Source organism: Bubalus kerabau, chromosome 4 (genome assembly GCF_029407905.1).
Source record: "Bubalus kerabau isolate K-KA32 ecotype Philippines breed swamp buffalo chromosome 4, PCC_UOA_SB_1v2, whole genome shotgun sequence".
NCBI classification, from domain to species: domain Eukaryota; kingdom Metazoa; phylum Chordata; class Mammalia; order Artiodactyla; family Bovidae; genus Bubalus; species Bubalus kerabau.
The window spans coordinates 77871407-78159764 of record NC_073627.1 but is presented as its reverse complement, the minus strand read 5'-3'; the positions used below and the strand labels follow the sequence as shown (position 1 = coordinate 78159764).

Sequence of the window (288358 nt, the reverse complement as noted above, 5' to 3'; positions counted from 1 at the left end):
ACAGGTCATTTTGTTTGAGATATTTTTTCTTGCATAAGCTATATTGTGCCTGTAATTATTTCACTAGTTTGACTTCCCCATAAAGTTACCATTTATCCTTCAAGATATACTACCACCTTCAAGATATAAGTCAAGCTAATTTTATTCAACAAAGGGTATTAATAACCAGAGTAATTAGTCAAGAAAAAGAAATAAAAGGCATTCAAATTGGAAAGAAATAAAACTATGTGTGGATGACATGACTTTATATAGATACAATTCTAAAGACTACACCAACAATGTTAATGGTGGTGGTGGTGGTTTAGTCACTAAGTGGTGTTCAACTCTTTTAACCCCATGGACTATAGCCCACCAGGCTCCTCTGTCCATGGGATGTCCCAGGTAAGAATACTAAAGTGGGTTGCCATTTCCTTCTCCAAGGGATCTTACCAATTCAGGATTCAAACCTGCCCGTTCTGCATTGCAGGTAGTCTCTTGCATTGCAGGCAATTCTTTATCACAAAGTTATTAGGGAAGCCCTTACAATGTTAAAACTAATAAACAAATTCAGTGAAGTTGCAGGGTACAAAATCAATATGCAAAAACATATTGTTTTTAGATACTAACAAATTATCAAAAAGAGAATTTAATAAAAAATTCCATTTACAAATGCATCAAAAATAATAAAATTCCTATGAATAAGTTTAACTAAGAAAGTGACAACCTGTTACACTGAAAACTATAAGATGCTGAATGACAGAAATTGAAGAAGACACAAATAAATGTAGAGATAGTCCACGCTCATGGATTAAAAGAACTTGTATTGTTTAAATGTTCACTATATCCAAAGCAATCTACAGATTCAATTCAATCTCTATCAAAAACCCAATGGCATTTTTTAGAAGGGAAAAAAAAAAAAAGCAAATTTGGTATGGAATCATAAAAGACCCCAAATAGCCAAAGTAATCTTGAGAAAGAATAATAAAGCTGCAGGCATCATGCTAATTTAAAACTGTATTATAAAGCAATAGTAATCAAAACAGCATGGCACTGCTACAAAAACAGATGCATAAAAACATGAAACAGAATAGAGAACGCCCAAATAAACCCACACAAATATGGTATAAATATGGTCAATTAATTTACAACAAAGTAGATAAGAATATACAATGAGGAAAAGACAGTCTCTTCAATATATATTGTGTTGGGAAAACTGGACAGCCGCACATAAAATGAAATTAGACTGCTACCTTACACCATGCATAAAACTGAATCAAAATGGATTAAATGCTTGCTCCTATGTTAGTGCATCAGTTCAGTTCAGTCGCTCAGTTGTGTCTGGCTCTTTGAGACCCCATGGACTGCAGCTTGTCAGGCTTCCCTGTCCATCAACCAACTCCCGGAGTTTGCTCAAACTCATGTCCATTGAGTCGGTGATGCCATCCAACCATCTCAGCCTCTGTCATCCCCTTCTCCTCCCGCCTTCAATCTTTCCCAGCATCAGGGTCTTTTCCAATGAGTCAATTCTTCGCACTAGGTGGCCAAAGTATTCGAGTTTCAGCTTCAACATCAGTCCATCCAATGAATACACAGGACTGTATATATATTTGTAATTGCTATATCTTTTTCTTGGATAGATCCCATTATGTAATGTCCTTCCTTATCTCTTGTAACAGTCTTTATTTTAAAGTCTATTTTATATGACATGAATATCACTACTCCCACTCTCTAGAGATTTCTATTTGCATGGAATATATTTTCCAGCCCTTACTTTCCATCTGCTCGTGTCCCTAGGTCTTAAGTGGGTCAGTAGACCCACTGCTGCTGCTAAGTCACTTCAGTCGTGTCTGACTCTGTGCAACCCCCTAGACGGCAGCCCACCAGGCACCGCCATCCCACTACTGGACAGTATATATAGGGATCTTGCTTTTGTATCCATTCAATCAGTCTGTGTCTTTTGGCTGGAGCATTTAATCCATTTATTTTAAGGTAATCCTTAATATATATGACCCTATTACCATTGATGTTAATGATTTGGGTTTGTTTTTATAGGGTTTGTTTTTGTCTTTTCTTTCTCTTATGTTTCCTGTCTAGAGAAGTTCTTTTAGCATGTGTTGTAGAACCAGTTTTGAGGTGGTAAATCCTCTTAACCTGTGCTTATCTGTAAACTTTTGATTTCTCAATCAAGACTGATTAAGATCCTTACTGGGTAATATTGGTTGTAGGTTTTTCCCTTTCATCACTTTAAGTATATCCTGCCACTCCCTTCTTTACTGTAGAGTTTCTACTAGGAAAAAAAAAATGCAAAGGGAGGAAACATCCCAAACTTATTTTACAAGGCCACCAACACTTTGGTACCAAAAGACAAAGATGCCACAGAAAAAGAAAATTACAGGCCAATATCACTGATAACATAGATGCAAAAATACTCAACAAAGTTTTAGCAAAATGAATCCAACAACACATTAAGGAATTACACACCATGATCAAGTGGGGTTTATCCCAGGGATGCAAGAATTCTTCAATATATGCAAATCAATCGATACACCATATTAACAAACTGAAAGATTAAAAACCATATAATCAACTCAAAAGATGCACAGAAAGCTTTTGATAAAATTCAATACCTATATATGATAGAAACTTCCCAGAAAACTGGCGTAAGAGGAACCTACCTCAACATAACAAAGGCCATATATAACAAACCCACAATAAGAATTATTCTCAATGGTGGAAAACTGAAAGCATTTCCTCTAAAGTCAGTAACAAGACAAGGGTGCCAACTCAAAGCACTATTATTCAACATAGTTTCAGAAGTCCTAGCCACAACAATCAGGGAAGACAAAGAAATAAAAGGAATTCAGATTGGAAAAGAAACTAGTAAAGCACTGTTTCCAAAATATGTGATAATATACATATTAATATTATACATATTAATACATATTAATAGAAAACCCCAAAAATGCCACCAAAAAAACTCTAGAGCTAATAAAAAAATTTAGTGAAGTCATCAGTTATAAAAATTAATACACAGAAATCCCTTTTATTCTCATACACTAACATGGAAAAATCAGAAAGATAAATTTTAAGGAAATGATCCCATTCACCATTGCAACAAAAAAGAATAAAATACCTAGGAATGTTGTTGTTGTTTAATCAGTAAGTCGTGTCCAACCCGTGAGACCCCATGGACTTTAGGCTGCCAGGCTCCTCTGTCCATGGTATTTCCCAGGTAAGAATACTAAAGTGGGTTGCCATTTGCTTCTCCAAGGGATTTTCACAATCAAGGGAAAGAATCGATGTCTCCTGAATTGGCAGGTGGATTCTTTACTGCAGAGCCACTGCAGAAGCCTCCAAACCTAGGAATAAACCTACTTAAAGAGACAAATCACGATGGTGTGATCACTGACCTGGAGCCAGACATCCTGGCATGTGAAGTCAAGAGGGCCTTAGAAAGCATCACTATGAACAAAGCTAGTCGAGGTGATGGAATTCCAGTAGAGCTATTTCAAATCCTGAAAGATGATGCCGTGAAAGTGCTCACTCAATATGCCAGTAAATTTGGAAAACTCAGCAGTGGCCACAGCACTGGAAAAGGTCAGTTTTCATTCCAATTCCAAAGAAAGGCAATGCCAAAGAATGCTCAAACTACCACAAAATTGAGCACATCTCACATGCTAGTAAAGTTATGCTCAAAATTCTCCAAGCCAGGCTTCAACAATACGTGAACCGTGAACTTCCAGATGTTCAAGCTGGTTTTAGAAAAGGCAGAGGAACCAGAGATCAAATTGCCAACATCTGATGGATCATGGAAAAATCAAGAGAGTTCCAGAAAAACATCTATTTCTGCTTTATTGCCTATGCCAAAGCCTTTGACTGTGTGGGTCACAATAAACTGTGGAAAATTCTGAAAGAGATGGGAATACCAGACCACCTGACCTGCCTCTTGAGAAATCTGTATGCAGGTCAGGAAGCAACAGTTAGAACTGGACATGGAACAACAGACTGGTTCCAAATAGGAAAAGGAGTACCTCAAGGCTGTATATTGTCACCTGCTTATTTAACTTCTATGCAGAGTACATCATGAGAAATGCTGGACTGGAAGAAGCACAAGCTGGAATAAAGATTGCTGGGAGAACTATCAATAACCTCAGATATGCAGATGACACCACCCTTATGGCAGAAAGTGAAGAGGATCTAAAAAGCCTCTTGATGAAAGTGAAAGAGGAGAGTGAAAAAGTTGGCTGAAAGCTCAACGTTCAGAAAACGAAGATCATGGCATCCAGTCCCATCACTTCATGGGAAATAGATGGGGAAACAGGGGAAACAGTGTCCGACTTTATCTTCTGGGGCTCCAAAATCACTGCAGATGATGACTGCAGCCATGAAATTAAAAGAGGCTTACTCCTTGGAAGAAAAGTTATGACTAACCTAGATAGCATATTCAAAAGCAGAGACATTACTTTGCCAAAAAAGGTCCTTCTAGTCAAAGCTATGGTTTTTCCAGTGCTCATGTATGGATGTGAGAGTTGGACTGTGAAGAAGGCTGAGGGCCGAAGAATTGATGCTTTTGAACTGTGGTGTTGGAGAAGACTCTTGAGAGTCCCTTGGACTGCAAGGAGATCCAACAGTCCATTCTGAAGGAGATCAGCCCTGGGTGTTCTTTGGAAGGAATGATGCTAAAGCTGAAACTCCAGTACTTGGGCCACCTCATGCAAAGAGTTGACTCATTGGAAAAGACTCTGATGCTGGGAGGGATTGGGGGCAGGAGGAGAAGGGGGCGACAGAAGATGAGATGCCTGGATGGCATCAATGACTCGATGGACGTGAGGCTGAGTGAACTCCAGGAGTTGGTGATGGACAGGGAGGCCTGGTTTGCTGTGATTCATGGGGTCACAAAGAGTCGGACATGACTGAGTGACTGAAATGAACTGAAAGAGACAAAAGACACATATGTAGAAAACTATAATATACTGATGAAAGAAATCAAAGGTAACACAAACAGATGGAGAATATACCATGTTCTTGGACTGGAAGAAACAACATTGTCAAAATAACTATATTACCCAAAGCAATCTATGGATTGAAAGCAATCTCTATCAAATTACCAATGGTATTTTTCACTGAACTAGAACAAACAATTTCACAATTTGTATGGAAACACAAAAGATCTCAAATAACCAAATCAATCTTGAGAAAGAAAAACAGAGCTGAAGGAATTAACCTCGCTGATATCAAATTATTCTACTAAGCTACAGTTATCAAGACAGTATGGTACTGGCAATAAAAACAGAAGTATAGATCAATGGAACAAGATAGAAAGCCCAGGGATAAACCCAGGCTCCTACAGGCACCTTATTTTGACAAAGGAGGAAAGCATTTACAATAAACACCACTCTTCAATAAGTGGTGCTGGGAAAACTGGACAGCTAATGGGCTTCCCTTATAGCTCAGTTGGGAAAGAATCTGCCTGCAATGCAGGAGACCTGGATTTGATTCCTGGGTCAGGAAGGTCCCTTGGAGAAGGAAATGGCAACCCACTGGAGTATTCTTGCCTGGAGAATTTCATGGACAGGAGCCTGGCGGGCTACAGACCATGGGGTTACAAGAATTGGACATGACTTAGTGACTAAACCACCACTACCATGTGTAAAATAATGAAATTAGAACACTTTCTAACACCATACACAAAAATAAACTCAAAATGGATTAATTAATTTTGGATTAATTTTCTGGTCTTAGACCAGAAACTATAAAAAAGGAAAACATAGGCAGTATTCTCTATGACACAAACTGAAGCTAGATTCTCTCTGATCCACCTCTTAGATTAACGCAAATAAAAATAAAATAAACAAACGAGATCTAGTAAAACTTAAAGATTTTTGTATAACAAAGTATAAACAAGATGAAAAGACAATGCTCAGAATGGGAGAAAATAACTGCAAATGGAGCAACTGACAAAGGGTTAATCTTCAAAATATCTAAGCAGCTCATAAGCTCAATATCAAAGACCTCAATAAAAAAAAAAGAAGACTTAAACAGATATTTCAACAAAGAAAACATACAGATGGCCAGTAAAAGCATGAAAAAGATTTTCAACATCATTCATTATTAGAGAAATGTTTAAGGTATCACCTCATACCAGTCAGAAGGGTCATCATTAAAAAAGTATGCAAACAAAATATGCTGAAGAGGATGTGGAGAAAAGGGAATCCTCCTGCACTGTTGGTGGGAGTGTAAACTGCTACAGTCATTATGAAAAACAGTATGGATTCCTTAAAATCTAGGAATAAATATGTCATATGATCCAGCAATCCCACTACTTGGCACATACCCTGAGAAAACCACAGTTCTAAAAGACACATGTACCTCAATGTCCACTGCAGTAAACTTTACAATAGCCAGGACATGGAAGCAACCTAGATGCCACAGACAAATGAATGGAAATGGAATACTGGGGCTTCCTCAATGGTTCAGCAAGTAAAGAATCTGCCTGTGACGCAGGAGACACGGGTTCGAACCCTGGGTTGGGAAGACATCCTGGAAAAGGAAATGGCAATCCACCCCAGTATTCTTGCCTGAAAAATTCCATGGACAGAGGAGCCTGGCAGGACAGAGTTCATGGGGTTGACTCAGCCATTAAAATGAACAAATTTCAGTCAGTTGTAGTGAGGTGGATGAACCTAGAGCCTATTATACAGAGTGAAATTAGTCAGAAAGAGAAAAACAAGTATTGCACATTAGCACATATATATAATCTAGAGAAATGCCATTGAAGAACCTAGTAGGGAACAGACTTGTGGATACATCTGGAGAAGCTGAGGGTGGGATGAATTGAGAAAAGTAGCACTGACATATATCCTATCATCTGTAAAACAGTCATTCATTCAGTCAGTCAGTTCAGTTGCTCAGTCTTGTCTGACTCTGCAACCCCATGAATTGCAGCATGCCAGGCCTGCCTGTCCATCACCAACTCCCGGAGTTCACTCAGACTCACGTCCATCGAGTCAGTGATGCCATCTAGCCATCTCATCCTCTGTCGTCCCCTTCTCCTCCTGCCCCCAATCCCTCCCAGCATCAGAGTCTTTTCCAATGAGTCAACTCTTCGCATGAGGTGGCCAAAGTACTGGAGTTTCAGCTTTAGCATCATTCCTTCCAAAGAAATCCCAGGGCCGATCTCCTTCAGAATGGACTGTTGGATCTCCTTGCAGTCCAAGGGACTCTCAAGAGTCTTCTCCAACACCACAGTTCAAAAGCATCAATTCTTCGGCCCTCAGCCTTCTTCACAGTCCAACTCTCACATCCATATATGAACACTGGAAAAACCATAGCTTTGACTAGATGGACCATTTTTGGCAAAGTAATGCCTCTGCTTTTGAATATGCTATCTAGGTTAGTCATAACTTTTCTTCCAAGGAGTAAGAGTCTTTTAATTTTGTGGCTGCAGTCACCATCTGCAGTGATTATGGAGCCCAGAAAAATAAAGTCTGACACTGTTTCCCCGTTTCCCCATCTATTTCCCATGAAGTGATGGGACCAGATGCTATGATCTTTGTTTTCTGAATGTTGAGTTTTAAGCCAACTTTTTCACTCTCCTCTTTCACCTTCATCAAGAGGCTTTTTAGTTCCTCTTCACTTTCTGCCATAAGGGTGGTGTCATCTGCATATCTGAGGTTCTTGATATTTCTCCTGGCAATCTTGATTCCAGCTTGGGCTTCTTCCAGCCCAGCATTTCTCATGATGTACTCTGCATAGAAGTTAAATAAGCAGGGTGACAATATACAGCCTTGAGGTACTCCTTTTCCTATTTGGAACCAGTCTGTTGTTCCATGTCCAGTTCTAACTGTTGCTTCCTGACCTGCATACAGATTTCTCAAGAGGCAGGTCAGGTGGTCTGGTATTCCCATCTCTTTCAGAATTTTCCACAGTTTATTGTGACCCACACAGTCAAAGGCTTTGGCATAGGCAATAAAGCAGAAATAGATATTTTTATGGAACTCTCCTGCTTTTTTGATGATCCAGCAAATGTTGGCAATTTGGTCTCTGGTTCCTCTGCCTTTTCTAAAACCAGCTTGAACACACGGAAGTTCACAGTTCATGTATTTCTGAAGTCTGTCATGGAGAATTTTGAGCATTACTATTTAAGCCGGTGAGATGAGTGCAATTGTGCGGTAGTTTGAGCATTCTTTGGCATTGCCTTTCTTTGGGATTGGAATGTAAACTGACTTTTTCCAGTCCTGTGGCCACTGCTGAGTTTTCCAAATTTGCTGACATATTTAGTGCAGCACTTTCACAGCATCATCTTCCAGGATTTGAAACAGCTCAACTGGAATTCCATCATCTCCACTAGCTTTGTTCGTAGTGATGCTTTCTAAGGTCCACTTGACTTCATATTCCAGGATGTCTGGCTCTAGGTGAGTGATCACATCATCATGATTATCTGGGTCATGAAGATCTTTTTTGTACAGTTCTTCTGTGTATTCTTGCCACCTCTTCTTAATATCTTCTGTTTCTGTTAGGTCCATACCATTTCTGTCCTTTATCGAGCCCATTTTGCATGAAATATTCCCTTGGTATCTCTCATTTTCTTGAAGAGATCGCTAATCTTTCCCATTTGTTGTTTTTCTCTATTTCTTTGCATTGATCGCTGAGGAAGGGTTTCTTATCTCTCTTTGCTATTCTTTGGAACTCTGCATTCAGATGCTTATATCTTTCCTTTTCTCCTTTGCTTTTCGCTTCTCTTCTTTTCACAGCTATTTGTAAGGCCTCCCCAGACAGCCATTTTGCTTTTTTGCATTTCTTTTCCATGGAGATGGTCATGATCCCTGTCTCCTGTACAATGTCATAAACCTCATTCCATAGTTCATCAGGCACTCTATCTTTCAGATCTAGGCCCTTAAATTTTTTCTCACTTCCACTGTATAATCATAAGGGATTTGATTTAGGTCATACCTGAATGGTCTAGTGGTTTTCTCTACTTTCTTCAATTTAAGTCTGAATTTGGCAATAAGGATTTCATGATCTGAGCAACCGTCAGCTCCTGGTCATGTTTTTGTTTACTCTATAGAGCTTCTCCATCTTCGGCTGCGAAGAATATAATCAATCTGATTTCTGTGTTGACCATCTGGTGATGTCCATGTGTAGACTCTTCTCTGGTGTTGTTGGAAGAGGGTTTTGCTATGACCAGTGCATTTTCTTGGCAAAACTCTATTAGTCTTTGCTGTGCTTCATTCCATATTCCAAGGCCAAATTTGCCTGTTACTCCAGGTGTTTCTTGACTTCCTACTTTTGCATTCCAGTCCCCTATAAAATAGTTAGTAGGAAGTCATTAAATAACACAGGAAGCCCAGCATGGTGCTCTGTGATGGCCTATAGGAGTGGGATGACTGGAGGGGAGGGAGGCTCAGGAGGGAAGGGATACGTATATAATTATGAGTGATTTTCACTGTTGCATGGCAGAAACCAACACAAAATTGTATAGCAATTTTCCACCAATTAAAAGTTAAAAAAAAAAAAACACCTCAATGAGACATCATTTCATGTCTCTTAGAAAGGCTATTGTCAAAAAGACAATGAACAGCAAGTGTTGACAAAGATGCAGAGAAAAGAACCCTTGTATATTTGTGGCGGTAATGTGAATTGTTGCAACCACTAAGGAAAGCAGTATGGAGGTTCCTAAAAATAAAATGGATTGACTATACATTCCTGTTTCTGGATATTATACAAAAAGTACTAAAAACCAACTCATAAAGATACATGTACCCTGACATTTATTATAGCATTTTTTTACAATAGGCAAGATATGGAAGCAACCTAAGTGCCCGCTGAGAGATGAATGGATAAAGAAGATGTGAAACACACAAGAATAATATTCAGACATACAAAAGAATGAAATCTTTCTATTTGCAAGACTATGGATAGGTTCTGAAGGTATTATAGGTGAACTCAGTCAGACAAAGAAAGACAAATACCACATGATCTCACATATATGTAGAGTCTTAAAAAGCAAAACAAATGAACAAACAAAACAAAGGTATAAAGACAGAGAACAGATTGCCTGGTGGTTGCCAGAGAGGAGTGGGTGAAATGAGTGAAGAAAGTCAATACATACAAATTTCTGTCTATAAAATAATGAGCATGCAATACAAAAAGAAAAAGAAAAAATGATACAACTTACTGTTTTTTATCTAGAAAACTTTACCTACACTTCTTTGGATATCCATCTATTTGCTAACATAGCACTATGTACAAATTATTTTTTTTCATGCCATTTATCTTTCTATAAAATAAATATTTATGAATATTTTCATGTCTCCTGTTAGGCAGAAAGTTGATTAAGGTAAATGCACAGTACCATACAGCAATTTTTGTGCATGTAATTTTCTTTTATTTCATGACTATTTTGGAAAAACAGGTAAAAAGTACTGTGTGGTTGATGGTATGGGTTATCAATGAACAGAACTACTATTCATGTAGTGACAAATTTAGACAGGGTACTAACAAGTTTAAAAGATAATGTAAGATCAGTTTTAGGCTTGTTATAAAAAGTGATCAAGTAGTACAGACTTAAAAACATACATTTATACAAGACAAGTTTTCTGTTATTTGAAGTAATCACCCAGTATGTACCACATCAGACTATCAATTTCATACAAGGACATTATATACATATATATATATATGAGTGTGAGTATGAGTATGATTATGAGTATATGTAAATTATGAAGACATACTGAATCAAAGCATGTGGAGATGAGCCAGAACAACTCACCCAGTTCAAATCAATTACTGACTGCATTGATCTTATCTATGGATGGTATATGATTAACACCAGAACATTCAGAACAAATTAAGAAAACAGTGTACAGATTTTTTTATTATAAAAATGCTGAGATGGTTTGGTCCATAACAGTCTTTTGGATAGGATACTTTCTACCTTCAATGTGTCTCTACTCCAGACCCTTGTTGGTATTTCTACTGGATTAAATATTTTGGCTGAGAGAAATTATAGGACAACTTCACTTTCTTCTTTTCCTTAGAATCAGCACATTTCTCTTGGACCATTATTTCCAAAGCTGGCTGACTTAAACAACATTACTGTCTAAGCAATATCATCTTGAACCTTTCTGTAGTCTAGGTAAATTTAATTCTCTTCCTAAAATCAATTATTTGTATTTCTCTCCCAAACACAGTGCGAAAGACCTCCTGTGTATTTCATTCATCTTTCTGTAAATTAGGCTCTACTGCAGTTGATGTTTGCTTTAGTCATGGTTGATAGTATGATCGAGTCACCTCATATGCAGATACATATCATTGTGTTTTATTGGTGATTGGTCACAAATTAAATAACATTTACATAAATGTTTTGTATAGGTATAGTCCCCCATAATGATCATATCCTAACAAATGCCCAGAAGAAATACATCTAGGCTGTCATGCACTGCTACATACATTTTTTCATGGAAATTGATAAATGTCTCTATGGGATTCTGGATTACAGTTGCATATATTTTGGCAATAAATGTTGGGTCATAGAATTACCCAAAGAGGTAAATAGTTTCTCACTCAATCAGCATCTAGATGGCTAATCTGGTTGCTCATTGATTTTGAGTCATTTTTCCTACTGCCAAAAGAAAAGTATATAAAGGTAATAATTATTCTGATAAAGCTCCCTGGACATACATACTCTTGTGTCAATGATTTACAAAAATCAAACATGTTTGAGAGATGTAACTGCCTTTCCTTCTTTTATAGTTTTTCATATAGAGGAACCTAAGTGTACCATACATATTTCAAAATGACACTAAATTTTCTACACTTTTTCTATCCTAAATACATAAAACCCATGTATTTAGGATAATATCTTACTAAAAGCTATATAAATATCACCACATCTTTCACTTTTGGCACAGAAGATAAAGGGGAAAGTGACTTGTAGATTATATGCAGCATCTAATATATTAACATTAATTGGATGCATAGGATGCATTAATAAGTAAATAATAATTTAAGGAATGTTAAATGTTTAATGGCTTAATGTTACATAGTAACTTTATTAGTCAAAGTAATGCATATAATTAAGTATAATCATAAAAACAGACATATGTATCTATTTTTTTAAATAAGCAATTCTAATATCCTCTAACCCATGCAGCAATGTTATTCTGGTTAACCCTGAGCATATTTCAAGCGATTGCCAGTAAGGAGAGCAGAAACAGAAGTCTATTAAACAGTTTTTTTTCCCCAAAACTGAACAACAGTACTTTTCTATGGTCAAATATTTCTTGTGAAGATGGGTAAAATATTAATTATTTACTATATAAAATCACTGCAGATGGTCATTGCAGCCATGAAATTAAAAGATTCTTACTCCTTGGAAGAAAAGTTATGACCAACCTAGATAGCATATTCAAAAGCAGAGACATTACTTTGCCAACAAATGCCCATCTAGTCAAGGCTATGGTTTTTCCAGTAGTCATGTATGGATGTGAGAGTTGGACTATAAAGAAAGCCGAGCACGGAAGAACTGATGCTTTTGAACTGTGGTGTTGGAGAAGACTCTCAAGAGTCCCTTGGACTGCAAGAAGATCCAACCAGTCTATCCTAAAGGAAATTAGTCCTGGGTGTTCATTGGAAGGACTGATGTTGAAGCTGAAACTCCAATACTTTGGCCACCTAATGTGAAGGGCTGACTCATTTGAAAAGTCCTTGATGCTGGGAAAAATTGAAGGTGGGAGGAGAAGAGGATGACAGAGGATGAGATGGTTGGATTGCATCACCGACCCAATGGACATGAGTTTGAGTAAGCTCTGGGATTTGGTGATGGACAGGGAAGCCTGGCATGCTGCAGTCCATGGGGTCGTAAAGAGTCAGGAGTGACTGAGCCACTGAACTGAATTGATAAAGTATCTATGGTAACTTCATATACTGTTTATTGGGAGTAATCTAGCATGAGAAAAAGACTTCCCAGGTGGTGCTAATGGTAAAGAACCCACCTGCCTATGTGGGAGATGTAAAGAGATGTGGATTCTATCCCTCAGTTGGAGGAAAGGCATAAAAGTAACAGATCTGCAGATCTCCTGCTATACTCTCCTATTCGCTTTAATGTTTTCTCCTGGGATGATTTTCCATCTTTAGTTTTACCCTTCTGTACTATTCAATATTGATTTGAATCTAATAGGCAGAATTGGACATATTCAGATATCAAAATTATTTTTTTTTAATTAGAGGTGATTAACATTCATTTGTTTCAAACATCACCAATGAAGCTCCTGAACTTCAAGGGAGAATGTTACCCTATTGGTCTCCATTTTTTAAATCCACATAGATGCTCTTAAAACATGATGAAAAGTAAATACACTGCTTAAAACTCTCATGATCTCCTATTAAAAATTAGACACTCCCCATGGCCAAGCCAGCCCCTAGCACGTTTTCCTTTCCTCTCCTCCTCATGCCTGCACTGCAGCTACATCGCCCTCTTATTATTGAGGTCTATTCTATTTCCATAAAAACGATTTCCCTAAAACCAACAATACAACTTTTTCCCCTCTGTTGTTCCAGTATCCTATATTTAGCTGTCAAAATATGTATCACAGTCTGTAACTGTTTTTGAGATTCCTTGAATGACTACAGCATTCTAATAAAACAAAAGATCCATAATGGTAAACAGTGACACTTAATAGTCAATAACATAGTTTAGGATGAAAGAACATGCTATAATTTTATAATATTAATAACTGGCCAAATCCATGATACCATCAAAAACTACAGAAATTTTCCTAAATTATAAAGAAGTACAATAAAGACAAATATCCTTAACATCATTGTAAATAAATCATAAGCTGAGCCTAATTTTTCACAGTTTTGTACTTCTGGTCTTTTGCCTCATGTGCTGGAGTTTCTGATTTCATTACAACTGAGAGAAAAAGTAAGACTTATTCAACTTCATTTTGACACCAATGAATAAAAAGAGATCATCAAGGAGGGCTTGTAAAAAGTACTAAGGATCTGACCTTTGGTTATATAAAAAAGAGTTTCCCTTTCATCTCAAGGTCTCCAAGTCTTGACAGAAATTTTCTCTACCTGTCACTTATCTCTCTCTCCTAAGTAAATTAAGTTATTGCCATGACTGCTGAGGACTGTCATCTTTTCTTCTTTATGAGCATATATCAAATCAAGATTTTTTTTTAAAAAACTGGTTTTGTTTGACCTTCCAGGCAGGCAACATACTTAAGAAGTCCTTGTGAGCAGGGGCACAGCATTCTCCTCACTAGTGGGTTCACATAAAATACCAATGTTGGCTCTCTTGCTTTATATAAAAATATATTTTCCTAATTAATTTTTCAGTTTTATGAACTACTTTAAAGACTGTGAATATAGGTAAACTTACATGTTTTCAAGTTAAAATATTATCTTCTATCTGACCATTTATAATGAATCATGACACTTATTCAACACTGAAAAATATTTCTGAAAATAAAACAGAAATCAATTGAAATCAAGTGAAATTGAAGAAAACTCTTTTTTCATTTATGTCTTCAACTACACACACATACACACTCTCATGAGTTGTATACATATGGATTTCATATTAATGTCTATATAATAAAAAGTATCAGATCATGAACTCCTTGTGGCCAAATCACTCCAGATCACTGCAGATGGTGATTGCAGCCATGAAATTAAAAAACGTTTACTCCTTGGAAGGAAAGTTATGACCAACGTAGATAGCATATTCAAAAGCAGAGACATTACTTTGCCAACAAAGGTCCGTCTAGTCAAGGCTATGGTTTTTCCTGTGGTCATGTATGGGTGTGAGAGTTGGACTGTGAAGAAAGCTGAGTGCTGAAGAATTGATGCTTTTGAACTGTGGTGTTGGAGAAGACTCTTGAGAGTCCCTTGGACTGCAAGGAGATCCAACCAGTCCATTCTAAAGGAGATCAGTCCTGGGTGTTCTTTGGAAGGACTAATGCTAAAACTGAAACTCCAATACTTTGGCCACCTCATGCGAAGATTTGACTCATTGGTAAAGTCTCTGATTCTGGGAGGGATTGTGGGCAGGAGGAGAAGGGGACGACAGAGGGCAAGATGGCTGGATGGCATCACCGACTTGATGGACATGAGTTTGGGTGAACTCCAGGAGTTGGTGATGGACAGGGAGGCCTGGTGTGCTGCAGTTCATGGGGTTGCAAAGAGTCAGACACGACTGAGTGACTGAACTGAACTGAACTGAATAAAAAGTATAATTATATATAATGTACAACTATGCATACTCCTTAGTAATTTAAAATATATGTCTATGTATATACATATTTTATATCCATATATATGTATATGTGTATATACATAGATACACAATCAACTTTCTGTTCAAAACATTTAGAAGTATACTAAAGACAGAATTAAGAAAAAAGAGTAACATATCAATTGCTTGTCTGAGAGTGTGTTATGATGGAAAGGAGGGAAAAGAAGAACAAGGGTGAGAGGGCAGCATACATCTGAGTAGGAAAGAGGCCACCAACGACAGAGGATGTAATTGAAAATACACCCTGGAACACAGAATATGTGTTTCCTGTGTTCATAATTCTACTTCAGGATACATATTTATGAAAGCACCATGGAGACTTGTTAACTACATCAAACTGCACTCATCTTCAAAGTTATGTGTAACCAATTGAAGGTCTAATGCATTATCAACTGGTGATTTTATATTCTAATTATCACTGACTCAGCATTTTTTGTCCCTTTCCTGTTGCTAAATTATCTCAAAAAGCATAAAATGGCTCCCTCTTGGTGACTAACAGAAAAGAGAATCACAGAGAACCCAAGAGTTAAAAGAGATATTGCCCTTGCAACATAATCACTCATCTGCAGTTTCTTTTCCAATATTTTCTCTGGAGAGTCAGACCTTTCCACTTCAGGAGTGAAACCTTCAAGGAGTAAACTACACACAGGCTTCACTAAACTGCCTATGTACCTCTGGTCACTAAAGAAATTATCCAATTACTAAGTCATCCTTCGGAGAAGGCAATGGCACCCCACTCCAGTACTCTTGCCTGGAAAATCCCATGGACAGAGGGGCCTGGAGGGCTGCAGTACATGAGGTCGCTAGGAATCGGACACGACTGAGCGACCTCACTTTATTTTTTCACTTTCATGCATTGGAGAAGGAAATGGCAACCCACTCCAATGTTCTTGCCTGGAGAATCCCAGGGACGGGGGAGCCTGGTGGGCTGCCGTCTATGGGGTCACACAGAGTCGGACACAACTGAAGCGACTTAGCAGCAGCAGCAGCAAGTCATCCTTGTCTCTGGAAGATTTAGTCAGTCATTCATTCAATGAACATCTAATTAAAAGTGCAAAACAAGGGACTTCCCTGGTCGTCCAGTGGCTAAGATTCCTCACTCCCAATGCAGGAGGCCCAGGTTTGATCCCTGGTCAGAAAACAAGATCCCACATGCGACAACTAGGAGTTCTCATGGCACAACCAAAGATCCCACGTCAGCATTAAGACCCAGTGCAATCAAACAGATTTTTTTTAATGTGTGAAAACATTATTGTCAATAATTTTGGGACTAAAAACATGAAAGAGCTTAGCCCCTTCCCTTGCACAGCAAAATAGAATTTTTGTTAGATGGTGTATTAATATTCTTTCCAGTCTCCATATACTTAGCTATGTGACTGAGCATTTCCTGATTTGTCAAGAGGTATCAAATACCTAAAAGTGTGTATTTTTAATGAACTCTAGTGTTATCTCTATGAATTTATCTTGAGGAAAAAATCAGATGTATGTGCATAGGTTTAACCACAAACATACTCATTGAAGCATCATAAACCTCCCAACTGACCAGCAATCTATAACTGGTTAATAACAGCTAACTTATTTGTTCATTTGCCAGAAAATGAACATTATTTTTGTCTCTATAACAGTATGCATTATTCTCTCTTCAGAGGCACGTAACATGGTAGGTACCTTTTTCAAGATCACACAGCTGAGAGATACACGGCAGGATTGTGGTCCAGACACCTATGTGTTAGCCAGTGAGCTGTTACCCAGTTCACACAAAGCTACCTCGTACCTTCTGAACTGGAGCTCAGCCTCAGCTAGGCTTATTAGCAAGGCAGTCTTTCTGCAAACTGTATCTAACTGTCCCCTTACCCTTGTTCTTGATCACAACAGCCAATTTATTTCCTTCACTGAATGTACCTGAGTGATTTTCTTCTTTAAATCAGTTTTAACAGCTTTATAGGGATGTACCAGAAAATTATTGTTTAAGAGTGCAATTCAATATTTTTTAAGTAAATTTGCAGAATTGGACAAGCATTACCACAAAACAGTTTTAAAATGTTAATCCCATAAAATTCCACTGAGCCCATTTGCAACCAATCCCAGCTCATATCCCCAGCCCCAGGAAACCAACCATCTCTATAAACTTGTTTTTTTCTGGATGGTTCATGTTAATAGAGTCATACATGAGTCATCCCAAAAAGCATTATTAGGACAAATAACAAAACTATCATTTTGGAAATATACTATATACAGTACATGATGCCAAGTGTTTTGGGTACACGTGTGGTATGTTTTACAACAATTGCTTGTATCTGGGGAAGTAAGACAATCACACGAGGCCTAATAACTAGTAAAAGCATTTGAATTTTTATTCAAGTGTGACTGATTCCAAGCTCTTGACCTGAACACAGGGCTTGTGTTCTCTTCTGAGCCTTTATGAGTTCAAGATGGTGACCTCAGCTGGTGAGGCAGGGTGGCCTCTTTATAGATGAGAATCTTAGGTTGGGTGGTCAGATTCCCATTCTTGACCCTGTATCCAAAATATGCAAAAATAAAACATGTTACTAAGGAAATATATTTTAGAGCAAGTGGGTTAATAGAAGAACTCTTAACAAAATTGATCCTTTCTCAATCTGATTACTCTGGCATCTCTAATATTTAAAAGAACTGATTCCTGCAGAGGCTAACAACAGAGAATCTTTTTGTTGAGAGATGTCACTTATTCTAACTGCATATTTGCTTATCTAAAAAATGTCTCAGCCACAATTCCAAATTCTTGGTCCTGAAAAGATCAGGGATACCCTGTGGATTTCTCACCCTGAGAGGGCTTGGTTGTTGTCTTCTCATTTGGGGATGTTATTTGTTTAAGCTTTGTGTTTGGAATTGGAACATGGCCAATTAACACTGTGACGGTTTCAGGTGGACAGCAAAGGGACACAGCCACGTAGCCCTGGCCCCTGCAACCCCCTCCCATTCAGGCTGCCACATGACATGCAGCAGAGCTCCCTGTGCTAGACAGTAAGTCCTTGTTGGTTATCCATTTTAAATATAGCCGTGTGTACATGTCCATCCCAAATTCCCTATCCCTTCCCTCCATCCTTACCCCCATGACAACCATAAGTTGGTTCTCCTAAGTCTGTTTCTGTATCATATCATTTCTTTTTAGATTCTTGGGGATATTATTGCTCCCTTGTCAAGGAAGGCAATATGTCTTTCTTCCTGGACCCAGGCAACTGGGAAATATTAAATCCAAGCCCTTCTGTCTCCTGTTACACCGAGGGCTCTCTGCTCTCTGAGGGCGACTGCAGTGGGACACCGCAAGTCAGGATCCTTCAGCCTTTGCAAGCCTGAGGGCTCAGGGGTCTGTAACTCGTGGCTGCCTTTCCCACGCTCTTGGGTTCTGGCTCTATTCTGGTCTCTGGGCCTCCATTACTTTGAGGATATAAATGTGAACAGTGTGCATAGAGTAGTCATACCTCCAAGTGAGAAATCTCGGAGAAGTTATCAAAGACTCCTTGAAAGAGGAAAAATGAGATTTTTTTCCCTCTCACAGGGTGTTCAAGATTGCTTCAGAGGAAAGTACTCACAGAAAGACAAGACTGTCAAGGCTGCTAACTTCTGTTCTTGGTAACTGTTGCTCACAGCCCTTGGACTGTGAGAGCTGGGACAAAAGCTCATGTATTTTCTTATGGAATAAGAGTTCCACATGGTAATCAGTTACTCAGTGAAGAGAACTCTCCACTCAATGATACAGCTGAAATTCCCAAGGAACCTCCTTTGAGTGTCTAAGAAATACTTGGGCTTCCCTGGTGCCTCAGACAGCAAAAAATCCTGCAGTGCAGAAAACCTGGGTCTGACTCCTGGGTTGGGAAGATCCCCTCGAGGACAGCACGGCACGGCAACCCACTCCAGTGTTCTTGCCTGAAGAATTCCATGGACAGAGGAGCCTGGCGGGCTACAGTCCATGGGCCACAAAGAGTCAGACATGTCTGAGCAACTAACACTTTCACTTCACAGGGAACACTCAGACCAAACATTCTCAGAAATAATTACCTTGAGCAGCTATAAATTTCTCTTGGTCATGAATTCCACATTTATCCTGCATATGTGAATGTCCATAAGGAAGCCAGTGTCTCTCCTTTACCAGAAATGTCTCAAAAGGGACCATTAGCATCAGTGGCAGAAGTCACAGTCTGGGCTGAAATCAGATTTCTAGATGGACTTAGATTTCCCTCCTTGAAAGGACTTACTAATTGTCCAGCAAGGTGTGCATCTCCTGGGCCGCTGGTTTAGCACCTGGGCGTCTCTCTTCTTCTCTACCACTGCTGCTTCTAGGCTTTCGCATTACTCACTCACTACCATTTAATTTCCTATGCCTGTGTCATCTGAGGAGAGAGAGAACACATCTTTTACTTTCATTTTTTCTTCCCCAGAAATGCCATTGAACAGAAGTGCTCTTTGCTTCCTGCTACCAAGACACAATGAGAGGCCAATCCTGGTCCACTCTGCACACTAGACTCACTGGAGGTTGTGTGACCATCACCCTCCATTTCAGTGTGTGTTACAGCTCAGCTCCGCCCTGACCCAGGAGCCTACTTCTCCTCCAGGGGTTTCTGCTCCTTCTCTCTTCTAAAATCGCTGCTTCCCACCTTTCCCCTTCTCTCTGTTTTGTCCTCCCTTTGTCCTCTGTTAGTCATCTTAGTTATTTCTGTAATTGTTCCTTTAAAAGACACTGATTCCTGGGTATCTGTACATGAATATTACTATTTTAATTCCTTGTTAATTTGACACCTCTTTATTATCTCTTTAAGAACCTAGCAGCCCTGAGCTAATGAGAGTAGAAACAAATGGGGAAACGTCTCAATTAACACACACCTAAAAGACATTCATAGGTTAAATTTCAGATAGGTAATCCTTAGCTTCCAGTACTGTGACTGAAACATGGGTGAGAGCATGTTATATACTATGTATCATACAGCCAAAGCAGCAAGTTTTCCTGTTTTATTGCATCTTCTACCTTTTGGGGTAGAAAATTATTTAGTACTTAACCTAACCAGAAACTGGTCCCAAACCCTCTAGCCATTCCATGGATAAACCATGGCCCTGCTGAAATACTGTTCTGAGAGCAAGGGGGCTACACACTCCACTCGTGGAGTTACCCTGTGTTTATCACAGCAGATAAACATATCAATCTGTAGAGTCTATAGACTCAGATCAAGCTGTAGAGTCTATCTATCCAGAGTTCTATTTGTAAATCACAGCCATACTCCCTGGCTCCCATATAATCTACAGGTGTCTCTATTCCCTTTGTCAAAAGTTGCAGTATCCTTCTCTCCATAGCTCATTTTAAAAATATCTCCTGCTTATTAGCACTTTTGCACTCATGGTACTAATGAAAATTAGGAAATAATAAGATTCGGCTTCAAGATAACCTTGATGCCTTTTGGAAATATTTTTTCCCCTTAGGTAAAACTGGACAATCCTTAGTAATTCACATGAAAACTCCAATATCTGAGGAAGCCAGAGAAACCCAAGCTGAGACTTTTACTTGGCCTCTCAGATATGCGAGTATCGCTGTTGGATTGACAGAGTTTGCTAAGCCCAGTTCAAAATGAGCCTCTTTGTCCTCAAGCCCTTACCTTGTTCCCCTAGAAAGCCACCTGCTTTCCTCCTTCCTGTGCACCTCTCTATGAATCCAGGATGTGGATGCTATGAGAGGCACCAGCCATTGGAAGCAAGTCTTCTCTCTTTAAACTTTGGAGTCAAAAGGCTGAGGGTGTGTTGTGGGGAGAACAAGTTTCCACCTATGCTCTTTGCTCGATGTCATCCTTTTCCACATGGGTATCATGTTGGGGGCTGAAGATGCACAGTGCATACAAGTAAGCAGGGGGAAGGGAAGTGTCCCCCAGAACAGCAAGAATTCCTGAGTATTGAATCCTGCCTCTAACTCATCTGTGTATTCTTTAACATCTGGACCTGCACATAATACATCTTTAGGCAACTGCTCCCTTTAACGGTTGGACAGAGGAAAGGTACAGGTATTATAGGAGATACGAAGAATTGCCTCCACAACAGTAGGGTTTTTGATCAGGCTATCTCCAGACGATAGCATGGGCATCATCTTGTGGTCAGGTTAGCTAAGAAGAAAAAAGTGGAAAACAAATGAATCTTTATGTTTGTATACCCCACCTCCACCCCACAACACAGATACTGAATATTTATAAAATTTTTTAGACAAAACTGAGTAACTTCATTTTCTTTTCTTTTTTAGGCACCATGATGGAGACTTCCACATGCAGACTTAATTTCTTGTGAAAGCCTGGTGAGGAAGAGAAATGTTTCCTTCTTTTCTTCTAATCTTCTTTATTCCCAGACACTATCGCTAGGAGACTCACCAGCGCGTAGAGCCAGACATGCTTCAGACTAGGTTGGAAATGGGTTTCTCCCTGAGAGCAGCCAGTACCTGTGGAACTCTTACGTGGGCTCTATTCTGTGCCCCTCCCAATACTCTCAAGTACCATCTGACAGTTATTTTTGCCTCTGACAGTTAACCTCTAAAGTCTTTTCTGTTTTCAGCTAAATCTCTGGCTCCCACAGCTTCATACACTGCCCAAGTCAGTGTGGCTTATCCTCTTCTTCACACCCCTCACCCAGTAGAGTGTCTTAAAACATTTTTGTCCCATTTGAGAAAATGGCCTCATGATCTTAGTATAAAACCGGAAGAAGTCTATCTATCCACCTATTTATCTATAATTTATTTTCCCCAATGCATAATTTCAGGTTTCATCATATTGGTTACCACTAAAGAGAATTTCTACTGATATCCATATCTTCTTTAGTCCAGTCCTTTAAAAGTTGAAGGAAATCCTAGCTTCCTGTTAGGCAATAACTTTCTGGGCTGCATTCCCTTCTTCTTCAGGGTTAGATGATTTCTCATTCTACCCTCCACTTCCTGAATCATTCCAGGTAAGAAAGAAAATAAACCAACATAAAAGGCAGAAGCCATTGCTCAGGTAGACAGAAAAATTTATGGCATAATTACTTCATGAAAATTGTGGTTAGCCTGGGGCTCCCACAGAGCAGGCATTTGGTTATTTGCAGGTTCTGTCTCCTCAGGCATAATTGGTCTCCTCTAGAAGGAAAATGGTAACTTCAGCCTTTCTCCACTAAGTAACTTGAGAGTTCTATACCCCATTCCTCCTCATAGAAAGCTTATCTCAATCAGCCCAATCTCTGTCCAAGTAGGGGTACCCCAAAACTCACCTCTGCACCAGCAAACAGTTTCTCTGATATCCTCAATTTCCAGATGCTTCTCCATTCAAAGTATTTCATTGCAGTTGGTTTTTTAAGGCAGGGTGTACTGATCCTGCAGGTGGGTGGTCTGTCCATGGTGCTCAGATGTGACTGAGTACAATCCACTTGTAAACCTCTAAGACATCATGGGGACAACTTCCAATATTCCTTTACTCAAGGTTTGACTGTTGGGGTAGGAATGTTGCCCAGGTCTGGAGCTTTCTTTACCTCGTCAGTTACTCCCCAGAATTCCGCAGTCCCGGATTAAGTTTACCTAAACCAACTGTCTCTCAGCAGTAGTTGATTTTTCACAAGGGAAATGCTCTCACATACCCACTTTATATCACACCCTTTTAACTACATCTCTATTTGGACATGCATGAATATTTGGTTTGGGGAAAAGTTATCCTCCTAGTCAAAAATACCCTAAATCACTATCTCCTCCTGCACATCACCTTCAGGAAACAACTTTTTAGCCACTGAGATGGCTTCCTTATATATTTATATATTTTGTCTTGCTTTCATCTTAAAAAAGAGATATGTATATAGTTTTAAGTAGCATGTGAAAAACTTTAGTGGCTTAATATGTTTTCATATGTCATGATATTCTCAATTTCAATTAATTTGAATGAAAATATTTTAATATGAAAAACATAACATTTATGTTACACGTTCTTTTCCTTCTCACTGTAATCTTTTGCTCCATTCTTACAAGTTAGATCATGCAATGAGACTTTGAACATTTTAGTAGCCCTTGAAATACATTTACCCACGACCCTTCCGAAAATGTATTAATTGTTTCCCCTACAACCAAAAGTATAGAAGTATGATTATAACCTTTGTGCAGTGCAGTCAGGAAAAACCTTAATAAGGATCCCCAGGTACGACTGAGAAAAATTAGATCTCAAATTTCCAGTCTAAGTTTCAAAAAGTCTCTAAAGCATGACAGGTGACCATTTAACCAAATTCTTCCTTGAACTGTATATATGCCAATTTCCCCTGTTCCTTTATTTTACAATAGCAACAATTTTCAGACTCATATCTAAATGACAGTTTGAAAACACAATCCTCTTTTTTTCCACTCATATCCTACCTTTGAGGTAAAGAAGAAACAAAAACTTGAAAAACACTTTTTTAACAGTAAAATTATTTTCTCTTTTAGAAACCACTGGGCAATTTTACAACTATATGTCATAACACATTTGAAAACAATCAAATTTCTAAAAGCAAATATGTATTATATTTCAGTATGTGTATGTATGTGTGTGTGTATCCCATATTTACAAAATGTGCAGATTCAAACATATGTAGACAGTGTCTGAGATAATGTTGCAGAAAGCCAACCTTCTTGACATCCTTCAGTGAAGCATTTTCTGGCCTCTAGAGGAGATTGAACAGATTAAGTTTGGCTCAACAGCAAAGCTTCTCTATATCGCAAGATTAAATTAATTTTAATACATTTATCAACTTCTTAGCCTTCTGAATCTATCAGACAGCCATGTTTGCATTTTAGAAACTGCAGTCCTAAGAAAAACATAGTGAAGCTTTCAAAAGTGATGTTCCAATTAAACTTTAAAGTCAGTTGGATGGTACAGGGAGGGAGGAGAGAGGGGGGTTCAGGATGGGGAACATGTGTATACCCGTGGCGGATTCATGTTGATGTATGGCAAAACCAATACAATATTGTAAAGTAATTAACATCCAATTAAAATAAATTTATATTAAAAAAGTCATATGTGCAAAGGCAACACTGCTTTCATTCCTTAGCAATGAACAGACATACAAGATTTAGGAGAAATAGGAAGAAAAATAGAGAAGGAGAAAATAGACTTTATCATTTCACAATTAAAAATGGAGTGATGTAAAGTAATGCACCAGGAAAAGTAATGGACTAAGTTATGGTGTTTTTTACTTAGATAATTAATATATATGTACATACACACACACATGCATATATATTCACACACATACATATTTATACACATACGTGGATACACATAAAAACACATGTATCTAAAATTCCTCCAAGTGAAACTGTTTGTTCAGATAAAACAGTATGAAATACCAGAGATAAAAGGCTAGACACACACATCAGTGCCACTGATGAATGAGGACGAGAAATATGGAGGTAAAACCCTTAAACTAACTTATACAAACCGAATTTCAAAGATGAGAGAAGGATTGAAACCTAATTGGTTATATTCAAATCTCTGCTTCTGAATATTGATCTTGTCATTTGAACTTGCTTCACTCCTATTTATGGGTAATATGGTAAATAAGAACAAACTTCCCTTTTAAACTTTATTTCAAAATTTTGAAGTTCATTATAACTTAGCAAGGACACCATTTGGGGGGGAAACTGCAGTAAGTCAAAGAGAGCAAATTTTATGTTATTGAATTTTCTTTTAAGTGAATTCAAGTCACTCATGGAATAAGGGCCATATATGTAAACATAAACAGAGAAGGAAAAAACAAATGAAAGAAGAAAGGAGAAAAAAGAAAATTGAGTTTTTTTTTTCTTTATTTTCATCATAGAATAAGGTATATGCCCAGGATTTTTAATTTCATAGAATTATAAAACAAGTATCTTCCTGCTTCTTATCACCCACTTCTTTGCATAAAGGCTTTATAAAACCCACATTAATGTCAGTATCTTCTTCCTTTTTTCAAAACACTAAAAAGTCTTTGCAGTTACCTAGGTTCATCTCCAGAGAAGGCAATGGCACCCCACTCCAGTACTCTTGCCTGGAAAATCCCATGGACGGAGGAGCCTGGTAGGCTGCAATCCATGGGGTCGCGAAGAGTCGGACATGACTGAGCGATTTCACTTTCACTTTTCACTTTCATGCATTGGAGAAGGAAATGGCAACCCACTCCAGTGTTCTTGCCTGGAGAATCCCAGGGATGGGGGAGCCTGGTGGGCTGCCGTCTCTGGGGTCGCACAGAGTCGGACGCGACTGAATCGACTTAGCAGCAGCAGCAGCAGGTTCATCTCATGTATGATTTCTCTGGATATCCCCAAAAGTATTTACAGGCTCTGTATTCATCAGTTTCTCACATCACTCATATCTATTTTCTATTATTTTCTTATTACCATTCTCTTCCTTGCACAAAATAAATAAATTACTTTTAGAACTTTTTTTTTTTATCTTTCAAGAAAGAAGGACTTACCAACTTATTGGGCAAGGTAATGATTATAATTTTTCTCTTCAGTTGAAACTTACTTTTTAAATTAAAATAAATAAATAAATAAAAGAGATAGAAGTAAACAAACCACTTGGGTAAATGGTAATTCAGACTTAATAATCAGTAACCACTGATTGGTCAGAATTGTAACTGGTCACTACTAGAGAGATCAAACTGAGTGTATTCTAGTTATCTCCACATGGGCAGGATGGATCCCCAAATTGGTTTAGATATTGAGATTGGTGATGCCACACATGTATCAAGAAGCTAATAAAATATTTCCTTCTAAGTATTTCCAAATATGGTTTGAGAGGGAAGGAAGGGCTGACTGACTGAGAGTGTTATGGTGATTGAGGGTAAAAAGGCTGAAGCTTCTGGGGTGAGGTTGGGCATTCTGAACTTCACACTGCAGTCATGGGAGGGAACACTTAGTTTTTTTTTTTATCAGATTGTCCAGATAGAGAGGAAGAAGAGGGATGGAGCTTGAAAGTTTTTAGCAGTTAAATGTCAAAAAAGGAATCAGAATCTTTATCACAAGTGATGAAAAAAAAAAAAGTCTCAGGTGACTTCTGGAATGGGATTTAAAAAAAAACACACACACACACTATAGAAACTTATGAACAAATAAAGCAAATTAGCTTTGGGTTCAATACATGCATTTGATTATATCTTGCTATTAAATGTTTCATAATTTCCTTTCTTCCATAGTTAAGATATGGATGTTAAGATGGTTAAACTGCTCTGGCATCTCTACCGTATTAACCATCAGGGCTCATTAACTCATCCAGTTGATTAGACAGTTATCTTTTTACTCACTTATCACTCTGTGATCAATGAGAATAAAATAGGCAGAGGAAAAACTTAGCTGAAATATATGTACAATAGTAAAATATAAATTATTTCTGCTTTAAAAGGGCTCCCCTTATTCTAGATAATAATTCTGTAAAATCAGAGGTTATATGAATCAATGACTTAACAAGAATTAGTAAATTAAAAGTGGTGGGGAAATTTCCCTTCAGTCCAGTGACTAAGACACAACACTACTGCTGCAGGAGGCCTGGGTTTGACCTCTGGTTGGGGAATTAAGATCCCATATGCAGCTCAGCACCTCCACATGGGGCTTCCCTGGTGGCTCAGAGGGTAAAGCGTCTGCCTGCAATGTGGGAGACCGGGGTTCTATCCCTGGGTCAGAAATGGAAACCCACTCTAGTACTCTTGCCTGGAAAATCCCATGGACAGAGGAGCCTGGTAGGTTACAGTCCACGGGGTCACAAAGAGTTGGACAAGACTGAGCGGCTTCACTTTCACTTTCATGCAGCTCAGCACAGCCACAAAATAAAAATAAATAAAAGTAAACTTTTAAATATTTATTTTAAAAAGTGCTGGGAGAATCAGAATTGAAAGGAGGAAAAACTTAGGATTCTTATCCCATAAAAACACATACAGTGATTTCAGATTTAATGTGAATACAGTAAGTTTTTAAAGCTCCTAAACTGAGAACATTCAGCTAACATCCGCAGGATATATGACTTTCTATGTTAGAAATCAGCATACTGGAAGACTGACAGACTCGACAACATAAAAACAGTTACTGTGATGCTGGAAGCACTGGTAATAACAATATTAAGAGTAGTAATGCCTCCAAGTCAATCATAATTAAAAGAAAAGAATACATTGGAAAAATATGTACAACTATCATTTTATGTATAGAGCTTAAATAGTATAAGAAGAAGCCTTCAATAGCTAATTAGACAAAGAAATACTATAAAGAGATAATTTTAAATGAAGAAAACAAAAACAGAAGATGTGATCTTAACACAGAAAATAGACATGAAAAGAGAGCCAAAGAAAGGGAAAGAACTCTGGGATAGCAGTTTTTAGCTAAGATTAGAGAATGATTATATAATACATTATCCAATCTGTATAAGGCAAGATGGACACTAGAAGCGTTACTATCGGAAGCACAAGGGCTCCAATCAAGATGTCAAGCTAAAAGGATGCAGAGCTTACCTCCTCCCACAAACATCAGAAATACATCTATATGTGGTAAAAATTAAAAAAAAAAAAGAAGCTACTGAATGCTGGCAGAAGATATTAGATATCCAAAAATGCAGAAGGATCTCTATGTACCTGTGTAAAATTCTTAAAGAAATGGGAATACAAGACCACCTTTCCTGCCTCCTGAGAAATGTGTATGCCAGTCAAGAAGCAACAGTTAGAACCATACATGGAACAATGGACTGGTTATAATTGTGAAAGGAGTACATCAAAGCTGTATATTGTCACATTGCTTTTTAAACTTATATGCAAAGTACATCATGCGAAATGTTGGGTTGGATGAAGCACCATCTGCAATCAAGATTGCTGGGAGAAATATCAATAAAATCAGTTATGCAGATGATACCACCCTTAGGCAGAAAGCAAAGAGGAACTAAAGAGCTTTTTGATGAAAGTGAAAGAGGAGAGTGAAAAAGTTGGCTTGAAACTCAACATTCAAAAACTAAGATCATGGCATTCAGTCCAATCATTTCATGGCAAATAGATGGGGAAACAATGGAAACCATGACAGACTTTATTTTTTTGGTCTCCAAAATCACTGCAGATATTGACTGTAGCCATGAAATTAAAAGACACTTGCTTCTCGGAAGAAAAGCTATGACCAACTTAACAGCATATTAAAAAGCAGAGACATTACTTTGCCAACAAATGTCCATCTAGTCAAAGCTATGGTTTTTGCAGTAGTTATGTATGGATGTGAAAACTGGACTATAAAGAAAGTTGAGTGCGGAAGAATTGATGCTTTTGAACTGTGGTGTTGGAGAAGACTCTTGAGAGTCCCTTAGACTGCAAGGAGATCCAACCAATCTACCCTAAAGGAAATCAGCCCTGAATGTTCAGTGGATGGACTGATGCTGACACTGAAACTCCAATACGTTGGACACCTGATGCAAAGAACAGACTCACTGGAAAAGACCCTGATGCTGGGAAAGATTGAAGACTGGAGGAGAAGAGGGCCACAGAGGATGAGATGGTTGGATGGCATCACCAACTCAATGGACATGAGTTTGAGTAACTCCAGGAGATGGTGAAGGACAGGGAAGTCTGGCATGCTGCAGTCCATGGGGTCACAAAGGGTCACAAAGGTCACATGACTCAATAACTGAACTGAACTGAACTCCATATAACTGGGTAGGATGAGAGAGAAAAGAGGTGGGGGATCAGAACTGTAAGTATGTCTCTGAGACAGAGCTGTGAAAGAGGAAATATTCCCTCATTTCCTCTTTCACAGCTGGGAGAGATAGCTGGGAGAACAGCTGGGACTGAAAGTGAGCTTCAGAGGTGCAAGAGGAGAGTGGAGAAGCCAGTTTGCAGCAGGTAGAACAGAGAGAGACCAGCGCAGATGGCCCGTGCCACCGTCCTGCACTCCCCAGCCTGAGACACCGTCAGCTGGTGCACACAGGGCCAGAGTGCTGAAACTCAGGTTTCAGAGGACAGACCCAGGCAGAGGACTGTGGTTGGCTGCATGAAGATAGCCTGAAGTGGCTGGAGTGTGGAATGGCGGCAACCAGGAGTACAGAGTAGTTCAGTTCCACCATAAAAGCGAAGTGTCATTATTAAAGAGTATAGGAAGGAAGGGGTGGGGCCCACCAAACAGCCTCTCTGAGCACTTCCAGCCGGTGCAGCACTGTCTCTAAAAGCCCAGGGAGTGCAGGAATGCTGCGGTGGTGGGGGGCATGGTGCCCACATGCCGTGGCAGGGCTGAAGTCAGATGATTCCCAGAGACTTGTCATTTAGGAAGCAGGGCTGAAATCTGAGCCCTCTCCACATGGCTGTACGATCTGTGGACTTATGCCACCGCTGCCAGCTTTGCAAACTCAGTGCCTGAGGACACCCAAGTGAACAACAGGTGTCCTGTGGTTGGGACATGTCCAGCCTTAGCAGCTGTGGATTTTGTGGATGTGTGTACATGGAGGCTGGGTGGGGCCTGTCTGCTTTCATTGCAATGAAGACACAACCATACAGAATCTTTGGGATGCAGCAAAAGCAGTTAGTTCTTAGAGTGAAGTTCAAGGTCATACAGCCTCCTTAAAAAAAAAAAAAAAGAAAGAAAGAAAAATCTCAAATAAACAACCTAAGCTACCAACTAAAAGAATTACAAAAAGAGAAACAAAACCTACAGTCAGAAAAAGGAAAGAAATAATAAAGATCAGAGGAAATAAATAAGATAGAGGTTAAACAACAATAGACAAAATCAACAAAAGCAGTATCTGGTTCTTTGAAAGGATAAATAAAACTGAAAAACCTCTGGCCAGGCTCACCAAGAAGAAAAGAGAGAGGATTCAAATAAAATAAGAAATGAAAGATGAGAAATAATAACTGATACTACAGAAATAGGCAAAAAGCCTTTGGAGAATACTATGAACAATTAGCTGTCAAAAAATCTGACAACCTAGAATAAATGGACAAGTTTCTAGAAACCTATAGCCCACCAATATTGAATCATGGAGAAATAGGTAATTTGAACAGATCAATTACTAGAAGTGAAATAGAATCTGTAATAAACTTCCTACAAACAGGAGTCCAGGGCCAGATTGCTCCACAGGTAAATTCTACTGAACACAGAAAGAAGAACATAAACCAACCCTTCTAAAAAACTCATCCAAAAAACTGAAGAGGAAGGAACATCCCCAAAGACATTCTATGAAGCTACTATCACTCTGGTTCCAAAACCAAAGACGCTACTAAAAAAAAGAAAATTAGAGGCAGAAGACCTAAATAGACATTTCTCCAAAGAAGACATACAGATGGCCAATAGGCACACAAAAAGATGTCCAGCATGAATAATTATTACAGAAATGCAAATCAAAACTAAAATGAGATGTCACTTCACATCAGCCAGAATGGCTATCATCAAAAATCCACAAACAATATTAAATTACCCAGGTCTTTTGCCATACAACTAAAGTTTATATTGAATCACAAAAGACAGTATTGCCAAAGCAATTCTGAAGAAAAAATTGGAAAGCCACATGAAAATCAATTCAATTTAAAGACACCCTATTACCACACACAAAAATTAACTTAAATCAAAACCACTATGAGGTACCATTTCACACCAGTCAGAATGGCTGTGATCCAAAAGTCTACAAGTAATAAATGCTGGAGAGGGTGTGGAGAAAAGGGAACCCTTTTATCCTGTTGGTGGGAATGCAAACTAGTACAGCCACTATGGAGAACAGTGTGGAGATGCCTTAAAAAACTGGAAATAGAACTGCCTTATGATCCAGCAATCCCACTGCTGGGCATACACACTGAGGAAACCAGAAGGGAAAGAGACACGTGTACTCCAATGTTCATCACAGCACTGTTTCTAATAGCCAGGACATGGAAGCAACCTAGATGTCCATTAGCAGATGAATGGATAAGAAAGCAGTGGTACATATACACAATGGAGTATGACTCAGCCATTAAAAAGAATACATTTGAATCAGTTCTAATGAGGTGGAAGAAACTGGAGCCTATTATACAGAGTGAAGTAAGCCAGAAAGAAAAACACCAATACAGTATACTAACGCATATATATGGAATTTAGAAAGATGGTAACAATAACCCTGTGTACGAGACAGCAAAAGAGACACTGATGAAGAGAACAGTCTTATGGACTCTGTGGGAGAGGGAGAGGGTGGGAAGATTTGGGAGAATGGCATTGAAACATGTAAAATATCATGTATGAAACGAGTTGCCAGTCCAGGTTCGATGCACGATACCGGATGCCTGGGGCTAGTGCACTGGGACGACCCAGGGGGATGGTATAGGGGGGGAGGAGGGAGGAGGGTTCAGGGTGGGGAACACATGTATACCTGTGGCGGATTCATTTTGATATTTGGCAAAACTAATACAATTATGTAAAGTTTAAAAATAAAATAAAATTTAAAAAAAAGTTTAAAAAATTGTTTAAAGATTTAAATATAAGACACACCATAAAACCTCTAGAAGATAACATAAATCATACTAATGATTTCTGACATAAATCATACCAATGTTTTCTCAGGTTAGGTCCCAAGACAATAGAAATAAAATAAAATAAGCAAATGAACCTAATCAAATGTACAAGGTTTTGTATGGCAAAGGAAACCATGAACAATATGAAAAGATAACATATGGACTGGGAGAAAATATTTGTAAATGATACAACCAACCAGGATTTAATTAGTGCCTCATGTCTGACTCTTTCGTAACCCCATGGACTGTAGCATGCCAGGCTCTTCTGTCCATGGAATCCTCCAGGCAAGAATACTAGAGTGGGTAGCCACTCCCTTCTCCAGGGGATTTTTCCCAACCCAGGGACTGAACCTGGGTCTCCTTCATTGCAGGTGGATTCTTCACTGTCTGAGCCACCATGGAAACCCACAAAATATATAATAAATAGCCCATACAACTCAATAATAATAATAAAAAAATGTAAATGGGCAAAACAGCCACTTAACCAAAGAAGACATACAGATGGACAATAAGCACATGAGAAGATGGTCATTATCACTAATTAATAGAGAATTGTAAATCCAAGCTGTTATGAGGTAGCACCTCATACCAGTCAGAATGGCCATCACTAAAAAATCTACAAATAGCAAATGGTAGATAGGGTGTGGAGAGAATGGAACCCTCCCACACTGCTGGTGGAAACATAAATTAGCACAGCCATTACAGAAAACAGTATAGAGGTTGCTTAACACACTAAAAGCAGAGTTATTATATGATCCAGCACTTCCACTCCTGGGCATATATCAAAACAAAACTATAATTTGAAAATATGCATGTACCCCTATGTTCATAGCAGCACTGTTCACAAAATCCAGGATATGGAAATGACCTAAAGGTCCACTGACAGATAAATGTCAATGATAAATGGATAATCGAGATGTGATGTGTATATATATGTGTGTGTGTGTTTACACACATAAATACACACACCGTGGAATATTACTCAGCCATAAAAAGAGAATCAAATAATGCCATTTGCAGCAACATGGATGGACCCAGACATTATACTACTAAGTGGAATAATTTAAAAAGAGAAAGGTAAATACCATATGATATTACTTTTATGTGGAATCTAAAATATGATACAAACAAACTTACCCATGAAACAGAGAAAGACTCATAGACAGAGAAAACAGCCTTATGGTTGCCAAAGGGGAGGTGGGTTGGGAAAGGGAATGGAATGGGAGTTTGCGATTAGCAGATGCAAACTACTATATACAGTATGGATACACAAAAAGGTATAGTATAGGGAACTATATTCAGTATCCTGTGATAAATCATAAAGGAAAAAAATGAAAAAGTACATATATGTGTAATTGAATCAGCAGAAACTAATGGAACACTGTAAATCAATTATACTTCAATAAATACATATTTTAAAAAATTAAAAAATTATACATGCATCTACATATTCATAGCAGCACTGTTTATGATTGCCAAGATATGGATGCAACCTAAGTGTCCATCGACAGATGAATGGATAAAGAACATGTGGTAAGCATATATAAATGAAATACTACTTAGCCAAAAGGAATGATTTTGCCAACATACATAGACTTGGAGGGATTATGCTAAGTGAAATAAGTCAGAGCAGTATTTATATCTGGAATGGAAAAAATGCAATAAATTAGTGAATATAACACAAAGGCAGCAGATTCACAGATACAGAGAACAAACCAGTGGTTACCAATGGAGAGGAGAGGAGGAGGGGCAATAAAGGAGTAGGCGATTAAGAGTTATAGACTATTATACTGTAAAATAACTACAAGGATATCCTGTACAACACAGGGAATATGGCAAGTATCTTACAATAACTACACATCTAACGTCACCTTTAAAAAGTGTGAATCATAGCAGTGTACATCTATAAAATATAATACTCTACATCAATAATATTTCAATTTTGAAAGATCCCTGCTTTCACTGAAAATAAAACAACAAAAAAAGCATAAATAGGGATACTTGGATGAGTCATTTATCAAACCACAAAAGAGTCTCAAAATATATGCTCATTATCTTAGTAACTGAATTTCTACTATATCTTATGGTTAAATAAGACACAAATCTAGAATAAAATAACTTTATGGACTAATATTCAAGTCATTTATAATAATATTTTGTTATTAAATAATTACAGAACATCCAGTCTTTGATAATAGTCAAAGAGCTTTTTTAAAAAAATATATTATGTATCCACTGTATGATACATAATGCCTGCATTAAAATACAGTACCTTTAAAAATCAGGAAAATACCTGAAAATTCTTAATCAGACATATTTTAAAGCAAAGCAAACATCTGAACATTAAAGACAATCACTAGAATGTAAGCTCCACAAGGGATGAAGGGTTTTGTTATTCATACTGTCACTGTAGATTACCGCTATATCCCTACCACGTAAAATACAGCCTGGCAGCAAAGCTGGCATTCAACAAATGTTTGTTTAATTAATTAGAAAAATGTCTTATATTCCTTTCACATAGATAAACTATAATAATATATAACTATAATTATAAATATGTGATGAGATTATGGACATTTCCTTTCTCCCTAATAGCATGTCAAGAACTTTTAAATTTGACTTGTGAATATAAAATCACTTTAAAAAATACTGATTTCATTATAAAATCAATACAAGCATATTTTCTTTTAAAAATAAAATAATTAAAAATTTTACCATATAATTTCAGTTATTCTTATCACTTTAAGGTATTTCTTTTAAATCAGATTTGTGGGCATACATTGTCAAGTATTGGACTTCCCTGTTGCTCAGATGGTAAAGCGTCTGCCTACAGTGCGGGAGAACCAGGTTCAATTCCTGGGTTGGGAAGATCTCCTGGAGAAGGAAATGGCAACCCCCTCCAGTATTCTTGCCTGGAAAATCCTATGGACTGAGGAGACTGGTAGGCTACAGTCCATGGGGTCACTAAGAGTCAGACACAACTGAGCAACTTCACTTCACTATTGTCAAGTATTAGGCATAGATCATGCCATTTTACCTTTAAGTATATATATTACTCTTTAGTTAGTACCTGTGCTTGTGTCTGTTTTGTATTCATAATCATCCATGTTAATGGATGTAGAATACTTCTTTGAATGAATTGTTATTAACTAATCTTTATTGAGTGTGATGGTTAAGTTTCTGTGTCAGTTTCAATGAACCATGAGGTACCCAGATACTTAGTAAAATATTATCATGGATGTTTCTATGAGGGTTTTTTTTTCCAGATGAGACTAATGTTTAAATTGGTAGACTCAGTAAAGGAGATCACCCTGCCTAATGCTGGTAGTCCTCATTCAATCAGCTGAAACCTGAATAGAACAAAAAGGCTGACCTTCTCCACAGTAAAAGAATTTCCAGCCTGAATGCCTTTGAACTGGGACACTGGCTCTTCCTGGATCTCAAACCTACTGGCCTCTGAACTAACTACACCATTGGCTGTCCCAGTTCTCAGGCTCGAATGCACAATACACACATACACACACATTTCAAGATCTATGCCCAGCAAAAACATCATTCATGATGATGGAGAGCTTAAGATAACCTCATGCGTGCATGCTCAGTTGCTTCAGTTGTGTCTGAGTCTTTGCTACCCTATGGACTATAGCCCACCAGGCTCCTCTGTCCATGAGATTTTCCAGTCAAAACTACTGGAGTGGATTGCCATGTCTTCCTCGAAGGGATATCTCCAACCCAGGGATCGAACAAGTGTTCAGTTCAGTTCAGTCACTCAGTCGTGTCTGACTCTTTGTGACCTCCTAAACTGCAGAATGCCAGGCTTCCCTGTCCATCACCAACTCCTGGAGCTTACTCAAACTCATGTCCATCGAGTCGGTGATGCCATCCAACCATCTCACCCTCTGTCGTCCCCTTTGCCTCCTGCCCTCAGTCTTTCCCAGCATCAGGGTCTTTTCCAATGAGTCAGTTCTTCAAATCAGGTGGCCAAAGTTCTGGAGTTTCAGCTTCACCATCAGTCCCTCCAATGAACATTCAGGACTGATTTCCTTTAGGACTGACTGGTTTGATCTCCTTGCAGTCCAAGGGACTCTCAAGAGTCTTCTCCAACACCACGGTTCAAAAGCATCAATTCTTCGGTGCTCAGCTTTCTTTATGGTCCAACTCTCACATGCATATATGACTACTGAAAAACCATAGCTTTGACTAGACAGACCTTTGTTGGCAAAGTAATGTCTCTGCTTTTGAATATGCTGTCTAGGTTGGTCATAGCTTTTCTTCCAAGGAGCAAGGGTCTTAATTTCATGACTGCAGTCACAATCTTCAGTGATTTTGGAGCCCATGAAAAATGTATCTACTGCATCGTAGGTGGATTCTTCACCCACTGAGAGTCACCTGGCAAGCCCAAGATAACCTCAGACTTCAATCCCTGGGTTGGGAAGATCCCCTGGAGGAGGATATGGCAACCCACTCCAGTAGGCTTGCCTGGAGAATCCCCATGGATAGTGGAGACTGGCAGGCTACAGTCCATGGAGTTGCAAAGAGTCTGACACAACTGAGCAACTAAGCACAGCACAGCACAAGGTAAAAAATGGAGATCTTATCACCATTATGCCTACCTTAAAAGAGAATCTAACAAAGTTCTTGAAAGAGAGGGGAACAACAACAAAAAAATGATCTTAGGATATCAGGAAAAATATAACTTGGTAAACATAATGAAAAATGGAATAGGCATGCCTCTTACTCTTGAGTTTTTAAAATTGTGTTTGATGGTTGAAACAAAAGATATAATGCTTTCTGATGTGATTTTTATATACAGAGAGAGAATATTTAAGACAATTAGATTATAAATAGGGAGAACAAAGGGACACAAAGGGAAGTAAGATTTCTACTTGTCACTTAAACTGGTTAAGTGGCAACCCTTGTAGACTGTTATAAGCTACATATATGTAATATAATACCTAGAGAAAACAATAAAAATGCTATACATAGATATATGCTCAAAAACACTATAGGTAAATCAAGTAAGAGTTCTAAATTTGATCAAGAAATATACAAGAAAGAGCAAAGGAATAACTGAGAAATAACAGAAAAAAGAAAATGGCATGCTTAAGCCCTAAAATATCAATAACTATACCTATTATAAAATTTCTAGATTCACCAAAAAAAGAGAGATTAGCAAAGTAGAATTAAAAAAACATGACCCAATTATATTATGTCTATAATAAACTCACTTCAAATATAACAATACAAGCAGGCTGAAAGAAAAAAGTAGAAAATATATACAATGCAAATACCAATCAAAAAAAGCAAAAGTGTCTCTATGAGTATAAAATAAATGTGATTTAAAACCAAAGAATATCACCAAAGAGGGAGAAGGACATTATACAATGATTGAAAAGAGCCATTCCACCAATAATACACATAATCCTAAGTGTGCACATGTCAAACAATACCCTAAAAATCACTGAAAAATAAGATAATCTCCAAAATATGTGGAAATTAAAAAACACACTTCTAAATAATCCAGATATCAAAGAGGAAGTATCAGGAAAACAAAAATTTCATTGAACTATATGAAAAGGAGTATAAAACATATCAACATTTGTGAGGTACAGTTATTTTAGAAACAAGAGTGATATTTTTATGTATTTACACACATTATCCCCTGGAGAAGGAAATGGCAACCCACTCCAGTACACTTGCCTGGAAAACTCCATGGACTGAGGAGCCTGGTAGGCTACAGTCCATGTGGTCGCAAAGAGTAGGACACGACTGAGCAACTTCACTTTCACTTTCACACACATTAATGAAGGAGGAAATAACACACTTCTAATCTTGAGCTCCCATGGCGATAATAAACCAAGAAGAGTAAAATAAACCCAAAGCAAAAAGGAAAAAAAAAGTACTAAACATAAGAATATAAACCAATAATATTTAAAATAACAGCAATAAAGAAAGATCATCAGAACAAACAGCTGGTACTTTGAAGAGATCAATAAAATAGATAAATCTCTAGCAAGAATGACAAACAGAAAAAAAAGAGAAGATTCAAATTACCAAAATTACCAATATCAACAATTAAGTAGAGGATTATCACTATAAGGGACCCCAAAGATACCAAAAGGATGACAAAGAAATGCTACCAATACCTCTACACACATATTATAAACTAGATGAAATGAGCCACTTCCTCAAAAGGCTTTCACAACTCACCTAATATAAAACAGATAGTTTGAATAGCTCTATAACTAACAAAGACATTTAATCTGCAATCATCAAAACAAACTCACTCTCAATAAATTCCCAATATCAACATTCTCACTGAATAATTCTACCAAACATTTAATTAACACTAATAAACTATATGGGCTTCCCTGGTGGCTCTTTGGTAAAGAATCTGCCTGTCAATGCAGGAGACACAGAAGATGTGGGTTTGATCCCTGGGGCAGGAAGATACCTGGAGTAGAAAATGGCAACCCACTCCAGTATAGAGAAGGAAATGGCAACCCACTCCAATATTCTTGCCTGGAGAATCCCAGGAACAGAGGAGCCTGGCGGGCTGCCATCTATGGGGCCACACAGAGTTGGACACGACCGAAGCGACTTAGCAGCAGCAGCAGCACTCCAGTACTCTTGCCTGGGAAATCTCATGGACAGAGGAGCCTGTTAGGTTACAGTCCCTGGAGTCACAAGGAGTCAGACACAACTGAGCAACTGAGCACAAATACACTGTAAAACCCTTTGATATTGATGATCCTCTTTTTTATTCCACAGAACTTAGGACCATGCCTAGTATGATAATATACACACATATACAAAATATATATGTGTGTGTGTGTGTATATATATATATATATGTATTTATAAATAAAAGAAACACAACTTTAAACATATTGAACTGTTTTCCTACTTAAATTCTATGTTAATTTGCATTTAGCTATGCATAATTTCTTACGCTGAAAAATACTTAAAAACCTTTCCCCTCTTTTTAGATAGCTCCACTATTTTATTTTCTCTCAGGAAAAATATAATAAAGAATGAATTAATTGTGCCAATACATATTAAATAGCATTATTTTTCCTGAATTGTTCTTTTTCTTAGTTAATATTATTCAATACTATTCCATTCAACATGCTGTAAAATGAAGCATAGGAAATAGAAGATTAAGATTGGATCCTTCTTTCCCTTTATCAGAATCCTAAATTTAATATGTATGTTAACAAATTTATACTTAAAACAGTAATTTATGGAATTCTTTAACATAGTACTTCATGGCATTACTTAACACACATATGATATAAAAATGTGTTATATGCTTTTAAAGGAGTAATTTTTTCTTTAAGAGGAGTAAGCTTTCTTCCTGCAGAATGGACACTATGGAAATGTGTACTAGAAAATGAAGAGATCCTTGAATAGTCACTTAAAGACCCTATAATTTACTAGATAACTGATGAACAGACTTCGAAAATTTTAGAGAAAAGTGGAACCTAAAGAAGGTCGATGTAAATTTACTTGATAAACTGAAGTGAAGAAAGCTTGGTAAAAAGGAATCAGGTGAGAATTCTCTGCAGCAGTAGTCAGGAATAAGTTGATTATGTCTGAATTAGGTTCATGAGGTACAAGAGTGAAAGAAAGTGACATGATGAAGAAAAAGTCGGTAAGACTTTGGGAGTGATTTGATTCCTTTTGTAAGAACTGAATATAGCAGCAGGTTTTAGAGACAAGGGGCTTCCCTTATAACTCAGTTGGTAAAGAATCTGCCTGTAATGCAGGAGACCCTGGTTCAATTCCTGGGTCAGGAAGATCCCCTGGAGAAGGGATAGGCTACCCACTCCAGTATTCTTGGGCTTCCCTTGTGGCTCATCTGGTAAAGGATCTGCCTGCAATGTCGGAGACATGGGTTTAATCCCCGGGTTGGGAAGATCCCCTGGAGAAGGGAAAGGGTACCCATTCCAGTATCCTGGCCTGGAGAATTCCATGGACTATACCCGCAAAGGGTCAGACATGACTGAGTGACTTAGAGAAAAATTTTATTTTATACTGATTAATTTTCAGCCACAAATAAATTCTCTTCAGAATTAGGAACTATATCAGTTTCCTATTGCTACTAAACAAATTGCCACAATCTCATTACCATTGTAAAACACCATGTTACTTATAGTTTTGGAAGTCAAAATCCAGAATCAGCCTCACTGAGCTAAAGTCAAGGCCTTGGCAAGAACTGGTTCCTTCAGAGACTGAGAAGAGACTGTTTCTTTAACTTCTCCAACTTCTAGAAGTCACCTTGAACATTCCTTGGCTCATGCTCCCTGCCTTTTGCTTTTTTTGTCACATTTCCGACTACTACTCACTCTGATTCTTCTGCCTCCCTAAGAACACTGTGTTAACAATGGGCCGACCTAAATAACCCAGCACGGGCTTCCGAGATGGCATAGTGCTAGAGAATCTGCCTGCCAATGCAGGCGACACCAAGTTTGATCCCTGGGTTGGGAAGATTCCTTGGAGTAGGAAATGGCAACTCACTCCAGTATTCTTGCCTGGAAATTCTATGGACAGAGGGGCCTGGCAGGCTACAATCCATGGGGCCAAAAAGAGTAGGACACCAACGGAATGACTGCCCTCAGATTGTTACCAAACCAAATAATCCAGGATACTCTTCCCATTTCAAGACTCTGAACCTAATCACATCTGCAAATTCCTTTTTGCCCTAACAAGCAACATAATCATGCTGCTACTGCTGCTAAGTCACTTCAGTCGTGTCCGACTCTGTGCGACCCCATAGACGGAAGCCCACCAGGCTGCCCCGTCCCTGGGATTCTCCAGGCAAGAACACTGGAGTAGGTTGCCATTTCCTTCTCCAATGCATGAAAGTGAAAAGTGAAAGTGAAGTCGTTCAGTCCTGTCCGACTTCTAGCGACCACATGGACCGCAGCCCATCAGGCTCCTCCATCCATGGGATTTTCCAGGCAAGTGTGCTGGAGTGGGGTGCCATTGCCTCCTCTGAACATAATCATAGGTTCTTAGAATTAGGACATGGAGCCATTATTTACCCTATACCAGCTATGAGATGTTGTGTCTGGGGGAGAGGTAGGGTTTAAGATAAATATTTAAGAGTTATTAACTTGGTCTGAGAGTTTATATTCTAGATGCAAATAAAATATACAGACTAGAATTTTAAAGAAAACAGGAGGAGGAAGAGGGCATTGGAAAGACTACAATTAGTAGGAAGAAGATGAGGAGTTAAGAGTAATGGAAACATCAAAGTGGAGCCTGAAGCCTAAAGTCATTCAAGTGAATTTTGTGAAATTAATTGATCAACTTTGCCAGGCAGTGAGAGATTAAGAGAAAGCTGATTAAATCTTACTGAATTTAGCCTCAGTTCAGTTCAGTTCAGTTGCTCAGTCGTGTCCAACTCTTTGCAACACCATGAATCACAGCACGCCAGGCCTCTCTGTCCATCACCAACTCCCGGACTTCATCCAAACTCATGTGCATCGAGTCATTGATGCCATCCAGCCATCTCATCCTCTGCCATCCCCTTCTCCTCCTGCCCCCAATCCCTCCCAGCATCAGGGTCTTTTCCAGTGAGTCAAATTTTTGCATGACGTGGCCAAAGTCTTAGAGTTTCAGCCTCAGCATCAGTCCTTCCAATGAACACCCAGGATTGATCTCCTTTAGGACAGACTGGTTGGATCTCCTTGCAATGGATTCTCAGAAGTCTTCTCCAACACCACAGTTCAAAAGCATCAATTTTTCAATGCTCAGCTTTCTTCACAGTCCAACTTTCACATCCATACATGACTACTGAAAAACCATAGCCTTGACTAGACGGACCTTTGTTGGCAAAGTCATGTTTCTGCTTTTCAATATGGTATCTAGGCTGGTCATAACTTTCCTCCCAAGGAGTAAGCATCTTTTAATTTCATGGCTGCAATCAGCATCTGCAGTGATTTTGGAGCCCAAAAAAATAAAGTCTGACACTGTTTCCCATCTATTTCCCACGAAGTGATGGGACCAGATGCCATGACCTTAGTTTTCTGAATGTTGAGCTTTAAGCCAACTTTTTCACTCTCCTTTTTCACCTTCATCAAGAGGCTTTTGAGTTCCTCTTCACTTTCTGCCATAAGGGTGGTGTCATCTGAAGATCTGAGGTTATTGATATATCTCCCTGAAATCTTGATTCCAGCTTGTGCTTCTTTCAGCCCAGCATTTCTCATGATGTACTCTGCATATAAGTTAAATAAACAGAATGACAATATACAGCCTTGACGTACTCCTTTCCTATTTGGAACCAGTTTGTTGTTCAATGTCCAGTTCTAACTGTTGCTTCCTGACCTGCATACAGGTTTCTCAAGAGGCAGGTCAGGTGGTCTGGTATTCCCAACTCTTTCAGAATTTTCCACAGTTTACTGTGATCCACACAGTCAAAGGCTTTGGCATAGGCAATAAAGCAGAAATAGATGTGTTTTTGGACCTCTCTTGCTTTTTTGATGATCCAGCAGATGTTGGCAACTTGATCTCTGGTTCCTCTGCCTTTTCTAAAACCAGCTTGAACATCTGGAAGATCACGGTTCACATATTGCTGAAGCCCGGCTTGGAGAATTTTGAGCATTACTTTACTAGCATGTGAGATGAGTGCCTAAAAAGTGCTATTTCAAAGGACAGTTTTAAGGATGGGAGTGAGACTGACAAACAATAAGTTATAAAGTGGAGAATGCATATTCGAACATGATCTTGAACTATAGTGGATGACAGGCTTCCCAAGTGGTGCTAGTGGTTAAGAACCTGCCTGCCAATACAGGAGATGTAACAGACCCAGACTGGATCCCTGAGTAGGGAAGAAGGAAATGGCTACCTACTCCAGGCATCTTGCCTGAAGAATCCCATGGACAGAGGAGCCTGGCGGGGTACAGTCCATGGGATGACACAGAGTCGGACACAACTGAAGCGACATACATGCAGACACACAACTCTTTTAGTTGTTTGTTGTATAATCGGTGGTAACTTCTCTGAATCTCACATTTATCACATTTAAAACAGAAATAATGATACCTGTCTTGCAGGGCTGTTAAGGTATTTAAAGGTGATAATAATTATGAAAGTGTTCAGTACATTTTCATCAAATGTAGGTTTGTCACTAGGAAGATGCAATTATAGATTCAAAAAAAGGTTCCACCTTTATCTCTGAAATGGAAAAATTACAAATGGCAAATTCAGAGACAGGAATGTTTTAGCAAACATGGAAAACATTAACAGGGAATGACACAGGAGAGCACATCATTAAGATAAGTTCAGCAGAAAATCTGGTGTGGGTTTGTGGTAGATATCATCGAAGCCATGCATTTTCTATAGAGAGGTCAAGATGTTGAGTATGGTCATGATAACCATTGGGAGAACTTACTAATTAGAAGTCCTAGTTAAACATTCTCCTGCTTCTAGAACTGAAAGATGGACTGTTGAATTCTGCGATTTTAACTGAAAAAAAAAAAAATCTAAGGATGGAATCCTGGCACTATGAATGTTAAAATTTATGAAAATAATGATTACCCTTGAACAGTAAGTTCAAGGGTCCACATGGATCATCAATAGAGATTACAGTGTAGACTGGATGTAAAAGGAAAGAAAGCCAGATATATCATAGAAGGGTCACATTTATCAAAGGCCTACCTTGTGCTAAGCACTCTGCTAGTGTTCGGTTCAGTCGCTCAGTCTAGTCCGACTCTTTGCAACACCATGGCCTGCAGCATGCCAGGCCTCCCTGTCCATCACCAATTCCCGGAGTTTACTAAAACCCATGTCCATTGAGTCTGGGATGCCATCCAACCATTTTATCCTCTTATGTCCCCTTCTTCTCCTGCCCTCAACCTTTTCCAGCATCAGGGTCTTTTCAAAAGAGTCACTTCTTCGCATCAGGAGGCCCAAGTACTGGAGTTTCAGCTTCAGCATCAGTCCTTCCAATGAATATTCAGGACTGATTTCCTTTAGGATGGACTGGTGGGATCTCCTTGTTGTCTAAGGGACTCTCAAGAGTCTCTCAAACACCACAGTTCAAAAGCATCAAATCTTCAGTGCTCAGCTTTATTTATAGTCCAACTCTCACATCCATACATGACCACAGGAAAAACCATAGCTTTGACTAGATGGACCTTAGTTGGCAAAGTAATGTCTCTGCTTTTTAATATGCTGTCTAGGTTGGTCATAACTTTTCTTCCAAGAAACTGATGCTAAGTCACTTCAGTCGTGTCCGACTCTGTGCGACCCCAGAGACGGCAGCCCACCAGGCTCCCCCGTCCCTGGGATTCTCCAGGCAAGAACACTGGAGTGGGTTGCCATTTCCTTCTCCAGTGCATGAAAGTGAAAAGTGAAAATGAAGTCGCTCTGTTGTGTCTGACTCTTAGCTACCAGCTCCTCTGTCCATGGGATTTTCCAGGCAAGAGAACTGGAGTGGGGTGCCATTGCCTCCTCTGTTCCAAGGAACAAGTGTCTTTTAATTTTGTGCCTCCAGTCACCATCGGCAGTGATTTTGGAGCCCCCAAAATAAAGTCTGTCACTGTTTCCATTGTTTCCTCATGTATTTGTGATGAAGCGATGGGACAGGATGTCGTGATCTTAATTTTTGGAATGTTGAGTTTTAAGCCAACTTTTTCACTCTCCTCTTTCACTTTCATCAAGAGGCTTCTTAGTTCTTCTTTGTTTTCTGCTATAAGGGTGGTGTCATCTGCATATCTGAGGTTATTGATATTTCTCCCAGCAATCCTGATTCCAGCTAGTGCTTCATCCAGCCCAGCGTTTCTCATGATGCACTCTGCATATAAGTTAAATAAGCAGGGTGACAATATACAGCCTTGATGTACTCCTTTCCCCATTTGGAACCAGTCTGTTTTTCCACAGCCAGTTCTGACTGTCACTTCCTGACCTGTATACACATTTCTCAGGAGGCAGGTTAGGTGGTCGGGCATTCCCACCTGTTTAAGAATTTTCCATACCTTATTGTGATCCACACAGTCAACGGCTTTGGCATAGTCAAGAAAGCAGAACTACATGTTTTCTGGAACTCTCTCACTTTTTTGATGATCCAGCAGATGTTGGCAATTTTTTTTCCTCTGGTTCCTCTGCCTTTTCTAAATCTAGATTGAGTATCAGGAATTTCATGGTTCACATACTGTTGAAGTCTTGCTTGGAGAATTTTGAGCATGACTTTCCTAGTCTGTGAGATGACTGCAATTGTGCAGTAGTTTGAGCATTCTTTGGCCTTGCCTTTCTTTGGGATTAGAATGAAAACTGACCTTTTTCCAGTCCTGTGGCCACTGCTGAGTTTTCCAAATTTGCTGGCATATTGAGTGCAGCACTTTCACAGCATCATCTTTCAGGATTTGAAAGAGCTCAACTGGAATTCCATCACCTCCACTAGCTTTGTTCATAGTATGCTTCCTAAGGCCCACTTGACTTCACATTTCAGGATGTCTGGCTCTAGGTGAGTGATCACACCATTGTGATTATCTTGGTCATGAAGATCTTTTTTGTACTGTTCTTCTCTGTATTCTTGCCACCTCTTCTTAATATCTTATTCTTCTCTTAGGTCCATAACATTTCTGTCCTTTATTGTTCCCATCTTTGCATAAAATGTTCCTGTGGTATCTCGAGTTTTCTTGAAGAGATCTCTACTCTTTCTCATTCTATTGTTTTTCTCTGTTTCTTTGCATTGATCGTTGAGGAAGACTTTCTTTTCTCTGCTTGCTGTTCTTTGGAACTCTGCATTAAAATGGGTATATCTTTCCTTTTCTCCTTTTCCTTCTCTTCTCTCAGCTATTTGTAAGACCTCCTCTGACAAGCATTTTTCCTTTTTTTTATTTCTTTTTCTTGGGGATGATCTTAATCACTGCCTCCTGTACAATGTCACGAACCTCCATCCATAGTTCTTCAGGCACTCTGTCTATCAGATAATCCCTTGAATCTATTTGTCACTTCAACTGTATAATCGTAAGGCATTTGATTTAGGTCATACCTGAATGGTCTAGTGGTTTTCCCCACTTTCTTCAATATAAGTCTGAATTTGGCAATAAGGAGTTCAGGATCTGAGCCACAGTCAGCTCCGGGTCTTGTTTTGTCTGACTGTATAGAGCTTCTCCATCTTTGGCTGCAAAGAATATAATCAATCTGATTTCGGTGTTGACCATCTGGTGATGTCCATGTGTAGAGTCCTCTCTTGTGTTGTTGGAAGAGGGTGTTTGCTATGACCAGCGCATTCTCTTGGCAAAACTCTATTAGCCTTTGCCCTGCTTCATTCTCTACTCCAATGCCAAATTTGCCTGTTACTCCACGTATTTCTTAACTTCTTAACATTCCAGTCCTCTTTAATGAAAAGGACATCTTTTTTGGGTGTTAGTTCTAGAAGGTCTTGTAGGTCTTCATAGAACCGTTCAACTTTAGCTTCTTCAGCATCACTGTGACACTGAATGGCTTGCCCTGGAAATGAATGGATACCATTCTGTCATTTTTGAGATTCCATCCAAGTACTGAATTTCAGACTATTTTGTTGACTATGATGGCTACTCCATTTCTTCTAAGGGATTCTAGCCCACAGTAGTAGATATAATGGTCATCTGAGTTAAATTCACACATTCCAGTCCATTTTATTTCACTGATTCCTAAAATGTCGATGTTCACTCTTGCCATCTACTGTTTGACCACTTCCAACTTGCCTTGATTCATGGACCTAACATTCCAGATTCCTAGGCAATATTGCTCTTTACAGCATTGGACTTTATTTCCATCACCAGTCCCAACCACAACTTTACTTCCGTCAACAGTCACATCCAAAAACTGATTTTGCTTTGGCTCCATCTCTTCATTCTTTCTAGAGTTATTTCTCCACTGATCTTCAGTAGCATACTGGGCACCTACCGACCTAGGAAATTCATCTTTCAGTATCCTATCTTTTTGCCTTTTCATACTGCTCATGGGGTTCTCCAGGCAAGAATACTGAAGTGGTTTCCTATTACCTTCTCCTGTGGACCACGGTTTGTCAGAACTTTCCACCATGACCTGTGTGTCTTGGGTGGCCCTGCAAGCATGGCTCATAGTTTCATTGAGTTAGACAAGGTTGTGGTTCATGTAATCAAATCGGTTAGTTTTCTGCAATTGTGGTTTTCAGTCTGTCTGCCCTCTGATGGAGAAGGATAAGAGGCTTATGGAAGCTTCCTGATGGGAGAGACTTACTGAGGGGGAAACTGGGTCTTGTTCTGATGGGCAGGGCCATACTCAGTAAATCTTTAATCCAATTTTCTATTAAAGGACAGGGCTATGTTCTCTCCAAAATCACTGCAGATGGTGATTGCAGCCATGAAATTAAAAGATGCTTACTCCTTGGAAGGAAGTTATGACCAACCTAGATAGCATACTCAAAAGCAGTGACATTACTTTGCCAACAAAGGTCCGTCTAGTCAAGGCTATGGTTTTTCCTGTGGTCATGTATGGATGTGAGAGTCAGACTGTGAAGAAAACTGAGTTCTGAAGAATTGATGCTTTTGAACTGTGGTATTGGAGAAGACTCTTGAGAGTCCCTTGGACTGCAAGGAGATCCAACCAGTCCATTCTGAAGGAGATCAGTCCTAGGTGTTCTTTGGAAGGAATGATGCTAAAGCTGAAACTCCAGTACTTTGGCCACCTCATGCGAAGAGTTGACTCATTGGAAGAGACTCTGAAGCTGGGAGGGATTGGGGGCAGGAGAAGAAGGGGACGACAGAGGATGAGATGGCTGGATGGCATCACTGACTCAATGGACATGAGTTTGAGTGAACTCTGGGAGTTGGTAATGGACAGGGAGGCCTGGTGTGCTGCAATTCATGGGGTCACAAAGAGTCAGACACAACTGAGTGGATGAACTGAACTGAACTGTGTTCTCTCCCTGTTATTTGACCCTAGGCCAAACTGTGGTGGATGTAATGAAGATAATGGTGATGTCCTTCAAATGGTCCCATGCATGCAATGCTACACTCAGTGTCTTCACCCTGCAGCAGGCCACCTATGACCCATGCTTCTGCCAGAGACTCCTGGACCCTCACAGGCAAGTCTGGGTCAGTCTCTTGTGGCATCACTGCTCCTTTCTCCTGGGTCCTGGTGTGCACAATGTTCTGTTTGTGCCCTCCAAGAGTCTGTTTCCCCAGTACTCTGTAAGTTCTGGCAGCTCTATGGTGGGGTTAATGGCGACCTCCTCCAAGAGGGCATACACCATACCCAGGTCTGCTGCACCCAGCCCCCCTGCCCATGCAGCAGGTCACTGCTGACCTGTACCTCCACAGGAGACACTCTAACACAGTTCTGTCTCAGTCTCTGTGGGGTCTCTGGGTCCTGATGTGCACAAGGTTTGTTTGAGCCCTCTAAGCATCTGCTAGTTTTAGGAATATGTAATTTAATTATCAAAAAATTCTTTGAATTACACATTATTACTCCTATTTATAGCACATAGAGCTAAGGGGCAAAGAAATATATCAAAAGCCACAGGCTAAATGGCAGAACCAAAATTTATGTGGCCTGCATAAATTCCATGTTTCTATGCACATTTTCAATCAAGTGCTGAAACCATACAGGCAATCAGAGCAGTAAACAAAGAAGAATTTTCTGTGATCTAGGGCCTGGGATTTCATAAAAAACTGTAGAAAGACTAGAGGTAAAAATGTGGGTTTTCTTTCCCTAAAGTCAGATATTATCTCAGTTATCCAAGAGATATTTGGTCTTTGTATGATGATTATTTTTAATTGCTTTATTAATGGTTAAGTATGGTTAGGGGTGCTTCCTTGGTAGTTTAGCAGTGCAGAAGACAAGTGCTTGATCCCTGGGTCAGGAAGATCTCCTGGAAGAGAAAAGGCAACACACTCCAGTATTCTTGCCTGGAGAATGCCATGGACTGAGAAGCCTGATGGGTTAAAGAGTCAGACATGACTGAGGCAACTAAGCACCCATGTGTGTGCAGTAAGTACTGAGTTAGGAGAGCATGGCTCAGAAATTCTGTGAGTCATCAGCAATGCCCTTAAGTTAGCAGCTAAAGAATGCTATCTTCCTCAATCTTTGCATATGCTTTCAAGGTGATTTTATATCAAAACCAATTTTAAAGGGTTATGTGCTATTTATTTATTTATTTATCAACAAGGCACTTCATTAGCAAATGTGTAAAGCTACTCTTCCAGAGAAATGAGCTATGAGGTTAGCTTGGGAAGAGAAGATATAAGAAAGCATCTCACAGGGCTGCAGGGAAAGCTGAAATCAAAGTAACCAGATAGGCAAGATCAAATGAAAACTAGGTGCATGCCAGAAGAGATCTTAAAAGATCATCAATACCAAAGACTCCCAGAGAGAAAGAACTGGATTTGGAAAAAGAGATCAGAGAACACAGAAAATAAGTAGGAAGCACAAAGCCTTGAGCAATATCTCTCAAACCTGGTCTCACATTAGAATAACCTGGAATGTTTTCAAAAGCAGCTAATGCTTAGGCCTCATCCATAAATACTTAAATCTGAGTATCTGCTGGGGAGGGCTTAGGGGGCACATTTGAAAAATCTCCCTAGGTGATCCTAATGTGCAGATAGGGTGGCCAATCACTGAGCAAGAGCAAGTACAGAATTTTCATGGGCAGTTATCTGGAAAAGCCAGTACTATCATATGCCTGATGACTTCTTAGTCGATGTGCTAGCAGTAAAAATCTGAGATCACTGGACACCTTTCAAAGTATTTGGCAAGGTGCCGTCTTTGATTTTAATACTCATGTTAATGAACGTACAGATTTTTTGCTTTCAAAGTTAATCGACCTCTATTATTTATGTGTAGAAAATTGCTCTACTTAATGAATCAAAAAGAACGTAATTTTACAGATAACCCTGAATGTAATTAATTTTAATCTTACTATTAAGTCTCCTGTCCTCTACTATCACTGTTGTTTTTTTCAGTTATAAAATATTTAAGTATGAGTCATAAAAGAAATACAATGAAACCCTCTATAGCCACAATCATTTTTAAGAATTAAGAACATTACTAACACAAGTGAAGATTCCTTTGTACCATGTCTCAATCTCTTTCATAAAATACTAAAATTAAAATCATTAGCCTGTATTCAGTGTTTTTTTTTCCTTTTTTTTTTGAAATTTTCCCTATCCACATAACATTGTTTTTGAATCCAATGCTGTTAGTATTCACATTTCCAGCATATTCAGTGTTTAAACACTGCATCATGTACTTACATCATGATCATTACTCATTCACCCACTGAAAATATTTAGGTTGTTTCCAGCTGTATTTTTTTAAAACAGGCTTAATAAAGTAAAATACATATATAATTTACCTTTTAAACGTGTACAGTTTTTATTTATTTTATTCATAGAGCTATAAAACTATCATCACTATATAATTTAAGGGCATTTTCATCACCCAAACCATATTTAGTAGAAGTCACATCAAGTGCTTTCATTCCTAAGTACCTAAAACTACTAAACTGTGTTTCTGTGAACTTGTCTATTCTGTACATTTCATATAAATGAAATCATACAAACGAAGTCTTTTTTTTTTTTTTCAAACGAAGTCTTTAATGACTAATTTCTTTAATTTAGTATAATGTTTTCAAGGTTCATCCATGTTTCAGTATGTACCAATACTTTATTTTATTCTTTTTGACTGCCAATTAATATTCCATTGTGCAGCTATGCCACATTTAGTTTATGAACATATGGTTTCTTCCCACCTTTTTGACTATTTTGAATAATGCTGCTATAAACATTCATAGACAAAATTTTTTGTGGGACATGTGCTTTCAATTCCCTTAGGTTGCACCTAGCAGTGGGAATGCTTAGTCATTTGGTAACTCTATGCTTATTATCATGAGGAACAGCAAAATCATTTTCCAAAGCATTTCACTTAACATCACCAGCAATATATGGATGGCTATTCTGTTTCCTCAGCATCCTCAACAACATTTGCTATTAACTCTCAATTTTATTTAGCCTTCCCAGAGGGGATAAAGTGGTGTCCTATTTTTTTTTTAATTTTCACTTCCATAATGATTACTGATGTTGAATAATCTTTCATGTACCTAATGGCCATTGTGCACCTTCTTTAGAGAAATAACTATTCATATAGTTTGCCTATTCTTTGATGTCTTATATGTCATTTTAGATAGAAGATGCTACATGGTGGAGATACACTGTATGGCTGACCCTTAACAACATGGGTTTGAACTGCATAGGTCCACTTATACACAAAATTTTTTCAGTAAATTCTACTAAAGTATCACATGATCAACTGTTGGTTGAATCTGTGGATGCAGAAATGAAGGTTCAGAGAACTGTATATGATGTCATGCATGGGTTTCATTGTTCAAGAGTCAACTGTACATACTGCAAAAGACTCATTTTCACAGTGTATAACAAATTCTTACCAACCTATATAAATCAAGTGCTTCAATAGAGAACTATAGCTAACTCAAGCTATTCAGCTGATAGCTAAATAGAGAAAAAAATGCTAATTACTACAACAGATACTTAATAAATGTGAAAATTCTAATGGCTAATAAATTTTAAAAAAATAATCAAATATATTACTCAAGGAAAATAAAAATTAAAGTCACAGTGAGACACCAATACACAGTGAGGTACTAATACACATCCACGAGAATGGCTAACAAAAAGGTAGAAAATACCTAACATTTTTAAAATTTTCTGTTGAAATATAGTTGATTATTTACAATGTTTCATGTGCACAGCAAACTAATTTGGTTTATATATAGATATATAAAACTATAACTGAATATGTGTATGTTTTTTCAGATTCTTTTCCATTATAGATTACTACTAGATATTGAATATAATTCCCTGTTTTACCTAGTATATTTGAAGATGAAATTTGAATTTTCTTGTGCCGCTAGTACAACCATTTTAGAAAACTGTTTGCAATATTTCCAAAGTTGAATATGCCTCATGATCTAAGCATTCCACTCAAGTAAATATAGCCCAATGGAAATAGGGATAAATTTCTCCTTAGAAAATTTAAGTTTTCACAGTAGGATTATTAGAAATATCCAAGACTGTAAATATTCCAAGAATGTCCATCAACAGTAGAATAAATTAAATGTTGTATATTTGTCCAATGAAATACAACTCAGAAATTAAAATAAATAAATTTCAGCTTCACACAGGAATATTAACAAATCTCACAAAGTTTCAGCAAAAAGAGCCAGAAACAAAACAATACATTCTTCATATCATATACTATAGTTTGACATAGTTTCAAAACTTATACTAGTAATTATCTTGCAAGGCGTTGGTGATATGGCTGTGTTTACTCTCTAAAACTCCAGTGAGCTGGATTTTTATGATTTGTGCCCTTTATGTAAGTATATATGCATATGTACATGCATATATACATATGTTTTACTTTGCAAAATACTTGCCCCTCTCTTACTTTTTAATAATTTTTTTTTCAAATGCATCCTCTCTATCCTATTTTAAGATATAAGTGTTCTAAAGTCATGATCCTTCCCCTTCTGTGCTTCAATATTGAAACCAGAGCCGCAAATGACTACTAGGGAGTTATTTTGGTATAAAAGGCATAACCAGACATGATTCAAGACCAAGGGCAGTAGCAGGGGATTTTTAAAGGAAAACAATCATGAAAGAGAAGAAAATTACACTAAAATATAATGAAATCAGTAAAGTATAAAGGAAGAATCTACATCAAAACAAAGTATCTCCACTACAAAACCCTTAATGAATTCACACAAATCGCATTGAACACACAATAAATTCAGGCATGGGTGAATGCCTATAAATTCCCAGAATATTCAGAAGCTCTGTGTAAATGGTTGCTGTGGAAGAAATTTTCATCAAGTTCATTCAAGATTCTTGTGCATGTTTCATAAAATGCACTTACTGTTAAATGTTTACTAACTGAAAAGAATCCTAATGGAGTCAGGAACAAACACATCAAGGTTCCATGATAAAGTTTTTTTGAGAATATATGTGACTCCGAGCATCAAAATGGTATCTGTGTTAAAGTGTTACTGTGTTATATGTGAAGTTCTTTCTAACTATCTGTGGTTACAGAGATTATGTATTTCAGTTCAGTTCAGTCACTCAGTCATGTCCAACTCTTTGTGATCCTATGGCCTGCAGCATGCCAGGCTTCCCTGTCCATCACCAATTCCTGGAGCTTGCTCAAACTCATATCCATTGAGTTGGTGATGCCATCAAACCATCTCATCCTCTGTCATCCCCTTCTCCTGCCTTCAATCTTTCCCAGCATTAGGGTCTTTTCCAATGAGTCAGTTATTCACATCAGGTAGCCTGAGCGACTTCACTTTCACTTTTCACTTTCATGCATTGGAGAAGGAAATGGCAACCCACTCCAGTGTTCTTGCCTGGAGAATCCCAGAGATGGGGGAGCCTGGTGGGCTGCCATCTATGGGGTCACACAGAGTCGGATACGACTGAAGCAACTTAGCAGCAGCAGCCGCCAAAGTATTGGAGCTTCAGCTTCAGCCTCAGTTCTTCCAATGAATATTCAGGACTGACTTCCTTTAGGATTGACTGGTTGGATCTCCTTGCAGTCCAAGGGACTCTCAAGGATTATATATTTAGATATTGGCTATCATAAAGCAAGGAGAATGTACCGCTAAAGTGGCTCTCTCAACAATGATCTGCATTTTATCATGCACTTACATATCCATGCTACAAGACAGGAGAGTAGAATTAAGGCTAACAGACAGAGGAAGATAGCATAGAAGACACATCCTAATCATCTTTTATTGCTAAACTCTGCTCTGTTTCTGATTTGATTTTTAGCAAAGAATGTTTTGTAGTCTCAATGATGCACTTAGATTTTTGAAGCAAATGACATTAGTTACACTACTTAAAACTGCAATGCAACCTCAGAACAGTGTTATTTCAAGAGCCATCTTTTTTTATATACAAATGCACAAAGGTTCATCAATTTCCTTCACCTATCTCTTCATTTTGCTTTTTGTTTTGTTAAGGAAGCCATGTGTCATAATCACCAGAATGGCTATGGAGGTTTCACATATTGCAGATAATGAGGCAATTATGAAATTCATTTAGGGTTTCTGAAAAGGGTAAACAAAATATATTTACAAAACACCAGATGGCAAATGGATATCATGTTTATTTTATATTTTCAAGCTAAAATCTTCTGTGTAATTCGCATTCCACTCATCAAGGTGGTTTTAGAAAAAAAAATCACAGCACACTTGTTTTTAAAGGTACCTCTGCAATTTCTGAAAAAGAATGTAGCCTTATCTTTAGAATGTATCAAATATATTTAAGCCAATATATATAAGCTGCCTTATTTGGTAATAATATATCCAACAGATATTTTAGCAAAACTTTCTTTCATATGTACCTACTGACTCATTTAGTCTCCAATTATGGGTACTATTGCTTTCCATAGTAAGGATCAGGAATAAATATACTTGTAAGGTCACTCTGTGCTCAGCAAAGGACTCAGTTCTGGTTCTACCAGAGACTTGTTATTATGTCTCTTAGGCTCATGGTCTCCGATATTTTTGACACCAGAAACTGGTTTCACAGAAGGCAAGTTTTCCATGAACCAGAGGTGAGGGGATGGTTTTGGAATGATTCAAGCACCTTACATGTATTGTGCACTTTATTTTGATTAAAGTGATTTATTTTGATGTATTTATTAATATATCAGCTCCAACTCAGATCATCAGGCATTAGATCCTGCAGGTTGGAGACTCAGTGTCTTCTAGGCTAAGTGATCTTTTCAAAAGTTGTTTAAGAATAGTCTTAACAAATGTTGCTGGGATAATGGAATATTCACATGCAGAAGAATGAAGAGGGACCCCTACTTGACACAATACAATACATTTTAACTCCAAATAGATAACAGATGCAAACATAGGAGCTAAAGCTATAAAACTCTCTAAAGAAACTGAAAAGAAAACTCATAGAATGAAAGAAAATATTTTCAATAAACTATCTAACACGGGAATTTATTCAGAATACACAAAGAAATCTCATAACTCAATGATAAAAGATAAATAACTCCCTTTAAAATTATCAAAAGATCTGAATAAACTTTTTTTTAAAGAATATATACAAATGGCCAACAGGCATATGAAACTATGTTCACCATCATTAAATATTAGCTGAATTAACCACAAGAGGGAAGGGATATATGCATATATATCCCACATACATGTGTGTACATATATATGTGTGTATATATATATATATATATATGGTTAATATATGTGTTGTATATATGGTAAATATATATGTGGTTAATACATATGTCTTCATTATATATATATATTTATATATATGTGGTTTATATACATACATATATATATGTGTGTGCGTGTGTATAGATAGATAGATAGATAGATATGTGCGTGTGTGTGTTTAGAGAGAGAGAGATAACCCAACATTGGAAAAAATTATCATCCAATTAAAACCATAAATTAATTTTAAAAAAGCAATTGAGGAACCACTTCACACTCACTCAGTTCAGTTGCTCATTTGGGTCCAACTCTTCACAACTCCATGGACTGCAGCACGCCAGGCTTCCCTGTCCATCACAAATTCCCAGAGCCTGCTCAAACTCATGTCCTTTGAGTCAGTGATGCCATCCAACCATCTCATCCTTTGCCATCCCCTTCTCCTCCTACCTTTAATCTTTCCCAGCATTAGGGTCTTTTCCAATGAGTCAGTTCTTAGCATCAGGTAGCCAAATAATTGGAGCTTTAGCCTCAGCATCAGTCCTTCCGATGAATATCCAGGAAGGATTTCCTTTAGGATTGGCTGGTTTGATCTCCTTGTAATTCAAGAGACTCTCAAGAGTCTTCTCCAACAAGACAGTTCAAAAGCATTAATTCTTTGGCATTCAGCTTTCTTATGGTCCAACTCTCACACCCTTACATGACCACTGGAAAAACCATAGCTTTGACTAGATGGATCTTTATTGGCAAAGTAATGCCTTTGCTTTTTAACATGGCTATAATTAAAAAGATAAAACAATGAATGTGTTATTGTAAAATGGTACAGCTAAGTTAGAAAAGTTTAGCAGTTGATCAAAATGTTAAACATAGGGATACAGTACAATCAAGGAGTATACTTAGAAAATTGAAAATACAGATCTACACATATATTTGTACATGAATGCCATAGCAACATTAGTCAGAATAAGCAAAAACTGAAAACACCATAAATGGGCATCAAGGGATGAATGATAAACAAATATGGTATAGTCACAAAATGGGATATAATTTGGAAGTTAAAAAGATTAAGGTTCTGATATAACATAGACAAACCTCAGAAAGATTATGTTAAATTAAAGAAGCGAGTGACAACATAACAAATCATTCAATACATGTTAAAAGCTCAACACAACAAATTCATAGAGACTGAAAGTGAATTAGTGGTTTTGTGGCATTGGGGCAATGAGGGAAGGGGAAGTGACTGCTTATGATAAGCAACACAAAGGTATTGCTTTTTGGGGGTGATAAAAATATTCCTAGATAGAGGTGTGCTGCACAACTCTGTTAATAAACTAAAAGCCACTGAGGTGTACATTACAGAAGAATTTTATAAAATATGAATTATATCTTCAGAAAAACTGTTATTGAGCTTCCCAGGTGGTGCTAGTGCAAAGAACCTGCCTGCCAATCCAGGAGACAAAAGAGACACAGATTTGATCCCTGGGTCTGAAAGATCCCCTGGAGGAGGGCATGGCAACCCATCCCACTATTCCTGCCTGAAGAGTCCCACGGACAGAGGATCCTGTCAGGCTACAGTCCATGGGGTTGCCAAGAGTTGGACACAACTGAAGCAATAGCAAGGATGCATGTAAAGCTGTTATTAAGGAACAACAACACCAAAAAAAAAAAGGTTTATCAGTACCATCATTCTAGATTCCATATATATGTGTCAGTATACAATACTTGTTTTTCTTTCTGACTTATTTCCCTCTGTGTAATGGACTCTAGGTTCATCCACTTCATCAGGACTGACTCAAATGTGTTCCTTTTGATGGCTGAGTAATACTCCACTGTGTGTGTGTGTGTGTGTGTGTGTGTGTGTTTATACAAAATCGCTTCTTTTTCCATTCATCCTTTGTTGGACATCTAGGTTGCTTCCACATCCTAGCTATCGTAAAATAGAGCTGCAATACAGGAGGAAGGAGGGAGAGGGAGGGATGTATGGAGAGAGTAACATAGAAACATATATTACCATATGTAAAAAATATAGCTGATGGCAATTTGCTGTATGACTCAGGGAATTCAAACCAGGACCTGGTAACAACCTAGAGGGGTGGGATGTGGAGGGAGGTGGGAGGGATGTTCAAGTGGGAGGGTACATGAGTAAACCTATAGCTATTTCATGTTGAAGTTTGGTAGAAACAAACAATACTGTAAAGCAATTAACCTTCAATTAAAAATAAACTAATTTAAAGAAAACAGCCAGAAATCAGTCTATATACTGCCATTAAATGAGTACACTAAAATATATTAAAAAAAAAAAAAACTTTGAGTAAAGTGTATATAATAAGCAACTGTCAATCTAAAGGAGAAAAAAATGATATGATTCCATATACATACTATTTTTTAACACAGGAATAAACCAAAGTTTTAATTTAAAAATAATGGTTACCTAGAGCAGAGAAAAGAACCAGTCTTGGGAGGACAGAGAAAGAAACTGATACTTTCTAAACGTAATTTGTTTTGTAGATTTGACTTCAGAATCTTGTCAATGTCTTACATAGTTATCCAACAAAACTGAGTTAAAAACAGCAGTCCCTAAATATAAACAAATGAACTTGTGTATTAAATTAGTGGCATAACCGGACAGAGTTACTCAATCATGTCAGCCTAAGAGTTAAGATGTAGCTCCCAGGTGGTGTCAATGGTAAAGCACCCGCCTGCCAATGCAGGAGGCCCAGGGCACCAGGTTTGCTCACTGGGTTTAGAAGATCCTCTGGAGGAGGGTATGACAACCCACTCTGGCATTCATGCCTGGAGAATCCCATGGACAGAGGAGCCTGGTGGGCTCCAGTCCATAGGGTCACAAAGAGTCGGACACGACTGAAATGACTTAACACACATGCACAATTTCATTATACCTCCCTGCTGCTGCTGCTGCTGCTGCTGCTAAGTCACTTCGGTCGTGTCTGACTCTGTGCGACCCCGTTTGTTGGTGGTAATGATGGTATTTTTACACTGACGCTGCTCTAGTGTATTCTGAAATAAACACTTAATTACACTGAGTTCATTGAGAACTGAAATTTTTGGAGTTAAAAGAAAACACAGATAATAAGATTATTGAGGTTAAATGAAATCTCTGTAGTTCTGAGTAGAGGTACTAATGTACTCATGGTATATTTTATCAAACTAAAATTCTGCCTCTATTCCCTAGTGGCTCAGTGGTAAAGTATATGCCTGCAGTGTAGGAGACCTTGATTCGAATCCCCAGGCTGGGAAGATCCTTTGGAGAAGGAAATGGCAACTCACTCCAGTATTCCTGCCTGGAGAATTCCATGGACAGAGGAGCCTGGCAGGCTACAGTACATGGGGTCGCCAAGCGCTGGACATGACTGAGCAACTAATGCACAGAATTCACCAACTAGAAAAATGCCAAGTTTCCATTGTTAAACTATTTTCAGTTGATCTCAAACTTCACTCTGATCAGATTATCTGGGTGACCAGTACATCATCCACTGCTATCCGACAATGGGGATTATCCAAATATGTACTGATATTCCTCTACACAAAAGACAAAAAATAATAATAATAATAATAAATGCATCTATAACTGCAGTTTCCTGCTTATCATGCTTATTGGTAAAGCAATTGTGTTACATGCAAGAGATTTAGAGGGCTTCCTCATGTTACTACGTTTTATTTTTTAATTTTATTTTATTTAACTTTACAATATTGTATTGGTTTTGCCATATATCAAAATGAATCTGCCACAGGTATACATGTGTTCCCCATCCTGAACCCTCCTCTCTCCTCCCTCCCCATACCATCCCTCTGGGTTGTCCCAGTGCACCAGCCCCAAGCATCCAGTATCGTGCATTGAACCTGGACTGGCGACTCGTTTCATATATGATATGATACATATTTCAATGCCAACTTAAAAGCTTCTGCACAACAAAGGAAACTATAAGTAAGGTGAAAAGACAGCCTTCAGAAAGGGAGAAAATAATAGCAAATGAAGCAACAGACAAACTACTAATCTCAAAAATATACAAGCAACTCCTACAGCTCAGTTCCAGAAAAATAAACGACCCAATCAAAAAATGGGCCAAAGAACTAAATAGACATTTCTCCAAAGAAGACATACAGATGGCTAACAAACACATGAAAAGATGCTCAACATCACTCATTATCAGAGAAATGCAAATCAAAACCACTATGAGGTACCATTTCACTCCAGTCAGAATGGCTGCGATCCAAAAGTCTACAAGTAATAAATGCTGGAGAGGGTGTGGAGAAAAGGGAACCCTCTTCCACTGTTGGTGGGAATGCAAACTAGTACAGCCACTATGGAGAACAGTGTGGAGATGCCTTAAAAAACTGGAAATAGAACTGCCTTATGATCCAGCAATCCCACTGCTGGGCATATACACTGAGGAAACCAGAAGGGAAAGAGACATGTGTACCCCAATGTTCATCGCAGCACTGTTTCTAATAGCCAGGACATGGAAGCAACCTAGATGTCCATCAGCAGATGAATGGATAAGAAAGCAGTGGTACATATACACAATGGAGTATTACTCAGCCATTAAAAAGAATAAATTTGAATCAGTTCTAATGAGGTGGATGAAACTGGAGCCTATTATACAGAGTGGGATGATTTGGGAGAATGTTCCTACTTTTTAAAGACTATTTACACTTGAAACGCCATTGCTTAGATGGCACTATTTCCTAAAAATGATAACAAAAATAGACTTAAGCTCAGTAGCCAATCATTGGCTTCCCTATTTATCACTAAAAGAACATAATAAAATGTTTTTGTTCTATCTTACTTTTGATTCCTTGAAATATTTAAAGGGATTTGATCTCTAAATGATCAAATCACAATTATTCACTCATGAGCTTGAATTCGTTACTCTTTCATGTATAAAAGCAACAAATCATATTTTGCATAAAAACATTCTTAAAGTGAGTAGCTCTTCAGAGGTATTTCCATAAGACATGACATTTCTTCTGAAAGAAATGTCAAATAATTTTATTTTTGTTATTTTTAACTTTCTTTAAAATGAATTTGTTTGCAATTTAGAGATAATGTAAACTTTAAGCAGGATAATCCTAAGGAAGAAAACACTATGTATTTAGCAACATTATGGCAAAAATGTAACTTGCTAATGTATATACGATTGTATTTTATGCAGAAAAACCAAACATGCAGAAACTGATCAAGCATGCAGTTTATTTACTGAAGACTCTTCTTAAGATTAGTTGAATTTATTCATATGCAAGTGTTTTTTTAGATCCTAAAAAAAAAAAAACTGAATTTAAGTCTGGTTAATTTCTTTTTGTTGTTCAGTCACTAAGTTGTGTCCAACTCTTTGTGATCCCATGGAATGCAGCACACCAGGCTCCTCTGTTCTCCACTGTCTCTCAGAGTTTGTTTAACTTTATGTCCATTGAGTAGATGATGCTATCTATTATCTAGTTGGTTAATTTCTAGTATATGGGATAAACCTGTTTATAGTTAATTATTTAATTATATTCAAGTATAAAAATCACATGTTAAGTGTAACTTTTCAACCATGCAACAGTGGGGAATTACACACTTTTATTAAGACATACTTTATCAAGAAACAATTAGTTTGAAAATACAGAAACATCACCTTATAAACATTAGTAAGGCAATTAAACTACTGAGTTTAGTGCAAGGTTTAAAGATATTATTTTTTATTGCAGTCTCTAAAACATCAATCTCTTGCTTTATTATTATTAATATAAAATATGGTTATACTTTTAATGTCTTAAAATTTGTTTATGGTATAATGAGACATAACCTCTACTTTTACATAAAGAAAATCTAACTTCATGAGATATCATACATTTTATAGGATAAAGTAATTATTTGCAATTCTCTATTTTGTCTACATAATTTCCTTATTTTATAGTTTTCAATCTGTAAATGTAAATTTTACTTACTGTAACATCAAATGTGTTAGCATATGGCTTTCAACATTTTTTAATCACTGAGATGCCTCATCTTGGTGGGGAGTGAAGTCTTCTCTGGAATAGACTTCACTACTTCTTTCCCCCCCTGTATCCTTGAACATTCTTAATAAAGAAGAATTTGAGAAGTAAAAAGAAAGGTCAAAGGAGAGAGCCAAAGAGAATAAATAGACGAGAGGAGGAGGAAAGACAATTCTAATGATTAAGAATAAGAGTAGCCTCCTGCTTGTATGCGAAAGTTGATGAGTGATTAGGATTATGTGAGATTGGGATTCTGTGTATTACCTCAAGTGCAGCACAGAATTTCACTCAGTCCTAACGGTGCCCATGTAATACAGGTGTTGCTCTTCCCATTTTATAAAGAAAAAGACAAGGATTAGAGGGTTTGAAGTATTTCTCTGAGTTAAAAGACAGATTCATCTGTTTTCATGATTTTTATAAATATTTTGATGCTTATACTATTTCCAATCCCCCCTTATGGTAGATGGTCTGATTATTTGGGGTGGGTGTTGAAGGGAATTTAGATTCTAAAATTAGTAAGTATGAAAACACATGCACAAAAAAAAGTCAGCAATAATTTAATAACCTTGTAATTTCAGCAAGATAATCTTGACAGATAGAACCCTTTCTCTCATATCAACAGCATTAAAACAGGGATGATGCCTTTTAGGAAATCTGCTACTTACATTAAAGACGTGATACTGATAAAGAACTGGTTTGTCTACCTGCTCTAAAATGTTTTTATGAGTACATCAAACTAAAAGGAAATAGAAAATTTTCCTAAAGAATCTGAATAAAGTAGAATCATTTTATTGATGATTAATATGGCAATTATTATGTCACCTTGGATTGATTTCCTTACTCTTTATTTGAAAAAAGAAGGTTCAAAATGTATACTTCTTGGGCACTTGAAAAGATGCTCAACATTGCAAATTATTAGAGAAATGCAAATCAAAACTACAATGAGATACCATCTCACATCAGTAAGAATGGCCATCATCAAAAAGTCAACAAAAAATACGGTGCAGAGGATGTGGTGAAGAGGGAGCCCTACTATACTTTTGATGGAAATATAAAATTCATGCAGCCACTGCAGAAAACAGTATGGACATTATTTTAAAAACTAAAAATAGAGCTACCATATGACCCAGCAATCCCATTCCCGGGCATTTATCCAGAGAAAGCCATAATTTGAAAAGATACATACACCACAGTGTTCACTGCAGCACTATTTACAATAGTCAAGGCATGAAGGCAGCCCAGATCTCCACTGACAGAAGAACGGATGAAGAAGATGGTACATATATAAAATGAAATATTGGCCATTAAAAAGAATGAAATAATTTCATTTGCAGCAACATGGATAGACTTGGATATTATCTAAATGAAGTAGATCACAGAGAAAAACAAATAACCCATGATACTGCTTATATTTGTAATCTAAAAAAATGAAACAAATGAACTTATTTAGAAAAGAGGAGCAGACTCACTGATATAGAAAACAAACTTTTGGTTACCAAAGGGGAAAGGTGTGTGGTTACCAAAAGGGAAAGTTCAGATGAGGGATACATTGGGAGCTTGGATTTGACATATATACACTGCTAGATTTAAAACAGATATGCACAAGGACCTACTGAATAGCACAGGGAACTCTAATTAATATTTTGTAATAACCTAGATGAAAAAACGATCACCCCATAGATGGCAGCCCACCAGGATTCCCCGTCCCTGGGATTCTCCAGACAAGAACTCTGGAGTGGGTTGCCATTTCCTTCTCCAATGCATGAAAGTGAAAAGTGAAAGTGAAGTCACTCAGTTGTGTCTGACTCTTCGCGACCCCATGGACTGCAGCCTACCAGGCTCCTTCATCCATGGATTTTCCAGGCAAGAGTACTGGAGTGGGGTGCCATTGCCTTCTCCATTAAAAAGGAAAGATACATGTAAAAGTATAAAGGAATCACTTTGCTGTACACCTGAAACTAAGATAACACTGTTAATTAACCAACTATAACCCAATATGGGCTTCCCTGGTGGCTCAGAGGTTAAAGCATCTGCCTGGAATGCGGGAGACCTGGCTTCGATCCCTGGGTTGGGAAGATCCCCTGGAGAAGGAAATGGCAACCCACTCCAGTACTGTTGCCTGGAGAATCCCATGGAGGGAGGAGCCTGGTAGGCTACAGTCCATGGGGTCGCAAAGAGTGGGACACAACTGAGTGACTTCACTTTCAAAATACTCCAATATAATTAAAAAAAGCAACACCAAAAAACAATGTATACTTCTGGGAATATGGTATCTATGCAATGAATATCAGACATCATTAAAGTCATATGGGTATCTTCAGACGGCCCCAAATACATAGCATACAGCATAAACCTATGCTAAAAATACAGTTTTGGTCTCTAGAATTTCTTCCTTTCTCAACTGAAACAAAATTATAGACACTGTCAGGAAATCATCATTTTCCATATTAATTATCTTCAGGCAATACTGCATATAAATGTTTTAACAAACAGACCTGTGACTCCTTTTAGTTTTCCAGCTAAATCGGGGAAAGCAGGTGGTGAAGGATGTGGCAATTTAAAAAGCAAACCTCCTTCTGTGAATTGCTTCCTTTCAGGAGATCGTTCCCTCTCTGAGAATGTTTTCCCCTTATATTTAAATAGTATGAGGGTGACGTTTTGTAGCTCATTAATCACAGGTGACTACTTGCCAGAGTTTCCCCACAGGATGTCGTTGAGGCTCTGTTTACGTATAAAAAGCCTTAGTCTAAATCCATGCAAGTGATCAGAAGCAGGACAAGAGGGTGTCAGCAGGTCTCCAGGGTTTTTTGTTTTTGCTTTAAAACTTAAATACCTTGGCATTCAAGTAGCAATAATGTTCCCAACACCCCACTCTTGATTAAAAATGTACATTCCCTGGGGCTCATGGTCAAGATTTTAGATCCTTCAACTTTCCCTTAGGCATTGGAGTCAACTTGAGAGACTCTTTCTGGTGAGTTCAAAGACATCAGGCCAGAGGTGCTGTTTAAAGGAAAATAGAAAAAACCTTTTGACACTTTCATATCAGTTCTTTCTCTGTTTCATCAGTCAGAAGATTTTTCTCCATAGCTTTCTCTTTCCAGAATCTTCTCTCACTTCAACGTACACTGTTACCTATTCAGCGTGAACACTATTGTAGGAGTACACTGTAGGATGGGCTTCCCTGGTGGCTCAGTGGTAACGAATCTGCCTGCCAATGCAGGAGACACAGGCTCAATCCCTGGGTAGGGAAAATGGCAGTCCACTCCGGTACTCTTACCTGGAAAACCCCATGGACTGAGCAGCCTGGTGGGCTACGGTCCATAGGCGCTGCAAAGAGTTGGACACGACTTAGTGACTGAACAATAACATATTGTTATTGTTCACACATAGGAGCTTTATGTTTCTCCCACGTGATTTATATCACCTATGCTGGATCTGGGGTTTGATCTCATAGAATGTTACAGTCAAGAAAAATATTTTATAGATTTAAGGAAACACATTTATTTTCAGATTTAAAAAATGAGGCTAAGGAAAGTTAGGAATGATATGTATGACTCAGGAGTACAAACATCAGCTACTATACTTCTTCCTAGGTCACTGAGGTAAGAACCTTCCAAGGCCACTGCTGTGGTTCCTAGTTTTGCCAGATTAACTAGTCAGCTTGGATCCTCACATTCAAGTTGCAAAGTATATTCTGGTCTGCATAAAGGTCCCCATGAGCGTCTGGTTTTCAGGCCTACCACGAACAGAGAAGCTTAGTCTTAACATCTCTCAGACCAGAGACATAAAGATTCGGAAATTTCTTTGGATCCATGAAGGGTAGAGATGGAACTCTCCAGACTACCTAGAACCTATGGCTCTCAACCCTGGAAGTAATCACAGAATCGAGACAAAGCAGAAATCGTAGCCATGCTCTGAAGCCAAAGTAATTTTATTCTGTGCTAGTTCTGTGCCTGGTCAGGGGCTGTAATCTGACAAGTTCCTCAAGGTCTTGTCTGTCTCAGCATTTCTACATCTCTTCCAAATCATTTCTATTATAAATGGTTTAGAAAATGAAACTAAGAAGGTGTCTAAGATATATGGTGAAAATATGCGGTGAATATTGGTGGACAATACCACTGTTAATAATAATAAATGTTTATGAAACCAGCTCTGTGTCACTGTTCTAAATGCTCATATATTGCTGTTATTCAGTCACGAAGTCATGTCTGACTCTTTGCAACCCTCTGCACACAGCATGCAGGGCTTCCCTGTCCCTCATTATCCCCTGGAGTTTGCCCGAGTTCATGTCTCATGTATTAGCTACTTCAATAATTAAGATATCTATGAATTTTGCCTATTATCTTTTTTAATACTCCAAACAATCCAAGAATTATGCCCACTATAACAGGAGAGGGGTCAAATTTTAAGGGCACACAGCTAGTATGTAACAAGTTGATTTCCAAACATTAGTCTCTCTGACCCCAGCCTCTTTACTATCATTATTCGTGGTGGTTGTCCTTTGGTAGCTAAGTTGTGTTCAATTCTTTGTGACCCCGTGAACTGCAGGACATCAGGCTTCCCTGTCCTTCAGTATCTCCCGGAGTGTGCTCAAATTCATGCCCATTGAGTCAGTGATACTATCTAAAAATCACACCCTCTTATCACCTTCTCCTATTGCTTTCCATCTTTCTCAGCATCCAGGTCTCTTCCAAAGAGTTGGATCTTTGCATCAGGTGGTCAAGATACTGGAGCTTCAGCTTCAGCATCAGTCCTTCCAGTGAATATTCCTGGTTGATTTCCTTTAGGGTTGACAAGTTCTCCTTGCAGTCCAAGGGACTCTCAAGAGTTTTCTCCAGCACAACAGTTCAAAAGCACCAGTTCTTCAGTGCTCAGCCTTCCTTATGGTCCAACTCTCATACCCATACATAATTATTAGAAAAAACCATAGCTTCAACTATACCAATCTTTGTTGGCAAAGTAATGTCTCTGTTTTTTTAATTTAATATGTGGTATAGGTTTGTTATTGCTTTCCTTCCAATGAGCAAGTGTCTTTTAATTTTATGGCAGCAGTCAGCATCCGCATTGATTTTGGAGACCAAGAAAATAAAATCTGCCAGTTTCCTCTTTTTCTCCTTCAATTTTCCATAAATTGATGAGACCAGATGCTATGATCTTAGTTTTTTGAATGTTGAGCTTTAAGCCAGCTTTTTTACTCTCCTTTTTCATCCTCATCAAGAGGCTCTTTAGTTCCTTTTTGGTTTCTGTCATTAGAGTGTTATAATCTACATATCTGAGGTTGCTGATATTTCTCCCAGCAATCTTGATTCCAGCTTGTGAGTCAACCAGCCCAGCATTTTGCATGATGTACCCTGCATAGGAGTTAAATAAGCAGGGTGACAATATACAGCCTTGATAAAATTCTTTCTCAATTTTGAGCCAGTCAGTTATTCCATGTAAGGTTTTAACTGTTGCTTTTGATCTGCACACAGGTGTCTCATGAGATAAGTAAGGTTGTCTAGTATTCCTATCTCTCTAAGAATTTTCCATAGTTTGTTGTGATCCACAGAAAGGCTTTGAAGTAGACACTTTCTGGAATCTGCTTGCTTTCACTATGATCCAATGTTGGCATCATGTTGTCGGCAATTTGATTTCTGGTTTCTCTGCCTTTTCAAACCTTGTACATGTAAAAGTTCTCAGTTCACATACTGTTGAAGCCTAGCTTGAAGAATTTTGAGTATAACTTTACTAGCATGTGAAATGAAAACAATTGTCCGATAATTTGAACATTCTTTGGCATTGTCTTTCTTTAGGAGTGGAATGAAAATGGATCTTTTCCAGTCTTGTGGCCATGGCTGAGTTTTCCAAATTTGCTGACATATTGAGTGCAGCACTTTAACATCATTTGCCCTCATTCATAAAATTTACTAAACACATACTTGTTAAGCATCTGCTCTGCTAATGAGGGAATGAAACATCTGTTGCAAGGGCCTCAGTAGCTTCTAGATATGGGCTGAGTCAAACATTTTCGTTACCCTGATAGAATTAGAAGAGACGAACAGGTATTGGACATGAGAGGAATGCCCCCAAAAGAGCCAGTAACCACTCAGTGAAACGACTGAATTACATTAAGAGACATCCATATTTAAATATATGTGGAATACTGCCATTTGCATACATGTTCAGTCACTCTTTCACGTCCTACTCTTTGCAACCCCATGGATTGTAACCCGTCTGGCTCCTCTGTTCATGGAATTTTCCAGGCAAGAACACTGGAGTGGGTTGCCACTTCCTATACCAGGGGATCTTTATATTGTAATTGAAACTATTGTAAAACAAAATTCACAGTCAAAAAGAGCATTTTATTATTGGATTTTGCTGGACCTCTTCTTTAAAGGAGAGTAAAATGAACAGTCAGTGTTAGAATCTAATTACAAAATATTGTCTTTTTCCAGAAGGAACAAAGGAATTTGCAGGGAGTAAATTTCCTATAATTGGGTATAATAAAAGGCAAAGAGAATTATTAGAATACTTTATGACTTTGGGATGATATATATCTGGAGAATATGATTTTATATAAAAAATGTATCATGTTTTTCATCCATCATTATAAGGCACATGCAATATAATATTTTTATATTCAGAATAGCAAATGCAATCTCTTCATTGATTTATTTTTAATCATATGTTTGACAAGATAGAATAAGTACTTTGAAACTGATATTAAAAAAGCATACTGACTTTTAATTGGCATTTTTCTGTATATTTAACATTTACATTTTGGCCCTTAGAAATGTGCATAAAATCAACCTGAGAAGAGGAAAATTAACAATAAGGTAGTCTTTACATAACACAGTGAGAATTCTGTTAACATAAATTAGGATCCAAATTATATACTGACCTAGAAGTTTTGGCATTAATTTTATATATTCACTCATTCAACATATTTTTTATGGATGATCTCCAATGATCAGGCATTTTACTACAGTGAGCAGAGACAGGTCCCTATTCACAGAGTGTCCAGCCTATGCAAATATAAAACATTAGCCTAATTTTCTTTCCTTAACAATATATATGCTTGTCTGTGTATGTATACGTAAGTATTAGTACATTTAATTGTTTTATGTTTGTAGTGGATGTTTTAAGCTGAAACTGCAATCAAACCTTGGTTGAACAGAGAACTATTCTTTCTTCACCCCTAGTACAGTGTGCTTTTGCATGAGTTGATGTGTAAAGGGTTTTAGTTTCCTAACTAAGGTAAAATAGAAGAACAGTCCTAAATGCCTTGAGCTAGAATATAAGGTAAGAGATGGGCCTGGACAGATGCAAATGGGCAATATCTTGAATAACCATATGAAAGTAAGTAAAACATGGTGAGGACTGCAAGGAGATCCAACCAGTCCATCCCTAAAGGAGATCGGTCCTGGGTGTTCATTGGAAGGACTGATGTTGAAGCTGAAACTCCAATACTTTGGCCACCTGATGCAAAGAGCTGACTCATTGGAAAAGACCCTGATGCTGGGAAAGATTGAGGGCAGGAGAAGAAGGGGACGACAGATGATGAGATGGTTGGATGGCATCACTGACTCAATGCACATGAGTTTGGGAAGGTTCTGGGAGTTTGGTGATGGACAGGGAGCCTTGTGTGCTGCAGCTCATGGGGTCGCAAAGAGTCGGACATGACTGAGCGACTGAACTGAACTGAACTGAAACCATGGCGAACAGCTGAGACTTGATCTGAAAGCAATAGTGAACTACCTGGATTTTTAATGGGGGGTTTTCTCTATCAGATTGAATTTTTAGAAAGACTATACTGCAGATTAAGCATACAATAGGAAAGAAAAGTCTTTGAGACATGGAAAGCCAGCTTTAGAAAAAAGTTTTGAGGCAATGGGGAAATAGAATAAGCCCAAGTACTCACAACACCTAGTAACAGACATTTTCAGATACACAACCTTATATTCAAAAAATGCTAAACTACTTAATATATCTCTACTTTCTAATGGTTTACAACAGCATACTCAATGAATTAATTTTTGTTATTATGGAAAAAAGATGTTCATATAAGCACATTTTCATGGTTTTGTAGAAGGTCTTGTAGGTCATCTTAGAACTGCTCAACTTCAGCTTCTTCGGCATTAGAGATTGGGGCATAGACTTGGATTACTGTGATACTGAATGGTTTGCCTTGGAAACAGAGATCATTCTGTCATTTTGAGACTGCATGAAGTACTGCATTTTGGACTCTTTTGTTGACTATGAGGGCTACTCCAATTCTTCTAAGGGATTGTTGCCCAGAGGAGTAGATATAATAGTCATCCAAATTAAATTTGCCCACTCCAGTCAATTTTAGTTCACTGATTGAACTCTTGCCATTTGCCATCTCCTGTTTGACCACTTCCAATTTACCTTGATTCATGGACGTAACATTCCAGGTTCCTATGCAATATTGTTCTTTACAGTACTGGACTTTACTTCCATTACCAGTCACATCCACAACTGGGCATTGTTTTCGCTCTGGCTCTCTGTCTCTTCATTCTGGAGTTCCTTCTCCACTCTTTTCCAGTAGTGTATTTGGCACCTACTGACCTGGGGAATTCATCCTTAAGTGTCATATTTTTTGCCTTTTCATACTGTTCATGGAGTTCCCAAGGCAAGAATCCTGAATGGTTTGCCATTCCCTTCTTCACTGGACCACATTTTGTCAGAAGAGTTTTGCCAAGAGAACTCACTGGTCACAGCAAACACCCTTTTCCAACAGAAAAAGAAATGATGCAACACAGGGACATTAGCAGACAGTCAATTCCAAACTCAGTTTGATTATATTCTTTGTAGCCAAATATGGATAAATTCTATACAGTCAGCAAAAAAAAAAAAAAAAAAAAGACTGGGTGCTTACTGTGGTTCAGATCAAGAACTTCTTATTGCAAATCCAGACTTAAATTGAAGAAAGTAGGGAAAACCACTCGACCATCCAGGTATGACCTAAATCAAATCCATTATGATTATAGGGTAGAAGTGACAAACAGATTCAAATGATTAGATCTGACAGAGTGCCTGAAGAAATATAGATGGAGGTTCATGATATTGTACAAGAGGCAGTGATCAAGACCATCCCCAAGAAAAAGAAATGCAAAAAAGGCAAAATGACTGTCTGAGGAGGCTTTATAAATACCTGAGAAAAGAAGATAGGCCAAAGTGAAAGGAGAAAGGGAAAGATATGCCCATCTGAATGTAGAGTTCCAAAGAATAGCAAGGAGAGATAAGAAAGCCTTCCTCAGTGGTCAATGCAAATAAAAAGAGGAAAACAATCAAATGGGAAGAACTAGAGATCTCTTCAAGAAAAATAGAGATACCAAGGGAATATTTCATGCAAAGATGGGCACAATAAAAAACAGAAATGGGATGGACCTAACAGAAGTAGATGATACTAAGAAAAGATGGCAAGAACATACAGAAGAACTATACATAAAAGATCTTCATGACCCAGATAACCATTCACCTAGAGCCAGACATCCAGGAGTCTGAGGTGTGCCTTAGGAAGCATCACAACGAACAAAGCTAATGGAGGTGATGGAATTCCAGCTGGGCTATTTCAAGTTCTAAAAGATGATGCTGTGAAACTGCTGCACTCAATATGCAAGCAACTTTGGAAAAGACAGCTGTGGCCACAGGACTGGAAAAAGTCAGTTTTCATTCCAGTCTCAAAGAAAGGTAATATGAAAGAATGGTCAAACTATCACACAATTGCACTCATCTCACACGCTAGTAAAGTAATGCTCAAACTTCTCCAAGCCAGGCTACAATACTACATGAACCAAGAAATTCCAGATATCCAAGATGGATTTAGAAAAGGCAGAGGAACAAGAGATCAAATTGCCAACATCCACTGGATCATAGAACAAGCAAGATAATTCCAGAAAAATATCTACTTCTCCTTTATTGACTATGCCAAAGCCTCTGACTGTGTGGATCAGAGGAAACTGTGGAAAATTCTTCAAGAGATGGGAATGCCTGACCACCTGACATGCCTCCTGAGAAATCTGTATGCAGGTTAAGAAGCAACAGTTAGAACTGGACATGAAACAACAGACTGGTTCCAAATGGGGAAAGGAGTATGTCAAGGCTGTATATTGTCACCCTGCTTATTTAACTTCTATGCAGAGTACATTATAAGAAATGCGCGGCTGAATGAAGCACAAGCTGGAATCAAGATTGCAGGAAGAAATATCAATAACCTCAGATATGCAGATGACACCACCCTTATGGCAGAAAGTGAAGAAGAACTAAAGAGCTTCTTGATGAAAGTGAAAGAGGAGAGTGAAAAAGTTGGCTTCAAACTCAACATTCAAAAAACTAATACCATGACATCCGGTCACATCACTTCATGGCAAATAGATGGGGAAACAAAGGAAACAATGAGGGACATTATTTTCTTGGACTCCAAAATCACTGCAGATGGTGACTGCAGCCATGAAATTTAAAATGTTTGCTTTTTGGAAGAAAAGCTATGACCAAACTAGACAGTATATTAAAAAGCAGAGACATTACTTGGCCAACCAAGTTCCGTCTAGTCAAAGCTATGGTTTTTCCAGGTGTCATGTATGCATGTGAGTGTTGGACCATAAAGAAAGCCCAATGCCAAAGAATTGATGCTTTTGAACTGTGGTGTTGGAGGAGATTCTTGAGAGTCCCTTGGACTGTAAGCAGATCCAACCAGTCCATCCTAAAGGAGATCAGTCCTGGGTATTCATTGGAAGGACTGATGTTGAAGCTGAAACTCCAATACTTTGGCCACCTGATGTGAAGAACTGACTCATCTGAAAAGACCCTGATGCTGGGAAAGACTGAAGGCAGGAGGAGAAGGGGACGCCAGAGGATAAGATGGTTGGATGGCATCACTGACTCCATGGACATGAGTTTGGGTAATCTCTGGGAGGTGGTGATTGACAGGGAGGCCTGGCGTGCTGCAGTCCATGGGGTCACAAAGAGTTGGACATGACAGTGACTGAACTGAACTGATGTTTTTGTAGGTTCTATAATGGTTAGGTTCTATTTACTACTAGATCGAGGCATTGATTCAGAGATCTGCATATTACCACAGTATCATTGCTTGGTTACTTTCAAATGGTTATTTCAACTAAGATTTCCTTTTATTGTAACTGAAACTTCTTAGAGTAGATTCTTATGTTTGAGGTATACCTGATTATCAGTAGAGGTGGAGTGATACGAAATAACATTTTTTGCAACCAGATCATTGATTGGATATTATCCCATTTGCTCAATTCACACTACTTTTCAAAATAGATAAAACAGAACGTCAAACAACATTTTGAATAGTTTACTTTTTCATATCAAATATATTATTATTAAAACTGTATTCTCAGTCTTCTGAAGGTTCACTCTATTAATTGACATTTAGATAAGAGTGTCGCTTATGCTGTAACCATTATGAGCTGTATCTTAAAATGAATTAATAATATGGTTTTCATTTTCCTTGTTTAAGCATCAAAAAAGTTCTCCTGCTACTTCTATCTGATTATACAAAAGAGCACAATGACCTACATTTAAAGAACTTTCTCTGTTCTAAGGATTGCAGCCTTCAATGATACAATTCAGCAAGTTCTACATGACACTTTATAAGATATGTCACAGCCAATATATCATACTGAAGATTTTTCATGGTTATTATTAAATCCCCTAAAACCATTGACTCATGCTGTCCTTGATGCAATAAACTTCTTGTTCCTTAAAAATTCACTATATGTGTGCAGTAAAACAAAATTATGCTTGCAACTTACATTTCAATCTTTAACAATGAAAAGCATTTTTCCTTCAAGTTCAGTGCATCTGTTTATTATTCAACTCCTCTCTTCTGAAGCTCAAAAACAAACAAAAAAAATACCAGTAAATAAAAATGTAAAGTTGGTCCTTTTCTATAACTTGTCTATACAAATTTTTAGTCATAGTATAATATGTGCTATTATTTTCCTAGGAAATGAATTGGAAGGAAATAAACCTTGGGGTAACTCAAGAAACCTTGGAGTAACCTAACCCCAAAACAAACTAGAAAAAAAATCTTTCCTGTCCTAAATATTTAATTACTGCCCATGAGAAATACTTTTGAGGAAACAAGAAATGGATATAGCATGAGGCAGAGTTACTTGTTTTGCTAGTGGCATTAAGAAGAGACTGGTCCTATAGATTTGAATATCAGAAAAAGAGAGAGCTTATTTTTCAAGCAGTAGCAGTCACATCTTCTGATCTCTAAATTCATTTTTAACATACATGTGTTAGGTATCTAAAATATTGGTCATCCATCAATTTATCCAGATTGCTTTGACCTTAGTGCTTCTCCATGCAACACAGAGCTTTAAATGTCCCTTCGCATGGATCCTCACATGTGTAGAAATGGCAAAACTCTATTTTGCTGATCTGTCTCCAATTCTGGCTCTGACATTACGTAATCTAGCCTACTTGAACTTTAAGCCTTAGATTTCTCAGGTATGTGCAAATGGTTTTTGCTGAATAATATCAGATAACATCAGCAAAGTATGTATGCGCATAAAGTATATGGACATAATAACAATTACACTGTCAACAATTCACCTTCCCACTGATTTCCAGTGTACAATAAACAAAATGAATCACTGCTTAGTTTTACAACTCTAGAGCTCCACTGATTCTTCTTAATGAGTTTTAAAAAATATTTAACAAGTTGACCGATAATGTGAATGAATATTACAAGGGAATGATGTTATATTTAAAAATAAAAAGTTTTCACTGTTGCAAATGAAGACTAATCAAAAATGTAAATAAGTCATTCCTGCAAGTGTGATCTAACTATGCAATACTATCATCTGATTTACAAAATAACTTGATTTGTCACAATACAAAGATAAAAACTAAAATTGATCAGTGCCATCTTTGTCTGCAAATCAACTAAGTACTTGCACTTCCATTAACTCATTTAATCTTAACAAGAACTATTTGAACTATCAACTATTGCTTCTATGTAAAACAAGATGAAAGGTTAGGAAGTTTTAGCAATTTGAGGAATATACACATTTTAATTAACACAAATGGAACAATAATTATGATATATTTGAATCTGAAAGCCCATGTACTCTCACACTTTATGCTCCTATTCAATAGCAGAGATATGAAAATATACAGTCTATTATAAATACACTAGATAAAAGCAATAACCCTTTTTTTGAGTAAGAATACCAAATGAATACGAATGTCATCACTACAGCCCAAAATACAGTAGTCTTAAAAAGTAAGTAGGACATATTCATTTCACATCCTTTTTTTATTATCCAGATAACATTAATTTGGAGAAGGAAATGGCAACCTATTACAGATTTCTTGCCTGGAGAATCTCACAGACAGAGGAACCTGGCGGGCTACAGTCTATGAGGTTGCAAAGAGTCAGGCACGACTGAGTGACTAACAGGCACAGAGACATCATTAATTACAAACTATGTGAAAGCTTCATTTCTAAAATTTTCATATGAGATAGAGTGTTAACTCTAACATAATTGGTTCCAAACTAACCCTCCAACTACAATAACTATAACCTTAACAAAGTAAATAAGGCAATTGTTTTGTTTTCAGTCATTAGCCACAAGGTTGCTCCCCATGATTATGATTTACGGCAGAAGGGTAACACACCAGGTGAGTCTCCCGTTCATCCTGGCTTTCTGCATGAAGCTACTTTCTGGATCACAGGTAAGGGCCACAAAGCACAAGCAGAACACAGTGAATGCACTGAGTTGACGTGGAGAGTGGAGTTGATACTGCTACTAAAGCAACAGCCCACACACAGAGAAGACCTTGCATAGCCAAAAAATAATAGTAATGAGAGAGAAAGAAGAAGGGAAAAAAAAAAAAAAAGGAAGGAGGGAGGAAGAAAAGAAGGAGGGAAAGGGAAGAAAGGAAGAATCCAGAGAAAAAGGACAAATATACATGCAAAGACAATGATGGAAATATTTCATAGATTCTTATAAGAAAAGATAAAGGCCAGATGACAATGACAACACTTAAAAGTGCTGAATAAAGACTTTCTTCTAGAGAGGCTGCTGGGTATGGCTTCTGTCTAAAGGGTTGTTATATAACCGAAGAGTAGAAGTCCACACATTTTTTAATCAAGTTATATCAGCTTGTACTAAAAGAGACAAGGCAAAAAGAAGCTGTAAAAACAAAAAGAAGCAGTTGAACCCATGAACTACCATAGGGAGGAAATAGGCTGAACACTACCTATTTGCAAACACAAATACTTTTGTATAGGTAAGGGAGAATAACTCAAAGTCACAGGTGAAAACAAAATCTCAGAGGAATAGAGTAAAAAGTCATGGAGGAAATAAAAAATATAAAAAGCGATGAAGAGTCATTTCCCAGAATTAGGACTAAATTGTGTTTAGGGAATCAAGCAGCTCACAACCAGCACTCAGCTGGGTTTCAGAATGTCCAGGACCAGTGACTACTGTAGGTCTCCCTTTTCCTCCTTGTTACGTCTATTGCAATTATCTCATGCCTGGCTCTCTACTACATGCTGAATACAAGGAACAAATAATTTCCCTTGTTAGTTCACAGATTTTCAGACTAAAGAAAAAAAAAAATCAGTGGATCTGCAACTGATGTACCACTACCAACAAAGCTCGTTCACATCTAGTCCTGATGTAGACAATAAGATGTTGGACCTCAGACTGAACCTGATGATCTGAGTGATGCCTTAGGACAAGTTAGAAAGACAACCCAGCTTCCATTTGGCTTTCTCTCTTTTGGGATGCTTGCCTTTTGGAACCCAGATGACATGGGTGAGGGAGCCTAGGCCACATGGGGAAGTCATGCCAAGGATTCCTACTAAGGGATGGTAGACAGCATCAATTGCTAGACAAATCAGCAAACAAACTCAGAGGTAATTTAAATTTAAGAACTTGGGGAAACCAAAAAATGCTGATTAAAGCAGTGACAAGGTATTCCAACTAAGCTCTTTCAAACAGAAAACTGATGAGGACAAAATTACTGTGGTTTTAGAACACTAATCTTGGGGATCTTTTACTTTACTAATAGAATATTGCTATGCACGTAAGCATACGAAACACCCTCAAATTGATATCACATTCATAAAATAAATATCTTAATATAAAATATAATAAATATACATTTTGGATATAAAAGATATAAATTATGTAAAATATAAAATGTTTTATATATATATAACTGTTGATAAACATGGACAGGACTTAAAAAGGTATTTCTAAATAAAATGGTCATTTGCTGAAGAAAATATATATATATATAGATGTACATATTATAAATTAATATTCAGTATAATGAATTAGCTATGAAACAGAATGAGTAAAATATAAAACTACTAAGTGGAAGAATGTCAATCAAATTTATCAGAATAGTTTTGCCTTTGAGCAGAAAGTGAGGAATGGAAAAGGAACTTTATAATTCTTTAATGTGTACAGTTCAGTTCAGTCGCTCAGTCGTATCTGACTCTTTGCGACCCCATGAATCGCAGCACGCCTGGCCTCCCTGGCCATCACCAACTCCCGGAGTTCACTCAAACTCATATCCATCGAGTCAGTGATGCCATCCAGCCATCTCATCCTCTCTCGTCCCCTTCTCCTCCTGCCCCCAATCCCTCCCAGCATCAGAGTCTTTTCCAATGAGTCAACCCTTTGCATGAGGTGGCCAAAGTACTAGAGTTTCAGCTTTAGCATCATTCCTTCCAAACAACACCCAGGGCTGATCTCCTTTAGAATGGACTGGTTGGATCTCCTTGCAGTCCAAGGGACTCTCAAGAGTCTTCTCCAACACCACTGTTCAAAAGCATCAATTCTTCGGCACTCAGCCTTCTTCACAGTCCAACTCTCACATCCATACATGACCACAGGAAAAACCATAGCCTTGACTAGACGAACCTTTGTTGCCAAAGTAATGCCTCTGCTTTTGAATATGCTATCTAGGTTGGTCATAACTTTCCTTCCAAGCAGTAAGCGTCTTTTAATTTCATGGCTGCAATCAACATCTGCAGTGATTTTGGAGGCCCAAAAAATAAAGTCTGACACTGTTTCCACTGGTTCCCCATCTATTTCCCATGAAGTGATGGGACCAGTGCCATGATCGTTTTCTGAATGTTGAGCTTTAAGCCAGCTTTTTCACTCTCCACTTTCACTTTCATCAAGAGGCTTTTGAGTTCCTCTTCACTTTCTGCCATAAGGGTGGTATCATCTGCATATCCGAGGTTATTGATATTTCTCCCGGCAATCTTGATTCCAGCTTGTGCTTCTTCCAGTCCAGCGTTTTTCATGATGTACTCTGCATATAAGTTAAATAAGCAGGGTGACTATAATACACAGCCTTGACGTACTCCTTTTCCTATTTGGAACCAGTCTGTTGTTCCATGTCCAGTTCTAACTGTTGCTTCCTGACATGCATACAGATTTCTCAAGAGGCAGGTCGGGTGGCCTGGTATTCCGATCTCTTGAAGAATTTCCCACAGTTTATTGTGATCCACACAGTCAAAGGCTTTGGCATAGGCAATAAAGCAGAAATAGATGTTTTTCTGGAACTCTCTTCCTCTTTCCATGGTCCAGCGGATGTTGGCAATTTGATCTCTGGTTCCTCTGCTTTTTCTAAAACCAGTTGAACATCAGGAAGTTCACCGTTCACGTATTGCTGAAGCCTGGCTTGGAGAATTTTGAGCATTACTTTACTAGCATGTGAGATGAGTGCAATTGTGCAGTAGTTTGAGCATTCTTTGGCATTGCCTTTCTTTGGGATTGGAATGAAAACTGACCTTTTCCAGTCCTGTGGCCACTGCTGAGTTTTCCAAATTTGCTGGCATATTGAGTGCAGCACTTTCACAGCATCATCTTTCAGGATTTGAAATAGCTCGACTGGAATTCCATCACCTCCACTAGCTTTGTTCGTGTTACTTAACTTCTATAAAAATTATGGGAAGAAAAAGGAAGTACATGAACTTTTAGTAATGAGATTGAGAGTTTTCATTTCAGGATCTTTCCTGTTTTTTTTTTCTTTTTTGCAGATAAATATTTATGAAAAAAATTCAAAACCAGGAAAAAGAGCAGAATTCACATGGCTAATCAGCCCTGGGATCATCTCAGAAGGCACAGAAAAGACACAAAACATGAAGATCTATGTGTTCCAGATGAAACAGAAAACAGATGTTCCAGATGAAAACAGAAGTAGTAATGATGAAGAAATAAAGTGTATTAGGTGAATTACCTCATGGGAATAAACATACATGATGATGTGTCAACTTAAAAAAAAAAAAAAACTGCTCAGGTCTCAGTTGAAATTTATTTTAATTGTATCCTTAGAGTATAACTTCCTATTTAAAGCCCACTCCAAACCTATTTGGAAAAGAAAATCCAAAAAGAAAGCAGGAATTTTATAAAAATAAAAAAAATACAGCATAACTTAAACTCTGTGTGTGTGTGTGTGTGTGTGTGTGCATGCTCAGTCATGTCCAACTCTTTGCAATCCCATGGACTGTAGCCCACCAGGCTCCTCTGTAATGGGATTATCCTGGCAAAAATACTAGAGTGGGCTGCAGTTTCATCTTTCAGGGGATCTTCCCAACCCAGGTTTAAACCTGCATCTTCTGTGTTTCCTGCATCAACAAGTGGATTCTTTTACTACTGAGCCACCTGGGAAGCCCCAAGTTAAGCTATAGATAGCTGCACAAATTGTCAAGACTCTTCTGTACAATGCCACCAAAAAAAAAAAAAAAAAAAAAAAGGTTAAAGGCAATTTGAAAATAAAATTGAAATTGAAAGAAGAAAAAGTCTGCTATGTATGGAATTTTGCTGCTTTATATTCACACTGGATAGTATCTAAAAAGAATTCTAAGGGGGCATTACTATACGCACACACCTGCATTGCTAAAATTGCTAAAGCGCTATGTCTGGTGGCAATTTGCTGCAACATCAGGTGGTTTATTTTTTATTACATTTGGTGTTCCAAATGCTCTCAGTAACACAGAATGTGCTATGTGAGCCATTCCATGCAGAAACTATGTAATGTGAATATTTAAAACTGTTAAGTACTTTTTTTGCAGCCAGTGGGTCTTACACAGAATTACTGCTTTATTAAGGTGAATGCAGATGTTTGTAAATTCGTATTCTGAATAAATGATTTTCTTATTTTTTCAATTTAGCAAACATCCACTGAGCACAGCTGGTACAAAGAGAACTGAGATAATCAAAGGAAAATTGAATATAATGATTATCACAGCAAAGTTTCTAAATTCATTGCCCAATAAAAATAGTAGATATATATATACTCACATTAATAATTATCAAAAGATAAATAATGAAAATAACCACAAGAAACTATCTTCTTTATCCATTCATATCATTTCTGGATTCATGCATAAATTATTAATCAAATATTAATTACATTGTAAATATTACATTATTTACATAGTAAATAAAATTATAATGACTATAATATTCACTAAAATGCATTTAAATTATAATAAAATGATTTTATGGATTTCTTTTGATATAAATATTGAAAGTGATAGATTAAGGAAATCTCTGGGTTAGAACTACATTTTACTATTATTACAAGTTTATATCTCATTGTTGAGAAATTCAAAACTTTATTGAGGTTGATAATTATTCAGCAGCCTCAAGATAGAAACAATTTATGGACTATAATATAATTCATTATTTTGCCTCCGAAACCACTTTTGATAAATTTATATGATAGAAACAGCACAAGTCCTAGAGATTATATAAAAAAAATTATGGAGGTATGATAGAACAAGATGGCAGAGGAGTAGGTGGACATGGAGTATAACTCTCTCCACAGATACATCAAGAATTCACTTTCAGACACAGAAGTGCATGCAGAACACCAGCTTAGTGTGAACAGGGATATCTGACCAGTGGAAAAGAATATATAGACCCACACAAAACTCCGGAGGATGAAGGAACTAGAGGGAAAAACAGGAGTGTTAGTAGGACTGGACCTGCCCTTGGCAGGTGGGGGGACTGAAGCAGGGGTCCAATCCCCACACTGGGGCAACTGTCTGAGTTTCTAAATGGAATGAGAATCAGAAAGTCCTTGCTGCAGACATACATACCCCAAACAGTGCAGTGGCTAGGGTGGAGTTTAGGGATTGTGGAGCAATCTCCATTCAGCAAGGGCTGCTGAAAAAGAATTCAGAATAATGATAGTAAAGATGATCAAAAACCTTGAAAAAATGGAGAAAATACAAGAATCAATTACCAAACAACTAGAAGAATTAAAGAATAACACAATTACTGAAATTAAAAATACTCTAGAAGGAATCAATAACAGAATATCTGAAGCAGATAAATCAGTGAGCTGGAAAGTAAAATGGTGGAAACAACTTCTGAAGAGGAGAATGAAGTAAAAAGAGTGAAAAGAACTGAGGATAGTCTCAGAGACCTCTGGGACAATATCAAATGCACCAACATTCGAATTATAGAAATCCCAGAAGAAGAAGAGAAAAAGAAAGGGTATGAGAAGATTTTCAAAGAGATTATACTTGAAATTTTTCCCAACATGGAAAAAGAAATAGTCAATTGAGTCCAAGAGTTGCAAGGAGTACCATACAGGATAAACCCAAGGAGAAACACATCAAAACACATACTAGTCAAACTAACAAAGACTAAACACAAAGAAAGGATATTAAAAACTGCAAGGGAGAACAAGTAACATACAAGGGAAACCCCATACACTTAACAGCTAATCTTTCAGCAGAAACTGCAGGCCAGAAGAGAATGGCAGGATATATATAAAGTACTGAAAGGGAAATATCTACAACCAAGATTACAGTACCTGGCAAGGATCTCATTCAAAATTGATGCAGAAATAAAAAGCTTTTCAGACAACCAAAAGTTAAGAGAATTCAGTACCACCAAACCAGCTTTATAATCAATGTTAAAAGAACTTATATAGTCAAGAAATACAAAATAAGAAAAAATATCTATAAAATCAACCCAAACAATTAAGAAGATGGCAATAGGAACATATATATCAATAATGACTTTAAATGTAAATGGATTAAGTGCTCCAACCAAAAGACAGAGACTGGCTGAATGGATACAAAAACAAGACCCATATATATACTGTCTACCAGAAACTCACTACTTCAGACCTAAAGAAACATATAGACTGACAGTGAGAGGATGGAAAAATATATTCCATGCAAATGGGAAGCAAAATAAAGTTGGAGTAGCAACCCTCATATCAGACAAAATAGACTTTAAATAAAGAAGATTACAAGAGCTAAGGAAGGATACTATATAATGATCAAGGCATCAATCCAAGAGGAAGACATAACAATTGTAAATATCTATGCACCCAACATAGAAGCACCTCAATACATAAGACAAACACTAACAGACGAGAAATTGACAGTAACACAATAATAGTAGGAGACTTAAAGACCTCACTCACACCAATCGACAGATCATCAAAATAGAAAATTAATAAGGAAATACAAGTCTTAAATGATACATTAGATGAGATGGATCTCATTGATATCTTCAGGACATTCCATCCAAATGCAGAAGAATGTATCTTCTTCTCAAGTGCACATGGAACATTCTCCAGGATAGACCACATCTTGGGTCACTAATCAAACATCAGTAAATTTAAGAAAACTGAAATCGTATCAAGCATCTTCTCTGACCACAATGTTATGAGATATCAATTACAAGAAAAAAGTATAAGAAATACAAACTTTCAGAAATAAGAAACACATGGAGATTAAACAATACATTTCTAAATAACCAATGGGTTACTGAAGATATCAAAAGGGAAATCAAAAAATTCCTAGAAACAAATGACAATAAAATCTGACAACTCAAAATCTATGGGAGGCAACAAAAGCAGTCCTAAGAGGGAAATTTATAGCAATACAATCCTACCTCAAGAAACAAGAAAAACATTGAATAAAGAACCTAACCTTACACCTAAAACAACTGAGAAAGAACAACAACAACAACAAAAAAAGCCCCAAAAATGGAAGAAGGAAAGAAATCACAAAGATCTGAGCAGAAATAAATGAAAAAGAAATGAAAGAAACAACAGTAAAGATTAATAAAACTAAAAGCTGGTTCTTTGAGAAGATAAACAAAATTGACAAACATTTAGCCAGACTTTTCAATAAAAAAACAGAAGAATCAAATCAACAAAATTAGAAATGAAAAAAGGAGAGGTTACAACAGAAAATGCAGAAATACAAAGGATTATGAGATTATTATGAACAGCTATGTGGCAATAAAATGGATAACCTGGAAGAAATGGACAGATTCTTAGAAAAGAATCTTCCAATACTGAACCAGGAAGAAACAGAAATTATGAATAATCCAATTACAAGAACTGAAACTGAAATTGTTATCAGAAATCTCCCAAAAAACAAAAGCCCAGGACCATATGGCTTCACAGGCGAATTCTATCAAACAGTTAGAGAAGAGCTAATGCCTATTCTAAAACTCTTTCAAATAATTACAGAGGAAGGAATACTTCCAAACTCCTTTTACTAGGCCACCATCATCCTGATACCAAAACCAAACAAAGACAACACACAAAAAAAGAAAACTATAGGCCAATATCACTGATGAACATAGATGCAAAAATCGTCAACAAAATTTTAGCAAACAGAATTCAGCAACACATCAAAAAGCTCATACACCATGATCAAGTTGGGTTTATTCCAGAAATGCAAAGATTATTCAATATATGAAAATCAATCAATGTGATACACCATATTCACAAGTTGAAAAGTTAAAAACCATATGATAATCTCAATAGATGCAGAAAAAGCCGTTGATGAAATTTAGCACCCATTTGTGTTTAAAACTCTTCAAAAAAAATGGGCATAGAAGGAACCTACCTCAACAGAGTAAAGGCCATATATGATAAGTCTACAGCAAACATTATTGTCAATGGTGAAAAACTGAAAGCATTCCCCCTATGATCAGGAATAAGACAAGGGTGTCCACTTTTACCACTACTATTCAACATAATTCTGGAAGTCCTAGCTACAGTAATCAGAGAAGAAAAAGAAATAAAAAGAATCCAGATTGGAAAAGAAGTAAAGCTCTCACTGTTTGCAGATGACATGATACTGTACATAGAAAACCCTAAAGATAGTATCAGAAAATTACTAGAGCTAAGCAGTGAATTTTAGCAAAGTTGCAGGTTACAAAATCAATACACAGAAATCACTTGCATTTCTATATACTAACAATGAAAAATCAGAAAGAGAAATTAAGGAATCAATCCCATTCACCATTGCAACAAAAAAAATTAAATATTTAGGAATAAACTTATGTAAGGAGACAAAAGAACTGTACCTAGAAAATTATAAGACACTGATGAAAAAAATAAAAAATGACATAAACAAATGGAGAGATATTCCATGTTCTTGGGTAGGAAGAATCAAAATTGTGAAAATGACTATACTACCAAATGAAATCTACAGGTTCAGTGTGATCCCTATCAAATTACCAAAGGTATTTTTCACAGAACTAAAACAAAAAATTTCACAATTTATATGGAAACATAAAAGACCCTGAATAGCCAGAGAGATCTTGAGAAAGAAGTATGGAGCTGGAGGAATTAACCTTCCTGACTTCAGATTATACTACAAACCTACAGTCATCAAGACAGTATGGTACTGGCACAAAAATAGAAATATAGACCGATGGAACAAGACAGAAAGCCCAGAAATAAACCCATGAACCTATGGGTACCTTATTTTTGACAAAGGAGGCAAGAATATGCAATGGAGAAAAGAGTCTCTTAAATAAATGATGCTGGGAAAACTGGACAGCTACATGTAAAATAATGAATTTAAAACACTTCCTAACACTATACACAAAGACAAACTCAAAATGGATTAAAGACCTAAATGTAAGACCAGAAACCATAAAACTCTTTGAGGAAAACATAGGCAGAACGCTCGATGACACAAATCAAAGCAAGATTCTCTATGACCTACCTCCTAGAGTAATGGAAAAAGAAAAGTAAACAAATGGAACCTAATTAAACTTAAAAGCTTTTGCACAGCAAAGGAAACTATAAGCATGGTGAAAAGACAACCCTCAAAATGGGAGAAAATAATAGCAAATGAAACAATTGACAAAAGATTAATTTCAAAAATATACAAGCAGCTCATACAACCCAATGCTAGAAAAACAAACATTCTAGTCAAAAAGTGGGAAAAAGACCTAAACAGACACTTCTCCAAAGAAGACATACAGATAGCTAATAAACACATGAAAAGATGCTCAGCGTCATTCATTATTACAGAAATGCAAATCAAAACCACAATGAGCTATCACCTCACACCGGTCAGAATGGCTATCCTTAAGGTTGAGACGGTGTGAAGAAAAAATGCTTTTGCACTGTTGGTGGGAATGTAAATTGATACAGCTACTATGGAAGATGGTAATGGAGATTCCTAAAAACTAGGGGGAAAAAAACCACCATATGACCCAGAAATCCCACTCCTAGGCATATACCCTGAGAAAACCAAAACTGAAAAAGACACATGTATTCCATTGTTCATTGCAGCACTATTTACAATACCTAGAACATGGAAGCAACCTAGACATCCATCTACAGATAAGTGGATAAAGAATTTGTGGTACATATATACAATGGAATATTCAGTTCAGTTCAGTCACTCAGTCGTGTCCAACTCTTTGTGACCCCATGAATCGCAGCACACCAGGCCTCCCTGAACATCACCAACTCCCGGAGTTCACTCAGACTCACATCCATCGAGTCAGTGATGCCATCCAGACTTACCCATAAAAAGGAATGCATTTGAGTCAGTTCTGATGAGGTGGATTAACCTAGAACCTATTATACAGAGTGAAGTGAGTCAGAAAGAGAAAGATAAATATCATATTCTACCGCACATATATGGAATCTAGAAAAATGGTACTGAAGAATTTGCTTACAGGGCAACAATGGAGAAACAGACATAGAGAATAGACTTATGGACATGGGGAGAGGGGAGGAGAGGAGGAGATGTATGGAAAGAGTAACATGGAAACTTACACTACCATATGTAAAATAGATAGCCAACGGGAATTTGATGTATGGCTCAGGAAACTCAAACAGGAGCGCTCTATCAACCTAGAGGGTGGAATGGGGAGGGAGATGGGAGGTAGGTTCAAAAGGGAGGGGATATATATATACACCTATGCCTGATTCATGTTGAGATTTGACAGAAAATTTATAAAGCAATTATCCTTCTGTAAAGCAATTATCCAACTATCTTTCAATAAAAAAATTATGGAGGTATAAATTATCTTGCTGCTGCTGCTGCTGCTGCTGCTGCTGCGTCACTTCAGTCGTGTCCGACTCTGTGCGACCCCATAGACGGCAGCCCACCAGGCTCTCCAGTCCCTGGGATTCTCCAGGCAAGAACACTGGAGTGGGTTGCCATTTCCTTCTCCAAACATACATCTTTATTTGCATGTCTTTTCCTATTATTTTGTTTTATCATTAACAATTATACAGACCTATATCAGAACTACATATCTAGAACTTCCATGTTCTTTGATGTCATCTAAAATATTAAAGTAAAATTCATGTCAGAAAACAAGAGAAAAATTAAATCACTTTACTATATCTTGTGACCTGGCTGTTTTATATCTTTCCTCTAAATTATTTCAAAACTGTCTCCAATAATTTTTAACTGTATTTTGGATAATAATCACCTTTCACTTGTGTAGTTACTTCAGAGTACTAACTTCCTAGGTCAGTTACTTCCCTATAAAAATAATTACACCTTCTATTTATTTTCCTTGCTTTAGTGGAGTTTGAATTAGCCTCGTATTAACCCTTTTATCAGAATGATTTGTGAGTTTATCTTTTGTCAAATACCCTTATTTTCCTCATTTTATGTAATACATAACTATAACAGAAAATACTGAGAATCCCATTGCACTGCCCAGCCATGCGAAACCATCCCTGTGCATACAGTTCTGTGCATCTGGTGCCAGTTTTTTCATATGTGGATGCATGCATTTAATTTTCTACTTTGTTGTATTTAAAATGAGTTCTACATAATACCCAAGATAATAATCTTTATTTAAACATAAAATTGGTTATAGTAGTTAAGATACAGTCTTTGTAAAAAATGAGTAAAAGATAGAAATGTATAAAATTACTAGTGACCTCCTAACCAGAGAAAATACACAATCTTTCTACATAGAGTTGCATCAAAGAGTGTAATAAATATTTTGATTCCTAAGAAATATGGATACAAAACATATATATGTATGCATAATACTATATAATAAATATAACAATATGTATAATACTATTCCATGTGTATATATGTATAACATACATGTTATATATATATATACACACACATATGTACATATACAATAAGATATATAAAATATCATATTGAGTCACCTAAGTCATTTTTTTATTTCTATTTGCTTTCCTTTTATTATTTTTAATGGCGAAGATTAATAAGTTAGGTATCAGCCATCACTACTTGTCACCTAACAATTCTGACATATCCCTCTCATTATCACTCATCAAAGTTCCTTTCTGAAATACATTTAAAAATCAGTATGTGCATAATCAGACCTTAACTAATGACATAAGAATGAAGGTATATGGAACACCTGAAAATGTGTTATGAAATAAATTGTCTTTCTTTCTGATTTTGCCCCCAAAATCCTCCTCCTCCAAATGTAGGTAAGAACTCTAGCTGGGTTCTTATTTGTAATGGTAAATGTCATTCTGGTGGCCATGTGGCTACACAGCATGAGGTAACGATCATGAACCATGATAAAAAAACGACAGGTGCAAAATGAGAAAAGTTTGCACACAAAACCCTCAGCTTTATGAAGGTTTCAAGTTTACCCATCATCCATCCCAGAACCTTGATCTGCTGTAGCTCAAAACATAGAAGGGAGTCCACCTGTTCTGCCCAAAGCAATAATTAAGATCAAACAAAACATGTTTTGCAACAGTAAGACATGACAAATACTAGAGAAAAAAGCTTTTTCAGCCATGGCATTAGAAGCCACTTTCTCAAAAAAAAAAAAAAAAAAAATAGAGTCCAGGTTATTATCAAGTGAAGCACAGTGGTAATAACCCAGCAGCAAATCAGATTAAAGAAAAGCAGGCATCAGCAGGTGGTAGAACAATATTTGCATTTCCACAGAATAGATAATTTTAAACATTCAGGTAAAATGAAGGGATGCAGATCTAAGAAATCTTTTGGGATATTTCCTGTGGCCATTATGTCTTCTCAGTTTCTATGGCACTTCCTAAGCTTTAGAAGAAGAATGTTTGTTAAGTTGTACCTATCAACATCAGACAGGTTAGCTAGTTTTAATGGGCTAATAACTTTTCAAACATGATATATATACACATTTGTAAAATATCTACAAAGACTTGGCACGTTATGGATGAGACAGTTTCTTGTAAAAAGGGTAATAATTAAGCTGCATTATTTCCACATAAGTTTAGAAAGCTGACGCAGTGACTGGAGTGGACGGTGAATGACTCCATTCCAGCTTTCCTGCTGAGTGAAAGGGTATTTAAAATGATGGACCCATGTCCTCTCCTTAAATCTTGTTCGTCTTGGGGCTAGAGAAACACGGATGGTAGTATCTTGCAGCTGTGAGGCATAGCAAACTGCCACAGAAAGACATCAATCTCAAAACCCAATCGTTTTTACAGATTCTAAACAACTCTGCTAATTGGGCCTAAAAAATAAAAGATGCCTGTGCACACAGATAAAGACCATGAAAAAATAACAGCATAATTAAGTCTAAGCAGAACCAAAAATTTGATGACTTCAAACTCTAACATTTAAAAATAAATCCCCGGTGCAAAGTCATCACCACACTATTCCTCTTTTCTGGAAAACAGAAATCATAAAATGTCTGTACAAGTCAAAGTGAAGTCTCTCAGTCGTGTCTGACTCGTGTCCTGGTGACCCGATGGACACCAGGCTCCTCCGTCCATGGGATTTTCTAGGCAAGAGTACTGGAGTGGGTTGGCATTTCCTTCTCCAGGGAACTTCCCAACCCTGGGATTGAACTCAGGTCTCCCACATTGTAGACAGACACTTTACCATCTGAGCCACGAGGGAAGTCACTTCACATTAAGTGTAAGAGTAAATTAACTCTTCTTAAAATGTTAGGTAATTTGAATTTTAATAATAAATGTAATTTGAAAGTACAGAAAACAAAAATAATTTGTCCACAATCCCATATATGCATGTAAGATTGACATTCTGAGTATTTCAGGCTTGTTTCTTTTCAATATTTTTATATTAATATGAGTTAAATTACAAAGTATAAAGCACCCGTTAGAGTTCCTGGTATATCCTAAGGGCTTTGTAAGAATTTAACAAAGAATGTTTAGTAAAAATGAAATTTATTTATAGTTAAAATCATGAGGTACATGGAATGTTGTGGTATGCACTTTATGGTGCACTGGGACGACCCAGAGGGATGGAATGGGAAGGGAGGAGGGAGGAGGGTTCAGGATGGGGAACACATGTATACCTGTGGCGGATTATGTAAAGTTTAAAAATAAAATAAAATTTAAAATCTTCAAAAAAAAAATCTTATCTTGTTATAATATTTTTTAAGAAAAAACAAAGGACTATGTATAACATGAACACATACAAAAAGGTTGAGAATAAAAAGGTCAGTATTACTCTAAGATTTTTTTTAATCCCACTACTCCAGTACTCTTGCCTGGAAAATCCCATGGATGGAGGAGCCTGGTAGGCTGCAGTCCGTGGGGTTACGAAGAGTCAGACACGACTGAGTGACTTCACTTTCACTTTTCACTTTCATGCATTGGAGAAGGAAATGGCAACCCACTCCAGTGTTCTTGCCTGGAGAATCCCAGGGACAGTGGAGCCTGGTGGGCTGCCGTCTATGGGGTCACACAGAGTCGGACACTACTGAAGCGACTTAGCAGCAGCAGCAGCAAGAGACATAAACATCTATTTTCTTCTGTATCTTTCCACATTTTTTCCTTATATACCCTACATTCATATTCATATGTTTTGTATACATGTTTGTACATGAATGTGTATATCATATTTAAAGAGTAATTTTAATTAAAAAATCATGTATATTATAATCATTTATTTTTAAAAACCAATGTTTTAGAAAACTTTCCAGGTTTTATATATATATATAGATGACCTTCCCAGGTGGTGCTATCGGTAAAGAATCCAGCTGCCAAAGCAGGAGATGCAAGAAACTCAAGCTTGATCCCTGAGTCAGGAAGATCCTCTGGAGAAGGAAATGGCAACCTACTTCAGTATTCTTGCCTAGAAAATCCCATGCACAGAGGATCTAGTAGTCTACAGTCCACAGAATCACAGAAACGTGAACACAACTGAACACATGAACACGACTGAGCACACACACACAAATACATATATACATACACCACATATATGTGTGTTCATACATATATACCCACACACACGTGTCTCTGTGTGTGTGTGTGTGTGTGTAGTTAAGTACAAACAAAAGAAAAATTCTTAATCTGAGAAATAGTATCTTTAAACTAAAACTAAATATATTAATAACTTTACTTACAGGCCAAATCCTGCATTATCCACCCCTGAATAATCACATTCAGTCTACTACTTCTAATCAGCGGGAGGAACTACACAGTACAATGAGAAAGAGAACTAAAAGTACAAAGGCTGGAACACAAAGAATAAAGCTGTCATTATTACAAGATGATACAATAGCATACCTGAAAATCTAAAATGCTCTAGAAAAAAAAAACCATGAATATTGTTTAATGAATCTAGCAAAGTTCTTGGATACAAGGTAAATGTCTAAAAATGAACTTAATCCTCTATGTAGTTGACATACTTTCAAGGACAAGGTAGTAAATATTTTAAAACCTTTGTGGGCCACATGGTCCGTCAGAAGTACTCGATTCTGCAATGGCAGCCTTCTTTGGGTTTGGGCTCCACACACTACTCCATAACTCTAAGATCGCTTTAGGCCTCTCCTGTGTTGAATCTGTGGTACTATTGCGGTACTGTGCTCCATTCGCATGTCTCAGCTGTTTCCTCTCCCTATCTGTATTTTATTTCAATCAATTTTGTCTCATAATATAATTCAATATGCAACATACTTTCAGATATCCATTAATATTTCTAGCCAGTAGACAGTACTCTCCCATTTGCTGGTAATAATTTAGTGGGTTTTTATTCCCCTTGGCTACACATACATTTTACGTCAATAGATGTCAGGGACTCGAAGCAGGTGGGATTCAACTATCATTTTGAAACCATTAGTCTGGCCCATCAATTACTCACTAAGGAAAACACTTATGTTTATTTTCAGCAACGAGAAATATGGTAAGAGAGCCTCATTATTGGAGGCTGAAACAGCAAAGAACAAATCCACTTGGCATCAGGCTCCTTTCCGATTTTAGAAGCGTATTTTGAGAAACTGATCTAATAATTCCTACACTGAATAAGAATATCAACCCAGTTTTCAATGCTAGAGTCTGCTTGTTCTTACAATTGCTGAAACATTCGTAGGAAACTGCAGAAAGTACAATCAGCTAACATTTTATTTGCAATACTTCATGACCCTGAGACACTAGTTCTTTCAGATGTGTGTATCTCAGAGCCACGGTCATCTCAGAGGAGAATCTAGGTTATACAGAGCAGGTTCTCCCCAACTTCTATCTTTATGTACTTTTTGACTTAATAAGAAAGTATCAGCAAAAAGTGTGATAAGCTTGCTAGTAAACTCAAAGTTTCATCTTACTTAAAAGAATGACATTGAAACAGTAATAGAAATCCACTCTATGAATAGGAAACATGGACAATTTTTGTTACCATCAAGGCATACCAGTATAATACATGGTCCAATAAACTATTAACAACTATATTAGCAGTGACAAATCTATCCAGCATGTTAAATATAGAGATTTTTATCATTTTCCACATAAAATATAAGACTAATGCTTAAATATCCAGTCATAGCTAAACTAGGATATACTGAGAGGGCTTCGTCTGACCCTCGAGTCTCAGCAGCACTCTCCTCCACATAGCTGAACCCACTTCATCTAAACTGTATATTCAATGTCTCTAAATTTCTAGGTTAACCCTCAACTGAGACAGAAAAGATGAAAAAGCTTGTGACCTATCATTCTGCAACATTTCCTTTCCATACTCAGAACACTCTGCAGAATGTTCTTCTTAATTCTTAAAATATAGTTTCTATTAGATACCTTTATCTTGTTGAATCAATATTGGTCCTAGTGCTAAAGTCAGTATTCTAGCTACTTTGATGGCCCTCAATCAGCCTGTATCTAAGACTTGGTCTTCCTCTTGAAAAATCTGATCTGCAAGGAGCCCTCCTGGGGAACGGAAGCCTTTGCTGACAGATCTCTCCAAAACCCTTGCTATATTCTGGGTCAGCTCTTCGAGACTTTGAAATTTGCCCTCTCTTCCCTAAAAAAAAGTGTCTAATGTTAGTCCTGGCTTCTCTTAGCCTAGATAAGTAAATAACATCCTGGAAACACTTCATATAAATAATGTTAACAAAATCATTTGTATCAATAAAAACGAATTCTTACTAAGCACACTCTATTTATACAATCTAAAGCTCACACTCTTTGATATTTACCCAAAGGAGCTGAAAATATATCAGCAAAAATACCTATATACAGATGTTTATATAGCAGCTTTATTCTTAACTGCCCAAACTTGGAAGCAACCCAGATGTTCTTCACTGGGTGAATGGATAAATAAACCCTGATAAATCTGGATAATATTATTCAACAGTAAAAAGAACTGAACTATCAAACCATGAACGGACACGGAAGAACCTTAAATGCATATCACTAAGTGAAAGAAGCCCATCTGAATACGCTATATGCAATATGATTCCAACTATATGGCATTCTAGAAAAGGCAAAACTATGGAGACAGGGAAAATGACAGGGGTTGGTGAAAGAGAAGGGGTAGTGATAAATAGGCAGAACACAGAGGACTTTTAGAGCAGTGAAATTGTTCTATATAATGAAGACATGTCATGATAAATGGGTTCAAATCCATAGAATGCACACACCAAGAGTGAACCCTAATGGAAACCACTGACTTTGTATGGTAATGACGTGTCAGTGTAAATTCAGTGTAGGTGCTGCTGATGAGGGATGCTCTGCATGTGAGGGCAGAGAGTATATGGGAAACCGTAACTTCTGCTCAATTTTGCTGTAATCTTAAAACTTGTCTAAAGTGTGTATAAAAAAGAAAACAGTCTATGTCATAACCCATTCTCCTGACATGAAAAATCATACATCATTTATAAATTCTCTTTTCCATCCCACTAGAAGATAATATTACCTACCATGGTAAATATAATAGTTTTAATAACTATCAATTGAGAGAAAGCCATTTTATATGATCAGAACCTAATTATTAATAATATAATCAAATTTCTATATGTGAAGGTATGTCTAGTAACTCAATAATAACAACACTACATTTCTAACTTCAGATACTACAAAGGTTATATTTTATTGAATAAAAGATTATCTCCTTGTCTGTCAGACATTTGAATGTCAATGCATAACTTCAAGATACCTTAAAATATTTATAAATTAACCATCGCTCCCTTTTAGCCTTACTACTATTATTGACTGTTACATCTTAAACCTTTTTTACTAAATGACAATAAAAGCTTGTTATTTCTTATTTGAATAATAAATAATTCTTAAATTTCTAGGGTGTGGAAAAATAACATTGTTTTAAATTACAATCTTCTGAGCATAATCGAGTTTTCTGAGTGTGGCACAAAAATTATTTAGCTTTTAGAGAAGCAGTTTTTAAATTAAGAGATATGGTAATAATGAAGATCATTATTGCAAAGTTTAAGTACTGATTTAATTAAGCATAATTTTATCAAGTTAATGATTTTATTTAGTTAGGTAATACTTATTAGCTATGTTAACCATATTGTATAATTATGTTATTAACTTAATTAGTATATAATTATCATGATTATCACTAAACTTCAGAAGAAGTAGCCAGAGATAAATACATTGTTCTAGAAATAATAGGTCAAAAGTAACTGTAGATATAATAGATAGCATGCTTGCAGAGCCTCAAAGCCCTTGGTGAGTGATAAGATTAGCCTGTATAAGCCTGCACTAGCCAGTGACAGTTAGACTTAGCAGTACCATTTAAGACTATGGCTAGAAACCTCATAAATGTTCAAGAATAGTAACTGGAAATTAAATGGAACCGATCCCTTGAATTAGAGATCACCTAATGTGTCTACCTTGATTAGGGAAAAACTCTACCACCTCACACTTCCAGTGATTTTATTCACCTTTATAATATAGATCTAAATTGCATTTTACAACTGCAATTATTTTCATTTTAATCCATTAATTCCCACTTTTATGTATTATATTAATACCACCTTTAGGTAATGTCTTTGCTCATTTTAGATGCTTGATTCAATTATTTTTAACTTATTATCAATTGTTCTTTATAACAACAACAACAACAAAAAAAAAAACATTTATAGCTTTGAAGATTTACCCAAAAAAAGATTTACTCACATTTCATATATTTTTTTTCCTAAATTTCTTCTACTGGTACTTTTTATTCCATTTATGACTGCAAAATTATTGAGTAAGAAACATTTAAAGTAAAGTGTGAACTGTTTGGGTTATTCTTTTTCTTCGCTTCTCTATGTCTTATTTTTTCATTTTTAATTGGTGGAAAATTACTTTACAATGTTATGTTGGTTTCTGCCATCAGATCAGATCAGATGAGTCGCTCAGTCGTGTCCGACTCTTTGTGACCCCATGAATAGCAGCACGCCAGGCCTCCCTGTCCATCACCAACTCCCGGAGTTCACTCAGACCCACATCCATCGAGTCAGTAATGCCATCCAGCCATCTCATCTTCTGTCATCCCCTTCTCCTCTTGCCCCTAATCCCTCCCAGCATCAGTCTTTTCCAATGAGTCAACTCTTCACATGAGGTGGCCAAAGTACTGGAGTATCAGCTTTAGCATCATTCCTTCCAAAGAAATCCCAGGGCTGATCTCCTTCAGAATGGACTGGTTGGATCTCCTTGCAGTCCAAGGGACTCTCAAGAGTCTTCTCCACCACCACAGTTCAAAAGCATCAATTCTTCGGCACTCAGCCTTCTTCATAGTCCAACTCTCACATCTATACATGACCACTGGAAAAACCATAGCCTTGACTAGATGGACCTTTGTTGGCAAAGTAATGTCTCTGCTTTTGAATATGCTATCTAGTTTGGTCATAACTATCCTTCCAAGGAGTAAGCGTCTTTTAATTTCATGGCTGCAGTCACCATCTGCAGTGATTTTGGAGCCCAAAAAAATAAAGTCTGACACTGTTTCCACTGTTTCCCCATCTATTTCCCATGAAGTGATGGGACCGGATGCCATGATCTTCGTTTTCTGAATGTTGAGCTTTAAGCCAACTTTTTCACTCTCCACTTTCACTTTCATCAAGAGGCTTTTGAGTTCCTCTTCGCTTTCTGCCATAAGAGTGGTGTCATCTGCATATCTGAGGTTATTGATATTTCTTCCAGAAATCTTGATTCCAGCTTGTGTTTCTTCCAGTCCAGCGTTTCTCATGATGTACTCTGCATAGAAGTTAAATAAGCAGGGTGACAATATACAGCCTTGACGAACTCCTTTTCCTATTTGGAACCAGTCTGTTGTTCCATGTCCAGTTCTAACTGTTGCTTCCTGATCTGCATACAAATTTCTCAAGAGGCAGGTCAGGTGGTCTGGTATTCCCATCTCTTTGAGAATTTTCCACAGTTTATTGTGATCCACATAGTCAAAGGCTTTGGCATAGTCAATAAAGCAGAAAGAGATGCTTTTCTGGAACTCTCTTGCTTTTTCCATGATCCAACGGATGTTGGCAATTTTATCTCTGGTTCCTCTGCCTTTTCTAAAACCAGCTTGAACATCAGGAAGTTCACAGTTCACATATTGCTGAAGCCTGGCTTGGAGAATTTTGAGCATTACTTTACTAGCATGTCAGATGAGTGCAATTGTGCAGTAGTTTGAGCATTCTTTGGCATTGCCTTTCTTTGGGATTGGAATGAAAACTGACCTTTTCCAGTCCTGTGGCCACTGCTGAGTTTTCCAAATTTGCTGGCATATTGAGGGCAGCACTTTCACAGCATCATCTTTTAGGATTTGGACGACAACACAAATCAGTCACAATTATATGTATATACCTTTTGCCTTCTGATCCTCCCCCGACCCCACCCCTTTAGGTCATCACAGAGCACAAGGTTGGGCTCTTTGGGTTATTTAGCAACTCCCCACTATCTAGTTTACACACAATAGTGTATATATGCCAATGCTACTTCCTCAGTTTGTCCAACCCTCGCCGTCCACTGCTGGGTCCAGAAGTCCATTCTTTACTAGGTTCATCAGGACCATTATTCTAGAGTCCACATATATGCACTGATATATGATACTTGTTTTTTTCTTTCTCTTTGAACAGAAAGAGAAATGTAAGCCCAGAAAACATAGGCATATCCTGCTCACAGTTTGTATGCAAACACAAAAGACCCTGAAGAGCCAAAGCCATCTTGAGAAAAATGGAGCTGTGGGAATCAATCTCCCTGACTTCAGATTATACTACAAAACTACAGTCATCAAGACAGTATGGTATTGGCACAAAAACAGGAATACAGACCAATGGAACAAGACAGAAAGCCCAGAGACAAATCCACACAGCTATGGGCACCTTTTCCAGTAGTCATGTATGGACGTGAGAGTTGGACCATAAAGAAAGCTGAATACTGAAGAATTGAACTGTGGTGTTGGAGAAGACTCTTGAGAGTCCTTTTGACTGCAAGGAGATTCAACCAGTAAATCCTAAAGGAGATCAATCCTGAATATTCATTGGAAGGACTGATGCTGAAGCTGAAACTCCAATACTTTGGCCACCTGATGCAAAGAACTGACTCATTAGAAAAGACCCTAATGCTGGGAAAGATTGAAGGCAGGAGGAGAAGGGGATGAGAGAGGATGAGATGGCTGGATGGCATCACTGACTCAATGGACATGATTCTGAGCAAACTCCATGAGTTGGTGATGGACAGGGAAGACTGGCAAGCTGCAGTCCATGGGGTTGCAAAGAGTCGGACATGACTGAGCAACTGGACTGACTGATGGGCACCTTATCTTTGACAAAGGAGGCAAGAATGTACAATAGTGAAAAGACAGTAGTACTGGGAAATTGGACAGCTACATATAAAGGAATGAAATTAGAACACTTCCTAATACCATTCACAAAAATTCATTCCAAATGGATTAAAAAATGTAAGCCCAGAAAACATAGGCAATACATTTTTTGACATAAATCACAGCAAGATTCTGATCCACTTCCTAGATTGATGGAAATAAATAGGAAAATAAACAAATGGGACTTAATTAAAATAAAAAGCTTTTGCACAGCAAAGGAAACTGTATGAACAAGATGAAAAGACAAAGCTCAGAACGGGAGAAAATAATTACAAATGAAGCAACTGACAAAGGGTTAGGTTGATCTCCAAAATATAAAAACAGCTCATACAGCTCAGTAATCAGAAAAACAAACAGCCCAGTCAAAAAGTGAGCAGACATTTCTCCAAAGAAGACATACAGATGGTCAATAAACACATGAAAAAACACTCAGTATTACTCATTATTAGAGACATGTGAATAAAAACTACAATGAGGTATCACCTCACACCAGTCAGAAGGGCCATCATCAAAAAATCTGTCTTGTTAAATTAAAGTTTAATTGTATTATGTCCAGAGAATGCATACAATTGTACCTTTTAGATACAATTAAGGTTTTATTTAAAATGTAAGATATCAATTTTCTAGGTATTCTGGGTACATCTGAAAACAAGTATTCTGGAGTTGGTTGAATAGGTCACCATAAGAATACAGTGTGACAGTGAACAGTTTATGCCAATCGTTCCCAATATAACTTTATGGATTAATTACTGCTTCAATGATAGGCTTCCCAAGGCTGTTCACCAAAAACTTCAACTAGCATATATTCAACAAACATGTAACTTATATAATTTCAACTAGCATATAACTCAACTAGTATATAATGGGCTTCCCCAGTGGCTCAGAGGTAAAGTATCTGCCTGCAATGTAGGAGACACAGGAGATGCTGGTTCAAACTCTGAGTCAAGAACATCCCCTGGAGGAGGAAATGGCAACCCACTCCAGTATTCTTGCCTGGAAAATCCCAGGCAAGTATTCTTCCCTGGAAAATCCCCTGGACAGAGGAGCCTGGTGGGCTGCAGCCCATGGGGTTGAAAAGAGTAGGACATGACTGAGCACATATATACAGAGCATATATATTAGGAGATAAAGGGAGCTAATTGTTATTAGATCAAATATTCATCTTTCACTGGGGTATAACAGGACAGCGACTTTTTAGTAGTAAAGATATCATTGAAGAATAAAATATGAATCTCAATTAACATCATAAGGCAGTTCTTAGGATACTACATCACATTCAGCATTTGCATGCATCTTTACTTGTAGGAAATAAAACCTAGCAGCTCACTTGGCAATACTGCTAAAAAATTAAGAACCCTGGAATGATTTGTATGGCCCATTTCTAGGAATAACCCTAGTCATTTGTACTCACATTTCTTACCAATATGTGCACCCATCAATGATATATCTTTAACATGCATTCTATCATGGGACTGAGAAGAAATCAAGATAATTTGGTGCATAGTTACTAACCTGCCCCACCTCTTCCCTAAGGAGTTGGTTTATGATGTTCTCACTTCAACACCTCAAAATTCTTACTGCCTTGTAATTCTGGAAGTTTTAGATTAACAGAGACACACATTTCAAAATTATAGACCCAGGGCTCAGTTCTTTAATGTGTTATTGTTATGCTTCACTTGCAGCTTTTTCCCCACAAATTTTCCACCGAAAAAATAACAATAAACTCATCAAAATCTCATACCATGCATGGCTTTCCTATTCATCAACCCCTCTAACTAAATATAATTGACTGTACCTAAGCCACTCCAGTATTCTTGCCTGGAGAACCCCATGGATGGAGGATCCTGGTGGGCTACATCCATGGGGTCGCAAAGAGTTGGACACGACTGAGTGACTTCACTTTCTTTCTTTCTAAGGCACACATAAGTTGAGCATCAGAAAAATTATACCCAGGCACGTAAGAATTTGTTTTTCTCCACTGAAATGAAAAAACACCATGCCAATAATAATACAGGTAAAAATTATCATTACTGCTGAAATAAAATATTAAGCTGCTTCTTTCTTTGGTCACTTACCATGTAAAATAAAATGGTCTACAAGTTAAAAATAAGATGACCAAGTAGGAACACTTGTGAGGAGAGGATAGAAAGTTAATCACTATTTCTTTCTTCTTTTCCATTCTTCCTTCTCTCATTTTTTCTTCCTTTATTCTTTCTTTAATTATTTTAAATAAGTTGTTACATTAAAAACTAATGAATGGCTATAACTTGTAAGAAAGTTTAACACAGATTTGTTATTGTATTCCAGACAACAGCAATAAGAAGGTAGATATGATCTATAAACTAATCTTTGGCAATCTACTAGAGAGAAACACATAAGTTTAAAAATTACATTATAGTAGGTAAATACAGTAAACAAAAACTCTTCACGCTAAAATCTAACTATAGAGAAAAGATACGGTGCAGTGGGACTCATAAGTAAATGCATGGCACTTTATTTGAGAAGAGAGAGACCTGCTAGGTTATTTGGCCATGTTGCAGAAAAATAAAATTCCCTGATCAGTTTCCCCCATATGGCTTTAGAACCCATATCTACGAACAAGTATCGAAACTGCAGATAATGTCATGAAGGAGACTTACATAAACCAGAGAGAGGAGAGAAGAAAAGAGAGAAACAAATCAATAATAAGATGCCAACCCAGTGAAAAGGAAATGCACTGAAGTTGCAGACTCAACATCAAATTCTCATTTTACTACTTACTTGCAACGCGACTGTCTGTATGTGCAATCACCATCCTAAACCATATTTAAATAAAATGTAGGTAATACCTTTCTCTCAGTGCTGTTTTAAAAAACAGATAAAATGCTAATCTATTTAAGCACCTTGCAGCATGCAATAAAGAACAATTGATTCATTTTGTAAAGAGAAAATAGAGAAAGATCAGTTTCTATGTAAAAACACACAGAGTGGTCTCCAACATAGTAAAAAGGAAAATCAGAGAAGTGTTATGACCTTGGAAACTGAAGAGCATAATTCCAAAGAACAGAAAATCGTCAGGGTGGTGGGGGCGGGGGGTCATGATCTTCTCATCCGAGCTAGAGGGCTTTTAGCGTCTAGTCCTAAAACCTCTGTGTCTTTCAACTTAGCATATGCTTTTTCTTCCAGTTATTCTCCCATTAATTCATTCATCCATTCGCTATATTCATCGAGCACCCACTATGTGATCTCATCTCTCGTTTAATCATAGAAGGTAGGAAGAGAGAACAAGTTAGGAAGAGATGTATATCCCTCTCTTTCTCAAAGCAGAGCTTCTGAAAGAAGCACACAGACTTCCCCACGTACATTAAACTTACTGCCTGCCAGATGTCACACAGAACATTTAGGGGACTAAGGAATTAACTTCTGTTTTGTTAAAGCCTTTATACATTGGGGTGATCTGTAAAATCAGGTAACACTATAATGATCAATGCAACAGACAATTTTTAAAAGTAAATAAAATTGCCTATCAGACAAACAAGCTGTTACAGCATTTTTATCAATCCTAAGAATGTTATTTCAAGATATCAGAAAAAAACGCATACTTATCAGTTGTTTCACCATTTACAACCATGGAAAATGAAAATAAACAATAACAGGAGGCCAACATAATAAAGTAAGGAAAACCTATTATATGTAACAGTTTGCAGTAATAAATAAGCATTTCTAACAACACTGGAGAATTCAAGCCAATATGATAAGAACTACCATGAAGCAAACTGTGCAGCTAAAAGAAGACTAGAAGCAGAGACACAATCATGTTCCAAATTTGAAGTGTCTTCAAGGAGGAAAAAAAAAAACAGACATGAATTTGTGCAAATTCCAGGAGATGGTGAAGGACAGGGAAGCCTGGCATGCTGTAGTCAATGGGGTCACAAAGAAATGGACATGACTGAACAGTAACTATATGCAGAAGAGGGACAGGTTACTTTCTATATTATTTCACAGGATAAATCCTGAAACTGTGGATGGAATTACAAACAAATATCCAACGCGTGAAACAGAAAGAACAATCTTTTAAACAATGAGTCTGGAAATGCTTCATCCAAAGCAAATTGATCAATACTAAGGTTATCAGACTGGTTCCAAATAGGAAAAAGAGTACGTCAAGGCTATATATTCTCACCCTGCTTATTTAACTTATACACAGAGTACATCATGAGAAACACTGGGCTGGAAGAAGCACAAGCTGGAATCAAGTTTGCCAGGAGAAATATCAACAACCTCAGATATGCAGATGACACCACTCTTATGGCAGAAAGTGAAGAGGAACTCAAAAGCCTCTTGATGAAAGTGAAAGTGGAGAGTGAAAAAGTTGGCTTAAAACTCAACATTCAGAAAACGAAGATCATGGCATCTGGTCTCATCACTTCATGGGAAATAGATGGGGAAACAGTGGAAACAGTGGCTGACTTTATTTTTTTGGGCTCCAAAATCACTGCAGATGGTGACTGCAGCCATGAAATTAAAAGACGCTTACTCCTTGGAAGGAAAGTTATGACCAACCTAGATAGCATATTCAAAAGCAGAGACATTACTTTGCCAACAAAGGTCCGTCTAGTCAAGGCTATGGTTTTTCCCGTGGTCATGTACGGATGTGAGAGTTGGACTGTGAAGAAGGCTGAGAGCAGAAGAATTGATGCTTTTGAACTGTGGTGTTGGAGAAGACTCTTGAGAGTCCCTTGGACTGCAAGGAGATCCAACCAGTCCATTCTGAAGGAGATCAGCCCTGGGATTTCTTTGGAAGGACTGATGCTAAAGCTGAAACTCCAGTACTTTGGCCACCTCATGTGAAGAGTTGACTCATTGGAAAAGACTCTGATGCTGGGAGGGATTGGGGGCAGGAGGAGAAGGGGACGACAGAGGATGAGATGGCTGGATGGCATACTGACTCCATGGATGTGAGTCTGAATGAACTCCGGAAGTTGGTGATGGACAGGGAGGCCTGGCGTGCTGCGATTCATGGGGTTGCAAAGAGTCGGACACGACTGAGCGACTGAACTGAACCGAACTGAACTGAAGGGGATCAGAGAGTTGCTCCTTCTGTTGGTTCTAATACTCTTCCTGAGATTCTAAAATCTTGTGAAAAGTATGAACATGAGCTGACAAACTACTAATCTGAAAACAGCCAAAGATTTGTTTGCTATGAAGCACAAATCATAAAAGACCATAAAGTATTTAACTTAAAAAAGGAAGTAGAATCATAGTCTTTGTTCCTCTTAGATGAAGTACAGGATCACAGAGCATCATGTTTGTTTGTTTGTTAGCTTTTTAAGATTTTTTTTAATGTAGCCTATTTTTAAAGTCTTTACTAGATTTGTTATAGCATTGCTTCTGTTTTATGATTTGCTTTTTGGCTGTGAGGCATGTGGGATCTTGGCTCCCAACCAGAGATTGAATCCACATCCTCTAGACTGAAAGGCAAAGTCTTAACCACTGGACTACCTGGGAAGTCCCTGCTGCTGCTGCTGCTGCTAAGTCGCTTCAGTCGTGTCTGACTCTGTGCGACCCCATAAACGGCAGCCCACCAGGCTCCCCCATCCCTGGGTTTCTCCAGGCAGGAACACTGGAGTGGGTTGCCATTTCCTTCTCCAGTGCATGAAAGTGAAAAGTGAAAGTGAAGTCGCTCAATCGTGTCCGACTCCTAGTGACCCCATGGACCCCATGGAGAAGCCTACCAGGCTCCTCTGTCCATGGGATTTTCCAGGCAAGAATACTGGACTGGGTGGCCATTGCCTTCTCCAGGAAGTCCCTAGAGCATCACATTCAAGAAGGACATTTTTCACGGATATGCTTTCTTGAGGAGAAAGGAGTTGGAAGGCACAGATGTTGACAGGATAACACTCAGAATCTGTGAATGTTTGCAGTGAGAAGCAACAGAAAAATGTTGAATTCTCCCTTCCTTTTCCTTCCCCCCTTTGCCTCCCCTTCCCTCTCTCCTCCCCCTTTTTTCTTCCTTTTTATGTAACAGAGATCTTGAATTTAAAAATGTAACCTGAGTGTTCCATGTGCTCAATTATATTTGTGGTCTCACATTTCTCGAGACACATAAATCAGAAAACTTCAGAACTTCTTAATACCTCTGTCATAAGACTTATCTTTTATTGACACATTATCAGTTGCATTCATAATGCTTAGTAAGGCTTGTAAGTTTTTGTCAGTGCCTTAGCAATAAAAACACAGGCAATCACTCTTGGGTCATTGAATGACACTCATTTTCCCTGTGACATTTCCCTGTTTAAAAAGCCTACTATCCATAGAATCTGATGAGTCACATTTTGGAACGTGTAGTTGACACAGAAGGAACTTGAAATATTTAAGTGAAAATTTGTTTCATTATAATCTACATTGATAATCTTTTTCTTCTGTAACTTAACCCATAGTCATTTACTGACTATTGAAGCTTTGAATCATGTGACTTATAACTTAGGTTATATTTTCACATTGAGGCTATGGGTTCTAGTAAGAAACTAATTTATTTTTACTTTGACTAATAGAGGATCACCAACATTTGCAAAGATCATTCTCTTCAATAAGTATTATGGTGAAAAACACTGGAACAGAAAGCAAAGAACATATGTCTAACTGGCTTTATCAGTAGACTCAATTTTGAGACATGTTTTTGCCATATTGCATAATATAATCAGGTAATTAGATAAGAGGGCTTGCCTGGTGGCTCAGTGGTAAAGAATCCACCTGCCAATACAGGAGACACAGAATTGATCCCTGGGTTTGGAAGATCACTGGGAATCCCATGGACAAAGGAGCCTGGTGGGCTACAGTTCATGGATGGCAGAGGAGTTGAATACGACTCAGTGACTAAACAATAACAATTAGGTCAGAGTCTCCTTTGGGGTCAAGACAGAGAACTTGATTCTTAAAAGAAAGAGTTATGTGAATAAACTGCTGCCTTTCCATTTCACACTATTGAACAACACAACAGAAAGTGTGTATATGTGAGAGAAATAAAAATCACACTAAATAATGCAGATAAGAATAATTTCTCTCACAGGTTTTTCTGTTGGATATCCATTATGGTTTTCATCTCCATGGTATCTTTCTTTCAGGTATCCATATATCACTTCTGTCCTGAGGCAATCCATACATCATGAAAGTGAAAGCTGCTTAGTCGTGAGATCCCATAGACTGTAGCCTATCTGGCTCCTCTGTCCATGGAATACTCCAGGCAAGAGTAGTGGAGTGGGTCACTATTTACTTCTCCAGGGGATCTTCCCAGCCAGGCTCTTCCCTGGTGGCTCAGACAGTAAAGCATCTGCCTACAATGTGGGAGACCTGGGATCGATCCCTGGGATGGGAAGATCCCCTGGAGAAGGAAATGGCAAACCACTCCAGAACTCTTGTCTAGAAAACCCCATGGACAGAGGAGCCTGGTAGGCTACAGTCCATGAGGTCGCAGAGTCGGACACGACTGAGCAACTTCACTTTCACTTTCCTGGCCAGGTGATTGAACCCAGGTCTCCTGCATTGCAGGCAGACTCTTTACCAACTGAGCCACTACGGAAGCCCTATAGAAGAAAGTGTTAGTTGCTCAGTCATGTCTAACTCTTTGTGATCCCATGGACTGTAGCCTCCCTGGCTCCTCTGTCCATGGGATTTTCCAGGCAAGTATTCTGGAGTGGGTTGCCATTCCTTCTCCAGGGATCTTTCTGACCCAGAGACTGAACCCGAGTCTCCTGCATTGCAGGCAGATTCTATACCATCTAAGCCATAAAAGATATTAAACATCACAAAAAAAATCAAATCATATATATTATTTTTTTTCTACTGGGCAACTGAATGTATACACATAAAGGTTTTAACAGGATACAACTGATTACAAAGATTACTTTTACAAAGTGATTATATAAACAAAATTCTCCAATTCTTTGGCTTTATTTCACACTTTTCCCCCTTCTCTATATGCTACCATTGCCATGCCTCGTTCACAATCAGCTCTCTCTCTGTCACACACACACCGCTTTGTTGTTGCAGTTATTTTCTTCAGAGCAGTAACATTATCTATTTGGAGACAGACTTGAAAGGAAACGACCACAGATAATCAAAATCTTTGCTTAGGAAAAGTGTTTGCTTAGTATAACAACTCACAATATCATTACTGATAACTGCTGCTTTCAGTTTAAAATAGCACTCCTTGAAGTGGGTTTTTGCTTCCTGCTGTCATAAAAAAACTTGAAAGTTATCTCTATTAGACACCAATCAGGTGAGGTTTCAAACAGCAGCTTTCAAGTGTAACTTATACCAAGCTGAAGGTCCACATATTTTAGTATTTAATGATGCCTCAAACACCTTGGAAATAATAAATAGGACTATGATTTTTGAAATAATAGATTTTTGTATACAACTAGAAGTTTCCATGTTTAATTTTTCTTTGTGGGAACTGGAGTCAATAATTCACCATGAAGTTAAGATTACTACTTTGACCAATGTTTATTAAGGCAAAGTTAATTAAATTGATAGGTTAGAATACACACACACACACACACACACACACACACACACTCCAGTAAAAATATTAAAGAGAGCAAACCTTAACATAGAAAAAATATATTGAATATGAACGTTATTTGATCATAATATTATTCTACAATGCATGTACATTGACTAATGTAAGAGTGGATTTTAAAGAAAACTTGAAAATATGCCATGGAAAAGCTCAGTTAAAATAATTAAGGAAGACAAGATAATATATTCTAAGGAAATAGGCAATGTATATTTTTAAAGGTCTAATATTTGCAAGGCACCGTATTTTGTATTATAGGGGTAGAAAATTAGTCATTCTTTTTTATTCTTTCTCCTGTGTTTCAGTTTGTTTCATTTGTTTCTTCTTTACAATCCTCTTAAAGACCAAGAGGATAAAAATTAAATATTCATATTGAGTATTAAAGACTAAATTTTCTACCCTAAGTCTATATATTTATTTCTGAGGTTTCCAGAAGCCAATGAAAAGAGAAAAACCTATTTAATTACATGCCTTTAAGTTTTAATGTTGGATTTTGCTTATTTCTCAATGGAATCAAAATATTTCTAAAATTCTAATTTTAGTTATTTCACTTTTCAGCTCTAGAATTCCTATTTGAGTACTTTATATGTGTGTATATTTATATTTCTCCTCACAAACATTTATATTTAGTTCATACATTGCTTTCTTAGTTTCCTTTTCAAGAATACTAAATCATTTATTTAAAGGTTTTGTCTATAAATCCAAACACTGGGCTTCCTCGATGATGTTTTTCAGTCATTTAATTTTTCCTTTGGCGGGCCATATTTTTCTGTTTTCTAAGGATATGTATTCACGTAGCCAAATTGTGTGAGTATTAAGAAGTATTCAATGATAGAGCTACTATTTGCTTTGTCTTTTTTTCTTTGTTTTTTTATGAGAAGATGGTAGCTAAATTAACAAGTAAAAAAAAAAAGACTAAAAAATACAGAGACAAGATTCCAACTCACAATTCACAAGCTGATGTTAAACCAGATATGAGCTAGAAAATAATTAAAGGCAAATACAAACTCATATATTCAGAATTTTAAAATATCATTCTTAGAATTTCCAGTATTGACACTTCAGAACAATTTAGAATCCATCATTAATTAGCTAACAGAGCAAAACCAGCTTTCACTTTTGCATGTACAAAAGATCATCCATCCTGGTATAGTTTCAAGTGGTGGTGGTGAATATTAGGTATTATATCACCAACTTGTCACAAAGATCATTGTGGGGACTTGGTGAGGCTCTTATGAAAGAAAGTAACTACTGAACGTGTGATCTTCATGGAATTTCTAGATCACTGATCACCACTCAAATCAAGAAGAGGACTCTCACTCTGTAATCCTTTCCTTTTCCCCTGATATTGTCACATTTTGAAAGTCAATAGTTTCAGTTATGTTGGCATATAGTCATATAATCCCACTTTTTCCCCAATGATGTAATGTAAAAATGGATGTCTATTATTTTAACCATTCTCAACCTTTCACAACAGTCAGTGTTTGTGCAAAATGGTAATATTAATTACAAATCAGTCTTGTAGAAAATATGATGGCCTGATATACTTTGGAGGGTCTCTTCAAATCAAAGCTCTTTTATTAAACTAGTTATTGAGAGATACCAAACTGAGTCAGTAGATGAATATCCTTGGCTCTGTGTTGTATGAATGGCAAAAAGTCCAATTAAATCCTTCCAGTACATTTCAGCAGACATGCCTTCATTTTAGCCCATTACCATTCAGCAGTTTTCATTGTAGGTATTACTGAAATTTTGGATGTCCTATTTCTTTACTGTGTAGAGTAATTCTAGGTATTGATATACAGGAAGCTTGCATGTCAGGACACTGCCTATTCAAAGTCAATAGTTAACAGCCACCTCATGTTACTCCCCAAATCTGCCCATTCACTGAGAGAACCCAGATGTCCCCAATGCATTTTCAGTTTTGCTCTCACATGCAAACTACTGATGGATTAACATTAAATATTTAATGTTTACCATATTCTCTCTTTCTTCCCCCTTCTTCTCTCCCCTTCCTTCCTCTTTCTCCTCCTTCTTGTTTTTCCTCTCTCTCCCTCTCTCTCTCTGTGCCCCATCCCTCTCTCCACATTTCTTCTTTACAATTTATTTATCTAGTCTACGCATATCTACCATGGCATTAAATCTTTACAGTTAAGCATCAATTGCTAAATATATCTTAAAAGACATAGATTGTAAGAATTTACCAGATGCTAGACACCTGAACTGCAAAATTCCTGTTCCACATAGACTCACTATTTTTAAGGAGTCAACAAATATTTGGAATATATCATTATACTACATGCAACATAAAACTGTCCCTATTAATTTTGTCTGTTTGAAAAGTGGACAAATTCTTTGTTGTTGGTGACTCAATGGCCGAAAATCCTGGTGTTTGTTAATTGTATGGAGCTCTGTTTAGAAATGTATAAAAGGAAATTGATGCCTATATACATACTAACAATTGCTATGTACTATGTATATGTGTGTGCCAAATAATATTTTGAAAGTGAAAGTCCTTCAGTCAAGTCCAAGTTTTGTAAACCCCATAGATTATAGCCTGTCAGGCTCCTCTGTCCATGAAATTCTCCAGGCCAGAATACTGGAGTGGGTAGCTGTTTCCTTATCCAGGGGATCTTCAAAACCCATGGATTGAACACAGGTCTCCAGTACTGCAGGTGGATTCTTTACCATTTGAGCCACAAAAGCATTTGAACTAATAGTAATATATTTGTATCAGTTAGATATTGTTTCATAACACATTATCTTAATCTCAGTGGTCAGCTGGGAGGTTCTTATCTGGGGTCTGTTTGATCTCAATCAGTCTTAATCAGGATTCTGCACTCAGCTGCCTGGTCAGCGGTAGCTGATGTAGGATTGTCTGACTACAGTTGGCTGGCTGTTCATTTGAGCAATTGGTGGCTGGGTGGCTGTTCATTTGGGCAATTGTAATGACTGGGCCAAGTTTCTTGCAATGTTTATTAGACTAGCATAGGCTATTTCATAGGATAGCTAGACTTCAGACTAAATATTAAAAAAAAAAAAAAAACTAAGATCATCAGAACACTGTTTATAATAGCCAGAACATGGAAGCAACCTACATGTCCATCAACAAACGAATGGATAAGAAAGCTGTGGTACATATACACAATGGAATATTACTCAACCATTAAAAAGAATACATTTGAATCAGTTCTAATGAGGTGGATGAAACTATTATAAAGAGTGAAGTCAGAAAGAAAAACACCAATACAGTATCAGTTCAGTTCAGTCACTCAGTCGTGTCCGACTCTTTGCGACCTCATGAATTGCAGCACTCCAGGCCTCCCTGTCCATCACTAACTCCTGGAGTTCACCCAGATTCATGTCCATTGAGTCGGTGATGCCATCCAGTCATCCCATCCTCTGTCATCCCCTTCTCCTCCTGTCCCCAATCCCTCCCAGCATCACGGTCTTTTCCAATGAGTCAACTCTTCGCCTGAGGTGGCCAAAGTATTGGAGTTTCAGCTTTAGCATCAGTCCTTCCAAAGAACACCCAGGACTTATCTCCTTTAGAATGGGCTGGTTGGATTTCCTTGCAGTCCAAGGGACTCTCAAGAGTCTTCTCTAACACCACAGTTCAAAAGCATACTAACGCATATATATGGAATTTAGAAAGATGGTAACAATGACTTTGTATGAGAGACAGCAAAAGAGACACAGATGTATAGAACAGACTTTTGGACTCTGTGGGAGAAGGCGAGGGTGGGATGATTTGAGAGAATAGCATTGAAACATGTATATTATCATATTTGAAACAGATTGCCAGTCCAGGTTCGATGTATGAGACAGGGTGCTCAGGGCTGGTGCACTGGGATGAGCCTGAGGGATGGGATGGGGAGGGAGGTTGAAGCGGGGTTCAGGACGGTGAACACATGTACACCCATGGATGATTCATGTCATGTATGGCAAAAAACCACTACAATATTGTAAAGTAATTAGCCTCCAATTAAAATAAATAAAATTTTTAAAAAGACTGAATTAAATCTCAAAAGAAAGAAAGAAACTAAGATCATGGCAACCAGCCCCATTACTGCATGGCAAATAGAAGGAGAAAAGGTGGAAACAGTAATAGATTTCCTCTTCTCAGGCTTCAAAATCACTGTGGATGGTGACTGCAGCCATGAATTCAGAAGACAATTGCTTCTTGGCAGGAAAGCAATGACAAACCGAGACAGTGTGTTGAAAAGCAGAGACATTACTCTGCCGACAAAGGTCTTTAGTCAAGGCTCTGGTCTTCCCAGTGGTTATGTACAGTTGTGAGAGCTGGACTGTAAAAAAAGCAGAATGCCAAAGAATTGATGCCTTCAAACTTCAATTGTAGTACTGAAGAAGACTCCTGAAAGTCCCCTGGACAGTCAATCTGAAGGGAGATTAACTCTCAATACTCACTGGAAGTATTGATGCTGAAGCTGAAGCTGAAGCTCCAGTATTTTGGTCATCTCATGCAAACAGAAAACTCATTTGAAAAGTCTCTGTTGCTGGGAAAGATTGAGGGCAGAAGGAGAAGAGGGTGTCAGAGGATGAGATGGTTGGGTGGCATCACCGATGCAATGAACATGAACTTGGGCAAACTTAGGGAGATGGTGAGGGACAGGTAGGCCTGGTGTGCTGCGGTCCATGGGGTTGCAGAGTCAGACACGACTGGGTGGCTGAACAACAAGACTCCAGAGGTTGTGTTAAAGCAAGCGATTCTGAAGAATAAGTTTAGAACGGGAACACCATACAAGTGGGTAATAGAGCCAGCTCATATTTAAGAGCTGAAAAAAATAGTTGCAGAGTAGAGTGTCTCATTCGTGTCTGACTCTTTGCAACCACATGGAGTATAGCCCACCAGGCACCTCTGTCCATGGAATTCCCCAGGTAAGAATACTGGGGTGCGTAGCCATTTCCTTCTCCAGGGGATCTTCCCGATACAGGGATTGAACTGTGGTCTCCTGCATTGCAGAAAATTATCTTTACCATCTGAGCCACCAGGGGAGCCTGGAAAAATACAGCCTACCTCTTAATGGGAGAAAATGCAGTACAATAAATGGATACAGAGTTGGATTTAAAACAAAAACAAAAACAATGCAACTCTTTTAAAATCAATATGCCACAATATAGCTGTGCTTATGTGTATTTGGAAAGTATTACAGTAGACATTTGACATTTTCTAGGAGGTATATGAGCACTTTGACAATCTCTAACTTAGTAAGCATCAGAATAGCACGTTTAAAAAAAAGCCTCAAATGACTTTTATACTGTAACATGTCGTTTCTAATATACACAGTTCATAGAATATAGTTATTTTTTATCATTCCATGCCTAAATTTATCACAAATGTACATGTAACACTAAGACAAAGTGATTCATAAGGGATAGCAATATTATATTGGCATCAGATCCCTTCCACATCTTGAAGTAAGTTTCAAGGCCATTTGGGATACGATAAAGAATTTCTCCAGCATTAGTTATCACCATCTTTGGGCCAAGTTATTAATTGGAATATCCAATAAGAATGAAACTGAACAGGATATATCTTTATGTATACATCTGAATATATTTTTATATATCCTGGACAAAGTTGACCATGAAGAGTGGTGGGCACAGGGGCATTATGTGTGTGGGGGGGGGTCTTCTTTACTTTAAGCCAACTAGGAAAGGTTTCAAGAAATCTTATTGAAAATATCTGTTACCTGGAGCTGTGCAAGAAAGCAACAGTCTAGATGGAGAAAAGACAGAGGTGAGGAAACTAAACATCCCACTTTGGACTTCTACACCTAAAATAAAGCTGAACTAGGCTAGGAGAGGAGTCTTAACTGAAAAGCAGCTTGATCTTGGACTTCTAGCCTCTAGAACTGTGAGGAAGTAAATTTCTGTGGTTTAAAGCATCATGTCTGTGATATTTAGTTATGACAGACTGAGCAGACTACCACAGGTTCCTTTTGGGAGTTAAAATCCATAAAGAATTAAAATTAATTTTTATACTATACGGATAACTGTAAGTACGATATTGGCTAGATTCAGCAAATACTCTATGTTAGCTGAGTCTCCTTTCTAAGTAAACTATTTCTACAGAAAAGATTAGTCATGCAAATGACTTAATAGGTAAAAATGAGAGAAGTGGCATAGCGAGAGACAGAGACAGACAGAGAGAGGTGGGTGCAGGAGAGATAGTAAGAGTACTATATCTCAAGTTGTTGAGTAGATCCACGGACGTTTGTGTACTGTATATGAATGATAAATATGAAAGTACTGATGTGCTGATAGATATTTATCCAACTAAGGGAATCCTGTTTCTTTGTCTTCTACATAATTACACATGATTTAATGTCTGAATTTTCTTGACCATTCCTAGACTACGTGGCTTAGAATATATTTCAATATTTACAAGATCCAACATAATAACCAAATTAAAACTGCTGATTCTCTATCTGGCTGCGCATGTTACCTGCCAGTTAACACAGCTGAAATTCCCAGGAGTACTAAAATATAGTCTGGGATATATGGGAAATTATAGAAAGGACTTTAAATTCCATTGCAAAATATAATGAGTACACCCATGGCTGATTCACATGAAAGTATGCCAAAAACCACCACAATATTATAAAGTAATTTGTCTCCAATTAAAATAAATTTTAAAAAATTAAAAAAGATAAAAAAATAAAGTTAGCAGCAATACTTTATTATTTCCATCATTATGTATGTCACAAATATTTACCAGCTATAGAAATCACCTGGCCAAACTATACTTACATACATTACATTTTATGATTATTGCCAAATAACTAAAAATCATTTTAACATTTGTTAGATATGTATATAAATAGAGACTATGTTAAATAGTAAAAAATTCATAATTCCTTTGTGTCAAATTTAGCATCTATATAATTATCTGTGTATTTACAATTTATATTCTGCATACCATATAACACCTCAAGTTTGGATAAAATTCTAATGATATTTTAAACATATGGCAAACTCTTTAATATATATTTGATTGTTATGATATTCTTATTTATTAGCATAATATATTCTTATGATATGGGGATCATTCACATATTCTTGTGATCCATTCTTGTGGATCAATCAGACTGATTGCACAATTTGTCACAACCTTCTACCAGTAACTATGCAACGTATCACCAGTCTAGAGTATAGTGTGCCCCAAGTTAATGATGTGAATGATATATATATATATCATTTACATCATATATATATATATATATATATCATTCACATCATATATATATACATATATATCATTCACATCATATATATATATATATATATCTTTACTCCCTCTTTAATTTACAATTCATTTCATCTCTAAATAAATTTCTGAATCACTGCTTTTTCCAAAAGTCCTAATGGCTCTCTCTCCTGAATCATTCACCTATTCTACTCCCCAAATTAGCATTACACATTATGATAAAACTAAATATTCCATTGGTTCCATTAACAAGAATGATTTTATTTTAATGGACACAAAAGGAACTGAGAGAAACACAATTTTTAATATGTGAAAATATAAAATCATATATTTATAACTTATATCACATTGAGTAGTTGATTAAGTTTAAGAAGCATCACAAACTCTTAGAACTGAATAATAGTAATCAGTTTTTTCACTTGAAAAGTAATAAAGTTGGAGATATTACATTATTAAAAGTTTAACTTACAATGTTTTAAATATTACTTTGTCCCTGATTTGAATAGTTTTAAGATAAGGATGATTAATTTTACATTTTAAAATGTTATTCCTGGGATAAATAAATAAATATATATATATAAAGAAATATGACACTGAAAATACTAATCCAATATTATTATTTTCCCAATATGTAGATAATAAAATGACCTCAGAGAATGTATCCTTTCCTAATTTTAGTAGACTAAAACAGCAAGACAAAATCTGTGTGTGGGGGGATGTTCAGTATAAACGTAGGTTAAACTCTAATTAAGCTATGACACACAAACTGTGGCTACTTTTCAAAATCTCACTATAACCATTCTCTTCCACATCACCATCATTTCTTGCTTGAATTATTGCAAAGCTTCCTACTTATACTTCTCATTTCTGTTCTTTATCTCAATAAATTCCATTCTGAAACCATATTTATCCTTTAAAAACAAAAAGCTAATCAATGAACGCTATTGCTCAAAATATTCTAATGAACATACTATTACAGTCATGTTAGTCTTGGTAATCTTAACTACTTGACTTTCTGAGAGTTAGAAATAAAGCCAGACAAACAGTTTTACTAAAAAGTTCTTTGAAACAATCAGAATATATTAAGGATATTAAGCATTCTAGAATAAGATCTGAGAGAAAAAAGGAATTCAAAGGAATGATATTAACATTTAAACTCACTCTATGAAGTCACATGTATAGTCCAAAAATGACATAACACACTCTAAAACAAATGAAAGTTTCTGGAAGATTCATGTGCCCACATGGATAAAATTAGATTTCAAAACCCACCAATAAGTAGTAGTCTAGGTAAAACTCTCAGCTTCCATGTGGAGACTGGATGCAGATATCATAGGAACAAGAATAAATTGAAACACTTCAGGCCCTCAAATGGCCCAAAGAAACTCCCTAATAATATTACTGTGACAAGATAATATCATTGTTCCTAGCACAGTTTCTACTTGCTAGAGGAAGAAAAAATGCTGAACAGAGATCAAATTATTCAGATTTTTACACTTTTTCTAAATTGTTTTATGTACAATGCCTGCCACTCATACAAAAACAATTAGTCATAAAGGTGAAAAAGACACCTGTGAACAAACTTGAACAGAAAGTAAAGATACTAAAAACAAACATGGAAGAGATCCAGGTAATGGAGTTATATAACACACAGACCAAAGAAAATCCTCTTCTATTTAGTACTTTTCAAATACTAAAAGACAACCAAAAAATTCTTTAAAGATAAAAGAATTCAGCAAATTGGAATTTTTAATAAGCAGCTTGGAAATTATAAAAAAATATAATAAGTGAAATTAAGAATTCTATTGATGGGTTCAACAGAAGATTTTACACATCTGAGTAAGAACTGGATTATAGACTATAAAAAACACACAGAAAGAGGAGAAAACAAAAGCATACAGATTTTAAAATGTCTAAGAAAATATAAGAGCTGCTATGAAGGCATAGCACGTGCATAACTAAGTCTGAAAAACAAAATTGGTAGAAATATCATCTAAAATGATGATGAGAAATCCATAAAGAATAGCACTTACACAAAGACACACAATTGCCAAGCAATTAAACACCAAATTTGTAGAAAATTTGTAAAGAAATGCATTTTTAAAAACAATCAAAATAAAATCTTGTCAAATAGCAAAAGCAATGTAAACCTCTCAGGAATGAAATAGTATCTTCAAAGTTGAAAACTAGAATTCTATACCCAGCAAACATCTCCCTCAAAATAAAAAGTAAAGCAAAGATATTATCAAAGAAACAAAAGAAAAATTTGTGACATCAACACTAAAATAAATATCAAAATCTGTTTCAGGATAAAGGGAAAAAGTACCTGGAGCTTCAGAAAGAAATAAAGAACAAAAGATGACAAACTTGTGGTTAAATCTAAATCCACATAACTATAAAAACAATAATCAGATCAGATCAGATCAGTCGCTCAGTCGTGTCCGACTCTTTGTGACTCCATGAATCGCAGCACGCCAGGCCTCCCTGTCCATCACCAACTCCCGGAGTTCACCCAGACTCACGTCCATCGAGTCAGTGATGCCATCCAGCCATCTCATCCACTGTCGTCCCCTTCTCCTCTTGCCCCCCATCCCTCCCAGCATCAGAGTCTTTTCCAATGAGTCAACTCTTGGCATGAGGTGGTCAAAGTACTGGAGTTTCAGCTTTAGCATCATTCCTTCCAAAGAAATCCCAGGGCTGATCGCCTTCAGAATGGACTGGATGGATCTCCTTGTAGTCCAAGGGACTCTCAAGAGTCTTCTCCAACACCACAGTTCAAAAGCATCAATTCTTCAGCACTCAGCCTTCTTCACAGTCCAACTCTCACATCCATACATGACACAGGAAAAACCATAGCCTTGACTAGATGAACCTTTGTTGGCAATGTCTCTGCTTTCTAATATGCTGTCTAGGTTGGTCATAACTTTCCTTCCAAGGAGTAAGCGTCTTTTAATTTCATGGCTGCAGTCACCATTTGTAGTGATTTTAGAGCCCAGAAAAATAAAGTCTGACACTGTTTCCACTGTTTCCCCATCTATTTCCCATTATGTGATAAAAATTGGCTATATAAGACAATAATGCTATGAATAAATAATTTAAAATTGCTATGACTTTTTAAAAAATTATGAATATTGACTAAACACTAATAATTATGTTTGTAAAATACTATAAGTGCTGCAATTGGGAAAGTGGATTTAAGTGTTCTAAGAACCATAAGTTGAACAGGGAGTGATGAAAGTACTAATTTACATTCAATACTAAGAATTAAACCATCAATAACAAAATTTATAGAATTCACTGAAACAGTATTAAGTAATGTATAATTATTGTTAATAGATGGTAATAATTCAATAATAAACCAACACTAATCAAGTCAAATGGAAAAAAAAATACCAGTAACAGAACAGGCTGAAAAAATAGAAAGCAAAAAATAACATCATAGGCTAAAAATAAATATACTAGGAGACCTTTCCCTTGTCTGCCTCTGCCCCATACAAGTATATAGCATCTGTTGGAATCTGAAGGGAGAAAGTAACTAAGGGAAGCATTCAATTCAGTTCAGTTCAGTTCAGTTGCTCAGTTGTATCCGACTCTTTGCGACCCATGAATCTCAGCACGCCAGGCCTCCCTGTCCATCACCAGCTCCCGGAGTTCACTCAAACTCATATCCATCGAGTCGGTGACGCCATCCAGCCATCTCATCCTCTGTCATCCCCTTCTCCTCCTGCCCCCAATCCCTCCCAGCATCAGAGACTTTTCCAATGAGTCAACTCTTCACATGAGGTGGCCAAAGTATTGGAGTTTCAGCTTTAGCATCAGTCCTTCCAAAGAACACCCAGGACTGATCTCCTTTAGAATGGGCTGGTTGGATCTCCTTGCAGTCCAAGGGACTCTCAAGAGACTTCTCCAACACCACAGTTCAAAAGCATCAATTCTTCAGTGCTCAGCTTTCTTTATAGTCCAACTCTCACATCCATACATGACCACTGGAAAAACCATTGCCTTGACTAGACAGACTTTTGTTGACAAAGTAATGTCTCTGCTTTTCAAGATATTGTCTAGGTTGGTCATAACTTTCCTTCCAAGGAACAAGCGTCCTTTAATTTCATGGCTGCAATCAACATCTACAGTCATTTTGGAGCTCAGAAAAATAAAGTCTGACACTGTTTCCACTGTTTCCCCATCTATTTCCCATGAAGTGAGGGGACTGGATGCCATGATCTTAGTTTTCTGAATGTTGAGATTTAAGCCAACTTTTTCACTCTCCTCTTTTACCTTCATCAAGAGGCTTTTTAGTTCCTCTTCACTTTCTGCCATAAGGGTGGTGTCATCTGCATATCTGAGGTTATTGATATTTCTCCCGGCAATCTTGATTCCAGCTTGTGCTTCTTCCATCCCGGTGTTTCTCATAATGTACTCTTCATATAAGTTAAATAATCAGGGTGACAATATACAGCCTTGACGTACTCCTTTTCGTATTTGGAACCAGTCTGTTGTTCCATGCCCAGTTCTAACTGTTGCTTTCTGACCTGCATATAGGTTTCTCAAGAGGCAGGTCAGGAAGCCTTAGCAGAAGTCAAGTTACTGAATTTATCAGTAGGTAGCAGTTCCCCTATGCTGGGGAAAGACAAGAGATATACCAGAGCTTAGATGTACCGTGTCCAAATGAACAAGGCTCACTGTGTCCAAGGTCCATTGGTCCTGGAGAAGGTTCAAAAGCAGGGCGAGAAACCAGAAACCACAGTGGCATGTTCTTAAATAGCAAACCTGCTAAAGGAAAGTCTGTGATTTTGTCCTTAGACAATTTTAAGACCATAGTAAACTGATAAAAATAAAGCAAAATGAAAGTCTTGGCCAGTGAAAGAGATTTGATAGTGTCAAATCACCACCCTAGTCTACTAATAACCTGGAAGAAAACACAGATTCAAAGTCCTTTGTGGGGAATAAAACATATTTCCTTCAGTCTTGAGAGAGAGGGTGTGTGTGTGTGTGTGTGTGTGTGTGTGTTTGGTTTGGGGTTTTGTTTCCTTTTACACATAATGGCAACCATTCAATCAAAATATATGTGTCAAGTGAGAATATATTACCCAGTGACAAGAATCAAAAACAAAACAAAACCTAAAAATGGTTCAAATGCTTGAAAGATTAATTATGAGACTTCAAGTAGGTCTAATAAATTGGATAAACAATCTTGTAAGAAAGGAAAATATGTTTAACAGATGGAAAAGTTCAGCTGAAATTATCTTAAAAAATTATAATAAAATAAATGAAAAATGAGATGAAAAAAGAAATATTTTAATTGATTTTTCAGTAAACTATACTCAGAGAAAAGAATTTGCATGCTAATGACAGGTCAAGAGAAAACTTCCAAATTAAAATACAAATTGGAAAAAGGACAGCAAGAGGGAAAAGAGCATACAAAAGTTGTGAAATATTAGCAGATATTTCAACATACGTGTAATTGGAGTCTACAAGGAGTTCAGTTCAGTCTCTCAGTCGTGTCGGACTCTTTGTGATCCCATGGACTGCAGCTTCCCTGTGGAACAAAATAAACTATTGAAGACATAATGGTCAATAACTTTTCAAAAGCAAGGAAAAACATTAATCTACAGGTCTACAAAACTTAGTCAAAATTAAAAACCCTTAGCATTCCCAATATAATTCATGGGCCTAAGACTCTTAAATCCAATTACTCATTTCCTGACCTATTCAGTATTTGAAAAACATAAGTATTGTTATTTTTCTTCCCTGTGGAACAAAATAAACTATTGAAGACATAATGGTCAATAACTTTTCAAAAGCAAGGAAAAACATTAATCTACAGTCTACAAAACTTAGTCAAAATTAAAAACCCTTAGCATTCCCAATATAATTCATGGGCCTAAGACTCTTAAATCCAATTACTCATTTCCTGACCTATTCAGTATTTGAAAAACATAAGTATTGTTATTTTTCTATACAATTAATAGTCATATAATAATTACAGTAAATATTAAATAATATGTGGTTTTATATAGTCATAACCACATCAGTCTTATAGTCAGTATTCTTTTACAGTCAATAATAGCAATAGTTATATCATGAAATAAATATAAATTTAGATTTGCCACATATTTGCCCTCTGTGTCTTACATTTCTTAAAACTGGATAACATTTGACATACTATTTTTTCATCCTTAAGCACAGCTTTAAGTATTTCCTTTGGTTCTGGATTGTTTTGACAACCTCACAACATTTTTTTCTCGCTTCTCTGTTTGCTTTCTGCCTGCATCTTTATTTTTGAAGGGTATCACTGCTGGATAGAGAATCATAGGTTGGCATCTTGAGGTTATTTCAAGTATAAACAATAAGTTCTAATAGTAAGCATTGCCATAGTTATTAACAATATTTATTGCATGTGAATTTTTGCCTGAATTTCCTTACTGGCCTATTTGGAGTTTAGGTTTCTCACAAGGCACTTTTCACTCCTCTTCCTTAGTATGTATGAGTTCATTTTTGTGTGTACTCAAAAATACATAAACGACATCATCCCAACAATTTTAAATGTAAAATGCAATTCTATTACCCATATGTACAAAGTTATGTAACAGATGTCTAGACCATTTTAATCATGCTAAATTGAAACTCTATACCCATTGAATAGCAACTCTCCTTTTTCCCTTCCCTCTTACCCTAACTTTCTACTTTCAGTCTACAAGAGTTTGACTACTTTAGATACATCATGTAAGTGTAATCATACAATATATGTCTTTTTGTGCATGGCTTTTATGGGCTTCCCTGGTAGAAAAGGCAGAGGAGCCAGAAATCAAATTGCCAACATCCATCAGATCATCAAAAAGCAAAATACCAGAAAAACATCTACTTCTGCTTTATTCAGTACACCAAAGCCTTTGACTGTGTACATCACAACAAACTGTGGAAAATTCTGAAAGAGATGGGGATACCAGACCACCTGACCTGCCACCTGAGACATCTGTATGCAGGTCAAGAAGCAACAGTAAGAACTAGACATGGAACAACAGACTGGTTCCAAATTGGGAAGGGAGTACACCAAGGCTCTATATTGTCACACCACTTATATCACTTATAAGTAGAGTACATCAAATGAAATACCAGGATGGATGAAGCACAAACTGGAATCCAGATTGCCAGGAGAAATATCAATAACCTCAGATATGCAGATGACACCACCCTAATGGCAGAAAATAAGAAGAACCAAAGAGCCTCTTAATGAAAGTGAAAGAGGAGAGTGAAAAAGCAGGATTAAAACTCAGCACTCAAAAAATGAAGATCATGGCATCCAGTCTCATCACTTCATGGCAAACAGATGGGCAAACAATGGAAACAGTGACAGACTTTATTTATTGGTTCAAAAATCACTGTAGATGATGACTGCAGCCATGAAATTAAAAGAGGCTTGTTCCTTGGGAGGAAAGCTATGAACAAACTAGACAGCATATTAAAAAGGAGAGACTGTATTTTGCCAACAAAAGTCCATCTACTCAAAGCTATGGTTTTTCCCATAGTCAAGTATGGATGGGAGAGTTGGACTATAAAGAAAGCTAAGCACAGAAGAATTGATGCTTTTGAACTGTGCTGCTGGAGAAGACTCTTGAGAGTCCCTTGGACAGCAAGGAGATCCAACCAGTCCATCCTAAAGGAAATTAGTCCTGAATATTCATTGGAAATACTGATGCTGAGGCTGAAACTCCAATATGCTGATCACCTGATGTAAAGAACTGACTCATTGGAAAAGACCCAGATGCTGGGAAAGAATGAAGGCAGGAGGATAAGGGGATGACAGAGGATGAGATGGTCAGTTGGTACCATTGCCTCAATGGAGTTTGAGCAAACTCCAGGAGTTGGTGATAGACAGAGAAGCCTGGTGTGCAGCAGTCCATGGGATCACAAATGGTCGGACCCTACTGAGAGACTGACCTGAATTGAACTGGTAGCTCAACTTGTAAAGAGTTCACCTGTACTACAGAGAAACCCCAGTTTGGTTCCTGGGTTGGGAAGATCTGCTCGAGAAGTGATAGGCTACCCACTCTAGTATTCTTGGGCTCTCCTGGTGGCTCAGCTGGTAAAGAACCCACCTGCAATGTGGGAGACCTGGGTTCAATACCTGGGTTGTGAAGATTCCCCGGAGAATGGAAAGGCTACCCACTTCAGTATTCTGGCCTGGAGAATTCAATGGGTTCACAAAGTGTTGGACACAACTGAGTGACTTTCACTATTACACTTAGCATAGTGTCCTCCAAGGTAATCCATGTTGTAGCATATATAAAGATTTAATTATTTTTTAAAGAACCTCTCTATGTATATACCACATTTTCTTTATCCATCCATCTGTTGATGAATAATTTAGGTTGCTTCCAACTCTTGGCTACTGTGAATAATAATGCAACAATCATTAATTTGCAAATATCTCTTTGAGGTCCTATTTCAATTATTTTGAATATATACCCAAACAAGCCTGCTCGATTGTCACCCTGCTAATTTAACTTATATGCAGAGTACATAAAGTGAAATGTCGGGCTTATGAATCACAAGCTGGAAGCAACAGTGCCAGGAAAAATATAACAACCTCAGATATGCATGTGTTATCAATATAATGGCAGAAAGAGTAGTCAAACTACACAGCTTCTTGATGAGGGTGAAAAGGGAAAGTGAAAAAGCTGGCTTAAAACTCAACATTTAAAAAACAAAGATCATGGCATGCTGTCCCATCACTTCATGGCAAATAGAAGGGGAAAAAGTGGAAACAGGGACAGATTTTATTTTCTTGGGCTCTAAAATCACTGTGGATACTAACTGCAGCAATGAAATTAAAAAAGGTTTGTTCTTTGGAAGGGAAGCTATGAAAAACCTAGACAGTGTATTAAAAAGCAGACACATCACTTTGCCAAAAAATGTCCTTATAGTCAAAGCTATGTTTTTTTGTTTGTTTGTTTGTTTTTTCACTAGTCACATATGGATGTGAAAGCTGGACCATAAAGAATGCTGAGCACCAAAGAATTGATGCTTTTGAATTGTGGTACTGGAGAAGACTCTTGGGAATCCCTTGGACTGCAAGGAGATCAAACCAGTCAATCCTAAAGGAAATCAACCCTGAATATTCATTGGAAGGACTGATGCTGAAGCTGAAACTCCAATACTTTGGCCACCTGATGCAAAGAGTCAACTCACTGGGAAAGACCCTGCTGCTGGGAAAGATTGAGGGCCAGAGGAGAAAAGGGCGACAGAGGATGAGATGGTCAGATGGCATCACTGACTCAGTGGACATGAGTTTGAGCCAATGCCAGGAGATGGTGAAGGACAGGGAAGCCCGGCGAGCTGCAGTCCATGAGGTTGCAAAGAATAAGACACGACTGAGCAACTGAACTGAACTGAAAGCCACAGATTATGATGATTCTTCATTTATCAATTTTCTTGGATTCCTATGATAAATTTATCACAGTGATCACTTTTCTTTAGCTCCATGGAAATCCTACTGTCCTCAAGAAATAAAATTTTAAGTCAGTAAAAGTCTTCGGTTTTTTTCAAAAACCATCGTCTTTTGCATATCATTTCTTCAGAACCATCTATTCCAGTGAAAATCCAATAGTGAGCAAGTCTAAATTCCCTGTGAGGACAGTATAATATCACACACATTTCTTTTTTGGCCAAGAATTCTAATTCCGTTTCATTGCCTACAGCTATTCTTCCCTGTTTTCTACTATTTACTTTCTCTAACTTGCAGAGAATTTTGTTTAAAACCATATGTGCTAATTTGTAGGGATTCTATCTCTGTAACTGCAATTATCCCAGAGCATCATGCTTTGTAAGAAAAGTGCACATTATATTTACTTGGGAATATATTTTCCCAGAAGTTATAGTCTGTGTGACTTAATGGGAAAGAAATCTGCACAATACACAGCCCTAAATTTATACCAAGGAACTGCCTCATGTTAATTATGTGCCTTGAACAAATCAATTTCCTAGTGGATATGCTTGTCTAGACAGCATATATAAAATGTTTAACAGTAGCAACTATCATTAGATTGGTTAATGCTGTCTTTCTGGTTCAACTTCATTTTAATATCCTTAGCTCCAAGCCACTCAACCTCTTAGAGACTCAGTTTCTAAACTGTGGAATAGGAGTAACCCTTGCCTGTTCAATAACCACATAGTTGATGTCCAGGTTAAATGACATAAAAATGTATGAAGTCAGTTTGTAAACTGAAAAACTACCATATTAATTGATGAGCAACAAATTATGTGTATGTTAGTTGCTCAGTCAGGTCCGACTCTTTGCAACTCTATGGACTGTAGGCTCCTCTATCCATGGGATTCTCCAGAAAAGAATATTAGAGTGGGTTGCCATTCCCTTCTCCAGGGGATCTTCCCAACATAGGGATCGAATCCAGATCTCCCACATTGTGGGCAGATTCTTTACCATCTGAGCCACCAGGAAAGCCCTGTAATATGTTATAATATCCCCTTCTCCTCCTGCCTTCAATCTTTCCCAGCATCAGGGTCTTTTCAAATGAGTCAGTTCTTCACATCAGGTGGCCATAATAATGGAGTTTCGGCTTCAGCCTCAGTCCTGAGGCTGAATATCATGAATATTCAGGACTGCTTTGCTTTAGGATGGACTGTTTTGGATTGCCTTGCTCTCCAAGGGACTCTCAAGAGTCTTCTCCAACACCACAGTTCAAAAGCATCAATTCTTCAGTGCTCTGCTTTCTTTATAGTCCAACTCTCACATCCATACATGACTACTGGAAAAACCATGGAGGGAAATTGCTGATAGCCAATTCTCTGTTGTACTTGAAAGAAATGTTACTGCAGATATAGTTCACATATTATAATTACCATTATCAGGGTGAGTTCAAGTGCAAATTATTGCAATTAGTATGCATTTCTTGTTATTAAGGCCATAAATGCTTTCTCCTTGGAAGTAATGACAAATCTAGACAGCATATTAAAAAGCAGAGACATTACTTTGCCAACAAAGGTCCATCTAGTCAAAGCTATGTTTTTTCCCCATAGTCATGTATGGATATGAGGGTTGGACCATAACAAAAGCTGAACATCAAAGAATTGATACTTTTAACTGTGGTGCTGGAGAAGACTCCTGAGTGTCCCTTGGACTACAAGGAGATCAAATCCGTCATTCCTAAAAGAAATCAATCCTGAATATTCATTAGAAGGACTGATGATGAAGCTCAAGCTCCAATACTTTGGCCACCTGATGCAAAGAACCGACTCACTGGAAAAGACCCTGATGCTGGGAAAGATTGAAGGCTGGAGGAGAAGAGGACAACAGAGGATGAGATGATTGGATGGCATCACCAACTCAATGGGCATGAGTCTGAGCAAGCTCCAAGAGATAGGGAAGGACAGGGAAGCCTGGAGTGCTGCAGTTCATGGGGTCACAGTTGGATATGACTGAGCGAATGAACAACAACAAAACTGCAACTGTTTATTTAATCAGACAGAGGGAAAAATACTCTTGAGGCAAGCACCCCCTTAAACACTTGCCGATTTGAAAATTAAATTATAACATAGTCAGAAAACTGTAAAGACTATATCAAATTAATTGATAAACATTAAGCACAAAATAGATGGCATTTGAAAAATCTCATATTTTTCAGAATAATCAGGATAATGTCATAAAGTTAGTTTCTTGGTTAAATGTGACAAACCCAGAATAAAATAATTCATATAGTTCCTTCCCCTGCCTCAAGCTGGATGTTTTTCAAAAAGAGTCTTAAAATATGTGAGGGAGGGTATGGGAGGGGGGAGGGAGGAGGGAGGAGGGTTCAGGATGGGGAACACAGGTATACCTGTGGCAGATTCATTTCGATGTTTGGCGAAACTAATACAATGTTGTAAAGTTTAAAAATAAAATAAAATTTAAAAAGAAAGAAAGGAAAAAAATATGTGGAATCAGAAAATTATAAATCCTATATTACTTGAGCATTTATGAAAATCTAGAATTAAAATGGAGGTATTAGCTGCTTTTAGCAGTTGTCAGTGATAATATTTAACAAGTATGGAAAGCAGATGACCCAGGTTCTTTACAAAGATGGGCTTTGAGCTACAATTTATATTCTGTTAAGCAATGAAAAAAATGTTAGCCAAGATTTATAAATTAATTCTGTATCTTGACAACATAAATTTAAATTTCTGTTTAAAATGTTTTACTGAGAAGGACTGAGTTTTCTCATGATACTGAATTTTTGGAGTTGAGTAAAAATCTAAACAAACACTGAATTTATTAGAGGAATGTAAAAGAGATCAGCACTAGATGTTCTTAGGAAGGAATGATGCTAATGCTGAAACTCCAGTACTTTGGCCACCTCATGCAAAGAGTTGACTCATTGGAAAAGACTCTGATGCTGGGAGGGATTGGGGGCAGGAGGAGAAGGGGACGACAGAGGATGAGATGGCTGGATGGCATCACTGACTCCATGGACGTGAGTCTGCGTGAACTCCAGGAGTTGGTGATGGACAGGGAGGCCTGGCGTGCTGCGATTCATGGGGTCACAAAGAGTCGGACACGACTGAGCAACTGATCTGATCTGATATGATATTGCTTAGAATTTTTAAAAAGTGTGTACAGCTGGGTCGTAAACTACACCTATCAGAGCATCATTGTATCCAACAACCCTGGTGATCATCAACTCATTAAACAATTACTGATTAGACTCTAAGTAAACAAACTTCTTCAAAATGACTACAGAGATGCTCATGAAACTACAAAAAGTATGGCTATTTTCTCCTTTTTGTGAATCTGTTTTCAAAGTGTAAATAGTGTCTTAAGAGATTAACCTTAATAAGGAGGTAGAGTCCATTTATGTCAACAATGCTGTTACCTTTTCACAGAAAACCTGTTATAATTGGTTTAAAATTTTCAGCCATCATGCTGAAGAAAAGAAGGAATTCTCTACAGCTAATCTTAAGCTTTTGTGGTAGCACTATTCATTCTGTTTTCCCCCACATAGAAAAAATACAACAAAATAGGTTGAACTCACGAAGTTAGAGATAATCTAAAAGTTTTGTAACAAAAATCTTTAAAATCAGTATGCTGTTGCTAAGTCACTTCAGTCGTGTCTGACTCTGTGCCACCCCATAGACAGCAGCCCACCAGGCTCCCCTATCCCTGGGATTCTCCAGGCAAGTTGCCATTTCCTTCTCCAATGCGTGAAAGTGAAGTCGCTCAGTCGTGTCCGACTCTTAGTGACCCCATGAACTGCAGCCTACCAGGCTCCTCCATCCATGGGATTTTCCAGGCAAGAGTGCTGGAGTGGGGTGCCATTGAAATCAGTATAAAGAAGATCAAAAACAGTGTACTAAAATCTAATGGAAAGTACAGAACCCCAGAACATAGAGAATTATATGAAACCAAATGTCTATTTCATTTAGTTCCTGAATATAAATGTTAGCATTTACTATACTACAATGATCATAAAGATATGTGATCCATTAAAGTGGTCCAGATTGATTTAAGCTCTTCTCATGTAAGTATGACAACTGATACACCCATAAAAATACTATCTAAATATGCATATGCCTTTTGTTTGTTTACATAGCATTTACTTTTTCTATAGGTCATATTTTATTCTTTGAAATGAAAACTAGACAAAAAAGCAACTCAAATACACTGTAAATGCAATACTGTATGACTATGAAGACTATTAGAATCTTACTTTTAATGCTCATAAAAATGATTCAGAAAATATCCATAATAATGATGTAATCATTACAAGGAATTTAATCATAGTTACTTTTGTTGTGTTACAGGGGGAAAAAAAGCAGCTTCCTATGCTCCATTAAGAACACTATCTATAAAATTAGCCATACCCTGCTTTAAAACACAGATTCACCATTTGTTGTATGACTTAGGGAAAATTAACAAAATATTTTGATCTTTGGTTTCTTATCTAATAAAGGAGGACATAAATGCCACATTGCATGTAAAAGACTTTGAAAACTGCCTGTAATACAGTAAATGAAAATTGTTGCTACTTTTATGATCAGTATTACATAATAATTACCATTATAATTTTCATATCTTGACAGTACTTAGGCTTTTCTTTCAAAGTACTGTGAAAAATATAACCTGATGCAAATTAAATGCTCTGCTAGTCTCATCATTGTGCCATATGCATGAGAAGATTAATTTATACTGAAAATAGCTACAAATTATTATATTAAAAATATCTTACTCATTAGACAAATGATGCACTAAAATGAAGGTGCTTATTTTCCCCTGGATGTTAATGTTCTATGAGAAGTATGTTGTGAATTTTTAAAAATTAAACACAATTTATAGCCTAAAGAGAACTAGCTTTTTTTTAATAACCATAAATACCTTTTATGTTACAAACAAAAAAATATAACCTGGATTATCAAGTACCCTAGCTCACATCAAAGAAGTTATCAGAATAGAAATGCTTAGAACTCTGAATATCATTATAACTCATAACTTTTAAGCTATTTTTCATGCATTCATATCAATGAGATGATCATACAAGTATGTAATTTAATAGTAAGGGTCAGTATTGCATATTAGGCAAAGCAAAAAAGAATAGAGCAATATCCTTCTTATTTGGAATACATTCAGAAAGCATTTAAAATTTATTTTTAACAGTGAAACAATAAATGACTAACTCTATACAGTAAAATGTATATAATTTCATTATATGAACATTAATTGGCCTTCATTCAGAGGCTGCTTCCTCTTATCATAAAAAGATTACATTTGATTAGGGTATTATGACTATTGAACAAATTGTCATAATTTATTTCAATATTATAAGCTACATTCAAAATGACTTCAAATGGCTAAACATCTGTAAAAATAAGCAACTGCCTCAAAGTGCACAGACTTAGTTATGAAAAAGGTACTATGGCACATAATAGGAATTGATACTTATAATAATGACCTAAACTTATTTAAAGGGTCAAGTTACATTTAGTATGCTAGGTTGAAAAATGCCAAGAAATGTACAATGTATTACCAAAGAACTGCCATCTGGCATAGTCAAAACCCAGTAGGTTTTTACTTAAAGATAGCACATACTTCATGATTGGGAAATACTATCAAGAATGATTTGTTAACTAAGAATTTTGGAAGAATAAAAGGTAGGCATATCTGAATAAGAAATGCAATACTTACGTAATATATACAGTAAGAATCTAAAGATGAAGGAGGGTAAATAGGTGTGGTAAATGGAATTACTTTTATCAGTATTTGCTTCCCTTTAGTTGTCTAATATATCTACAACTGTGCCATAGGCTTACATTCTATAGACTTATATAACCCCACCAACTGACTTTAGTCTCTCCCATGTGTCTTGCTTTGGTTGGTGGAATACTACAAGATGTGAGGCAAACAAGAGACCTGAAATATACATGTGCAGTTGGGCTTCCCGGCTTTTGGCTCTGCTACTGGCATAAAAATATGCTGTGTAAAAAAGCTGTTCCATCAGCCCAGGTCTCAGAGTTTACTCTGGAGCCTGAGGTAGAGATGTTTTAGCTGACCCACAGACACACAACATTAAATAAAGCCCTCTCAGCTAACTTAAAGATCAATGAGTGTAAGAATAAATACTTCAATACTGGATACAAATTAGTACCTTGGTATTGTTAAGCAAAAGATAACAGAAAAGAATGGCAAAAATCAATGATACACCTTAAATGAATCATTTCATTTTCTCATGGAAATTTTTCTGTAGGCAAATGCATAATTCTGAATAAACTATTTCTAAGTACTGTAAAAGACCACCTATAGCTTTTAAAAAGAGTTATTATTTTCTTTGTTGTCATTCAGTCCATAAGTCCTATCTGACGCTTTTGAGATCCCATGGACTGTAGCCCACTAGTCTCCTCTGTCAGTGGGATTTCCCAGGCAAGAATATTGGAGTGGATTGCTACTTCCTTCTCCAAGGGATCTTCTGGACCCAGGGATTGAAGTTGTGGCTCCTGCATTGGCAGGCAGATTCTTTACCACTGAATCACCCGGAAGCCCTTGTTATCACCTTAGAGAGTGAAAGTGAAGGTGTTCAGTCGTGTCCGACTCTTTGTGAACCCATGGACTGTAGCCTACCAGGCTCCTCCATCCATGGGATTTTCCAGGCAAGTATACTGGAGTGGGTTGCCATTTCCTTCTCCAGGGGATCTTCCCAACTCACAGATTAACCTAGGTCTCCTGCATTCTAGGCAGACACTTTAGCATCTGAGCCACCAGGGAAGTTCAAGTTATCACCTTAGCACTAAATAAATCTACACCTAACATTAAAATGAGAAAAGAAATCAGATAACCTATTATAACATTTTAACTTTCAAATAACTATTTACTTGGAATGATTTTTCTGGAGAAAAATAAAATGATTATATCAGAGCACATTAGTGTGCAAAGCATTTTCTATTCACATAGCCAAAGGTGTGATGTCTTATCAAGGAGCCGTATATTCTTCAGGTCATGTTGTTTTTCAAGTGAGTTGGTATTATTTTACTTACTCAAAGGGGATGTTCAAAGTCTTCAGGTGGTCTTCACACATATATTTTATGTGATATTTGAAGTTCATGTTTTAGGTTAAAAAAAAAAATCTCAGTTCTATGGAATGGGCACTGAATTAGAGAAATCTGGATTCTCACTTCAAATCTGTCTTTTTTTTTAATTTAATTTTATTTTTTAACTTTACAATATTGTATTGGTTTTGCCATATATCGAAATGAATCCACCACAGGTATACATGTGTTCCCCATCCTGAACCCTCCTCCCTCCTCCCTCCCCATACCATCCCTCTGGGTCATCCCAGTGCACCAGCCCCAAGCATCCAGTATCATGCATCGAACCTGGACTGGCGACTCATTTCATATATGATATTATACATATTTCAATGCCATTCTCCCAAATCATCCCACCATATCCCTCTCTCACAGAGTCCAAAAGACTGTTCTATACATCAGTGTCTCTTAAATGTGTCTGTTTATGCCAATATCTTAACTATCCTTAAGATATCTCTTTTCTCATATTTAAAAGTGATTTTACTGGCAGAGTACTCTCTAAGGTAAATTTTTACAGTAAGATTCTTTTGTTCTCTGCCTCTATAGGATTTGCCTTTCTGATTATCACCTGAGGGTATCAATTTTACTCTAACACAATCATATTCATTTCAGATATGGAGAAGAGGGGCATGGGTCTAATATAGCCATGAGACATTAAAATAAAAAAGCCAGTTTCCAGAGAATTGAGCACCCTGTAGGAAAGATGCCAGAGAGGCAACACAGCACATTTTTATTATGAGCCAAACACGTGTGTAAACATTTCATCATACCTCAGCTGCTTCATTTACTCCACAATAGTTTAATAGATGCTATTCAGAAAAAAACAGTGCTTGAGCAAGCATGACATTTTTTGTCCCAGAATATATAGTCAGACAATTTGGAAGAAACATGAGTAAAATTAACACTTGCCGTAAATCAAACATGTATTTTATAACTGCCAAAGAAGAAACTTCAGAAAAAATATTACTCACCCATTGCTAGATTAAAAAAAAAACCCAAACTAATCAGAAGAATCACATTTTAACTATGAAAACATAATATTTAAGACAAGTTTCAAGTTTTTATTCTAAATTGTATACAAAGGATGAAATATAAATGTAGATATAAGATAGTAATTGTAGTTACTAATACATGTGAATCCTCAAGTGCTTAAAAATATTATAAAAATAAGTATATAAGCAAAAAACAGCTAGAAATTTAAGTTATCTCCATTAGGTGTCCAGAAAAATACCTAATATTTATTAATGCACCAAGGAGTTTCAAAATACTTTTCCTGTATCATCTCATTTAAGCATTACAGGACTCTTATGTGGTAAATCAAATTATTGTTCTAAATATAGAAATGAATGCTCTGAAGCACAGGAAGGTTAAGATATTTGCCTAAGATCACAAAGCAAGGAGTTACAGAAATGGAATTCAGGTAGAGTGGGCAAAAACAAATTTCTTACATTGTTGGTTGGACAATAAAAAAATACTTTTTCTAAAAATAATCAACTGAGAAACTTAAGAATTGTCTGTAACTTTTGGTCTTTAATATATGTCCACTCAAAAAAAAAATATATGTCCACTCAAATTCGATTGCAATATGTAATGATACAAGTTTAAGAATTATGAATTAAGCTGTGCTTACAATAGCAAACATAAGATAAAACAAAAGAAAATGTGTATATTGACTGCAGTGAAATGATTGGTCAGGTATGTAATAGAATAAAACACTACAAATCAGAAAAGATCTTTAAAGTACTGACAAAGCAAATTCTATATGTGTGTGTACATATACATGAGTTATATATACACATGTGTATATATATGGGCTTCCACAATGGCTTCATGGATAAAGAAACTGTGCAATACAGGAGACACAGTTTCAATCTCTGGGTTAGGAAATCCCCTGGAATAGGGTATGGCAATTCACTCCAGTATTCTCGCTGGGAGAATCCTATGGATAGAGGAGCCTGGTGGGCTAGAGTCCATGGGGTTGCAAAGAGTCAGACATGACAGACGCAACTTAGCATGAATATCATATATACATATGGTGTATATCTATGATCTATATAGGTGTGTGTGTATGTGTATATATACATATATACTTCTGCTTTCTGTCCTTTATTGGATCCATCTTTGCATAAAATATTCCCTTGCTATCTCTAATTTTCTTGAAGAGATCTCTAGTCTTTCCCATTCTATTGTTTTCCTCTATTTCTTTGCATTGATCACTGAGGAAGGCTTTCTTATCTCTCCTTGCTATTCTTTGGAAATCTACATTCAGATAGGAATATATTTCCTTTCTTCCTTTTCCTTTTGCTTTTCTTCTTTTATCAGCTATTTGTAAGGCCTCCTCAGACAGCCATTTTTCCTTTTTGCATTTCTTTTCCTTGGGGATGGTCTTGATCACTGCTTCCTGTACAATGTCATGAACCTCCGTCCATAGTTCAGGCACTCTATCAGATCTAGTCCCTTAAATCTATTTCTCAATTCCACTGAATAATCATAAGGGATATGATTTAGGTCATACCTGAATGGTCTAGTGGTTTTCCCTACTTCCTTCAATTTAAGTCTGAATTTGGCAAAAAGGAGTTCATGATCTGAGCCACAGTCAGCTCCCAGTCTTGTTTTTGCTGACTGTATAGAGCTCCATCTTCAACTGCAAAGAATATAATCAATCTGATTTCAGTACTGACCATCTGGTGATGTCCAGGTGTAGAGTCTTCTTTTGTTGTTCTTGAAAGAGGGTGTTTTCTACAATCAGTGCATTCTCTTGGCAAAACTCTGTTAGCCTTTGCCATGCTTCATTTTTTACTCCAAGGTCAATTTGCCTGTTACTCCAGATATCTCTTGATTTCCTACTTTTGCATTCCAGTTCCCTATAATGAAAAGGACATTTTATTCGGTGTCAGTTCTGGAAGGTCTTTGAGGTCCTCACAGAACTGTTCAACTCAGCTTCTTCACCATTACTGCTTGGGATATAACCTTGGATTACTGTGATATTAAATAGTTTGCCTTGGAAATGAACAGAGATCATTCTGTCGTTTTTGAGATGGCATCCAAGTAATGCATTTCAGACTCTTTTCTTGAATATGAGGGCTACTCCATTACTTCTAAGGGATTCCTTCCCACAGTAGTAGATATAACAGTCATCTGAGTGAAATTCACCCAACCAGAGAATGGTAGGGACCTAACAGAAGCAGAAGATATTAAGAAGAGGTAGCAAGAATACACAAAGAACTATACAAAAAAGATCTTCATGATGCAGATAACCATGATGGTGTGATCACTCACCTAGACCCAGACATCCTGGCATGTGTTCAAGTGGGCCTTAGGTACCATCACTATGAACAGAGTGGAGGTGATAGAATTCCAGTTGAGCTATTCCAAATCCTAAAAGATGATGCTGTGAAAGTGCTGCCCTCAAAATACCAGCAAATTTGGAAAATTCAGCAGTGCCCACAGGACAGCAAAAAGTCAGTTTTCATTCCAATCCCAAAAAAGGCAATGCCAAAGAATGTTCAAACTACTACAAAACTGCATTCATCTCACACACTAACAAAGTAATGCTCAAAATTCTCCAATCCAGGCTTCAACAGTACATGAACCATGAACTTCCAGATGTTCAAGCTTGATTTAGAAAAGGCAGAGGAACCAGAGATCAACGTGTCTATACCCACTGGATCATCAAAAAAGCAAGATATCCAGAAAAATATCTACTTCTGCTTTATTGACGATGCCAAAACCTTTGACTGTGTGGATCACAAAAAAACTGTGGAAAATTCTTCAAGAGATGCGAATACCACACCACTTGACCTGCCTCCTGAAAAATTTGTATGCAAGTTAAGAAGCAACAGTTAGAACTGGACATGGAACAAAAGACTGGTTCCAAATCGGTAAAGGGGTATGTCAAGGATGTAAATTTTCACCCTACTTATTTAACTTATATGCAGTATACGTCATGCAAAATGCCAGGATGGATAAAGGACAAGCTGGAATCAAGATTGTTAGGAAAAATGTCAATAACCTCAGATATGCAGATGATACCACCCTTATGGCAGAAAGTGAAGAACTAAACAGCCTCTTTAGGAAAGTGAAGGAGGAGAGTGAAAAAGTTGGCTTAAAATTCAAAATTCAGAAAACTAAGATCATGACATCCAGTCCCATCACTTCATGGCAAATAGATGGGGAAACAATGGAAACAGTGGGAAATTTATTTTATTGGGTTTCAAAATCACTGCAGATGGTGCCTACCACCATGAAATTAAAAGACACTTGCTCCTTGGAAGAAAAGCTATGACCAACCTAGACAGCATATTAGAAAGCAGAGACATTACTTTGCCAGCAAAGGTCCATCTAGTAAAAGCTATGGTGTTTCCAATAGTCATGTATGTATGTGAGATTTTGACTATAAAGAAAGCTGAGCACTGAAAACTGATGCTTTTGAACTGTGTTGTTGGAAAAGACTCTTGAGAGTCCCCTGGATTGCAAGGAGATCCAAGAGTCAATTCTAAAGGAAATCAGTCCTGAATATGCATTGGAAAGACTGATGCTGAAGATTAAGCTCCAATACTCTGGCCACCTCTAGCGAAGAACTGACTCACTAGAAAAGATCTTGAAGCTAGGAAAGATTGAAGACAGGAGGAAAAGGGGACAACAGAGCTTGAGATGGTTGGATGGCATCACCAGCTCAATGGACATGAGTTTGAGCAAGCTCCAGGAGGTGGTGAAGGACAGGGAAGCCTGGCATGCTGCAGTTCACGGGGTCGCAGAGAGTCAGACACGACAGAGCAATGGAACAACAGCAGCTTAAAATCAGCATGTCAGCACCAATCTGGAGGGCCAATATCATATAATATGGCACTCAAAATACAACTTGCAAAAGAAATACATCTCTGCCCTAAAAGCCATCCATTCACCATGCTATACTACTCAATACAGGGCCTGGCTATTGAAATACAAAGAGAAAAAAATATATAAATAATTGAGAGCATAGGAAGCAAGAAGAATAAATTGTGAAGTTATAGTATTGCTGTGTTTAGCTTTTCATGTTGAAAAAACAGAATTGGGAGAGAAAATATTAAAAATGCCTGAGCATATTGTGGAATTGAATGAAAACATGAAATCTCCAATTCAGAAGAGTGACCAAATAAAATATCTTGGGAAAAAGGCAATGTCAAAAGAAATATATCAAAACAGAATCAGAAAAAAAAACCAAGTGTTATATGTTGCCATAAAGAAAATACAAACAAAACAAACAAACAGAAATCTATTAAAGAAGAGAGAAACTAGGGGCTAAAAGCTAAACTAATACTTACTTTAGTCTAAAGCCTCAATGATAATGGGTAATTTGGGTGGTAAGTAAAAATACAGAATGAAATACTAAGAAAAATTTTAAATATCCTAAGTTCTAATACATTTTGAATAAACAATTTAGCAGTTTTGAAGCTTGTTAAAATATTAAAAGAAGTCATTAAAAAAAGGTTAAATACACTGAATACCTGTCAATGCCATAGAGGAAGAAAACAATAACATTTTTTTAAATCCCAAAGAATTAGAAGAGGGAGAAAAAGAACTTTTCTGGTGGAATTTAACTATTTTAAATGTTTTCAACTGTGTCTCCTAAAAATAAATCATAAGATCGTTATCTAAATGGCAGCATCCCGCCTTATGGCACTGTCTTTTCTTACTGTTGTTTGATCTTGGTAACAGATTGTAACACAGGCTGATGTTAGTCTAATATTCCAACTCTGTAGTGACCAGCTAAAAGTATATTTTTCTAATTTAAAAAAAAAAAAAGGCCTCCAAGAAAAAACCCCATTGTTGTTGGGTCTTCTAGGAAAGCTTTATCACGCATGTTTATGGAGTGGTAAGTCTCTATATTAGGGCCTTTTGGAAATACATGCTTTCCTTCATTGCAAAATAGACAATATGGTAGCTACACCATCTTGTGAACGGAGTCCTTATGTTTAGGATGGCAGAACTGAATGACAGAAGGAATCAGGAACAATGTGTTTGCATGAGCCCATGCCAACCTGCCTTAAATTGGCAACCTGAAGACTTCATATTTTATGAAAGGAAAACAAATCTCTACCTTGTTTAAGTCACTTTCATTGTGTGTCCACATTAATATTGGCAAATGCAGTCATAACACATGTACATATACAATATTTTTTAAGGTTGTATAAACTTTTATATTTAAGTTTCTGTTTTCAATTCAGTTCAGTCACTAAGTCCCGCCCAACTATTCGCAACCCCATGAACTGTAGCAGGCCATGCTTCCCTGTCCATCACCACTCCCAGAGTTTATGCAAATTCATGTCCATAGAGTCAGTGATACCATCCAAACATCTCATCCTCTGTTGTCCCCTTCTCCTCCCGCCTTCAATCTTTCCCAGCATCAGGGTCTTTTCTAATGAGTCAGTTCTTCACATCAGATGGCCAAAGTATTAGAGTTTATCTTTAGCATCAGTGCTTCCAATGAATATTCAGTACTGATTTCCTTTAGGGTGGACTGGTTGGATCCCCCTGCATTCCAAGGGATTCTCAAGAGTCTTCTCCAACACAATTCAAAAGCATCAATTCTTCGGCACTTAGCTTTCTTTATAGTCCAAAACTCACATCCATACATGACTACTGGAAACACCATAGCTTTGACTAGACATACTTTTGTTGGCAAAGTAATTTCTCTGTTCTTGAATATGCAGTCTAGGTTGTTCATAGCTTTTCTTCCAAGAAGAAAGCATTTTTTAATTTCATGGCTGCAGTCACCATCTGCCACGATTCTAGAGCCAAAAAAATAAAGTCTGTCGCTGTTTCCCTTGTTTCCCCATCTATGTGCCATGAAGTGATGGGACCCAATGCCATGATCTTAGTTTTCTGAATGTTAAGCTTTAAGCCAACTTTTTCACTCCCCTCTTTCACTTTTATCAAGAGGCTCTTTAGTTCTTCTTCACTTTCTGCCATAAGGGTGGTGTCATCTGCATATCTGAGGTTAGTGATATTTCTCCCGGCAATCTTGATTCCAGCTTGTGCTTCTTCCAGCCCAGCGTTTCTCATGATGTACTCTGCATATAAATTAAATAAGCAGGGTGACAATATATAGCCTTGACGTGCTCCTTTTCCTATTTGGAGCCAGTCTGTTGTTCCATGTCCAGTTCTAACTGTTACTTCCTGACCTGTATACAAGTTTCTCAAGAGGCAGGTGAGGTGGTCTGGTATGCCCATCTCTTTCAGAACTGTCCACAGTTTCTTGTGGATCCACACAGTCAAAGGCTTTGGCCTAGTCAATAAAGCAGAAATATATGTTTTTCTGGAATTATCTTGCTTTTTCCATGATCCAGCAGATGTTGGCAATTTGATCTCTGGTTCCTCTGCCTTTTCTAAAACCAGTTTGAATATCTAGATGTTCACAGTTCACATATTACTAAAGCCTGGCTTGGAGAATTTTGAGCATTATTTTACTAGCATGTGAAAGTGAAGTCACACAGTCATGTCCGACTCTTTGCAACCCCATGGACTGTAGCCTACCGGGCTCCTCCATCTATGGGATTTTCCCAGAAAAGGTACTGGAGTGGGTTGCCATTTCCTTCCTCTTACTAGCATGTGAAATGAGTGCAATTGTGTGATAGTTCGAGCATTCTTTGGCATTGCCTTTCTTTGGGATTGGAATGAAAACTGACCTTTTCCAGCCCTGTGGCCACTGCTGAGTTTTCCAAATTTGCTGGCATATTGAGTGCAGCACTTTCACAGCATCATCTTTCTGGATTTGGAATATCTCAACTGGAATTCCATCACCTCCATTAGCTTTGTTTGTAGTGATACTTTCTAAGGCCCACTTGACTTCACATTCCAGGATGTCTGGCTCCAGGTCAGTGATCACACCATCGTGATTATCTGGGTCATGAAGATCTTTTTTGTACAGTTCTTCTGTGTATTCTTGCCACCTCTTCTTAATATCTTTTGCTTCTGTTAGGTCCCTACCATTTCTGTGCTTTATTGAGCCCATCTTTGCATGAAATGTTCCCTTGGTATCTCTAATTTTCTTGAAGAGATTTCTAGTCTTTCCCATTCTGTTGTTTTCCTCTATTTCTTTGCATTGATCACTGAGGAAGGCTTTCTTATCTCTCCTTGCTATTCTTTGGAGCTCTGCACTTAGATGCCTATACCTTTCCTTTTCTCCTTTGCTTTTCACTTCTCTTCTTTTCACAGCTATTTGTAGGGCCTCCCCAGACAGCCATTTTGCTTTTTTGCATTTCTTTTCCATGGGGATGGCCTTGATCCCTGTCTCCTGTACAATGTCACAAACCTCATTCCATAGTTCATCAGGCACTTTATCTATCAGATCTAGTCCCTTAAATCTATTTCTCACTTCCACTATATAGTCATAAGGGATTTGATTTAGGTCATACCTGAATGGTCTAGTGGTTTTCTCCACTATCTTCAATTTCAGTCTGAATTTGGCAATAAGGAGTTCAGGATCCGAGCCACAGTGAGCTCCTAGTCTTCTTTTTGCTGACTGTATAGAGCTTCTCCATCTTTGGCTGCAAAGAATATAATCAGTCTGATTTCAGTGTCAACAATCTGGTGATGTCCATGTGTGAAGTCTTCTCTTGTGTTGTTGGAAGAGGATGTTTGCTATGACCAGTGCAGTAGCCCTTCCATTTTCCAGGGACTCTTCTCAATCCAGGGATTGAACCCAGGTCTCCCGCATTGCAGGCAGATTCTTTATTATCTGAGTGACCAGGGAAGCCTGACTAAGCACATAAATCAGAAGTGACATCGGACCTCACAGCTCTATTATCAAGGGCCAAAACTTGACTACTATCAATAAGCAGCTTCCATACTAACATGTGCAGAGTATTTAACCATCAGGCTATGGTTTTTCCAGTAGTCATGTATGGATGTGAGAGCTGGACTGTGAAGAAAGCTGAGCACTGACAAATTGATGCTTTTGAACTGTGGTGTTGGAGAAGTCTCTTGAGAGTCCCTTGGACTGCAAGGAAATCCAACCAGTCCATTCTAATGGAGATCAGTCCAGGGTGTTCTTTGGAAGGAATGATGCTAAAGCTGAAACTCCAATACTTTGGCCACCTCATGCCAAGAGTTGACTCATTGGAAAAGACTCTGATACTGGGAGGGATTGGGGGCAGGAGGAAAAGGGTACGATAGAGGATGAGATGGCTGGATGGCATCACTGACTTGATGGACGTGAGTCTGAGTGAACTCCGGGAGTTGCTGATGGACAAGGAGGCCTGGTGTGCTGCAATTCATGGGGTTGCAAAGAGTTGGACACGACTGAGTGACTGAACTGAACTGAAGCCTTGGTATTCTCATCTGTAAAATAAATATATTCAATACATAGTTTTTTCCTCATTTCAGCTCTTCAATTTCACTTACCATCAAATCTCCACTTGATGGCTATGTTTCATCAGGGTATGTGATTAATTTTATTTCTTCAATTCCCTTTTTGGTTCATGTGACTCAATTTGTATAAATGATTGGGGAATAATAAATTCCCTTTGGGGCACATAAAAAATAACAGTAAACAAAAACAAAATGAAGGGAAACCTGAATTTATATGTCAGCTTCTATGATTGGTTTCTGCATCTTTCCAATCAATAAGAAATACCCAAACAAAAAAATGTATTTCCTCAATCTCAGGTAATAGGTAAATTATATTTACCTTGAATGTTAACTATATTTTGAAGAAGAGAAACTTTTTGGCTAGTTTCCTTAAAAAAGACTAAAATTAGAATCTGATATTTATCGTTTTATATAAAAAAGGGTTATGCATTATACTTTTTGAAATAACATCACTTTTAGGGAAAAAAATCAAAGTATATAATTAAATATTTGATTATTAACAGCTGTCTAAATAAGTCTTTGACCAACCAAGAAAAACAAAATAAAATTTCTAGAGAAATTTAACCACAGGTAGTCATAGTCTAGTATTAAATATAACTTCCTTATGATTCAATTAAAATTATAATTTTTCTACATCCAGCTCTCCAGGATTTGTTTGTTATGACTGATTTCCAAGAACAAATTCACTTTGGTGAAAATAATAATTCATGTCTACAGTCTAACAAAACTAAGAACAAAAGTAGGAATATGAAGTGTACACCAAAGTGTGGGAAGTCTGCTAAACTTTATTCTGTATAACCAGAATTCCATTCTTTATAAATACTGGCTCCCTATAAATTCATACACAATATTTAAGTTCCCTGATTATTTTTACAAACAAAATTTGTACATACAATAAAACCATGCTAATAAAAATTATATCTCTGTTACAGTGGCTTAATGCATAGTAGAGGTTAAAGATATATTCATTAAATGAGATATATTACTAATTATTTGGGTAAAAAGACAGCCTAAACTAACAAAGATACAGAAAAAAATGAACTTTTTACAAATTCAGGGTTTTCTTTGGTTTTACTTATTGTTTCTCAAACACCATATAAATAAACTTGTGGTTGGCAGCAGTTTATGAGGTAATACTACAATAGCTAGATGAGAAAAATTTCAATTTAGCATATAAGTTATTTACAAATAAAGTTGTTTTATTTGGTTGTTTGAAAAGTTTATCCTCCGAAAAAGTTTTAAATACTCTCCTTATAGTAATGCTTGTATTATTAATATCCAGAACTAAATCTAAGTAAACATCAGTTTGCCCATATTCCAATTAAGGAAAGTTTATTAGTTTTTACTGTATTCCATCATTTTCCTTTAGTCAAACTAGGGACCTGGGAATATGATTTTGCTGCTTGTGTAATAGTCTGCCATACCCCAGGGCCTTGTCATTGTGAAGGGAAGCAGGCAATTGCTGTTTTGTGGCTAGTCTATACAGAATGTATTTATTACCTGAGAGGCTTCCCAGGTAGCACCATCAGTAAAGAACCTGCCTGCCAATGCAGGAGGTGTAAGAGATGTGAGTTTGACCTGTACTTTGGCAAGTACCGATGGAAAGGTTGGGAAGATGGCCTGGAGAAGGGGATGGTAACCCAGTATGGTTACCCAGTAACTCCAGTATTTTTGCCTGAAGAATCCCATGGACAGAGAAGCCTGGCAGGCTACAGAGCATAGGGTTGCAAAGAGTCTGACATGACTAAAGTGACTTAGCATGCATGCATTACTTGAGAAACTACTTACAAAGTACTTGTGTGTTAAAGATTGCCAACAACCAATCTCCTTTTTCTTTGATGTATTCTTGCCTCTAATGTTTTAGTAGCATATGTTCTAAGTCATGTTGTACGAAAGTTTAAGAATTCTTTTTGCTTTTCATAAGTATAAAATTTGCCTTATAAATCTACCCAGTTTTAACAGGCTACTGATTAAACAGAAGGGGGTACAGTGTTCAAAGTTAGCTGTTGTTGCTTAGTTGCTAAGTCTTTTTCGACTCTTTTGTGATCCTATGAACTGTAGCTTGCCAGGCTCCTCTGTCCATGGGATTTCCAAGGCAAGAATACTGGAGTGAGTTGCCATTTTCTTCTCCAGGGGATCTTCCTGACCTAGGAATCCAACTAGTATCTCCTGCATTGACAGGTGGATCCTTTATCACTTAGCCACCCGGAAGCCCAGTGTTCAAAGAGTGCTAGGCAATCTAAGAAAGGCAATCAGGAGAGGTTAAGTATAACAAAACATCCTCTAGAAGTATTTGAAAAACTAAAAATTTAAGACCTCAAAGTCAAGTTTCTAAAGCAGGACACATTTTTTTAACAGTGGAATAGTAACTGATCAACTTCAAGGTGTTTCAATCATTTCTCCCACCGATATAAGTAAGGAAGCCAGGCTGATTCATTTAAAACCTAAGGATCTTTACATACATTCTGTAAAAAAGGCAGTAACCAATCACAGACTCCCAAATGAGAATGAGGTGAGGTCACAACTGACTGATTAAAGGATCATTCCTCTCATTTTTTTTTCTTCTTTTTTTTATATTTTATTTTATTTTTTAACTTTACAATATTGTATTTGTTTTGCCATATATCAACATGAATCCACCACAGGTATACACGTGTTCCCCATCCTGAACCCTCCTCCCTCCTCCCTCCCTGTACCATCCCTCTGGGTTGTCCCAGTGCACCAGCCCCAAGCATCCAGTATCGTGCATCGAACCTGGACTGGCGACTCTTTTTATATATGATATTATACATGTTTCAATGCCATTCTCCCAAATGATCCCACCCTCTCCCTCTCCCACAGAGTCCAAAAACACCAATACAGTATACTAATGCATATATATGGAATTTAGAAAGATGGTAACAATAACCCTGTATAGACACAGCAAAAGAGACACAGATGTATAGAACAGTCTTTTGGACTCATTTTTTTTAAAGCACTGAAATAAATAACAAATTCTTAGATCATGAAATCAACTGTGCACTTGTTTCTTGACTTTCTGAATATGCTTCCCTTGATTTTTCCACATTTAATATATATATTAAAATGATACAGTCTATAAAATTCAAAGGAAAGTAAACATGACTCAAAAGGAAAATATTCAATTAAGGACTGGTTAAACTTTAAAAGAGCTTCAGACAGACATTCCTAAATAAGAAATAACATCCCTGAGTCTTTCTTCAAAAACAACAATAGGGAGAGAAACAAACAAACAAACAAAAAAAAGCAAAAAGACCTTTATATCAAAACTTAGACAATCCAATATTCAATTACAACACACAAATCTGTGTAAAGAAGTAAGAATCTATGACTAAGTGATATGACAAGTTCACGTCTAGAATGAATACCAATGACTCAGAGGAAAAGTGTTAACCATTTTTATCATGAAAGTAAAAAGTTATCATTCAAACATGAGAGGGTAGGTATGAATCTGTGTATGAGGAGTAATTGTTTAAATGTCACCAAAGGGGATAAAATAGCACAATACATTCTAAATTTGAAACATAATGCTTAAAAATGAATAAAATACATATGTGTTCTATAATCTTTTCAATTTTCCTTAGAGGAATATTCAAATAAATGCCATCTATTAAGATGAATAAATAATTGAAACAGCATTAAATTTGGTTTCATTTGTATTGCTTTCTTCTTATAAATTTAAGCAAAACTGAATTTGATGGTTTGTATAAACATGGTCTTTACAGCATAAAATTTTCATTTGGATGAAAATTCAATTCATAGGATATCTGCCTATCTGTCTAGTTTTCTGTGTTTCATCTATGTAGATGCAAAGAAGTATTTGAAAGCATATTCACCTGAGCTAATGATGGTTATTTCTCAATGGAGGAATTTCAAGTAATAGTTACCATTACTATATTCTATATTGTTTGAGTTCCTGAAATTGAACATAAAGAATATTTATATTATCATAGAATCACTTTTCTTCAAATAAAAATAGTCTGATGGAAAGTCTATGCATAAGTCTTAATATAAAAATATTAAAAAGAAGCCTTTTACTACATCTTTGAAATATACATTAGTCTGAAATATTCCACTTTTCTCATCTTTTTTTTTAATGTGCTTTTGGGAAATTTTTCATACCTTCACAAACATGAGCTATTTCGGTCAGTGTAGAATAAACAGCTTACACTGAAATTTATATGATTTCACATAAACTACTAATTTTCCATTTGTCAACTAATCTTCTAAAATATACAGTGATACATTTTTTCATCATATTTTCTCTTTACCACATAAAAGGAGGAGTAAAGTTATCATTCAACCATGAAAGGAAAAGAAGAGAAAAATATAAACAAAGAGAGGGAAATGAGGGAGAAAAGGAGAGAAGAAAAGGGAAAAAGAAGCCTCTATTAGTACTAAAATTAGCATAATAGTAATTTTAAATAGTAACTCATTTTTCTATAACTTATTCAATATTTTACAAAAAAACATTTCCTTTGTATTTGCTTTTATGCTTCCTATGCACACACACACTCACTCACACACACACACTCACATACACACACACTCACACACACAGAATGCATAAGATGAATTAACTCATTATAATTAAATGTGAACTTTTTTGTAATAGGTTTTATTTAACTTTAGCAGAATATTGTATAATAAATTAAAAATAATACATTACTCATATGAACTAATATTTCTAAGGAATTAGTGAACATATATATTTATCAGTTGTAATAGTAGCACATTCTGCAATTCTGCTTCCTGTCACTGCATTTTTTAACCATGTTCCTTTTATTTTTAAAATAACATTTTTTCCTAATAATCCATTAAAGCCAATCTAAGAAACATAAAAACACTTTAGTCACAATGTCATATTCATCTAGTCCATTTTTTTCCATGTGTTACAATCTCTGAATTTGAGATGCAATTTACAGTTGATGGCTTCAGTGTGTTTTGCCATAATAATAGAGTAGGACTGGTAATTTATTTTCTTTAGTGTTTACATAACATAACATAATGGTACATCATAGAAATAAAGGCCTCCATGTTTTGATGAAATAGAGTAATTGATAGCACATTTTAATTGGCAACTGGTTGTTGGGATATGTTTGTAATATCTATTAGGGTTACTTTCTCTGTTTTTAAAAACTGGAATTGCATTTTGTTATTAATTTGTAAGATGCATGATATAATAAAGTAAAATCCATTTATGCTGCAGGGTTTCTGAGTTTATTTCTCCCACATACCTTTTGAATGGCTTTCATATCTTGACATAAAATATGCCTTGTTCAGTTGTTCCATGTCATGCTCCAACTCTCATATTACAGAATGTAAGATCTGTTCGGTGTTTTTCCCCTCAGAATTCCACCTCTCTTGTACTTGTTATTTATCTTGTTCAGCTGGTTAGGACTCAGGTCTAGAGTATATTCAAAGCATTTCCTCTCATTTGGATCTGTTGTTAAGGAAATAGGTTTACTGCAGGTCCTAAAACACTTGCCATCTTCTTTTTCAGCCAGGCTTTCCAACTGTATCACTTGCCTAAAAGGATGCTTAGGCTCTAGGCTCAGTGGTAAAAAAAAAAAAAATAGGAGATGCGGGCTCAGTCCCTCAGTTCAGTTCAGTTCAGTCGCTCACTCGTGTCTGACTCTTTGCGACCCCATGAATCGCAGCACGCCAGGCCTCCCTGCCCATCACCAACTCCCGGAGTTCACTCAGACTCACGTCCATCTAGTCAGTGATGCCATCCAGCCATCTCATCCTCTGTCATCCCCTTCTCCTCCTGCCCCCAATCCCTCCCAGCATTAGAGTCTTTTCCGATGAGTCAACTCTTTGCATGAGGTGGCCAAAGTACTGGAGTTTCAGCTTTAGCATCATTCCTTCTAAAGAAATCCCAGGGCTGATCTCCTTCAGAATGGACTGGCTGGATCTCCTTGCAGTCCAAGGGACTCTCAAGAGTCTTCTCCAACACCACACTTCAAAAGCATCAATTCTTCTGTGCTCAGCTTTCTTCATAGTCCAACTCTCACATCCATACATGACCACAGGGAAAACCATAGCCTTGACTAGACGGAACTTGTTGGCAAAGTATTGTCTCTGCTTTTGAATATGTTATCTAGGTTGGTCATAACTTTCCTTCCAAGCAGTAAGCATCTTTTAATTTCATGGCTGCAGTCCCCATCTTCAGTGATTTTGGAGCCCAAAAAAATGAAGTCTGACACTGTTTCCACTGTTTCCCCATCTATTTCACATGAAGTGATGGGACCCGATGCCATGATCTTCGTTTTCTGAAAGTTGAGCTTTAAGCCAACTTTTTCACTCTCCTCTTTCACTTTCATCAAGAGGCTTTTTAGTTCCTCTTCACTTTCTGGTATAAGGGTGGTGTCATCTGCATATCTGAGATTAGCGATATTTCTCCCGGAAATCTTGACTCCAACTTGTGTTTCTTCCAGTCCAGCGTTTCTCATAATGCACTCTGCATATAAGTTAAATAAGCAGGGTGACAATATACAGCCTTGACGTACTCCTTTTCCTATTTGGAACCAGTCTGTTATTCCATGTCCAGTTCTAACTGTTGCTTCCTGACCTGCATACAGATTTCTCAAGAGGCAGGTCAGGTGGTCTGGTATTCCCATCTCTTTCAGAATTTTCCACAGTTTATTGTGATCCACACAGTCAAAGGCTTTGGCATAGTCAATAAAGCAGAAACAGATGTTTTTCTGGAACTCTCTTGCTTTTTCCATGATCCAGCATTGTTGGAAATTTGATCTCTGGTTCCTCTGCCTTTTCTAAAACCAGCTTGAACATCAGGAAGTTCACGGTTCATGTATTGCTGAAGCCTGGCTTGGAGAATTTTGAGCATTTCTTTACTAGCATGTGAGGTGAGTACAATTGTGTGGTAGTTTGAGCATTCTTTGGCATTGCCTTTCTTTGGGATTGGAATGAAAACTGACCTTTTCCAGTCCTGTGGCCACTGCTGAGTTTTCCAAATTTGCTGGCCCATTGAGTGCAGCACTTTCACAGCATCATCTTTCAGGATTTGAAATAGCCCAGCTGGAATTCCATCACCTCCACTAGCTTTGTTCGTAGTGATGCTTTCTAAGGCCCACTTGACTTCACATTCCAGGATGTCTGGCTCTAGGTCAGTGATCACACCATCGTGATTATCTGGGTCGTGAAGATCTTTTTTGTACAATTCGTCTGTGTATTCTTGCCACCTCTTCTTAATATCCTCTGCTTCTGTTATGTCCATACCATTTCTGTCCTTTATTCAGCCCATCTTTGCATGAAATATTCCCTTGGTATCTCTAATGTTCTTGAAGAGATTTCTAGTCTTTCCCATTCTGTTGTTTTCCTCTATTTCTTTGCATTGATCGCTGAGGAAGGCTTTCTTATCTCTCCTTGCTATTCTTTGGAACTCTGCATTCAGATGCTTATATCTTTCCTTTGCTCCTTTGCTTTTTGCTTCTCTTCTTTTCTTAGCTATTTGTAAGGCCTCCTCAGACAGCCATTTTGCTTTTTTGCATTTCTTTTCCATGGGAATGGTCTTGATCCCTGTCTCCTGTACAATGTCATGAACCTCATTCCATAGTTCATCAGGCACTCTATCTATCAGATCTAGGCCCTTAAATCTATTTCTCACTTCCACTGTATAATGATAAGGGATTTGATTTAGGTCATACCTGAATGGTCTAGTGGTTTTCCCTACTTTCTTCAATTTAAGTCTGAATTGGAAGATCCCCTGGAGAAGCAAATGGCAAACCATTCCAGTATTCTTACCTGGAGAAACCCATGGATAAAGGAGCCTGGTGGTCTACAGTTCATGGGGTCGCAAAGAGTTGGACACAACTGAGGGACTGAGCACAAACTAAACTTCTGGTGCCTTAATCCATGCCTAGGTTTGGGACCTTAGGGGTATAAAAGTATTGGCTTCCTAACTCAATCATTCAGGCATTTCATGGCTATGGAAAACAAAGACAACTCAAAGGAACTGCTGTTAGCCATCCTTAAGAGGGATCACAGAGAATCTGGATCAAGCCTTCCCTGAAACCAGCCCTCAGTTTTAATTCTTAACACATCAATGTCAATTTCCAGATGCTAGTGCAGAACACAAGAAAAAGATTCCAGCTCCCTGCTAGAGCTTAAGTAGCACCTAAAACTTTATTTGCAATCCACTCTATTTGCCCTGGAGAGACAGATAATTCCAACTTGATAGTGCAAGAGGTAATGAGTCAAATTGTTTACAATTTCTCTAGAATTTTCTGCATGCAGTGTCTGCAATTTTTCTAATGATGTACTTATCTTAAAGCAAAGAGAGCCTACTAATTCAAGAATATAAGAAACATTCACCTCATATACATCTGTGTTTCTTCCAATATTGAAATGTTTTCATTTTGCTCATTTATCTCTTCAGTCCATCTGCTATGTTTTAAAGATGCTGGATGTAGAACTTTTTCTATAAATGTATTTTATGTTATTCCCATTTTCCCCAAATTTTCTTAATTGTTCAATACCATATTTAAAACAAGCATTTCCCTAATTGATTTGTAACTCTTTAATGTGTTAAACCATTTTTGGAAAACATATTAAGATATCTGCAAAGAAACATCTTCCTTGTTTTATTTTAAGTATGTTCTTGACTGCCTTTGCCCCATTATTTATGTGATTATCTGCAGAATTACTTCTTAAACCCAAAATTCTCAAATTAATAAATCAAAGTAAGTGCATAAAGTTACAAACTAACTTGCAAGAAATTTTGAAATCTTTTCTTTTCCATGCAGTAACTGATATATTATAGGACGCTTTTCTTTCAATGTGTTTTCAAGATTTTCTTAAGCTACTGCTAATATTAGTTTTCATTTTTCATTTTATTTTTGAAAGCTATGACTAAATTGTGAATGAATGTATGTATGTATATATATATATAAATATTATATAAAACAGGTGAACTTGGCTAACAGAATGCCTCCCATCCCATTCAAAAATTTTATTTATACATTTAATGAAGGGAGTATGTAGAGAGACTAATGGTATGTTCATTTCTTTTTTTTTAATTCAGTTTATAGAATAATTTGCTAATTCAGATCATTAAGGGATGGTTTTCCTGTCTCTTATGTTATATATTATTATATGCAAATAAATTATTATTATATGCAAATAAATTATGTGCAAATATATTATTATATGCAAATAAATTTAGATTCATCTATTCCCTAAGTCATATATAATTTTATAGGTTTATTATAGTTCAGAAAAATCAAGACAGTAAAGAAAAATATGTTGATTTACAGTATGTGTGATTATGTATGGAAAGCATACATTCACTATAAATTATACTGTGCTAATTTTAATAGATGTATATATTTTACATTCAGAGTAACCATAAATCAAGAAATGGTCATAATATGGGTATTCCATAAGGAAATATACATTTCTAATATCATTTTAATGGTGTTTATAAATACAATTCATTGTAAACATAAAGTTAATAGAATTTAATATCACTTTAATATACCACATAAATGCATGATTATTTCTTTAACCAGATCTAGATGCTTTTTATTCTTCTACAAGACAAAAAAGTCTGGTTAAAACAAAATTTTATAATATAAAGCAAAATAAAATTTATACAGTGTTGATAATTAAATCTTTATTAATTACATTATATGTGGATAACCCCTTCTACTGTATCCAGAAAACTCTGTGAAGATAATAGTGTGCTGAGTCCATGCTAGGTCCTATCTTTCACCCACTATCTCCTCTCCTAATTATTAGACTCTGTTCACCCCATACGGCTTTTGACCTTTCTTGTACAGATCTGTCTGCCCATTTGTTCGCTTTCATGATTAACTGACCTCATCCTCACCACCCTCCTTTTTTGTTTTCCTCTCTTTCTTTGCTTTGGGTCAGAGTACATCTCTGAGTTTACAATAAAATTAACTTTTATCCTTAAAAAGCAGAGATGTAAGTTGTGTCTAGGTGTCTGTCTGTGTGAGTGGGATACTTTAAGATGCATAAAATGGATGCGTAATAAAAATGACAGAAGAACAAAAAGAAGCTTTTAAATATCTATCTAAAAAAGAAAAGCATCCTCTTGACAAATGCTATCGTGGACCTTCCATCTACAGTGTAACTTTTATCCCCAAAGTATCACTCTTTGGGAGGCAAAGTCCAAGATGGTGGCATAGGAAGAATCTGAAGACACCTCCTCCCATGGACACACCCAATACACAGATACATACAGATCATTTCCCTTTGAAAAATATCTGAAAAATAGATGAGCAGAAAAATATCTGCTCTCCACAACAAAGAATAAAAGGACCACATCAAAATGGGTAAGAGAGAGAGACAAGGTCATGCAAAATACCCACTTCCAGTGCAGCAACACACTATAGAGAAGGATCTCATTAGAAAGTGATTCTCCCTCAAGGAGTGAGGTACTGCTGCCCCACAATAGGCATCCTAACCCTTGAGATCGGCACCGAAGAGAAGAGCCCGCAAAGCATCTGGTTTAGAAAACCAGCAGGGCTGACATCAGAGAGTCCCAAAGTGCTATAGAAAACTGAGATTCCTCTCTTAACGGACTTGCATGCAGTCTCACTAATCCTGAGATAAAGACAAAAAAAAAAGAGCACCAGTTTGAAAAGTGCCTAGACTGTGCATGATGGTGATTCATTGGCTACTCTAACAGTTTCAGTTGGAGAGGCAGAGCACAGCTGAAACACTACTTAGAGACAGAGCCAATGACCTGGCAGTCACGAGGTTTTTGCACTCTCCACCTAGCCTGCTACCACAGGGGCAAGTTCTGAGGCTTCACTCACCTGCCACCGAGCTAAGACAGCTGCAGGCAAGTGGCTGCACCACTAGCCTGTCATCCTTCTGAAGCTGCAGAGCAGGGGTTGTTGCAACATTCTGCCACCTCCCAGCTGGGGCTGGAGAGTACAAGTGGTAGGGCACAGGACAGACAGACAAGGGGCAGACAGACACGTATAAACAGGTATAGACAGACAAGACCCTCTCATGTTGCAATGCTCAAGACAAAGCAAGCCGTTCCCTAACCTCATCCAGCTACCTAGCTAAAGCCAGTGGGAATGCACAACCCACACAGGAACAATTCTTGGCCAGCCCTGGTAGCCAGGGGCACTGGCATTCCAGACTTCCATGGGACTGTAACCATCAGAAAGATAACTCGTTCTTGCCTATCATCTGAGTACCACCACGACATACACAGCCAGACCAGGTTTCTTTATCTTAACGGCTTCTTCATTTATTATTTCTTTATTTTTCTTTCTTTCTGTATTGAAGTATATAGTTGATTTAAAATATAGTGCTAATTTTAATCCAGCAACCCCACACCTGGGCATATATCTGGATAAAACTACAATTCACAATAGCCAAGACATGGAAACAACCTAAAGGTCCATTAACAGATGAAAGGATAAAGAAGATGTAATATGAATGTGTGTGTGTGTGTGTGTGTGTGTGTGTGTGTGTGTGTGTACAATGAACTACTGCTTAACCATAAAAGAATGACATAATGCCATTTGCAGAGATGACCATATACTAAGAGAAGTAAGCCAGAAAGAGAAAGACAAATATAGTATGATATCACTTATATTGGATCTATCACACACACAGCTTTCTTTCTATGAAAAAGATCAATATATTAGCCTGGAGCATTAACTTGAAGGACAGGCTTTAGGTTTATATCCATTTAAGATGCTAAGGAGGCACTCCCAGTGAACTGGTATGCAGAGAGACAGCATCCTTACATACCTCACTATTGCTCAATGAAACTTTCAAGAAAGGAACTCATACCTTTCATCTAGATCCCCAACTTTCACAACTGTCACCCAGAGGACACCTTCAGATCTCCTCAACTCAAGGTCCACAATGGTGGACCTACACTACTACAAATATTTCATACTTTAAAAGCTGCCGTCAGAGGGTTTGCTATCCAATCAACCTGAAAATAAGTGTTAAATAAGACCCCTCCTCTTGGAATACTGACAGTTCCAGCACACCCTCCACAATGGGGGTATATCAAGAATAAATCAGGAAGTTTATACAATGATAAAAGTTTGAGAGACAACCAAGAGTTAGAGCAGGGCTGAACGAGGAGGATCAGGAGCTACACAAGGCTATTCCTTCAAAAGTGAGGGAGGTGCTTGCTTTGCTTAATACACAGAAACTGGAGATTTGAACAAAATGAGGAAACAGAAATATATTTCAAACAAAAAAAATTAAAACCTCAAAAAAACAGCTTAGTGATATAAAGACAAGTAATCTCTCTGATAAAGTATTCAAAGTAATGATAATAAAGATGCTCATGAAACTCAGGAGAAGAATGGATGAACACTGAGGACATCAACAAAGAGAAAATTAGAAAGCTGAAGAATACAGTGACTAAAAAATACACTTAAGGGGTTCAATAGCAGACTGGATCAAGCAGAAGGACATATCAGCAAGCAATACGCAAATAAATGAAACTGCATAATTATCTTGCACTGTATCAAGTAATTAACTCAAAATGGACTTAAGACCTGAGCACAGGTGGTAAGCTCCTTCTCATCACGCTTAGTAATTTTTGGGGGTGTCTAACTCGGAAGGCAAAGGAAACAACACCAAAAACAAACACCTGTGACTGTATCAAACTAAAAAGCTTCTGCTCAGTGAAGGCATAATCAACAAAATGAAAAGGCAACCTAAGGAATGGGAGAAGACATTTGCAAATTATATATATGATAAAGAAGCAGTATTGAAAGTATATAAAGCACTCATACAACTCATTAACAACAACAAAAACCAATCTGGTGGAAATGGGAAGAGGATCTAAATAGACACTTTCCAAAGAAGACATAGATGGCCAGCAAGCATATGAAAAGATGCTCAACATCACTAATCATCAAGGAAATGCAAATCTAAACCACAGTGAGATATCATCCCAAACCTATCAAATTGGCTATTATCAAAAAGATAAAAAATAACCAGTGTTGGCTGGAGAAGGAAATAGCAACCTACTCCAGTATTCAGTATTCTTACCGGGAGACTTCCATGGACAAAGGAGCCTGGCAGGCTACAGTCAATGGGGTTGCAAAGAGTCAGAAACAACTGAGTGACGATCACTCACTCACTCACTCAACCAGTGTTGGTAAATGTAGAGAAAAGAGAAGCTTTATGCACTGTTTGTAGTAATGCACACTAATACAGGGACTGTGGCAAACAGCATGAAGGTCCCTCAAAAAACTAAAAATAGAGCTAGTGTCTCCTTCGGAAATTCTATACCTCTGAGTATTTAGCTGAAGAAAATGAAAAGACTAATTTGAAATGGTATCTGTAACCCCTTCAGTAACTGTAGCATTACTTACAATAGCCAAGATGTGAAAACAACCCAAGTGCCCATGAACACATGTATCGAGAAAGAAGAGGTAGAACACACACAGACACAGAAATATTACTCAGCCATAAAAAAAGAATTTACCTTGCCATTTGCAACAACATGGACAGACCCTGAAAAGATTATGGTGAGTGAACTAAATCAGACAGAGTAAGACAAATACTGCCTGTCACTTATATACAGATTCCAAACAAACAAAGCAAAGTACAACTCAAATTCCCAAATGCAGAGTAGACTGGTGGTTCCAAGAGGAGAGGTGAGGTGGTGAGGAGTACATGGGTTAAAAGGATTAAGAAAAACAAACTTCCAGTTATAAAATAAATAACCCATTGGGGATGTGTAATAATATACAGCATGGCACTGCTGCTGCTACATCACTTCAGTCGTGTCTGACTGTGCGACCCCATAGATGGCAGCCCACCAGACTCCCCCATCCCTGGGATTCTCCAGGCAAGAACACTGGAGTGGGTTGCCATTGCCTTCTCCGACAGCATGGCACACATAGCCGATAATATTGTAACTAGATAATACTGGAAACTATACCTATTGCGGTGATAATTTTGTGATGTGTACAAATGTTGAATCACTATGTTCTACACCAGAATCTAATATAATAAAATAGCTAAGTATATTTCAATTATACATCAATTAAAAAAAAAAAAGTATCACTGCTCTTGCAACTCTCCCAATTTTCCTTATTGTCTTTAAGAACAGATGTCTATTCAAATATCCCAGTTAAAAGCAATCTCAATAAAAATGATTCTTCATCACCAACACTTCTGCACACCTAAAGAGGAATGTTCAACAGCTCAATCTGTTGGGAAGTCAACCGTATACATTTTATCCTGAACACAAAGGTATGAAGCCCTCAGAAAACCAAAAGCTCATGAAGGCAACAGTACAGGAAAAATCCCACAGGACATTTTAGACTCAAGACTTCCCCAAAACTCCCTTGTTGTTTAGTTGTTCAGTCATGTCTGACTCTTTATGACCCCATGGACTGTAGCCAGCCTGTTTCCTCTGTCCATGGGATTTTTCAAGGCAAGAATAATGAAGTGGGTTGCCATTTCCTTCTCCAGGGGATCTTCCTGATCAGGGATCAAACCCACATCTCCTGCAAGTCTCCTGCACTGCAAGTGGGTTCTTTCTTTCTTTTTCTTTTTTTTATACCACTGAGCCACCGGGGGAGCTCCCAAAATTCCTAAGTGTGCTATTTCCCATGTCACTGCAATATAAAGGCCAAGACACATTTGGCGCTGCCCCCAGTCTGGTTTTTTGGTTTGCTTGTTTCATGCATCACTCAGGTTTTATGGCCTCTCAATTTGTTCACATTTTCTCTCTTACCATCTATTTTACTTTTCCATTACACTGATCTCTTTTTCCTCTCTCTTTTATACTTACTGCTCATAAGCCTGCTTCCATTTTGCTAACAGAGACTATTCTTTCAGCTAGGAAAGAGCCACCCGCAGTCAGTACAGCAGCCCCCTTCCTGGCAGCACCCACACCCCGTGGTAGAGCAGAGTGGTTCACCGCACACAGGGAAGCGAGCCAGACATTCTGGGATGAATCCTCTAGCCTGCCGCAAACTGTTTTATTTGGCAAATTACTTAATCTCTATGTGTCTCAGCTTCTTCATATTTTAAAAGGAGGTGATAATAGTATCTACTTCACAGTATTGCTGTGAGCATTAAATAAATTATATATGTACACATTTGGGACAGTTCCTGGCATATAACAATATCCATTGCTATCATTCTTACCACTGAGAAGGAATACACACCAGAAAACAAACACTCTCTCTCTAGGATCTCCTGTGTCTATGAAACAAAACAAACAAGACAACAAACAAGTTTCACAACACCCATGAAACTAAATGTCCAGAACTAAATAGGAAAAAGCCAACTGGTCAATTTGAAAGCATCTGTTGAAGGATGCCATAGGGAAAAATTGAAAATTTAAAATTCCAGGACATGTCATCCATTACACATGAGTAACTGTCTTCCAACATCAGTTTTGCCACTCATTTTTCCTAAATGTCCAAGTATTTGATGCATAGGTTTTGAATTGTGAAATAATTTGTACTGTCCCCAAATCATCTCTTCAAATACTAAATCTCCAACTTCCTTAAGGAGAAGGTTTGAAAAATATTTGCTTCACCTATGGTGTAATTATAGCTCTTACCTATGTAAACAAGTTACTTTCGTGATTTTGTTACTACTCATTTTTTATCCGCACAAGTTTAGATTCTATAATGGTAACACATCATGGGCAAACCAAAATGAATATTTCAAGCAATCTAAAACTGAAAAATTACATTTTTTTTCTGAATCTGGCTGTGTTTATTGGCAAAGGAAAATTACAACAAAATGCTTTGGCAAGATTTTATCAATCCATGCTGCTAGAATATGTCACACTTGAGAACAAAAGCAGCATGCAGGAAAAAACCCATGAATTAATTTTTTTTTTCCTAAATAGGTTTGAATGTAAGACATTTTGCCAAATATTTTAATTGTGCCCTGAAATTAAAACACAAATCCAAATTCCAATCCCCATAAGCACTTCTCCGTATTGATATGAACTATGCTGTGTTGCATGTTTCTGAAGTGGCTCAGTGGTAAACAATCTGTTTGCCAATGTTGGAAGCACACTAGATGTGGGTTCGATCCCTGGGTGGGGAAGATCCCTGGAAGAGGAAGTGGCAACCCACTCTAGTACTCTTGCCTGGGAAATCCCATGGACAGAGGAGCCTGGCAGGCTACAGTCCATGCAGTTGCAGAGTCGGAAATCACTGAGTATGCACGGGTGCGTGCATGTGGGCACACACGCATGCGCGCGCGTGCACGCACGCACACACACACACACACACACAGATACTGTACTGCTATTGAAGTTTCTTATTATTCAGGGTATTTAACTTTATATTTTTTGCCACAAGAGGACAGCTTGGTTTGAGGCAGAGCAGCATTAAATTGATGACAGTTTGCAACATGGTAAATGTTTTTTAATTAACTGGTGCTACACTGGATGGGGCAGATACTGAGACCCTTTGCTTTAAGACATATTTCTGTAGCTCTGCATCATGAGTCAAGCATGCATGTTTTGATACCATTCACACACATGAGCAAAATCTGTGCCCCTGCATCCTCCAATCAGTCCTACATACACTGAATGCTAGGTTCAATGAAAATATTATTCCCAAATTCAAGGTTAATAAAGGAAGTGTAAAGATTGACAGTCATCCAATTAAAGCAGAAATTCCAATGATACATTCACAGTATATAGCATATGTATATAGTTATAATTTCATATGTGAAAATATTATGCAAAAATAATTTTTATGAATCTCCTAAATCAAGTACATACATATACAGAAATAAATATATGTATCTATAGATAGATCTTACTGGAATGCCTTCAAAATTAAATATTGGATAAAAACCACAATATAGTTTGATACTGTACTCAACAGTGTACATATTTCAACATGGGTAATACATGAGTTGGTTTATCAATGGTCAATATTGAAATCAGATAGATTGTATTCTTTGCAGCTAAATTCTTTATATTCTTTGTGGAGAAGGTCTATACAGTCAGCCAAAAACAAGATTGGGATCCAACTGTGGCTCAGATCATAACTCCTTATTGCAAAATTCAGACTTAAACTAAAGAACACAGAAAAACACTAGGGCATTCAGGTATGACCTAAATCAAATCCCTTATGATTGCACAGTGGAAGGGACAAATAGATTCATGGTATTAGATCTGATAGAGAGCCTGAAGAACCATGGATGGAGGTTCATAACATTGTATGGGAGGCAGTGATCAAAACCTCACAATAAGCCTTAGAGATAGCTGAGAAAAGAAGATAAGTGAAAGGAAAAGTAGAAAAGGAAAGATATACCCATCTGAATGCAGAGTTGCAGAGCATAGGAAGGTGAGATAAGAAAGCCTTCTTACGTGAACAATGAAAGGAAATAGAAGAAAACAATAGAATGGGAAAGACTAGAGATCTCGTCAAGAAAATTAGAGAAAACAGGGGAACATTCCATGCAAATAAAGGCACAATAAAGGAGAGAAAGAGTATGGACCTGACAGAAGCAGAATATGTTAAGAAAAGGTGGCAAGAATACACAGAGAACTATACGAAAACGATCCTAATGACCCAGATAACCGTGATGGTGTGATCACTCATCTAGAGTCAGACATGCTGGAGTGTGAAGTCAAGTGGGCTATCACTATGAACAAAGATAGTTGAGGTGATGGAATTTCAGCTGCACTATTTCAAACCCTACAAGATGATACTGTTAAAGTGTTGCACTCAATATGCCAGCAAATTTGGAAAACTCAGCAGTGACCACAAGACTGGAAAAGGTCCAGTTTCACTCCAATCCCAAAGAAAGGCAATGCCAAAGAATGTTCAAACTACCATACAATTGCATTCATTTCATCTGCTAACAAAATAACGCTCAAAATCCTTCAAGCAAGGCTTCAATAATATATGAATCGAGAACTTGGAGATATACAAGCTGAATTTAGAAAAGGCAAAGAAACCAGAGATCAAATTGCCAACATCCATGGACACAGAAAAAGCTAGAGAATTCCAGAAAAAAAAATCTACTTCTGCTTCATAGATTATGCTAAAGCATTTAACTGTGTAGATCACATCAAACTGGAAAATTCTTAAAGAGATGGGAATACCAGACTACCTTACCTGCCTCCTGAGAAACCTGTATGCAGGTCAAGAAGCAACAGTTAGAATTGGACATGGAGCAATGGACTGCTTCAAAATTGGTAAAGGAGTATATCAAGGCTATCTACTGCCACCCTGTTTAGTTAACATATATGCAGATGAATATATTTAACTTATAGGAAATAGCAACCCACTCCAGTGTTCTTGCCTAGAGAATCCCAGGGACAGGGGAGCCTGGTGGGCTGCCATCTATGGGGTCGCACAGAGTCAGACACGACTGAAGAGACTTAGCAGCAGCAGCAGCAGCATGTGAAATGTCAGGATGGATGAAGCACAAGCTGGAATCAAGACTTCAGGGAGAAATATCAATAACCTCAGATACACAGATGAAACCATCCTTATGGCAGAAAGTGAAGAGGAACTAAAATCGTCTTGATGAAGGTGAAAGAGGAGAGTGAAAAAGCTGGCTTTAAAACTCAACATTCAAAAAACTAAGATCATGGCATCCAGTCCCATCACTTCATGGTAAATAGATGGGGAAACAATGGAAACAGTGACAGACTTTCTTTTCTTGGGCTCCAAAATCACTGTGGACAGTGACCGCAGCCATGAAATTAAAAGATGCTTCTCAAGACAAGCAACGACAAACCTAGATAGCATATTAAAAAGCAGAGACATTACTTTGCCTAAAAAGGTTCCTATAGTCAAAGCTATGGTTTTCCAGTAGTCAAGTATGGATGTGAAAGCTGGACCATAAAGAAAGCTAAGTGCTGAAGAATTGCTGCTTTCGAACTGTGGTGTTGGAGAAGACTCTTGAAAGTCCCTTTGTCTGCAAAGAGATCCAACCAGTCAATCTTAAAAGAAATCAACCCTAAATATTAATTGGCAGGAATGATGCTGAAGCTGAAGCTCCAATACTTTGCCTACCTGCTGCAAAGAGAAGACACACTGGGAAAAACAAAACAAAACAAACAAGCAAAAAAACCCTGATGCTGGGAAAGACTGAAGGCAGGAGGAGAGGGGAGAGCATGAGATGTTTGGATGGCATAACCAACTCAATGGACATGAGTATGAGCAAAGTCCAGGAGATGGTGAAGGACAGAGAAGCCTGGCATACCACAGTCCATGGGTTGCAAGGGTTGGACATGACTGAACAACTGAATAACAAAATGATCAATAATTTTAGTAAAGCAGATGACTTAAGAGCCAGCTAAGCCCATGGAACTATTCTTGTCAAACTATTATATATATATATATATTTTTTTTTTTTCTATTCAGAGACATTTCTGTGCACAAAAAGTTCATTTATAAAATTCCTTTAAGTGAATGATTGATATTGAGTGGAAATCATCTCCATGAATTTTCTTTAAATATGAATCAATAATTTCGTAAGTCCAAGGCTCTCAATTAAATTTGAATAACTGGAAAAAGCATGTATTTTTGACTGGAAATAGTATCAAGTTTTGGCCTAGTAAGGTTACTCAAGGAAACAATTATATTCAATACAATTAGGTTTGTTTACTTCTTAGTCATTATCTATATTAAGTTAATCTTAATGCTTTAAAATCTATTAACACATGTAATTCTCCAGACAATCCTGTAAAGGGATCCTATCTCCCATCCTCCAGTTGAAGAAACTGAGGAAGGGAGAGCTTAGGTAATACGGCCAAGACCCGGCTTCCCTGGTGGCTTAGAGGTTAAAGAGTCTGCCTGCAATGCGGGAGATCCAGGTTCAATCCCTGGGTTGGGAAGATCCCCCGAAGAAGAAAATGGCAACCCACTTCAGTATTCTCATCTAGGGAATCCCATGGATGGAGGAGCCTGGTAGGCTACAGTCCATAGGGTTGCACAGAGTAGGACACATCTGAGCGGCTTCCCTTTCACTTTCAATAGCTATTAATTAATAGAATGGGGTTTGGACCCAACCAATTTAGGGCTTCCCTGGTGGCCCAGAGGTTAAAGCGTCTGACTGCAATGCGGGAGACCTGGGTTTGATCCCTGGGTCGGGAAGATCCCCTGGAGAAGGAAATGGCAACCTACTCCAGTATTCTTGCCTGGAGAATCCCATGGATGGAGGAGCCTGGTGGGCTACAGTCCACGGGGTCGCAAAGAGTCAGACATGACTGAGCAACATCACTTTCACTTTCTCTCCACTCCAGTACTCTTGCCTGGAAAATCCCATGGACAGAGGGCTTTGATAGGCCACAGTCCATGGGGTCGCAAAGAGTCGGACACGACTGAGCGACTTTACTTACTTACTTTTTCTCTATCACTTTGCCTTGTCATTTCTTGTATTGTAGAAGACCAATCAAGGGTTTTTATAAAATGACTCCCAATTTTTAACAGAGCAGTGTATTTCATAAATACTTATCTAAATTTTAGTTTCCATAATTTATAAAATGAGAGTATTATTATTATCAGAAGGATAAAATAGAATTTGAAAAATGATCTATATGAATAGCTAATTGCAAAATCTGTTTCTTTTGTTATAAATATTTTTAATAACAAGCAAAGAAGGAAAGAGCACTTCAGAGCTTCTTTTAAGACAAAGAACACGCATACACACAGACACACTCTTTATAGGAAATTTGCTCCTTCAACAACTTATCCCATTTTCTTATTTGAATTTTCTTTTAGCCTTCCCCTATGACACTCAGTAATATTTTTCAAAATAATCACTGGCTACACAAATTCTGTATAACTACTATTTTTATAACAATCATCATTTTGTAGAAAATGCAAGTCTTTAAAGATGTGATTAACACTGTAAATAAATCTTATTCCACATTTTTACAGTTTTCAAAATACATTTCTAGATGCATAATTACTAAAGCAAATGACATAAAATTGCTTGTGACTCTTGAAATGTATCACAAGATTGCCTCCAAAATAAAATAATCCTTAAATTTATAACAGTGTATAATTTTTATCAACACTAAATATACATTTCAATGATTTTTTGCTAATTTAGAAGATAAAAAATATCTGATCAATATTTTAATTTATATTTCTTTCTTTCCAGAAGGTGTACATATTTTCCCATGTTTTCATCTATTTACATTTCATTTTATGTGTTTTTCAGTGCCCTTTTATTCATAATGCCAAGTTGGTTTGAAAGTTTAGCTTTCATGCTAAAGATAGCAACTGCTTGGTGGGTTACATTTTCTCATTGTGGGTTCTTTTCATTTTGTTCATGAATACAAATACTCTTTTAGAAGGAAATGGCAACTCACTCCAGTATTCTTGCCTGGAGAATCCCATGGACTAGAGGAGTCTGGCAAGTTACAGTCCATGGGGTTGCAAAGAGTCAGACATGATTAAACTGACACACAAAAATACTTTACATTTCATCATGAAAAAATGCATCTACTTCATAGAATTGTCAAACTTCACTAAATCATTTAAAGGTAAAAAGGAAACCTCTTTTTCAAATCCACTGATCCTATTTCAGTCCATCCACACACAGATTCTAAGCGTTTCTCTATTTCTTTAACTGCACCCACTTCACCTTGCTCCACTCCCTCCATCCTCCTCTCTTATCTCTCCTCCTGTATCTTCCCTCTCTGAGTTCCCTCCTTCCTCACTGTGACTCCCTCCCCAACTGCCCTTCCTGTAGCCTGCCCTCTCTCCCCATTCTCTTGGTCTCTCTGAGAACATCCACATGTTTACCAGCACATTTTAATAACAAAACGGGATCACTGGTGATCATACTAGTTAACTATTCTACAATTCACTTTTCCTCCCCCCATTTAGCCGTGGGCATTGTTTTGTGACCACACATACAGTACCACCTCATTAATTCTCCAAGGTAAGTAGAATATCATTGAATACATATATCATAAACTTCTTATCCAGTCTCAGAACTGTGGACATTTGGATTATTTCTAATGTCTATACCTTTATAATCAATGCTAGTAATGAACATAAACATATACCCTTGTGTTTCTGTTATTATTTTGTTTATGCTTCTTAGGTGTAGAAAAGTAAAGCTTTATGTCACAAAGTTTGATAATCTGAAAAAGAATACAGACACAAATAAATGAATCACTTAACTGTACACATTAAATTAATACAACACTTAAATCAATTGTATTTCAATAAAAAAGAAGAAACCTCAGGGAGAAAAGAAGTTTGATTTAACAAATTTTTCTGTTAACAAACAGTACTTAATAGAAATCTTTACATCTTTTATATTTGCTAAAAGAAGCATTTCATACATTTTGAGGTGCAAAAGTCTTAAATTTATAAAAATTCATTTTCCATTTGTTTTTTAACATTTAACAAAAATAGAACTACAAAATTTAGATAAAAACAATCCCTGAATAAGAGGAAAAGTTCAATGCCTATTTGCCTCCATGATATTTTGAGAAAACATAAAATTGATCCCAAATCACAATTCAAATTCAGAATTTAGGATAAAAACAAGCTAACAATATGATTTTAGAATTTTATTTTTAAAAGCTGAATACTTTTAAACACTTTTTTCATATGAAAGTATTACATGTTCATTTTCAGAAATTTCAAAAAATACCAAAACATATAAAGAAAAAAATTAACTTCACCCATAATCATGACACTCATAAATAATCCTGCTCACACCTGAATATCTCCTTTCTGATGCTTTCTTTATACATACATATATATGCAAAAAACTTCTCACACACAATATATATACACACATACTCAACATTACACTACACAGTTGACCCTTCAACAACATAGGAGTTAGAGGCACTAATCCCATCACAGCTTGAAAAACCATTCTGGCCCTCGCTATACTCTCAGTTCAGTTCAGTTGCTCAGTCGTGTCCGACTCTTTGCAACCCCATGAATCTCAGCACGCCAGGCCTCCCTGTCCATCACCAACTCCCGGAGTTCACTCAGACTCACGTCCATCAAGTCAGTGATGCCATCCAGCTATCTCATCCTCTGTCATCCCCTTCTCCTCCTGCCCCCAATCCCTCCCAGCATCAGAGTCTTTTCCAATGAGTCAACTCTTCGCATGAGGTGGCCAAAGTACTGGAGTTTCAGTTTTAGCATCTTTCCTTCCAAAGAAATCACAGGGCTGATCTCCTTCAGAATGGACTGGTTGGGTCTCCTTGCAGTCCAAGGGAATCTCAAGAGTCTTCTCCAATACCACAGTTCAAAAGCATCAATTCTTCAGCGCTCAGCTTTCTTCGAAGTCCAACTCTCACACCCATACATGACCACTGGAAAAACCATAGCCTTGACTAGATGGACCTTTGTTGGCAAAGTAATGTCTTTTAGCTTTTGAATATGCTATCTAGGCTGGTCATAACTTTTCTTTCAAGGAGTAAGCGTCTTTTAATTTCATGGCTGTGGTCACCATCTGCAGTGATTTTGGAGCCCAAAATATAAAGTCTGACACTGTTCCACTGTTTCCCCATCTATTTTCCATGAAGTGATGGGACTGGATGCCATGATCTTCGTTTTCTAAGGGTTGAGTTTTAAGAAAACTTTTTCACTCTCCACTGTCACTTTCATCAAGAGGCTTTTTAGTTCCTCTTCACTTTCTGCCATAAGGGTGGTGTCATCTGCATATTTGAGGTTATTGATATTTCTCCTGACAATCTTGATTCCAGCTTGTGCTTCTTCCAGCCCAGCGTTTCTCATGATGTACTCTGCATATAATATACAGCCTTGACGTACTCCTTTTCCTATTTGGAACCAGTCTGTTGTTCCATGTCCAGTTCTAACTGCTGCTTCCTGACCAGCATATAGGTTTCTCAAGAGGCAGGTCAGGTGGTCTGGTATTCCCATTTCCTTCAGAATTTTCCACAGTTTATTATGATCCACACAGTCAAAGGCTTTGGCATAGTCAAGAAAGCTGAAATAGATGTTTTTCTGGAACTCTCTTGCTTTTTCCATGATCCAGCAGATGTTGGCAATTTGATCTCTGGTTCCTCTGCCTTTTCTAAAACCAGCTTGAACATCTGGAAGTTCACGGTTCACGTATTGCTAAAGCCTGGATGAGAATTTTGAGCATTACTTTACTAGTGTGTGAGATGAGTGCAATTGTGAGGTAGTTTGAGCATTCTTTGGCATTGCCTTTCTTTAGGATTGGAATGAAAACTGACCTTTTCCAGTCCTGTGGCCACTGCTGAGTTTTCCAAATTTGCTGACATACTGAGTGCAGCACTTTCACAGCATCATCTTTCAGGATTTGAAATAGCTCAACTGGAATTCCATCACCTCCACTAGCTTTGTTCGTAGTGATGCTTTCTAAGGCCCACTTGACTTCACATTCCAGGATGTCTGGCTCTAGGTGAATGATCATACCATCATGATTATCTTGGTTGTGAAGATCTTTTTTGTACAGTTCTTCTGTATATTCCTGCCACCTCTTCTTAATATCTTCTGCTTCTGTTAGGTCCATACCATTTCTGTACTTTATCAAGCCTACCTTTGCATGAAATATTCCCTTGGTATCTCTAATGTTCTTGAAGATATTTCTAGTCTTTTCCATTCTGTTGTTTTCCTCTATTTCTTTGCATTGATAGCTGAGGAAGGCTTTGACTTTGTGGATCACACTATACTCTAGTCCCTCCCTATCCTCAATTCCATGTCCCTAGATTTAACTAACCACAGATTGTATAGAACCATATTATTATAGTAATTGCTACTGGAAAAAAAAAAATCTGTGTATAAATAGACCCTCACAATGCAAACCCACATTATTCAAGGTCAGTTATACTATATTTATTACATTTCATCTTAATAATTTTATTCTTATTAATATCCAATTTTATTTTTTTAAATATAGGTTATGAAGGGCTTTCTTGGTACCTCAGCTGGTAAAGAATACTCCTGCAATGTGGGAGAACCCGGTTCAATTCCTGGGTGGGGAAAATACCCTGGAGAATGGATAGGCTACCCACTCCAGTATTCATGGGTTTCCCTGGTGGCTCAGAGGGTAAAGAATCCACCTGCAGTGTGGGAGACCTGGGTTCAATCCCTGGGTTAGGAAGATCCACTGGAGGAAGGCATGGCAACCTACTCTAGTATTCTTGCCTGGAGAATCCCCATGGACAGAGGAGCCTGGCGGGCTACAGTCCATTGGGTCACAAAGAGTCAGACACGACTGAACGACTAAACATAGCACATAGATTATGAAAATATATAAGGGAAAAGTCATGATATTCTATTGGGTCACTAACAGGAAAAAAGTGTCTATTTAGTCCAAACACAGCATGTTCAAGACATCCTTGTTGCAATGTATATGTTCGCTAACTGCATCCAAATCCTAAAAAATGAGAACATTCATTTTCTCAAAATGATGTCCTCAAGCTTAAATATCAGACTTATAGCAGTGGTAAGACTAAGGTACTTGAAGGCTTCAGAAAACTGAAAGCAGAGTTAAGTTTTATTAGAACACCATTATCATTACATTGTCAAATTATATTAAACAAATGAAAACCTATGTTAAGTCTGAAAGAGAAAATACTGTAAACTATAGAGATGTGTTTAAGAAAAAAAAATAACCAAGAGAATTAATAAGTAGATTGTCTCAATTATATTTTATTTATAAAGATATACTTGTAAATTTACGTGTATAAAGAACTTTTTGTTTCTTCAAAGACTACAGCTAGCAAAGACTTTAAAAATATTAAGACACTTATTCTATAATATAAAAATTCCAAATGATTCTGAAAAATAGAAAACTGAAAGGCCTCATCAAAAAATAAAACTGATCTTTGGAATTAAGAGTCTGAGGGACAGGAAAATTGGAAGACAACTGAGGATATTTGAAGCCGCAAGAACTTCAGTACTAATAAAGGAAAGGAGAAGAAATCCACAGTAAGAAGTAAAATATGAGTCCCAATTTAAATAAACTATAAAAGACATGATAAGACAATTGAAAAAAATAAATGAGAGAAATTCGGGAGAGTTATGAGGGTCACACTATAGTTAAAGTAGAGTAAGCTAAAAACAGGGTTTCCCTGGTGGCTTAGATGTAAAGAATCTACCTGCAATGTGGGAGACCTGGGTACAATCCTTGTGTTGGGAAGATCCCTTGGAGAAGGAAATGGCCAACCCACTCCAGTAGTCTTGCCTGGAGAATCCCCTTGGACAGAAGGGCCTGGCAGGCTACAGTCCATGGGATCAAAATGGAGTTGGACAAAGCTAAGCAATTAAACTTAATTGTTTAAGCTGGTTCCAGATGTTCAAGCTGGTTTTAGAAAAGGCAGAGGAACCAGAGATCAAATGGCCAACATCCACTGGATCATCGAAAAAACAAGAGAGTTCTAGAAAAACATCTATTTCTGCTTTACTGACTATGCCAAGGCCTTTGACTGTGTGGATCACAATAAACTGTGGAAAATTCTGAAAGAGATGGGAATACCATACCACCTGACCTGCCTCTTGAGAAACCTGTATGCAGGTCAGGAAGCAACAGTTAGAATTGGACGTGGAACAACAGACTGGTTCAAATAGGACAAGGAGTACGTCCAGGCTGTATATTGTCACCCTGCTATTTAACTTATATGCAGAATACATCATGAGAAATATTGGGCTGGATGAAGCACAAGCTGGAATCAAGATTGCTAGGAGAAATGTCTATTACCTCAGATATACTGATGACACCATCCTTATGGCAGAAAGCGAAGAAGAACTAAAGAGCCTCTTGATGAAAGTGAAAGAGGAGAGTGAAAAAGTTGGTTAAAGCTCAACATTCAGAAAACTAAAATCATGGCATCTGGTCACATCACTTCATGGGAAATAGATGGGGAAACAGTGGAAACAGTGTCAGACTTTATTTTTCTGGGCTCCAAAATCACTCCAGACAGTGACTGCAGCCATGAAATCAAAAGACGCTTACTCCTTGGAAGGAAAGTTATGACCAACATAGACAGTACATTAAAAAGCAGAGACATTACTTTGCCAACAAAGGTCTGTCTAGTCAAGGCTATGTTTTTCCAGTAGTCATGTATAGATGTGAGAGTTGGACTATAAAGAAAGCTGAGCACCGAAGAATTGATGCTTTTGAACTGTGGTGTTGGAGAAGACTCTTGAGAGTCCCTTGGACTGCAAGAAGATCCAACCAGTCCATCCTAAAGGAGATCAGTCTTGGGTGTTCATTGGAAGGACTGATGTTGAAGCTGAAACTCCAATACTTTGGCCACCTGATGCAAAGAGCTGACTCATTTGAAAAGATCCTGATGCTGGAAAAGATTGAGGGCAGGAGGAGAAGGGGATGACAGAGGATGAGATGGTTGAATGACATCACCGACTCAATGGACATGAGTTTGGGTAAACTCCAGGAGTTGGTGATGGACAGGGAGGCCTGGCATGCTGAGGTTCATGGGGTCGCAAAGAGTTGGACATGACTGAGCAACTGAACTGAAGCAACTAAACCCAGCACACACAAGCTTAAACATCAAACTGAGTATCTCTAGAAAAGTAAAATTTCTCAACATTCAAAGGAAGAGATTGATAGTTAAATATTCAAGAAAATGACCATATAATTGCTTATAGATTGTTGAATTTAAGCTAAAAGTCGAGAGACTATGTTATCCAATTCTAAGTGATAAACTGTATAGTTTATAGCAGGTTGAACGTAAACTGATGCTAAGTATTTGCCTTTTATCATCTTAGTAGCAGGATCCAAAGTATCTAGGAAAATTTGGGCTAGCAATTAATGGAAAATATGAACGTGCAAGAAAGAGAGCACTGAAGTAAACATGCAGCATTAGCAGGTACTGACATTGATGAAGTTAATTCATTTTTATCCTATAAGTCCCAGGGAAATTCAATTACAAGTCTTCAGTATGAAACCTATGGTGAAGGTCAAAGCAGAAACTGAGGAGTGTAACAGACAAACAATTCTGCATTGTGAACTCTGGATCAGTGGTTATTTACTTAAAATGGTATTATGACGTTTCCTGATTTTGTCAAGACGGTGAATAGACAAGGGCACCTTGATCGCTACCTCCATTAAGCATGAAAAAAATCACAGAGGCAAAATAAGTTCTTTCTAATACAGAATTCTAGCTCAAATGGTTTGTTAGCCATTCCGCTGGCTTCTTATTATACCAGCGGAGTGTCTTTATGTTTGTCAGGCTTGATACTATACCCACCTGCATCTCAAGACTGAGTATATGCCCAAAGAAATTGAACCAATGCTGTCCGGTTTTCTGGAAAATTCTGATACTTCTCTGGAATTTAATCTTTAGTTGTTTCTTTTTTAATCTCCGGGTTTTGCTAGCTTTAAAAGTACATGTCTTTTAATTTTTTCAGGTATTTTCTAAATTTTACAATGAATAAAATTCCATGTTGGGAATTCATTATTCTAAATGGAAGCCAACTATCTGAAGGCTGAAGGGAGCCACACTTGCCTCCCCCAAATGCATTTGGCATCTAAATTATTTTGAGCTGAAAACAATAACGGCCCCAAAGACTCAGGAATAAACTGTGGCCTTCCCCTTTATGCCTAAAAAAATTTAGATAGAGTGCCTGTCCCATAACAGAGCTGTCACCAGAGACATCTGCAAAAAATACAGGTGAGGTGTGGTGGGGGGATTCTATGCAGGGTTTAGCGGTAACAGTCCATTCTGTGTCCATTGTCTCTGCATGGCATAGTTAACACTCATTTTCCAAATCTTTGCTTGTCCATCTCCATGTAAATTGCCTTCTTTCCCTTTGAAGTCCCAAGCCACTACCTCCAACATCCACTTTTGTCTTGAGCTTAAAATTATATTCAGGTTGAGTATTTTGGTCATGGTGCCAAGTTACTCAATTTTTCTGGGTCTCTCCTAGATATACATATTACTAAACTTTGTCTGATTTTCTCCTGTTAATGTCTCATGTCAATTTAATTCTTAGACCAGCCAGGAACACCTTGAAAGGCAGAGGAAAATTTCTTCCTCCCCAACAAAGAGCTGTAATTCATTGTAATAGAAATAACTTGCTAGATTTTTTACTACAATTGTGGATCAAATACTACATTAATCACTTTATATACTCAATTAATTCTTGCAAACAGAGAGCTATCCCAATTTAAATCAAAGAAGAAGAGAGTAACAGGTATTAATAACTTTATAATTTTTACATATAAAAAAGGTTTGCCACAACCTTAACTTTGAACCCAGATGGAATTTCCTCCAAAGGTAAAACCCAATACTGGCTTTATGGTAGGTAGACAACATGTAATACAATGTTATCAGCCTGAAAATCATCAAAAAGTTTTCTGTATAGACTCAGCAGGGCCTGGAGGAGGTAGAGCAGTTGCTTAGTTTATGTAGACACAAATGGACTACCTCCTGGCACATTCAGGATGGGGGAACCATTTGTCTTAAGCTATTGATGATGCTGAAAGTACCCTTAATATGCTGACCAATGTTATATTCTCTGAATCAGAAAATAGGAAGAGTGAACCTTACATGTTACACCCTTTTGTATCGTGTAGTCAGTCAGGACAGGAACAGGAAGTGATGGACAAAAGCTGCTGAAAATTAACAACTGATTCTAGCACGCTACATGTGTGCTCAGTCACTCAGTCACGTCCAACTTTTAGCAACCCCATGGATTATAAGCCACCAGGCTCCTCTCTCCATGGGATTTTCCAGGCAAGAATACAAGAGTGGGTTGCCATTTCCTCCTCCAGGGGTTCTTCTTGACCCATGGATCAAACCCAGGTCTCATTTATTTCCTGCATTGGCAGGAGATTCGTTACCACTATGCCACCTGGGAAGCCCCCTAGCATTCTATAGATGGTGATTAATATGGGAGCATTAGAGAAGTATACTGATTTGCATTTTAGAGATAGGTATCAGAACAGTAGGGAAATGCTTTGTGTAAAATGGATCCAATCCACCAACTGTGCTTTTAGTTGAAATAATGTAATAATCTGAATGAATGGAAGGGCTCTGTCTTAAAAAAAAAAAAAAAGTATCCCAAGAGGAATAAAACTCTAGGAAGAAAAACAGAAATTGAAATATTTTTCTCTGAATTACTATCTTATAGTGGGAAAATGATACTTCCCCAAAATGACATTCAGATTTCCAAATGAAAATGTAGATCTTTATCCTTCTGGCATTCATTTTTTTTCTTCCTGAGATACTGTTCATAAAGATAAACACAACATATGTTAGAAATGGAAATGATCATTTTGGCAATGCCTACAACATCCTGAAGCTTTAGCAAACTTTATCAGTTTTACTTGATTATTCTCTTGCTGGTGTAAATTCTCCAGTGGGGAGAGAATATTCCTTCAAAATCTGAAGATGTTTGCTTTTAATCTAAGAGCATTTTCACACACTTGAAAAGTTATGAGCAACCTAGATAGCATATTGAAAAGCAGAGACATTACTTTGCCAACAAAAGTCCATATAGACAAGCCTATGGTTTTTCCAGTGGTCATGTATGGATATGAGAGTTGGACTCTTAAGAAAGCTGAGCACCAAAGAATTGATGCTTTTGAACTGTGGTGTTGGAGAAGACTCTTGAGAGTCCCTTGGACTGCAAGGAGATCCAACCCGTCCATTCTGAAGGAGATCAGTCCCGGGATTTCTTTGGAGGGAATGATGCTGAAGCTGAAACTCCACTACTTTGGCCGCCTCATGCAAAGAGTTGACTCATTGGAAAAGACTCTGATGCTGGGAGGGATTGAGGGCAGGAGGAGAGGGGGATGACAGAGGATGAGATAGCTGGATCGCATCACTGACTCGATGGACTTGAGTCTGAGTGAACTCCGGGAGTTGGTGATGGACAGGGAGGCCTGGTGTGCTGCGATTCATGGGGTCACAAAGAGTCGGACACGACTGAGCAACTGAACTGAACTGTCTTTCTACAAACTTGATGTAAGTGCCATTATATTTTAACATTCTCTTTATTATAAAACAACTTCAAGCATAGTCTTCCTTAATTTTCTGTTAACATTTAATTAGCTGGTAGGACAGACTGATACATAAACATTATACACTAAAAATTATACAAGATGACTACTATGTCATTAAATTCTCCCCTCTCCAGCCTTCTATTCCACTCTCTCTGGTTCAGTTATCCCAATATTTCTCCATATGTGTTCCCTCCTTCCTACCAGAATAGATGAGTTATGTATACAAAATCAACTTTTTTACTGAGCAGTTTTTTAAATTAGAACTGTATTCCCCACTTTCAAAATACCCTGTGTGCGTGGCAGTCGCTCAGTCATGTTCGACTGTTTTGGTGAGGAAACTATCTCTTAGAACAGTAAGGACTGTACTCCCCACCTTCAAAATACACTGGAAAGCTATCCAACTTATTGATCAACATGCAAATATTAGAGACGTTATGGTAATTCATGGAAAACAAGCATTGATTGTGAACTAGTATATTCTAGTGAGATAACCATCATCTCTAAGCCAAGGATGCTCATCTCTTCTAAACAGAGGAGGAAATTACAACTTATGGCTGTAAAGTCCAGGAGAAACTACGGTTGAAAGATCATCAAGCATTTGTACTAAAATATCTACATTCCAAGTTACAGAGTCATGTTCTTGTGTTGGACACTAAATTTGGCCTGGAAGACAAAGAGACCAAGCCTTCAGTCTCTACTGTGTGCGGTAGTTGTATGCTATGCTGACTGCTAACTGGGCCAGATTTTGATCAAAGACTTCTTTGCAGTTGCAGAAATCAAGTGCTCTTTATACACTGCCTTGGAGGTTTTCTGATTTTCACCAGGTGCCTTGAGCTAACAGTTGACTAGTATGATACACTGGCCTTTTTCTTTTCTTATTTTTCAAGGCTACTAACAAAAACCAGCCAATCCCACAGTCCTTCTACCCAACAATGTTTAAGTGACCATCACCACTACAGAAACCAGTTTCAAACTTCGCAGGCACAGGATTCCACTCTACCACAAATTACTCTACCATGTAATACCTTTTACACTTTTAAAGAGACTTTTGACACAGGAACAAGTCAGGGACTGTCCCCCTCCCACTTTTCAGCAGGAGTCCTGATCACTGACATTTGAAAGACCCACATCCAGAGTCCCATTCTGAGAAACTGCCGTCTGCGACCGTTCTCCCCACTTTTAGTCTGGGCTCTTCCCAAAAGCTAAGTCTTAGACAAATGTTTGCATGTATATTATTTATTTTGAGGACTGATCTCCATGAACAAAATCAATGTGGACTAAAACAGTGAATTGAAGGAAGGAAAGCAAACCCAGAGTATGTTATGGAGTAGGTAAGCATTGTGAGAAAATGAGACATGATTCCTCTCAGGACACTTAAGAACATGGAGAGTGCACACCCCAGAATTTTAATTCTGAGACAAGAAAGAGGAATATATTTTATCTACTAGCTTTCGTATCTCATAAATCAAGTTTTACTCTGGAAAATTCCAAGTTTGTGAGTATGTCAGAATTATTTGGTAGATTTTCACAACAGTTATCATGGCAGCAAAACCCAGAAAATCTCCAGTGCAGAAGAAAGATAAAGTCTTGCTGAAATGAGATGATGTCAGGTCACACCTGAGAAAAGCTGAGTGCTGCACCCATGGTTTAAGCAAAAGCAAGCCAAAAATAAAACAAAACAAAAATGGTCTAAGGGGACTTAAGGCAGTGTGCAGGAGGTACACATTTTTGTACCCCATTAACCCATGTAAAGATTCAGGGCCTAAATTACAAGGATCTCACCTGCTTTGTCACCAATAATGTTAGCAGCTTTTAATTTTCATTCATCTGTTATGAAACATCATCTTGCCCTCTCTGGGTCAGTATACCAGATTCCTCAGATTTGTTAACACCAGTAAACTGTCTTACCAACATATAGAATCAAGAAACATGCGAGTTCATTAGAAGATCCAGAGTCAATGCAAAAGGGGAATAATATTATCTTTCAAATTTCAATGCTGTAGAACTCTATTTACAAAGCAATTTTTGCACTCATCAGTTTCAACACTGAATGTGTGGCCTTTTGTCCTCTTAGGATGTTACTTTTACCCTGTTCAAGGACTGCCTCTATTCATAAGCCAGTGCCCACAAAGGATTTTCTCAAGACTTAAGGTACGTAAAGCTAACCAGGACATCAACCTGATGATAAGACACATAGCTGCTCTCAAAAGCAGAGGCATAAATACCTCACATCCAATTCTCATGTAAATATAATATTTTTCACATTGACTGTATTTCCTACAGTTTCTTAGCTTTCTCTTAATTATTTCTGGGAATGTTTTTAGTCTTTGTGTCATTTACTAGGAATTCATGTTCATGTTTGTAAAACAGCAGCTTCAGGTTGTGCTAACTTCTCATCTCCGCTTTTCTATTAATAATAGTTAGGCTGTTATTCCTGATTCTTAAACCCAACCAGAAAAATAAGCACCTTCTATTTTCCAGGTGTCACGCATTAGGAATAATAAAAATACTACACCCAGCCTCTTCCCTGGAGGATACCACCATTCAGTTAGGAGAAATACATATACTTGAAAAATAAATTAAAATGTGAAAAAGGATACAGGGTATGATGTCATTATGCTTAAAAATGTCAAAGTCTGTATTTAGATCTGCACATGACTTAAAAGTTTATGTAAGCATTTTTAATGAAGATTTTTTTCATGAAAATAAAATCATTTGTATACTATTTTAAGGAAACAAATGGAAGAAAAACTATTTTCTCATACCATGTGTCCATAACTGTATTGGATGCTTGTCATATACTATGATACTTCATATTTCCATGAGAATATCAAACTGTCAAGTATAATATTATACATCTTGTCTTATAGAAAAGGAAACAGATCAACATCATGTCCTCGGATTATCCAAGGCCACACATCTATTATGTGGCATCTCAGATTTTTTTTAAACATTATTGCATTTCCAACTAAAATACCATGAAACAATCTATTACTTTTCTGGTATTGGTTTTCGTCAACTACTGGAAACCTTAATTGTATTTAGATTCTGGCATGATTATTATTTTTATGACTCTTTCAAGCACTTTCTTGTGACCTATTTTTCATCTACCACTGCCATTGATACTACCATTATTACCACTATGAACACTACCACCAACAAAAAATAAACAACCACAGCTACTTACTGAGCACTTAATGAATTTTAGGCAAATCCTAACTGTTTATACTCATCTCCTACTATCCATATGATACTGTTATACAAAGTACATATTAATAAACATGACTCAGACATACCTAGATTTGAATCCCAGTTGTGCTGTGTTTTCTGCCTTTGTAAGTTACTTAAAAATATGAACATAAAGTTACATAAGAAAATTTGCTTATGAAAATGTATATCATTTCATCATTCAGAAATATTAATGTTAACATTCTCATGTATTTATTCATTTTTTCCGAGGGAGTTTGTTTTTAAAAATGGGACCGTGCTGTAAACATGTAAATAAAACTCTTGTATTTCGGTATATTTCTGATTGTTTTCTCAGGATAAACTCTTAGAAGTATTGGATCAACGCTTATAGAAATTAAAGAAATTCCTTTTACTATTTCCCAGTTGCCTTCTAGCAAGGTTTGACCTAAATTTATTTCTCAGTAATGATTTTCCTTATATTCTTTCCTACATTATCATTTGTTTTCATGTCATTAATTTTACTGTGTTTAACATTTCTTCAAATATTACTTACTTTGAATATGTTTTAGTATCCATTAGTAGCTTTTACCTTTGAAAAATTTGTTTTCATATTTTGTTCAGTGTTATTGATATATCATTAATTTATAATTTTAAAATCTTATTCTTGACTTGTCAAACTATTAATATCTTTATAACATTAACTTTTATGTTTCTAGTACCTTGAAGACATTTATCCTAATTCATCATTCGAAAATTTACCATTTTATTTTTTATTAAATTATTTTTACATTAGTTTTATCATTTCTTACATAATTTTCATGCAGTTATAAACCCTTGCTTTTTATTTTAGATTTATGTTCACTTATATTTTCTTCTATTTCTCATCAGTCTTTATTATTTAAAAAACAATTCCTGGAGCCTTCGGATTTAATTTTAACTTGGCACTTGTGAGAATGGAATATAACATTGTTTTTTAATTATTCTGAAATCAAAAGAATGTTCCTACTTTACTATATGAAAAAAGACCATATTTATATATATGGATTTGTATCTACTTCTGAGATTTCTATTACTTTGTATACTTTGTGATACAACTAATATATTGATATTTATTTTAATTATGTAAAGTATATGATTATCTTTTCCGCATTCATTGCTCTTTATAATTTTTCCAAATGTTCCTAGATATCAATTTTTTAAATTACATGAAAACCACTCATCGAGGTAGCCATCACCAATGTATTGGTCTTTCTCCTCCAATTTAATGAGATCTGAGACAGATCACCAATTAACCCTTTAACCATGGGCAATTTATAAAACCTTTCTGATTCTTTTTCAACTGCAAAGGGAAATATACTGTACATTTCTTCCATGGAGTTGATAATATTAAATGACATAAAACATGTATTTCAATCATGCTTGGGATAAACTTGGAGTTCAGTAACTATTACCTCTTTTATAATTGCTGATGATGAAGAGACCCCAGTTGGAGAAGGCAATGGCACCCCACTCCAGGACTCTTGCCTGGAAAATCCCATGGATGGAGGAGCCTGGTAGGCTGCAGTCCATGGGGTTGCTAAGAGTCAGACACGACTGAGCGACTTCACTTTCACTTTTTATTTTCATGCATTGGAGAAGGAAATGGCAACCCACTCCAGTGTTCTTGCCTGGAGAATCCCAGGGACTGGGGAGCCTGGTGGGCTGCTGTCTATGGGGTTGCACAGAGTCGGACACGACTGAAGTGACTTAGCAGCAGCAGCAGCAGCAAAGCCCCATTACCTTTCATGCAGTTTTCCTTGTCAACTCCCCTGCCAACAAATGTGCAATGACCACTTCAGGTTTCTTGCTTCTCAGTCTTAAAACTGGAACCACTCAATAAATTTAACTTAAACTTGCTCATTATCTTCTCCCGGCTAGCCAGTTCTGTCACTGTAAACAAGACTGTGTCTACCTGTTTTCCTTCTAATAGGAAAAGACAGAAGACTTTTCTTCAGCATTCATCAAACCCAGATTCTAACTGGTTCCCACAATCAGAACTCACAAGTGTACATTAGCCCTTTATTTCTGCATTTTTTATAGTTTTTCAAGACAGATTTAATGCTTATGTACATATTGTTTCCTATTAGTCACTGAATTATGTCCATTATTTCTCTAAACTTATATCTTTGAGAAGAAAATCTCATAATTGCTTACCATACAACACACACATTACTTAGTAGATAATAATAAGAGTAGAAAATAATAAGTTAATACAAACAAATTTCAATCCATGAAAGATAAAGGAACTGTGTGAGCTCTGAGGGATGACTGGTACAAGTTAAGAAGAGCTAATTCATCCTCTTTTCATCATGCCTCCTCACTATCTCATAATTTCCAAAGATTATTATAGGCCACTAAATGTTTTGATTTAAAAAAATAAGCATTAAGTCATCGATTGGAGTTTCCATGAGGTAGCAAAGATATAAGAAGGGAATAGTAAAAGTAAAGGATTTAATTATAGCTGATTTACTTAAATTTAAATAACTCTCAAGATTGATTTGTATTGGCTATTCCACACTGTAGACAAAACACCTAAATATTATCTGTTATTTAAAAAACATTTCTGGCACAGAAAGGTAGTCCACTGAGGCAGTGAAGAAAATAACAAAATAATTCAAAGAAAAACCCAAGAGAATGTATGCTATAAAAAAAGTGTCACATTAATATCTCTTTTTTCACATTATTGGCTTTGTACCAATAATTGAAACAAAAGAAAAATGACTATTCAACCCACAGAAAGAACATTTACATTCTTTATTTCTGCTCTGTATTAATAGGTCATGTTTCATCATTACTGCCCTTGACCATGGATGCAAAATTAGATGACTCTCCCTGTGTTTTTACAAGTGGTAGAGAGTTATGTCTGCAAATATTATTCTACCAGGAAAAGAATAAAGAAAATGAAGTGTCCTGTGAAGGTCACTCTTTACACAGATGTATTCATTTGCAATAACACACATAACAAACCTGTTCCTTAATGTATTAACAAAGTAATTTCATGGTTGAATAAATTTATGCAATTAGCTGCCATGTTTTAGCATATTAGTGTCTTTATCCATAGTTGGTGAGTGACATTTAAACTGGGAACCCTGATATGAACCCTGTGAATAAAATAGCAGGAAGAGTTTCTTAATAATGTTAAAATGCCTATATAGCACACTGTTATTTACGAGGCATGTTCATATGCAATATTGAATTTAATTTTCAAAATAATTAAGTCAGTTGGTTACTTAGGGTAGGAGTTTAATTTCTAGTGAACAGGTGTAGAAAATGAGGCACAGGAATATTAAAGACAACTTTGTTACAAAGTTAAAACTGAAACATACCTCTCCTGGTTCCTAACTATATGGTATTTCCCTTACAATTACTACCTTCAGTTCAGGTCAGTTCAGTTCAGTCACTCAGTCAAGTCCGACTCTTTGCGACCCCATGAATCGCAGCACGCCAGGCCTCCCTGTCCATCACCAACTCCCGGGGTTCACTGAGACTCACGTCCATCGAGTCAGTGATGCCATCCAGCCATCTCATCCTCTGTCGTCCCCTTCTCCTCCTGCCCCCAATCCCTCCCAGCATCAGAGTCTTTTCCAATGAGTCAACTCTTCACATGAGGTGGCCAAAGTACTGGAGTTTCAGCTTTAGCATCATTCCTTCCAAAGCAATCCCAGGGCTGATCTCCTTCAGAATGGGCTGGTTGGATCTCCTTGCAGTCCAAGGGACTCTCAAGAGTCTTCTCCAACACCATAGTCCAAAAGCATCAATTCTTCGGCGCTCAGCCTTCTTCACAGTCCAACTCTCACATCCATACATGACCACAGGAAAAACCATAGCCTTGACTAGACGGACCTTTGTTGGCAAAGTAATGTCTCTGCTTTTGAATATGCTATCTTGGTTGGTCATAACTTTCCTTCCAAGGAGTAAGCGTCTTTTAATTTCATGGCTGCAGTCACCATTGCTATCCTTATTTTTGCCTTTTCATTATGTTCCCTAGACCTTATTAACTAAAATACTTATTTAGTCTAGGAATAGGGCTCTGACTTATTTTCTGCCTCGGCACAAGAATGAATGCCCTCCCACAGCTTTTTGGATCCTTATTCTGACATTTTTTTTTAATTTTATTTTATTTAACTTTACAATATTGTATTGGTTTTGCCATATATCAAAATGAATCTGCCACAGGTATACACTGCCCACCATTTTGAGTTCTATCCAGCAATTGTTCAGTGGCTCAGTCATATCCAACTCTTTGTGACCCCATGGACTGCAGCACACCAGGCTTCCCTGTCATTCAACATCTCCCGGAACTTGCTCAAACTCATGTCCATTGAGTCATTAAGTCAAACATCCTGTCCTCCAACATCCCCTTCTCCTCCTACTTTCAATCTTTCCCAGCATCAGGGTATTTTCCATTAAGTTGGCTCTTCACATCAGGTGGCCAAAGTATTGGAGCATCACCTTCATCATCAGTTCCACAAATGAATATTCTGGATTGATTTCTTTTAGAATTTTGGCTGGTGTTCTATCCTTGCAGTCTGAAGGACACTACACAGTCTTCTCCAACACCACAATTCAAAAGCATCAGTTCTTCAGCACTCAGCCTTCTTTATGGTCCAACTGTCACATCCATACATGACTACTGGAAAAACCATAGCTCTGACTATACAGACCTTGGGCAGCAAAGTCATGTCTCTGTTTTTTAGCACACTGTCTAGGTTTGTCATAGCTTTTCTTCCAAGGATCAAGCATCTTTTATTTTCATGACTGCACTCACCACCTGTTGTGATTTTGGGTAATTAAGAAAATTAAGTCTATCACTGTTTCCATTGTTTCCCCATCTATTTGCCATGAAGTGATGAGACCAGATGTCATGATATTAGTTTTTTGAATGTTGATTTTTAAACCAGTTTTTTCACTCTCCTCTTTCACCTTCATCAAGAGGCTTGTGAGTTCCTCTTCACTTTTTACCATAAGGGTGGTGTCATCTGCCTCAGTTCTGTTCAGTCGCTCAGTCGTGTCCAACTCTTTGCAACCCCATGAACTGCAGCACACCAGGCCTCCCTGTCAAACCCATGTCCATTGAGTTGGTGATTCCATCCAACCATCTCGTCCTCTGTAGTCCCCTTCTCCTCCTGCCCTCAATCTTTCCCAGCATCAGGGTCTTTTCAAATGAGTCAGCTATTCACATGAGGTGGCCAAATTATTGGAGTTTCAGCTTCAGCATCAATCCTTCCAATGAACACCCGGGACTGATCTCCTTTAGGATGGACTGGTTGGATCTCCTTGCAGTCCAAGGGACTCTAAAGTCTTCTCCAACACCACAGTCAAAAGCATCAATTCTTCAATGCTTAGCTTTCTTTATAGTCCAACTGTCACACCCATACATGACTACTGGAAAAACCATAGCCTTGACTAGATGGACCTTAGTTGGCAAAGTAATGCCTCTGTTTTTTAATATGCTTTCTAGGTTGGTCATAACTTTCCTTCCAAGGAGCAAGCTTCTATTAATCTCATGGCTGCAGTTACCACCTGTGGTGATTCTGGAGCCCAAGAAAATAAAGTCTGTCACTCTTTCCAATTGCTTTCCCATCTATTTGCCATGAAGTGATGGGATCAGATGCCATGATATTAGTTTTCTGAATGTTGAGTTTTAAGCCAACTTTTTCACTCTCTTTCACTTTCATCAAGAGGCTCTTTAGCCGTTCTCTTTCTGCCATAAGGGTTGTGTCATCTGCATATCTGAGATTATTGATATTTCTCCCTGCAATCTTGATTCCAGCTTGTGCTTCCTTTGGCCTGGCATTTCGCATGATGTAATCTGCATATAAGTTAAATAAGCAAAGTGACAAAATACAGCCTTGACGTACTCCTTTCCTGATATGGAACCAGTCTGTTGTTCCATGTCCAGTTCTAACTGTTGCTACTTGACCTGCATACAGATTTCTCAGAAGGCAGGTCAGGTGGTCTGGTATTCCCATCTCTTGAAGAATTTTCCACAGATTGTTGTGAACCAAACAGTCAAAGGCTTTTGCATAGTCAATAAAGAAAAAATAGATGTTTTTCTGAAACTCTCTTGCTTTTTCAATGATCCAACGGATGTTGGCAATTTGATCTCTGGTTCCTTTGCCTTTCTAAATGCAGCTTGAACATCTGGAGTTCACTGTCAATGTACTGTTGAAGTCTGGCTTGGAAAATTTTGAGCATTACTTTGCTAGTGTGTGAGATGAGTGCAAATGTTCGGTAGCTTGAGCATTCCTTGGCCTTGTCTTTCTTTGTGATTGGAATGAAAACTGACCTTTTCCAGTCCTGTGGCCACTGCTGAGTTTTCCAAATTTGCTGGCATATTGAGGGCAGCACTTTCCAGCATCATCTTTTAGGATTTGAAATAGCTCAACTGGAATTCCATCACCTCCACTAGCTTTGTTTGTAGTGATGCTTCTTAAGACCCACTTGACTTCACATTCCAGGATGTATGGCTCTAGCTGAGTGATCCCACTATTGTGGTTATCTGGGTCATAAAGATCTTTTTTTATAGTTCTTCTTTGTATTCTTGCCACCTCTTCTTAATATCTTCTGCTTCTGTGAGGTCCATATCATTTCTGTGCTTTACTGTAACCATCTTTGCATGAAATGTTCCCTTGGTATCTCTAATTTTCTTGAAGAGATCTCTAGTTTTTCTCATTCTACTGTTTTCATCTATTCTTTGCACTCTTCACTGAGGAAGGCTTTCTTATCTCTCCTTGCTATTCTTTGGAACTCTGCATTCAAATGGGTCTATCTTTCCTTTTCTCCTTTATCTTTCACTTCTCTTCTTTTCTTAGCTATTTGTAAGGCCTCCTCAGACAACCATTTTGCCTTTTTGCATTTTTTTTCTTGGGGATGATCTTAATCACTGCCTCTTTTACAATGTAACGAACCTCCATCCACAGTTCTTCAGCCATTCTTTCTACCAGAGCTAACCCCTTGAATCTATTTGTCACTTCCACTGTATAATCATAAGGGACTTGATTTAGGTCATACCTGAATGATCTAGTGGTTTTTCCCACTTTCTTCAATTTAAGTTTGAATTCTGTAATAAGGAGCTCATGATTTGAGCCACAGTCAGCTCCCAAATTGTTTTTGCTGACTGTATAGAGTTTCTCCATCTTTGGCTGCAAAGAATATAATCAATCTGATTTTGGTATTGATCATCTGGTGATACATTCACTATGCACATCTCTTTTCTCTTGCATAGAAATTTAAATTTACTTCTTCTCTCATTTACTGCTGAGTTTCTTCCACCCACAGTAACTGTAAAAAATACATAAGTCAAACCAGCCCACATTTAGTTTTGTATATCAAATGTGAACATGTAACTTAATAAAGCTTATGATTTTCTGGATCTCATGCTATGTTTTAATTTTATTTAGCAATGTGACTTGTCAGACAATTAGAGTGATCAAAGGCTTTGAAGAGGTACCGTAATTAAGGTATGGTTTTTAATTTAGCCACAATAGATAGATACATAGACAATGCTTTTTACTATGAAAAAAAAAAAAACAAAAAACAGTGAAAATATCAGTCACTCAGTCATGTCCAACTCTTTGCTACCCCATGAACTGTAGCCCACCATTCTCCTCTGTCCATGGAATCTCCAGGCAAGAATACTGGAATGGGTTGCCATTTCCTTCAAGGGGATCTTCTTGACCCAGGGATCAAACCCACTTCTCCTACACTAGAGGGATTTCTTTATTGCTAAACCACCAGGAAAACCCATGGGAATGCTTATAACCCCATGAAGTTACCTGTTTTCTTGGTCTGGGTAAATCATTAAGGATGAAGGCATTGCTTGGTGTATTAACAATAGATAATTACTGAGTTATACTTCATTTAAAACACAAGGCAGTTGATATGACATCTGAAGTTCATTATAAGGGACTTGTCAAAGATTGTTTTCTTTACAATTTGCTACCTTAATTAATTATGCACTTATTCTTTTTTTTTTACTTTTTTTTAATTTTGTTTTATTTTTAAACTTTATATAATTGTATTAGTTTTGCCAAATATCAAAATGAATCCACCACAGGTATACATGTGCACTTATTCTTTCAGTAAATTGCCACCTATTATAACATCAAGGTATTCCTAGAAAATTAATAATTGCTGTAATCAATTTCATTTAGAGAAGACAAAATTTATTCATCCACTTATAATTTTTAGGGAATATCTCAGTATTATTTCTGACCTGTGCATCTACTCTGCTGCTGCTGCTGCTAAGTCGCTTCAGTCGTGTCGGACTCTGTGCGACCCCATAGACGGCAGCCCACCAGGCTCCGCCGTCCTTCGGATTTTCCAGGCAAGAACACTGGTGTGGGCTGCCATTTCCTTCTCCAATGCATGAAAGTGAAAAGTGAAAGTGAAGTCGCTCAGTCGTGTCCAACTCTTAGCGACCCTATGGACTGCAGCCTACCAGGCTCCTCCGTCCATGGGATTTTCTAGCAAGAGTCCTGGAGTGGGGTGCCATTGCCTTCTCCATGTATATACTCTAACTGGGTTAATTTCAGTCCAATTCTGGATACACTATTATAGACTTTGTTTTCTCATCACCACAATGCTTTGGATAGTACACACTGTCATCCTTGTATTGAAATTCAGTTAAACAAAGTAGCCAATATTAAAGTAAACTCAGTAGAGTTCAGTTTTCTTTCTAATTTAAAATATGCATTTTTAAAATTCAACACAGGAGAAATGATGACTCATAGTTAATATTCCTTAAGGTAAAGCCTGGTTCTGAAGTTAGAATTAAACTATTATCTACTTTGTCAACATCACAATTTTACTTTACAAATCAATTTTGCTTTTTCCATAGCAAAAAAAAAAAAAAATGCTTGTTTTTGTATGTGATATATCTGCCATTCTTTACTATTTTTTTAAAAAATAACAATTTCAATCTTCAAAAAAGCCATAGATTATGACTATCTATGGTAAAGGACCGCAGTAAAATCTACTTCATTTGTGGAAGACTAATTAAAAGTCATTTTTCTTTGATAGCGGATTTTCTCCCTTAACAACTTTTAGTTATGACATCTTAGAAACTGGTAAAAATATAGTGATATCATTTAATAACCACAACCCTGGGTTAAGTTATTACTATGTTTCTCCATTTCCATATTTGTACAATAATTCAGTAAAATAATTTTACAGCATTGCCTGGTATGTAACAATATTTTTGCCTAATGAAGGTAAGTGATTATGATCACTATGTAAGATAGATTCCATTCACACATAAATATACACATGAATGTAAGCATGAACATTAATAAATATTATATCAAGTACTACCGACTGAGCTCTTAATATACTGTGTTTTGTTTAAAGGTACATTATGAATTCACTAAGGAATCTTATACATCTTTTTATTATAATATGACTCCATATAGATAGATAATTGCACAAGACCAAAATGCCATAATTATGTGAGGAAGCAAAATAAAGCAATTCTAATTATTTAGTCTTAAAATCTTAACTGGAAGTATTGTTGACCCTTTAAATCAACCTTGAGTGCTTTTATAAGGCAGAAGTAAAAGGTACGTGCACAAATCATTTACTGCAGCATTATTTATAATATTACAAACACACAAAAAAGTCAATCCATTCCATAAGGGTTTGCTAAATAAGTTATGGTACAACCATGCATTTAATGATGTAGTCATTAAAAAATGCTTCAGAAAAAAAATCATGTTATTGATTCAAAACAATCAAATACACAACCAAGTATCCACATGTGATTGCGTCTTTCTTCCTCCTCTTTCCTTTCTCTCCCTTCTCCTCTCTTTTTCACACACACACACACACACACTGTATTGAGGCATATATCAAAGTAAGTATTTTTGGAAGACTCCTCAAATAATAACATGAGTTGTTAACTTTACAGATGCAATTTCAAGTGATTTTCAACTTTTTTCCCATTCAGTTGGGATACTACTTCCTAAATGAGCCTACTCCATTTTGATGCTCACAATAAGAAGTATAGTTTTGCTTATTTAGAGACAGAGTAGAAAATTCTGCCATTAATGAGCAATTAGATAGCATGTAACCGGAAAAACATGCAAAAACAAAAAAGTGATAGACAAACGGATGCTGTCTATCACAGCATCCTAAAACACAGGAACTAAACTGAAGGGATCCATACAGGTCAGAGTGAGCTACATTTTAGAGCAGAAATGCAAAACGAGACTCCCCTAAAGGAAAATATCAACAATTAAAAAACACATGAGGAAGAGATGATATAAGTGCAAGAAATCAGAATGCTGCTTCAATTTACACAGAAGAAATGAATTTGAGAAGAATCACACTACATAAATGCAATCTCGCATACATTTGGTTTAGCTTGGAATTCTGAAAAAGTTGACAGATACCTATATGGAATGGAAAGCAAAAAATATTCTGTGAAAGGAGAATAAGATATTTTCTAAAACAGTAGACCATAGCCAATGCAGGTTCTTTTTTTGGTGTCTGATGGGAGAGGAAAATTCAGAGATAAAGAAATGTTCAGACTGAGGTCAAACAATTGCCAAAGTCAAATCAACATAGATAATTGCAGAATTTGTTTATAGAAGGTGACTAGTTTAACTACAATTGAGAATACACACTGAGCAATAGTAGAAATTAGATTGGAAATTTAAAATGGGTTAATATGAAGAGAAACTTAAAAAACTTACTCAAGCTTAATTTGGCAGACAGTAATATAGTATCATAGTGTGTTGATGCTAAATGGGTTTCGGTCATTCACTCCAATATTTTGGAATTTTTAATGAGAAAATTGGTGCTATTCAAGGTTTAAATGGCTTGATCATAATGATGGTGTAAACATCTAACTCAAATTATATTTTCATGAACATAAACAATGAGATCATGTTATGGTTATTTAGGGAACCGTAATCTCTAAATTGTATAGAGGAAATAATAACCAGGATTCAATGGAAGTAAAAATAAATTAGAAACACCAGAAAGCACTTCCAAAGGAATGTATAAACATAAAAACTGAATATATTGTTTGGAAATGAGAGGAAAGTGTGAGTCTCAAGAATTTTCAACTGAAGCTGTAAGAAACTGTAGTGAACATAAGAATTGTAAAGAAAAAGTCATCAATGCTAGATTTCCAAACTAGAAGACTTTGATGCAACTAGGCATATTCAAAGATCAATTGCAAAAAGAAATGACATATTTGTCAGAAAATAATCTACAGGCTAGTTATTTTAAGGAAGTAATAATATCAATTTAATTCTTGAGACATCTATGGAATCAAAATAATTTGGTTTTGCACTATTTCTGAAAACACAACACTTTTAAAAAAAAAATTATTTTACAGAAAATCTTTCCCCCTGCATTTCATCAGAAAGAAACCTGGGCTTCAAGGAATTCATTTCCCAATATTTAACTTGCTTATTCCTTGGGATTAGCAATCTTCCCAAGGGGGAAAAAAAAAAGTTTAAATGAAATGACAATTATATTGTCACTGGGGCTTTCATTCCAAAATGGAAACCAAAGACCAAATTCAGATTTTCAAAAGATATAAATCTCTGTGTCTTTCTCATGTATTCCCATCCTTCCTTCCCCTACATTCCCCCCACATTCTTCCCCTCCTCTCCTCCCCTCCCCTCCTTTTCTCTTCCTCATTCCCTTTCTTCCTTCTCCCTTCTACCTCACACATATACAATACTGCCAGAAGTTTTGTAGAAAATAAATATATTACACTGTGCGTAACATACTGGTTTGACATGGGTAAGTAATTTACACAACATAACTTATTAAACTCAAATTACCAGTATGCTCAGGCTTTTACCCTTTATTTTATTCTTCATCAACTTTCAATTCATCCTTGCTCCTCTAAACACCCAAGACATAAAATTATCTACCTCCACGGCCCTGGGGAAATCAAGTGCTTTTATTCTGACTTCTTGAGGTCCTGTCCTTTGTTTAGGCTAAACTACATGCAAAACAGCCCTTGACATTTCATGATGCTATCTCTGGTAAATATTTCTTGTGGCAGGTCTCTCCTTTTTCTGACTGTGTTATAGTGTTCACGGTTTATCTTACAACTTTTATTACTAATCTGCTTCAATTTCTCCTTTCTTAGACAAAGACCTATTTAAGAACAATTGCAGTGCCTTCTTTGATAGCAGAGAGTATGAGTACACCGATGGAAGGTGAGTGTGTGTGCACTTAGTCACTCAGCCGTGTCCTTTGGGGTCCCATGGACTGTAGCCCTCCAGGCTTTCGTGTCCATGGGGATTCTCCAGGCAAGAATACTAGAGTGGGTCACCATGCCCTCTTCCAGGGAACCTTCCCAACCCACGGATGGAACCCAGGTCTCCTGCATTGCGGGCGGATTCTTCACCAGCTGAGCTACCAGGAAAGCTAGATGGAAGGTACAGACATTCAAATTATGATGTATAATCTGAAACTTACAAAATAAAAATCAGATGACAAGAAGAAACAAGAAGGCAACAGATACTCTATCAATGAAATGTACTCAAAGAGAATTCAAAACTTTTTTTTTTTATGATTTAGCTGCTTTTTATTGAGTATTCAAGGTACATACGAATATATCATTATGACCCAAAATATATACTTGTATCTGTTTTCCATTTATTTCTTCTTTATTTATGTTAAAATGCTCTATTGGTTATATATTTTTACAAAATCATTAATAATAGAAAACTATCACATCTATGGAAATATAAAATATTAATTAGTCACAGTGACTTCTATAGGGCCAATAAAACTCTAAGTATAAATATAACTGCATTATAATAAGCAATGGGGAAGGTTTAAAATAAATTAAAATTCACCTGATCTTGCAGAAAGCCAGAACAAGAAAGTAATGCTTTGACATGTAAAACTCTTACTTTCTACATGGGAAGTAAAATATACTTGTCATCATCTATAATGATGCATGAAATACTTTTTCCACAACTCACTGAAATATCCATAAAGTCTAAATTTTTAAACAGAATTGTTTTATCACTAGATAATATATAGCAGCTCATATATTTTCTAAATCATTAATTAAAATTGGAGAGGATAAATCTAAGAAAAAACCTTCCATTTGACAACTGATCATCTAGCCATTTTTTTTATGGATAATACAGTCCAGGCAAAACTTTGTAGAATTATATATCTGTATTATATACTTCATTGTTTTCAGTCCCTCACCCAAATAAAATACACAACATTTTGTTAAAATAAATGTATCTTTTATATGTTAACCCTACTAGAAACTGTAACAGAGTGTCTTCCTTTGTTAAAACTAGCAGAGTGCATTTGCTAGATGATAAAGTTATTAGATGCTGGAGCTTCTATCAGACGTGACAGTGTGGAGCAAAAATCCCTTGAAATATGGAGATAAAACTTTTGTTAAGCCACTGAGACGGTGGGATTGTCTGCTATCAACACATATCCTAGCCTAAAACGTACGTACTTTAATAATATTACTACTTTCTACATACCACGTGCTAGATACTTTTTCACTAATCTGTGTTGATATGTCTGGCGTATGTATCAATCTTATAGTATGTCTTATCTAATTATTTACTTTATTCTCTTTTTAATTATTTAATTTGCATAATCAAAATAACATTCCTACTTTTACTTCTCTGTCCTGCCAAAACCTAGAAAATAAACTTTTACTATAAGAACATCTATACCAATAAACTTCTGAATCCAAAAGACATAAAGTTATATGAAAGCAGAGGTCTCACTTTGCTAAAATTCTTGGGGTTACATTGGACTTTGAGACAAAAGATATAGCAGAGTCAATGAGATGTTCACAGTGCTAAAGAGCAAGAAAGATAGTTCCATGTGATTTCTTGGAAAGTTTTCTAATGTAGAAGGATGTAAAGACCATGTACATCTGACCACCTGAATTTTCATAATAGGGATATGCTTTGTTTTTAAAAAGATATAGTCTCAATTTCTAGCACTTTGAATAAACCATTAATACATTTTCTAGAAAAACAGTCTCAGAGACAAAAACATGTGACAGAAGAGATGTGAATAACTGCAAACCTGTGAACAATGTTCAACTTACCACACACAAAATAAAACAGTGCATTTGACTATTTTATTCACAAACACTGAAAATAATTCTAGAAAATAGAGTTGGTATTGTACGAAGCAACTCACTATTTAAAGATAGTTTTTTGGAATGAAGAGTGGTATAAATCTTCCCTCAATTTATGTCAAAATAGTGTAAATATTATCCAGAAAAATCTAATTATAATGGAAATAAATGGAAGCAGCTATAAAGTCCAGATTAGGAGATTCAAGAAAAAATAAGAGGAATTCATGTGGAATACAAAGAACTTAACTTATAGATTGAGTAGAAATAGATTTAAACACAAGCAAACATTCATTTTTACAAACATCTATTCATCGTTTACTAGTTATATTTGTGTCGCAGGCGGCGTAGTCACCTGGGAGGAAACACATGTCTGTTCAAACCTATAGCATATTCAAACAGTGATAAAATTAAAGAAAATGGAAATCAGAAGATATGATAGGGAATTGTGAGGTGCGGGTGGGACCCCAGGGGGTCATTCAGATGGACAGTGCAGTGAGACTTTACTGACAAGTGCCCTTTAACAGGAGACTTAAAAGACAGGAAAGAGCCTGACATCGCTGAAGGAAAGTCATCCAGACAAACAGAATGCAGATGCTCCCAATGGAAATGAGCTCAGCGTTCAAAGAACAGAAAGAAAGCAAGGGTCAGAGTCTAGCAGGCCGCATGAAGAGTGCTGGGGAACAAATTCCAAATTAGATGGCCAAATTATGAGGCACTCGCAGGCCGTGGTAAGGAGGATAGACTTTATTTCAGGTGCTGGGATTGAAAAGTAGAGTGCGTCGTTCACTCTTCATATAAAATAGAACTTTATTAGGTTACTGCACATATAAATGTGGGGCTCAGGGATGAGTCAGAGATTTGGGGAGCCCTTTGCACAGAAATAGTTTTATCAGTCAAAGTAACGGATGAGAACACAGTGTAGAGAGAAGACTCCATTTAGAAGTCTTAATTAAGTTCCCCTTTAAATCTAAGTTCCTTAATATCCACCATAAAAGTCAATCATGCTTTTTTTCTCTTTTCAGAAAAATATGAAATTGACATGGCCATTTCATTCAATAAGTTGTAGAAAAGCCCCACAGTGTCACATTTCATAGGAGGACCACTCATCAGTATTACTATTTTTCTTTAACTAGTAATTCAGAAGTGAATGCTTACTCTGCTTTCTACCAGCGTGGAATAAACTTAATAGAATTCTTCTCAGGTTTTATTTTCCAAGCACCATGCAACACAAAGCTTTCTTTTTTTTTCCCCCTAAGACTAAACTGACTAAACCATGGATGACTATTCCCCCTCTGTAAGCAGAAATAACCCTCTTCTTGATTAATTTGAAAAATCCAGTGGTAGATTAAATGGTACTATTTATTGGATGCAAAGCTTATGTGAATTTTTATTGTCAGAACTACTTTGATCAGTGGTCATTCTTTACAAATGTCATGTTTTCTATTGACAACTTTCCTTATGAGAACCCAGACATGTCCAGCACTGATATCTTTTGAGAAAAAATAATTTTCCTCTGCTGAAGGGAATAGAAAACTAGTATTTAGAAAATTACGTTCTTGGGTTGTAGTGCCTCAGAATTTGACTCACCTGTCTCATTCATGTGTCTCCCCTCAAATCGTCTTCTGCCTCAATAGAACATACAGATTTTACTTTTCTTCCTACAGTCTGGTTGAATCATTAGGTTGTAATAAAATCGTCTGCAAATCATTCAAAAATATATATGTAAGCACATCACCAAGGCAGAAAGTATATTACCTGACACCACAAAGTGTCAGGTTGATGACACTTTGAGATGGTTAATGTGTTTACTTGTTGTTGATCCTACGGTTTTCTGTTCATTTTGTGTATTTTTTTTTTTTTCCTTTTGGTATCTGACCTAATTTCTAAGAGCCATTGTATTCCAGGCCTGAGATTTCTAGAGAAGAAAAAACAATAGTTTCACTGTAGGGACTAACCTGGAGGTAAGTGACTTCATCTTTTTCCTTGCCATTACTACATTTAAATATGATTTATTGCTTAATATACAGAAAAATAAACTAAGTGAAATTACAGGAGAAGTAAAAGTAACAAAAAACACTGCACTGAAACACGATGTCTTCTGATGTAATTATGGCCAAAAACTGAACTCATAGTTCTATATTTTTACTAAGTCTATCAACATGGAGATTAGCAAATGGTTAATTTTTTGAAAGGCATGATATCCTTACATGTGGAACTCTGAGAACATAAACTACTCATTCTCTTTTTCTTTCTTGTGTTGCCAGAACCTAAGCACCTGTGTTTAAGTTTATTTAGGCAGTACATGGAACTCTATATATTATCAGATACCATTGAAACAAACATAAAAATAAACAAGTAGAAATACTATTGATTACTTCATTCATACAGTAAATTCTAAAATCACTCTCTGTATTCATGCATATTGTATACTGGCATTAATAATCATATATCTTTAAGAGTGATTTCAAAGTCAGCCAAAACCTTCTTAATATAAACATAACCTTTTAATTAATTATTTTATAATGGACGCCAATACATTCTCTTGTTACTCTAAAGCCTAGTCTTCTTTAAAGTAGATTCCACTGAATGAAGTCAGACACTCCAACTTCTCTCCAAGTTTACATAAAATGAAAGATGAAGAACATTAGTAGTCATATGATCTCTGGAGTGCTGAGTCTCTGTTATGGAACATGCTCTCTGCAGTGTCTGGATATGGTTTAGTATTCCCCTTCCACTCTGTTGCCTGGTCAGACAATTGAGGGCAGTCAGGGCAGTCTAAGATGCTGACTGTGGCATGCTATAAATTCCACAATCAATGCACTTATCAGGATGGACTCCTGACATCCAGTTGTAGAAAGGAGCAAAAATAGCATTGTAGAGGATGCTCCTTGAAATAAGTTTCTCAATACTGGCACTTAGAAAGGACTTGAAGCACACCCCTATGATCTCTAGAAGAGAATTTCTTGCTTCTCTGTCTTATCATGTCTTTCCCAATCATTCAGAAATAACTAGAATCTAAGACTTACTCAAACGATGGGATTGTTTGGCAAATTTCAATTTTATCCAGTTTGTGGGGCCTTCTGGAATCTCCCTAATTATCAGGTCATCTCCAGAAGACCCCTTAGTGTATTTCAATCAGTGCAACTCATACCCAGGAAAGTGAAAAATGAAGGGTGGTTCAGTTACTCCCCTGGTCTATCAAAATCAGAAACTCCAAATGTTTCCCTTGGAAGATCAACTTGGACCCCCTCTAAAGAATCTATCCGCAAGTCACAGCATGGAGGTGATCATATTCTACGGTTAAAAAATGTCTAGTGATGCTACAAGAGCAAGTGAACTCTTAATGACTTAAGACAGGGCCTCTTGCCAAGTCACAGGGCAGATTAGAATCTTTCTGGTACCTTCTATTATTACCTGAGTTTTAATAGACCTTCTCTTTATTGATTTCTCTACCTAAGTAATCACTCTTGAATTGACATAAAATGATACTTGTGCTAAATAATGGATAGTGTAGAGTTGTACTGGGAAAGCTTTGACAAACCAGAGGATGTGGCATAAAAGAGGCTTGGCAGTACAGCCGTAAATGTAGTCATAAGAGGCTGGTGCTGTCAGGATATGAATATCACATGATTAATTGCTCTATTACTTCTCCTCGGTCTACAGAAAGGCAGGAGGAGATTAAAAAGAGTAGAAAATGAAGCAGTCTGTTGAAGATGGCTTCCTCTTATTTATTCATTGGAGTAGAGAGTGAGGGCAAATGCCTTAGTTTCTCTTTACTTACCAAAGGCAGATGCAAGAACTGATTCTGTTGACATTTTATAGGGGAAAGCTTGTTTGCATAATTACAGATTCATTACATGGTTACAAGGCTATTCAGAAAGAATGTCATTTTCCAACAATAGCCATCATTTTGAATGGGTTACTGAGAAAAAGTTATATCAAAACTGTTAATACAGTCACCTTGAACTGCATCAGAAAACAATCACAGTATCAAATAAAATGAGATTTTGTAGTCAAAATGTGTGTTAATTTTGTTTTCAGTTACTGATAAGTTACACTGAAAATTGCCATATGCATATGAGTGATTATCAAGTCATTCTCTGTCTCTCTCTCTCTCTCTCTCACACACACACACACTCACACACACACACACATCTTGATAACTTTAACAGAGGGAAAGGGAAAAATCAGTTTTATAGTATATTCAGTTCAGTCGCTCAGTTGTGTCTGACTGCGACCCCATGAATCGCAGCACGCCAGGCCTCCCTGTCCATCACCAACACCCGGAGTTCACTCAAACTCATGTCCATCGAGTCAGTGATGCCATCCAGCCATCTCATCCTCTGTTGTCCCCTTCTCCTCCTGCCCCCAATCCCTCCCAGCATCAGGGTCTTTTCCAATGAGTCAACTCTTCACATGAGGTGGCCAAAGTATTGGAGTTTCAGCTTTAGTGTCAGTCCTTCCAATGAACACCCAGGACTGATCTCCTTGAAGTCCAAGGGACTCTCAAGAGTCTTCTCCAACACCACAGTTGAAAAGCATCAACTCTTCGGCACTCAGATTATAGTATATTAAAGCATATCATTTCAATATCATCATGAAATCAATATCATCAAAAATTAAAACTTAATCTTTAGGTAATGATACAATTAGTCACCATTATCTTTACTGAAAAAGCAAACAATTTATATTTTCTATAGTAATTCTGTTTCCCAGAAAGCCAATTCCAAATTATGTTTCAACTTGTATCAATGTTTTAAGCTTTCAGAACTCTTCACCAGAGGGATAGGCCTGGTTATATGTTTAACATGCAAAACAGACAAAAGGATATACATTAAAAGCACATATAAGTGAGAATATTTTAGAACCCTTCCTTGCCAAAATAAGAAATTGGTACTTTGGTTCTGATAGGACAGGCAGGGATGGAATAGAGCTTCATATACAACTTCCACTGTCACTTGATTAGTTTTCTGGTTTCCCTTCTAGCCGTCATCTTTTAACACATGCAAATTTTAGCACTTAAATGATCCAATTACTTTCCTGTTCACTGAATGATCTTTTAAGCAGATTATATCACAAGAGAAAACAATCGAACTCATCTCTTTAGCACAGTGCAGACCATAAACATGAATCATATTGGGCTTCCCTGATAGCTCAGTTGGTAAAGAATCGGCCTGCAATGCAGGAGACCACGGTTCAATTCCTGGGTTGGGAAGATCCACTGGAAAAGGGATAGGCTATCCACTCCAGTATTCTGGCCTAGAGAAGTCCATGGACTGTTTAGTCCATGAGGTGGCAAACAGTCAGACACAACTGAGCAACTTTCACTTCAAAATAGTATTAATTTCTGACAAGATAGTATTTCATTCATCCATCTCCTGCCAATTTTATTAATTTTTACTTATATATTTAGGAAGTAAGCCTTGTGAAATGGTTAATGTCTATCCACAAATTTAAACAATAACACCGGTTTCAAACACTTCCATGCAGTATGACTTATTGATATCCTTCTTATTTAGATTTAAAATTGTGAAGGAATATCCCAGATACTGGAAACTGGGATTTGTTAAAAGAATATGTGAATATTTTATTATTTCTACTTGAACCTGTGAGATAAATGCCAAATATCAGAATTACCTCTACTGAAGGAAGAATACTTAAGAAAAATAAATAATTATCTAACGCAATTTTACTTATCCATTCCAAATCTCATATGGGTCCTTTGGATCCTTTTCCAACTTAGTATTAATTACTGAAGAAGGAATGTTTTGCTAAATATTAGAAGTTTGTGAGTTTACTAATTTAGGATGTAATAATAAAAGCTAGAAATGTGTTCTGTGGAGGACAGACAACTACATTTTATTATTCACAAACAAGCCAGATCAGATTGTCTTTTCTCCCCTTAAAGTCCTCTGTTGGCTTTTCTTTACAACCGATTTAAAATGAGTAAAGCTGAGTAACTCAGACCCTGTACAAGCCAAGAAACCTGGACTCTAACTAATACCCCAGGTCAGGAAATACTTCTTCACCATCATTCTATTCCTCCATTTTGGGTATTTACATTAGCTTTGTCTTTACCAGAGATGATATGCCTATAGGACTTTGCAAAATAGTCTCCACTTACCACAAAAGTGATGTGTCACTTCCTTAGTGATGTCTTCTCTGAAACAAAAGTTGCCAGTAACTGTCTACTGTACCACTATTTTATGGATTCTTATAATTACATATCAGTGTCTGAAAGTATATATTCTGCTTATTTATTCATTTTTATTTTCTTTTCTCCCACCACTTAGCTATTATGGTATGCAGAATAACAGCCCTCCAAAGATGTCCACATCCTAAACCTTTCAACCCGAGAACAGGTTACCTAACATGAAAAAAGAAACTTTCTAGAATTAGAGTCAAGACCTTGAGTTGGGAATCCTTAACAATGGCAAACCCTTTCCTGGCTATAGTCAGTCACAGGGAGTACACAAGATAAGCACAGAAGTATGTACCAATGACTGCTCTGAAGACAGAGAAAAGGAGTCATAAGCCAAGAAACCTAGGGGAGTCTGTAGAGGAAGAAAAACACAAGCAAACAGATTATCCCCTCTGGCTGTCAGAAAGACATGCATTCCTGACAATAGCTTGATTTAAGTCCAGTGAGAGCCATGTTTGAGGTCTGACCTACAGAACTTTAAGATTTTATACTTGTGTTAAGTCACCAAAATTGCGGTACTCTATTAACTCTGTTACAGCTATAATAGAAAACCAACACAACTATAAAATCCTCAAGACCAGAAATTTCACACATGTGTTTTCGCCAATGGCCAGAGCTTGGAAGTGTGCCTGGCACACAGATGGGCCAATGATTAGCCAGAATTAAACCCCATCCTTCAATATGTAAAATTGATAAAACATTTGATTTTTAATAGTCAACTAATATTTTATTAGGTAACATCGATTGTCCATTTTTCTCTAGCCATCATATATCAATATTATATGGAAATAATATAATTACTATATTGAAAATAAATTTATGCTAAAAGTAGCCCCTTTTAATGCAATGAAAGTCTAGTAAAGGCTCTTTCTCCAAAGTTCTGCAAAAGTAGAGAATAATACTATAAATACTATATACTCATCTCCCAGCCTCAACAATGATCAACTCATGATTCATCTTGCTCCATTTCATTTCTACCATTTCTCTCTTTTCATATTATTTTGAAGCAAATCTAATAACTCAAATAATTTCAACTGCAAATATCTCAGTTTAAATCTTTAAAAGGAAGGACTGGATAATCTGATGAGCATTTTCCAAGGTGACAATTTGTTTCTGCACCCTTGATTCTGGTGAGGTTATCCCTATGATTTGACTTAGTCAATAAGGTGTTAGTTTATGAGATGCACAAGTATTTCTGTGTTTCCTCTCACTATGCTTTCCTGCACAGAACATGCACAGAGTAGCTCACTACAGGATGAAAGAGATGTCTAACAGAGGCAAGTCACCCCAGCTATCTAAACTAAAACCATCCCTGCTCAGCTTCTAGCCAGCTGACCCCAGACTTGTGAGCCCAGTTAAGACTAGCTGAAATCACTTTCCTACAGACTCATGAGCTAAATAAGTGTTTGTTTTAAATCACTAAGATTTGAGAATGGGTGGCATTATGATGGCAGCAGGTAAGTGATCCAGGGCTCTACTTATAAATCAGTGATGGGGGTAGCAGATATGCCCAAACTCATTTTCTCTGGGGAGAAGATCTAGGTTTGGAGAGACCAAAATATTATGAAAGTTTGAGAGACTCATTTAAGAAAAAATAACAAACTATTTTTTAATAAATTACAAACATAAAAAAGTGAATATAATTTTAGAATAAGAAAATAATTAGCAAACGTCTAAGAAATATAAATAACTTGCTTCTAAGGGAGAAGGCAATGGCACCCCACTCCAGGACTCTTGCCTGGAGAATCCCATGGACGGAGGAGCCTGGTGGGCTGCAGTCCATGGGGTCGCTAAGAGTCGGACACGACTGAGTGACTTCACTTTCACTTTACACTTTCATGCATTGGAGAAGGAAATGGCAACCCACTCCAGTGTTCTTGCCTGGAGAATCCCAGGGACGGGGGAGCCTGGTGGGCTGCCATCTATGGCGTCGCACAGAGTCAGACACGACTGAAGCAACTTAGCAGTAGCAGTAGCAAGGGTTGTTCAGCAATCCTACCAGAAATGGTTGCATAGAAATCCTTCTTAACTGCAATCTGATTTTTCCTCTCCACCTAGAATACTTTAATACTTTAAATTCCAGCTCACACTGAGGCCAATGTACATAACCTAAGCTTAAATTCATTAGTCTCATAGTAAATCTGGACTCCCTCTTCATTTTATAATTTATCTAATGAGAAGGATAAAGAAAATACTATTAAAATAAGGTAGTGATTGTAGCAATTGCTATCCTGATGATCTCTATTGGGCAACTTTGGGGTAAGGAGCAAAATCCCTGGGCATTTGTAGAACTGTCAGGTTCATGATGGAAGCTACGTTGTTCATGTTTCAGAAGGGCTGCAGAAAACCAAGTCAAGTGAAGAAGGTTGTTTTGCTCTCCCGTTAGTCCTGCCTTTCATCATCTTCCAGACTTCCGATACTTCTATAAATTTCACTGATTTAAGGATGACCTCCACTGTGGTGTCAAGCTGTGCTGTGCTACTACTGAAGACCTGCCAGGACCACTGAGGCAAACAGCTTAGGGGAAACATATTCTACCTAAGTACATTAATTTTTGCTCTTTGGTTCAATAAACCCCATGAATAATTGTGTTGCTGTATAAAACATATCTCAAAAAATTGTTTGCATAATTAAGACTGTGGGAAAATGATCTATTGATAATAAAATGGTGAAAGGCGGTATCAAGTTGGAGAATTCACAACTGAACATTAACAATCATTCTATATGTATTATAGTTAAAGATGCCTTATGTATAAAAGCTAATCAAATCTGTTTAATAATACAGTATTTTCTAGTGGAATCTGATCTAGTTTCCTTCTCATAACTGAACCACATTCTGTCTGCTGTTTTAAGGTTTATTAAATTAATGATAGGGTAGCTGAATGAAGACACAAAATTTCTGCATGAAGTAACCGATTTTTTTTAAAGGTAATGACAATCATTCTCTCATATAACATTTTGATGAGCTAAACAAGTTCATTGTATTTTGCCAACTTTTTTTTTTTTTAAAGGATATGGGCTTCAATAATTTGATCAGTCTGGGTTCAAATAGCATAAAATGTTTTGGTGGTGATGGTGGATTTTTTGCTAAGCTGTATCTGACTACTGCAACCATTTGGACTGTAGGCCACCAGGCTCCTCTGTCCATGGGATTCCCTAGGCAAGAATACTGGACTGGGTTGCTAGTTCTTTCTCCAGGGATCTTCCAAACCCAGGGACTGAACCCACACTGCCTGCATTACAGGCAGTCTCCTGCATTGCAGGTGGTGTCTCTACCACTGAGCCACCAGGGAAGCTCTGTTTTAGGCTCTGTCTATAGGAAAATAGAAACCAAAACAAAACTGTGGGATCCAAGATTGAAACAGAGGGTTTGATCACTAAAAAACTTAAGTATTATTAATCTGCCTTCCATTTTGGTAACATGTATATCAGTTCATTTTGCAGTATCAAATTAAAACTAAGACCATGAAAGCAATGAGGTTATTACTCTTGTTTCCTGGCCAACTCCCATTTAGTTAATTGCACTGTGCTGCAGAGCTAAATTCTTCCAGTAATTTTGTTTCAAAAAATAAAATTAGACAGCAGATCCTGGCACCCTTTTGCAAATTGTACTGTAGTTCTATAAGTGTACCGTTCAACAGCTGCTATGTTCCACCCCTTAAGTGGTTATGTTCCCAATTTTCCAAAATAATTCATTTTTGTAAAAATAATACATCTTATTTATATAGAGCACTTCATCTCATGATGTCAATGTTATTTCCATTCAACCCATATAAACACAGTCAGTATGAGACTGATAATAATTTCACAGATAATGACATACATGCTTAAAAAAGAGAAAGCAGTTTGACAGAAAAGAACAAAACTCTGTGAAGCAATTATCCTTCAATTAAAAAATAAATAAAATTTTCAAAAAAGAGAAAGCAAAGGGCACATGGTGAACTATGTCTCTACTTCTTTCAAAAACCATCTCCTAAAACTTCTCTAGGATGCTTATATATATCCACAGTGTTTCTGTTTATTAGATCTCTACATAGAATGGTAGGAGACTCAACTATATCTCAGGGCAGATGAAATTAGGAATACAGGGTGCATGGATAATGAAAACAAACATGTTCAGAAGTCCAAGACTATTAACCAGTCTTCTAACACACCTAATATCCAGGATTAATTTGGTAATTCTACAAGATGCAATTTACATGCTTTTCAACTTAATGATAGAAAGTAAGTAAAATCCATTTAAAAGGGCCAAGGAAACCATGCAGTTGCATAGTTAAGTCCAATAATGGTCAGAGGAACATGACAGCTAGAACAATAAAGTGTTAATATGTGCCTTAAGTGTGATGTTCTCTTATTTTCTCTTCTTCAACTCCCTCACGGCACCATATCCAAATGTTATCAAGGTTAACATCCACTTTACCAAAGAGAAAAATGACTATAGTATTCTATGTCACCTCTTTCTCCAAAATTAAGTACACGTTTGCTCTCTTTCTTTACAACTTTTTATGCTTTAATAGTTTTATCCCCTTGTTTATATAACTGGCTAACACTTCCAAAAGCACATTAAATAGTATCAAAACATACAGCCATTCCTTGGAATTTTGAACAAGTATCCAATAATTTTGATAAAGTAAGATATGAGCTTTTGAGCAAATATCTGTATTTTGTCCTGTAAAAATCCATCTGTTCCTATTTCTTATTTTTAAAGAAATAAATTTCAGCTTCTAGTAAGATGATAATGATGTTTTTTTTCTATCAGATCACTTAACAAAAGATAAGTAGATTTAATAGTGCTGGATTACCCTAGAATTTCCAGAATAAATCCCACTTCACCATAATGTATTATACTTTTAATATACTCTTGGATCTTTTTTATCAAATAACAGCTCAGACATTTTCTTTGCTCTTCAAATAGTTTAGTACTATTTGAATAAAAAAAAATTAAGTATTTGAGGATCCCTATGTAAAAAATTTTGGGCCCAGTACTTTTCTACAGTAGAGCTATTTCCCCCATTTTTCTACACTGCAAATTTTTTTCTGTTTGAATGTTGTGTTTCTATAAGCATATGTCATAGAGGGCATATTTTCCTTAGAAGTTAAGCATTTGATCTAGATTTTCAAATTGATTTGCATACAATTGTGCATGGAAGTATCTTGTGATTTCTGTAATGTTCTCTCTTGATGGCTGTTTCTTCTTTTTCATGACAACTCTGTATACATCTGTTTCTCTCCTTTGTTCTGTATAATTGGCTCCTTGTTGTTTTTTGTGTTTGTTTTTATTTAATAGCATCATTGTTGTTTTATTGTGTTTAAAAGTTGTTCATCTGGTTGTTAGTTCTATTTTTTGTCAATAATAACACATTAAATTCTGTTTTTGGAATTACTAAGTTTTCTCTACTATTTTGATTCAAACTTTTTTTAATATTTTTAGAATACTGATTTATTTACATGGGATCTTCATTGCATCATGCAGGATCCTTTATTGTGACACATGAACTCTCTACTTGAGGTGTGAGGGCTCAGTAGTTGAGGTGCTCAGGGTTCAGTTGCTCTGTGACATTAAAGACCTTACTTCCCTGACCAGGGATCGAACCTGTGTCCCCTTGTGTCTGGACTTACTGAGCCTCAGGTTCTTTGTGTCTCATCACAGGAAGAATTTAGTGAGAGACAAAGTGATAAGTAAGAAATGGATTTATTCAGAGAGAAACACTCCATAGAGACTGAGCCATCGCAGAAGGTGAGTGCTTTTTTTGACACAAACTTTTGAGTCTCTTGAGCTCTTTGTGTTTTTAAATTCTTACTGTGTAAGTATGTCCTTTGATGTTGAGAGTGAAAAGTGAAAGTCGCTCAGTTGTGTCTGACTCTTTGAGACCCCATGGGCTATACAGTCCATGGAATTCTCCAGGCCAGAATGCTGGAGTAGGGAGCCTATCCCTTCTCCAGTGGCTCTTCCCAACCCAGGAATCGAACTAGGGTCCCTTTCATTGCAGGTGGATTCTTTACCAGCTGCTAAGTTGCATCAGTCATGCCGACTCTGTGCGACCCCAGAGATGGCAGCCCACCAGGCTCCCCCGTCCCTGGGATTCTCCAGGCAAGAACACTGGAGTGGGTTGCCATTTCCTTCTCCAATGCATGAAAGTGAAAAGTGAAAGTGAAGCTACTCAGTCATGTTCAACTCCTAGCGACCCCATGGACTGCAGCCCACCAGGCTCCTCCGTCCATGGGATTCTCCAGGCAAGAATACTGGAGTGGGTTGCCACTGCCTTCTCCATTTACCAGCTGAGCTACCAGCAAAGATTATAGTTTTATTAATGTGTATTCAGAAAATATTTATATTCTTTTTATTTTTAAGTTTATGGAGATTTTCCCTATGACTTACGATATTGCAAGTGTTCAGTGGGCACCTGCGTCCTTCATTGCTGGGGCTTGGAGTTCCCTATGTATCTCTAAGACCCTCCGTGTTGATTATGCTGTCATTGTCTTTCATTTCTAACATTCTTTTTCTATTAATTCTGTCTTAGACTGAAAGATATGTGCTAAATTCTTCTCTAATCAATGAGATATCTTCTGATTCTTCCTGCATCTCATTACTTTCATCTTTATGCAATTGTTTTGTATGACAATACTCAGATATTAACAAATTTCTTCATTGTAAATTTTTGCCTTCAGCATTATAAGGTCTTTTTTATATTATATAATACATTTTAAGCTTGATGTATATCATGTCTGATTAGATTTATGGTCACTATTTATTTTAGGTGTGCCTTTTATTTTTAACCTTTCTGAATGTCTCTATTTTGTGTATGCTCTTTTGTATGGAACATAGAGATGGTTTCTGCTATAAAGTCTTTCACTGTGTTTTTATTTTATCATTTTTCACTTAGGAAATTTTATATATTTGTTTCTAAAATTTACTTCTGTACTTATAAATTCACTTTCCCATGAAGGTTGTACTCAAAATAAATACTGAGCTCCATACATATTAATCAAGTTAGTTTATATATTAGTTGAATGACTTAGGGGACATAATCTCCACATTAGAAAGCTAACTTTTTAAACTAGGACCTAAAGTCTCTATTTCTCTATTTTAATGCATATTAACATTTCCCTAGTAAAAGGGAGCAATATACTAAAATCCTGAGGGTCCTGTGCCACTTTTTCTATTTCAAAATTAAAATTCCAAGTATGCTTTCATTTTAAGATGAGTTATTTATAATGCATTTGAAATCTATTGCTCTAGAGAATCATCTAAACACTGTAAAATGTAAATAATATATATGAGGTTACATATATTATGTATATATACATATACTTATTTATAAATTTTCATGTTTTTAAAAAGTCAGAAATAAAACAGGAACATGCAATGAGTAGCTAAGTGTGATGCATCTAAAAATTCACCATGAATAATGGAAAACGGAACAGCAAAGATATGACTTAAAAACATATTATAAGAAAGTAAAAATCTCCTATCATTTGTCACTTGTTCCACATACATAATATCGTGTGTTTTCCCCTCAGAAGGTGACAGAAGTCAGTGCCATATTTAAAGTTGAAACACCTGAGTGTCCAGGTGTATGCATGAACTTACAACTGTGTGCTTTATGTGCTATTTTCCTCTGCATACTTTAAATCACTTTTCTGGGCTGTATTTTACACTTCCATCCACTAAAACAATAAAAGAAGGAGTAAACAGCTGTCCTGAAGTTGCATGTATATAATCAGACAGTGATTACCTCTCTTTCCCCTCCCAGGAACATAGGTACTGCTTCAGTTAGTCTAGGTCCCCCACAGGTGAAGATAAAAAGCTACACAGGAGAACTGCATGCATTTTTGCTATAAGAAGAATAAATATCATCTAATGACTCCTTCTATTTAAATTTTTACTGTTATACACTCAAAAAAGAAAAAATATCTTCTTGTTCAACCTGTTATCTCTAGCAGGGAACTTATTTTAATGACTAATATATAGCATAAAAAAATATCTGTCTAGAAATATTCATTTTTACATGATTAATCATTTTGGCCTATTTATTATTTAAACCAATTTGTCTTTAAATGATTCATATATACTCATACTTTCCTACCTTGCCTGATGGTGAATGAAGAGGAAAATAGATGTCTGCAAAGTGACTGGATGAAAACACACACTTAAAGCGTAGTTCTCCACCTATTTTGAGGTGCAAAAATCTTGATAGCATGTCAAAAAATGTATAACAAAATAGTAACAAATTGAAACAAACTTTATGATTAAAAAAAAGAAATAAGGTAATATGGTTATAAATTCTCCTAAATTCATTTCATAAATTATGCTTAAAATGTGGATATAATTTAGCTCTAAGGACATATTTAATTTGATTTTATATGCTTAGGAACAGAAAACAATTGAGCATTACTTATGCCTCAAAATTTACTCCATTTCTATTATGTCCTCTGCCAGACCTTATTCCAGTCATCTTCGTCTTTTTGTTCTGCATGCCTTTAAACACGATTTCTTTAAATCAAAATAGGATTTTAAATATATACTACAAAAATGCTTTACCTTGACCATTTGGAACTAGGTCAATTTGCAGTACTGATTAGAGATAAAAGATTCAAAAACCTATTAATCTCCAAAGTTCCCCAGTGCTTGCTTGGCATGATTCTTTATCATTTTATATGTAAGTCACACATCTGTCAGGAAGATTCTGAGAAGGCCTGAATCTGATATCTGTGGACCTCTCTCCTTTCAAAAGGAAAGGAAATTCACTGGAGAAAACTTTTGTGTTACTTCTGAATGGAGAAGCAGTTATTCTCTCATAGGGCAGAAGAAATTGGTCCAGATCCAAAGAATTGAACTGAAGGTTAAAGAGCTCTCTTTCCATTTCCACTGTGTCCACTGCATCACTCTGCCATGTTTGTGGATACCTTGTTTTTTTTTTAACAAAAACAATCTTTTTGGTGATAAATTCCTCCAATCAGCCAACATATCTGGATAACTGGGTACAAAACTCTTAGAAACAGATTTTATAGTTAACCATTTTATATACAAATATTTCCACTTTAAGTTGCATGCCTTTTTAAAAAGAGAAAGCAGAATAGAATATTACTTGATTTACCAAATATTTTCCAAGAAGTATTTTTGCTTATCAATATGTGTCAGCACCATTTGGGGCACTGCGTTTAAAAAGTGGAGATAAGTAATAACCCTTGCCCTACTGAACTTACATTCAAGTGAGAGCCGAGAGCTCTCCTCAAAAGTCACCGTTCAGAAAAAGTCAATCAACTTATATAAATTATCATCATTCTCCAGTACCTTATCCTCCTATAATTTTCTTCATGATAGTTATCATTTTCTGATATACATATGTCATATATATATATATATTAAAGTTTTTAAATGTTATTTGCTTGTTTAAAGGTTGGATTTCTCAGAAAGAAGGTATTTGCAGATATTGCATGTGAACTATTCAGTTAGAAGATGAAAAGATAGCTCCCCCTGAGCCTAGAGCTCCTGCCTCATTCTGACTTCATAAGGAGTTGAGGAAAAAACATATAAAACCTGCCAGCACTCATAGATTGTACATTCCCAGGAGAGGGAGATACACTATCAAAGCACTTCATGGGACCTACAGAGAAAAAGGGCTCAAAAGGCTGATCTACAGAAACAGAAAAATATTTCCAGTGCAAGACTGTCCCAGCAGCTGCTTTACCTGTGACAGCAAGCCAAAGTCCACACAGAAGTGGGGCGGGCAGAGCTGCATCTGGTGCGAGGCCTGGGGCTCTGAGTCAGGTAATGGGAACAAAGCTGACAACCAGAAAGACAGGTCTCTTGAGTGTGATGACTGGTGAATCCTCCGAGTGTTGAGACTCATGACCTTCCGCACAGAATGTAGTAATTGACATCGAAATTCGGGACCATCTTCCGACCACTTGTGTACTTAATAACGGAAATCTAGCTTCCTGTGTTTTTCTGTAAAATGTCCATGGCCTTCTGTCAACTACCTATCGTTCCAAGACAGTTCTCTGGCTGCTTGCCAATTCTTGCTCTTAATGTACTCATCCTCCTAAACAATTTTCCTTTTGTGTTTCCAAGACCCTGCTGAGAGCAGAGAGAGATGAGTACATCAAGAATCTGGTAAATGCATGTGATAGAAAGTGAAATATCCTGAGCCAGAGGCAGAAAGCAGAAGGTGGAAGAGATTAAAAAAAAAAAAAAAAAAAAGTAAAAGAAGAGCTCTAACCACAATAAAAAATACATGGTATCTGGCCCACTCTCTCATTTTATTCTCTGTTGGTCCAAATATATTCACAGCATCTCTGAAATGCAGTATTATAGATAAAGGAGGAAAAAACAAGAGCTTGGATATTCAGGGAAAATGCAGCTACTTTTTGAAGTCAATAATGGGCTTTTTTTATTCTAGCAATCTCTCCCTGTTTCTGTGGTTCCAATTATCATTTATTGCTGAGAATTTAGTTTTTAATACAAATCAAATATCTCTATATATTCCCTCCTGCTGTTTTTTTAGTTACAATTTCATTGTTTAATAATAGAATGCAAAAAGTATTCAATATGATTGTTAATTTATGGTTATTAATATAATATTTGCCATCTTTGCATGAGGCTTTATTGTACTGAAAAGACTGTAAAGGCCGATATATTTCAATTTAGCAGCTGTTCATAAAATGCTTACATACTATACCATCTGCTTAACTTAATCTTTTAATATTAACATTCAAAGATGTAACAAAACAAAACAAAAAAAAGCCTCTTTTCTGAAATGGAACTATCAAAGTGAAATGGCTGTATTGATTATATAGGTAAAAAATAATGTAGGCGTTATATTTAATAATAGATATGTATCATGCTGACTGGTTCAAAATTGGAAAGGAGTACAATAAGGCTGGGTATTGTCACCCTGCTTTTTAACTTATTTGCAAAACACATCATGTGAAATGCCTGCCAGGCTGGATGAATCACAAGCTGGATTGCCAGCAGAAATATCAACAACCTCAGGTATGCAGATGATCGCACTCTATTGGCAGAAAGTGAAGAGGAGCTAAAGTACCTATTGATGAGGGTGAAAGAAGAGAATGAAAAAGCTGGCTTAAAACTCAACATTCATAAAACTATTAATAAGATTATGGCATTTCATAGCATAGCAGTCCCATCATTTCATAGCAAATAGAAGGGGACAAAGTGGAAAGAGTGACAGATTTTACTTTCTTGGGCTCCAATCACTGCAAATGGTAACTGCAGCCATGACATTAAAAATGCTTATTCCTTGGAAGGAAAGCTATGACAAACCTAGACAGCATGTTAAAAAGCAGAGATGTCATTTTGCCGACAAAGATCCCTATAGTCAAAGCTATGGTTTTCCCAGTGGTCATGTATGGTTGTGAGAGTTGGACCATAAAGAAAGCTGAGTGCCAAATAATTGATTCTATTGGACTGTGGTGCTGGAGAAGACTCTTGAGAGACCCTTGGATGGCAAGGAGATCAAACCAGTCAATCCTAAAGGAAATCAACCCTGAATATTCATTGGAAGGATGATGCTGAAGCTGAAGCTCCATTACTTTGGCCACCTGACGCAAAGAGCCAACTCACTAGAAAAGACTCTGATGCTGGGAAAGACTGTAGGCAAAGGAAAAGGGGGTGGCAAAGGATGACATGTTCAGATAGCATCACTGATTCAATCGACATTAATCTGAGCAAACTCTGGGAGATAGTGATGGACAGAGGAGTCTGGTGTGCTACAGTTCACAGATTCATTAAGAGTCAAACATGACTTAGCCCCTGAACAACAACAACAAATGTATTAGCCACATTAAATAGAATAAAACTATCATAGGCACTGGAAACACAGCAGTGAACAAACAGATACAAATATCTGTATTCATAAGACTTACCTCTTAGTTGGAGTGGGAGTGCTCACCAAAAAAATAAAAGAAATAGGAAATAAGAACAATGTAGAATATGCCAGATGCTCATGATAAATAATTAGAAAACTCAAGTGTGGAAAGGAATCTAGAATTAGAGAGAAAAGTGATTTGAGAGGTCCCCCCTAAGGAGGAGATATTTGGGTTCAGACCTAAAGAAAGTGAAGAAACATACACAATGAAGTATTACTCAGCCATTAAAAAGAATACATTTGAATCAGTTCTAATGAGGTGGATGAAGCTGGAGCCTATTATACAGAGTGAAGTAAGCCAGAAAGAAAAACACCAATACAGTATACTAACACATATATATGGAATTTAGAAAGATGGTAACGATAACCCTGTATGTAAGACAGCAAAAGAGACACAGATGTATAGAACAGTCTTTTGGACTCTGCAGGAGAGGGCAAGGGTGGGATGATTTGGGAGAATGGCATTGAAACATGTATAATATCATATGTGAAATGAATCGCCAGTCCAAGTTCAATGCATGATTCAGGATGCTCGGGGCTGGTGTACTGGGATGACCCAGAGGGTTGGGAAGGAGGGGGAAGGTGGGAGGGGGGTTCAGGATGGGGAACACATGTACACCTGTGGCAGATTCATGTCAATGTATGGCAAAACCAATACAATATTGCAAAGTAATTAGCCTCCAATTAAAATAAATAAATTTATATTAAAAAAAAAAAGAAAGTGAAGAAAATCATGATGGTATTTGAAAGAACTCCTCAGAAGAGCTATAAGCTCATGTCAACAGCAAGTAGGCCAGTGGCCAGAGCAGAGTAACAGTGAGCAAAAGCAGCAGGAGAGAAGGTGCAGAAGCAGAGGCGGCCAGAATGTATAGGCTTGTATAGGTCGCTTAAGATACTCTGTTAGAAATAGCTTGTCATATTGATACCGACCAGTGTTCTTGGCCTTCCCTAATCAATAGAAATTAACTAGAGGCTAGATAGGAAATTCAGACAAGGCTTTATTGGGACTGCTGTGCTGGCTGCAGGAGGCAGCAGAAACAAGTGACAAGTTCCTTTACCAGCTCCCTGGGGGAGGAGGGAAAGCGTGTTCCTTCTATGGAGTGGGGGTGTGATCAGGGTCAGTCAGGCTAGAGTGATGGCTTAGACAGTTTGCCCACCCCCTCATGTTGCTGAGGGCAGAGGGACATGCCCAGTGTCCTGCTTTTGCTCCAGTCACTCACGCAGTTTTTGCTCCCGCTCTTCACAAATGGCAGTTTTTAAGTTTGTTTTTTTTGTTTTTTTTTTTTTTGTATCTTTTGGTCCAGAATTTGGCCTGTGCATGCAATTATTCTTAGTCCCATATAGTTTCTTTGTGCGTAGCTCAAGGAGAGGTGTATCTAGGTGCAAGCACTTCAGTAGGTCCCAGCCTGTCTTAATATTAAATGGTATTTTTTTTTCCTAAGATAAATGTCCTCATTTCCAGAGTGAAGAGGATGTCAGAGGAGGTATTAATTAACCTTTATGTATTAAAAGGGTTTTGTGTTTTTTTTTTCTTTTCAGTCACATCAGCTAGCATTTTCTTTTCCAAAAAGTATCTTCTTCAAATTTCCTAAGATGGCAGTTTTTCAGTAAATCTAATTTTATATAGGCAGTCTTCTTAATTTATGTTTTGTAAATGGAGTTCTAGATCCTGGTCAAATGGATCAACATAACTGACTGGGATGGGCAAGTACCATGCAAAAGTCAACACTGACTTTTTTTCATAAGGACTCATTTCCTTAAGAAGACCCACTGTTATGATCCCACTGAATCACGTACACTGAATGGAAGTCTTGACTTTATTGTGATAATGCCCTTTCATCATCTGAATTGTTTAAAAATCATCTAACATTCTTGACATAAGGAAAACAGGACCACCGTAACCCACTACTTCTAGAAGGTGGAAGGAGCAATGGATGACAAGAGGAATCTTGTCTGCTTGCAATATTTTATTTCCTAACACAATGATGCTCCAAACAGGAAGTGAAGAAATGTACTAAAATATACTTAACCATTATTGGCTACTTTCTTATTAAAATCATCATAAATATTATTCTTTATTATGTTAAGGCAGTCTACGAAAGTGGTAGATAGTGCTGTGCTGCCACATTTCACTTGGCCTGATTATAAACTTGTAGTCAACTGCATTCCCAGTTTGCCAATTCTTTACCTCTGGAGACTTTAAAATAAAAATGCAATTCTTTATAGTCATCTTAATAAGTCTGATCTAGTTAACTTGGCTCCACTCTTTCATCCCTCTGATGCTATTTTAGATCTCCCTTTGATGCTATTTTGGAGAAGAAAATGGCAACCCACTCCAGTATTCTTGCTTGAAGAATCCCAGGGACAGAGGAGCCTGGTGGGCTACCGTCTATGGGGTCGTACAGAGTAGGACATAACTGAAGCTACTTAGCATGCGTGCATGCATTGGAGAAGGAAATGGAAACCCACTCCAGTATTCTTGCCCGGAGAATCCCAGGGACAGAGAAGCCTGGTGGGCTGCCATCTGTGGGGTCGCACAGAGTCAGACATGACTGACATAAATTAGCAGCAGCAGCAGCTGATGCTATTTTAGATCCTGAATATCACAATCCATGTGAGATAGTCATAATCAAAACCATCACTCTAGTTGCCTGCCATCAGATAATTTCCAGTGTCATCCAGGACCTCACTCATAGTAACAACAAAAGTGTTTTAACACAATACAACTAACAACAAAATCCTGCCATTTAAGGGCTTCCCTCTTGGTCCAGTGGTTAAGAATCTGCCTGCCAATACAGTGGACATGGGTTTGATTCCTGGTCTGGGAAGATTCCACATTCCATAATGCAACTAAACCCCTGAGCCACAACTGTTGAAGCCTGCATGCCCAAGAGTACGTGTCCTGAAACAAGAGAAGTCAAGGCCATGTGAAGCCCCCTCATCCTGCAATGGAGAGAAGCCCCCACCAGCTGCAACTACGGACAGCCCTCGCATAGCAACAAAGACCGAGTACAGCCAAAAATAAAATTAATTTAATTATATATATATATATATATATATATATATATATATATATATTTCAAAACCCTGCTGTTTAAACCTAGATTTTCCCCTGCCCATTAAGGTTGCCTTACACCCTTACTATAGTACACCAGTTAAGATTACTTAACCAGTTTTAACGTTCTCTACAAGTCATCCTATGAGTCTCAAATTCACTTTTATCACTTATACAAGTGACATAAGTACATTTTTGTCACATAGCTTTCCAAAATCCCACTCTTCTATGTTTTAATATTATGCCATAACAGGACATTACATCAGGAGGGTGCGTGATGTTGCAACCGTCCTAGCTCTTTGTGAATTCATACTGTCTGTTGGAGATTGCTCTATCCTTTGTATGCAAACACAATTAAATACACTTTTTCTGATATATATCGATAACTGATGGTTATCTTTAGTTTGTCCTTCACATCACTTCCCGATTATGATTGGTACTTCTTGAGCCATAATTTTATTGCTCACAAATGGGGAAATTATCTTTGTTACTCATCTCAGAGGCCCAATAATATTAACTATGCTCTTTGTGAGGCCTATGGGAAAAAGGCATTGTTGTAATGACCTGCTGTTATTGTTATAGCCTCTTAATAACTCATTTCCTCAAAGAGTACTATGATTTGGATATTGCCCAGATCCTTAAACACCTATAACAGCCGTATAACCATATCTAATAAATGCACTAGGAACTTAAAAGCCATTGCAAGTTCAGTCTACAGTCCTTAGTCTAGAGCTATTCTGCTGACACAGTACAAAATTATGTCAAGTAGCCAATTTCAAGGGGTTCTCAGGAGAGTTCCAAGTGGCTTCATTTAGAAACCCTTGATATTATCAAGTACACTGACCTGGACTTTGGTCAAATTTTTACAAAAGCATGGCTCTGTCCCAGTTTCAAGGCATATGTGTTAGATATAACACATTATAAACTCTGCTAACAGCCCCTGCTTTGTTTAAAATAATACCATCAGAAGTTGCAGAAGACCCTATTAATAACAATTAAACATAAAAACAAATGCATATTTGGAAGCAAAGTTTGGTTAGAATCACTTTACAATTCTGATACTTTTTGGGATCAATACACTATATTGTCACCCTGCTTATTTAACTTATATAGAGAGTACATCATGAGAAACACTGGGCTGGAAGAAGCACAAGCTGGAATCAAGATTGCTGGGAGAAATATCAATAACCTCAGATATGCAGATGACACCACCCTTACGGCAGAAAGTGAAGAGGAACTTCTTGATGAAAGTGAAAGAGGAGAGCTTCTTGATGAAAGTGAAAGAGGAGAGTGAAAAAATTGGCTTGAAGCTCAACATTCAGAAAATTAAGATCATGGCATCTGGTCCCATTACTTCATGGGAAAAAGATGGGGAAACAGTGGAAACAGTGTCAGACTTTATTTTTCTGGGCTGCAAAATCACTACAGATGGTGACTGCAGCCATGAAATTAAAAGACGCTTACTCCTTGGAAGGAAAGTTATGACCAACCTAGATAGCATATTCAAAAGCAGAGACATTACTTTGCCAACAAAGGTCCATCTAGTCAAGTCTATGGTTTTTCCAGTGGTCATGTATGGATGTGAGAGTTGGACTGTGAAGAAGGCTGAGCACCGAAGAATTGATGCTTTTGAACTGTGGTGTTGGAGAAGACTCTTGAGAGTCCCTTGGACTGCAAGGAGATCCCACCAGTCCATTCTGAAGGAGATCAGCCCTGGGATTTCTTTGGAAGGCATGACGCTAAAGCTGAAACTCCAATGCTTTGGCCACCTCATGCGAAGAGTTGACTCACTGGAAAAAACTCTCTGCTGGGAGGGATTGGGGGCAGGAGGAGAAGGGGATGAAAGAGGATGAGATGGCTGGATGGCATCACCGACTTGATGGACATGAGTTTGAGTGAGCTCTGGGAGTTGGTGATGGACAGGGAGGCCTGGCGTGCTGCAATTCATGGGGTTGCAAAGAGTCGGACATGACTGAGTGACTGAACTGAACTGAACATGTTTTATATTCACAACAATTTTTAGATTACAACATTTGAATGAAAATATCATTTCTGACTTTACCTATTTCAGAAAGAAATTTAAGAAAATTTGAGAAAAATTTAAGAAAATGAAAGAAAAATTCCATTTCCTAAAGACAAAAGCAAGGCAACTGTCATCAATTATATATACATTTGAGCTATTAAAATATTTTATATAAAATTAGCATCATGATCTATACATAATTTTAAGTTGCATCTTTTTACTTAACATTACATGATAATCTCTCACCAGTATAAGACAGTCTACAGCAGCAAGACTTTAATGGTTATACTGCACTTTAACATGCTCCTATCTCAAAATTAACTTGATATTGCTAAATGATTAGACCCTTGAATTGTTGCCCATTTTTAAATATTGTAACTACTTTAATAAAGAAAATGTGAAAACATAGAACATTCTGTGTGTGTCTAACATTTTTACAAGAAAAATTATCAGAATAAAATTTATTTAAACATGGGAGGCTATATTTTTTAAAGGTCTCTGTATAAAACCACCAGATTTTCTTACCAAAGTGTTTACACTGTTAGGCTTTTATTGATAGCAGTAGTAAGTAATCAGGTGTTTTAGCACCAAGACTAACCACAGTAATATTAATTATGTTTTCCTTCATTTGAATATTATTGATTATTGACAAAATAAAAAATTTTTGTAGTTTACTTAGCAATTTATATTTCTCTTTCAGTTTTCTAAATTATACTGAACTTTTTTGCTTCCTTGCTGATCTTCTGTTATTAATAATGAAAACTGCAAAAAACTCAAAATACATAGAAGCTAAACAATACACTAGTGAACAATCAATGTATCACTGAAGAAATAAAAGAAATTAAAGTATGCTTGGGAGACAAAAGAAAATGAAAACATCATAATCCAATACCCATGGGACACAGGAAAAGCAGTTCTAAGAGGGAAGTTTATAGTGATACTTATGTCAGGAAATAAGAAAACTCTCCAATAAACAATCTAACCTTATACCTATAGGAACTTGAAAAAGGACAAACAAAACCCAAAGACAGTTTAAGGACAGACACTATAAACATCAAAGCAGACATAAAAGAAATAGACACTTTTTTTAAAAAAAATAGAAAAGATCAATGAAACTAAAAGCTGGTCCTTTGCAAAGATCCACAAAATTGACAAACCTTTAGCCAAATGTAACAAGAAAAGAGAAAGATGGTCCAAATCAATAAACTCAAAAATGAAAACAGAAGTTACAACTGACACCACAGAAATACAAAAGATAGTTGGAGGTCACTATGAATATTTATACATCAATAAAGTGGACAACCTATCAGAAATGGACAAATTCTCAGAAATTTACAATCTCTGAAGACTGATGAGGAAGAAATAGAAAATTATGAACAGACCAATGACCACAAATGAAATTGAATTATGAATAAGAAAACAACTTCCAATTAAAAAAAGGCCAAGACTAGAAAACTTCACAGGTGAATTCCACTAAACCTTTAAGGAAGAGTTTATACCTCTTCTTCTCAAACTATTTTAGAAGATTTCAGAGGAAGAAACACTTCCAAACTCATTCTATGATGCCAGCGTCACCCAATACTAAAACCAAAGATATCACATGAAAGAAAATTATTGGCGAACATAATTGTAAGACTCCTTAACAAAGTTTTAGCAAGCTCAATTCAACAATGCATCAGAAGGATCATATACCATGATCAAGTGGGATTTATCACAGGGATGCAAGGATGGTTCAAGATATGTAAAATCAATATGAAAGGTCACCTACTGAATGAGAGATGATATTTGTAAGCTTTGTATCTGGTAAGAGGTTAGTATACAAAATACACAAAGAAGTCATACAACACAATATCAAAAACCAAACAACCCAAGTAAAACATGGGCAGAGGATCTGAACAGGCATTTTTCCAAAGACATAAAAGACCATCAGGCACATGAGAATGTGCTCAACATCACACATCAGGCAAATGCAAATCAAAGCCACAATGAGGTATCACCTCATGCCTGATGGAATGGCTCATATAAAAAAGGACAACAAATAACAACTCCCGGTGAGTATGTGGAGAAAAGGAAACCCTTGTATACTCGGTAGAAATGTAAATTAGTGCAGTCACTATGGAAAACCATATGGAGATTCCTTAAATAATTAAAAAGAGAACTGCTACATGATTCAGAAAAAGCTCATCCTTCAGAAAACGAAGATCATGGCATCTGGTCCTATCACTTCATGGCAAATAGATGGGGGAACAGTGGAAACAGTGGCAGACTTTATTTTTTGGGGCTCCAAAATCACTGCAGATGGTGACTGCAGCCATGAAATTAAAAGACGTTTACTCCTTGAAAGGAAAGTTATGACCAACCCAGATAGCATACATATTCAAAAGCAGAGACATTACTTTGCCAACAAAGGTCCGTCTAGTCAAGGCTATGGTTTTTCCAGTAGTCATGTATGGATGTGAGAGTTGGACTATGAAGAAAGCTGAGCGCTGAAGAATTGATGCTTTTGAAGTGTGGTGTTGGAGAAGACTCTTGAGAGTCCCTTGGACTGCAAGGAGATCCAGCCAGTCCATCCTAAAGGAGATCAGCCCTGGGTGTTCATTGGAAGGACTGATGGTGAGGCTGAAACTCCAGTGCTTTGGCCACCTCATGCGTGAGTTGACTCACTTTAAAAGACCCTGATGCTGGGAGGGATTGGGGGCAGGAGGAGAAGGGGACAACAGAGGATGAGATGGCTGGATGGCATCACCGACTCGATGGACCTGAGTTTGAATGAACTCCGGGAGTTGGTGATGGACAGGGAGGCCTGGCGTGCTGCGGTTCATGGGGTCACAAAGAGTCGGACACAACTGAGCGGCTGAACTGAACATGATTCAGCAGTTCCAACAGCTGGGTATTTATCTGAAGAAAACAGAATCTCTAATTCGAAAAGACACATGCACTGCAATGTTCACTGCAGCACTACCACCACAGCCAAGGTACAGCAGCCACCTGAGTGCCCATCAGCAGATGAAGGGATCAAGATCACACACACACACGCGCGCGCACACACACACACACAAACTCAGCCATAAGAAGTATTAAATTTAACCATCTGTGACAACATGGATGGAACTGGAGGGTATTCACCTAAGTGAAATAAATCCAGAGAAAGACAAATACTTTATAATTTCACTAATATGTGGAGTCTAAAAAGCAAAACAAATGAACACAATAAAACATAGAGTTGAAGCTATAGAGAACAAACAAGTGGTCGCCAGAAAGGAGGAAGTGGAGAAGAAATAGGGGAGGGAGGGTAAGAGGTACAAACTTGTAGCTGCAAAATAAATGAGTCACAGGCATGTAATGTCCACTTGGGGAACAGAGTCAATAACTATATAATCCTTTTATATGGTGAAAGATTGTAACTAGACTTATCTTGGTGATCATTTTGAAACGTGTAGAAATATCCCTATGTTCTATAACAGGAATTAACATAGCAGTGTAAGTGAATTATACTTCAAAATATAACAAACTCATGGAAAATAAGACCAGATTTGTTGATTCCAGAAATTGGGTATGGAAAGAGGGGAAATTAGAAAAAGGTAGTCAAAAGGTCCTAACTCCTAGTTACAAGGTAAGTACTAGGTAAGCAATTTATAACATCACACGTCTGTATATTACTTGTGAAAATAGTTAAGAATAAATCCTGAGTGCTCATCACAAGGGAAGGTATTTTTTTCTATTTTTTAATTTTTGTATCTATAGAAAATGACAATATTTGCTAAATTTAAAGTGTGATACTCATTTCATGAGGCATTTAAGTCAAGTCACTATGTCATATCATGTCATACACCTTAAGCTGGGGCTTCCCAGTTGATGCTAGTGGTAAAGAAGCCACCTGCCAGTGCAGAAGATGCAAGAGCTGCGGGTTTGATCCCTGGGTCGGGACGATCTCGGGGAGAAGAAAATGGCAACCCTCTCCAGTATTCTTGCCTGCAGAATCCTATAGACAGAGAAGCCTAGCGGGCTACAGTCCATGGGGTCACAAGAGGTCGGAAACAACTGAAGTGACCTAGCTTCCGTGACTAAACTCACACAGTGTGTGTGTCCAATCACTAAGTCATGTCCAACTCTTTGTGAGTCCATGGGCCAAATATGTCTATTTTATCTCAATAAAACTGGAGAAAAAAATGAATCAAATCTTTTAACATGAGAATTTTAGCATTTTATGATTACATACTTCCCTCTGTCTCATCTTAACCTCCCACTGTTTCCCAGCACTAAGTAGTCTTTTATTTACATGGTTTTGTTAATTTTAGTTCAAGCAGTCTTTCAATTATTTTTGATTTTCACTTTGAATCCCATATTCATATTATACCAAAAAGAAAAAAAAATCTGTTTTCATAGTATTGGCATTTACTTTATGTCATCTCTTTTCCCTTTCTTGCTTCTTACATTGTATTTCTTTCTGAGTTGCCTGGTGTCTTTTCTCATCAGTTCAGTCACTCAGTCGTGTCTGACTCTTTGCGACCCCATGGTCTGCAGCACGCCAGGCCTCCCTGTCCTTTACCAACTCCAGGAGCTGACTCAAACTCATGTCCATCGAGTCAGTGATGCATCACTGAGTTGGTGATGATTTTCTCAGCAGTGTTCATAAAAGGCAATGGGGAGGCATGTTCTCAGTGTCCTTCCATGCCTTAGCTATATTCCTACTACTTTTACATATAACTAATAAACATAATTATGTTTCCATCTGAAAGCTTCCCCAACCTCACCCTTTTAGAAATCATTGTGAACATATCCCATTCTATTTTGATATTTCATGAAGTGAGGTCTAATGTACTGCTTTTCCTTTCTGAATATTTTTTTTTTTTTTTTTTGCTTTCATGTTTTTTGAGGCAACATAAGGAAATGGCAACCCACTCCAGTATTCCTGCCTGGAGAATCCCAGGGACAGAGGAGCCTGGTAGGCTACAGTCCATGGGGTACGACTGAGCGACTTCACTTCACTTCACTTCAAAGGCTATAAACAGGACTATGTTTATAGTCTAGACTCTAGAATAAGATATACTTGAGTTTGACTATTGCCTTTGCCTCTTGCTAGTTATGCCACTATGGGAAGCAGACCCAAATTCTGTAAGCTTCAGTTTCCTCTCAGGTAAAGTAAGACAAGACTTCAGTCCTGCCCTAAGACTGCTGAAAGAAAGGAAAGAAGAAAAGAAAGAATGGAATGGAGTGAAGGAGACAGGGGTACCAGGGAGGGAAGAAAGAGGAGAAAGAAGGGGAAAGGAAGAAGGGAAAGATGGAGGCAAGGAGAGGGACACATGTATACCTGTGGCAGATTCATTTTGATATTTGGCAAAACTAATACAATTATGTAAAGTTTAAAAATAAAATAAAACTAAAAAAAATAAATAAAAAAAAATAATGATAATGAAAAAAAAAGAAAGAAAAGAAAAATAATATACTGAACACAGAACTTTACACTCTGCTCAGCAAATAGTACACAGGAAACATAAATAGTATACATAAACAATAAGTATGAACTATCACCATATCTTGATTTCATTAATTACATTTATAGTCAGTGAGCCCACTTCATCCACACGTGCGTGCATGCTAAGTTGCTTCCGCTGCCGCCGCCGCTAAGTCACTTCAGTCGTGTCCGACTCTGTGTGATGCCATAGATGGCAGCCTACCAGGCTCCCCTGTCCCTGGGATTCTCCAGGCAAGAACACTGGAGTGGGTTGCCATTTCCTTCTCCAATGCGTGAAAGTGAAAAGTGAAAGTGAAGACGCTCCATCGTGTCCGACTCATAGCGACCCCATGGACTGCAACCTACCAGGCTCCTCCGTCCATGGGATTTTCCAGGCAAGAGTACTGGAGTGGGGTGCCACTGCCTTCTTCAGTCATGTCCAACTCTTTGCAACCCCATAGACTGTATGTAGCCCACCAGGCTCCTCTGTCCATGGGATTCTCCAGGCAAGAATATTGGAGTGGATTGCCCGTGAGTCTGAGTGAACTCCGGGAGATGGTGATGGACAGGGAGGCCTGGCGTGCTGCGATTCACGGGGTCGCAAAGAGTCCGACATGACTGAGCGACTGAACTGAACTGAACTTCCTCTTCCATGCCTTCCTCCAGGGGATCTTCCCAGCGCAGGGATCAAACCCGCGCCCCTTGTGTCTCCTGCACTGGCAGGTGAGTTCTTTATCACTAGCACCGCCTAGGAAGCCCCTCACTTCATTTATATACTCAAGGTTATCTTCAAATGAGCAATAGTTTTTAGCTTCTCCTTGAATTCAGTTCATGTAGATCATCTTTCTCTCTCACACACAATCCCCACATTAAATTATCTCAGACTTTTTATTAACTCATTAGTTTTGTTTTTGTTTGTTTACTATCTTATCTGCAGTTCACACCCTCTTTTCTCTTTTGAATTTAGCAATTTGATTGTTCACAAAAATCAAACTACTATGAAAACAGTAAAACAAGCTACAAGGATATACTGTACAGCACAGGGAATACAGCCAATATTTTATAACTAAAAATGGAGTATAATGTATAAAAATCTTGAACTATTATGCCATATATCTGAAATAATACTGTAAATCAACTAAATCTCCATAAAAAATGTCAAGATTCCCTTAATTTTATCTTTACATAAAGAATCCATACTTTCACTCCTTACCTTCTTACTCTGTTTTAACTTACTCTGTAGCACTTAAAATCACTTACATATTATGAACTTAACTGTCTACGGTCTACTGACCCTCTTTAGAGTAGGAACTCCACTGCTCTATTCATTGCTATAGCCTCAGTATCTAGAATGGTTCCTGACATCAAGTGATCATTCAATACATATTTCCAAACCAATAATAATCAACAGATGTTAATATTCAACACTGGATTTACAACCATTCTCTAGTACCCTATTGATCATTTCACTGAAATAATTGCCTTTAACTCCTGAGTTTTATCCATTTCTTGAGCCTTCGCATAGCTTTAATAGGGCACTTTTTTCATATATAAGCCTCTGATATAAGGAAGCTAACTTCACTGATATGTACAGATCTTCTTTGTTTATTTCAAGGGCACCTTGAATATAGCTGGAGAACTTCTCTACTTCTTGAATTGACATGATTATCCTCAGGAGGAGCACACTGTGAAAATGTTCCTGTTTTATGTAGAACCCAACTTGCCAAGAGGCAACACTTTACATTCTCTCTGTCCCAGATGCAAGTATACTTTCCTCAGTCACATACATACACAGCCTTCAGGCAGCCAAAACATAAATCACATAATGCCCCATGGACTCACTTAAGCTGTAGCTCTTAGCACACAACACACAATGATCATGAAGTGCTTTGTTTCTTCACATGATATTCCATTTTTTATGGTAAATTATAGTTCATTATTATCCTCCCAAATATAAACTCATTTGAACAAGTCTTGCAGAGGAAAAAGTCAGAAGATACAATCCCGTTGGCACATGACGGATACCCTTCCTTATTTCAACTATTTCTTTTTCTCTTTTCTGATTTTTTTTTTACTGATTTCAATTGAAATGGCATAGTGATTGGTGATAAGACTTAGAATTAAGTACTCAAAACTAATCAAGAACTAGTAACACATAACTACATTGCTCTTAATGACTCTTACCAATTATTACAACTGTTCTAATGATTTAGTGATACCCCCAATTTTATTGTGATCTCAATATATCCACAAGTCCTATTTTTTAAGAAGCCATATTCATTTCAGAAGGCTTGCTAATGAATACACTGTTAATTTAGTTATTGAATATACAATACAGTAGCTACCACCAACAGAAAGAAAAGGAGGATGTTAACAGTTATCATACTGGGTGGAGCAACAAGAAGCTGCTGTTCGGATGAACATTATCCATTAAGTGTTTCCAGTGTCAAAATGCTTGACCACTTTAAAAAATGTACCAAAAACTTAAGGTATATTATAGTTCAGTTCAGTTCAGTCACTCAGTCATGTCCGACTCTTTGCGACCCCATGAATCACAGCACGCCAGGCCTCCCTGTCCATCACCAACCCCCAGAGTTCACTCAGACTCACGTCCATCGAGTCAGTGATGCCATCCAGCCATCTCATCCTCTGGCGTCCCCTTCTCCTCTTGCCCCCAATCCCTCCCAGCATCAGAGTCTTTTCCAATGAGTCAACTCTTCACATGAGGTGGCCAAAGTACTGGAGTTTCAGCTTTAGCATCATTCCTTCCAAAGAAATCCCAGAGCTGATCTCCTTCAGAATGGACTGGTTGGATCTCCTTGCAGTCCAAGGGACTCTCAAGAGTCTTCTCCAACACCACAGTTCAAAAGCATCAATTCTTCGGCACTCAGCCTTCTTCACAGTCCAACTCTCCCATCCATACATGACTACTGGAAAAACCATAGCCTTGACTAGACAACCTTTGTTGGCAAAGTAATGTCTCTGCTTTTCAATATGCTATCTAGGTTGGTCATAACTTTCCTTCCAAGGAGTAAGCGTCTTTTAATTTCATGGCTGCAGTCACCATCTGCAGTGATTTTGGAGCCCCAAAAAATAAAGTCCAACACTGTTTCCACTGTTTCCCCATCTATTTCCCATGAAGTGATGGGACCGTAGTATGTGTTAAATTTGATAAAGATTAATCAAATATTTGGCAAGTTAAAGCTATTGAATGTAACCAATTTAAATTCCTATGTAGTTGGTCTGATACAACATAGTAACAATTATAATGAATATACTGTTTACTTGAAAATGAATTAAAAAACAAATACACTCCAGCTGTATGTATCAATACTAATGGACATTTGAGCAAAAGTGGAAAATAAAAGTACCATACATATATCATCTATACAGAGTTAAAAAGCACAATGAAACTATTATTATAATTGAGTATATGAAAGATACAGGGAGAATAAGAAGATGGCAAACAAAATTCAGAGTCATTATTTTTTCAGACTCTATGCCCATATGAGGAAAGTGCCACAGAATTTGGAGTTCTGGGTTTTCATAATATTCTTCTTCTTCTATTTACAAATAGGAAACATTTATATCATGAAAAATTTATAAATAAAGGAAATAGAAAAAACTTTGCATTAAATAATGTTATTTAGCAAAAATGTTAATCTAAATGAATTAATAAAATAAGTAATAATTTCCTGTAACTCTTTATGCCATTTATTTGCTTTTACATTATTTCTGTTTTCCTAGTCCCTGCATTTCCAGTATCTGTCAGTTTCCAAATGATATAGGGAAAATTCACCCACAAAGCATTCATAATTAGACTGCTGCTGCTGCTGCTAAGTTGCTTTAGTCAGACTGCTGCTGCTGCTGCTGCTAAGTCGCTTCTAGGAGGTAGTAAATCACTGGCATTTAACAATTTATCTTACATATAACATGTTTAATGCCTTATTTCCTTATAAATTTTCTGTTTTAAAAAGGTAATGTTCTTTCTCAAACATGGACTTCTTCACAGAAGCTAATATAAAATCTCACATATGACGCCAATCATAAAATCTTTATTTCAATGAATAAGTATGAAACAATCTGAAATATACCCCTTGTTTTTAAAGAGGATTTTTAAATGAAATACTACTTATCAATTCTGAGATGACTTTTTTCCACATATTAATATCTTTAAAATCAAAGGCAGTATAGATTTAATAAAACATTGTATGTAGAATCATGTGGTCTTTCACATTCCAAACAGAAATTTCCATTTTCCTGTTTCTGTGGAACTTTCAAGACCATTTTATTAGAGTTTTTAAAATAAGTTTATGTTGATGGTTTTTGTTTGTGCAGTGCTTGAAATTAAAGAAAAACATCTCTTCGTGGAAAAGAAGAGTCTGCAGGAAAGAATTATCTGGGCATTCCCAAACACCTTAGATTTTTTTTGATAATTAATCCTGATAAAATCTTTGTCTATAAAAATAGATAAGCTGCCTACTCTGTCAATAGTTTTATTGCCAAGGGTGTCATTCCATACTCTTTACTAGCACTACTTCTCCAAATGTATGTTCTAGATATGATTGCCTGTGACACCTAAGTATATGCAGAGAGCAACTTTCAAGGCAGCTGATTATCATGCATTTACTCATCTTAATTTACACCTGCAATAGCAATAGTCTCATCTCAGGAGACAAAACCCCAATTTTTCTTGGTAACAACGATTTTGATTTAGGAATTCAGCACATACTGCAATACAAACCCACGTAAGAAGTGAGCACAGGGAACCTGGCCAGCTTTGAGGTCACTGTCTCGAACTCAGCCCAACACAGGTATTCCTTGCTGAGCTGTGCCAGTATTACCCATTCAAGTACTCCACCTTGGCCAATAAAGACACAGAGACAGGCAATTGTAAATGCATAGTTTCTCCCAAGGTTACCTTCCTGAGCAACACAGGGACATATTCCCAGCATTTCATCATTTGACACATAGATTAACCACAAGTTTGGGAATCAGATAATCATTCTGATGAAGAACAAAGGTTTTCTACTATCTCATGGTTTGGTTCTTCCTTATATGCTGTGGTTTCATAGAAAGTGGCTAATCTGATTATTAAGAATGACCATCTATTTTTATTTTTTCACTGGCCTGCTGACTCATTTCCCCAGAAAAACATAAAAAAAAAGAAAAGTTTAACAAATTACCTGACATATATGCACAAAAGATTTTGAATTTTTGCAAAACCAGTTTCTCATTCTCTATTGAAGATGAAGCAGGGACTCTGGGAAAGGAGGAGAAAGACCCAAGGGATTAATACACAAGAGGAGAAAGATAAAATAAGTAAGAAGGAGAATATTTGCATTGAACAGAGGAGTACTTCCCAACTTGTGCGTGCGTGCTAAGCTGCTTCAGTCATGTCTGACTCTTTGCAACCCTATGGACTGTAGCCCGCCAGGTTCTTCTGTCCATGGGATTCTACAGGCAAGTGTACTGGAGTGGGTTGCCACACCTTCCTCCATGGGATCTTCCTGCCCCAGGGATTGAACCTGTACCTCTTACATCCCCACCACTGGCAGGCAGGTTCTTTACCACTAGTGCCACCTGGGAAGCCCACTCCCAACTTGATGATCAGTTAACAGAATGAAAGGGACTCAGGAAAAGAAGTTTCCTCAAATGCTTTCCCTATGTTCAAATATTAAATATTCTATTTCCACACCACATTTCATCACTAGTTCTTAAAGCAGGCAGGTGTCTTCTTTCTCTTAAATACTATTGGTTTGGCCAAAAATTGGGAGGCCTTTTTGTCCAACCCAATACTTTCAGGCCAGTTTCTCTTCCTCTCTAAATATAGCTAGATTTGAAATTTATGCTATGTGATTAATACAGTCAAAACTCCTAATTTGGGTCAACAAACTTAAAAGTCACTCTCCTCATTTCTCATATATATTAACTCTTGAATTACTGTCACTCTCTCCTATATAATACCAATTCTATTTCTTATAATATAAATATCTAGGTGATCTATCCCATCTTTTGTCTCTGATCCTTGAACATTTCTCCTCCAGTGATCTTATTCTCTAGTTGACTTCAGCCTTTATTTTCATAATCATACATTGGAAATAGTCATTTTCAACATCGTCACTGACTCTAATTTCAAATTCTAACATTCCATTCCATCACTTTCTTTCTATCTCAGTCCTTCTATTTCCACAGATCCAGAAAATACTCAACCCCATTGCAACTGAAAATCTCTCTCACCACCCTTTCTCCCCACAGCCACCTACTCGTTTTCTCTTCCCTTCTCTATGGAAGTCAATAGCTAAACATCACAAACTTTCTGCATGTACCCTTAACTCTCTTGCTCCTCCATTTCCTCATCTAAACTGCACTGACAAAACAGTATCTCAGTTTAAATCCAAGTCTCTGCCTTCTTTCACATCTGCACCACTGTAGCCAAATATGACCAGATAAAAGCAATGTCATATTGACTGTTCTTGCTTTCTAGACAGGACATTAGGTTTTGTGCATTAAGACCACAGCCCTTAATGACGCTATTATAGATAATATAACCACTTATTTTATTGTCGCAGCTGGAAAACATCTGAAAGTGAAAATCAGTGTCATTGTTAAATACCACAGGGATAAATCAGGACTGTCTGAAGTAAACAGGGACTGTCATGAGCAAACTGTGACGTATGATCACTCAAATTTTTGGTGAATCACCTGCACTATTGTGTTGGCCAATTGAGTTTAGTTTGCATAACCGCCCTCACTCAAATGCTGAAGTGCAATAACCCCCGCCCCATCCCATATCGTTTTCTTTGTATAAAAGATAGTTATTCTCAATAACCTTCATGTTAGTAAATCCAATGGCCAATTAGCAGGGCTGTTATGACTGTACTTCCCAGCAGCACCGGGCAGATGTGGCCACTCTCCTTGAAACACTTTCATACCATCTAGAACACAACACACTTCCAGCTGTCTTCTTACTTTACCTACCTTTTTTCAGAATCATTTCCTAGTTCCTCTTCATTTCCCAGACTTCTTAAGGCTGGGTGCCTTATGGCACAAACATTAATCCCTTCACTTTCCCTAACAGTGCTCACTCTCTTGGTGACTGAATCTTGGTTCTTGGAGTTAAGCTCTATCTAAATAGAGATAACTTCACATCTGTGTCTCCATAGAAACTGTCTCTGTAATACAAGATATTCATATTCAACTGCTTGTTATCTCTACTTGGAGGTCTAAAAGATATCTAGGGACTTATCTAGGTCCAGAAGTTAAGACTCCGTGCTTCCAATGCAGCAGGTGAAGGTTCAAGCCCTGGTTGGGGAACTAAGACGCCACATGCCTCAAGGCACGACCAAAAAAAATGAAAAATAAATAAAACATATAAAATTTAACAAAGTTGAAAATTTCAAAATCTAAATTATTGACCTTCCTATAAAGCTACTATTCTCAGTCATCTCCTATCTTTGTTAAAATCTTCCACTTGTTCAAACCAAAAATTTAGAGTTAGTTTTAACTTTTCCTGTGCACTTCACTTAAAATCCACCAAGTTACTTTCAAAATATTTCCAGAGTCTGACCACAAGCTACCACCTCCACTGTTATTCCTCTGACCTAACTTGAAATCATTTCTCACCTGAATTATAGATTTTGGATCATCTTGCTTCCTTCCATTTTCCTATATATTTTGTTTAACATAAAATCTAGAGTGGCTTTATGAAATCTAGAATTTTATAACTAGACTGCTCAAAATTTCTGTAGACCACCAATTTTATTAGAGTAAAAATTGAAATTTCCAGATACGCCAACAAGCTCATTCCATTGTCTCACCACCTCACCCCACTATCTCTCAGACATGACTCGTGTCCTCAGATTATTTTACTTCAGTCACAACTGTTGTTTCTCAAACACCCAGAATGTTTCTCCCTCTGAGTGCTGGCATATGCTGTTTCCTTTACCAGGAATACTTTCTTCCAGATACCCACATACCTTATTTTCTCTTCTCCTTCGCTTATATTTTACTGTCTCAGAAGATTCATTTATTATATTTCCGACCATTAAAGATGCAATTTCCATAAGAACATGAATTTTATCAATTTCCCCACTGTTCTATTTCTAGTGCCCAGTGGGTTCTCAATAAATATTCATCAAATAAATAATGAATTCAACATTTCTCTGCCTTTTAGTAGAGTCTGAGCTGCATGATTTTATAATATATTATAAACAGCAGCTGACCTTCATAATAGTTGATGGCATATTTGAAACTTAACCCCAGTGACTTGGAGCAAACATCTGGTTCAAGATAGTAGATTTTTTTTTTTTTTTTCCTAGAGGATGAGTATTCTAGAGGAATTGAAACACCAGGGTCTTTACTGGAGTTCAGGCTCTTCATGTGGCTCTCTCCTGGTCTTTCCTACCTTCAGACAGATATGCAATCAAGAGTCAAATTCCAAACATAAGGCCTAGACCCAAAGCAAATGGGATCTTGGAGGGTATTTATCCTATTTTAAGAGCTGAACCAAAGTTTAATGAACAAAATATTTCCTTGTATTTCATAAATGCCTGAGTAGGAAAACACAGCGATAGTTGGTCTTTCTGTTAATGTGCACAAGAATTCCTTTGTTGCTTATTTAAAATGCAGATTCTCTGACCCCATTCCTAGAAATTTTACTTCATCAGTTGTGGGTGGAGGACCAGGAATCTGCATTTCTAACAAGCAATCAACCCTTGCCTCTGATGTCAACCAAACAACACAACACATTGAGAAAGACTGAGATAAGGCTTTGAAACGAAATCTCTGACTAATAAACAATGAGCTTTTTCGAGAGTATGCCTTTTGTCTTCCTGAAGAACTTGTACTGAAAGCAGCCCCCAGTTAAAGATGCAGAAATTCATATCTCAGCAAATATTTTCCATTTGAGACATGTATAACAAAAACACAGTGCCTGCCTACTATGCAAAATCTTATCTTCATGATCATCCACTTTTTAAGAATTGGACATAAATTTGAAATTAAAAGTAACCCACTCTCTCAAAATTGGTAATTCTAAATACCAACTCCACTCTAAAAGAAATGACTAACTTAAAGTACAGCAAATCTTATACCAATTCATCCCTGGAGATTACACTGAACTCGAACAGAAAGTAGAATATTATTGATAGTCCAAGAAATTGTTCTGGGTTAAGTATAGGTTAAACTACTGGGAATCAACATGAAATATCAAAAAAAAAAAAAAATAAGGAATATCATTAAGGTATTCATTCCACCACTGACAAGCTTTATTTCCTTTAACTGTAAAATCAATGAGCTTGAACAAATATTTGCTGAAGTTTCTGACATGCTAAAGTTTTATCTTTAATATAATATGCTTGCAAAACAAGAAATTAAATTCATGATTTTTTTAATCAAAATTATAAAATAAATACTGGTACTTAGATGAAATAGTGATCAAGAATTAATTCCTTACTTAATTCCTTATGATGAGTACAGGGCATTTGACTGTAAGTTTATGCAAACTAACTGAACGTAACAGTTTATGATCAGGATCTTCATAATTATGAACATTTATCAGAGGAATACAATACATTAGAGAATACATCAATGATCTCTTTTATACTGTCAGCAACCTAACATTGATTCTCAGAGACCACAAATCCTTTGAACTAAGACATGTGAACCTTTTTATTTCAAAACCAAACCAACCTCAGTTTATTTTATGAGGCCTAAATTTGCATAATGACATAAAGAAGTTCTAAAAATTTGTTCAGTTGGTTACATTAAAATAGCAAAACAAAAACATTATAAAAACTCTTAGAGAAAAATCATTAAGTCTTATTGTATCAAACCCAAAGTGGTGGTAGTTTATGCTAACATGAGTCCTATGTGTACAGCGAAAATTGCACTTAAGAAAAAGGAAATGTATACAAACATCCTTGAAATCACACATCTTTATTATTCATTGATAAATTTCTAGTGACCATATTAGATCATTTTTAATGATGATTATCAATATACCTAATAACTAGGTAGGATCATTATTTTACCTTTTATGAGACATAGGATTCTGTGTGAAATTATCAGAATTTGTACAAGTATTTGATTTTTTCCTTCTCTCAGAAAGTGCTGGCATACCAGTTGGCAGAATAATTTGGAAAGATTTATAATTTGGAATCCAAGAGAATTTTAAAGCACCACATACAGTCTCCAATTGCCTCCAAAGTATGCAATTTGTAGCAATCTGTACAAGAGTACTGAGTCAACCCAGGTGGCCCCTATTGTTTCATAATTTCCTCCAGGATCCCCTGAGGCAAGTTGAAATCTAGGTTGAATTTATAGAACCTACCTTCCCTGAGTTCTTTGGACCTTTGTTACCAGTCTAAATGCCAGGAATGACTCCTGGAGTCATTAAAACAATGTACTTCATTGTTCATGAGTACTCATAATTTTTGTTGCAAAGAGATACACAATAAATAAGTGGATATTGATATTATTGCAATTGAGATGCTCAGTGTAAGGTATATAAGGATTAATTTGCCCTGATACTTACAATCAAAGAGGAAGTGATTAAATTTTGTCATAATCATGTAATATAGTATTAAGGGCCAAACGGTTATTTCAGATAAATTTATTGTTAGCTCAGAGACAATAATCACGTATTTCTCTAGAGATATCTGCCAAAGGGGTAAAAAATAAACCTTGACTTAGACCTCAAAGAAGGTGTAGATTTTAGACATATCAGAACTGAGCAGAAAGAGACATCAAAGAGACAAAGGAGAACAGCGTGAAATAATGTAAGTCATTTATTGTAGAATAACAAATTGATTTAAAAAAAAAAAGAAAATTAGTGGAAATGTAATGTATTTTAAATTGAATAATCTGAAAATGATGAAAAGTCATATTAGGGCTATATCACAGATCCTCTTCGAAGGACAGAGCAAGAAGAAGCTTAAGAGTTGTTACAATTTCAGACCTGACAGTTAACAACTTGTAGTTAACTTCCAGCAGCCTGTTTATCTTGTATGTTCCTGATTTTTGTTTCTTGTCAAATGAAGAATCAAACTAAGATATGTCAGTTTGGTGTGATTATAACCACCTGTTTTCTTTGACCAAAAACATGGACTTGTTTTATAAATGGATGCTGAAAAATGGAAGAAGTGAAAAAGATGAAATCTATAGTTTTCACTTTGTCATACTTCTTGTGCTCAACAGCAGTTTGTTTTTTCAAACACTTGTGTCATGCTGTGAACTTACAGCCAGGCTTCAAAGTGAAATTCTTCTGAAATAAGGACAGTTCAACATCTTTCTCCTTCTGGCAAGGAATCAATAGTGCATTAAACTCAGTGTATTAATTTGTTTTTAAGGTAATGCCTGATGAGGAGATGACTTGTCTTGAATTAGGCAAAGCTAAGAGATCTCATCCGGCTTTATTTTTTTTTTAATTTAAATTTATTTATTTTAATTGGAGACTAATTATTTTACAATATTGTATCTGCCATACATCAACATGAATCCACCACGGGTGTACACGTGCTCCCCATCCTGAACCCCCTCACCTCTCCATCCTGTACCCTCCCTCTGGGTCGTCCCAGTGCACCAGCACCAAGCATCCTGTATCCTGCATCAAACCTGGACTGGCAATTTGTTTCTTATATGATATTGTACATGTTTCAATGCCATTCTCCCAAATCATCCCACCCTCTCCCTCTCCCACAGAGTCCAAAAGACTGTTCTATACATCTGTGTCTCTTTTGCTGTCTCGCATACAGGGTTATCATTACCATCTTTCTAAATTCCATATATATGCGTTAATATACTGTATTGGTGTTTTTCTTTCTGGCTTACTTCACTCTGTATAATAGGCTCCAGTTTCATCCACCTCATTAGAACTGATTCGAATGTATTCTTTTTAATGGCTGAGTAACACTCCATTGTGTATATGTACCACAGCTTTCTTATCCATTCATCTGCTGATGGACATCTAGGTTGCTTCCATGTCCTGGCTATTATAAATAGTGCTGCGATGAACATTGGTGTACACGTGTCTCTTTCAATTCTGGTTTCCTCAGTGTGTATGTCCAGCAGTGGGATTGCTGGGTTATAAGGCAGTTTATTTCCAGTTTTTTAAGGAATATCCACACCGTTCTCCATAGTGGCTGTACTAGTTTGCATTCCCACCAACAGTGTAAAAGGGTAAACCATAAGACCAGAAACTATAAAACTCCTAGAGGAGAACATAGGCAAAACACTCTCCGACATAAATCACAGCAGGATCCTCTATGACCCACCTCCCAGAATATTGGAAATAAAAGCAAAAATAAACAAATGGGACCTAATTAACCTTTAAGCTTCTGCACATCAAAGGAAACTATTAGCAAGGTGAAAAGACAGCCTTCAGAATGGGAGAAAATAATAGCAAATGAAGCAACTGACAAACAACTAATCTCAAAAATATACAAGCAACTCCTACAGCTCAATTCCAGAAAAATAAACGACCCAATCAAAAAATGAGCCAAAGAACTAAATAGACATTTCTCCAAAGAAGACATACAGATGGCTAACAAACACATGAAAAGATGCTCAACATCACTCATTATCAGAAAAATGTAAATCAAAACCACAATGAGGTACCATTTCACGCCAGTCAGAATGGCTGCTATCCAAAACTCTACAAGCAATAAGTGCTGGAGAGGGTGTGGAGAAAAGGGAACCCTTTTACACTGATCTGGCTTTATAAATGAGCAATTCTGTTCCCAGTTTTCCCTATTCTTGAAACGCCTAGAAAACCCAGAGGTAGTGAAGATGCCATATCCTTTCTCTCTTCTTCTAGGAAGAAAAAGTTGACTAATACAATAAACAAGACAGCAAAAATGAGATATTGATTTGTGTTCTGTTTTTGCTGAATTTAGTAGTTAGGAGAAAATGGAAGAGGACAGTCAGACCTTTGTTATCCAGTTTCTTGTTATTGGTAACAAAGGCTGGGGAGGAGGTCAACTAACTGTTTTAGAAGTCATCTCCAAAAAAACCCATTCAGATCACTATTAGTTAAGACAAATCATTGAGAGAACCTAGAGCATGACTCTTCAAGGTCACACCTAACATTGACCAAAACTGGGTAGAAACAACAACATACCAGGATATGGTATGGACTATTACAGAATTTGGAAAACGAGGGGGGAAAAAAAAAAAGGACAATAATTACATGTTTAGTTTACTACAGAAGTGGAAAAAGTATGAAGTGCTCCTGCTGTATCCATCTTAGATACCCTACCGGTGAGACAGTGTGGACCAGGAATTATAGAGGGATTGTGAGGTTGGATTGATGAGGTTATTAAACAATCAGGAATGTTACACTTGCCATACTACTTACAATCTCCTACCTGTAAGAATGAGAAGATGGTATGATCTGTATAATGAACAATATGGTACAATATTATAGATAGAAGAAACTAGAGTACTTTGAAATGAAAAAGCTTTACTAAAACTCTATATGGACTACCATGTCCATATATAAGACACTCATTTTTATTTTTACTCCTTTTCAATTTTCATATTAGTTAAGAAACTTCCCTCTACATTTATTTTATTGGTTATAATTCTTTTGCTTTCTCCTATGAAAATGTGAATACTTGGGTCAATAATTTGTTAGTTTCTGGGTAATACATGGATTCTTCTCCTTGATTTTTCTGTTGCCTTTGTTTCTCTTACAATATATTCTAATCTCCTTGAATAATATATTCCCAAAGTAAACTAATATGCTTTAATAAGGATTTTAATTATATCTGAACTGGATAATACTTTAGACAGTTTATGTGCTTGAATTCAAAATGAACCTGAAACTTTAAAGCTGTTGTTGATACCAAAATACGGATGGAAAAAAAATCTTGCATCTCTGGTTGCTCAACACAAGCAAGAGCAAATATTTTTTAAAGCATAACTGAAATTTCATAATCATAAAGCTTCTGAAAACTCCTATGTATACACAGTGAACATGACTATGAATGGTATATTTGCTTAAAATTCTAGTTTAAGTTCAGTTGCTCAGTCATGTCTGACTCTTTGTGACCCCATGAATCGCAGCACACCAGGCTTCCCTGTCCATCACCAACTCCCGGAGTTCACTCAAACCCACGTCCATCGAGTCCGTGATGCCATCCAGCCATCTCATCCTCTGTTGTCCCCTTCTCCTCCTGCCCCCAATCCCTCCCAGCATCAGAGTCTTTTCCAATGAGACAACTCTTCCCATGAGGTGGCCAAAGTACTGGAGTTTCAGCTTTAGCATCATTCCTTCCAAAGAAATCCCAGAGCTGATCTCCTTCAGAATGGACTGGTTGGATCTCCTTGCAGTCCAAGGGACTTTCAAGAGTCTTCTCCAACACGACAGTTCAAAAGCATCAATTCTTCGGCACTCAGCTTTCTTCACAGTCCAACTCTCACATCCATACATGACCACTGGAAAAATCATAGCCTTGACTAGATGGACCTTTGTTGGCAAAGTAATGTCTCTGCTTTTGAATATGCTATCTAGGTTGGTCACAACTTTTCTTCCAAGGAGTAAGTGTCTTTTAATTTCATGGCTGCAGTCGCCATCTGCAGTGATTTTGGAACCCAAAAAATAAAGTCTGACATTGTTTCCATTGTTCCCCCATCTATTTGCCATGAAGTGATGGCACCAGATGCCATGCTCCTAATTTTCTGAATGTTGAGCTTTAAGCCAACTTTTTCACTCTCCACTTTCACTTTCATCAAGAGGCTTTTGAGTCCCTCTTCACTTTCTGCCATAAGGGTGGTGTCATCTGCATATCTGAGGTTATTGATATTTCTCCCGGCAATCTTGATTCCAGCTTGTGCTTCTTCCAGTCCAGCATTTCTCATGATGTACTCTGCATATAAGTTAAATAAGCAGGCTGACAGTATATAGCCTTGACGTACTCCTTCTCCTATTTGGAACCAGTCTGTTGTTCCATGTCCAGTTCTAACTGTTGCTTCCTGACCTGCATACAGGTTTCTCAAGAGGCAGGTCAGGTGGTCTGGTATTCCCATCTCTTTCAGAATTTCCCACAGTTTATTGTGATCCACAGTCAAAGGCTTTGGCATAGTCTGTCAAGCAGAAATAGATGTTTTTCTGGAACTCTCTTGCTTTTTTGATGATTCAGGGAATGTTGGCAATTTGATATGTGGTTCCTCTGCCTTTTATAAAACCAGCTTGAACATCTGGAAGTTCATGGTTCACGTATTGCTGAAGCCTGGTTAGTTTAACACTATTCAATGGGCCAGAGTGCGTCACAGATTGAGTAATTTTTAGTTAAATCCTATAGTGGAAATTAATTAATTGCCAAACCTTTTTACAAGCACAAAATTTCTGAAATTGAATCCCATGTTTCCAAGTTTTCCCTCAAAATCAATTTATATACAAAGAGAAAAAAAAAAACAACTTAAATTTTAGTTCTGATAGTGATGGTAAGGGACCACAACAGTACTAGACAAATTTATACAGATTCTCTACTGAGGGAACCATAGTGTCTGCAAAGTGCTCTGCCTTAGGGTTCAAGTCAAGAATTGCAGCCTGATTGGCCTCTGAAGTCAGAGGAGACTGGGACTGCCTAAGTGTATGGAAATTGGGGCTGTCTCTATAAGTCAGGAGAAAGTCAAAGCCATAGTGATGGCTGGGGAGGAAGGGGCATAAACTCCTAATCTGTGTAAAAAAAAAAAAAATCCACTAAACACTTCAATAAACTCTGAACTTTTCACACACAAGTAAGATTCGAAGCAGTTCAGGAAAAAACAATATATAGTAAAGTGAAAGAACTGAACAGAGGTTTAAATTGCTGCCCAGTTTATAGGTAAGGCAAAATTGTGTGTTTGATTCTGTTCAAGTAGACACAGTTTAGAAAAAGAACTCTTGGTTTCACTTGAAACCTCAAAGAACACTGCATTAGGGACCAAAAAAAAAACTATGCCTGGACTATGGATTCCCCATAGGATTATGGGCAAACTGAAATAGAACTACCTTTTAACAAAAGAAAATAAAAACAAGCCTACAGGAGTCCAAGGTAACCCCCTATAAGGTTACTGTCAGAAGAATAAAATGGAAGCAGAGTTTCAAGACTATAACAAAACATCTAGTATATGATACAGTGTTAATACCCATTAAAAGAAACAGGGACATATAAACCATGGGTGAGAGAAATAAAATTTAGTAAGAAAAAAATACACAACTCAAAGTCACAATTAGCACCAGAAGGGCATGAAAGTTATTATGCTAAACATAATTTTGTAAAAGAACATGGATAAAATAGGCCAGTAGAGAGAATATTTAAGGAGAGAATTGGAATCTGTAAAAAGGAACAAAATGGAAAACCTAGCACTGAATATTAAAATAACAGATTTTTTTAAAGTCACTGTATGATATTAACATCAAAAGGGACACAATAGAAGAAAGAAAATCAATAGAGGATACACTACAGAAAACTAATAAATATGTAGTTGTAAGAAGAACAGTAAAAAAAGATAGAAAAAGTATACCATGCAAAAGTAATGGTAAGAAAAATAGTGATCATATGCAATAAAAAAAATTGAATTGAGTTTACAACTAAATAAAATGATTTCAAGAAGTTAAATAGTCACTTAATTAGTTAAGAAGACATAAACTAAAAGTGTATTATTAGGTTAAATACAAATCTAAATAAATAAAAATAAATTTTCTCTGGTGAAAGAAGACAAGTGAAGTCTGTTCTCCCCATTACATTCTTAGAGCATTTCATTAGAAAGTTCATAATTGAGAATTTTTTTTCTTTGCCCTTTCAAGATATATTTAAAAATTTTTAGAAGATCAAGAAACCCCTTGCCAGTTTTACAGTCCAGAAATCTTTTCCTCAAGGGTCTGTAAGCCATCTGGAAATATAATCATCAAGGGAGACAGCACCTCTCCCTCCCATTCTCCTTGGGAGGATAGAAACCTTACTGCAACTGACTCCAGGTTAGAAACTTTTTGCCCATCATAAAGGTGGGAGCAATTCATTTTCCTTTAGATAAAGGCAGTTAGCAAGCAAAAAGGCTGTCCTATTACCAGATGTATAGGATGAACCATGTGTGACAAAAACTATATGTGACAAACTATATATGACAAAGGCTTCCATGAGTTATCACTTATCTCAAATACATGTTTGAAACATGTATTGAGCAGGTTACCTCTGCTCAACTATATAAAAGAATGAGATCACTTTATGTCTGCAGTTTGTTTTGTGAATTGCCTATGATGCCCATCACAAGTTGGGTTAAAGTTTATTCACTAGCAGTAGTTTTGTTTTTCCTGTACTTTTATGGAGAGGTTTGATAGATTGTCAAGAGATTTTGTTTTAAACTATGTTTCCTGATACTATGTAAAGTTTAAAAATAAAATAAAATTTAAAAAAATAAATTAAATAAAATAAATTATGTTTCCTGAAGTGTACACACCTAACAACCGAATTTCAAAATACATTAAGCAAAACAGGTAGGAGTAAATGGTGAAATAGAGAAAACCATCCTCCTATTTGGATGTGTTTAACTTCCCTCTGTCCTTGATATACACGACTTCACAAGCATAAGAAAACCAAGCAATAAAATATAAGATGCAAGATGTCCCTCAACAGATGAATGGATAAAGAAGTTGTGGCACATATGCACAATGGAATACTACTCAGCCATAAAAAGGAACACATTTGAGTCAGTTCTGATGAGGTGGATGAACCTAGAACCTACTATACAGAGTGAAGTGAGTCAGAAAGAGAAAGATAAATGTCATATTCTAAAGCACATACAGAGAATCTAGAAAAATGGTACTGAAGAATTTATTTACAGGGCAGCAATGGAGAAACAGACAGAGAGAACAGACTCGTGGACATGGGAGAGGGGAGTAGAGGGTGAGATGTATGGAAAGAGTAACATGGAAACTTACATTATCATATGTAAAACAAGTAGCCAATGGGAACTTGCTGTATGGCTCAGAAAATTCAAACGAGCTCTGTATCAATCTAGAGGGGTAGAATGGGGTGGGAGATAGGAGGGAGGTTCACAAGGAAGAGAATATATGTGTACCTATGGCTGATTCATCTTGAGGTTTGACAGAAAACAGCAAAATTCTGTAAAGCAATTATCCTTCAATAAAAAAATCAATTAAAAAATTAATATTTATTTTCACTAATTTCTAATAAAAATTCATTATTTCCTTTCAAAAATATATAAAATATGCATAATATAAATAATAAAATAAAATTGATATCTATAAAACATTATATCAAGTATTTGCAAAGTACAATTCTTTTCAAGAACAACTAAGATACATGATGATCCATAAAATACAGTCAGTAAATTATTTCAATGTTGAAATATAAAGTTTGTTCTCTGATAAAAAATGCAATGAAATTTAAAATAATGAGATTTCCAAGAAACCTCAACATTTGGAAATTAAGCAACAAACATCTAAATAAGTGAATGGTCAAAAGGGAAATCATATTCTGGAGAGGGTAGCCATTCCCTTTTGGGAAGATTCCTTCCCAACCCAGGGATTGAACTCCGGTTTCCTGCATTGCAGGTGGATTCTTTACCACCTGAGCCACCACAGAAGCCCCGTCGTTCTAAGAGGGAAATGTACAGTTTCATGCGCTCCCATTAGGGGAAAAAAAAAGTATTAAATCTATAATCTAAATATCAACTTAACAAAAAAAAAAACACACAGACTTCCCTGGTGGCCCAGTAGTTAAGAATTCACCTTACAATGCAAGGGACGTGGGTTCAATCCCTGGTTAGGGAACTAAGATCCCATGTGCCCCGGAGGAACTAAGCCCGCAAGCCACAACTAGGAGCCTGGGCACTGCCAACCACAGTGTCCACAGGCTCCGGAGGCCCTAAGCCACACCTAGTGAGGCCCCGGGGCGCCACAAAGAAAGGTTCTTCATGCTGCGAAAAAGATGCTGTGTGTGGCAACTAAGGCCTGACACAGCCAAAAATAAAATAATGATAATTTTAAAAATAAAAAAGAACAAAAGCAAATCACTTAGAAAAAAGAAAGAATGAACACAGAAACTAATGAATTAGGAAATGAAAAACAGTGCAGAAAATGAACACACCCATAATTTCATATTCTGAAAAGTTTAATTGATAAACATCTAGATAGACTAATCATGGAAAATGAGAAATAGCAATATTATAACCTAAAGAATGAGATAAAGAACATTATAGATTCTACAGATATTTAAAAGGCTACTAAAGAAATCACTATGAACAAACAGAGTAATTTATTTTGTAATGAGGTGAAATTAACCAATTTTTTCATGTGCTTATTTAGCAAAATTAATTCAAGGTTTAAAACTACTATCTCTTTTCATGTCTGTTTCAACATAAAATCCACAGTCCTTGTTATTTAACCATCTTTGTGGCTACAAGTCCTAAAGTCTTCAGGCATTCTTCTATCACAAAGTCTACTTTTATACTTAGAATATCTTGTTTCTTAGTAATGCTCAAAATTCTCCAAGCTAGTCTTCACCAGAATGTTGACCAAGAATTTCCAGATGTTCAAGATGGATTTAGAAGGCAGAGGAACCAGAGATCAAATTGCCAACATCCGCTGGACCATCAAAAAAGCAAGAGAATTCAAGAAAAACATCTACTTCTGCTTCACTGACTATGCCAAAGACTTTGACTGTGTGGATCACAACAAACTGTGGAAAATTCTGAAAGAAATGGGAATACCAGACCCCCTGCCTCCTGAGTAATCTGTATGCAGGTGAAGAAGCAACAGTTAGCACCAGACATGGAACAACCGAATGGTTTCAAATTGGGAAAAAAGTACTTCAAGGCTGTACATGGTCACTTTGCTTATTTAACTTTAATATGCACAGTACATCATGCAAAATACCAGACTGCACAAAGCACAAGCTGGAATCAAGATTCCCAGGAGAAAATCAACAACCTAAATAAGCAGCTGACAACACCCTGATGGCAAAAAGTGAAGAGGAACTTAAGAGTCTCTTGACAAAAGTGAAAGAGGAGAGTGAAAAAGCTGGTTTAAAACTCAACATTCAAAAAACCAAGATCATGGCATCTAGTTCCATCACTTCATGGCAACCGATGAGGAAACAATGGAAACAGTGACAGACTTTATTTTCTTGGACTCCAAAATCACTGCAGATGGTGACTACAGCCTTGAAATGGAATCACTTGCTCCTTCGAAGAAAAGCTATGACCAACCTAGACAGCATATTAAAAAGCAGAGACATTAATTTACCAACAAAGGTATGTATAGTCAAAGCTATGGTTTTTCCAGTAGTCATGTATGGATATGAGAGCTGGACCATAAAGAAGGCTGAGCACAGAAGAATTGATGCTTCTGAACTGTGGTGTTGGAGAAGACTCTTGAGAGTCCCTTGGACTGCAAGGAGATCCAACCAGTCCATCCTAAAGGAGATCAGTACTGGATATTCATAGGAAAGACTGATGCTGAAGCTCCAATACTTAAGCCACCTGATGTGAAGAAACTGACTCACTGGAAAATACCCTGATGCTGGGATATATTATAGGCAGGAGGAAAAGGGGATGACAGAGGATGAGATGTTTGGACGGCATCACCGACTTGATGGACATGAGTTTGAGCAAGCTCTGGGAGTTGGTGATAGACAGGGAAGCCTTGCGTGCTGCAAGACTTAGGGTCACAGAGTTAGACATGACTGAGCAACTGAACTGAGTATAGATTTTAATACATTTATATATTAAATACGTGTATATATTTTATACTTGAAAATCTATTTATATTTACTCTTTCTCCAATTTATTTACCACTTTATTAAAAGACTTATATTTGGTTTCTACCTTTTTTCTTTCGATCTGTTTTGAGAATCTATCAATTTTTAAAGCTCTGACTTCTTACGTACTATACCTAACTGATATTTCAAACCAAGCAAGAACATTCTATTTAGTGACTGGATTTCAAAGGAAATAAAACACCTATGTATTTACACACAAGTACGTATGTACATTACATATATTTGTTATATGTAAAATGTGAATGTGGGTTAGTAGAACTGGATTCCATATCGTTTAGATAAAACAATTATATCACTGTAGTAACTAACACTGAAAATTGCAATACTTATTAAAAATATTTAATATTAAATTGGGGATTCCTGATAGCTCAGTTGGTAAAGAATCCACCTGCAACGCAGGAGACCCCAGTTCAATTCATGGGTCAGGAAGATCCTCTGGAGAAGGGATAGGCTACCCAATCCAGTATTCTTGGGCTTCCCTTGTGGCTTAGCTGGTAAAGAATCCACCTACAATGTGGGAAACCTGGGATCAATTTCTGGGTTGGGAGGATCCCCTGGAGAAGGGAAAGTCTACACACTTCATTATTATTAATATTAATATTTTATCAATATATTAATATTATATAGTTAATATAATATTAACATATTAGATATAATATTATATAATATAGTGTTGATTACTAATATTAAGATTATATAATGTTAATTGATATATTGTTAAATATTAATATTAAATCAATAAATACTAAATATCAATCTAACCATCACACAATTTGTCACAATTTTTATGAAAAAGTGAACTACAAAATTTAGAGTAGAGGTAGATGCATGATGTTCTGTGGCCAAAGCTACCAGTGCACTCCAAAATAATAAAAGCCATGTTACCATGAACTCCTGAATCCATATTCTCTCTTGACAAACTCATTTGAGAATACGGAATACTATAACTTCTCTTAATTTGCTCAGCACTTTCTCCTAGCATTAAAATATACTGGCCCATCATGGGAAAAAGTCAGCTTATTTACACCTTCACTTAAATAGCAATTCAGAAGTGGCAGAACAGATTACCTATAACTGTCATATGCTGCTTTGTAGGAGATATTGACTTCTAAAACTCCTGTGAACAAATCCAATATAGTCTTTCACATACTATTTCTGTAACACATGATAAGGGAAAACAAAGCTTCCCAACTCCAAAAAAAAGTAAAATCTTTAGTACCCTAAATAGAGAATTTTCCTAACTGGGTAACAAATTTTAAAACTCAGATTTGTCTATTCAGTAAAGACAACAAATTTCAACTTAACAAGTCAGTAAATTAAAAAAAAATCATACTGTGAAGCAAAAATGTAATTCCCATTCTATATTTCAGAAGTCCATCTTACATTATTGAACTGTTCACTCACAATTTACAAATTATTTCTCATTTACTTTCTACAAAAACATAGTTGAGCAATTATGGGAGGGTCTTCAACTCTAAGTAAACAGATTATTTTCTATCAGCCCACATAAAGAATTAAGAGATTTCAGAGTCAGCTCAAAGTTATGCTCTTTTATTGGCATATAAGTTTGCTGAAATGCAATTTCAATTTGGGTTAAACTGAAAAGAATGGGCATAAGTAAGTCACCTTTAGATGGAATGAAGGGATCTGCACTAACTCAACATATGTACGTGTTTATGGTGGAGTTCAGTTCAATCATTCAGTCGACCCATGAATCGCAGCATGCCAGGCTGCCCTGTCCATCACCAACTTCCTGCTCAAACTCATGTCCATCGAGTCAGTGATGCCATCCAACCATCTCATCCTCTGTCATGCCCTTCTTCTCCCGCCTTCAATCTTTCCCAGCATCAGGGTCTTTTCAAATGAGTCAGTTCTTCACATCAGGAGGCCAAAGTATTGGAGTTTCAGCTTCAGCATCAGTCCTTCCAATGAATATTCAGGGCTGACGTCCTTTAAGGATTGACTGGTTTGATCTCCTTGCAATCCAAGGGACTCTCAAGAGTCTTCTGCCAACACTGGAGAATTTGTGATAATGGGAGAAAATACCAAAATTTAAAATAGGATCATTTAAAGATCTTCAGCAACAAGGGATTTTTCTTTTGAAAGTGACTATTTAGTTTATATTTAACTAGTGGGTCCCACATCACTTGGAGATTTGCTTTTAATAAATTTGGGGATGTTTTATCTTAGAAGCCTGTGTGTTATAAGGTAAAGCAGAAGTAACATTAACAAGAACAGTTGATATGGAGTGTTTCCCTTTAAAGGAAACTGATGAAAAGAAAGGAAATGATTGGCACAGTGAACAGAAAACATGATTGAACTCTCCAGTGATGACTGTCTTTGCCCTCCATCTCAGTAAGCTCATAATTGATTCAGTGAGCAGCTGCCAGGTAACATTTGGCCTAAAGATAGTAAGAAGAGAGTGAAATGGTACTCCCTATACTGCTACAAGCTCTACAAGCTACTGAGGTGATACAGAAAAATGACTACTACATCCATAATTAGAGATCATTCTAATACAATCAGAATATATCATAGCATGAAGGTGCTACTGAATACATTTGAGAATAGGGTGGAGTTTATATACAGTGAAATATTTCATCTTAAAGACATGAGCACAACTTATGTTAGCTGAAAAAAATACACCTTCAGATTGATCACAGTCCTGTTTTAAAATACGTGCTCCTAAAATTTTTAGAACTTGTTGAGGTTAGTAGACATGCTGCATGGTAGGTTATGCATCGTCTGAGGCTATCCTGTATGTAATGACTCCCTGCCTTGGGGTTACAAAAGACCTACCTATCTGTCACAGGGCAAGACGGATATGTGGAACCATTTATGCTCCAGGGAGTCCCAGGGGTTCAGGCTGAGTTAGATTCCAGGTAAGACCACATCCTTACTTAGTGTCTTTCCCTGATCCATCCTGATTCCCTTGCTCTTTTTTTTTTTTTCCCTCAAAATCTCACCTCAATACATCACATGCACTTGGACCCTGTATCAGGTAAGGCTTCTCCAAAAACAAACCTAAATTATTCTCCATAAGAGGATGAACAAAGGTCAGGAAACCATGCTGAAATGTGTACTGATATTAGACAGACAGTGGTCCCCAACATTTTTGGCACTAGGGACTAGTTACATGGAAGACAATTTTTCCATGGGCCTGGGGCAAGGATGAGGACGGTTTCAGGATAATTCAAATGCATGATATGTAACATGCACTTTATTTCTATTATTACATCAATTCCACCTAAGATCATCAGGCATAAGATCATGGAGGTTGATCTTATGGGGAACCCTGATCTAGATGACAGTAAGATAGGAAACTGAAATTCATCTGGTGCAGGGGGGAAGCTATCACCCTTGTCAGTTCCTGGTCATCATGGGCAAGTGTTCTCTGCTGGGTGTCTTTCCTCAGCTGGATATAAAACTCTTCATTCATTCCACATCCTATGCTATTTCCTCTACATAGACCTGAGAGTCTCATGTATATATTCTACATTACTTACTTCCTCTCTAAAGATTTTCATTTGGGCTTTTTCCAAGGCAAGTGCTCTGGCAAAAAAAAAAAAAAATATTGTTTGTCTGAGGAAGTCTTATTTCTCCTTCACTATTGAAGGATAACTTCTCAAGGCATATTTTTTCATACTGAATTCAAATATTATTCCATTCTTTAAGTTCAAATAAGAAACATACTTATTAATATATCAACTTTGAAATGAAAACAGACAGATACAGACACACAGGATTACTAGTCAGCCATTGGAAAGAACAAAATTTTGCCATTTGCAGTAACATGGATGGACTTGGAGGGTATTATGCTAAATAAAACAAGTAGGACAAAACTACTGTATGATTTCACTTACATGTTGAGTCTAGAAAGTATAACAACCTAATGAATATAACAAAAAAAAAAGAAACAGACTCACATATAGAAAACAAACTAGTGGTTACCAGTAGGGTGAGGGAAGGGGAGGGACATGGAAGGAGAAGAGGATTAAGAGGTACAAATTATTATGTACAAAATTAGCTACAAGGAGATACTGCACAGCACAGGGAGTATACCTAATATTTTCCAATAACTACAAGTGGAGTGCAACCTTTAAAAGTTGTGAAGTACTATGCTTTACACCTGTAACTTAGACTGTACATTAACTACACTTCAATAAAAATCTCAGCCATTAGAAAACAAACCTGATTTTAAAAATGAAGATCAGCAAAAGAGACACTGATGTATAGAACAGTCTTTTGGACTCTGGGAGAGGGAGAGGGTGGGATGATTTGGGAGAATGGTATTGAAATATGTATAATATCATATATGAAACGAGTCGCCAGTCCAGGTTCGATACACGATACTGGATGCTTGGGGCTGGTGCACTGGGATGACTCAGAGGGATGGTATGGGGAGGGAGGAAGGAGGAGGGTTCAAGATGGGGAACACATGTATACCTGTGGTAGATGCATTTTGATATATGGCAAAACCAATACAATATTGTAAAGTTAAATAAAATAAAATTAAAAAAATAAAAAATAAAGCACATGGTTAAAAAAAAAAAAAAAAAAAGAAAAGACGATCAATACCCCAGAGAAAATATACAGATGGAAAACAGGCATATGAAAAGATGTTTCATACCATGTCATTAGAAATGCAAAATAAAGCACTAATAAGATACCACTACACACCTGCTTCGTCTAGTTAAGGCTATGGTTTTTTCTGTGGTCATGTATGGATGTGAGAGTTGGACTGTGAAGAAGGTTGAGCGCCGAAGAATTGATGCTTTTGAACTGTGATGTTGGAGAAGACTCTTGAGAGTCCCTTGGACTGCAGGGAGATCCAACCAGTCCATTCTGAAGGAGATCAGCCCTGGGATTTCTTTGGAAGGAATGATGCGAAAGCTGAAACTCCAGTACTTTAGCCACCTCATGAGAAGAGTTGACTCACTGGAAAAGACTCTGATGCTGGGAGGGATTGGGGGCAGGAGGAGAAGGGGACGACAGAGGATGAGATGGCTGCATGGCGTCACTGACTCGATGGATGTGAGTCTGGGTGAACTCCGGGAGTTGGTGATGGACAGGGAGGCCTGGCGTGCTGCGATTCATGGGGTCGCAAAGAATTGCACACGACTGAGCGACTGAACTGACACACCTGCAAGAACAGCCAAAATCCAGAACACTCACAACACGAATACTGATATGAGCATGGACATAGCTCTCATTCATTGCTGGAAGGAATTAAAACGGTACAGTCTCTTTAAAAGACGGCCCACAAGTTTCTTACAAAAACAAACATACACTTATTGTAAGACCCAGCAATCACACTCATTGGTACTTACTTAAAATAGCTGAAAATATGTCAACACAAAAACCTGTATGTGGATATTTATTGCAGCTTTATTCACAACTACCAAACTCTCAAGCAACCAAGATGTCCTTCGGTAGGAGAAGGAATAGGAATAAATAAATTGTGGTACATCCAGGCAATGGAATATTACTTAGTATTAAAAAGAAATGATCTATTAAGCCATGAAATGATATGTAGAAACCTTAAATGCATTATTACTAACTAAAAAAAAAAAAAAGGCAATCTGAAAAGGCTACATTCTGTATGATTCCAAATATAAGACAAGACACTCTGGTAAAAGTAAAACTGTGAAGACAATGAAAAGATCAGTGGTTGCCAGCGGCTGTGGGGACAGGTATGAATCAGTGAAGCACAGAGGATATTTAGGACCAAGAAAATATTCTTTATGGTACTATATACAATGTATACAGTGATATATATAAGAGTGATGTGGATGCGGGAGAGGTTGTGCATATGTGGGAAAAAGAGGTATATGGGAAGTCTCTATATCTGCCTTTTGATTTTATTTTCAACCAAAAACTACTATAAAAATTAATTTAAAAAAAAGAAGTGTAATTAATAAACTAAGAGAAGAGAGAAAATGGAATCATATAAAATGCTCAATTAACCTGAGAAAGAAAAAAAATGGGAAAACAGGAAAAAAAAAAAAACACACAAACAAGTACAATGAATAGGAAACCATTGTCAACATGTAACTATTCTATGTCAATATCCATATTAAATATTACTGATCTAGATATAGCAATTACAAAGAAGTTTTCAGGGTGAATGAAACTCAAGATCCAACCATATGTTAACTATAAGAAACCCACTTTAAATGTAGATACAGATAGGCCAAAAGTAATGTGATGGAGAATGATATACCATGTTAACATTAATAAATATTTGGACTAAATTAAAAAACAACTTAAAATTTATGGGATGCAGTGAAAGCAGTGCAGAGAACAAAATTCACAGCATTAAACACCTAAATAAGAAAAGAAGATGGAACGCTAATAATCCAAGCTTGTACTTTATGAAATTAAAGAAAAGTAAACTAAGTATCACTACAAACAAAGCTGGTAGAAGTGTTGGAATTCCAGTTGAGCTATTTCAAATCCTAAAAGATGATGCTGCGAAAGTGCTGCACTCAAAATGCCAGCAAATTCACAACACCCAGCAGTAGCCACAGGACTGGAAAAGGTCAGTTTTCATTCCAATCCCAAAGAAAGGCAATGCCAAAGAATGCTCAAACTACCGCACAATTGCACTCATGAGAGTAAAGTAATGCTCAAAATTCTCCAAGCCAGGCTTCAACAGTATGTGAACCATGAACTTCCAAATGTTCAAGCTGGTTTTAGAAAAGGCAGAGGAACCAGAGATCAAATTGCCAATATCTATCGGATTATCAAAAAAGCAAGAGAGTTCCAGAAAAACATCTACTTCTGCTTTATTGACTATGTAAGAGCCTTTGACTGTGTGGATCACAATAAACCGTGGAAAATTCTAAAAGAGATGGGAATACCAGACCACCTGACCTGCCTCTTGAGAAACCTATATGCAGGTCAGGAAGCAACAGAACTGGACATGGAACAACAGACTGGTTCCAAACAGAAAAGGAGTATGTCAAGGTTGTATATTGTCACCCTGCTTATAGAGTACATCATGAGAAACGCTGGGCTGGATGAAGCTCAAGCTGGAATCAAGATTGCCGGGGAAATATCAATAACCTTGGATATGCTGAAGACACCACCCTTAGGACAGAAAGTAAAGAACTAAAGAGCCTCTTGATTAATGTGAAAGAGGAGAGTGAAAATGTTGGCTTAAAGCTCAACATTCAGAACACTAAGATCTTGGCATCTGGTCCCATCACTTCATGGGAAATAGATGGGGAAACTGTGGAAACAGTGACAGAGTTTATTTTGGGGGGCTCCAAAATCACTGCAGATGCTGACTGCAGCCATGAAATTAAAAGAGGCTTGCTCCTTGGAAGAAAAGTTATGACCAACCTAGACAGTATATTAAAAAGTAGAGACATTACTTTGACAACAAAGGTTCGTTTAAGTCAAAGCTATGGTTTTTCCAGTAGTCATGTATGGATGTGAGACTTGGACTATAAAGAAAGCTGAGTGCAGAAGAATTGATGCTTTTGAACTATGGCACTGGAGAAGACTCCTGAGAGTCCCTTGAACTGCAAGGAGATCCAACCAGTGCATTCTAAAGGATATCAGTCCTGAGTGTTCATTGGAAGGGCTATTTTTGAAGGTGAAACTCCAATACTTTGGCCACCTGATGTGAAGAACTGACTCATGTGAAAAGACCCTGATGCTGAGAAAGATTGAATGCGGGAGGAAAAGGGGACAACAGATGATGAGACGGTTGGATGGCATCATCAACTCAATGGACACGAGTTTGAGTAAACTCCAGGAGTTGGTGATGGACAGGGAGGCTTGGCATGCTGCAGACCATGGGGTCCCAAAGAGTCGGACGTGATTGAGCAACTGAACTGAAGTTGCTAGAAGCAAATAATGTTGTTAAATCAAATCAGTGTTTGATATGTTTCAGATTTTTTTCTGAGACTACAAAATGCCAAAGTGAGGCACAGCAACAGAGTGAGGTATTTTCAGAAAACAGCAACACTAGTATGTATTAGAATCTATTGTTTGATATGTAAACATGATACGTGGTCAGCAAAACTTTTCACAGAAATTCGAATGGTGTCTTTGATTATATTTAATTGGCATAGTTCTGAAAGGAAGGTATAATCATTTCAGAGAAGAGAAAACTCAAGGTTCAGAGAGATTACATAACTTTTTCCAGGCCATTCAGCAGGTGGGAAAGGTAATGTCAGAATTTATTTCTTTATAATTTACTAGTATGAGCTCTTTCTACAGAATAACTTTACCACCATGTAAAGGTTTCTGTTGGCTGGTATTTTTTGTAGTTTATTCCTCCTACATAGATAGTTGGTAACATATAAATTAATCTTTGATGCAAAATATTCCTGTTTAGAGCTTAAAGCGATGAAGTTTCTGGCATAAAATTCTATCTTTAGTTCAATATTCCATTGTTTTTCTCATGCATGTCACTGAAATAATTCAGACATATCAATATATATTAAGTGCATTATTTTAGTCAGCATAGTTTCAAGTTGAATACCCTTAAATAACAATTTAAAGTAATTTTGTAAATGGACATTTAGGGCTAGATTACATATTTACATGAGTTTTGTTTATTATAAATTCAAGTTGCTGTTTCCAACTGAGTGCAAGCAGGATGGTTAACTATTTACCCAGAGGGAAAATGTCTCTTCCTCCCACTTCAACCATTAACACTGAGAAACACTCTTCTTTGTACAGAACTATGTTTGCCAAGAAAAGCCACTAGCCACACATGACTGCTGAATACTTAAAATGTGCATTGTTGACATAGCAATTTGTGGTGAAAAAAGTCATAGAAAGACAAATATTGTATATTTTCACTCATATGTAGAATCTAAAACATACAAAACAATGAATATCACAAACAGACTCAGATACAGTAAATTAGTGGTTAACTGTGGGGAGAGGTATGGAGGGGGAGGGCCAATATTGAGATAGGGGATTAAGAGGTAAAAACGTATGTATAAGATAAAAATATATAAGGATATTGCACAGCACAGGCAATAGAGCCACTATTTTATGATAACTTTAAATGGAGGACAATCTATTAAAAAATCTGAATCACTGTGTTGTACACCTGAAACTACTGTAATATTGTAAGTCAACTGTACTTTAATAATTAAAATGAAATGCATGATCACTACAAAATACACCCCAAATTCCAAAGGCCTAGTATGGAAACAATATCAATATTTTTACATCACTTACAATTGAAGTAATATTTTAGTAGACTGCTTAAATACATTATTGAAACTCATTGTCCTTAGATGTTCTACTTTTAATCTCTCAACTAGAATTTTCAAATTAAACACCTAACTCATATACATATAATGCTGAGGTACACAGTATGTTCCATGATATGTTCTAATAAATTCTTTTATACACACACCTCCTGTTCTCATATTATAACATTTATGCATAAACATGGTATCTTATATAATTCTTCCATCTTTGATAATATACATAGGTTTATTAAAAATTCAGTTTTAACTTTTTTACTTTAAGGACTGCTTCCAAACAAAAAAACCTGGTATTTTAAGTAATTTTCCTTGCTTACATTGTCCTGGAAAAAGTATTTAAGCTAAAAATTATATATATATATATTTTCATGAACTTAAAATTAGTTATGGTAACAAGTGATTGGCATGTTAAGAAGGAAAATCATTTCTGTTTCCCATTTCAAATATAAAGTAAAAGAAATCTAAAACACCCACAATGTAGTAAAGAAGGAATCACCAATTGTATTTTACATACTTTCTATTAATTTGCTCTTAACCTCATGGCATGAAATGTAAAATTTTATGATGCATATTTCTAAAGAACTGATCTTGAAAACAACCAAGCAAAATTCCAATTTGTTTCTACAACTGATTTTACTTGAAATAAACCAAGTGCCTATTGTAATGTTTATTAACTGAAAACTTTCTTTAAAGTACTGCACTTGAAATAACACAATTACTAGGTACTCTTTAATTGAAGTATGTTTCTGTACTTCAATTTAAAGTTATTTAAATTTAGCTTTTAAATTTTTTAAAAATTTTTAAAAATTTAATTCTAAATTTGACTAGAAAACATTCACTTTAAAGGAATATCTTTACAATCCTACACTTGGAAAAACTTTTGCTATTTCTGAAATCCTGCTCAGGATCCCGGTTTGGTCCATATCCAATTTTTATTATCTCAAAGCCCAATTATGTTGCTAACAACCCAAATTCAGCCTTTGCAAATTTTAATACTGCATCATAGGTCTAGCCAAAATAGAATTATTCATTTATATAGATAGCATGAGACCATTAACCCATATCTACTTTAAAAATCTTTCTGTCCTGTATGAAGATTACAACAGCTCTATGCAATCAAGTGAAAAGTACTGATATTGGTAATTAGTTGAACCGTATGATTGCTAGCTCACATTAACGACTACCCCTGTGTTCATATGATTTTCTGTTTACTATAGACTAAAATAGGGAAAAAAGAGAACACTGAATATTCTTCTAGCCAAAATGTTATTTTGTACTTTAAAAATAAATGTCAAGATATCCTGGGGCTACTAATCCACTTTTCATGAAAGAAAGTCAAGTTTATTTTTTTAACCATTGAATGTATCGAATTAGTAAAGTTTGTGGTATCAACAGACAGTCAACTTAATCATGTTCTTGGAAACCACTAGGATTAGTAATATATTTTTTATTTCCAAAGAACTAGTGATACGTAAGAAGTTTCACATTTATTTACAAATGCTTGGTCCAATCATGAACAAGTGGAAGAGACTTAAAAAGCATCACCATATTTTATAAACCTCATTTCAAACAAAACAAAATAAAAATGACCCGACAGAAGAAGGTAGTGGCATGAATAATGAACCAACTAGTACTGAATAGCCACTAATTTTGATTTCATTAAAGCTAATACGATGCCTTTTAAAGTGTTTTATTTCATACACAAAAAAAGAATGTTTTGTTTAGTCTAATGAAAGTTTCTTGAATGTTTTTTTGAAAATACAATTTTACATTAATATTGATGCCCTTTACTGGCTGCCCCTAAAATCTCATGCATAAATGCCAGAGAATTTGGAATTGAATTGCATCATTTTGCAGAGTGCACAGAGTTCAAAGCGATTTCTTTTCAAAGCCCTTCTCTGCCTCCTTGAAGTTCTTTCCAATTCTGATACTTCGGAGCTTCAATGCTTTCTTATAGCTGACCCCTTTTACATCAATTTTATATCATAAAAATTATCTATTACCTCACATCAGTCACAAATCTTCTACATATTGTTCCTATTTGTATCACTGTTATGTCCCATACTCCACAATAATATTTCATTCCACCCTCACAAATCAAATTCAAGCCTTTATGAGTCAGCTTGCCCTTTCCTTCATCTTTCAATTCTGCTCTCTTCTATAGTAAGTTAGGTGCCTGAACATTTCCAGCAATTTTCCTACTCTACAGCTTCCCTAACTATTATCAACAAAGAATCCTACAAATTTAAAGTAAGAAATCATATTTGCATATAAATATGAGTTAAAATATTCAAAATGAATTTGTAGTATCTGACCTCAAGCATTTGGTTTATTTGATAATATTGGTCAGTTAGTGGCAGTATTTTGCCTGACCAAATAATTAGTTACTTGGGTCACAATAAGATTTGGAGAAGGAAATGGCAACCCACTCCATATTCTTGCCTGGCAAATCCCATGGACAGAGAAGCCAGGTGAGCAGAGTCAAAAAGGACTGAGTGACTTCACTCACTCACTCAAGATTTGGTGACTATGAAGGTAGACTCAAGTGAAATTCATGACTATTACTATTATTTTTTTAAATGTATAAATTTACCACATAAAGCAGGAAAAGACCTTAGAACACAAACACTAATTCTCATCTGTTGTTCCAGTTACTTCTACAATACCTGCATCAGCTCTATGTCAAATATCTGCTTGAATACACCCACAGAAAGAGGCATGCAATACCTCTTCAGTCCATTTCAGACAGCTCCAATCTCTCACAAAATCCCTGATCATTCAAAGGCCTAGCACAACTAAAATTTTAAAAGAATGTCTTTTCTTCACTAGCCAGTCTCTTTATTCAGGAATATTAAAATAAATAACAAACCCCCCAAATGGCTTTTTTGAGTATTTAAAGTACAAAGCCTCTGGTCTGGGACTTCCCCAGTGATTTAGTGGTAAAGACTCTGCACTCTCAGCGTAGGGGGGCCAGGTTCAAACCCTGGTCAGGGAACTAGATCTCACACGCCAAAACTGAGAGTCTGCAAGCCGCAACCAAGACCCAGAACAGCCAAATAAACAAATATTTTAAAAATAACAACAATAAGTACAAAGCCTCTGGATATACACCACAAAGTTTTCTTTTTTTCTTTCTTTTTTTTTTTTTATTTTTTTTACGTCTACTTCTATAAATAGAGGGAAAGATCACCATGTCTTCAGGTAAGGTCACTTGATCTCAGGTTATAAGCATAGAAGAGACATGGGAGGAAAAAAATGGAGAGAGTTGCCATTCACTGTAGAAGTTGAGAGGGAGGCTCAGGCTGGGCAGACCTATGAACCAAGACGCTTTCTAATCTGCCTGTTCGCATATGAAAATACGCTCATGAGAAAGTTCCTAAAAGTTCATGTTTCCAGGTCCACCAGTAAGAAGCCTTGGAAGTCTCCATTCCATCCTAACAGGTAAAAAGCTGAACAACTTTTCTTAGCCGGTAAAAGAGAGGAGAATTCAGGGCAAACCGTTGCCCTCAAAATAAGAAAGGAGAAAACAAGGAGTTATAGCTTACCGGAGCAGATAACCACGAGTCGAAACTGCCGCAGAAGCCAATCCGCGTAGGAAAACCCGAAACTTAGTTCGCGAACTGCTGGACGCTAAGCGTCAACGAGAGAGTTAAAATAGTCCAGAGGAACTCAGTCATTTGAGGATCTGCACAATTTCCATAGAGTTGTCTCCCCGGAGCTCAGTGTCGACGAGAGAGTTAAAATAGTCCAGAGGAAGTCAGTCATTTGAGGATCCCCACAATTTCCAGAGAGTTGCCTCCCTGGAGCTCAAACAGGTCCTTGAGTGAAATCAGAGAAAAATCCCCTAATGCATCTCGTAGTGGGAGGGGAAATGTAACAGCCTTGAAATAGACCAGAGCACTCTGTTCTTAAGAAGAATGCCTTCAGGAGAAACTAATTAAGGCGAATCCAAACTTCTGGGATAGTTCCTAAATGAGCTGCTGCTGCTGCTGCTGAGTCGCTTCAGTCGTGTCTGACTCTGTGCGACCCCAAGAGACGGCAGCCCACCAGGCTCCCCCGTCCCTGGGATTCTCCAGGCAAGAATACTGGAGTGGGTTGCCATTTCCTTCTCCAATGCATGAAAGTGAAAAGTGAAAGGGAAGTAGCTCAGTTGTGTCCGACTCTTCGCGACCCCATGGACTACAGCCCGCCAGGTTCCTCCGTTCATGGGACTTTCCAGGCAAGAGTACTGGAGTGGGTTGCCATTGCCTTCTCCGGGGGCAGGGAAATACCAAACTCCAGTCAGCTGTAGCCTTTTACTTACGTGGGTGCTCAGTAGCTCACTCCTGTCCGACTCTTTGCGACCCTGTGGATTATCGCCAGCCAGACTCCTCCATCCATGGGATTTTCCAGGCAGGAATACTGGAGCGAGTTGCCATGCCCCACTCAGGGTTCGAATCTGTGTCCCCTGAATCTCCTGCATTGGCAGGCAGATTCTTTACCACTGAACCACCTGGGAAGCCCTAGCTTTCTACTTAGGAGAAGGGAAATACTGAATTCTGGCCATCCCATTTTAACTAAAGGAGAAACTAAGAACACATTAAATTTACCATCCAGAGGCATAGGCGTATTAAAAGATTGAAACCAAATCATAGAATGTGTCCCATTGCCCCTAACCTCAACACCACATTACTAAAGCAGTGTTTCCAGCAGTTCATTTTACCCATAGATCATGTCTGACTATAAAGATGAAGTTACAAAGCACAGTGAAAGGCTAAAAGTACAATTTGAAGACACAAACCAAGCATCTGTACCAGAGTCAGATACAACAGAGATATTGGAATTATCAGACCAGAATTTTAAAAACTGTGATGAACATGCTAAGGGCTCTAATAGGTAAAGTAGATTGCGTGCAAGAACAGATGAGCGATGTAACCCAGAGAGAGGGAAATTCTAAAGAAATAAAAGGAAATGGTAGAGCTCAAAGGCACCATTACAGCAATGAGGAATTTGGAAGAAATACTTTGATGGGCTTATTAGTAGACTAGACACAGCTGAGGAAAGAATCTCTGAGCTCCAGGATATATCAATAGAAACTTCCAAATTGAAGGAGTTTGCTGCTAATAAGGATGCCTTACAAAATATGTTAAAAGACAATCTTTGGAGACAGGGAAATAGCTCAGACTCTGATCTACACGAAGTATAGAAAAGCTTCAAAGAATAAATAAGTGAGGGTAAAATAAAACAGTGGATTTTCTTATTCATAATTGGACAGATTATTCAAAGGAATAAAAGCAACAATGTATTTAATTCTCCACAATATATATCATATATTATTGTATCTGATTACAGTAGCTTTATAGTAAATTTCGAAGTTGGCTAATTTGAGTCCTCCGACTCCATTCTGTACTTTCTTCTGTGATGGCTATTCTGGGCCTTCTACCTCGCTATATAAACTTTAGAGTTAGATCATCAAGACGAACTATAATGTAAAATTTGAGCTTTGGGTGATCCTAATATGCCAATACAAGTTCATCCGTTATAACAAATGGACCATCTGTATGGATGTGAGAGTTGGACCATAAAGAAAGCTGAGCTCCAAAGAATTGATGCTTTTGAACTGTGGTGTTGGAGAAGATTCTTGAGAGTCCCTTGGACTGCAAGGAGATCCAACCAGTCCATCCTAAAGGAGATCAGTCGTGGGTGTTCATTGGAAGGACTGATGTTGAAGCTGAAACTCCAATACTTTGGCCACCTGATGTGAAGAGCTGACTCATTTGAAAAGACCCTGATGCTGGGAAGGATTGGGGGCAGGAGGGGGAGGGGATGACAGAGGATGAGATGCCTGGATGGCATCACCAACTCAATGGACGTGGGTTTGGGTGACTCCGGGAGTTGGTGAGGGACAGGGAGGCCTGGCATGCTGCGGTTCATGGGGTCTCAAAGAGTCAGACACGACTGAGCAACTGAACTGAACCGACCTGAGTGAGAGATGTTGATAATGAAAAAGGCTCTACATCCATGGTGGTTGAGCACATAAGGGAAATCTCTACACCATCCATTCTCTAGGAACCTAAAACTGGTTTAAATAAATGAAGTCCCTGAAAAAAAGTGATTTAAGTTAAATTGATGCTGTTAGGGTGGGCCCTAATCCAATCTGACCGGAGACCTTCTAAGAAGAAATCTGAACACAGAGGAGATACCGGGATAAAGACACAGAGGAGAGATTACATGAAGGCAAAAGGCAAAGACAACCATCTTCAAACTATCTGCTGACACCTTGATCTTAGATCTAGCCTCCAAAACTGTAAGAAAAATAAATTCCCTCTTTAAACTACCCAGTCTGAGATATTCTGTTTTGGCAGCCATAGCAAAACAATACAAAACCCAAGAATTATGGTATGATGAAAATAACACTTTATTTTTGCAGTCCTCTTCCAAACACTGATAATCATAGTACAGTTATGAGAAAAAAATATCAGGAAATTTCCACTCAACATAAATACTATAAACTATCTGGCCAGTGATCCTAAAAATTATGAAGATCATCAAGAAAAGAAAAGCCTGTGAAATTTCACAGCCAACACAAGCCCAAGGAAATGGAAATAAATTTATTCTGGGTGTGATTCAAGAACATCAAAGAGGATCTTAGATTAAAAAACAGTCTATGGGAATATGAATAAACATGGATTTAATTAATAAATGTATCAATGTTGGTTCACCAGCTGTAACAGTATTGGTTCACCAGCTGTAGCAAATGTACCATACAAATATAGATGTCTATAATAGAGAAAATATGGTGCAGAGTATATGAGAACTCTTTATGCTATGTTCAGAATTGTTTTTGCAAATCTAAAACCATTCTAAAATAAAAATTTTATTTAAAAAGAAGCCATAAGCTGAGGCACTGCGAGCACATGCCAGTGTTATTTGTTTGCAGCATCCCTCCCTCCCTCCCCACAGCGTGACTGAACAAGGGAGCCTAAAAAAAAAAATAAGTGTCCTCCACCATCCCCTTTGTGTCAGGGCGGAAACCAGACACTGAAGAGACCAGCAAAGAAGAAGAAATAACAGAGGGAACCGCCTTGGAAGCTACAGGCAATAGATTTAAACCCTGTGGTTAGTACCGACTACATAGGAAGGGGCCTATAGATCTTGAGAAATATAAGTCGGACCAAGGAAATAGCCAAAAATGAACTGAACCCACAATACTCACAACAAAACCAGAGAAAGTCCTAGATATATTTTTACTATTTTTACGATCATTCTTTCTTTCTTTTTTTTCTTTTAATGTTTTTAAAAAATTTTAAGTCCTCTATTATTCCTTTAATTTTCACTTTTATAACCTATTTGAAAAAAAAATAAAACCCTATTTTTTTAAAGCAAACTTCATATATACATTTTTTATAATTTTTTGACTTTTTTTTTTCTTCTTCTTTTCTTTAACATTGTATTTTTGAAATTCCAAACTTTACTCTAGATTTTTAATTATAGCTTTTTGGTATTTGTTATCAATTTTGTACCTATAGTTTTTTTTATAATTTCTGTGACTTTTTTTTTCTCTGTTTCTTTCTCTTCTTCTTTTATATAACATTGTATATCTGAAATTCCAAACTCTACTCTAGATTTTTAATTTATGCTTTTTGGTATTTGTTATCAATTTTGTACCTATATTTTCTTCATAATTTTCGCAACCTTGTTTGTTTTTGTTTGTTCGTTTTTTCTCTCTTTCTTTTCCTTCTTCTTTTCTTTAACATCGTATTTTTGCAATTCCAAACTCTACTCTGGATTTTTAATTTTTGCTTTTATGTATTTGTTACCAATTTTGTACCTTTAAGAACCCAATCTTCAGTACCCATTTTTCACTAGGGAGCGAGACTACTGGCTTGACTGCTCCCTCTCCCTTTGGACTCTCCTTTTTTTCCACCAGGTCTCCTCCCTAACCCCTCTCTACTCCACCCAACTCTGTGAATTTCTGTGTGTTCCAGATGGTGGAGAACACTTAGGGAACTGATTACTGGCTGGATCTGTCTCCCTCCTTTTCATTCCCCACTTTTATCCTCCTGGCCACCTCTGTCTCCTTCCTCCTTCTTCTCTTCTCTGTATAACTCCGTGAACATCTCTGAGTGGTCCAGGTGTGGAGTGCACATAAGGAAGCGATTACTGGCTAGCCCACTCTCTCCTCTATTGATTCCACTTCATCTCATTCGGGTCACCTCTAACTCCCTCCTCCCTCTTCTCTTCTCCATGTAATGCTGTGAACCTCTCTGGGTGACCCTCACGGTAGAAAAACTTTTTATCTTTAACGTAGATGTTTTATCAATGGTGCTGTATAGAAGGAGAAGTTTTGAGACTACTGTAAAAATAAGACCGATAACTGGAAGCAGGAGGCTTAAGTCCAAACCCTGACTCCAGGGAACTCATGACTCCAAGGAACGTTAATTGACAGGAGCTCATCAAACACCTCCATACCTACACTGAAACCAAGCACCACACAAGGGCCAACAAGTTCCAGGGCAAGACATACCAAGCAAATTCTCCAGCAACAAAGGAACACAGCCCTGAGCTCCAAGATACAGGCTGCCCAAAGTCACCCCAAAACCATAGACATCTCATAACTCATTACTGGACACTTCATTGCACTCCAGAGAGAAGAAATACAGCTCCACCCACCAGAACACCAACACAAGCTTCCCTAACCAGTAAACCTTGACAAGCCACCTGTACAAACCCACACACAGCGAGGAAATGCCACAATAAAGAGAACTCCACAAACTGCCAGAATACAGAAAGGACACCCCAAACTCAGCAATTTAAACAAGATGAAGAGACAGAGGAATACCCAGCAGATAAAGGAACAGGATATATGCTCACCAAACCAAACCAAAGAGGAAGAGATAGGGAATCTACCTGATAAAGAATTCCGAATAATGATAGTGAAATTGATCCAAAATCTTGAAATCAAAATGGAATCACAGATAAATAGCCTGGAGACAAGGATTGAGAAAATGCAAGAAAGGTTTAACAAGGACCTAGAAAAAATAAAAAGGAGTCAATATATAATGAATAATGCAATAAATGAAATTAAAAACACTCTGGAGACAACAAATAGTAGAATAACAGAGGCAGAAGATAGGATTAGTGAATTAGAAGATAGAATGGTAGAAATAAATGAATCAGAGAGGATAAAAGAAAAACGAATTAAAAGAAATGAGGACAATCTCAGAGACCTCCAGGACAATATTAAACGCTACAACATTCGAATCATAGGGGTCCCAGAAGAAGAAGACAAAAAGAAAGACCATGAGAAAATACTTGAGGAGATAATAATTGAAAACTTCCCTAAAATGGGGAAGGAAATAATCACTCAAATCCAAGAAACCCAGAGAGTCCCAAACAGGATAAACCCAAGGCAAAACACCCCAAGACGCATATTAATCAAATTAACAAAGATCAAACACAAAGAACAAATATTAAAAGCAGCAAGGGAAAAACAACAAATAACACACAAGGGAATACCCATAAGGATAACAGCTGATCTTTCAATAGAAACTCGTCAAGCCAGGAGGGAATGGCAAGACATACTTAAAGTGAGGAAAGAAAATAACCTACAACCCAGATTATTGTACCCAGCAAGGATCTCATTCAAGTATGAAGGAGAAATCAAAAGCTTTTCAGACAAGCAAAAGCTGAGAGAATTCTGAACCACCAAACCAGCTCTCCAACAAATACTAAAGGATATTCTCTAGACAGGAAACACAAAAATGGTGTATAAATTCGAACCCAAAACAATAAAGTAAATGGCAATGGGATCATACTTATCAGTAATTACCTTAAACGTAAATGGGTTGACTGCCCCAACCAAAACACAAAGACTGGCTGAAAGGATACAAAAACAAGACCCCTACATATGTTGTCTACAAGAGACCCACCTCAAAACAGGGGACACATACAGACTGAAAGTGAAGGGCTGGAAAAAGATTTTCCATGCGAATAGGGACCAAAAGAAAGCAGGAGTAGCAGATAAAATAGACTTTAAAACAAAGTCTGTGAAAAGAGACAAAGATGGTCACTACATAATGATCAAAGGATGATTCCAAGAAGAAGATATAACAATTATAAATATATATGCACCCAACACAGGAGCACCGCAATATGTAAGACAAATGCTAACAAGTATGAAAGGGGAAATTAACAATAACACAATAATAGTGGGAGACTTTAATAGCCCATTCACACCTATGGATATATCAACTAAACAGAAAATTAACAAGGAAACACAAACTTTAAACGATACAATAGATCAGTTAGACCTAATTGATATCTATAGGACATTTCATCTCAAAAAAATGAATTTCACATTTTTCTGAAGTGCACATGGAACCTTCTCCAGGATAGATCACATCCTGGGCCATAAATCTAGCCTTGGTAAATTCAAAAAAATAGAAATCATTCCAAGCATCTTTTCTGACCACAATGCAGTAAGGTTAGATCTCAATTACAGGAGAAAAACTATTAAAAATTCCAACATATGGAGGCTGAACAAAACACTGCTGAATAACCAACAAATCACAGGTGAAATCAAAAAAGAAATCAAAATTTGCATACAAACGAATGAAAATGAAAACACAACAACCCAAAACCTGTGGGACACAGGAAACGCAGTCCTAAGGGGAAAGTTCATAGCAATACAGGCATACCTCAAGAAACAAGAAAAAAGTCAAATAAATAACCTAACCCTACACCTAAAGCAACTAGAAAAGAAAGAAATGAAGAACCCCAGGGTTAGTAGAAGGAAAGAAATCTTAAAAATTAGGGCAGAAATAAATGCAAAAGAAACAAAAGAGACCATAGCAAAAATCAACAAAGCCAAAAGCTGGTTCTTTGAAAGGATAAATAAAATTGGCAAATCATTAGCCAGACTCATCAAGAAACAAAGGGAGAAAAATCAAATCAATAAAATTAGGAATGAAAATGGAGAGATCACAACAGACAACACAGAAATACAAAGGATCATAAGAGACTACTATCAGCAATTATATGCCAATAAAATGGACAACGTGGAAGAAATGGACAAATTCTTAGAAAAGTACAACTTTCCAAAACTGGACCAGGAAGAAATAGAAAATATTAACAGACCCATCACAAGCACAGAAATTGAAACTGTAATCAGAAATCTTCCAGCAGACAAAAGCCCAAGTCCAGACGGCTTCACAGCTGAATTCTACCAAAAATTTAGAGAAGAGCTAACACCTATCCTGCTCAAACTCTTCCAGAAAATTGCAGAGGAAGGTAAACTTCCAAACTCATTCTATGAGGCCACCATCACCCTAATACCAAAACCTGACAAAGATGCCACAAAAAAAGAAAACTACAGGCCAATATCACTGATGAACATAGATGCAAAAATCCTTAACAAAATTCTAGCAATCAGAATCCAACAGCACATCAAAAAGATCATACACCATGACCAAGTGGGCTTTATCCCAGGGATGCAAGGATTCTTCAATATCTGCAAATCAATCAATGTAATACACCACAGTAACAAATTGAAAAATAAAAACCATATGATTATCTCAATAGATGCAGAGAAAGCCTTTGACAAAATTCAACATCCATTTATGATCAAAACTCTCCAGAAAGCAGGAATAGAAGGAACATATCTCAACATAAAAAAAGCTATATATGACAAACCCACAGCAAACATTATCCTCAATGGTGAAAAATTGAAAGCATTTCCCCTAAAGTCAGGAACAAGACAAGGGTGCCCACTTTCACCATTACTATTCAACATAGTTTTGGAAGTTTTGGCCACAGCAATCAGAGCAGAAATAGAAATAAAAGGAATCCAAATAGGAAAAGAAGTAAAACTCTCACTATTTGCAGATGACATGATCCTCTGCATAGAAAACCCTAAAGACTCCACCAGAAAATTACTAGAACTGATCAATGATTATAGTAAAGTTGCAGGATATAAAATCAACACACAGAAATCCCTTACATTCCTATACACTAATAATGAGAAAACAGAAAGAGACATTAAGGAAACAATTCCATTCACCATTGCAATGGAAATAATAAAATACTTAGGAATATATCTATCTAAAGAAACTAAAGACCTATATATAGACAACTATAAAACACTGGTGAAAGAAATCAAAGAGGACACTAATAGATGAAAAATATACCGTGTTCATGGATTGGAAGAATCAATATAGTGAAAATGAGTATACTACCCAAAGCAATTTATAGATTCAATGCAATCCCTATCAAGCTACCTACGGTATTCTTCACAGAGCTAGAACAAATAATTTCACAATTTGTATGGAAATACAAAAAACCTCAAATAGCCAAAGCTATCTTGAGGAAGAAGGATGGAACTGGAGGAATCAACCTACCTGACTTCAGGCTCTACTACAAAGCCACAGTTATCAAGACAGTATAGTATTGGCACAAAGACAGAAATATAGATCAGTGGAACAAAATAGAAAGCCCAGAGATAAATCCACGCATATATGGACACCTTATCTTTGACAAAGGAGGCAAGAATATACAATGGATTAAAGACAATCTCTTTAACAAGTGGTGCTGGGAAAACTGGTCAACCGCTTGTAAAAGAATGAAACTAGAACATTTTCTAACACCATATACAAAAATAAACACAAAATGGATTAAAGATCTAAACGTAAGACCAGAAACTATAAAACTTCTAGAGGAGATCTCCGACATACATCACAGCAAGATCCTCTATGACCCACCTCCCAGAATATTGGAAATAAAAGCAAAAATAAACAAATGGGACCTAATTAAACTTAAAAGCTTCTGCACAACTAAGGAAACTATTAGGAAGGTGGAAGGCAGCCTTCAGAATGGGAGAATATAATAGCAAATGAAGCAACTGACAACTAATCTCAAAAATATACAAGCAACTCGTACAGCTCAACTCCAGAAAAATAAATGACCCAATCAAAAAATGGGCCAAAGAACTAAATAGACAGTTCTCCAAAGAAGACATACAGATGGCTAACAAACACATGAAAAGATGTTCAACATCACTCATTATCAGAGAAATGCAAATCAAAACCACTATGAGGTACCATTTCATGCCAGTCACAATGGCTGCGATCCAAAAGCCTACAAGCAATAAATGCTGGAGAGGGTGTGGAGAAAAGGGAACCCTCTTACACTGTTGGTGGGAATGCAAACTAGTACAGCCACTATGGAGAGCAGTGTGGAGATTCCTTAAAAAACTGGAAATAGAACTGCCTTATGATCCAGCAATCCCACTGCTGGGCATACACACTGAGGAAACCAGAAGGGAAAGAGACACGTGTACCCCAATGTTCATTGCAGCACTGTTTATAATAGGCAGGACATGGAAGCAACCTAGATGTCCATCAGCAGATGAATGGATAAGAAAGCAGTGGTACATATACACAATGGAGTATTACTCAGCCATTAAAAAGAATACATTTGAATCAGTTCTAATGAGGTGGATGAAACTGGAACCTATTATACAGAATGAAGTAAGCCTGAAAGAAAAACACCAATACAGTATACTAACGCATATATATGGAATTTAGAAAGATGGTAACAATACCCCTGTGTACGAGACAGCAAAAGAGACACTGATGAATAGAACAGTCTTATGGACTCTGTGAGAGAGGGAGAGGGCGGGAAGACTTGGGAGAATGGCATTGAAACATGTATAATATCATGTATGAAACGAGTTGCCAGTCCAGGTTCGATGCACGATACTGGATGCTTGGGGCTGGTGCACTGGGAGGACCCAGAGGGAGGGTATGGGGAGGGAGGAGGGAGGAGGGTTCAGGATGGGGAACACATGTATACCTGTGGTGGATTCATTTTGATATTTGGCAAAACTAATACAATATTGTAAAGTTTAAAAATAAAATTAAAAAAAAAGAACAAAAACTGTCAAACAAACAAACAAACAAAAAGAAGCCACAAGGACTGGTATAAATAGTCTGATCAGATGAAGCATCCAAATACAAAAAATGAAACATGATTGATTCATGAATTGAAAAGAAGCTCTAAAACACAGGGTTTTAGGTTTTTTTTTTTTTTTTTTTTTTTTTTTTAATTAAAAAGGTGAAATATAAATACAGTTCCTAGAGCAAATGACATTTTTCATGATGGTGTGATCACTCACCTAAAGCCAGACATCCTGGAATGTGAAGTCAAGAGGGCCTTAGAAAGCATCACTATGAACAAAGCTAGTGGAGGTGATGGAATTCCAGTTGAGCTATTTCAAATCCTAAAAGATGATGCTATGAAAGTGCTGCACTCAATAGGCCAGCAAATTTGGAAAACTCAGCAGTGGCCGCAGGACTGGAAAAGGTCCGTTTTCATTCCAATCCCAAAGAAAGGCAATGCCAAGAATGTTCAAACTACCGCACAATTGCACTCATCTCACACGCTAGTACAGTGATGCTTAAAATTCCCAAGCCAGGCTTCAGCGATGTGTGAACCATGAAATTCCTGATGTTCAAGCTGGTTTTATAAAAGGCAGAGGAACCAGAGATCAAATTGCCAACATCTATCGGATCATCAAAAAAAAAGCAAGAGAGTTCCAGAAAAACATCTACTTCTGCTTTATTGACTATGCAAGAGCCTTTGACTGTATGGATCATAATAAACTGTGGAAAATTCTGAAAGAGATGGGAATACCAGACCACCTGACCTGCCTCTTGAGAAACCTATATGCAGGTCAGGAAGCAACAGAACTGGACATGGAACAACAGACTGGTTCCAAATAGGAAAAGGAGTACATCAAGGCTGTATATTGTCAACCTGCTTATTTAACTTATATGCAGAGTACATCATGAGAAACGCTGGGCTGGAGAAAGCACTAGCTAGAATCAAGACTGCCAGGAGAAATATCAATAACCTCAGACACGCAGATGACACCACCCTTATGGCAGAAAGTGAAGAACTAAAGAGCCTCTTGATGAAGGTGAAAGAGGAGAGTGAAAAAGTTGGCTTAAAGCTCAACATTCAGAAAATGAAGATCATGGCATTTGGTCCCATCACTTCATGGCAATTAGATGGGGAAACAGTGGAAACAGCGGCTGACTTTATTTTTCTGGGCTCCAAAATCACTGCAGATGGTGCTTGTAGCCATTAAACTAAAAGATGCTTACTCCTTGGAAGGAAAGTTATGACCAACCTAGATAGCATATTAAAAAGCAGAGACATTATTTTGTCAACAAAGCTCCATCTATGAAGGCTATGTTTTTTCCAGTGATCATGTATGGATGTGAGAGTTGGACTGTAAAGAAAGCTGAGCACTGAAGAATTGATGCTTTTGAAATGTGGTGTTGGAGAAGACTCTTGAGAGTCCCTTGGACTGCAAGGAGATCCAACCAGTCCATTCTGAAGGAGATCAGTCCTGGGTATTCTTTGGAAGGACTGATGTTGAAGCTGAAACTCCAACACTTTGGCCACCTCATGTGAAGAGTTGACTCATTGGAAAAGTCTCTGATGCTGGGAGGGATTGGGGGCAGGAGGAGAAGGGGATGACAGAGGATGAGATGGCTGGATGGCATCACCGACTCAATGGACATGGGTTTGGGTAAACTCTGGCAGTTGGTGATGGACAGTCTGCAGGTATGCTGCAGCCATGGGGTTGCAAAGAGTCGTACATGACTGAGTGACTGAACTGAACTGAACTAATTTTTCCTAAGGTGAGAAGAGGACAATGTAGAAGATATATTTATGTGATTATAAAGAGGAATACCCTTATTAGAATATGCACATTGCAGTATTTAGGGCAAAAATAATATGATGCCTCTGACTTTCAAATGGTTTGAAAATATTTTCAAGAACATATACTGAATTATATGTATATACTAAAATGTAAACAATTGCTAAATCTGGGTGAAGAATAAATCAGTATTTGCTGTACTATTCTTGGAGATTTCCTATGGATTACAAAACAACTTTTTTTTTTAATTCAAGCAGGTTGATACTGAAAAGTTTAGGATCCTTCAGCATTCTTTTTAACTAAATGATATTATGTGTTCATGACCAAATAAAGGTTAAGACTCCATATTTACATTATTTAAGTAACATGGTTATGTAATTATACCTACACTTAAGTCTCTATGGCTCCCCTCTACGAAGCAGGCAAGGTGTCTGTTATCCACAGTGTCCTAGTTGAAGATACAACACTGAATAATTTAATTTAATGTTCCTTGTATATTTGAAAGACTTCTCTAAACAAACATTAGAGCAACTGGGATCTACTCTGGGGATCTGGGTAGTGGGAATTTGGCACTGGAAGAAGATGGTGTTATCTTCCCTGCTTTCTTTGTGTGTGGTAAAAACAGTTTGCAAAACCAAGTTCTAAATAAGCATATTTATCATTTATGGAATAGCCTCCCTTCTGACTTCATTTGTTTCATAAGCCCTTGCTATATATTATTTTCATTTTCAATAAAGGGAAATGGAAGCTTCAAATTATCTTTAAATTTATTGCTCTGTAGAGATTGTTTCTAGTCATTTTAGAAATGTTCATATGAAAATTCATTGTTATTTAAATAACAGTATAATAATAGAGAGACTCTGTTTTAGTTCCAAGTACCCAGGACTCAGTACTTCTAATGAATAGTATGTTTTTTTTTCAAGCTTCACTTAAGAATGTATCATTAATATCTTTCCAGATTAAGAAAGAGAAATTTAAAAAATTACATTCAGTGGTTGCATTGTACAGAAATGCCTTCTGGACCTTTCTATTATTGAAAGTGAAAGTGAAGTCATTCAGTCATATCCAGCTCTTTGAAACCCTGTGGACTGTAGCCCGCCAGGCTCCTTTGTCCATGGGATTTTCCAGACAAGAATACTGGAGTGGGTTGTCATTTCCTTCTCCAGGGGATCTTCCCAACCCAGGGATCAGACTCTGGTATCCCGCATAGTAGGCAGACTCTTTACCGTCTGAGCCACCAGGGAAACTTAAACTAAATTATCTTGAGTCTTACATATTTAAAATCTACCCAAGAAATCTACAAATATGACCAGTATTAGTTGAGTGCAGGCAATAAATAATCATAATCTGACTTATTTAGGCTAAAGTGTCAAAGTTAAATCTCCCTGTATAAATCTTACTGAAGACAAATCCTGTTTTCTGTAACCACTTAGAGCTTATTGCCTAATTTCCAAGAAACCCCCAAAACATTAGAACTAAAGCTAACATTGCAACTAAATTTACGACTTTTCCTGGTTGTTTTTCCCATTCCACACCAAAAGGCTATTCAGCCTCCACTCCACTACAAGTCTTGACAAAGCAGGTAATTTGCTACAAGATGTTTTCCCTTTCAGTTTCCTTATTTCAATACATTTTACGATTTCTCGATATCTTGTGAAATATGACAACCTTCTAAGTTTTTTAAAATTTCCACATAATACCATTCTTGGATGGTCTTACATATAGGAGACTTTTCCATCTTGGTTCTACATACTATATCCCTTTGAAAGTTTTTTATGTTGGCATAATTCTAAGATGGCATATATTCTATTGCTTTTAAAGTTTTCTATGGTGTTTTCTTATTTTGCATTAATAATGTGATTCTAATGCTCTTTTGAGCAACTAAAGTCACTCAAGTTTTCTTGACATGAATTCTGTTTTTATTTTTGAACTCATTGACAGCTTGCTGTCTGGTTCATTGGTATATTTAGATATTTCTCCCTATTTCTTTCTCAACACATTTGTATGTATTTTCATAATTCCTTTTTTATACCTTCCTATCCCAGAACTACTTTTTTTTCTCATAAAAATGTAAATAGGCTATATCTATCTGTGGCAGGCTGGTGGGACATTCACAGCTTCATTTCCTTTTCCTGGTATCACTTGAACATTATATTTCTTAGCCTTGTCCACAGTAGGTTTGGACCATGAATCAAGTATTTTATTTTACATCGCCAAGGAAAAGTTTAAAGAAGAAATGATTTTAAGAGAAAAGATCTGAGTGGAGTTCAGTTCTGACACTTGTGAATTTGGTTGACTCTTCATTTTTTTAATTTTTTTTCCTTTTTAAATACATCGTACATTGTTTGACCTAAAGATGGGACAGATTGGTTTCTTATCCCTTGTTCACACTTCCAGGACATTTCCCTTTTTCTTTCCTAAAATTTTTGAGCTTTGATTTGCACTTCATCAAATTATACCAGATGCTACTTTTCTCTGCTCTGACCTTCCATATACCCCAAGAGCACTTGATTTATTCCTTGAAGATTAGCACCTTAGTCACAACCAGTCTCTCCATCATTACTGTCATCTTCAACCTTCATGATTTTAATATCAATGGGCTCCTAGTGGCTCAGATGGTAAACAATCTGACCACAATTCAGGAGAACTGTGTTCGATCCCTGGGACAGGATGATCCCCTGAAGAAGGAAATGGCAACCCACTTCAGTGTTATTGCCTGGAGAATTCCATGGACAGAGGAGCCTGGCAGGCTACAGTCCAAGGGGTCACAATGAGGCAGACATGACTGAGCAAATAACTGCAACATATGATGATTCTGCCAGTATCTAACTTTTTAAAATCTCTTCTTCCAAAGACTTTGTCTTCCACCCTTGCTTTATTGGCCACTCTTACCTATGGTCACAGCCCACCTTTTCATCACTAGCAAAACCAATAGTTTGTCAATATACTCACTCAAGCATTATATTCTCTTGCTAATATCTGTCTTCCTAGCTTACTTTCTCTATTACTCTAGCATAAATAGCTTATCTACATTTAGACTTAGTCTACATCATCTATCTTCATTCTTTGCCTTTACTTCCCACCTCAAACTTTTAAAAAATCCAATGTTCAAAAGTAAAATTGTCTTGTATTAATGCTCCACCTTTCATTCCCTGCTATTACTGTTTCACATTCAATCTTGTTAAGAACAACTCCCCACATCTTCTTCATATACCTTAACAGCTGAAGATAAGTAGAAATAAGACAAAATCATGTTGGTTGGTTCTATATTCAGCAGATGACCAAAAAACCCAATGGGCCTTAATTCTGCAAGACATTCATAATGCATTTCCCACTAGGGGGAGGATATGATAATTTCAGCCATGGATGACTATATAACAGTATTTCATAGAGGCACAGTATTTCTTAGAGGCTGTATAATGTAGTTGATAATATCCCAGAAGTCCATTTGACATCCTCTCTTGAGACTCTAATATTCAGTTTGAACTTATCATTCTATAAAAATGAACTCATCTTTCCTCCAAATTGGTCCCTTTCTTCACATCTTATGTAAGGCCCACACAGTTTTCCGACCCTGCTGATATTGAGCACATTCCCTGCACATGTTCCTTCACTCTCCTCCAACCACACCAGCCTCCTCAATTTTCACAAATACCTTACTGATTTTCTGCCTCCTTGATTAACTCAATTTTGCCAAAAAGGCATGTTAAAGCATTCAACTATAAAAGTGGAATTATCTATTTCTTATTTCAATTCTATCAGATTTTACCTGAGCATCACCATCAATCAAGTTGATCTGATTAACATTTATAGAATACTTAATCCAACAACAGTAAAACATATACTGCATATACTATTTTCAGATCACAAAAGAACATTCACCAATACAGACCACATCTCTAGGCCATAAGTACACCTTAACAAAATTAAATGCAAATAAATCAAATAAAGTGCACTCTAATAAAGTTTATTTAGTGACATTAAATTAGAAATCAATAACAGGAATGTAACTAGAAAATCCCTAAATATTTTTTTTTTACTTATTTTTTTTTATTTTCTTTTTTAACTTTACAATATTCTATTGGTTTTGCCATATATCAACTTGAATCTGCCACAGGTTTGAGACTAAACAAAGTACTTATAAATAACATTTGGGTCAATAAATAACTTTCAACATAAATCTGTTATTTTAAAACAAATTAATATGAAAACACAACTTGTCAAAATTTGTGGATGTTGCAGAAGTAATGCACAGATGGAAGTTTATAGCATTTAATAACTACACTAGAAAAGAAGGTGATCTAAAAGCAATAATCTAAGATTACATTTTATGCAACTAAAAATGAAGACTAATTTAAGCCTAAAAGAAGCAGAAGAAAAGAAATAAAAATTATTTTATAAAAAACAATGAAATTGTATACAGGGGAACAATATGAACAGATTAGTAAAAATGATCAACATATACCCAGGCTAACTATGAAAAAGAATAGAGAGAAGGTACAAATTACTAATCTCAGATATAAAAGAAGGGTTATCACTGCTAAACTAATGAGTATTGAATGGATAAATAAGGGATATTAGTAATCAAAACAGTGTTATCAGTGAAAGAACAGACAGATAAATCAATGCAACATAAGTACACTAACATAGTCAACTTATCTTAGACAAATGGAGCAAAGACAGTCTTTTCAATGAATGGTGCCAGAACAACTGGACATCCACACACAAAAATAAATCTAGACACAGACCTTATACCCTTCACAAAACTGTAAAACTCTTAAAGATAACATAGGTGAAATTTAAGATGACCTGCAGAGAAGGCAATGGCACCCCACTCCAGTACTTTTGCCTAGAAAATCCCATGGATGGAGGAGCCTGGTGGGCTGCAGTCCATGGGGTCGCTAAGAGTCGGACACAACTGAGCGACTTCACTTTCACTTTTCGTTTTCATGCATTGGAGAAGGAAATGGCAACCCACTCCAGTGTTCTTGCCTGGAGAATCCCAGGGACGGGAAGCTTGGTGGGCTGCCTTCTATGGGGTCACACAGAGTCGGACACGACTAAAGCGACACAGCAGCAGGGGTATGGTGATGATTATTTAAATATAATACCAAAGGCATAGAACATGAAAGATAAAATGGGCTCCATTAAAATTTAAAAAATCGGCTCTATGAAATACAGTGTTGAGAGAATGAGAAGACAAGCCGTGGACTGAGAAAAAAATTGCAAAGACACATTTGATAAGGGACTATTACCCAAAACATACAAATAACTTAAGAATAAGATAATGGTGTAGGCTCTGCATGTACGGGACAGGAGGTATATGGGAAATCTCTGTACCTTACTCTCAATTTTGGTTTGAATCTAAAACTGATCTTTTAAAAAGCTTTTACTTAAAAAAAGGAACATTATGAACTTTATATGGCTGCAAACTTCATAATTTGACACAAACTACCAAAATTCACGCAAGGTGAAACAGATAATCTGAATAGGCCTATATCCGTTTAAAAAATTGAATCAATAATTAACAACATTAAAAAAAAGAAAAAGTAGAGAAGATCTAAAAGACTAGCAATGAGCATACCTAGTATCCAGATCATGGTTTCTAATACCATCTACAATAAAAGGAGCTAGGACACTATAAAGAAATGTGATTCTAGGAGTGGGGAGTAAATATACATAATGACCCTGGCCCATCGTATAGTCGGAGAAGGCAATGGCACCCCACTCCAGTACTCTTGCCTGGAAAATCCCATGGACTGAGGAGCCTGGTAGGCTGCAGTCCATGAGGTTGCTAAGAGTCAGACATGACTGAGCGACTTCACTTTCACTTTTCACTTTCATGCATTGGAGAAGGAAATGGCAACCCACTCCAGTGTTCTTGCCTGGAGAATCCCAGGGACAGAGGAGCCTGGTGGGCTGCCATCTCTGGGGTCGCACAGAGTCAGACACGACTGAAGCGACTTAGCAGCAGAAGCAGTAGCATCTTATAGTGTCAAAAAGTAACGAAATGTTTAAAAAATATATATAGGTAGATTGATGACAGATAGATGATAAAGAGATAGATAGGGATATGTCAAAGGGGCACAAGATCAAACTAAAAGAACTCTTAATAGTCAAACTGGGACAAATGAGCAACAAAGTGAATAACCCCAAGTGTAAAATATGAGACCTATGAGTGTATACTAATATAATAAACATGGCTGAAGAGAAAAATCTTAGCTGCAGAAGAATTCAAAATAACTGATACAGACTCTCTGTGCTATACATAGTGACTTCCTTCCGAAGAGTTCAGCCTGGAAAGGAAGGTATTTTTTCAGTGGAGAAATCTGGCAAACACTACCTCAGTCAAATAATCAGGTTAACTCAACAGTTATAAATCATATTAATAGTATGTGATGAAAATACTTTACCTCTATGAGCTTCCTCACCCAAACCCACAAATCCCATCTAACCATGAGAAAAACGTCAAATTATCAATAGAGTGGACATCCTATAATATGTCTGATCAGGATTCCTCAAAATTGTCACGGTTATCAAAGAGGAGCCTAAAGAGACATATAACTAACTCTAAGGAGATATTATAGATAGGATGCTGGAGCATAAAAAAAAAGGACACTAGATTAAAAACTTAGGAAGTAAAAATAAACTGTGCATTTTAATTAATAACACATCAATATTGGTTAATTATTGGTAAGAGTGTACCATATTAACGGAAGATACGAATAATAGAAGATACTGAATATGGGGTATATGGGAATTTTCTATACTATTTTTATCACTGTTGTGTAAGTCCAAACTGCTTTTTTTTAATAAAGCTTATTTTACAAATTGCATACCTACAGAATCCAATAAACAGCACACAGCATCACCAGACTTGTATGTGTCAATAGCTACCACTCACAACTGATAGTTTCTCTATCTTCTTAATAAACTTTGGTAGTGAATATAGGTTGCCTCCAAACTTAAAACAATAGTGGCCTGGAGTAAAATCTTAACAGTCTCAGCCAATATTTATTTAGTTTAAATTAGAATATGAAAAGTGAAAAGAAAGTGTTAGTTGCTCAAACCTGTCTGACTCCTTGAGACCTCATGGGCAGTAGTCCACCAGGCTCCTCTGTCCATGGAATTCTCCAGGTCAGAATACTGGAGTGGGTTGCTATTCCCGTCTCCAGGGGATCTTCCTGACCTGGGGATTGAACCCAGGTCTCCTGCATTGCAGGCAGATTCTTTACTGCCTGAGCCATCAAGAAAGCCCAAATTAGAACATACTGCCCTGTTATTACAACCACAGGAATGTATAGAACTTTGCCATTGATATAAATATGACTTAATTTTCAAATCCCATGTCATATTTTCCATATATATAAAATACAGGGCTTTTAAATAATTCCAGCAGCAGCAGCAGCAGGTGTTACTTTTGTAGAGGACTGGGCATGCTGCTAAGTCACTTCAGTCGTGTCCGACTCTGTGCAACCCCAGAGACGGCAGCCCACCAGGCTCCTCTGTCCCTGGGATTCTCCAGGCAAGAACACTGGAGTGGGTTGCCATTTCCTTCTCCAATGCATGAAAGTGGAAAGTGAAAAATGAAAGGGAAGTTGCTCAGTCGTGTCCGACTCTTAGCGACCCCATGGACTGCAGCCCACCAGGCTCCTCCATCCATGGGATTTTCCAGGCAAGAGTACTGGAGTGGGGTGCCATTGCCTTCTCCAGGACTGGGCATACCTGGCTATTATTGACAGAATCTGAAGAAACAAACTAAACTACTTTTACTATAGAGAAATAAAACAAAGAAAGTTTCCAGGACATGATCCAGACAAAGTACATTCAATAAAAGAGGGACAGCTATTCATTTAAGATAATTTTAGGTATCATGGAGGTAGAGGTAGTCATTTACTTTATAGTTTCAGAAAAATTGCTGAAAAGTAAAAATCTGACAGATGATCATATATGAAGCTACAGAAGGGCCAATGAATTTAGATATGAGAAGAGTCTTCCTGAATGCTCTTAAATTCTGCATTTCTTTATACAATCACACAAAGATCAAAACATGATCAAAAACATAACATGGCAGCTATTCAGACAACATTAGCACTAAAATTAATGAAACAATAATCATAACCTAAAGTTTGAATGACAACAATTTGAATTACACCAGCAATAAATCATCTTCATAACTTCTTATTATATTCCAGGAAAAAATCCAACATAAATGGTTTGATGAGCCAATACATTTATTGAAGGCTTATTTTTGTGCATTTCACCCACATTTAATCAATGTTCTAAGAATATTACTTCAATGCGATGTGTAGAGAAGTAGCTATAAATATAGACATAAATGAATATCCTGTGAATTTTCAGACCTTAAGTAAAGTTTATAATGTTGTGATTTGCAGAGGCTTGTATTATCATTGTTCATATCTAGATGTGGAGGTGAAAATGTCCACATATAGCTCTTAATGCTCTAATTTGATCATTTTTTACACACCTCTTTGCCTCAATATTTTTTGCACTGTCTCCTGTACCACTTTTTTTTTCCTTGGTATGACTTAGATGTTTTATTATTCTTTATAAAACAATTTTTATTGAAGTATGTTTGATTTACAATGTTGTGTTAGTTTCAAGTGTATAGCAAACTGAGAACAGTATGGAAGTTCCTTAAAAACCTAAATATAAAACTACCATATGACTCAACAATCCCACTCTTGGACATATATACAGAGAAAACTATAATTCAAAAAGATACATGTTTCCTAATGTTCACTGCAGCACTATTTATAATAGCCAAGACATGGAAGCAACCTAAATGTCCACCAAAAGAGGAACAGACAAAGAATATGTGGTCTGTATGTATATATACATATATATATATATACATATAATGAAATATTACTCAGCCATATAAAAGAACAAAATAATGCCATTTGCAGCAACAGGGATATAATTAGAGATTTAGTAGTTATCATCCCACTTATTTTCTTGACAACCTAGCATCTACTGTGGCTGTTCAGGTCCTTATCTTAGGAATAAGTGGATGCAAAAGCCTCTCAACTGGTCTTCTCTTGACAAGCCTCATCTTTTGTAACTCTTTTATGAATCTGAAAATTTTCTGAGTGTCATGAAATTAATGTACCTAGAGCATGTACTCTGAGCACTCTACCTTCCACCCCTGTTATTTAAACATTGTTTCCTCAATTTCTGTTAAAAATTAAAGTCCATTTTTTCTAACCAACTCTTCCAGAATAATATAAGATATTCCTTCCAGAAACATATTATCTATGAATATTAATCTTCTACATATCATTGAAAAATTATGTATCATCTATGTGCCTTATAGTCATTTATAATAAGAAAACCTCTGTTACAGGGTGGTTAGTAAATAAAGACAAAACAGGGAACACTTAAGAGTGTTTAGCTCTTAATAATTAGCTCAATAATTAGCTTAATAATTATTAGCTATGTCATCATTTTTATTCATGTATTAACATAGACTGGTCTTTGTTTTAGCTTTCACATCTTGATCCACATAATGCTACAAGAGGGAATATTCTCACAATTCCTTTCTGTCAATCCAATTTTTACACCTCTTTAAAAACTGGTGAAATTCTCATCAGCATTCCTGCCAATAGTTCTCCAACTCCTATTAATTAAAACTTGCACTATTCTTATGTCAATTCTCTATCTTCCAATTACTTTCCTGTTTCTACTGCCTTGGGTGAAGACTGTAATTTTAATGGACTTATTGTGTATAATTTTTTATTATTAGACTTCAAGCTTATTCATTCCATTTTTCTTATCTCTATTCTCCCATGCTTTCCCAAGGTTGAACTAACTTCTCTTCCCATCCAGGCTTCACTATTAGTAACTGGCCAAAGATGACAGTAAAAATCAGGCAGTATTAAATAATCCCCTTGCCCATCACTGCTCCCAATTATGCATATATTTACATAAACAGGTACTATCTGTACACAAATACTGTCTGTATTTGTGGAGGATATTTCTTAGTGTGGGTCCCTCAGAAGCAGACAAGGAGGAGTAAATCTCTGTGTATCAGAGATGTGTTAAATGTGCTCTGAGGAGAAACCTGTAAAAGAGTAGGGGAAGTAGCAGAGAGAAGGAGAAGACCAAATCAAGCAAGGGCATAAATTTAGCAACTCTCTTAGAGAGTAATGTCAGCCTGATCTTGAAGGGAAGCCCTGAAATGTCTACTATGTGTCATTGTTTCCCCAACTGGATATAAGAGAGTTGGGCTTTTATGCTTCTTCCTTCATCAGTCACTGGTTAATTCTGACAACAGGCTCACAGGCATTTTCCAGAAAGAGCAGGTGGCTTCAGCAGATGGAGAGAAGTTCTCTGAGTTGCAGGTGAATACTATTAGGCCCAAATTCACACAAAAGCCTGGGAAACAACCTATAAAAATAGCAAATGGGACAGGAGTTTCTCACTTTGGAATGAGTATCAACCATGTCCATTCCAAAAGGGAAGTGGAAATTCTCTCAGCCTTGGGATCTTCTCCCTCAGCAATGACTTTAGCAGTACCCAAAACTCAGATCAAACACACCTTTCTCACTCTCACGCTAAAAACTTCTCACTCTTGAAATAATACCTAGCAGCACATTGTACATTTTCATTATCTTCATATTCTTTACTACTCACTGAAATGATCATTTCTAGGAAAAAATTTTAAACTTGAATTAATCATAAAATATATCCTTCCCAATACCATTTAAATTCACCCTAAAATACATTAGGCATAGATGTCTTTCCAATGTTTTAAGAAATATTCAGATGAAAATGTTTCCTTTTCAGATAATTTCTATGGTTCCAAATACTTTTCTGTGAAACAGCTATTCCCTCATTTAATCTCCTATTGATAGAGCCAAGATTTTATCTGTTCAAAACTTTTCTCTCATTCAGGAATAATTCTTTATTTTTCTAAGCCAATAATTATTTTCCCCATGTTTACATATCAGAATATTAATACATCCAAAGATGTACAATTGTTTCCAATTGTAAAGCAAAACTACAGATTAAATTAAATATATTATCTTAGACAACAGCTTTTACTCAAAGGTGTGATTAATAAATTCCTATTATGTATTGAAGTAATACAATATTGTTATAGGGAATATATATGAGTAAATCTAATATAAAAGAATTATAAAGAATGACTATGCTGAATTGCCAAAAAGGTTAACATTTCAAAATCAATTAATGTAATACATTATACTAATACAAAAAAGGACAAAACCTGAATAGATAGAGAAAAAGACATTTAACCAAACCCAATATCCATCCATGAAAAAAGCTCAAAACACAAGTTTAGAAGGAACTTCTCCAACCTGATAAAAGACATCTATCAGAAACTGACATTTAACATCATATATCATAGCAAAAAACTGTACTCTCATAGAGCTCAGAAATAAAGCTATCTACTCTCAAAATCAAGCAAAGAAAAAAAAATAGAATGGACTCAGATTAGAAAAGAAGAATAAGAGTACCTTTATTTACACACAACATGATCCAGGTTACACATATTCCTAAGAAATATCCAGTAGTCACATATGGATGTGAGAGTTGGACCACGAAGGAAGCTGAGCACCAAAGAACTGATGCCTTTGACCTATGGTGTTAGAGAAGACTCTTGAGAGTCCCCTGGACTGCAAGGAGATCAAACCAATCAGTCCTAAAGGAAATCAGTCCTGAATATTCTTTGGAAGGACTGATGCCGAAGCTGAAGCTCCAATACTTCGGCCACCTGATGCGAAGAACTGGCTCTTTAGAAAAGACCCTGATGCTGGGAAAGATTGAAGGCAGGATGAGGAGGGGACAACAGAGGATGAGATGGTTAGATGGCATCACTGATTTGATGGAATGAGTTTGAGCAAGCTCCAGGAGTTGGTGATGGACAGGGAAGCCTGGCATGCTGCAGTCCATGGGGTCACAAAGAGTCAGACATGACTGAGTGACTCAGCTGAACCGAATAAATATGCAAAACAACCACTAAAATTAAAAAAATAAATTCAGTAAGTTCACAGGACAAAAATAAATAAAAAGTCAAATGTGTTTAGACTAACAGTGAGCAATTAAAAATGAAAGTAAAAACACTTTCCATCAAATAAAGCAGGGAAAAATATCAAAATAATTATGAGAACTGTACAATGAAAATTGAAAAATACTGCTGAGAGAAATCAAATATGACCTAAATAAATGGAGGGAGCTTTCCTTTCCTTTTCATGGATTAAGAGTTTTGAGATGATTAAAATTAAATTCTTCTAAAATTGATTGGTTATGCATTCAATGCAATCCTTATCAAAATTCCAGCAGATTTCTTCCCTCTAGAAATTTAGAAGTTAATGTTAACATTTATATGGAAAGGCAAAAGCCACAAAACAGCAAAAGCAATTTTAAAAAAGAACAACACAATTGGAGGACTTGATGCTTCCCAATTTCAGACTTACTACAAAGCTGGAGTAATCAAGAGAGTGTGGTACCGAGAAAATGATAAACATACACACAGATCAATAAGGCAGAATTAAGAGTCCAGATATAACCTTTACATTTATGTAAGATAAACACACTTTTCAACAAAGGCTCAAAGGCAATTAATTGAATGGAGAAACAATAGTCTTTTCAAGAATGTCCAAATACTAAAAGATGATTCTAAACGATTCTCTCACATTATACTTAAAAATGAGCTCAAAATGAATCTAAGACATAATTGCAACAGCTAACATTATAAAGCATTTGAAGAAAATAAAGAGAAGATAATTCTGATTTTGGGTTAGAAAAATATTTCTTAGACACTAGAAGAGAGCATCATCCATAAAAGAAAAAAATGATAAAACGAGTTTGGTCAAAACTGAAATCAAAGGTACTTACAAAGCATCTTTTTAAATACAGAAAGACAAGATGCAATCTGAGAGAAAATATTTATTAAGCCTTTATCTAGTAAAGGTCTTGTATCTAAAATTTATAAACTAAACTGGTAAGTGAATAACTAGAAGACAAATGATCCACTCTAAAAATGAACAAAAGTTTCAAATAGACATTCCATCAAAGAACTATGAATTTAGACAAATGACAGAAGGAAAGATGTTCAGCATCATAGTAAGGAGAAAGCAGTTTAAAGGACAGTGACAAACCACTTTATATATACTTTACAATGATTCAAAAAGGCAGACTGTAGTATCTATTGGCAGGGATGTGGAAGAACTGATATCTTCATACACCGCAGGCGAGAAAGTAAAATGGTATAGTACCTTTTTAAAACAGTTTGGCATTTTCTTAAACACATAAGTATAAATTTACCACATGACCCAGCAATATCACTCCTGGGAATCTAACCAGAAGAAATGAAAACACATGCCTGCACAAAAAATTCTATGTTATGTTTATAGCAACACAATCCGTAATGCCCCCAAACTAAAAACAATCAAATGTCTATCCACCGGTAAGTAAATAGTACAATGTGGTATATTCATACAGTGGATTACTATTCAGCAATAAAAAGGAGGAAAATGCCAATACCTGCCATATGGATGATTTTCAATAATGTTATACAGTGAAAACTAATTCAGCCACAAGCAACCCTTCCACCTATTTTATGACTCAATGTATATGAATTTGCCATTAAAAGGATAGAAAGTAGGTTAGTGATTGGCTAGGACTAGGGTTAGGAATGTGGGGTGACTAGGAAAGATATGAGAGATCTTTTTGGAGTGCTTAAAATATTCCAAAATTGGATTGTAGTGATAGCTGTATAACTCCATAAACTTACCAAAAATTAAACTGTATACTGAAATCAAGTAAATTTTTATCGACGTAAATTACACTTGAAGAAAAGCTGTTAAAAAACCCTGACATTTATGAAGGCCTCTCCCTATTTCACTGGTTAGTACCAGAGTTACTGATAAGGTGTCCTCTCAACTCACAAGTGCGTAACCATTGGCAACTCTGTGCTCCTGTGCTTGGTAAAGCTCTTCTTTCTCTTCACTCTGCCACCTCTGGCCTGCTAGCAAACTTGGGCTGTTCCTTGGCGAGATCAAGTTCTACATGGTTTTATCCTATCCATTCGCTTTGTGGTTCAGGGAGATTCCTTATCAATTTTTTGTATTAATGATGTTACAGATGTAAAATTTATTTATTTTGCTGTCCTTGTTTGTTTTTCCTAGATAATTTGGAGGACTGAGTAGTGTAAAACTGCACTGTTATCATTATCCTTCACTGTAAGGAAATCTGAACTGCTTTTTAAGTCTTAGGGAAAGAAAAAAAAAAAGAATCCCAAACAAGAGACAATAGACATGATAATGCTAGACACATATGTAGCAGAGAGATGAAAGTCACAATATTGTTACAAATGTCAAGTGAAGAAATCAGAAAATACAGAAATATTTAGGACACAGCACCACAGTGACTTTATAGATAAATAGATATGCTTGTATAGAAGTACACACACAACCCTTACTTCAACTGGATGATTCCTATTCATTTTCATAGGCCAATATGGAATCTTCCCTGGTAGTTCAGCTGGTAAAGAATCTGCCTGCAATTCAGGAGTGAAAGTGAAAGTCTCTCAGTCGTGTCCAACTCTTTGCGACCACAAGGACCCATGGAATTCTCTAGGCCAGAATACTAGAGTGGGTAGTCATTCTCTTCTCCAGGGGATCTTCCCAAACCAGGGATTAAACCAAGGTCTCTCATATTGCAGGCGGATTCTTTACCAGCTGAGCCACAGGGGAAGCCCAAGAATACTGGAGTGGGTAGCCTATCCCTTCTCTAGTGGACCTTCCTCAACAAGGAATCGCAATGCAGGAGACCCTGGTTCAATTCCTGGGTTGGGAAGTTCCCCCAGAGAAGGGACAGGCTACCTGCTCCAGTGTTCTTGGGCTTCCCTGGTGGTTCAGATGGAAAAGAATCCACCAGCAATGTGAGAGACATGAGCTCGATCCCTGGGTTGGGAAGATCCTCTGAAGGAGGGCATGGCAACCCACTCCAGTATTCTTGCCTGGAAAATCCTCATGGACAGAGGAGCCTGGTGGGCTGCAGTCTATCCATGGAGTCATAAAGAGTCAGACATGACTGAGCAACTAAGTGCAGCACAGCATATATAGAATCTACTTATTTTTTGCCAGAAAAACATTCCCTGATCCACGATATCTGAGTTAGCTGCACCAATATTTATAGTATTCTTTTTTTAAATGTATCAAATTTATTAAAAGTGGGTGTTTACTTATTTATTTCTTCCTCTAAAGTATGAGTGATTAGAAGCTGCTGGCACTGTTAATCTTATTTATCTTAAACCCAGCAGCTGAACATATGTTTATTGAATTAATTAGCCATCTAATCATTCCTTCATTTCTGAGTCTCACTATATGTAAACCAGCATATTTCTTCATTTTAGCTAGAATTTATTTCTTATTTAGCTCAACATTTCTTCAGGTCACATTTCTGCCTTATACTTTTATTTAAACTTCTGGTTTTTATTTTCCCACTTATGCATTTCTATATTTTTTTCCATTTTTGAATGTCCGTGGCATGGTATCTATATCTGTCTTGTGATATTTATTTCTTTCCATCTTGCATAATACTTGTCTTTTTTTTCTCATCCCAGCTACTAAAATTTAAACCATCTGCAGAAACAATTGGGACTTTCTTTTTATTCCTTACTAGATTTTGCATAGAATAAGTATACAATATGCAATGGATTTAGAATAACTTAGATTTGTTGAGGATATAATGTGTGCTAAGCTTGTGTCCCCATGGACAGAGGAGCCTGGAGGGCACAGTCCATGGGGTAACAAAGAGTCAGACATGACTGACTAAGCACACAAGCTTGTGTTAAACTTGGAGACATAGTCTAGGTGCTCTATCAATCGCTGGATCTGGTTGACAAGAGATTCAGAAGCCACTGAACAATAGTTTACTGCCTGTTTTCCTCTACTTATGTTAATCAGAAAACACTATGAAATGAACCTAGGTAAGAACTGATTTTTTATGGCTATTTATTTGTAAGGCAGGGATCTCTTACCTATGTGCTATGTTTTTGAAAAACAGTATATGATTGGTAAGGTTCTAGGCAAGAATACTAGAGTGAGTGGCCATTCCCTTCTCCAGGGGATCTTCCTGACCCAGGAATCCAAACTGGGTCTCCCTCACTCCAGGCAGATTCTTTACCATCTGAGCCACCACGTGAAGCCCAAGGTAGCAAAAGTGAAGCCTTTAATTGTTGTTTAGTCACTAAGTTATGCCCAACTCTTTTGCAACTCCATGGACTGTAGCCGGCCAGACTCCTCTCTCCATGGGATTTCCCAGGCAAGAATATTGGAGTGGGTTGCCATTTCCTTCTCCAGGGAATCTTTGCAACCCAGGGGTTGAACCTGTGTCTCCTTCACTGGCAGGTGGATTATTTACCACTGAACCAACAGGGAAGTCCATAAGCCTTTGTTCACTGACTTGTGATCAAAGATTTTGAAAAAAAGTGATTTGCACTGATTTCTTTATCTAGTGTTATTCAAAGAAGAGTGAGTCTCCATTGGACTTAAATGTTTAAGTTCCTGTCCAGTGATTGAACTATGAAATTGGAGCAAATAAACGGCTTCTCATTTGGAACAAATATGCTCTTACAAGATTATTGCCAGTCTAAAACTTCCAGATTTGGCAGAATACCCCAAGAAGACCAAGGTCATGCTCCATGCCAGCTCTAAGCCAAGTTACTTCAGTAGAACCCTGTGACAGAAAATGCTGCTGTCGGTATGTGTAACAAACTGAACTAATAATGGATGTTAGAAAATCTGCAAAACGTTTTCTCTCTTTCTTAGAGTAACCAGTAAAGAAATTAAAAAAAAAAATGAGAGTAAGGAGAGAGCTAAATATATTATTCCTTCAAGCTTGCTCTGAAAGTATGCTCAAGCAGCAAAGGGAAAATATTTGATATTAAACCAAGTTCAGAGTTTGTATTTTTAACTTTTTTTATCTGAGCATTCTGTTTACAGAATTGACATTGTTTGTGACTTTAAAGTGGTTGCAAGCATACCAGTTATCCCAAAGTAAGCAGATATCACAGTGAACTAGAGTAGTGATCCAAGGAAACATGATTTTTCTCCACTCAGTGAAATTATATGTAACAGTTGGACTAGAATATATTTTGGCCTTTGAACGTAATAAACACTGAAACTTGTTAAAATACCAATTACATTTTATTGGTACAGGAAAGGAGGCTATAGGGAAGGGCTGCAGTTCTTCAGCATCATCTATGCTTGAATGGGCTAACTCTATCTCGAGGACTAATATTGAAAAATAAAAAAAAACCTGACATTTCAGAGCCATGCCCTATAAGCTAGTTTAGTTGTGACAGAGCTATTTTTCCCATTCTGCTTACTTCTTGCCTTAGGAGCAAAAAGTAAAAAAAACAAAAAAACAAGAAGAAGAAAGAAAGAAAAAAGATACTCATAATTCTCCTTCAATTGCAACAGATATTTATGTATGTAAATGTTTAATCTAATATCTAGTTTATATATGCTCAATCTCAGGGAGATTCAGTGTTGAGCATATTCTCAACCAGGAGGAATTTGGCTTACCAATTAACCTAAAGGATTTCTGTCATGTAAATGATGACCAACATGTCTTGACAACCTTATCAAAAATGATACCCCTTTTTTCTATTTGTTTTATCCACAGCATTCATCAGTGCTTTCTGATATGTGTATACACATATGTATATGTGTGTATATGTACTGTTGTTGTTTCGTTGCTAAGTTATATCCAACTATTTGTGGCCCCATGGACTGTTAGCCTGCAAGGCTGCTTTCTCTCTCCATGGGATTTTCCAAGCAAGAATGCTGGAGTGGGTTGCCATTTCCTCCTTCAGGAGATCTTCTCAACAGGAATAGAATCCACATCTCCTGCATTGGCAGGCAGATTCTTTATCACTAAGTCACCTAGGAAGCCCATGTATATTTTATTTATATCTGTATGACTATCATCAACTTCTTTCAGAAATGAAGCTCCATGAAAGTAGTAACTATTTAGTTTTTCAGCATTATAATACCCAGTGCTAAATCATGTGAGACTCATGGTGGAAATTCTGTACATATGCAAGTAGTAAATATGCAAAACATATGTATTCAAACCAGTAATGTTGATCAAAAACAAAACAAGATATGCAGTTAACCTGTGAGAAACAAAGCTTTCAGTCTTAGCTGTTAGAATCTTATATATTCTTATACACTGTGAATCTCTACTTTAATAAATATCACAGTTTATCCAATATCTGTAATTTTATGTGGCAGTATGGCAGAATAAAATGTTGCCCACTTTTTAATGGTTTCTCAGAGAATACTGTTAAAAAATAATCAGTGGTTCTAATTCTAATCATTGATCTACTGGTGATACAATTTTAAAGAATAAAAGAGAAAGAAATGTGAATTATTGCTAAGGCATTGGGGTTCAAAATAACCACTGAAATTTGAAGTTCAAGGAGCCATAAAAAGTTCTTTCTAGTTACTTACTGTTGTTACTTTTAAGGTGAAAATTCTTTATTTCACCTAATTTTAAGGGTGAAATTGCGATTTTCAGCACAATTCTACTATGGTCATTTCCATTAGGGTTATCCCCTAAGTTACTATCGTCACATTTGCACAGACAGCAGGCAGAAAGCAGTTAAATCAGTTACTTTTTATGCTAAAAGTTCACTTCCATAAATGCTACAGGTAATACATTTAATCAATATTTTTAATTTAAATAAATTTGCTCTGATAAAGGATTGGTATTAGACATTTCACAAACAGTTAGTCAGTTCTCAAACAAATCTAAAAAGAAATAGATGTTGACATATAGCTCTTTCCTGCCACAGCTACTTGTTTTCCTTTAATTGGCTTCAGTCTCGAAATCAATATGAATCTGAATCAGTTTTTAAATAACTTTCTACATTGCTTTTATCCTACATACTTCCATACTGCATATTATTTAGATATGTGTTTGCAAAATTTAGCCATCATCCTCAGACAAAAATAGCCTTAAAATTAATTGCAAAGTTGAATTTGTTGCATACTCTAAAGATGATGAGTCACTATAACATAAGAAATAATAACTTTAAAAGGACTTTATAACAGATTGTGGGACAACATCCTATTATAAATGTTCTGATTTTTATACAAATATATTGAAGCCTGTCTCTCTTCAGGAATCACAAAGAAATTCTTGCTTACTCTGATCATGATGAAAGATGAAACAGACAAGAGGAATTTATCTTTGAATATAGCCTTCCCTTGGATTATAACAACACATTTAAAAGAAGACTTCAGTAATATTCCATTCTTCTAATAAGTTTCAAGTGAATAAAGTTTATTTCCAGTGTATTTTTCCAAATAATTATTTGAAAATATTATTTCCAAATAAACACATTATTGATAAGAAAATTTTAATTTTTAGTTTGAATTCAGAAATGAATTTAAATAAGCACTTTAAAGAGTCTTAGTTATTTCATGTTGATAGTATCACTGTATTTTGTCTACTGTTTTTCAAAGAGAACAAAATAGCAGGACATATATATATATATATATATATATATATATATATATATACACACATACATACAAGGGTAAAATATAGTCATGTTGAGTTTTGTTGAAATACACAAAATGAGTAAAGGAGGTGAATGGCTTTATTGTATTAGAAGGTAAACCAAAAAATGAAAAAAGTAAATTAAATAAAGGGATATTCTATTATTTTGATCTGTGATCACTGTCCTTATATTCTTAAACTACTTTAATTATTTGGAGATCAGAAGGTGATGAGAGGGCAAAGGCATCAATTGGAATATCACTTTAAAGATTTTAACAAAGCCCCTCAAGTAGAGTGTAAATACCACTGAAGTCAGAGAGTTTTCTGTCCTCCTTCTGGCCTTTATATCAAGCTTTCCTCATTTCTTGACTTTCCTCATTTTCTTCCTTTTTTTTTTTTTTTAAATATCTTTCCAGCTTTACTGAGATGCAGTGGACATAAGACATTGGGTAAATTTAAGGTGTATGACATGTTGATTGGATACATTTACATATTGCAAAATGATTATCACTATAACATTAGCTAATATCTGCATCCTGTCACATAATTACCATTTCTTTTTGTGGTGAGAACATTTAAGATTTACTACCTTAGCGACTTTTAATATGGAATTTAGAATTATTAACTATGATCACTATGCTGTATATTAGATCTCCAGAACTTATTCATCTTATAACTGGAAGTTTGTACTCCTTGATAAACATCTCCCCCAGCCTCTTGCCCTTGGTAACCACCAGGCTAGTTTCTTGAAAAGATCAATTCTATTAAGAAATTTGCAAATATATAAAACAATGCTACTTTTCTCACTACTCTTTTTTTCCCCTTTTGGAAAATGTAATTTTTTTATGAGGTGCTCAGATTATCTTCAGCTGTGCTTTAAAGTGTATAGTATTGAGATTGCAATAAAACTAGGAAACCTACTAAATATTTTACTTCAAAAGCTACCCTTAAAGAAAAGGTAGCTGCTGCTGCTAAGTCACTTCAGTCATGTCCGACTCTGTGTGATCCCACAGACGGCATCCCACCAGGCTCCGCTGTCCCTGGGATTCTCCAGGCAAGAACACTGGAGTGGGTTGCCATTTCCTTCTCCAGTGCATGAAAGTGAAAAGTGAAAGTGAAGTCACTCAGTCATGTCGGACTCTTAGCGACCCCATGAACTGCAGCCCACCAGCCTCCTCCATCCATGGGATTTTCCAGGCAAGAGTACTGGAGTGGGGTGCCATTGCCTTCTCCAAAGAAAAGGTAGAGTTTTTACCAAAGACAATAGGGCCCTCCTTTTTCACTAGTATCTATATTAAACATGCACAGATTTCTAGAAATTCCTGTGAACACTTTTGGTGAGAAATATTTTGTTTTGTCCTAATTTATTATATCTCCTGTGAACTAGTCAATAATTTAATAATGAGAATTCATTCTATTTTCTCTTTCAAATTTCACTGAATGAAAAAAGCTAAAGGAAAACTTGCTATGGAGATTACTGGACTTTCAAGGTTGTTTTTTTTTTTTTTTCCCTACTTTTGAATGTATATCTGTTTGACTGGGGGCTTTCCTGGTGGCAAAGAATATGCCAGCAATGCAGGAGACACAGGAGATACAGATTCAATCCCTGGGTCGTGAAGATCCCCTAGAGGAATAAATGCATCCACTCCAGTATTCTTGCCTGGAAAATCCCATGGACAGAGGAGGCTGGTGGGTTGCAGTCTGTCCACGGGGGTCGCAAAGAGTCGGACACAACTGAGCACACACACACACACAGGAAAAGTCCATGCCTCTGTGCGCTTCACTTGTTCACACTTGTTCTGCTTGGTTTTCTAACACTCTACCACCTCTTCCTTTCATTAAATGTTAAGGGACAATTACAATGGAGTACATCAAAGCTAAAATTCCCTGTCAATAGTATCTTTTGGTTGCTCTTTCTCTATGATCGATATCAAACTGCTCTGCGAAGGGGAGGTACATCATCACATCGGGGACTTCTAGCCCTAGCCATGCTCCACATTCTGACTTGGGTGTTGTATATTGGTTCTGCCCTGGGAAAATGTGTGCACCTACCATATGTTCAGTAGTATTTCTGGGACACTTGAAAACCAAGTGATGCTTGTAAATGTTACAGGCCTACGGGTTATACATAATGCAGTGTTGGCAAGTTCAAAAGAAGAAACAAAATGCAACTTCTGCAAAAAAAATAATTAAACATGTTTATCCAAAGTCTGTTTTTTTTTTTTTTTTTAAATTGAAGTATATTCTTGCTGGGATAATCCCATGGACAGAGAGCGTGGCAGGCTACAGTCCATGGGGTCACAAAAAGTCGGTAACCACTGGGCACACACACATAGTTGATGTACGGTGTTTTGCTAGTTTCAAGTGTATATCAAAATGAGGCAGCTATGTATATATTTTCTTTTCATATTCTTTTCCTCTATAGCTTATTACAAAATACCAAGTATAGTTCCCTGTCCTCTCCAGTAGGTCCTTGTTGGTTTTCTATTTTATATATAGTAGTGTGTTTATGTTAATCCCAAACTCCTAATTTATCCCTCCATCCCCTTTCCCCTTTGGTAACCATAAGTTTGTTTTCTGTGTCTGTGACTGTATTTTGTTATAAGTTTATTTGTTCAAAAGTCTGTTGATATGGTTGAATCCTATCATTTTTGGGTAATTTTCTTTTAGAAAGTACAAGACTTATTAAAGGAAACTTACTCCTAAGAATGTGTGATGTAGTACCAGGAAGTTATCTTAAAAACATAATAAAATATGTGCTCTAGGCAATCATATAAGTAATTTTCACATTTCCATGAGAGGAGGCAGCAGGTTCAGAACTGTGGGAAGGGTTAAGACACTCAATTAAATGGTTGAAAATACTGTTAAACCAATAAAAAGTTTTAGTTCCCCAAATGGCTCAATTTGTTAACTAAAGGTAATCTTCGGGCTTCCCAGGTGGCACTAGCAGTAAAAATCCTGCCAATGCAGGAGACTTAAAAGACACAGGCTCGATCCCTCTGTTGGGACGATCCTCTGGAAGAGCATGGCAACTCAACCCAGTATTCTTGCCTGGAAATTCCATGGACAGAGGAGCCGGACGAGCTATGGTCCATAGGGTTGCAAAGTGTCGGACAACTGAAGCGACTTAGCATGCACTCATGCAAAGGTAATCTAACCAATCTTTTTAGGTAACATTCCTACAATTTGCAATCATCTTGTATTTGTATTTCTGCATGTGTTTTAAATTTGTTTACTTTCTTTTTTGATAGATACAAATTTCATTTGTGTTTTCTCACCCCACCTTTTAATTAATTATTCGATTGATTGATTTTTTTGTTTTATTTGTTGAACTTTTTTGGGCTATTTAATCTCCTTCTTTCATTCCCCCCCTACAAGAGATATTTTATCAGAGGATTAAGCTTGTAACTCATTTAAACTTTAATAATAAGTTGAGATAAGTCTGGCACCAAGACTTCTAATCATTTGCTTCATTGGATAAAACTACAGAGGTTAGTGTGCCAGAGCTCCCTCTGTCCTGAGGGAAACTTCAGAGGGAAGCAGCTGTTACATGGTTCAGTTGGTCTTTTGTTCCAACACCCGAATCAGATGACCAGTTTGCACACCAGGACCACTAAGGCCTGCATCATTGTCCTCTGGCTTCCCACTGCACAGGCACAGTTGTTAACAAGAGTGCCAAGAATACCCCAAAGGGGAAAGGATAGTTTCTTCAACAAATAGCACTGGAAAAACTGGACATCTACATGTAAAAGAATAAATTGGACACCTATCTTATACCATATACAAAAGCAACTTGAAATATATTAAGCACCCAAGTGTAAGACATGAAACTCTAAAAATCATAGAAAAAAATAAGGAAAAGGCTTACCTGGTATTAGTCTTAGCAAATTCTTGGATATGAAACCAAAAGCATAGGCAACAAAAACAAAAATAAACATCAGGGACTATATAAAAAAAACAACTTTTGTATAATAGAAGAAACAAGAGTGAAAAGGCAACCTAGAGAGAGAGAGAAAATATTTGTAAACAACTTATCTGATAAGTGGTTAACATCCAAAATATATAAGAAACTACTACAACTCATTAGCAATAAAAATAATAACAACCTGATTAAAACATGGGCATAAGACCTGAATAGATATTTCTCCAAACAACACATGCAAATGACCACCAGGTATATGAAAAGATGCTCAATATCACTAATCATCAGGAAGTTGCAAATCAAAACCACCAAAATGAGACATCACCTCACACCTATAGGATAGCTATCACCAAAAAATTATTATTATTACCAAGGATATGCAGAGTTTGTAAACTGTGTACACTGCTGATGGAACTGTAAAAGGGTGCATTTGCTACATGGAGCTTTCTCCAAAAATTAGAATTATATATACCATATGCTTTAGCAATTCTACTTCTTGGCATATATCCAAAAGAAATGAAATCAGAATCTTGAAGAGATGGTTGCAGTCCTATGTTCACTGTGGCATTATTCACTAAAGCAAGAATATAGAAACAAGCCAAATATCCACTGACAGAAGAATGGATAAAGAAAATGTGGTATACACATATAATGGATTACCATTCAGTCTTAAGGAAATACCTCTATTTACAAAAACACGATGAACCTAATATGTTATGCTAAATGAAATAAGCAAGTTGCAGAAGGCAAATATTGTATGATTCATTTAAATAAGGTATCTAAAATTTCAAAATCTTAGAAGTAGCAAGTAGATGATGGTGGTTGCCACAGTTTAGGAAAAGGGGGATATGGGGAGTCGTCCGTTTTACACAACAAGGTTGGTAACAGCAGTCTCGTTGCATTAAAAATGGACTATGGAGTCAGACTGCCACTCCTCACATCATCAGAAGAAAAACCATTCTTAGCAAAGTGCCCCCAAGCCTACCTTCATAATCAGCTAGAATTAGTCTGAATGATGAAACCTATCACATCCTCACTCATATATCACTTTGCCTCCCTGCTGGAAGGATCACATTCAGCATTTATGAGGCAAGTGACATTTCCCTTTTTTTCTAAAGCTACTCTCTTTGAAAGCAAGGAGTCACTTTAAGTATATAACAATTTCTGCTATGAATAAACATTTTAAAATCACAAAGACTGTAAATCAAAACTAGAAAAAATACAGTGATTAAAAAATATGTCTTTCTATGTTTCTTAACCCATACATTTTTAAACTAAATTCATTGGTATATATTTAAGTCTTTGACATCTAAGCTGACAAATGATATCCAAAAGGAAAGTAATATTTTGATTTCTTAAATTATTTTAATATTATTCAACAAGTTGTTAAAATATTTGTTTCTATGCTTTTCAGAGAAAAGTAAAATTTCAAATATGCTTCTCTAAAGGCAAACACCTTTATCTTCTCAAAGATCAATTTAAATTCCATACATGTAGCTGATACTCTGCTCAAGATATTTTGGGTTTGTATAGTGAAAAGTGCCAATAGACACATAAAAGGAAATAGGTCTGATGTGAAGTTTTCAGAACTACTTATCTTGCCTCGCGAGATGCGCAGGAAGTATCTAGAAAGTCTGCAACAGATTTTCCTTTCACCTGCCATGATGATAAATACCAACACCTCCACAGGTATGTTTCATTCATCGAGGCACATTTTCTAAAACTTGTTTGTACTGAATCCTCCTACATTAGAATTATTTCCATAACAGCTCTAAGAAAACAAACCTAATACATACTATAGAATGTATGTTAGTTCTTCTACATAAGGGCTTTTAGAATGCATTTCTCCTATTTTATGCATAATCTCAGGGGAAATTTCTGTTTTATAAAGAATTCTCGAAGTAAACCCAACCCATCACTTATAATAACATAGGAATAAAGTAAAACTCCTCTTGTTTAAAAATGATTTTTAGGGACGTCCCTGAGGGTCCAGTTGTTAAGAATCCTTTGCCAATGCGGGACACATGGGTTCGATCCCTGGTCCAAAAAGATCTCCCATGCCACTGCAACTAGTAAGCTCGCATGCCCTAGAGCCCAGGCTCTGCAAGAAACCACCATAGTAAGAAGCTTGTGGACCTAAACAAAGAGTAACCCCCACTCACCAGAACTAGTGAAAGCCCACACACAGAAAAAAGACCCAGTGCAGCCAAATCTAAAAATAAATAAATCTCTTTTAAATGTGTGAAAAATGATTTTTATAATTTGCATTTGTGATCATAACCATAAATTACTAGATACACATATTTGATGACATTAATATGTATAAGATCAACCTAATATATGCTGATATTAATTTAATAGTAAAATATCCTATAAAATGGGACTTCTAAATTTTTTTTCCTTTTTTTTATTTTATTTTTGAACTTTACAATATTTTATTGGTTTTGCCATATATCAAAATGAATCCGCCACAGGTATACATGTGTTTCCGATCCTGAATCCTCCGCCCTCCTCCCTCCCCATACCATCCCTCTGGGTCATCCCAGTGCACCAGCCCCAAGCATCCAGTATCGTGCATCGAACCTGGACTGGCGACTCATTTCATATATGATATTATACATGTTTCAATGCCATTCTCCCAAATCATCCCCCGCCTCCCTCTCCCACAGAGTCCAAAAGACTGTTCAATACATCAGTGTCTCTTTTGCTGTCTCGTATACAGGGTTATTGTTACCATCTTTCTAAATTCCATATATAGGCATTAGTATACTGTATTGGTGTTTTTCTTTCTGGCTTACTTCACTCTGTATAATAGGCTCCAGTTTCATCCGCCTCATTAGAACTGATTCAAATGTATTCTTTTTAATGGCTGAGTAATACTCCATTGTATATATGTACCACAGCTTTCTTATCCATTCATCTGCTGACGGACATCTAGGTTGCTTCCATGTCCTGGCTATTATAAACAGTGCTGCGATGAACATTGGGGTACACGTGTCTCTTTCCCTTCTGGTTTCCTCAGTGTGTATGCCCAGCAGTGGGATTGCTGGATTATAAGGCAGTTCTTTTTCCATTTTTTTAAGGAATCTCCACACTGTTCTCCATAGTGGCTGTACTACTTTGCATTCCCACTAACAGTGTAAGAGGGTTCCCTTTTCTCCACACCCTCTCCAGCATTTATTGCTTGTAGACTTTTGGATCGCAGCCATTCTGACTGGCATGAAATGGTACCTCAGTGTGGTTTTGATTTGCATTTCTCTGATAATGAGTGATGTTGAGCATCTTTTCATGTGTTTGTTAGCCATCTGTATATCTTCTTTGGAGAAATGTCTATTTAGTTCTTTGCCCATTTTTTGATTGGGTCATTTATTTTTCTGGAATTGAGCTGTAGGAGTTGCTTGTATATTTTTGAGATTAGTTGTTTGTCAGTTGCTTCATTTGCTATTATCTTCTCCCATTCTGAAGGCTGTCTTTTCACCTTGCTAATAGTTTCCTTTGATGTGCAGAAGCTTTTAAGGTTAATTAGGTCCCATTTGTTATTTTTGCTTTTATTTCCAATATTCTGGGAGGTGGGTCATAGAGGATCCTGCTGTGATATATGTTGGAGAGTGTTTTGCCTATGTTCTCCTCTAGGAGTTTTATAGTTTCTGGTCCTACGCTTAGATCTTTAATCCATTTTGAGTTTATTTCCGTGTTTGGTATTAGCAAGTGTTCTAGTTTCATTCTTTTACAAGTGGTTGACCAGAGTTCCCAGCACCACTTGTTAAAGAGATTGTCTTTTCTCCATTGTATAACATCACAAAGGAGCTTATTTTTGTCCTTCTTGTTGAGATACATTTGAAATTGGGATAGACAATTTTTTATGCTTTTGAAATTGGAATAGAACAAAAAAATTTTTTACTATATCACATATGTATGGAATCTAAAAATGGATACAAATGAACCCACCTACAAAACAGAAAGGGACCCACAGATATAGAAAACAAACCCATGCTTACCAAAGGGGAAGAGAGTAGGGTGGGAATAAAGTAGGACTTTGGGATTAGCAGACACAAACTACTATATATAAAATAGATAAGTAGCAAGGACCTACTGTATGGCATGAGGCTTCCCTGGTGACTCATTGATAACAAATCTGCCTGCCAATGCAGGAGATGTGGGTTTGATCCCTGAGTAGGGAAGATTTCATGGAGAAGGAAATGGCAACCTACTCCAGTATTATTGCTTAGGAAATTCCATGGACAGA

General features: G+C 36.9%; 2 long non-coding RNA genes across 6 annotated transcripts; both read right to left on the bottom strand.

Annotated features, from left to right (window-relative positions):
• Nucleotides 1–17621: 17621 nt before the first annotated feature.
• LOC129649874 (uncharacterized) lies at nt 17622–21362 on the bottom strand. Its single transcript, XR_008713341.1, has 3 exons — nt 20908–21362; nt 19519–19653; nt 17622–17798 (listed from the first exon to the last, which is right to left on the bottom strand). It is a non-coding gene; the product is annotated as an uncharacterized LOC129649874 (long non-coding RNA).
• Nucleotides 21363–67314: 45952 nt separating this feature from the next.
• On the bottom strand, nt 67315–249214 carry LOC129649873 (uncharacterized). Of its 5 annotated transcripts, XR_008713340.1 has the most exons (5): nt 248467–249170; nt 187855–187964; nt 117532–117612; nt 72764–72837; nt 67315–69711 (listed from the first exon to the last, which is right to left on the bottom strand). It is a non-coding gene; the product is annotated as an uncharacterized LOC129649873 (long non-coding RNA). The 5 variants fall into 5 exon arrangements; XR_008713339.1 differs by lacking the exons at nt 67315–69711; nt 72764–72837 and adding an exon at nt 116204–116843 and having other exon boundaries at nt 248467–249169; XR_008713338.1 differs by lacking the exons at nt 67315–69711; nt 72764–72837 and adding an exon at nt 116204–116777 and having other exon boundaries at nt 248467–249168.
• Nucleotides 249215–288358: the final 39144 nt, after the last annotated feature.